The following is a 288,358-nucleotide window of genomic DNA, read 5'->3' on the forward strand; positions in this document are numbered from 1 at the left end:
TGGTATTAGTACGTGTTTCTAATAAAGTGGCCACAAAGTGGAAGCACAAGGTAGTAGTATGTGTTTCTAATAAAGTGGCCAGAGAGTGGAAGTACAAGGTCGTAAGTTGGTGTTTTTAATAAAGTGGCAGTGAGTGGAAGCACAAGGTAGTAAGTAGGTGTTTCTAATAAATTGGCCAATGAGTGGAAGCACAAGGTATTAGTAGGTGTTTCTAATAAAGTGGCCACAAAGTGGAAGCACAAGATAGTAGTATGTGTTTTTTAATAAAGTGGCCAGTGGGTGGAAGTACATGTTAGTAGTAGGTGTTTCTAAAAAAATGTCCAGAGAGTGGAAGCACAAAGTAGTAAGTAGGTGTATGTATTAAAGTGTCCAGTGAGCCCCCTGCTGGCCAAAAGGTTAGCAAAAAAACTAGAATAAAATGAAATGCATTATTGCTTTTTTGTTTGACACCAAAGAGACACCGTACATACAAGTTATCCTAGGCGAGGTAGACTAGGGTAGCTTCGGTACAACCATGAAACGGTCTTATCCCAGCGGTGCCCAGAAAAAAAAGAAAAGCAGCAGCAGCAAGCGCCGGGGAACGAGCCGATCTCCGGGGCTGCTTGCCCGGCTTCAGCGCTGTGGAATGAGCCGATCTCAGTAAAAAAAAATAATTATGGTTATGAAAATGGTTATTTGCCTAGTGTTCTTTTGTGTCATAGTTTCATTATTGACCCAATCAAGTTGGATAATCTACAGGTGATACATTTAGAATCATAAAACTTATTTTGCTTTAATTTAATCTCCTTCTGCTATTACCAAACACAATTCTGGCTATGTTCACATAAACATAATACCATCTCTTGCAGTGTTACAAAAAGCAAATCAATAATTTTGAGTATATGTTTGTATAAATGCTCTCAACTTACCCCCAAATTTGACATATTACAGTAACTGCTCAGTTAAATGAATGGGGTAAACATGCAGTAAAGAACATTGGTATTTAAATTGTGTGAAACTGACACCAAAAAATCCTTAATTTCTGTTATTTACTTACTTAGAAGTATTTTGTTTCTCAGTAGCATAGTCGCTGTGAAGTGTGGATAATAGTTTTGCGATATATATTGATTATCACCGAATGGCAGTTTTGAGATATCACTGTTATCATTCATTTACCACATCTAAAATGTGCTGAAAAAAATTGAAAATGGGCCTTGAAAGTGCTTCAAAAAAGCTTGAATTTTACAAGGTGTATGAACCCTGAATATTGCATTTTGCTATACAAAAGAATCCATTTGATCAGGGCCCCTGATGAAAGTTCAGAAGGGTAGGAGTTGTTTAGGTGAGTTCAGAAAGCTCCGGGCTTTGGGACCAGGGGGAGGTCTCCTCCAACAGGTAGTCGGCTCTGAGCGCACACTCACTCTCAGTCAGTCAGTGAGTGAGTGAGTGGGTGGGTGGGTGAGGAGCGCCGTGCCCCCCGAGCCTCAGCGAGGTGTCCGCGGGAATGAGCCATGGACTCGGGCATCAGCTCAGCTCCTCTCGCGCCGTCTCCAGCCTGACTGTCCGCTCGCGCTCCAGCATGTCCGGCCCGGATGCTTCTTCCTCCTCCTCAGGCAGAAACCTCGCGCTCTTACTGGGAATAACGTGTCTGACCATCTTCACCAAGACTTCAGCTTCAGAGTTCTCAGGTTAGGAAACGTGTTCGCCCCCTCCACTCTCTCTCTTACAGACCCTAACCTCTCTCTCTCTCTCCGTCAGTGTGTTCCTTCTGTGTTCAAATAACGTTACATAGTAAACAACAAACTGTACTCAACTACTAAACAAAGCTCCATATAATCATTTAAATATACAAATAACACAGATTTTCCTCAATTAAATACATAAACTGTGTTCTATCAGTGTTCAAATATATAAAAAACAAACTGTACTCAATTACATTAAATAAAGTTCCATATCCTTGTTTAAATGGACAAATAAAACAAACTGTCTTCAATTAAATACTTAACTTGTATTCTATCAGTATTTAAATACATATAAAACAGACTTCAATTAAATACATAAATAGTGTGTTCTGTCTGTATTTGAATACATAAAATGTAGACTGTCCTCAATTAAATTACTAATCAATGCTCCATATCCTCATTTAAATACATAATCAAAGCTGTATTTTGTCATTTGAATAAATAAAAAAGAAATGTATCCTCATTTAAAAGCATAAATACAACGTTCTTAAAACTTTATATATTATTTCATATATTATACAACCCTCATTGAATACCAAAGCAAGTTATTGTCAGGTAAGATTCAAAAATAGTACAGTACAGCGGATACAGTCTGTATTTAAGTACATATGCGATTAAGTACAAATGAAGTGTTCTACACTTAAACAGTATTTTCTGTCATCACATAAATGGAGAACTAAAGTTTTCTGTGACATACATCTTATTTTATTACATTAATACTGTACTGATTTAATTATGTAAACAAAGTTGACTGTCCCACATAAATACATATGAAACGTCACTGTACTTTCCTTGCACATAACACATAAAGTGATCTGTCTCCATTTAATAGATAAACAGATAAATCAGACTTAAATAGTTCCACCAAAGTGTTCTATTTGCATTTAAACATAGAAATATTTTAATAAATATCAAATCATTTTAAATGCCCATTTAAATAAAAAAGTGTTCTATTAGTTCTATTCATTCCAATTTATGTTCAGTGTAAGATATAAGGATATTTCTTCATTTAAATATGTAAATGTGTTCAGTCCTTTTTAAATATATAAATCAAACATATATAAAACAAATAGGTAATTACATAAACAGTCCATTCTATTCTAATTTAAAAGTAAAAAGAGCATTCTAGATGGTAGAATACTTGCATTTAAATACATAAACAAGGTGTTCTGATTTCATCGACACAGAGCAGGAAAGAACAATATTGGGAGCTTTTTAACCTCGCGTGGCTGCGCCGCTCAGCGGGGAGTCTGTCTGCCAGGCCTGCAGGATCTGGGGCAGAAACAGAAGGAGACATTTTCAGCTCCTGATGATGAGGATGGTGATGAAGCACTTGATAGCTGTGCTCTGCAGTGATAGATGTGCATGTGTTTAAGCACTCATGAGAAGCAGTTGAGATAGAGACTGTGTTTGTTCAGACAGGCTGGTCGGCTCTAGAATGTTCTGCTACATTCACACTGCTCCTGAAACTGGCATGATGGGTTTAACCATACTGTGAAAATTGCTTATGATGTTTAATCATGTTAATTTGTTATGATTCTAATAATTCCTTATATACAGCTCTGGAATATAATCAAAAGGAAGATGGATGATTACAAGCCATCAAACCAAGCTGAACTGCTTGAATTTTTGCACCAGGAGTGGCATAAAGTTATCCAAAAGCAGTGTGCAAGACTGGTGGAGGAGAACATGCCAAGATGCATGAAAACTCTGATTAAAAACCAGGGTTATAACACCAAATATTGATTTCTGAACTTTTAAAACTTTATGAATATAAACTTGTTGTCTTTGCATTATTTTTTGGTATTTAAGCCATTTCTCATTTTCTGCAAATAAATGCTCTAAATGACAATATTTTTAACGTGGAATTTCGGAGAAATGTTCTGTCATTTATGGAATAAAACAACAATGTTTATATATACCTATCAGAGAAACTGATTTAGAAACTGTAGTGGTCTCTTCATTTTTCCAGAGCTGATGTACATTGTGAATTGAACATTAGGAAAATAGGCTTTAGTTCTGTGGTTGTGATTGATTGCGGATGTTACAGAGGAACATGTCTGTTTGGAACGTGTGCTTGTTTGTGTTGCAGGTTTATTCTTATTATTTTATCCTGAGTTTAGTGTGCTTTGAACCCTGCAGTTAACTGATCTGTTTTTGGTCATATTAATATTAAAAGCTTTATTGCACACATATTAGTCTTTGCTCAGATGCCGTCTTTCTGTCTTGGCAGGTCACATTCATTTGAGTCTGAATAAAGTGACCCATATCTGTCATTCATGTAAACCTGTTTCCTAAATGGACCACGTCCTCATCATCATTAGCTGCTGCTAGTACACTAATGACACTAGATAATGACCACAGTGTGCAGTGCAGTACTGAGCACCTTATCTAATACCTCACTGCCTTGTTTGCGGCCTTTTTTTTGCGGCAGTATTTTACCTCATGACCTCATTAATAATAATAATTTATATTTTATTTTTTATTAATATTCATTCAAATTTTACATAAAATAGTTTTTAATTATATTTCCTCATGGCCCCAAATTGCTGTTGTTAGTCTCAATACATTATTTTTTGGTATTTGAAGAGACCACATAGGTTAAACATTGTGCCAGTGTAACCCTGTAGTGTGGCTGTGTTTTGAACCTAAGAAAATGTTGTGTAAATTGAGTGATTAGTGAAGATTACGCTTTCTATCCTCACTGAGCCTGGAGTTAATTGCCTCAACGCTCTAAACCCCAGCTCTGCAACCATATAAGCAGTAACAAACAGCAACTGGACTTCAAGCCAGTTATCCTCCGTCAGACTCCACTGAGCTGCGTTCAGCATTTCACTGATCCCACAAAGTTATTTATATGTTTTTATTGTAATATGCATTTCCCTTTCTGTTTTATATACAAGTAATTACATAGTACATTTTGTTTTTTGCTTTATCCCTATGCATAATATCTCAATTTATAATACAACTATATCCCTATTTGCACTGTATTAGGACTGTATCCCTATTTACACTGTTATATCATTTTATCACTAATAATACCTTTATATAATTGTATCTCTAATAATACTGTTCTAAAACTTTATGCCCATTCACACTGTTATAAAACGTTATCCAAATTCAAACGGTTCTATAACTTTATCCCAGTTCACACTGTTTTAGAACTTTAACCCTTATTCACACTGTTCTAAAACTTTATCCCCATTCACACTGTTCTAAAAGTTTAACCCTTATTTACACTGTTCTAAATCTTTATCCCCATTTACTCTGTTCTAGAACTTTAACCACATTCACACTGCTTTATAGCTTTATCCCCATTCACACTGTTCTAGAACTTTTTGTCTATTCACACGGTTCGAAAAATGCATCTTAATTCACACTGTTCTAGAACATTGTTCCTATTCATACTGTTTCCCATACTTTCTCTCTATTTACACTGTTCTAAAACTTCATCCCTTATTCACATTGTTTGCCTGAGTGACATCGTGTGGTCACATAAATTTGTGAAATTAGTGTTTTAGTTTAAAAAATAGGGGGTTAGAAAATCCCAAAAGAAAAATGTGAAAATGAGAAAATTTGAAAAAATGTGATAGAAGGTTAATGTAGAATCACAGCATGCTCTCAGTCAGCATTGGCAGAGACAACTGAAACCTCTGAAGAGTTAAAGAAGTGTTGTGAAAGTGCTCTCAGGTCAGTTAGAGGGGCGTAATGTAGAGCACTGCTGGACAGTTGGACCTCAGCCTGAGGCACTGTAGACCTACAGCATTTCCCTAGAGAACAGAGAATGTCCAGTTGATTGGCAGGTGCTTGGCCAGGGTGACAGAAGTTGCCGACGGAGATGAAACATCTGTTGCTGAGAGACCAACCTGAACCTTAGCCCAGAGGGTCTTAGACAGACTCGCTAACAGCATCCTTTGTGTGGAATAGAAAGTGTGTGTGTGTGTGTCTCTGTTTGTGTCTGTAAAGGCCTCAGCTTTTAATCCCAGTTAACTAGTGGTTAATTTTAATGAGTGTGTGTGTGTGTGTGTGTGTGTGTGTGGGTGGGTGGACAGTATTAAGACAGACCCACCAGGGTGCCACAGTGAAAGCTGAGGTTTCCTTTAGCTGTACAATGGTATCTGTGAGGGTGAAAAGGTCAACTGAGGTCAAACCATTTCAAACCATTTTTAAGCATCCTGCCCCCGCAAACAACTACACAGTGACCCCCCCCCCTCTTTCTCTATTACTGTGGCCTGCCCCCTCTCTCTCTCTCTTTCTCATTCTGTTTCTCTTTATCTCTCTCTTGCTGCCTCCTTCTCATTCTTTGTCTTTCTGTTTTTTTCTGTCTTCTCTTTTTTACCCTATCCATGTCTTTGTTCCTTTTTAAATTTCCCATTCTTTCTTTTTTTCCTTGTGAACTATATTTTGTTTTCATCCACAACAGTTACATGAAGAAACTTTAGATGGCGTAGGCTTCTGTGATTAGGAGTGGCATTGAATCAAGCAGAATGGAAATATTAAACAGAATGAAGAGATCTTTATAGCCATGTACAGTAAAATAACAAGACATATACTGTCTACCGATAATCAATATATCTTTATACAAGGTAGTCACTTGTGTGGAAGATTGAGTACTATAGGAAGTATATGTTCTGGTTTTTCTGCCCTTTCTTGGGCTCCCTATCTCCTTATAAGAGTGTTTTTTCCCGGCAGTGTCCCAATCCAATGTTTATTTATTTTTTTTTTCCTTTCTTCTTGGGTTTACCTGCTTTACCTGCAATTGGGTTCAACATCCCTCTGGGCTGGGGAGCTACTAGTCTGTAGCACTTCATCCCATTACACTTAATTTTTTTTTTTGTGTCCCGCCACCTAATGGCTTAAAAATTTCTGGCCCGCGGCCAAACGTAACCCCTGGATTAAGGCAATATAAGGCAGTACAGGGAGAAGAGAACGGGAAGTATAAGGAAATGTTGGTGTAAATACTAACATATATTCAGTAGTCATGCAATAAAGATAAAACTGTGCAGTGTGCAGTGATCCATCCTAATCTAAAAATCTTTTTGTAACGTTTATTTATTTATTTATTTATTATCTATTTATTTTACATTTTCCGTTCTGGTGCACAAATTTGCAAAACCTTGATGGATAGAAAACCAGCTTCTGTTTCTCTTAGTTTTCTGTCTTGTTTAGTCTCTTTCTCCCTCTCACCCCTGGCATGTCTTTGTTTTTCTTTCTATAAAAGTTATTAGGCTTTGTGTTTTTCTTCATTGTAGTAAAAGTAGAGGAGCGCTGTGGTTGATTGTGTGAGCAGCTGTGCTGCTGGACTGAGTTGAGAACACTGTTCTGATTAGGAGTAATTCAGGTTTTCACTTCAGCCCTCACTACACTGTACTTTATAACGCTCCTGTAATCACATGTGAGACATCAGACTGTCTGATAACAGCCCTCTCTCTCCCCCTCTCTCTCTCTCCCTCTTTCTCTTTATATTTCTCTCTCTCTTTCTTTCTGTCTCCCTCTTTCTCTCTCTCTCTCTCTCTCTCTCTCTCTGTCTCTCTCTCTCTCTTTCTCTCTGTCTTTCAAAAATGAAAGCTCCCCTTTCCCATCTTTACATCTTTACAGAGAACAGAACTGAGGCAGAAATTGCTTTGTGGACTCAGAGATCTTTGTGGCTTTAGAAGTCCTGGGAGTCAGGGGTCATTTCTTAAGAACAGGACAAGGAAGGAAGAGCTGGTGTGTGTGTGTGTGTGTAAGAGAGACAGGGTTAGAGTTCCGGAGGTGGAACCTGATACCCATGCCTTCTGTCTGTTTGAAAGACCCCCTTCCAACCGTCCTCCTTGTGATGTGCACCCCCATCCACGCACACACACACACACACACACACACACACACAGTTCTTTTAAGCATTCTTTTAGGGGTGGGAATCGTTTACTATCTCACGATTCGATTCGATTCCGATTTTGGGGGCCACGATTCGATTCAAAATCGATTTTTGATTCAAAACGATTTGAATTATAAAAATTTCTGCTTCTGGCTTATGAATCTTATTGAAAAAAACCCTCCATAATATACACTGGTCCTGGAGCAAGTAATGTGTTACAAAAACAATAAAATGTGCAGGAATGTGGGTCCTCAGTGACAGAGAAATCACTGGGATATCACAATGACGTTAATGAACAATAAATAAATAACACTGCTTTATTACCAAGCTACTAGCGGTGGTGTGTAGGTGACGCTGCTGGGCTGATGTGATGATAGCAGTGAAGCGCTAAAGTTCAGGAGCAGCTGCTGATTAACTAGTTAACTTTAAGGTCGTTGTATTTCTTCAGAAAGGGGGCAGGAGGTGGAGAAATTAATTCATATTGTCCATTCCTTAATTCCTCTGTGATGAGGAGCTGAAATTAGCTCTGATTAGCTTATTGTTATTTTTCCGTTCCGCCTTAAATGCTGCAGCCCGCTGCCACCTGTAGCGTTATTTAAGGTGGAACTGGAAAGTTAGCTAGTTAGCTAGCTAACAGTTACTGAAACTAACTACTAGCGATCTTTTTTATGCTTGTTATGAAGCATTCTGCCATAAAACATTGAAACTACACGTTAATCTAAGGTAATATAGTGCTTATTCTGCCATCTTACCGGTGATTCTCAAACACCTACGCTCTGTGTGTGTCTGGAAGATCTCCGTTTGAAGGGACAAGCCCTATCCCCAGGGTTGCCAGGTCCAACAAAAATACCCAGCCCAAAATCAGTCTAAAACCCGCCCCTCAGAATCGATTTTGGGACATTTTAAATCGATTCTGAATCGTAGTAAATGAGAATCAAGATTCTTATGTGAATCGATTTTTTGGCACACCTCTACATTCTTTTACACATACTTTTCAAGTTGTCTTTTTTACTTATTGATGATAACACCCAAGCAGTTGGTATTGTTTATGAAAAACACTATTGTATGTATGAAATAACAGTTAAGAAATGTAAAAAAAAAACATCATAAAATGTGTATTAAAACATTAATAATAGATAATGAATAGGGGTCGCCACGTCTTTAATAGAAATATAGTTTTTTTATGAATAGCCAAAGTGATTTTAAATGTGTCTTCGAAATGTAATATGTAATGCTGATAATGATAATGGGATAATGGGACTTCTTGGGGTCCTCTGCATGCATAATGGTGAATAATAAATTTTATTTTTCATGTATTTAAAAATACATCTGCTTAAAACTTTGATAAAACAGTGTTTGACGTATCAGGCAGTAAATTTCTAACACGTTTCTAACACATTTCAAAACCGCATAACTTTCTATGAGTGTGTTTCGCACCAACCTTCCTCAGAATTAAGCTGTTTACGTCTTTAACTGAATAAAATACGAACACTAAAGTAAGAAAAAAACAAGAAGAAGATTTTAACTTCTTCAAATTTAAACAATGCAGGACCCCACAACTCTTGGTTTACGTTCACGCACATACACACACTTTAAGGTGGCAGGTGAGATCTGTCTGAGCAGATCCTCTTGGCTTGTTGTTTTGTCTGCTGAGGTGTGTGTGTGTCTGGGTGCTCAAACACCTTTACCTAACCGCACACATAAATACACACACACACACGCACACAGACTGTGTCGTGTCCTCGTAATGTTTAGGCTCGTATAGTAGTAATCTCAAACTTCACTATAGTTTGCCTTGTCTTAGAAGCTCACACACACACACATACACACACACACAGCTTTACAGACCAGCAATTTAACATTATATCACATTTTCTAATAAACACGCTCAAAAAGTACCAATCACAAGATTCATTATAAAACGTATGTAATAATTCTAAACCCTGTTTATTCTACAATTATTACTGTATTTCCTGTACTACTCAAATTTAAATACAAAATTACGTAATTAATTACATATGCATTCTGACAGAAGCTTCAAATCTTCAGTTCTAAGCATTGATAAAACATTATTAAACTGTATTGGGAGTTTTTTTTGTTTCCACAGTACAAGACACACAAAAGCACACTAGAGGCATAGCTGCTAAAGGTATTTGGGGTCCTGGAGAAATAAAAACCCTAGATATCTGTCTGTCCGATTATGAAATAAAAGCTCCCCATATAACAGGTAAAATATAAATGTATATCACATTCCAAAAGAAATAGGACAGCCGTAAGTAAATTCACCATGAATTGCTACCTCGGAGGATAGAGAGGGAACTCCAACATAAGTTTTGAGATGTTTTCTCGTAAAGTTGAACACTAGCCAGCACACTCAGGGCAAGGCAATGTAAATTATTAAAGTTCGAGTGAAGACTGATAGTGGGAGATGGACTCCACAAGGCCATGTGTCCTGTGGTATCTGGCCACAAGATATTACAGCAAATACTGTAACTTATTGCCTTTTTTTACTTTAACTGAATTGACTGTTAATTTTTTGCTTATCAGGTATAATCAATGTTCACTTCACCTGTCAATGGTTTGAATGTGGTTTTGACTGACTGGGATGTAAGACATGGTAGTGGCCCTCTTATATTTCAGTATGAAAATGTTAATGCATTGTAACAAGCTCAGATTTAACAGCTTTCGTGCCGTTTTCTCATCTGTCATCAGCTTGCAGACATTTATTGGAATTTTTAATGTAGAGCTATTAATAGATTGACATTTTGATGTACCTACTGTGGTTCTTAATCAAGTTTTATTGGGGTTTCATAATTTTATGTTGGTTTGTTCTCACTTGTTAAGAAGCACCAAGAAACATTCTGTCTGTGGCTGAGGCAAGCCAGGGTGAGTCTACAGTGTTGGAAAACAGACACACACACACACACACACACACACATACACACACACACAGCTCCTTGGCAAACAGTGTGTGAAGACAGAGGAATGGGTCGCTCTCAGGGAAATGTGAAGCGTCAGTACCGGTCAGCAGAGGCGGCTGAGAGACTGATGACGTGTGTATGTGTATGAGAGTAAGTGTGAGAAAGTGAGTGAGCAAGAGAGAGAGAGAGAGAGAGAGAGAGAGAGATATATACACATATTTAACCACTTAATTTCCTTAAACTAAGGGCCTGTGTAAAATAATTAAAATAAAAATGCATTGACTGAGGATTGAGCAAAGGATGATGAAAAAACAAGAAATAGATGAGTGTGGGTCAGTATGGCTGTGAATTAGAGTTTAGGACCTTGTGCCCAGTTTGGAGGATGTTGGGTCAATGAAAGTCTGGGCTCTGGGCGTGGACAAAAATGAATGGGAGTGAATGGGAGGAACGTGGATTGAAAAAACTATGATGCAGTTTGGGGGCTGTTGGACATAAAAACGAGTCAAAAACAACTGGTCTGTCGGGACATGTACATTTGCACCCAAAGATTCTTACTAAAAAGATAAAAACATAACAAATAAAAAAGAATTTTCAGGAAGTTTATTTGAAGCTGAATGCAACCCAAATCACACAGTCAGGCCGAGCAATCTGGAGTTGTGTTTATCTCAAACACTGCAGGAAAAATACGAAGAAAATTGAAAGAGAAGAATATATATCGGATAGCAAAGTTGCACAATGCTCAAGCGTAAGCATAAAACTAAAGCATTACATATGTTGGAGCAAACTTTTTACACAGAGTCCCTAAAGAGCACACAGTGTTAATGAGTGTGTGCTCAGTGTGTCTGGTTTGGTGTGTTGGCTGTGTGCAGTAATTGTAGATCTCCACCAGGTTTGAGAAGACTGCTGTATAAACACAGTGGGAGATCTTTTAGTTTCTGTTCCACACAGATAAATGCCTTCTAGATAAGATGTACCTGGTGTGTGTGTGTGTGTGTGTGTGTGTGTGTGTGTAAAAACATCCCCAAATTCCTAAGTGACAGTCCACATTTACAGCTTAAATGAAGGAGCCTCTCGTTCCCTTTCTTCTTCGTCTCTTTCTCTGTTTTTATCCTGCACCTTCTCTCTCTCTCTCTCTCTCTCTCTCTCTCTCTCTCTCTCTCTCTTGTTTCTCTCTCACCTTCTCCTTGTTTATCTCTTGCTGTATCTCTTACCCTCACTTACTTTTTCACTCTTTCTCTGTCTTTTACACTCTCGCTCTCTGTCTATATCTCATAGACTGTCTCTTTCTCAGTTTTTATACTGCATTTTCTCTCTCTCACTCCCTCTCTCTGTCTTTATCTTTCTTTCTCACTCTTTGTCTGTCTCTCTGTCTCTATCTGTCTAATGCTTTCTCTCTATCTCTCAGCATTTTCCTCAATATGGCTGGCTTTCATTTAGGTAGAATGAAATAATGAAATAGTAAGATTAAAGACAAACAAAAAATAGAAAAACAACACAGAAAAAAAAGGAAAAACTAAAAAAAGAATGAAAGATAGAAAAGAATAGAATAAGAGAAAGGAAAGAAGATGGAATGAGTAGGAAGAAATAGAAAAAGACAGAGTGGAAAGAAGGAGAAAATGAGCGATAGAGAGAGAGAGAGAGAGAGAGAGAGAGAGAAACAGTCAGACAACAAGGAGTTATTGTTCTCCACTGGTTCTGCAGTTCTTCTTGATAAAAACGACTTACAGCAGCAGACAGACTCTATAAACACACACACACGCACACGCACACACACACACACACTAAATGCCATGCTGAATGATGGATACTCAGTTCCACATAAGTATAGAAGTGTATCACCTCTTCTCTGCTCCCTCAGAGTTCCCTCACTTTACCCTGTGGTCAGAGTGATAGACTGATTCATGTAGAATTTGCTGAAGGAAAGAGCTGTTTTGTGAGGAGCTTTTTGATTGATCTGTTCACAGATCTGAATAGAGTCCAGGTAGAGGAACAGCTTGAGTGTGAACAGGGTTGGTGGAGGCTAGGGAGGTCGGGGGGCTAAGCGGCTGAGGGGGGCTGTTCTCACTGTTTACTTTGCGGCTTTGCTAAACAGCTTCTCTAATGGTCTTCTGGTGGAATCTGGAGGAGTGTCTGAACACTGTCAGAATTCACAGGGGATGCTATTATGGGTTTACAAGTGGGTACACACACACACACACACACACACCAGGGTATCTACAGGTCCTTAAACTGTCCTACATTTGTTTATCTTAGCTTAGTTTAAAATGTCTAAAATCCATCTCCAATTCTTGTTTTTATTTTCATGCATTGCATTTCAAACTTTACAAAATTGAATCTCATGGTATATTACTCATTAAGCAGACGGTATTTTGCGAAACCAATGGCCAGTGATGTGCCAGTTCACAGCTTTTCTGAACTAGTTCAAGTTCAGTTCATACATGCTCAAAGTGAACAGTTCACGTTCAAAGTTCACAATTTTAATTCTGAACTAGTTCAAAGTTCAGTTCATTTTACTTTTTTCGTGAGATATTCAAATAAATACTTTTTTTCACACTACAAGCTAGAAATCACTATACGTTCTTTGAAACTGCTCATTGTAGACATTTGCTCATGACACTGCAATTGTGGGTTTCTTACCAGGTGATGAAAATGTTCATAAGGAGAACTGATGTCTGTCTCCGTGCCATCACTTCCACTAGCCATTTTTTTTAATTGCAGCGCTTTCTCTCACTCCCGTCATTAGTCTCTCTCTCTCTCTCTATCTCTCTCTGTACTTCTCTGTATCTCTCTCTCTCTCGCCCTCGAGCTCCACGCTCTCGTCGTCGGTCTTTATTAAAGAATGTGTTGCGTTCAGTTCAACGTTCACGAAAAAATGAGCGTGTTCTTTTGAACTCGTTCACACACAACACTGCCAATGGCATTATGTATACGTCTTAAGAGGGCTTCTATTTTCAGGTATGTTAATGTACCATTACTTGCTTTTAGCTAGCATAAATGGTACTTTAGGCACATGGAAACTGGAGGCATGGCACCCCAGTTTTGCACTGGACCCTATTTAAACAGTACAAACAGTTCCTTTTTTGTGTGTGAAAACTGTTCATTTATGTTTGTTTGAAAGGTTGGTTTGTCAGAAAAATACAGTAAGTTTTACAGTAAGTCTGTAAACTTATTATTGGAGATTATTGGTGATGCTAAAATATTAAAAATGCAGAACGTCTTAAATGCAGTGCCCCTATACCTGCACAGACCCTCACACACTCACACACACACATAGCGTTTGACTGTAATCAGACACAGTTTGTGGTTTTGGTCGGTATAGTAATAGCTGTTTTGTGGGCTGCAGTGACAGTAAAGTGTAAAGGCTTGCTCTCTCTCTTTTTCTCTCACTTACTTTTGCTCTCTCTCTCTAAAGCCTAAAGCTGTCAGCTTTCATAAGTTGTTAATGTGACATTAATTTACTGTGTGTGTGTGTGTGTGTGGACACAGAATCAGATTTGTTTTTATATTGATTAGTGCTGCAGAGTATATTGTTTTAGTATCATGACTGTAATGGAAGCATGTGCAGTAATCACATCGCAGGCCATGTGTCTTATGTGAAACTATGAAAATCTAATTGAGTTTTAAAAATGCCATGATACTACATTTTCTGCTGCTTATATTTATATTGCTTTTTTATAATTAAAACTATTTGTTTTCATGCACTGTGCTCATTTACCATGACATACCTACCATGACATACCTACCTAACTCCAAACTTTGATTCACAGAGTACTACCAAACTACCAAGACTGTGCAAATCTGTCATCAAAGCTAAATGTGGATACTTAAAAGAATCTAAAGTATAAAACACATTCTGATTTGTGATTTTTTTTAACAGTTTTTATTTGTTTGTATGCGAAAAAGTATTTCCAAACTTGTGACAGTTTATAGTATATACAGCTAATTTCCTTGATTTTTTATTATAAACACAATCTCTCTCTCTCTCTATTTCTCTCTCTCTCTCTCTTTCACTCTCTCACACATACACGCACACACACAGTTTGAGAAAACAGATATTGGATGTCTCTTCTTTCTCTCACTCTTTTTTCCTGTAACACCTGCCCTCTGAGGTCAAGGGTCAATCAGCTCCTAATGCATGGCTTAATGTGTGTGTGTGGGAGGGGGTGTGTGGAGGAGTGTGTGGGGGAATGCTTTTTGAGTAAATGAGAGCAGTTCTAACCCAATGGATTAGCATATCATTTCTTTTTAAAGAACCGACACATACATATTATATAAAAAAGGTCTTCGCACAAGAGCAAATATATACAGTATATCATATATATCAGGTTATTTTGCCTCTTGATTCAAATCCCTTAATTCTAAATATATCAAATTTAACCATGCTGAACCCATGTGATCCGATTTGTGTTGGCATAAATAATAGAGTCACAGTAACACAGTCACTAAACCTATTTAATTAAGATGTGCTGCTGATTAATACTGAAGTAAAATCGCTTTATTTTTTTAGTAACAGTATATGTAATTAGAAATAACACCGCAGTATTATTCGATTGCATTCGCTGACAAAAAGATGAATGCTGAACGATCACAACCTCACCTCATTCCCAACTCTCCCAGCTCTTACCAAAAGTACTGGTTGAAGCATCATTATTCCAGAGAACACAGTTCCACTGCTCCACTTCTCAATACTCAATACTTAATTCACACCCCTCTAGGGGTGAAACGATTACTCGAGTAATTTGAGTTACTCGATTTAAAAAAATTATCGGTTAATTTTCTGTGCCTCGAATAATCGTTTATTTAATTAAAAACTCAGCACGCGGTAATTCGCGCTTTTAATGTGATGTTTAGATGTTTAGTGTTACGTCACCCGCGCACAGGAAGAAGGAGGAAGCGACGACATTAATGAGATTAACATTAATGTACCTTAATAACATAACGACAATTCTGGACTTAATGCAGGCTTTATGTAGGTGAACACAGCGCTGAGGAGTTTATAAAGAAATGTCAAAAAACATGTCACCGGCTTGGTGAGACGAACTGGCAACATCTCTGCTGTTCAGAAGCTAAGATTCACAACATAATGCAAATGTTTATGCCTTTTTTTATTGATTAATTCCCTATAGTTTTGATATTTACAAGAACTCCTTGTTGAAAATAATTTAAATTAATTTATTAAAGTACTAATTATTAAATTATTATTATTATTCTTTTAGTTATTTCTATTTGTGTTTGCAGTTTGGAAATGTATGTTTTTGTGAATTAAAAAATGTAACTTATCTAAAAAAGGAAATCATTTGGTCATTCATTATTAAGTAAAATGTCTTATTTTCTCTTGTGTATTTTTAATTACTCTTTAAGCAAACAAATATGTTTTATCCGATTACTTGATTAATCGAATAGATTATTTTTTAGCCCTACACCCCTCTAACCTATACCTGTCATATTTGGGTAATAATGCTTTTCTACATTGACTAGTGCATATGTGTGCATTTGCATATTTGTGTCAGCCATGGGTCCAACCTAATGTAGCTGAAAGCATTCACCAGAAGAGCTTTTACACACCTCCAAAACTTAGGCTATGTTCACATTACCAGGCTGAAGTGACTCAAATAGGATTTTTTGCTCAGTGTAACTCAGATAATTTTTAAGGCTGTGTGAACGTGCCAAATCAGATTTTTTCAAATCAGATTTGAGTCACTTCCATATGTGGTCTAAAATCGGACACATGTCCGATCCATGGGCATGCAACATGAATGTAAACGGTCAAATCGGAGTTCATGTGCCTTTTTACTTTTACGCATGTGCCTAGTGCTTCTCTCCATCTGTCCCTCCAGCTCATCTCAAAGGTACTGGATGGAGCTCCATCACTCCAGAGAACAGAACTGTGTTTAGCCATGTGTTTAGACAGTTTGAATAGCAGCTGATCTATGATGTGATATTATTATTTTGATAACAGAAAGTTGCACATGCTTGCAGTTTCTGTTTACCTTTGTGGAGGTGAGCTCAGCTACGCTTTAGCTCTCACGGTGTGTGTATGGGTTGCTGGGTGGTGACGGCAGCTGAACTCATTAAACAGGAGACCAAACAAAAACAACCCACTGCAGTAACTAACAGACGCCCGCCTCAGCACCACACACACACACACACACACACACACACACACACACAAACACACACTCACACACACACATTGTATTTGGTGGTGGCACAAAGAGTTCATCAGTTAGACTTAGAGTTAAATACTTTAGGAGCCAAATTCATGTGAATAAGCCCCTTCAGCTGATAGTGTGTGCGCATACAAGGCACTACCCAGACTACACACACACACACACTCTTTTTTTTTTATAAAGTTGGTTTCTTTATTAGTGTGAGAATAAATACCCCAATCAATCCTGTTTGACTTCAGGCCACATCCTGTGGTCTGGTATTGAATAAATCATACACACATATGGCAGGACTTTGATGGACTGCTATATAAAGTGAGCAGGCTGTCTCATTTATTGCATTTATTTCAGGCTCTTGTTTGGCTTTGGATTTCTCTTAAAGTTATAAATGGGGCTATTTTCTCTAATGCCTGTGTATATATATATGTGTGTGTGCCATGCCAGGGTGTGGGCCCATTTCTATGTGGGGGTTTAGAACCTTAGTTTGTGAGTCCGTGGTAATGAGTGTGTGTGTATTTATGTGTGTGTGTGTGTGTGTGTGTTCCCTCACCAGACTATAAGCCCTACTCTCTAATTACAGTAATTCAGCCAATCTGTGGGCAGTGAAAGTGCAGCTTGGAGTTGATGTGCTGAACGTTTACGAGGCGAGTCGATCAGCCCTGCAAACGAAAATCATGTTTAACTCTGTCTTACCAAACTGTCACTCAGGTCCTAACAGAAGGTACAGTTAAGTGTAAGGTTAAAAGAGAAAAGAAACAAAAGTAAAAACAGGTAAATCAGACTCGTATGGAGACTGATATATATATATATATATGTATATATATATATATATACATATATATATATATATACATATATATATATATGTGTGTGTTTTTAAGTTAACTTAACTTTTAATTCAGTTAACAGTTAGTTGAACTCATATTTTTAGTTCTGCAGTTCAGTACAAAATTTCGACAATACACAATTTAGTAAATATGCTAAAGCATATTTAAATAATTTAAATAATGTTAAAAGCAGACAGTTAGACAGTTGCACCACTCACAAGCTCTTAAACCATGTATATTTATTTCAGTGTCGAAGGAAGTACAGAAAGATACATTTATGTTTCACAGTGGTCTAACTACTGCTCATTAATAGTTACAAAATCATTAGTTCACATCATTAGCTCCAGACCATTAGCAGATCATAATGCAAAAGTGCAAGATGTAACCAACAGATGAGCATAAACAGTAAACAATTTGATGGAAAGGCACACAGAATAAAGTTTTGAGTTAGAAGAACATTTGATTAAAATAATCTTAGATAACTCAAAGACATTCTTTAATCAATTACTTTATTATCTTAGGTTGCCTGGTTTTACTTTTTTATATTTTTATATATTATAACAATGCAAAGATTTCACCATATCTACTGTGAAAAATCAAACTCTGTGCATCAAACTCAAAACATATACAAAGCAGAAACCAATCACCTTCATAATTTATTTGTGAATATGGACTTTAACTTTTATATTTTAAAGTCTGTTTTAGCTACCATTAACTGTCTGTTATATTATACTGTATCTTACAGAGGATCACAAAAATATTTTGATTCCCCCCCCTAAAAAGAGTTCTATAGAAAAAGCAATGGATTTTTGTAGAACTAAAATAACTCAGACTCAAACAGATACAATTTTAACTTCAAGCATTTACATTTGGCCGAAAAAATTAATCTCTGTTTAGTTAAAGTGAAATCTTATTTCTGATCTGATGCAAATTCAGTGCTCAGCAATTACTACTGGTGTTTTGGTTGTGGTGAATGGGATTTTGGTTGTCGAGTGTGTTTTGGAGGGAATGGATGTGTTCACACATTATAGAGACTTTTAAATTTGACTTGTTCAGTCATTCCTGAATAATAATTCAGACTCATAAGTCATAAGTCTGAAACACGCGAGTACTCTGACAATTGCACATAAAAGATAAGCGCTCCTTCTCTGTCTGCATTCCAGCAGTGTGTGTGTGTGAGTGTGTGTGTGTGTTTCTGCTTATGGCACTGTGGACCTGTGAGGAATTTACTCCTGAGTCCTCTCTACCAATCACAGCCCAGCATCATTTAAACACAGGGAAACCCCAGTTCAGGGTAATTCCCCCCTCAGCACTGCACAAACACACACACACACTGCACACACAGGAACAAACACACACTCTCTCTCTCTCTTACTGTAGATTAAGAGATTAAGGTTTTCACACCTGTAGTTTAATTCTCTGGTTTGTTAACTTGCAGCGTTTTTCACCTTGGTTTAGTTCGATTTCACACAAGGAAAACCACAAGTGCAACAAAAAGTGTCACCTCAAATCAGCTGTCTGGGGCGGAGCAAGAAAGTAAATACAGGAAGAAGGTGTTACTGTGCAATATAGCATGAAGCAGCATCAGATATGGAAGTTATTAATTGCTATAGTAATTAACTGGGTGTTATAGCAGCCTAAACTATACCTGAACAGCCATTTAGCTTAAACATGAGGAGTATATTTAGCTCAGATTGAGGTTGGATCATATTTTCACCACAGACTAACTACTCCATAGTTAGTTTGGAACTGGACGAAGACCACCTCCTCTCATAAGTCTCGATTCATTTGTTTTGGTCTGTACCAGTGTGCGATTAATGTTTTCATTTTACCAGACTATATAGTGCTGGTATGAAAACACCTTGAGGTGCACACAACGTTTAAACTTTACAAGCTACTAGTATTTAATTTCATATGTAACAGTACAGCTTTTTGAATTGGATTGAGTTGGATTGCATTGTATTTGTTGTGTCAAGGTTTGCATGTTCCTTTGTGGCTAAAATATTAGCTAGTGACTGGAATGTTAGCTTGCGGCTAACATATTACCTTGTGGGTAGCATGTTACCGTGTGGCTAAAGAGTTAGCTTGCAACAGAAATTTTAGTTTGTGGTAAGAGTGTTAACTTGTGGTTAGTGTGTTGTCTTAAGGCTAACATACTTTAGCTTGTGATTAGTGTGTTGTCTTGTGGCTAGAACATTAGCTTGAGGCAGATGTTAGCTCGAGGCCCGTGTGTTAGCTTTAGCAAATTCAAAAGGAGAGCATCTTTACGCACTCACTGGGGGTTCTGTATTCTGTATTTTCTATGTTTAATGTTTTGCCTGATTCTTTGTCCTGTGATGATGTTTCTGTAAAGCTGCTTTGTGCCAACACCAGTTGTAAAAAGCGCTATACAAATACATTTGATTTTGATTCGATACTTTGTACTCAAATCATCTGACCTGAGGAAATTCACAAAGCAGGACATACTGTCAGGGCCAGACAGGAATGAGACTGGTGCAGATACAATAAAATAACTTTTATTAAAGTTATAGAGTAGACAGGGGTAGTCAACAGAAACAGGGTCAGTACCAAAAATGCACAGTGTAGAGAAACCATACCATAACCGGAGGACAGTCCAGAGTTCATACACGGGTAGGCAGTATCACAGGGTAGGCAAAAATCCAGAGTACAATAAACAGTCCAGGTCATACACGGTAATCCAACACAAGGGAGCAGGCAAAAATCAAAGTCGGTAGAAAACAAAAACAGGATCATACACGGAAAATAGCAAGGGCAAGAGAAACGCTTTGTATTGTAGGATTACCAAACAGATACTCGGCGAGGTGTGAGTGTGAGCATGGTCCTTAAATACACTGAGTAATCAGTACTCGGGACTTCCTGGTGGCGTCATGTGACGTGTCATGTGATCGGGAGTGTGTGTTGTGTCATGGAGTGGTGCGTTCTGGGTATTGTAGTTGTTACTGTGAGAATCGCAGATAGAGCTGGATGTGGGAGACACAGACGTGCTTTCAGCACCAGACATGACAGTACCCTCCCCCTGAGGGCCCGGAGCGGAGGCAGAACGGGGCCGACCCCGGCGACGACCACCCGGCGGACAGGGAGTACCGGCGGGAGGTGCAGGTGTCGGAGCGGAGGTGCCAGACAGACGGGGCTCACCAGAGCGAGAAACCCGACGAGTTGGAGCAGAGGAGGTCGGAGGACGCTTGGGACGTCCACGGGGCCTAGGAGCAGGCTTACCAGGAAAACGAGCATGAAACTCCACGAGCAAGGCAGGGTCCAGCACGTCTTTGGCAGCCACCCAACAACGCTCCTCCGGACCATACCCCTCCCAATCGATAAGGTATTGGAGCACACCCCCACGTCTGCGTGAATCCAGCACCTCCCGGACAGCATACGTGGACGACCCCTCCCCCTCCACAGCCGCGGGTGGAACATCAGCCGGTGCAGCGTCAGCGAGCGGACCCGGGACCATAGGCTTGAGGAGAGATACATGAAAAGAATTATTAATACGATACTGAGGGGGTAACTCCACCTTGTAAGTAACTTCATTAATACGTGACAAAATCTTAAGAGGACCAATAAACTTAGGCAGGAGTTTTCTACAACTACCCTCAAACCTAAAGTCCCGGGTAGAAAGCCACACCCGATCTCCTGGTTGGTAGTCTGGGCTGTCACCACGGTGCTTGTCAGCACGCTCCTTGTACACACGCAGTACCTCAGAGACTTTACGATGCGGGTCTTCCCACACCTGCTCACTGCGCTTCATCCATTCATCCACAGCCGGCACATCAGTGGACACCGCTGTCCAGGGAGCTAGAGGAGGCTGAAAACCCAGAACACACTGAAAGGGGGTGAGGCCAGAGGTAGTATTAACTAGGGAGTTTTGTGCAATTTCAGCCCAAACGAGGTATTGTGACCAATCGGTGGGATGTTTGAAGCAGTATGTGCGGAGGAATTTCCCGAGTTCCTGATTAACCCTCTCACATTGACCATTACATGTAGGGTGGAAACCAGAAGTGAGACTGACATGTACACCGAGATGTTCAAAAAATGCCTTCCACACACGAGAGGTAAATTGAGGACCACGGTCAGACAAAATATCTTCGGGGATACCAAAGTGTCTAAATACATGCATATAAATAGCTTGAGCAGTTTGGAAGGCAGTAGGCAGAGCTGGGAATGGAATAAATTTAACCCCTCTAGAGAAACGATCAACAACAGTGAGAACTGTAGTATAACCCTCAGATACAGGCAGATCAGTGACAAAATCAACAGCAATATGCGACCAAGGTCTCTCAGGTACAGGGAGAGGTAGTAGCTTACCGGCTGGAAGGGTTTTAGGTGTTTTACATTGCGCACAAACAGAGCAGGAGGTAACGAATGAGTGAACATCAGCACGCATAGAATTCCACCAGTAACGGGCAGAGAGTAATTGTAACGTGCGTGTGACACCAGGATGACCAGAGGTTAAAGCGGAATGAGCCCAGGTGATGAGCCTGTCTCGAAACTGGACGGGTACGAACGTTTTACCCTGAGGACAGTCCTCAGAATCGGGCTGATTAGCGTTACTTTGGCGAATCTGATCGTCTAACTCCCATTGAATGGCTGCGATCTGAACAGAGGGAGGAAGAATGCGTTCAGCCTCCTGGGGCTGGGATGCGCTGTCCACAGTGCTGTAAACCCTGGACAGCGCATCAGCTTTAGTGTTACGGTTTCCCGGACGGAACGAGATCGAGAAGTTAAATCGAGAGAAGAAAAGAGACCAACGTGCTTGTCTCGGATTAAGTCGTTTAGCCGTGCGGAGGTATTCCAAATTCTTGTGATCAGTATACACAGTAAACGGATGAACGGACCCCTCCAGCCAGTGACGCCATTCTTCTAGAGCTAATTTCACAGCAAGAAGTTCCCTATCCCCTATCCCATAGTTACGCTCCGCAGGGGAAAGCTTGCGTGAGAAGAAGGCTACAGGAAACAATTTGGGTGGCGACCCACTACGCTGAGAGAGAACCGCGCCAACACCCGATTCGGAAGCGTCCACTTCCACTACGAAGGGCAACTCGGGATTAGGGTGCCTAAGTACAGGGGCTGAAATGAACGCAGCTTTCAGCTCACAGAAAGCGCGATCCGCTTCGGTTGACCACTTCAGGATTTTAGCAGCCCCTTTAGTGAGGGCAGTAAGGGGCGCAGCAATGGAGCTAAAGTTACGGATGAACCGCCTATAAAAATTAGCGAAGCCAAGGAATCGCTGGAGTTCTTTAATGGTCTGGGGCACAGGCCAATTAGTAACGGCAGTAACTTTCTCATCGTCCATCAGGACACCGGAGGAACTGATAACATAGCCGAGAAATGTGACCCTTTGCGTGTGGAACTCACATTTCTCGGCTTTGGCAAACAGGCTATGTTCTCTCAGGCGTTGGAGAACTTGGCGGACATGCTGTATGTGTGTGGGGAGATCTGGGGAATAGATAAGGATGTCGTCTATAAAAAGGACAACAGAGTGATTAATTAGGTCACGAAATATGTCGTTCATAAAGGACTGGAATATGGCTGGGGCGTTAGCAAGACCGTAACTCATGACCAGGTATTCATAGTGGCCGTTGGTGGTGGAAAACGCTGTTTTCCATTCGTCACCCTCCCTGATGCGAATGAGGTTATAAGCACTACGGAGATCGAGTTTGGTGAAGTACACGGCATTACGTAACTGTTCTAATGCTGCTGGGATTAACGGGAGCGGGTAAGCGAACTTTTTGGTAATGTCGTTTAAGCCTCTGTAATCTATGCAGGGTCTCAAACCCCCATCCTTCTTCTTCACGAAGAAGAAACCGGAACCAACAGGGGATTTGGATGGGCGGATGAAACCTTGCGCCAGAGCTTCACTAACATACTCTTCCATAGCCTTCTCCTCATCACGAGACAATGGGTACACACGAGCTTTGGGCAGTACAGAACCCTCTATTAAATCAATAGAGCAATCATAGGGGCGATGCGGAGGTAACTCGGTAGCTTTAGATTTACTAAACACATCAGAAAAATCATAGTACTCGGAGGGAATAGCAGGGGTATCTACAGAATTAGGGCTTTCAACAGAGGTAGATTGCAAAGAGAGTGAATTTAAAGATAAACAGTTCTCACGACAGAAAGGAGACCAGGCAGTGATGTCTCCCAGGCTCCATGAAATGACGGGGTCGTGTGTCTTTAGCCATGGCGCTCCCAAAACCAGTGGATGTTCCGTGCGTGGGAGCACATAGAGAGAGAGCTGTTCCACATGTAGAAAGCTGGCCTGAAGGGTGAGAGGAAGAGTCTGCTGGGTCACAGGTTTGGAGCGTACAGTCTTTCCATCAATGGCATGGATGGGGATAGGCCTAGGGAGATCCTTCGTGGGTATGGCGTACTCCTCCACCAGATCCAGGCTGATAAAGTTCCCCTCCGACCCAGAATCTACAAGCGCTGAGACACAAAACACATCCGTTGGAGTGGTGATAATAACAGGCAACACGAAACATTTTTCTTTAAGTTCAGAAACAGGGGTACATACCACGTTAGCGCGTGGAGTACTCTCCACGCGCTGTCCCAGAGCAGACGCTTGAGCAGAATTGGGCCGGAGTTCACAGTTAGCCCTTAGATGATCTGGACCACCACAATAGAGGCACAGGTGAAGGCGTATGCGACGCTGCCTCTCAGCGACGGATAGTCTGGATCGTGTGATGTCCATGGGCTCAGGGCTGGGTGCAGGCACAGATTCTGGAACTGGATTCCCGGACTGGAGTTGTGCAGGGCGAACCACAGGAGTGTGGCTAACAGCTTTGGGCTTACGGGAAAGGAGCTGATCCAGACGGATAGACAGAGCGATCAGCTGATCCAGGGTGAGTGAGTCGTCTTTGCATGCTAGTTCTCTTTGAATCTCGGAGTTAAGTCCGTGTCGAAACATGGAGATGAGAGCAGGGTCGTTCCAACCGCTGCTAGCAGCTAACGTACGGAACTCCAGAGCAAAGGCTGCCACAGATAGTTTACCTTGCTTCAAGGAAATCAGAAGCTCTCCATTAGATTGCCCATAGCGTGTATGATCAAAAACACTGCGAAAAATAGACAAAAAAGTGTCGTAGCTGGATTCAGAAATGCTTTCCCAAATAGCTGTAGCCCAGTCCAAAGCCTTGCCAGACAACCGAGAAATTATAAACCCGATTTTAGCTTTATCAGAAGCAGGAGGTGAGTTGCTAAAAAACACGGAGCACTGGAGCAGAAATCCATTACACTTCTCAGTGTTACCGTCATAGACCTCTGGTTTACACACAGCGAAAAAGGGAGTAGTGGGTTTGTTAGGACTGGCTACAGGACTAACCACTGGGCTAGGGTTCTGGGTGGACAAACCCCGGAGGTGACTCATAATATCGGCTAGCTGCTGCTGTTGGTTAACCTGGTGGCGTGCTAGCTCATCAACAGCTTGGGTCACACCAGCGAGCGTTTGCTGGTGCTGACCTAGAAGCCGACCCTGGTTAGCCAAACCAGACTTAATAGACTCAGTATCCGCAGTCTCTGTCATTACGGCCGAGTATCTTGTCAGGGCCAGACAGGAATGAGACTGGTGCAGATACAATAAAATAACTTTTATTAAAGTTATAGAGTAGACAGGGGTAGTCAACAGAAACAGGGTCAGTACCAAAAATGCACAGTGTAGAGAAACCATACCATAACCGGAGGACAGTCCAGAGTTCATACACGGGTAGGCAGTATCACAGGGTAGGCAAAAATCCAGAGTACAATAAACAGTCCAGGTCATACACGGTAATCCAACACAAGGGAGCAGGCAAAAATCAAAGTCGGTAGAAAACAAAAACAGGATCATACACGGAAAATAGCAAGGGCAAGAGAAACGCTTTGTATTGTAGGATTACCAAACAGATACTCGGCGAGGTGTGAGTGTGAGCATGGTCCTTAAATACACTGAGTAATCAGTACTCGGGACTTCCTGGTGGCGTCATGTGACGTGTCATGTGATCGGGAGTGTGTGTTGTGTCATGGAGTGGTGCGTTCTGGGTATTGTAGTTGTTACTGTGAGAATCGCAGATAGAGCTGGATGTGGGAGACACAGACGTGCTTTCAGCACCAGACATGACACATACAGCTCTGGAAAAATTAAAAGACCACTTCAGTTTCTAAATCATTTTCTCTGATTTTGCTATTTATAGGTAAATGTTTGAGTAAAATGAACATTGTTGTTTTATTCTATAAACTATGGATAACATTTCTACCAAATTCCAAATAACAAATATTGTCATTTAGAGCATTTATTTGCAGAAAATTAGAAATGGCTGAAATAACAAAATAAGATGCAGAGCTTTCAGACTCTCAAATAATGCAAAAAAAAACTAGTTCATATTCATAAAGTTTTAAGAATTCAGAAATCAATATTTGGTGGAATAACCCTGGTTTTAATCACAGTTTTCATGCATCTTGCATGTTCTCCTCCACCAGTCTTACACATTGCTTTTGGATAGCTTTATGCCACTTCTGGTGCAAAAATTCAAGCAGTTCAGCTTGGTTTGACGGATGGTTGTGACCATCCCTCTTTCTCTTGATTATATTCCGGAGGTTTTCAATTGGGTAACATCAAAGAAATATATCATTTTAAGTGGTCTCGTATTTTTTTCCAGAGCTGTATATTTGCTGGGACATGTAGCCAGATAATGTATACATGCATGTTTATATATCATATGATCCCGAATCCTGTATGGATTTTTATGTATTTGTGAAGCCCTGAATTCTGAGTTGTGTATGTATGTGAGAATGCATGTGGGCGTGAAGAGGTCCTCCACATTCCATCCTATTAACCTGATATCACATGACATGTCATCTGATCATAACACAGGGGGCCCAGTGCAATATTGTTCCTCTCAGGCTTTCCCGTATTCTCCTCCTAAATGTTTAGGACCATTCAGGATGCTACATGCTACAGGTGTCATACAACTGTATACGTAGCCGAGAGAGTAAAAGTCCCCCAACATGTCTTTTTTTGCTTTATTATATGTTTATCTGGTGAAGCACTGCAATTACACAGCTAATTTAGCTAAGAAGTTGAATAAACATTAAGGTTATGTACTTTTTTGTCCACTTTTATAGGTATTGGTTGTGAAAAATGTTATGTTGTGCGGCAGGTGCCATTTGTCATGCATTTGAATGACCTAATTCTCCTCTAGAACAACTTTACTACTGATTAAATGTCCTAAATGTGTGGGATTATATTAGTTAAACATATTCTGGAATGGTTATAATGGCTCTCTGAAGGAGAAGTGGAGAGCATGCTAACTAGAGAGTTTGTCACAGCTGATACATGTGTTCTTTATATCATTGCCAATGAAGACACTCCTCTTCTAAACTAAATAGTGCATAAAAAAATAATTAATTAATTAATTTAACCTAATCATGCTAAACCCTCTAAAACCCACCCCCACAACCTTCTTTTCCAGGACTAATCTAGCATTAATATCACTCCAGAAAAATTCAAAGTTTGGCAGCTCTGCATAACAGAGTGTCTTAGGTTATGTTCAGACTGCCAGCCCAGATCCAATTTTCGGCAAATCTGAATAAAATATACAGTTTAAGGTTTGATAGTCTGAACAGCCAGAAACCATATAAGATCAGATTTTTGCTAATGGGATCCAAAACGCATTTGGAGGCGGGTTGAAATGTGAGTAAATTAGGGCTGCAGGATATTGGAAAAAGATTACATTGCAAATGTTCTTTTTTCAGCTATATATATCGCGATATTAAACAATGCAGGGCCCATGACGTCACCAGTCCCACCCCCATCTGCGCGCTGTCTCACCTTTGGACCGATCAAGAGCTGAGCCAACTGTGCTGGACTGAGGTGCACAGCACGTGTCCAACCACAAGGATGGAGGCCATAAATAGAGTTTAAAATAGAATTATATCAGTCTCATTAAATCCAGATTGATGGATGGGGTACAAAAAAAAGTTTACTGTTGTAGATCTTCTTACCACAGCAGCCAGATATTTGTGAAGTCCGTATATAAATCCAATCTCATCAATTAATAATTACAAATAATGGCGTGGACAGTCTTAGTCAAGATCTTATCAGCCTGATCAAAGCAATATAGCGTCAGAAACCACATTAGCAAGTCTCATAGTTTGTGTTCAGACTCCAAAATTTTTTTGTTTCTCAAATCAGATCTGCACAGATCTCAAGAGTATCTGCACCATATATTTTATTTTTCAAGTAATTCAGATTTGTCTGGCATGGGCTGCTGATGTAACAACACAGGTTTTAGTAACTAACATTTAGAGCATTCAGATTAAGAAACTGTACAATCTGTACATCTGTACAAATCTACAAAACCACATCTAAACATGGCTTTGGTTTTCATATGGCTTCTGGCTGTCCAGAGTCAATCAAAAATTATATGGATACAATCTAGAGAACAAAATCTAATTTTGGACATTACTAATTTGGATTACTGAACACCTCACACAGTTTAAAGTGAGTGTGGGATGACAGTTACTGTAATACTCTCAGGACTTCTAATCTAAATTAGCCTCCTGTATGAGGGAGATACACTTTTAGAATCTACATATGTCTTGGCTGATCACTGACTTTATTGTATTGACTACATTGGGATAGTGACTGTGTGTGTTCCATTATTTGAAAAAAGAGCTGAATAAATTTAGCTTCTTTTCGCGTTGGCTTTGAGGGGTTAAATATATCTGGAGTTTGTGCCAGCCGCGCTGCCATGCCGATTCTGTCTGTGTGTGGTCTTAATGGGCAGATTGCCAAGTTTGTTCACATACACACACAGACACAGACACACAAACTGGTGTGGAATGTTGTGGTGAATGCCAGTGAGTTTGCCCTGGTAATGGGTAACCAAGGGGGTACACAGACACACACACACTCACACACACACACATACACATTCCTTGTGCTGGTTTATCATTCCCTCTTATCTTTCCACTAAATTAGCGTAATAAAGAGGGATATTAAACACTGTCTGAAGATTAGCCTGAGCTGATTTTGATGTTTCGGCTGGTTTACAGCTGCCATAAACAAAATAGTTTGATAGATATCTCTGCCGGGGGGCTTTAGACGCTGGATGTTTATTAATGGTGGCCTCTTTTTGAATGACTTATTTACTGGAAACCAGTTCATTCTTTTGAGTACTGTCAAGACAGTTTACATTTTTTTTATCAAAATACACTGGTGTGCCAAAATCATGGGATAGCACTATGTAAATTGATCATCTCAGTTATCTCAGTTTACGACTAGGGAGCGACCTATTGACACCTGTTGTTATCATATGAGGTGTTGTATTGTGAGTGAGGTTGAACAATCTCCAGCATACATTTTTGGAGTTCTGATGGTGATCTGATGGTGGGTGCCAGATAGATTGGACATTTCTGTCCTGAAGTTGTGCAGGAACTTAATATATTTCAATCTACAGCAGGGGTGTCCAAACTACGGACCGCTGGCCATTTGCGGCCCGTTTCCTTTTTGGAGCAGCCCGCGAGGTATTTTCGAATTAGAATGAAAGTTGGCCAGCTGTTAAGCAGGTTTTTATAATGTGAGATTCAAAGTTGAGAGGGTGCGCATTTCTGGTGCAGAAAAACGGGGCAAAAGAGTCTAAAAGCGGAGAGGGTGCGCATTTCTGGCGCAGAAAAACGGGGCAAAAGAGTCTAAAAGCAGAGAGGATGCGCATTTCTAGTGCAGTAAACGGGGAAAAAGAGTCTAAAAGCAGAGAGGGTGTGCATTTCTAGCGCAGAAAAAAGGGGCAAAAGAGTGTAAAAGCAGAGAGAGTGCGCATTTCTAGCGCAGAAAAAAGGGGCAAAAGAGTCTAAAAGCAGAGAGGATGCGCATTTCTAGTGCAGTAAACGGGGAAAAAGAGTCTAAAAGCAGAGAGGGTGTGCATTTCTAGCGCAGAAAAACGAAGCAAAAGAGTCTAAAAGCAGAGAGAGTGCGCATTTCTAGCACAGAAAAACGAAGCCAAAGAGTCTAAAAGCAGAGAGAGTGCGCATTTCTAGCACAGAAAAACGAGGCAAAAGAGTCTAAAAGCGGAGAGAGTGCGCATTTCTAGCGCAGAAAAACGGGGCAAAAGAGTCTAAAAGCAGAGAGAGTGCGCATTTCTAGCACAGAAAAACGAGGCAAAAGAGTGTAAAAGCGGAGAGAGTGTGCATTTCTAGCGCAGAAAAACGGGCCAAAGAGTCTAAAAGTTGCCGTAATTAAGGAGTTTAATATTAAGAGACATCATGAAATTAAAAATCAATTTGAAAAAACACACAACACTGTCAAAGATAAAGATAGTAAGTCAAGTAAAATGGTGTGTAAATGACATTTTTAAACTTGCCACATTTGGTATGTCTGAATTGCACCTCAGTAAAAAAGCTGCCCATGTTTAAACAACTTTAGTAGGAATGGACAGCGTAAAACTGCTACATGCTGGGTAGGCAGATATATGTATATATACAGCTCTGGAAAAAGTAAGAGACCACCTAATTATGATGTTTTACTTGATTTTACCAAATTGAAAACGTCTAGAATATATATTTAAGAGGAAGATGGATGATCACATTCCATCAAACCAAGCTGAACTGCTTGAATTTTGCACCAGGAGTGAAATAAAGTTATCCAAAAGCAGTGTGTAAGACTGGTGGAGGAGAATATGCCAAGATGCATGGAAACTGTGATTAAAAACCAGGGTTATTCCACCAACCATTGATTTCTGGACTCTTAAAACTTAATGAATAAGAATGTGTTTTCTTTGCATTATTTGAGGTCTGAAAGCTCTACATATTATTTGTTATTTCAGCCATTTCTCATTTTCTGCAAATAAATGCTCTAAATAACAATATATTTTATTTGGAATTTGGGAGAAATGTTGTCTGTAGTTTATAGAACAAAACAACAATGTTAATTTTACTCAAAAATATATACCTATAAATAGCAAAATTAGAGAAACTGATTCAGAAACTGAATTGGTCTCTTAATGTTTATTTTTTTGTGGATACTTATGCATGCCAAGCAATGTAACTATTGTGCATGTGCACATTGTGAGGATGACACTAATAGACTGTATGGACTGGAGAGTGAATGATGTGTGTTGAAAGTTTAATTGTGTTTGCATTTTTACATACAATGTTTTGTACAATATATTTCTTTAATTTAAGGCAAGAAACAAGGACAAACAATAAGGTGTTCATGATATTGACCCTTTAAAACTGACCCTTTACTTACAAAGCCAACTCCACCTTATCAGCTGTTACTGACTCAAGGGTCTGTTAACAGTTCCTGATGGATGTCCTCATTCTCTGTCTTACAGGCTGATAAGCTCGTCTGAAATGTTACACTTCCGTTCTCTGAGCCTTGTTCTTCTCTCTGAGTGTCAGCATGTGTTTAACTCTGCTCTTTATGATGAGAAGCTGAGGGTCTCTGTTGTTTACTCTGTTTCCATTAGGCTCACTGAGGAGCAAGCAAGGTCTTCTAGAGAGCGTGTGTGTGTGTGTGCGCTCACATGTGGGCTTGCAGGAGTAGGTTTACTGCATTTTAAAGGAACTATTTGGTGAAAAATCAAATGACTGATCACAGACCCCAGATACCATCCATCAGCTAACACTTGTTTGGAATCTGACATCTTCTTCTTCAGTTTAAAGAGATGGTGCTATGAAAATGTTACTATAATTTATTAGTTAAACCTGTATCAGACTAACTTTTGTCAAGAGTGTCTTTAATTTGTGATAAAGAGGTAATTAATTTATATATACACCTTAACTTACCTTAACTACAAATTACTCCTGTGATTTAAGTATTTAGTATATAGTAATAAAAAAAATCTCTTAGATTATGAAAGAAAAAGAATTGTTATTAGGTGCAACCCTAATTTAAAACCATCTTCATGGTTCTGGGAACACAATTATTTATTTATTTTGTATTTAAAACAAAATAAAAGCAGTTCAATTGTTGTTATGGTTCATTATACTGTAGCATCGCTGGCTTCAGTGAAATGCACCTTTTTATAGGTGCACTTGTAGTGCAGTATTATACCACAGGGATACTAAAAAAAAGGAAAAATCTGAAGAATTCTTTAGATTACTAAGATTTCGCTCTCTTTCTCTCTCCCTCTCTCACTCCCTCTCTTCTCTCTCTCTCTCTCTCTCTCTGTTCTCTCTCTCTCTCTCTCTCTCTCTCTCTCTCTCCCTCTCTGCCCCTCTTACTGAAACACTTAAGCCATGCTCTCAGTAATCCTAAGGAAAAAGGAGAAGAGGAAGAAAGCGAGGGATGGGCCGTGGCGGAGCATGAAAAGAAAACATGACGGCTTTCTTTTCCTTTAGACAGGCAGCTGAGAGGTTCTGTTAGTTTCTCTCGGAGCTGATTGATAGCATCTTTCTTTTCTTTTTCTTTCATCATGGTTGGTCTCTCTCGTGCTCTCTTTTTTTCTCTCTCTCTCTGTCTCTCTTTCTCTCACTTTCTGTTTGGACTTGTCCACATGCCCAATCAAAGGAGTAGAATGGGAATCGTCTTGACATAACTCTCTCTGTCTGTCTCTGCACACACACACACACACACACTTATCCATTGTACACTTAACTGCGTCTGCACGTGTGTGTGTGTGTGTGTGTGTGTGTGTGTGTGTGTGTGAGGTAAATGAGCTTTTAAATGAGAGACGTGGCAAATGCCAATCTGTGTGTTTGTAGGCCACACACACATGACCACATGGCAAGCCATGACCTGCTCTCTGCACTCTGACTGTATGTCTGTTTGTGTGTATAGTCAGGGTGTGTGTGTGACTGTGTGTGTGTGTGTGTGTGTGTGTGTGTGTGTGGGTGCGTACTGGTGAATGCAAGAAGTTATTAATAAATAAAGTTATAAATAGTTATAAATAGTTTTCAGGATGAACACACCCCGCATGTGGCCTTCACAGTTTCCTGTGGATTTTGCCGTGACCACACCACAATGCTGCACATACACACACATACACACATAAACACACACTAACACACACACACACCAAAACACTACAAAACTCAGCAACAAACACAGTCTGGTGTATAAAGCACTGAGAATACATATTCAGAATATTTAAAGTGACAAATTTAATTCGTGTAGTGTCCTTAGTTAGGTGCTAGGAGCTCAGAGAACATACATACCAAAGTATATTTAGTTATCAGGCATTAACACTAATTGGTTAAAGCTGTATTTAAATTATAGCTGTATGATTAATCAGTAATAAGAATTAGTCATTTCTATCATTATCACAATAGGAGTATTCATAGTAAACACAGGAAAAAAGATAAAAGAATGACTTGAATAATACTAAACTGAAGCTGCATTACCCACATGCAGCAACAGAGGGAGCACCTCACACTGCAAAGTGTGATCACATGACACAGCGAGACTGGAGGTAGAGCGAGGTAAAGCAAGGTAGCTTCAATAAGGGTAAAGTTTTATTTAAACCAATTTTACCATAATATCAGCATATTCAACAGCATTATCACACATGAGAGTTTTATTCATACTGTAGACTTATATTTTAAATGAGTGATTTGCTAAATATTCCTCATACATGTTCCAACATTTTCTTAAAACATCAAACATTTGCTATTTTTTTTACCCTACCTGTTATAACTGTGTTTTTTTGTGTATAATTAAAATATTTTAATTATTGAAAAGGCACTATGTTCTGAAACTACAGTGTTCCTCGATTCGTCACATTTGTTCACAGGTCTTTTTAAAAAATATTTATTATTTAAAATGTTATTTACTTTGAAATATTCATAACTGAATCAATTAGTGGTTAAAATCAACGTTTGTCAGAAAAATCAAATGTTAAGGTTCTTTAATAGACATATTTGCAACTTGTAAAAAGTGTTTTTTGGTGAAGAATCAGTATCAAATTAGTTGACTGTGTGATAGAATTTGAGGTTTTCTGTTGGATTAAATAATTTCATAAAGAATCATAATCAAATTGAACTGAATTTTAATTACATGTGTAATAACATATTTCATTAAAAGTTATTTGAGTTGTTTCTTAAAGAACTGGAATTTATTTAAATTTAATCATGATGAAACTTCTCTTCCATAAATAATTGTGTGCTAAATATTGTGTAATTTCACAATGCAGATTGGGAAGGTGTTGCGATTCCCATAATAATTTGGACAAGAATCAGAATCAAATGAAATTTAATTATGATAAACTTAGTTCATCTGTCAATGGTGGAGCTTTAGATTTCCTGGTGCTCTGAATATTCTAAATGAACTGTGATGAGGTCAGAGGTTTACTCTTCTGCTGCTGCTCTTTTACAGGTTATCTATCACGTGTGTTGAGGAATTACACGGAAGAAGCGTGTGACGGAGACCTACTGACTGTACGGTGCCCACCCAGGACCACCATCACTGTCCAAACAGCTTTCTACGGCAGAAGAAACTCCGCCCACTCGCTGCAGTGCCCACCTACTTACGGTATCAGTGGGCCACGGCCACTGAGTGATGACACTTCCTGTCATGTGTCAACAGCACTGCAGGTAAAAGAAACACACAAACACATGTGTACACACACACACACTGCATACTTATACACAGACAGATAGACAGTTAGAAACTCTGCAACGTTCTTGAATATATTCACATAGACTAACAGACAAACATTAATAACTACAAAACATACACAATTTCACATATAGATGTGTGTATGTGTGTGTCCCTGATATAAAGCCTGATAATTACGCGGTAGTGGTTTTCATTAATATGTATATATGTGTGTGTGTGTGTGTGTGTGTGTGTGTGTATAACCTTTCACTTTGGTATCCATCTAACCACTCACCCTTCTGTATGCTGCACAGTTCAATGCAGCATCTGGAGTCTGTGCCACATGTACTGAATGGCTGTAGTTCTCCTAAAGGCTTGTATGTTGCCTGACATGACAGACTTGTGGACCTGATAGTTGCTCAGCTTCCACATTTAAGAAATGAACTGGTTTTTAAACATTCCAAAGTTCAATCTGAGTGGTTCGATGTACCATTTGAAGTTTTTTCAGGAATTGCTAACATACCAGATATTGTCTGTGTGTCCCAGAGTCAAAGGACGGCTGTGCTGTATGAAATATCATGTGCATTTGATCTGTATTTGGAAGAGTCATATATTTCAAAAATGACGAAGTACCAACCTCTGGTTAGTGCTATTGAAAATTTAGGATTTAAATGCCAACTGATAGTCCTGGTGTTTGGAAGTCTCGGTCACGTGCATAGATTGGCAGTGCGTGGTCTTGGTCGCAGGGGATTAAGTAGAGTAAAAGCTAAACATCTAGTAAAGTTCTGCTCTATTTCAGCGATCACTGGGAGTATGCATATTTGGAAAAGGCGCTGTTTTCTTTATCCATAAGTAGAAAATACATGAAATGTTGTAATACCTTGTATGAACTGTATGTGACATGTTTGGACAATTTTTCTGAAATATTTTGTTTCCTTATTGTTTATTATATTGTATATGGAAACAAAATAAAGTATTAAGTGTGTGTTAATGCATTGTTGGCTGATTGCCAGGGATTCAGTTTCAGTAGTGGCGCGTGACGTGGCAGCGTCTTGTTTGAACATTGCTGTCTCTGACTAGAGACTAGATGTGATTAATGATTGTACACGTGCTGTATACGCCCCATCCCCCCCCCCACACACACACACACATGCACTCACACACACACTTACACACAGAGATACACACAGAGACACACAGATACACCGGTGCATATACACACACACTAATATTCAGACACATATGATAGATGAGCATCCACATCCTAACCACACCTTTAGACTTTTTTCTCTGTATAACACACACAGGGGCCTTTGGGCATTAGAAGAATTGTGTGTGTGTGTGTGTGTGTGTGTGTGTGTGTGTGTGTGTGTGTGTGTGTGTGTGTGTGTGTGTGTGTGTGAGAGTGTGTGCTTGTGTGTGGGTGGGTGGGTGTGTGTTGGCGTGTGTGTGGTGAAATGAACCCTCTGGAATGTGCTCACCTGGATCAAAACCAGCCCACAGTGCAACCAGAGAACTAATACACACACACACAAACACACACACCCACACACCACACAATCAGACGTGTTGTGCTATGAGATCATACATGTGTAATATGCTTCTAATAATAATATTAATAATAATAATACTACCTACATCAGTGAACCAGAACATTAAGACCATTTACAAAATGTTGTGAGGTGGAGACTTTACATGTAAGCAGCACCAATTTACCCAACCTTTCAGATGATGGAAAATAAAATAGAACTCAGTACAACAAATCCATGTTCTTCTGTCCACAGATGTACATCTCTTTTTAAAACTTTCTTGTAGTCATGGTGCATCTGTGATTTTGATAAATCCAGTAGTTGCTGGTTTGAGGTCTGTCCCTCTAAAGCTCCTGTGGGTAAGTACTCAAAACTACTGCTCAGGAGCCCCCACAAGCCTTGCCATTTCAGTGACATTTTAAATAAGTCCTTGTGAGACTGGCCTAGTCCATCACCGCCTCCTCTTCTCCCACTTCCAGCAAACTGACTATGAACAGGGATTGTTTAATTACTGTCTAAATCTAGATCCCAGATATTTTTATTTTTTTCATAACAGCAACTTTAAAGGAGAGAGATGAAACCTTCTTATCTTTCAAAAGAAGTAAATGTAAAATGAGTTTATTTCAGGTGATTTTTGAGAATTTGTGTTAGTCCATTCATCAAGAATTTTTTAAAACGTTTTTTTAAGGAAAGTTTGTGTTCAAAATATGAAGTAAACTAAAAATCGCCAAATTTTTTTGGACAGTTTCAATATGCACTGTGTTTTAACATACCATTATTCCATTTGCATGGTCATAATGTTTTGACACATAGGTTTGTATATGCATTCTCTATGTATTGTAAGCGTCTGTGTATTCTCTCTCTCTCTCTCTCTCTCTCTCTCTCCATGTAGAAGATGTCAGATGAGTGTCAAGACAGGAGGAGCTGTGAGCTGTTGGTTAACAGTCGCTTGTTTGGGACCGATCCATGTCCATCCATCAGCAAATCCCTCACATTACAGTACAAATGCAGACCTAGTGAGTGTCTCTCGATCTCCCACACACACACACACACACACACAATTACACATTTCCATTTCTCACTCTTTTAATGTGTATTTTTATTGTCCTGTAAGAGCCTGTATGTGAGCCACACTTCAGGTGACATAGTTTTATAGTAAATGCACGGTGGATATGGAACAATTCTAAAGTAGATACTGAATATTTTATAGTACAGTATAAGGGTGTGCCATATCTTATGATCATATCTTATAATATCGGCAACGTATATGAATATCGTAATCAATATTATGCCATATCAACCACCCCTAATTATCACATAAGGGTACTACTTTTTTGCTGTTTTTAGCAAAAGAAAAAATTCACACTGTTCTCATTTCCCATTATATATCTACTAGAGACAGATTATATCTGTCCAGTATCATTAATTTTACTTTAATCCTGGATATATGGAGATATTTGGAGTGCATTATTAGTATCATGATGTTCTGGATCATTGGCTTCTGTTATAAATCAGTAAAAAATCTTGTATTTTTTAATATCTGAGTTAGGGGTATGCAATATCATATTGTATGCAATAATAAAATGAAATTGTATTTTGTTGCAGTAGTGTATTCTTGAAAAAAAAAAAAATATATATATATATATATATATATATATATATATATATATATTTAAAATTCAGTGTTTTGTTATATCACCAAGAGTATGTATCGCGAAAATACCATGAAATATCGCAATATTATTTTAGGGCCATATCGCCCACTTCTGGTACAGTATCCAACCAAAGTAAGTACACTTTTCATGGGACAACAGTAAAGAAATGAAAGTAGTTAATGTACAACTTGTTCGCAGTATAGATTTGCTCTCCTCTAAAAGTATCCTAACATACAGCCATTACTGTCTGAATAGCTGGCAACACAGATGATTACCTAGCGTTGCCTTGACCCTGTTGGGCATGGAATTCAGCAGAGCTGCACAGGTTGATACTGGAATTCAGGAAGCACTTGTGCACCCCCAGACCATGATGCTGCCACCACCATGCTTGACTGTAAGCAAGGGACTGTTGTCTTAGTAGTCCTCACCTGGGCACCACAGCACACACAACATGGACATCTGGGCAAAAAATGTTGTCTTGTCAAAACACAGGACACTGTTCGCTGAATAATTAATTGGATAGCTCAGTAAAAATTTAACACTTCTATGTTGATACTGAATCACTGCAGCATACCCTTCTGTCTCCTCCTGTAGATGAGTATAAGAGTAAGGTGGTGTGTGAAGAGGAGCGTCTGAGGCTGAGCTGTAAGACCGGGATGCAGATTGCTGTGTATTCAGCCATGTTTGGACGCACACAGCAAGGAACACTGGAATGTCCTCCACATCACCGGAGGGCGCCGTCTGTGGGTAAGCTCACTGGAAAAAAATACAGTTTCTTCAACTTTTTAAAAGGACTTTGAGAATAATTGATAATGAACAGTAAACTGCAGCACATTAGGGGCTTGGTCAGCATAGTTTTACTCTCCTCCCTCCCCTCTGTGAATACATTTTCTCTATCTCTATCTCTTTTTACACATATCTTTATTTGGGAATCAAATATATATCACGATATTAAACAATGCAGGGCCCATGACTTCACCAGCTCCGCCCCCGCCAACACGCTGTCTCACATTCAGACTGATCAAGAGCTAAGTCAGCTCAGAGGAAAACAGCAAAACAACAGTAATCTGCCCTTTTAATCAGACATTTTAATGGATTTTGAAAAGGTAAATAGGAACATTTTTCTGTCATTAAAAGCCTGAATTCAGCTGTAATTGGAAATATCTGCTCAAAACTGTGCTGAACTGAGGTGCACAGCTTTCAACACATACGTTTACAAGCACATGCCCAACCATGTGGATGGAGACTATGCAGTTACCTCGTGTTTACTCCTGCCACCCCTCATGTGTTTCTCATGCAGGCAGCAGCAGCCTGTCACTCAAACAGACACAGAGACAGCGCTGTGTATCTACTTATTGTGTCAAGAATCAAACCATTGCAACATGACGTGTTTGATTTAATTGCCTTAAATGACATTGCATGTCCTCCAATGTGACTACTGCAAAAAAACACACTCCTTATGGACCAGCAGTCAGGTGTTACATTAAAATTTTTATTTAAGACATTACTGTTAATGATACAATGGTGACTACTTATTAGGGCCATTATTTATTAGGTACCACATACAGAACTACTTTTTAACTACTTTTTTAGGTTTAAAGAGACTTAAAACTAAACCTAATAGTCCTATTATTATTAATGTATTATTATTAATAATGTTATTAATGATGTGACGCATACACATCCTTCTTCCTAAATCACCCTCAGATGCAGTTTTCACCCCTACCTGACCTGCAACAGGAGATGAGATCAGATGGCATGAAAACACACCTCCGCATGTCAAACAGAGCTGAACTCTTTGTACACACACACACACACACACACACACGCATACACACACATACACACACATACACAAGCACACTCACATCCTGGGGCTTCTGTGGAATTTCTAATCTTTTAGACACTACTTTTCCACTGAAGACACACACACACACACACACACACATATCCTACCCACTCATATCAGTCCTAAAGGAAAAAGGTGTGTGTATTTCATACCGTACACTGTTTTGGATACTCATACACAAGCGTGCACAATCACACACTCTAGAAAGATGTGTGTCTGTGTGAAGTTATGAGTCATGATGAAAGAATGTTACTGTTAGATAATTATGCACGTATTAGGTTTTGTGTATATGTGTACGTATGGGACATTATCATTATTGTTGTTACAGATAAACACAAGCACACACACACACACATATACATCCTCAGAAGGTATAAAAACAAGAAAGAGAGAGAGAGAGAGAGACCTAGACAGAAAGAGGAACCTTGGGCCTCCTGCTTGACTAATCACTGTGGTGACCGCACTCAAAGGACAGGTTAATGGGGTCTGTGTCTGTCTCTCTCCGCACTTCCTTCCCCGGGGGAAGAATTACAGCGTGACACTGGCAGGTTAAACCCCCTCGGGGGATCCGGAGACTGGGTGGCTGTTCCTCTGGTCTGGGGAAGCATTTAGACAGCCCCCCTCTGTTTCGCATCTTCCATCAATCTTCTAACCACAACCATACAGATCACGTTCAAACGCACCGACCATGTGAGGGCCTCAATGTATCTGTGCACAGCTGAGATGCTCGTCTTGTAGCTGTGTATTATTATTATTATTGTTATTATGTGCATGACTACAGCTGATATATTATGCATTTGATTGAACAATTAGAAATTATTATACTTTAATTTATACATAGAATAAATTATTGTTGTCTGGGACTGTTTGACTGTTGAGTGTCTTGATTTACCGATGGATGGACATGGATCTGTCCCGAAAAATAACCAAACAAGTGATCTGGATTAGTTTAACATTTATCAGTTGAATTTTTATGCCCGTTTGAGCCTAAATTTTGTAAATAGAAAAGTGGGTGTTGAACTTTATTATTTAATAGTTTTTAATAGTTTTTTATTTGATATATTAAAGAAGAATTTGGGTTTTCAATTTTTTCCAATTTTCTTATTTTCTGCTTCTGACGAGTAAATATACATAAAAAAAGAATTTTGTTCAGTTTTCTGATTTTACAATTGTTGCATTTTGTAATAAAAATCTGATGGTATAATCCAACCTAATTGGATGATGAAAAGAAATTAAAAAAAAGAAAAATAGAAAAAAGTATGAAATCATTTTCTTCCTGATGGTGCCAAATGGACAAAAAAATAATGAAGTTTTACGCCCATTTTTATCTAGCCTCAAACGGTCAGAAAACTGAACTGATAAGCGTTACACTGACTGATCTATTTCTGTAATGCTGAAAATGTTGTTTTTTCCTATCTTCATGAAAAATAAACCTTGTATATCTAAAATGTCCCATTTTTCCTTATATCCCAATCATCCCTAAGTAATTTTTTTTTTATAATTTATACTTTTATATATCTATAGATGTTTTTTTAATGATTGACACCGATGTGACACTGTCCATTTTTTTGGCTCCACTGATCATATAGAACATTTATATTTCTACAACTGTTTCTCTCATATTAACATCCTCCTTTTACTTTCTTCTTCTATAGTCAGCTTGTATGCTTGTTATGAAGAATTTGACCATAAAACATTGAAACTACACTTAAAAATATGGTAATATTGTCACTTTTAGCAAGGAAAATTCTTACATTTGTGGGTTTCTTAACAGTAATTCTTGACTTACCAGTGATTTGACTGACTTTCTTTACCATTCTGTTCACTAGAGGGCAGTGTAGGGCTACTGAGTTACACAAGCTTTCAGTTTTGCTCTCTTCACCTGTCAGCTTGTCAGTGATGTAACGACTGTGGTTCAGCGTGTGAACTCTTCGCCTGTGAGAGTGATAATAAGCCAGGGCTTTGTCTTTTTTCCGTTTCAACTCTTTTCCACAGAAACCCATACATGCTTCTAACAGGAGCAGAACTGTTGTGTCTGCCTCTGTAGGAAGTGTGTTAATGACAGATATTTCACCTTTTACTGTCTGCACGCTTTACATGAAGTGAATGGCTGAGAAAGAAAACAAAATAAATAAAAATAAAAACCTAGAATTGCAGGTTTGGAGGTCAGAGGCCGTGTCCGTGTCTTATTCAGAGAGTATGTGAACATGTTACGCGTCTGGAAACGGCATGTTTGCGTGTGTATGAGTGTTAATGGCCCATCAGTCTTTTTGACAGGCGTGTGCGGTTCTGCTTCCTGTGTAAGATCAAATGTCTCTGAAACAAAACACTTGTCTGTTGAAGGATGTCTGAACGTGCATAAAGGACACACACAGTATCTAAATTAGGGCATTATGCTTAAAAAAATACATAGGAGTCTTGGTGGCCTCCCCACAATTCTCCTTTATGGTCACCCATTTTGTAAGAAAGTCCTGTAGTCCTGTCACTATTATCATTTTTGTTTGAATAATATAATGTCCCAGAAATAATTGGGGTTATATATTTTACATAATACCACAATAATACAGTTACACGTCACAATTCTGTGCCCTCCCTGCATTTCCAACAATCCACTAAACACTAAACCTTCTTTCATGTGTTCTTTAGCCAATCAGAGACAGGTTCCACGTTCCCTGTCACCTGGTCTCCACTTTCCTACACCTGTTAGATATTAGCCTCCTCCTGTGTTTAAATAACAGTCGGTTTGTGCTCTAACTTTGCAAAGTATTGCCAACCCACCATAGTAGCATATTGAGTGTTTGCTGTTTGTTTTGCTTGCCTGTGTATGATCTCTGCTTGTTTCTGGTTTTCTCTTTTTGATTTTGCCTGTTTTGGATTTGATACCTAGGTTGTATTTTACAGTGCCGTGAAAGTAAAAGTATTTGCCCCGTTTCAGATTTTTTTTTTTTGCTTTTATATTTATATTTGCCTTTTTTTTAGATTATCAAGCAAAATTAGAAACAAACAAAGCTAACCTGAGTAAACACAAAATGTTGTTTTTAAATGTTATTTTTATGGGGAAAAAATAACTCGGCCCTATGCAAAAAAGTAATTGGTAAATTATTTGTGAAACTATTCTTTGGACTCAAAAGTGTCAAAAGTGGAATTTTTTGAAAGGTTTGTGTCCTGTTATGGCTGGTGTAAAAATAACACTTTATTTCAGAAAAAGAACATCATTCTATATGTCAAACATGGTGGTGGTAGTGTGATGGTTTAAGCCTGCTTTGCCTGTTTAGTACCTGGACAACTTGCTGTAATAGATGGAATCAGGAATTCTGCTCTCTACCAGAAAATCCTGAAGGAGAATATCAGGCCATGTGTTCGTGACCTCAAGCTCAGGCGTAATTGGGTTCTGCAGCAGGACAGTGATCCAAAACACACAAAAAAGTTCACCTTTGAATGACTGAATAAAAATAAATAAATAAATAAATAAAGGTTTTGGAGAGGCCTAGTCAAAGTCTGATTAAGATAATGTGGATGATCTTAAACAGGCTGTTCATGCTCAAAAATCCTCCAATGCGGCTGAATTGAAATAATTTTTGCAAACAGTTCTTCAAAATTTCTTTAGAAAGATGTGAAAGACTCTTTGCCAGTTATTACCAACACTTGATTGCAGTTGTTGATTGATTGCAAATTATTAGGTTTGGGGGCAAATACTTTTTCACATAGGGCCAGGTTAGTTTGAAAAGATTTTTTGCTTAGTAAATGAAATGATCGTTTAAAAACTGCCTTTTATATTTATTCAGGTTACCTTTGTCCTATATTAAAATGTGTTTGTTTATCGGAAAAATGAAAGTATGATGATTTAAAAAAAAGCAAATACAAAAGAAAACTGTAGGTGCAAATACTTTTTCACTTTGTCACTTTTAAAATAAATATACCTATATATATATATAGACACACACTAAATTGTTTTTTTTTTCCCTTTCTTTCTTTATATAGACTGCCAGTCGGAGGTGGCTCTGCAGGTGATGACGTCACGTTGCCAGGGGAGACGGACGTGTGTGATCCGAGCCTCTGTTCTGGAGTTTGGAGACCCCTGTTACTCCGGCACCAGAAAATACCTTAGTGTTATATATACCTGCGGTGAGCTGAGCTCTACCTCTCTCTCTCTCTGTTTCTCACTGTCTTTCTTCCTCACACACATACAACTTTTTGTTTCTATGCCTTTAAAGTTGATGTTAAATGCACTCTTTTCTGGCTGTGCTTTTTCAACTCTGGTCTGAAACACCCCTTATAACTTCAGTATTAGTGGTCTAGACTGAACAGCTGTCGGGCTGAACAGGCCTCAAACAGACTTTTTGTATGGATATGTTCTATTGTATATGATAGAGGGCTGTGTTGCTTGGTTTGCCATTGATTAATGAGCCCTATGCCTCAGTTGTGGGATATGATTAGAGTGTATTAAGTGAGTTCAGGATGTTTTAAGCTACTTTATGCTGAATATATATCAGCATTCCATCACTCTTTCAGATATAAGCTGGTGAAAAGGTTTAGCTGTTGTCAACACTCAACTGTCAAAAGGAACGTATGTTATAGACGTATACAGTGTGTAAGGAAATGATTCAGACCTCTTTAAAAAAGAGGAAATGCAAATTTATTAAAAAAGAAAAAACGAAATATCACGTGGTCATAAGTATTCAGACCCTTTGCTGTGACACTCATTTAACTCACATGCTGTATATTTCTTCTGATCCTCTTTGAGATGCTTCTTCTCTTTCATTGGAGTCCAGCTGTGTTTAATTAAACTGATTGGACTTGATTAGAAAAGATACATACCTGTCTATATAAGACAACACAGCTCACAGTTTAGTCAGAGCAAATGAGAATCATGATGTCGAAGGAAGGAACTCCAGAGATGCAGTAGGGAGGTGGGAGAAAGTTTCACAAAGTCAACTATCACTGCAGCCTTCCACCAGTCGGGGCTTTATGGCTGAGTGGCCCGACAAAAGCCTCTCCTAAGTACAAGACATATGAAAGCACACTTAAATTTTTGTCTCATCAGAGTAGAGAATCTTATTTCTCATCGTCTGAGAGTCCTTTATCTTTTTGCCGTTAATTCTAAGCAGCATGTGTGGAGAAAACCAGGCACTGCTCATCACCACCCATGGTGGTGGCAGCATGAACCCAATTGAGCATCACTAAAGAGACCTGAAAAAGGCTTTCCTCCAACATTTACCATCCAACCTGACGGCACTGGAGAGGATCTTCAAGGAAGAATGGCAGAGGATTCCCAAAATCATCCAGGTGTAAAAAAAATTGTTGCATCATTCCCATGAAGACTAATGGCTGCAGTAACTCAAAATGATGCTTCTACTCAAATACTGAGTAAAGTGTCTGAATACTTATGACCATGTGATATTTCAGTTTTTCGTTTAAAAAAAAAATTCAACAAATTCGACATCCATTTTTCTACAAGACAAAATAGGAAATATTTGCTATTTTTTTTTTAGCAAATGGCTGCAATAAAACAAAGAGTGAAAAATGTAAAGGGGTCTGAATACTTTCCATACACACTGTATTTGTTATGGTGGTTTGTGCTGTAACTGTATTAGTGTGTCTCTTTAAGGTTTAGATATTAGTCAGTATAAAATATAAAGGACCACAGCTGACCACTAGATGGCACAAGCCACTAATTACCAGAATGTAGAAAGTCTTGATTCCCTGATAGACACCTGTTCATCCAGTGTCTTCTGAGGGATTCCCCTTTGCTGAAGTAACTGTATCTATTCTTCTAGGAAGACTATTGCTTTGAGGAGAAATTGTGTGCATTCAGTCTAAAAAGAGCATTAGTCAAGTCTCATAATTAAGTTTCTTGGTGTCTAAAGATCCAAAAGGCTATTAAATTGAAGCACCATCATTCCAGAGAACACAGTTCCACTGCTCAACGGCCCAATACTAGGAGTTCTACTCGCACAGCAATAGACACGGTGATCTTAAGGCATTGACCATAGGAGATGTTGAACAACCATTGTTTCAAGATTGACTGTAACCTCTAAACTAGATGTCAAAAACTGATAAGCAGTGAAGGATGAGTAAAGCTGGCTTCATAGACTGATCTCAGAGCTTTGCCCTTTCTCCTGATTTGGGATTTGGACAAGTGGAGCAGGTCCTGCGACTGTGTGAAAGGGCACAGTGCGTGTCTGTGTGTGTGCGCGTGCTAGATAATAGACAATGCTACATTGAGTCGGCCTGTGGAGCTGGTTTTCTTGGCGATTCTTGACAAGAACCATGCATATGTTTGTGTGTGGGCCATATACTGCCATTTTACCTACTTATTTGTGTACTGGCTTTTAATAATCTTTTTTTTTTCATATTGGAAGTACAATTTACCAGTTTTAAAGCATAGTGTGATAGGTCAGTTTGTTCTGCATAACTATTTTGCAAACCTTGACATTCACCCAGGGACCACACACTTCCATCTTCAAAGTCTAATTCCAACGTTTTTTCCTGTGCTAACATTGCCACGTTTTTACTTTCCTCCAGAAGTCAGTTTTTAAAAATGTATTCTACTATATGCTAAGATATTGTATTGTAATCTGTGTTACATTGAATATCTAAATTGGGGCATTATGTATAAAAAATACATAGGAGTCTTGATGACCTCCCTCACTATTCTCCTTCATGGTCTCCCACTTTGTAAGAAAGGCCTGTAGTCCTGTCACAATTATCTTTTTTGTTCAGATAAAAATTAAATATATTGTCCCAGAAATAATTAGGGTAAACATATATAATATAATACCATAAGGATGCACACAATTACACAGTCGCAAGTCTGTGCCCTCCATCCATCACCACTGTCCTATCGCACTACATTTCCCATAGTCCACTTTTCACTGAAGCTTTTTTCGTGTATTCATGTATTTCATGTATTTTCCTGTATTTCATGTGTTCCGAGTCCTCCACTTGCCTACACCTGTTAGTCATTGGCCTCCTGTGATTAAATATCTGTCGGTTTGTGCTCTTAATTTGCAAAGTGTTGCCAACACACCAATGATATGATGAAACAACCCATTCTCCATCTTATTTTTCTCCTACTAACTGTGTCTAATTAGTTAGTTCAGTTAGTTCTCCTTGTGCAAACATTGGCACATTTTGATCATCTGCATTACATGGAGTAGCTGAGTTGTAGTCGAGCTGTCAGGCAACTAGCAAGTTAATCATACTATCATTATTGATCATGCAGTGTTGTGCTGTTAATATAGCTAATCAATTATAAAAATAAAAAGAAACAGTATTCTCAGAAAAAAGATCTCTCATGATCAAATTAATCCGTGTGCCTTTGACAGTAATGTCATGGCTTCCAAATGCTTTTTATAGCAGCTAGGTTTTACTGGGAATGTTGGGCTTTATTTTTGATTAACTACAGAAATATTTAATAGTTAAAAAACAACTGTGTGTGTGTGTGTGTGTGTGTGTGTGTGTGTGATGCTGTTTCCCATAAGCCCTGTTTAATTTTTAAGAGAAACTCCCCAGTTCATCCTCCCATTTCCATCTAAATGAGGATAAACATTAAACATGCTGAATGGGCACAATGAGTGTGTATATACTGTATATTAGCGCTGTCCAATGAAAAACACTTATCTCAATGTAAAAAGAGTTTATTTCAGATCATTTTGAAGAGATTCTATTGGTCCGTTCAGCAAGGTATTTTGTCACAGTGTGAGGGAAAGTTTGCCTGTTCAAATTATGTAGTAAACTAAAAATCTACAAAAGTGGAGATAAGTGTTTTTCATAGGACAGTGTCAATATGTGTGTGTGGGGGGGGAAAGTGACTTTATCGTGAATTTTGTTAATTAACTTGATAGTAACATCTTACTGTTTAGTATAATTTGCTTAGTTTCATTCTTCTACTGTTTCCTAAAGAGTGTGTGTGTGCGCACCAAAGTGTGTGTGTGTGTGTGTGTGTGTGTGTGTCTGATCCAGGGTGAAGCCATCCAGCTACTTTTTTTTCTGACAGCGTTCCATTGGCTTCCCGCACTAACTCACAGTTACAGATACATTTCACTCACTTCCTGCTTGGATGTCTTTTATTATTATAGTGATAAAGAACACACACACTCACACACGCTCACACACACCCACAGTCCAGACAGCAGAATCAGAGAGTGATTTATCTGTCTATAAAAATAGCCAGATGGAGATTCTGGGCTTTAAAGAGCCGCTTTTGTTTATAATAGTAACATTCTTATCACACACACACGGAAAGAAAAAGAGAAGCATGTTTCTGCACTGTGTACTGAGGTTCTATTCGTCTTCAGATGTTGTTAAAGCGATAGTTCAGTCAAAATCACAATTACACAGCCCTCCATTACCCATTACGCTCCACATGTAGTTAGACAGGCAAGAACAGAATGCTTTTTTGTACTTTGACCTTTTTAGTGCTATATACTAAAACCATATGTTAAAACATTATATATTATAATCCCAATCAATCACTGTTTTTCCACCAGTCTAAAGAGTCATTTGAGCAAAGAATCATTTGAAGCACCTAAATCTTTTAAGTGTTTGATTGAATTCAGTGACAAGAGCATTAGATAGGTAATTAGAGAGGTAGGATAATCAGCATCCTGCTCTAGAAATCTCTAGAAAGCATTGACTGCTGAGGATGCTGAAGAAAAATGCATGTTTATAAACTGCGTTAGAATGAAAGGAGTTTTATCTGTAAAACCCTTCCCAGCGACACACAGGTTGCAAGCAGCTGGGCTTCAGTCTGCGCTGCTACGGATTGGCCGAAGGGTCAATCATGTTAACTCTGACAGCACTAATTCATTTGATTTGCCTTGGGGGGGTTTAAACACAGTGTGCTGAGTTTCAGACACTGCAGTGGATTTCATTAGGGCTAAAGCAGGACTCTCACCTTACACTATACTACGTTTGTGTGTGTGTGTGTGTGTGTGTGTGTCTGAGGGAGAGAGAGAGAGACAAAGAGACTCTGTGTCTGTGTGCATGTGTGTGTGCGTGCGTGTGTGTGTGTGTATGTGTGAGAGTGCACATTTTTGCTCAAGCTTTGGTGCACACTTAGGTGCACACTTTCATGCACCTGTATATATGTGTGTGTGTGTGTGTGTAAGTGTGTGTGTGGTGGGGGGTGGGGGTCATGCTTCAGATCCGTTGAATGTGTTGGTTTCCAAGGTGATGAGATTTTGCTCAGCCCTGACCAAGACTTTCAGTGAAACTCTCTTATCTTACTTACTTCCTTCCTCACAACTACCAACCGGTTTCCTCTGTGTGTGTGTGTGTGTGTGTGTGTGTGTGATACCAGAAAAGATAGAGTATGAGAGAGGTATATAAAAAGAGAGCAAAAGAGAGGGGATAGTGAAAAAAGTAAAGTAAATGAAAGATTCTTAGTAAAAAAAAAGAGTGAGAGAGAAAGACAAAAAGCAAAGTTGGGTAGGAGAGAGAGATAGATAGAGAAATATAAAGAGAGAGGGAGCAATTTAGCAAAAGAGAGACAGGGAGATTGAAGGAGAGACAAAAAATAGACAGGAAAATAATTGCCTTAAAAACACAGATACTATGCCTTCCAAGTGGCATCGCCAGATCTATTCCCTGGTTGAAAATGTGTGAGATGCTGTTGGACGTGCTGTTAACATCCACCCCTATCACACAATCTGCAGGAACTCTGTCAAGATTCAAGATGCATAGGATGGATTATCACAGGACACTATCAGAAACTCATAGATTACATAGATCAATAAATATGGCACATATCAGTCTAACTTTTTTTTTTTATCATTTATTGTCCCTGGTAACCTTCCTCGCAAACACATACACACACACACACACACATATATATATATATATATATATATATATATATATATATATATATATATATATATGACAAAAAGCAAAGATGAGTAGGAGAGTGAGACAGATGGAGAAATATATATATATATATATATATATATATATATAGAGAGAGAGAGAGAGAGAGAGAGAGATTAGTTTAAATTAATGCTGGCAAGTGATTTAAAAACTAATCAAATTAATTACAATTCTAATTCATCACATTTTGCTTAAAAAGTTTTTTTATTATTAAAAAAGTGTTTTAGCTGAGTAGCAAATAAATTACTGGCATAGACTTAAAATCTCCCTGTAATGAACATCAGTCAGTAACAGATGCTGTAAATACTGTATATCTTACAACTACCTTTATACACCTAAAACAGTTGAAAAATGACCCTTTTTATTTAATTTAGACTATTTTTTATACACACACACACTCACATACATACACGCGTGTTTTTCAACCAATATACTCTTCCACATTTTGGCATGACCAAAATATGAATGAATGAAATATAAAAGAATACAATGGCAATGTCTCTATTTAAGCAAATTTAAAACACAGGATAAAAGGTAAAAGGTGAAGAAATCACATTAATGAAAAAAACAAAACGAGAGAGAGAGAGAGAGAGATGTATGAGTGTATGTGAATGTGAAATGCAGTACATGGCTGTTTTATTGCTATAAGCCTCAGGGTTCAGTTGTTTGTTTGATTGTTTTAAACATTGTTCATATCGATCATGATCTCAGCTGAGTACACTCTTCTAAAAATGTCACTGATGACTTTGCTCACAGCAGTGATTCCCTCGTCACTCATCTTCTTAATGATGTTATTAATGTTGACACTTCAGTGATGTCTTCATCATGAAGTGTTTCGCCTGTAGAGAGATCAGTTTCTTATTTATTTTTTTGTCCTGGTGAGAGTGAGGGCTTAATTAAGCAGTAATTCTTTTGTCTATGCTTACTTAGGGTAGGTGGAGGCCCACCAGCAGAATAGGGCCACGGACCCCTAAATGAGTGGAAATTGACTAATTGCGTGGTTGAAGATAATGGGGCCTATGGGTAAACATAGCCACGCTCCAGCCTTCTATCCATATGCATTCATGGATTTTTTTGTAGGGGCCAAAGCAAAGAGGGTCCTAAATAGTACTGAAAATAATGTGTTATTTTTTGTTAATTTTGTTAAATGGTTCTATAAAGAGTTTTATAAGTAACAGTGAGTTTCATTATCACTGGTTTACTTTTACACACAAGAACTACATTCAAACCGTGGATTGACTGTGCTGTTCCATACCTCACTTTTCTGCGTGTAAGATCACAAGAGTTTTAATCATTTGCTGCTTTTTATTCATTTGTTTTAAAAAATAAACACTCGAGCGGTGAGGAGCAGTGCTTTTGGGGTGCATGGCATTTCACTATGTTAGGAGTTCCAACAAACCAACATACATTCTTTTTTTCATATAAAATATTATTTAAATTTTTTCTCATTTTCTCTTTTTTCTGAACTGGAGATCTCCTGATCATAGTGCTAGCGCTTAGCCCGACTGGACCACTCAAAGCCCCGTCAACAGACATTCTTGTATACGTTTTTATTGCTTGCAGGCCAGCATTACATTAACCTTATCCGGTGCTGTGATAGTGTGGTCTTATTAGGAATGTACTGATAGAAAGAAAAGGGAGGTACCCGATAAGCTACTCTAAGTTAAATAACAAATTGAACCCATGAACGATCAAATGACCCCACACGCAGCACTTGGAGCAGATAGCTTACACACCTGTAGCATACCCCACCAGAGTATGGTATTGTATGGCTTTGTATGACTCCAGCTTTTGCTTTCTTTAGCTCTTTTTCTGAACTTTTGGTTTCTACCAAGATTCGTTCCATTCTTAATAGCGTGGTTCTGACTGAAAAGAGGGAGCTGAACTGCTGCTTCTTATTTTCCTGTTCATTATGGTGCATATTTGTGCATGTAAAAGGGAACAATTGAAGAAAAATGAAGCATGGAAGAAAGTAGCGGATATTGTTGGTGTCTCCAGCATTGTAACCAGCCGTGTTGATAGTGATGCATGTTGAATGGCGTTGACATTAAGATGGGATTGACTATTATTGATCCATTTCATCTGAATAACAGTTAAAGACCAGATATGTGTGTGTGTGTTTGTTTTATCCCTGTGTGTGTGTGTGTGTGTCTGTGTCTGTGTGATTCAACTGCACAGTGCATACATAGAGTTTTCGTCTTTCTGTTTGGACTGAAATCCAAACCCCACAGCAAAACTACCACAAAAAAAGAGAGGGAAACTGGAGTCATGTGACCAACTGACCAAACATACTACCTCACCCAGAGAGTGAAGAGGAAAAGAGAAACACGGAGGGGGAGAGAGCACCAGAGAGAGGGAGAAAAAGAGAGAGGGAGAGAGAGAGAAAAAAAAGAGGGAAAGAGAGAGGGGGTTAGTAGCTGCATGCCATTGTCCTTAAAAGGCAGCAGATTTGATTGGGAGTGGGAGTCTCATACACATACACACACGTGGTGCTGGCAGTGGGTGACGTGTGTGTGGAGCTCTAAATGTTTGGGTTTTGCAGCAGAAACTGTTATTATTCCATTGTAATCCCTCAATATAGCACACACACACACACACTATACTATATTGTTGTATGTACATAAAATCATAGATAAACACACATCTTCATTGTTGTATGTGGGAGGTATATTTGTGCATGTCTGTTACCCAGTAGTTAGCATGTTTAGGTTTTTGCAAAATAAACTATTGTTCCATAATTACCCCCAACCACACACACTCAATTGTGCGCACACACACACACACACACACAAAGTTAGCTCAAAACATATAGGATCTGTGTGAATTTTGGGGGGGTGTGTCCCGAAATCCAACCTTCCATCAGCCCAGTCGTGTGTCAGCCAATAGGAGTCCTGCCAAGGCCGAACGATGGGCCAGTAGGAGTCCAGCCTGTTCCGGGTCTGGCAGTAAGCGAGCCAATAGGAAGCCAGTCTGCTCTGGACCTGGCAGGGATGGCCGTAGCGATGGACGGGGTTTGGCTGGGGTTGTCATAGCGATGTGCTGAGGCTGGGTGATTTGGAGTTTTTGCTTATTCAGCGTTTACCCACTTTCCGCTAAACTCTCTTTGTCTGTCTCTCACTTTCTCTCTCTCTCTCCTTTTTTGTTGCACTCTTTTTCTTTCTGTTTTACTCTTCGATTCAGATTCATTTTAGGTTTGTTTGTGTGATTGTAATGTGAAAAAAATATTAAATGAGATTGATATAAGTACTTATTATGTAATGAACAGTTTTTACACAAGTATGGTGAGGTAAGAGTCATGGTAATTCTGGGTTGTGGTGAGGTAGGGGAAATTAAGGTTGGGGTGTGGTGAGGTAGGGTTCAGTAATGTTGGGGAGGAGGTGAGTTAGGGGTCTGTAATGTTGGGATTAGATGGGGTCAGTAATTTTAGGGTTAGGAGGGGTATGTAATGTCGATGTGAGGTTGGGCTGAGTAGAGTAGCCACATTTAGCTTTTGAGCCACATTGAACTCAATCTTGGTGTTTTCTCAGTGGCTTCACCAGATAGAATCACCTGGAATAGTTTGCTTGGCATCTTGAAGGAGTTCCTGGTGAACAATAGTTGGCTGCTTTTGTTTAGATAATTCAAGTGTTTTTATTTTATTTCATTTATTTATTTATTTAACAGGGGCAATACACATTAATCAAATCACCATAATTATTTTAAAATGTAAGTGTGCCAGATTTTTCATCTGTTGTCCCTGGGCAGGTTGATGTTCTAAAGGAGACCCTCATAAACAACACAGTAGAAGTAATTAATAAAAAAAACATACAGCATAAAACAGAGTCAGTCATTCTGTTGACAACTATGTGTGTGCAATAACCAGGCTTTCAAACTTCTGCAGAACAAACTAACAGCTGTTAACCCTTCTACTTCAGATGGGAGAGAATTGCAGCCATGTGAAGCATGGGAGGAAAAAAGATTCTGGTCAAAAACAGTTTTTCTTAGTGAAACAGTACAGTCAGACTTTACACACATATTCTTCCAGCACTGGCGGCGCTCAATTATTTAAGATTTAGGTTAGCATGGTTAGCTAAAGTGATCTAAAGCAGGGCTAAATAGAAACACATGAGCACTTATCTATATTATATATATATATACATATATATACAATATAGAATATAGAAAATATATTGGTACCACTTTAAATTTGGTTCACATCAGGCCACTATTGCCCTTCCTATTTATGTGCTGCTTATTATACTGCTATAACTGCAATAATAAAGATATATAATTTGATTAATAAACATTAATAAACTCATTTGTAAACTATTTATAAACCCTGTATGAAGGAGCCTTATTTTGAAGTTATATTTTGAAAATATATTCAATTAAAAAAAAAATGTGTCCATACTTTTAACTGATACTTCTTTTGGATACTTCCCTTTTGCACAGCCTAATAGGCTGCATCACGCTATCAAATAATTTATGCCAGATTAATCAGGGAATATTGTATTTTTTTTCATGTATTTTTTTTGACCATCTGTCTCTGTCTGTCTCAAAAACAATATACAAACAAATAGAACAACAAACAGAAATCCACAAACAAGAGAAGCAAATTAGCAATTAAAAGCCTTTAATGATGGTAGTAATGAATGCCTTCCAATTTGTATAACCTAGTATTTCTCTCTCTCTCTCTCTCTCTCTCTCTCTCGCTCTCTCTCTCTCTCTCTCTCTCTCTCTCTCTGGGTCAGGCAGAAACATGCCTTTAGCGTTTTATATTTCCATTTGCATGCACTAGGTTGAATTTTAATGAGTTTCCAGAATGGTCTTGCGTGTCCCCTCCGGCTCCTTGTAGTCTCTCCCCCACATGTTCACACACACATACATATACACACAGACACACACATACATATACACATACATGTGTATATAGACATACATTCACTGGTATGGTGAGTTGGTAATGGTCCTGCTCCAGAAACGACCACATGGTTTGAGATAACTGAATTTTTTGCAGGAGTAATCCCAGTTCTAGAGCTGCATCTGCACTTTATTAGCAGCTACATCACTAGTCCACTGGTTTATAAGAAAAGCGAGACTTAGACCTTAAAAACTGTGACCTGATGCTGATTCAAGTCTCTGAAACTCACAACCTCAAAAACTCACTGTCTCTACCTCTCTACACCATGATTGTATCTCTCATCTCTCTCTCTCTCTCTGGTCAGCTATCAGGTATCTTCTGCCATCCTCATGTTGATCATGTCAGCGGAGGTCAGAGGTCACGTATGTGGATGCTATGGGAACCATAGAGGGGCCTCCCAGTGTGACACACTGATGAGCTCAGTGAAAAGCCCCTCTCTTTCTCTCTCTCTCTCTCTCTCTCTCTCTCTCTCTCTCTCACACACACACACATACACACACACACACATATACACACACAGAGACTGACTCACATGCAGAATTGGTGCTCTGAAAGCTGCGGTGCAGAAACAGTGTGTGTTGGGTGTGTTGGTGTGAGCTGGGTTGTGTTCTGGTGTGTGTGTTTTATTATGTTTCTTGTTTTGAGTTTAGAAATGTTTAGTCATATTTAGATTAATTAACAAGCTAGAGAAAATAAAAGAGAAAGAGAGAAAGACAAACTGAAAGAGAGAGAATCTATATAATAGAGACTAAGTGAGAACAGACAGAACATAACTGAGGAAAATCAAGATAAAAAGTGAAAAAGAGTAAATGCAATGGGGAGACATGGGGACAAAGAAGACAAAAAGTTATTGATAGAAGAAAAGAAGAAGAGACATGCAGAAAGAGAGAGAAAGAAAGAGAAAAGAACCATGAAATATGAGAGAAAAAGAGAGTAAAGGAGAAAATGAAAAAAGGGGAAAAGGAGAGATGAGAAGAAAGTGAGAGGAAAAAGAGAGGAAGAGAGTACATAAATAAAGAAAGAAAAAGAATATAAAGAAGAGTATACATGCAGAGAGGTGAAATAGAATGAGAGTTTAAATAAGCAGTAAAGAGAAAATGTTGCTAAAGAGTCTAAATGAAGAAAGAGTAAATGAGAAGAAGCAAAGTAGACTTAAAAAAGTAAAGAACGAACGAAAAGATGAGAAAGCATAAGACAGAAAAGAGAAACATGGAGGGAGAAAAGAGAGAAAGAAGGAAAAAGGATCAAAGAAAATAAAAGTGGAAGAATGTGAAGAAAAGAGAAAAGGCAATGAGAGGTAACGTAAAGAGTAATGATAGATAAAGCTAGAATATCAGCTCAATACATTTTTTTGTATGTATTTCTATTTTTTCTCTATTTTACTATGACACATACACACTTTAACCCCACACCCCCCCTGCTCTGTCATCCCTGCCCCTCCCACTCCCTCCCGTGCTCTCTGCTTTGCTCTGGTTGGCTGCACTGAGTGTGTGTGTGTGCGCTCACTCTGTGCCGAAGCGGCCAGTCCTGCTTGCGCTCTCGTTGCCTTCAGAGCGCCGAAAAAAGTCGAGCTGACGGAAGGAGAGCGAAGAGGGGAAAAAAAGAGAAGAGGAGAGAACAGAGGAAGCAGAGAGAAGGGGGAGGATTTGGAACAGAGGAGAAGTGATTTAGGAGAGGAAGAAAGAGAGGACAGACGGCTTGTTCGGGAAGGAGAAGAAAAAAAAAGGAGTGTGGAGGAGTTTACCTTCTTAAAGGGGCATCATCCCTTGCTTCTCTTCTCTGTCTTCGCTTCATCTGAAACCGTACAGGACTAGGAGGGAGTGTGTGTGTGTATGTGTGTGTGCGCGTGTGTGTAGACACACACGCATACACACACTCAGGTAGACTGTGGGCTGTAAGGAATGGAAGAATGGAGATGAAAGTGGAGAATAAGGAGAGAAACGGAGAGAACGAGGGAGCGAGATGAGGAAAGAGTGAGATGATTCAACATGTGTGTGTAAGTGCTGCTTCAGCTTGACTTTTCTGTGTATTCTTGTATTTGTGCGTGTGTGTGTGTGTGTGTGAGAGACTAGTTTTTTTAAATCACATAGTAACACACGCACACACACACATGCACACTTTATAGAGACAAAACTTGGGACATATACACATTACACCTATTAGAGTTTTTATCCCACCATAAATCAATGACCATTAGTTTGGAGTCGGTCCCTCTTTTTAGTTCCACATTAAAAACTTCCACTCTAATATGAAAGCTTTCTACAGGATGTTGGCGTATATCTGTGGGAATTTTTTTCCTATTCATCCAGAGGAGCGTTTTGAGGTCAGACACCGATGGTGGGCGAGAGCGCCTGGCTCACAGTCTCTCTTCTAATTTATCTCAAAGGTTTGGATGGGTTTGAGGTCAGTGCTCTGTGAGGGCTAGTCAAAGCACCCAGCCATGGCTTTATGGACTGTGTGCACTGAAGCACAGTCATGCTGGAACAGACAATTTGTACCACAAATTTAGAAGTTCTCAATTGACCAAATTGTCTTAATGTTTGGTACAATAAATCATTAAGATTAAGATTTCTCCTCACTGGAACTTAGGGGCTTAAGTGATCTTCAAAAATACAACCTAAACATTATCCCTCCTCCACCAAACTACAGCTGACACAGTGCGTCAGACAGGAAAAGTTCTTCTGGATTTTACCAAACACAGACTCGTTCATCAGACTGCACGAGTTTACGCTATTTTATATCATCGCTGTCCAATGAAAAACACTTATCTCCAAAACAGCAACTTTACAGGAGAGAGAAAAAACCTTGTAAGGTTTCAATGGAAGTCAATGTAAAAAGAGTTTATTTCAGGTCATTTTGAAGAGTTTATATTGGTCTGTTCATCAAGAAATGTTGGCACAGTGTAAGGGACAGTTTGTCTGTTCAAATTATGTAGTAAACTAAAAATTGACAAAAATGAAGATAAGTGTTTTTCATAGGAAAGCGACGATATGATGTTTGGCATTTTGCTTAGTGATGTAAGGCTTGCATGTAGCTGCTTAACCATGGAATCCTATGACATTAAACTACTGGTTTACTGGTTTAGCAAAACTCTTAACAACTCAGTGTAATCGTACGTGATTTTCCACTAAGGCTACATTCACATTACCAGGCTGAAGTGACTCAAATCTGATTTTTTGCTCAATGTAGCTCAGATCTGATTTTTCATGTCTGTGTGAACCTGTCACTTTCATATGTGTTTCTAAATCTGATACATATCCGATCCATAGACATGCGACATAAATGTAAACGGTCAAATCAGAATTCATGTGTCTTTTTGCATTAACGCATGAACTACTTGCTTCTCTCTCGTACCCACACATCTCTGGGTGCAGCTGTGCAGCTTTAGCTGCAAAAACAGCAAAAGCAAACCGCCTGGTCTTTTTTCTCCTCCTTGACCTGAACATGAACCAGCTGTTTACTGTTTCTCCACTCCAGCAAAAGATGCTCCACATATGATCTGCTAACTCATCCATTTCCCTTTATAAATCTACGAGTCGTCTCTCTAATATGACGTTTTTTTGTTGTTGGTGAAGAAGGCAACGTTTATACAGGTATCAATGTGCGCATGTGAGGCACAGATTCGTTCACATTACACACAGATACAGATCACTTACATTTTTGAATGTGAACTGTCCAGATTGCCAAATCTGATCTGATTTGTGCAATGTGGCTTGTAATGTGAACATATTCTAAGTGGCTGAGTTGCTTTGTTTCCTAATATCACTCACAGCTGATGGTCTAGGAAAAAGGAAATTAACCACCTTGGAATGATGGCAGACTATTACAGAACCATAATGGAATTCACTGAGCCCCTTAGAGCCACCCATTTTTTTATGTTTGCAAAAGCTGATTGCTTTTACTTACTTACATTGCTTGAATTAATGTGCAATTGTATCTGAATGTGCTTGGGCTTTTTTGGTGGTAAAGACTTAAAATATTAGTCATCAAACAACTTGATGACTCCATATAACTGGGTGGTGTGTGTGTGTGTGTGTGTGTGTGTGTCTGTTTGTGTGTGTCTGAGCATCTGGTTCTGTCCTTATAACTTTAAGTTTCTTTATGGGACTTGAAATGACTCAGTGAAGACAGTTAGGGAGGAGTAAGAGAGAGAGAGAGATGGAAGGATAGAGATTGAGAGAGAGAGAGAGAGATTACCTGATACATCATTGTCTAGTAATCATTATCATACACACCCACACACATTGATTCACTGTGACTCAGTGCTGTGTGTGTGTGTGTGTGTGTTATGAGTCTGGTAAATACGTATGTGTGACATCTTTCAGTCTCATGATCCTGAGTTGACACCAGAGGGATGCAGCAGCAGATAGCGGCTAGCGGTTAGCGCTGCATTCACCACAACAGTCTCCTTGTTCATCGGCTCCCATTGTGTGTGGAGTGAAGGTGAAGGTTACTGTGTGTGTGTGTGTGTGTTTTAACAGTAATGTTGAGGTAATATAAGGAGATTTAACTATTACATGAACAGACAGTTTTCTAAAATACAATCTTATGAATCTTGTCTAGTACCCTAGGATTCTTTAGTACTTTCCTATACCATATTTGTGTTTGATCAACTGATAATGAACAGAACAATAGAAATATTTAAGATCAATTAACACATATTAGATCAAAAGGGAAATCGAACTTAACACAATATGATACAATTAAAAAAAAATTATTTACTTACAATAATAATACTTAAAATTATAAATATTTTTTATTTACTTACAGAGTTTGAATGTAGTAGAGTTTAATTGATAAAAAACTGAAATAACAGGCATAAACAGTTGTCCCTCTTGTGCCACCAAAACAGCTTTTACCTGTTGAGGCATGAAGTTTACAAGACCTCTGAAGTTGTCCTGTGGTGTCTGGCACCAAGATATTAAAGCAAACCATGTACGTTTTGATATAGAGCCTCCATGGATCACTGTAATGAGCTTTGGGCACCTTTTCAAGCTGCCACTGGGTCGGTATCACTTTTGAGGGTATATACTGACTGCACTGCTCTGACCCAGTCGTCCAGCCATCAGACTTTAGCTCTTGTTGCATTTTATTGGCCCAAATGGTAAAAAAGTCTGCACCGTAGCATTTCATACGGGTCTGGATTAGGGGTGGGCAATATTATATTGTATACAATATATCGTGACACAGAAATATCATGATATTAAAAATCCATATCGTGATAATAGGGCTGTTCTGTCTTAAAAGTAGTCTATAATTTACTGGGAAGCTTTAAGTGAATGTGTTGTTTAATTGTTTTAGTTTGCAGTTTATATGCATGCACTAAATATTCTGCAATATTTTGCTGCATTATATTTTTTATGCTATATTATTCATTTTGCCACATTATAATTAGGCTGTTATACTCTTTTTTTTTTTACTTTTTTTTTATTGTCTTTTAACAAATAAACAAAAAAACAACAGAGAAGGCAGATCAGGCATTTGACAAGGGTCTTCAAAGGGACATTTAAATGCTATACATATGCTTATATTAAGTAGACAAAGAAATAAAGGCAAATCATGTGAAGACACAAAACAAAAGGAGGTCTAAAATGTGAATTTCAATTTATGAATCAATGAAGTAAATCAGCTCAGAGCCAGGTAGGATTTCCAGTTTCTCCAGTATGTTTTAAATCTTTTAGCCGATTGTCTTAATGAAAAGGTCATTTTCTCCATGACATAAATCTCCTGAACAATTTCAGGCTGTTATACTCTTATACTATATTCCTGAAATTAACAAATTATTTCTGTTTTCCTATATCGCCAAGTGTATCTTTATCGCAAAAATACCCTGAAATATCGTGATATTATTTTAGAGCTATATCGCCCACCCCTAGTCTGGATCCATTAGACTGGTTATGGTTACTTTCCTATATGCTCTGCTGTTGAAATTTAGGAATTTAGGAAAAAATCTATCTGGATACAATCTAGACAAGTCAAATATCAGATTTAGTCTATCAGTCTGAACTTAACCAATGTGTCCTGTGCCAAACCGTGTCAGTGTGGGAAAAGTCACCAAGACAGATACTCTCCATACTCTATGATCGTTCAGCCTTGCAGTGGGAAAGAGGTCAAGACGTCTCGGATTTGCACTTTTGCCTGCTTCAACATCTGACTGTTCACTTGCTACTAATATGTAGAATTCACCGTTATGAAAGAAACCATTGTAACCAGATAAGCAATGTTTTTCACTTCACCTTTCAGAGGTTTTAAAGTTATGGCTAATTGGTGAACTGTCATAAATCATTAGGGCTGTTGTGAAGGACAATAAGCCCCAGAGGGTTCCCCACTGATCCTCTTTCTTTTTTTATTCATTCTCTTTCTCTGATTCTCTCTCTCTCACACACACATTGCATGTGTTTTCAGCTCTCAGTGTGCAGACAGATGTGTCTGGAGCAGATGTATTTAGGAAAGTGTGTTGGAGGCCTCCAACCTGAGTGGGGGAGGGTCCACGCTGTTCCCCCCAGCAGGGTGAGCCCTGTCTGGGCTTGGCTGAGCAGGTCTGCTGCCTCTGAGGCCCAGCCTGTATGAAGCTCTAGAGAAGGAGAGAAGTGTGTCTGTCTGTGTGTAGCTGCTGTTGCTAGAGAGAACAAGCTTTACAGAACCTGATAACATATCAAATTATGCTTTGTTTCTACCTGTGTGGAGCTATGGTTAACGATTTGTAGCTGTTGAGCTACAACAGCACTGTCCAGAACAGTTGTGTTGAATTTAATGTTTGGACACCCTATCACCAGTTGCTAAAAAAAGTCTGAATTTGTAGGCGGAGCCTAAATAAGTGCATTGTGATCGTAGATATGTGGTGTGAAAGATACGACACTTTGATACAATGTAAAGTAGTCAGTGTACAGCTTGTATAATAGTATAAATTTACAGTCCCCTCAAAATAACTCAACACACACCCAATTTAGACATTTTCCTTCGTTGTGTTATGTGACTCTTTAGTGTTAAAAGGTCTCAGGTGTAACTGGGGAGCAGGGCTGTTAAATTTGTTGTTTTAGGAACAGTTCTCTCATACTAGCCACTGGATATTGAGCATGGCACTTCATGGCAAAGACCTCTCTGAGGATGTAAGAAACAAAATTGTTGCTCTCCACAAAGATGGCCTAGGCTATTAGACAAAATGCTAAAACCCTAAAACTGACATACAGCATGATTCCCAAGGTCATACAGCAGTTTTCCAGGACAGGTTGCACTCAGAACAGACCTCCCCATGTTCAGTGTAATATCTAGAGGTTTCCGTTTAAAAATAGATGCATAAGTGCTGCCGGAATTGCTGCAGAGCTTGAAGAAGTGGAAGGTCAGCCAGCAGTGTTCAGACCATATGCATAAAATATTTACAAAAATTTGAGGGGTGTACTCACTTTTGTGCAAAAATATAATGTACATGAATGTCTCATCAGTCAGCTGTTTAGACGAATGTACAAACAAACATACCAATAGATGGATAGATAGGAAAAAAAGAAATGCTATGGACAGACAGACATTAACAGGAAGAATAGATAGACAGGTAGATAGCTATACAGACAGACAGATACCAATATCTGGCCAGAAATATAGACTGGCAAGATAGGCAGACAGTGCTTTATACAGGTAGTCAGAGAGACAGATATATAGACAGAAAGACGATCTTATAGACAGAAAGCAGACAAAAATCTTTCTGTAAAATATTTCTTACGTTGTGAATTTAATATTGAGGTGTTAAACAATAGTTGCTGCTTTTCCTTCACACTGTGAAGCTCTAGCTCATCCCAAATCACCTCAAATCATCATCTCCATTGGGTTTAGATCAGGGGATTGTGAAGGACAAACACTTTTTGTTTACTACGTAATTCCATATGTGTCCCTTAATTGTTTTCATGTTTTTAGTATTAATTAAGAATGTAGAAAAGAAATTAAGTAAAGAAATAAAGGGAAACATTGAATAAGAAGGTGTGTCCTAATTTTTGACTGTTACTTTATAGAGAGTCAGAGAGGCAGATATACAGACAACTTGACAGACAGACAAGAAAATTGTCTAGCAAACATGTAGACAGACAAGGCAGACACTGACAGACAGATAGGAAAAATAATAAAAGATATTTCTTGGTGATAAATTTGACAGAGCTGTAAAAGTCACAGAATTTACACAATGACAAAAAATGTGCACAAAGAGCTAATAATGTTTTTACAAGTGTGTTTCTGTGTCATTAAATATTCCCATATGACAAAAAAGAGTTTTTATTGTTTGTGCTTTAGCTGTGTTTATAGATATAGATATTTTTTTTACAGTTTACAGATTATAGATATGATGAGTGTTACGCTTTTATAGTGTGTGATGTTTTTTGGGTGGTTTTCTGAGATTTTTCATGAGCATCAGTGTCGGAGAGGAAGGAAGGGTTTAACTCAGGGAGGAAAAGAGAGGGTGAGAGAGAGAGAGAGAGAGAGAGAGAGAGAGTAAAGGAAAAAGGGTAAAGGAACACACCTGCAGGCTACACAGCTTCATAATGTCAAACTAAAACCAACACAGGAATTCCTACAGCAGACAAGCGCTAACGCTAAAGCTAAGGTTCTTACCATGACCGCCTGCAGGTTGTGTTTGAGTGCGGGGTTGGGGGAGGTCTTTTAGTCACAGGCTGTGTATGGTTCATTTGTAATGGGCCATAGAGACCCACTTGCGCGCGCACACACACACACACACACACACACACGGACATTTGTATGTTCCTAGGATATTAATGGCCTTTGCCAGGGCCTAGGGTAGTGGTAGTGTTGTGATAATAAGTGAGTGTTTATGTGTGTGTGTGCACGGGCGTGTGGGTAATGTTTGTATATCTGAGACGTCTGAGGTTGTAATTAAGTTGTGATTGTGCTTTTATGTGAAACTGTTCATGTCATAATGAAATTTCAGATTCAGATTGCGCTGCAGAGTGTAAAATCAAGTTTTAATTCAACAATAAAGGGAATAAAGAGTAAAATAACATTGCTGTTCCCTTAAATGAGCTGCTGGTGGTCAGTATTCTCTGCTGAGACACATAAAAGCATCGCACTGTTAAGATATGAACATGCCAAAGTCAGAGCGCAGCTGGCTCTTAAAGGGAATGGCAAGTGACTGATTAATTAAGAGAATTAGTCCATCATGCCTTTTGCGTGTTTTGAGCTGTGCAAGGCGTTTTTTTTTACCACAGACACACCAGCACTCCCTAAATCAAGCTGTGAGATACGCAAATGACCGGTGTGCTATAGATCGCTAAAATAGGGCCCAAAATGTCACAGGTAATGTTCATAGAACATTCAGTCTGTTTTGTGGTTTTAAGAATGGTTTTATTTTAACATTCTCATTAGAGGTGTGCCAAAAAATCGATTCACATAAGAATCTTGATTCTCATTTACTACGATTCAGAATCGATTTAAAATGTCCCAAAATCGATTCTGAGGGGCGGGTTTTAGACTGATTTTGGGCTGGGTATTTTTGTTGGACCTGGCAACCCTGGGGATAGGGCTTGTCCCTTCAAACGGAGATCTTCCAGACACACACAGAGCGTAGGTGTTTGAGAATCACCGGTAAGATGGCAGAACAAGCACTATATTACCTTAGATTAACGTGTAGTTTCAATGTTTTATGGCAGAATGCTTCATAACAAGCATAAAAAAGATCGCTAGTAGTTAGTTTCAGTAACTGTTAGCTAGCTAACTTTCCAGTTCCACCTTAAATAACGCTACAGGTGGCAGCGGGCTGCAGCATTTAAGGCGGAACGGAAAAATAACAATAAGCTAATCAGAGCTAATTTCAGCTCCTCATCACAGAGGAATTAAGGAATGGACAATATGAATTAATTTCTCCACCTCCTGCCCCCTTTCTGAAGAAATACAACGACCTTAAATTAACTAGTTAATCAGCAGCTGCTCCTGAACTTTAGCGCTTCACTGCTATCATCACATCAGCCCAGCAGCGTCACCTACACACCACCGCTAGTAGCCTGGTAATAAAGCAGTGTTATTTATTATTTATTTATTGTTCATTAACGTCATTTTGATATCCCAGTGATTTCTCTGTCACTGAGGACCCACATTCCTGCACATTTTATTGTTTTTGTAACACATTACCTGCTCCAGGACCAGTGTATATTATGGAGGGTTTTTTTTCAATAAGATTCATAAGCCAGAAGCAGAAATTTTTATAATTCAAATCGTTTTGAATCAAAAATCGATTTTGAATCGAATCGTGGCCCCCAAAATCGGAATCGAATCGAATCGTGAGATAGTAAACGATTCCCACCCCTAATTCTCATAATGTTGCAGCCCTCACTTCTGTCAGTTTTTTAATTTTAAGTTTTACAATTGTTTCTTGTCTAGCAGAGAATGAGATGTGTTTATTTATTTTTTCTTTCTTTATGTTTGAATTTAAAATGCCACTTTGGATTATCAAGTAAAATGTCCTTAAATATGCTTGAAATGAAATACATAATGTCAATATGAGAAATGCATGCTGTTTGGGTAATATTTGGGAGAGTTTTGAGATGTGTGCAGCTGTGTGCAGTGCTGTTGGTGAGTGCTGCACTGGCAGAAGGGGCTGTTGGTTTGAACCATATGGGTTTTTTTATTGGCTCGACTCTCCTGTTAAAACTAATTTGTCAGGAGAGAAAGACGTGTTGCTGTGGGCAGTTCAGAGCATGACACATGCGCGCACACACACACACACACACACACACACACACACACACAAACACATTTTTTTTAATGCCATGAATCAATATCACACTCATATAAACTGAAATGCACTCACACATGAAGCATATATATATATATATATATATATATATATATATATATATATATATATATATATATATATATATATATATATTGTAGGGCAATTACACACAAACACACATGCTGTTAGTTCTATTATTAAGAAAATTAAACCACAGAGAGTGGTCTCACATGCAGACACACACATATACACGCACTTTAAGAAAAAAGAAATGGAAAGAGAAATGCAGTCAAAATGGACAAAATAGTTGCAAGGCAAAAACGAGAGAGAGGCAGGGAGATAAGAAAGAGAGATGGGTAAGAGAAAGGAATAGATAGATAGAGAGAATAAGAGAGGGAGAGAGAGCTGGGGGAGGGAAGCGGGTTATTTAGGGTTTACTGTGGACATGTGTTTTGAGTTTTGGCGCTTCACTAGTTGAGCGTTTTCTCACTGTTTTTTCTCAGTTGCAGAAATTAGCAGTCGCCTCCTGATGACACGTGTTTGTGTGTGTGTGTGTGTGTGTGTGTGTCTGCGTGTTTATAGCTTCCATTTAGTTCCCAATAAGGCGTTTAATTGCCTCTGAGGTTTTGGTGCTGTCTTTATTCCCAAACGAGGGAGAGAATAATTCAGTCTGAATACACACTCAGGGCTCCAGCATGTCATGGGGTGTCTGAGGCTGGAGAGACTTATAAGGGATGGAAAATGAAAATGACTAAATAGGCTGTAATCTGAAAAGTGCAAAAGTAAACAGTTAATGAAATAAAGTCTATTAGTGGATCCATGGAGCTTATTTTTGGTATCGTTCTTGATTCTGCCTAAAAGAGATTGGTATTGAGCTCATTAGTTGGTTGCATGTTTTTAGCCATTTTGCACTGGAGCACAGTGAAAAAATCAAACTATCACCTGAGAAACACTGGGTCTGGCATGCCAGAAGTCCTGGGAGATCAGTATGTAAATTGATCATAAAGTGTTATCTTAGTGGACATCTTGTGAATGCCCTCACCTGTATAGGTTTTGAGGTGTTGTCTTGTGAGTGAGGTTGAACATTGGCCAGCGTGCTCATGGCAAGGTTTGAGTTTGAGCAAGATCTGATTCATTCTATTTGCAAGTTGTTCAGGCGTTAAACATTCCTTAATCCACAGTGTCACGAGTGTACCAGAAACACACCATAGAAGGCATTACCACACACAGTGGGCAGCGCAGTGGGTGGTGCTGATCATGACCGGCAGCATCAAACAGACAAGAAACTCTGTCTGAAATCACATCCACATTTAATGCAGGAGACTCCATATGAAACTAGTTTCTTTTTTTCCCATTTTCTCCCCAATTTACATGGGCAATTTCCCAACCCACTCATTAGGACTCCCCCTGTCACTAGTGATGCCCCAACACATCAAGACTAGCACATGCTTCCTCCGGTACATGTGAAACCAGCCACCGCTTCTTTTCGAGCTGCCAAGTAGCCAGCGAGCTTGGAGGAAAGCACAGCGACTTGGTTCCGATAAATCAGCTCACAGACATCCCATGCTGATCAACATCACCATTTAGGTATGTGGGGAGAGAGCGCCATCTACCCACCCGGAGGGAGAGGGGCCAATTTTGCTCCCTCTGAGTGCCGGCAGCTTGATGGCAAAGCTGCATGAGCTGGGGTTCAAACCTGCGACCTCCTGCTCAGAGTGGCAGATGAAACTAGTTTCTGTTCCATGACTCTATCACTAATTTTCCTCAAGTTGGAACAAGATTACAGTCCTGTTCACTCTTATAAATAGTTTATGAAAACATACATGCCAAATAAAATGCCTGTCACAATAATTACATTATTGACTTATGTTACAATGAATAGACATTATCTTAATAACAGTTGATAATTTTGATATCATTTATTGTGTTTATTGTATATTCGTTCACATAAATAACAATGGATAGTACTTTAGCCAGTCATGCTATGAGCATTGATTCAATAACTATAACTCCACGCACACAGTGTGGACTGCAAAATTATATATTTCCCAAACTATGATTAATTACAAATTAGCTGTCTTTAAGGGCATAAGTGCCCTTTAAATGGTTTTAAAAATGACGATAATATTGTTTATGGCACACATTTTTTGAATATTGTCCTAAAAATGTGTTATTGTGACAGGCTTAGGCCTACTACACAGTGTATTTGCTTAGGTTTTTAGCATGAAAGGGTTAAAGGTTTAGTTTATAAGTTAAGTATAGTACTACTAACATTACAGAAAGTTTGTTTTGCCAGCAAATTTGGGGACGTAGCATTCATACAAATAACCTAACCAAATCTTTAGCTATCTAGCTAATATAGCTACAGATTACTAAACTCCTAAACTCCTGCAGAGAAGCATTCCACCGCAAACGGGTGATTTCCTGATGAGCCCGGGCCAGTCCGGGTCAGACCGCTCACTAGCGGGTTATTCCAGTCGGAGAGGAGGGAACACTGAGGCCGGCGGTTTCCAAAAAAACCTCCCAGACCACCTCTGGTTTGGTTTGTCACACGTCATCATTTAGCATGGTGAAATAGCCCTTTCTTTTAAATGTCATCAGGACTGTATTTAGCAAGCTTACACACGTGTACACACACACACACACACACACACACACACACATACACACACCGTGCAGCTGCTCTTTTTAAAATAACCAAAGCAATGTCCGGGTTCAGTTTGTTTTATTTAAAGTTTTCAGAGACCTCAAACTGATTTGCTGCCAGATCCCACGAACAGATGAGAATAATGAGGGAGGCTCTCTCTCTCTCCCTCTCTCTCTCTCTCTCTCTCTCTCCTTCTTTGGTATATTCCCAGTCATCATTCCATTCCTATTACTGAGTAAAGCTGAGTGCTGCTGATTGTGAGATAAATCATAGATTTATGAGGACTTTACGTTCATAACTGACATACTGAAGCGTCTCCTGATCCTTTCTCCTCTCTGTACAATAATAATTAAACAGTTCAGTCAGATGTTGGCAGGAGCATGTGAATGTACCTTTTAAGGCTTTAGTTTTCTGGAAGTGGTGTCCGAACTCGTGGCCGTGGGCGGCCTACCTACAGATTTTAACTTGCCTGCTGCTTGTCTGGTTTTGTTTTTAAAAACCTTCCTCCATTTTTACGAAATACCTCTTTTCTTCATCCATAAAGAGACAAAACACTTGCATGACCATTCCAGTCTTGTGTGCAATTATACCGTATAAAGAGCGACATCAACTCACAACAAAAAGCAACAAAAAATGTTTTTATTCCAAATCCAATGTATTCATTATAGAGCAGAATTTACATTTGTACATATGAAAAATATAATATCTACTGTAGTCTGATTGTAGATATTGTTTTATGTCTATGTAGTTAATTATATAGCTTGCTGCCTACACTTAAGTTGTGCAATCTCAATAGCTATAGCAAGACAAAACATTATGTTTTTGTGCTTTATGAAGCTAAATGATACAAACTATTCCCAAGGGTTTTTTTATTTTATTTTATCATTGATATAAAATATGTTGTGGAAAATATATTTGGTTAACAGTAGTGTAGTGTCTTCCTATTTAAACAGATAGGAGGCTGACCTTGTATGTGCGAATATCACTGCCTGGTGGCACTGCAAATATATCCTCCCTATATTTTTATAAAATGTGTCCATCCATCCACACAGCTTATATGAACCCACAATAGTACCTCAAAAAGAGAGACATCAACACAGTACAAAACCCCACAATGGATTCCAAATCTAAACCGCCAAGTGAACAGATTTGCTATAGCAACATTGCAGGACTTACAATGTCTGATTATATTGAATATAGCATGCAACAACTTTTACAAAGCTTAGACAAACAGAAAATTCCTGTATTTTTATTATTGCATTATTAATTAAAGAAAAAAAAATGTATTGCTGTGTTATCCTAATAAGGTCTTTAATTGACACAGGCCCTAACGAAAGAAGAAGAAGAGTGAAGGGAGTAAAACATTAATAGAGTTTGGGATGGCAGTGGAACAGAAACAGCGGGGTGCTATACTGGTTTTACAGCAGCAACTTTTTTTTTCAGAACAAATTCTGTTATTCCAGTACTCTTTGCACCACTGTGAACTGACTAATTCTGAGTATTCAGTCTGTGTTTTGTAGTTTATAGCTGTTCTGCACAGAAACTAGGTTTGATTAACTGTAGGCTCTAAGCACAATACCCAGCATGCTCTTGGGCTGGAGGGGATGCTGGGGATCAGGCAGGAATTTTGGGAATCCCTGGAGTGCATTCCTGCAGAATTCCTGAAGTAATGGAAGTGTGTGTGCTTGTAGAGCAGAGAGAGAGAAGAGTACAAAACTGACTTTGGATCAGTGTGGCTCAGTTTTAAGTGTACACTGTGCTCAAATAAATCAGAGTTCCATCACTGACTGCGGATCAGTATAAAAAAGGCATTCGTGTGTATGTTTCTCTCATTAACTGAAAGCGGTTTATTCCCAGTGCTCATACAAAAAACTCATATGGTGTAAAAAGTGCAGCTGCACAGTTTGCCTGCAGGCCTCAAGCTGCCAGAACTAGCTGCTAGCTGAGCAGCATCATGGGAAATGTAGTTTTACAGCAGTATGAGGCTGCCACAGTAGACTTGTTAATATGATTACTTAAATTTCTAATTCCATTAAAATCCACTTTTTCTTGTTCTTTGTGAAATACAAGAGGTCTCTTTAAGTTGTATATGCATGATGCATATGAAACTGTTCTTCAGCCTTCCTTGTCTGCAGTAGCTAATAAAAGAACATCCTCAGAAATACGAGTCGATCAGAGAGATGTTAGGGTGTCTACGTCAACCAATTAGTTCATGTCCTCGCTCACCTCAGTTCAGGACCGCCCACAGACATCAATAACATTTGTTGGCCACGGGGCCGCTCGAGTCTGACGTTAAGTGAAGTTTAAGGGTTAACTTTAACTAGCACTCAGTGCTTTATCTTTATAACTAAGGCTGTATCTCTGAAAATATTTTGTCCTTTGAGTTTTAGAGCTGTAAATTTGACTGTGGTTGCATTCATTCATACTAGAGACCACAACTAGACATTTAAAAATAAATGTAAAAAATATGGAAAGAGACCTTTAAACTGTTTGACACTCTGTTATCTAATAACATAAGTCAGCTATGAGCAAGAGTTGCAATTAAGCCACTTTGTCCATACATGTACAATAGTAGATTTAACAGCAAGGGTCCAATAGGATGAGGTTGAGAAATGGGTTTAAATTGTTAAATGGTCCCCCATGATTATGAATCCATGCCAAATGTCATAGCAGAGGTACAAGTGTTGTGTCCCATGCCATGTTCCATGGAACGCTGCACTGACCTGTTAAATATGTTTGTTCGCACGCACTATCATTACCTCTCACTGCACTGTCCACTGTAAGTGGTAATGCCTTCTGTGATGTATAACTGGTACACATGTTACACCGTTGATCAAGGAATGCTGAATACCCCTACAGCCCACTATCAGGCCCTTTACTCAAACTCTGATAATGCCATTAAAATGCTGGGTTTATATAATCGACAATGTTGATTATAAAAAAATATTATAAAAAATGTCCAAATTTCAGTGTCAACTAATCGTACATTTGTAACAGCACTGCACTACACCAAGGTGCCAAAACATAACAGGTTTTCATATCTCTCGCTTGCTCACGCTCCTTTGTGCTCTCTATCTCTCTCCAGCTCCTTCGCGTCTCTCTCTCTCTCTCTCTTTTACTCGCTCTGTCCCTGCTCACTCTGTAGCCTGAGATATTATAATACAGTAAACCTAAACCACACTACTCTATTATTACTGTCCCCTCTTAATAATACTGAATTTTTAAGTGATTGACAATAAATATAATTATTATTATTAAATATTAAATATAATTTAATTTTGCCAATGTAATGCTGATATTTCTTAAAAATAACTCTTAAAAACTGAAATGCATTAAGCAATGCGCTTAGGAAAAATATTTGTAGTTTAAGCCGTTAAATGAACGCTCCAAAAGTATGGTAGCCTCTCATGGTGACAGTATGAGAATGCGATTACTTATGTTGGCTGTTAAATAGTATGTTTTTTCAGAATAACTATCGCTTTTTTGTATTTATTGGTTAGAACTTAGAAAAAGGTACCAGAAAAAGTATCGTTTTGGGTATTGGTATCGAATAATTGAGAAATTAATGATCAGATTATTGCAGCTTTACTTACAAGATACTACCATGCAATTTATACAGGTGTGGGTGTTCCTAAGCCGTCCCCTGAGGTTATACTTCAAGATCAGTTTACATACTCTGGTCCTATTTCTTTTTTAAAATGTGTTTTTAGTTAAATAACCTTTAAAGGGAAGGTCTTTGACAATAAAAGTGCTAGAGTTCATCATTATGTTAAATGAAACCTGTCAGTATTGTCCTACTTAGCATAAAGTAGGCATAAAAGGTGTTTTTCCTGTAGTTTGTTTCCCTAGAAAATGGCAGGTGCAAAGCAGTCCAATTTGGGATGAACTGTCCCGGATTTGCTGGTTGTATAAATTTATTAATGAAATAATTCCTATCAGCTGTGCTGTAGAACCATCACAATATAAAAAACAATGTACATAGATAGATAGGCAGACAGGCAGGGAGACTTATTTAAAATTTAATTGAATGCACCCAGTAGCTTAGAAGAAAAAATCACATAAATACAGTAATACAAACACACAGGAAGAATATATATATATATATATATATATATATATATATATATATATATATATATATATATATATATATATATATATATATATATAGCTATACAAAGGGTATAACATTTGGTGTAAGGATCTATTAAATGCCCCTTGTGCTTCTAGCACTAATAACAGTACAGTGTGTGTTGTGGTGCAGTTAGTCAGTAAATAAACAGTAAATATTATACAGAATGTTTTAGTGGTTCTTTAGTAAAACAGTTCTTACTGTGCAGGAAAGGCCTCTTGTTGATGGTTCTCCAAAAAAACCTTTAGAATATTGTTCCATATAGCACTCTTTTTTCTGTACCATATAAGAACCCATTTTTGTTTAGAGCTCAGACCTTTGTTGTGTAACGGTCATGCATTTAGATGGACTGCCGCAGGAGTGGGATATGAAAAGAAAAAAACAACAACAACAAAGGACGCAAACAAACACACACACACACACTAACACACACGCATATGCAAGGCATTCCACATTGCGGGTAATGGCAACCTCAGGCCTAAAGGCAAAGTGCTATTCTAGTGCAATTTTTTTTTTAAATTACTTTAGTATTAGTCGCTAACTCTGCTCATTCATTGTTTCTACTAGATTTTGATGCATTGCTGAAAGGAACAAATATCATTCAGCAACAGGAGCATTGTTAGTGAGGTCAGAATGTTTGATAATCACCATCCCACCTCATTCCTAACTCCCCAACTCATCGCAAAAGTACTGGATGGAGCACCCACAGACTGGCATTACAGATGGTGCCGGTAATTTAATGTATTTCTGCTCCATAAAGTTCTATTTATTGGCAGTACTTCTTTACAGGGAATAGACAAGCTGTGCGTGTGCATTTGCTTATTTATGCCAGCAATGGGTGCAGTGTATGTTAGCTGAATGAATCCAGAAGGGATGTCCAAAAACATTTGGACAAAATAGGGCCCTATTGCTACCCTACACCCTTACACTCCTTGTGCCCGTGCCAATAAAAATAGAGTCGAAGTTTAGGAATATATCTACGCCGATGGGTGTGGTGGTCTGGAAGAGAGATGTGTTCAGGTCAATTTCTGGAGTGTTTCTATTTTGCTGGCAGAAAACAGGTGCGCCACCGACTAATTAAACCCTGACAACAGTTAATAGTCACCCGTCCATACCTATCTTAACAACATAGGTGCGAGGTGCGCTAGGCACGCATACACCCTCGCAAGTCCAGCTTTACAGAAACAATAAACAGAATAAAAAAAAATAACATTGCTGTTCCCGAAAATGACCTGCTGGCGCACATTCACAGCATGAATGCACAGGTCAATTTCCTTTGCTGAGATGCACAAAACCCTGCACTGTTAAGATATGAATGGTCCAAAGTGAAACGCTCATTGGTTTGTTTCACTTTACGCCCAAAAACACTCCCATGATTGATTAGGAGAATTAGTTTGTCCATTTTGCCCATTTTGAGCTGCGCAAAGAATATTTTTTGCGCCCTCACAAAGCTATAAACACACTGACATGCCCTAAATCAAACTGAGCAATGCGCTATTGACGTTTCTCCTATAGATCGCTAAAATTGGGCCCATCTCTCTCTCTCTCTCTCTCTCTCTCTCTAGTCCTCTGTGTCCCTATGTGACTCTCTCTCTCTCTGTGCATCATGGAGACAGCAGTGCCCTGGAGTAATAGAAGAGAAAAGCAAAATGCAAGACATAAGAAAGAAAGAAGAAGGAGATATTGGAAGTGTTAGAGAGAAAAAGCAATAAAGAGAAAGAAAGAAGAAGGAGATATTGGAAGTGTTAGAGAGAAAAAGCAATAAAGAGAAAGAAAGAAGAAGGAGATATTGGAAGTGTTAGAGAGAAAAAGCAATAAAGAGAAAGAAAGAAGGCAAGTGAGTATAAGTGAAAGAATGAGTAATGAAAGAGAGGGCAGGAAAAGAGATTAAAAGAGAATCAAACAGGGGGCAACAGACAGTGAGAGATAGAAAAAGAAAAGAAATAAAAGATAATGGAGAGAGACAGGAAGTGAAAAACAAGGGAAAGAGAGAGAGAACAAAAAGGTAAAAAATAGAGAGTGAGGGGTGTTTCTATTTAAAGCTCTGTGTCTAATATTAGCTGTGTTTAATGATGGCAGCTGTGTGCGCTCTCGTACGAGACGTGTGTGGATCATCTGTTAAACACACACACACACACACACACACACACACACACACACACACGTGCCAAATCAGTAACACCTGTTGCTTACTGTAACTCTGCAGTGAAGCTGTGGTTAAGTATACAGAACACATTGTTTACATTATGGTTGTGATTAGTAATCTTTATGCAAAAAAAAAATCAGCACAGCCCCTACATATTTAAACATATTGAAGTTTGATTCTTATTTGAACATTTTTGGGATTATATAACTAAACACATGAAACTTAAGAACTGACGAAACGTAATTTAAAACAGAATGAAAAATGGTATTTTACATATAAAATATATTTAATAGAACTGTGTTTTTTTCTTGAGGATAAAGTGAAGACACCCTCCAGACATTTATTTCTAAGCCTAAATGTGAAATCAGGATAAGGTACAGCACCGCAGCTTTAGAAGAGTCTGTTTTATTTAACCCTCAGACATTCAGACCCCAAAGCAATCTGAGGCCTTCAGGAAGAAGGTTGTAGATCTTTCGTTTCATTGTCAAGTGGACAACTTTTAAAACAACAGGGACAGATTAGGCCATCCCGGCAAATTTAGCCGCTAAAGCAGCATAATTGGAGCTCAGCATGCTTGGAGGAGAACTGCTAATGCTAATTTTGTCACGTTAGCTAACACACATCCATGATAGCTAGCATGTGTTGAGTAACTGATGCAGAAGGACGAAATATCTAAATATATGTCTCCAAAATGACACTGAAAGTACCTGCCAAAAGGACTCCAAAGGAGGACAACTGAAGAATTGGCAGCAATAAATATGATACAGGAAATTTACAACTTTATAATTTATAGGCGCATTATGGTAGAATTGGTCATTTTTGCTCTTGGTGTCCCCCTTCATTCAGGAGGTGGAATTACCATAAATACTACAGGAAATAAAACAAATTATCAGGTTAGTATCAAGTTATGCAGCATTACGCAATCACCAGTTACATAGTGCAGATTTGCATAGTGCATAGTTTGGAGTTGCAACAATAGGGACACTATTCTCACTATCACAGTTAGTTTGACATTAAGGCTGCAACGTTTAGTCGATATAATCGAAATTTCATTGTCGACTAATTGTTAATTTGTAAAAGTACTGCATTACACAAAGTGCAGGGGACAGAAGCGCAATGGTAGATGGGTAAATGGCTCACTCACACAGTTTAAATTCAGTTTAAACTCAGTGTGTTTGTTTTCAAAAGTGCCCAGACACAACAGATTACATATTTACTTCAGTACTAAAATTTTGTACTTCCCACGTGTAACAAAATCTAGACATTTAAATGCATTTTAAATCTCATGTTCAGCTGTTTCTAGCATTTTTAGAGATGGAGGACATGGCAGAAATAATTGTTGACTTATCAACTAAGCAAAAAAATAATCATCAGATTAGTCGACTACCAAAATAATCATTAGTTGCAGCCCTATTTGACATTAAAGCTGATACTTTCAGGTTGAAAACCTACATCATGTTCTTCAGAGGTTTGGTGGAGTCCATGATTCAACGACTAAGACCTGTTTTAATGGCATGAGGGGGACCTTTTTAATAATAGACATATGTTTTTAAATATTATGGCTGACTACTGTATTATGGCAGCATTTCCCAGTTCTCCCGTATTAAATTATACATAGTTAAATGTGTTTTTTTTTTTTGTGAGCATTTTTTCTGTTCAGCCCATCCTCCTGTCATCCTGTCAGTTCCTAAATATGCTGGTGGTTAACCTGATGCATTAGGTCTTCATTTCTAACAGTAAAGTCCCAAACAGTAGGGAATTATTTTAATTCCCTAAAACCTTTAAAGATCCTGAGAGCTCACAGTACTGAGATTACATAAGTCAACTACATTTTGTGTAAAGGGAAATTGTGGTTATTACTTGATGCTTGTTGCCAGAATGTTCACTTTAAACATTACAGAAAAATCAGACACTGTGTGTGTGTGTGTGTGTGTGTGTGTGAGAGAGAGAGAGAAAGGGAGCTGGCATAAAGAGAGAGCCCTGCTCGCTCAGCCGTGATTTCACCGAGCTGACAGGCTCTCGAATTCACTCAAAGTTTGCATGAGAGGGCAAGAGTGAATGCATGTACGTGTGCGTGAGTGAGTGTGTGTGAGAATGTGTGTGAGTTCTTTTCTATGTCTCTATGCGTCGGTGTCTGTATTCATCATGTCTGTATTGGCTGACATGCTGTTAAATGGCTACTCCAACTGAACGTACCCTCTGACGTCTGTTAGTTTTTTTAGCACACTCACAATAATAGCTTATTTATGAAGCGCATAAGAATAGTAATTAAACATCAGAAATGCAGAAATCGAATGAAATATGCATGCAAATACAGAAGCAAACATTTCAGGGCACTCATATGATTATATTTGAAATAAGGATGTTTTGAAGCAAGGCTTATTTCATCTCTTCATCATCAAAACAGTGGCTTGGTGGTTAGTACTTTAGTACATTAGTCTTGGAAGTCTTGGGTTCAAGTCCCTCTCTGGGTGAAGTCACATTCTCCTTGTGTCCACAGGGTTCCAAAACAGCTTGAAATGATTGGAACATTCTTTCGAAAGGCTTTTTAAATGTTTGTTAAGCTTTTTAGTTATTTGCCATAAAAGACATATGCATCTGTTGTCATATGTCTTTGGCGAATTGCTATTTCAGGGGTGCAGCTAACTCTCCTTAGCTGAGTAAACTGACCTGCTGTTTCACACTCGTTCATTTTGTCTACTGATGTAAATAAAGGTTTGCATACCTGGCAACAGGCAAGCGCTATGGGTTTGTGCACTACTGTGTGTCATTTTGTGCATAACAATCAGGGGTGTATGTACGTTGAGGAGTTGCTTGTAACAATTCACTGCCAAGATAGCAATAAACATCTGCCTGTTGATGTCCATCTTGGTTGATTTCAGTCAGTGGCACAACTGTGTTTTTCGTTGCCAAGATAGCAATACACCAGAAATGTACCTAAACACACTTCATTTCAGGACAACCTCGCCCATCAGCGTATATATATATATATATATTTACAAGCACCTTTGCTGTTTAAACGATGGACGTGAAACCAAATATGAAAATATTTGTGAAAATAATCTGTAGGCCGGGGTGTAAAATAGGACCCAGTATGAAACACTGGCCTCTAAAAACAGGAAAACACTGGTAACTTTAAAGGATTCTCTAGCCAGCTTAGAAAAAGCTGATGCCAGAGGTGCTGTGGTGAATTCAGCAGACGAGGAATGTTTCTCAGACTTGTCACAGTGCAGTCACTGCATCCATTACAGGCCACTCATTTCCTCATTAGATTGGATCAGCCTGGATTAGATTAGCGTAGATTAGATTGTGTTGGAGGTCCATAACAAAGCGACAGCTGTGATCTGCTCCACTGTCAACAGAGAGCATGTGCCATGTTTATATGCTGTATATGTATCTGTACATACAAATTATACCATATACAGTATGTAAATGTGTTAAGAGATAAAAGGTTTTGTTACAACACTGAAAATATTCTATCCTCCTGTGGCTTTTTAAAGGCTGTGTGTGTGTTTGTGAATGCATACCAGTGAGCCTTTATTTATCGTAAAGGCCTTTTTGAGAGAGCAGCTGTTGGGTCTATAGTGTGTGTGTGTGTGTGTGTGTTTTCCATGCAGAATGTTCTACTGTTGTGAATGCAGTTCACTCCAAGCAGCTGAGGTCTATAGAAAGCAGCAGTTCTTTTGAGTTCACTCAGTGCCTGCGGAAATCTGCAGATTGTCTGGGCTGTTTTTAGAGTAACTGGCCACTTTATTAGAAACAACTACCTTGTGCTTCCATTCACTGGCCACTTTACCAGAAACACCTACTGTATTTTACGGACTAAAAGGCGCACCGTATTATATTTAACATCTATTTTCTGGTCTATTTTAGTAAGTAAATAAAACTATAATTGCCACGGCTGCCACAAGGAAGGACGCGGAGCGCATTTATTTAAAACAGAAAACAAACAACAGTAAACCATAAACAAGAACACTGGTACAAACAGGAACGTAAACACAACCTGAGCAGACGTAAACACGCACAAAGACCGACAAACTAACACTGAAGACACAGGAGCTTAAATACACACACAAGGCGGGAAAGGAAACAGGTAACACATGGGGACTGGTAATGAGGGGGCGGAGCTCAGGTGAAAACAGTTGCGTCAGAGACATGGGAGGAACACACAGGGCCATGTGGAGAAATGACAGGCACAGAGGAGAAAAAAGTAAACGAACACAGAGAAATGCGAGCACAGAAGATTTCTCTTGTGAAAACTGTTTATTTGGGTGATTAAAGCGTTTTTGTTTAACAGTAAGCTTAGATTTGCAAAATTTTCAACAGCGCATTTAGCAGCAGCACGGTTAGCAGCAGCACGGTTAGCAGCAGCACAGTTAGCAGCAGCACAGTTAGCAGCTGTGCAGTTAGTTGCGGTTAGCAGCACTTAGCGCTAGTAAATGCCACCCGAAAGCACTACACTGAGGAACCCTGAGTTCGTCCTATCAAGCCTGTTTTTACACAGTAAACATACAAGCTACAGTGCAATATACTTACCTCTGAAACTCAGAGGAGTGGCTTTGCTGCAACCTGACTTGTACAATTCATACACACAGACACACACACAAAATCATGTTAAAACACAGTGTCCACACTTTTGTACAGCAGTTTTAATTGAAGGGAAAAAAATACACACAGACACACACACACACACACACTCACATATGCAGTGTTTAATTTGCTCTTGTGTCTGGAGGATAAGACCAACAAAAGCCAGAAAGCCAGAAGAGTTGACCCCCTGACCCCCATTAGTAATGACTGGACAGTTTACAGCTGTTTATTAACATTTCCTCTGGCTTCTGGTCCTCTTTCTCACTGTCTGTCTCTCTTTTTCTCTTTCTATCTCTCTGTCTGTCTCTCTCTCTCTTTGTGATTTCTTCTGAAAGGAAGGGCAGTAATACGGAGCCTCATTGTGGGTGGGCCATAATAAAAATGGGTGTTCTTGGTCGCAGTCATAGCACCACCACTTGATGGAATGATGGAATCCCAGTTGATAGCTTCATGAGAATAGTCCAGTGTGCAGCAACTGTAACTATGTAAAGGGCACCTGTACTATATAAGGGTCCTTTGCTTTCACACCGACCATGTTTGGTTTGGACCATTGGACTTTTTAGTTTGATTCAAACCAAAATCGCAGATGTAAAAGGTGCTGTGAACCACGGCCTGGACTAAAGGACTACAATGTGGCCTGAACAAAAGACACATTCTCTGTTTGCGGCCAGAAAACATATTTTGGGAAGGCTCAGACTTTTTGACCAATGACAGAAAGTTGAGAGAGGTTCTTGTCACTCATTAAACAATAGAAAAAAGAAAAGAACTGGTGTTATGCCCAAGTATGTCTCCCTTTCACACTGGTGACTCTTGTATCTACTGTATCTGTAAATTTACCCTTATTTATAAAGAGAAATAGAAGACAAATGAGTCTGATTCTGGCAGGGAGACAGAATTGGGCACTACACCTAGAAAAGCTATATAACAAATTGAAAACATGCTGCTGTCCAAGGCAAGCCTTTCTAAAAACCAATTGGTGCCAAGATTTTAGAGATGCAGCAGGATGGGGCAAGGTTGTCTACATAGTGTACATGTAAAGCAAGAAAGCTGCATCCATTGTTGGTACAGTTCTTAAAATGGACACACTGCTTGTATTATGATCTCTATTATCTCTTTAGAAAAGCAGTGACCAAGAATGGGACACTCTATTCTCTAGTTAGAACTAATCAGCCAACATCAGTACCTCACCTCACTGGTGTTCTCTTGGGGCCGAAAGCAACAATCCTCTTTACATAAATTTTCCAACATCTCAAGTAACACCTGCAGCAAAGGAAGGCAAATCCTTTTAGACCATATTTTGGCCATATAGTGTCTCAAACAGGGGTTTTGGATTAAATGGCCTTGGAGTGTTGATCTATGGTAAGGTAAGGTAAAAGGTGCTGTGTGTGTGAGAGAGAGAGAGAAAGAGAGAAAATCATTTCAGTGTAGTATTCAAATGCTGTCTTTGAAGTACCATATTCAAACTCTAACTGGGCAATGATTGGAGCCAGATGCATTCACTCAAACATTTAACACACACACACACGCACACACACACACACTCTCTCCCTCTCCCTCTGCTCTCTGTAGTTATAATTATGTGTGTATTTTGGGCGGTGCTTTTTGCCAGGACTCCTGCTGTCCCAGAATTCTATGCTTCAGTGATTTTAGTGTGTGTGTGGTTGGTGCACAGATCTACGCAGAACAGAGCCAGAGTCAATACTCTCTCTCTCTCTCACACACACACACACACACACATACACACACACAGGCTCAGATGTGGAGTGTTTCCTGGGGAGTAGCTCTTGGATCATTTTAGTGCTGAAGAACAGAAACATGTTTCTATTTCTCTCTCTCTCATCATCTTATTCTTCTTTACTCTCTCTTTCCCTCTCTTTTTTTCTCCCCATCTTGTCTGGCTCTCTCCCTCTTTTTCGTTCTCTCCCTCTGTCTCTCTGTAAACTTGTACATCAATGTATGCAGTTACACATATATGTAAATGTGCGCACACATGCATGCAGACACACACACACAACACAGAAAACATATGTGCACATGTGTTTTCAATTAGCCTCAATCAGAGTCCTATAATCTCAAGCTGAGCTTCAGGACCCATGATTAGAGTCATACGCACACACACACACAGACACACACACACTTAAAGTAGTGATTAGTGTGTCAGTCTGATGGAAGTTGACAGGTGGTGTACCAGCAATCATTCCATTCACTCTAGTTTTTTTCTAGCTTTTTCGGTCTTTGACATCCCCTTCCTTTCACCTTCTGCAACAGGAAGTGTGTGCATGTGTGTGTGTGTGTGTGTGTGTGTGCACATATTCAGCACCTATGCAACATCAGATTTTTAACCCTTTTTTCGTTTTTTGAAAAGTAAGAGTGTGTGTTTATTAGAAATGTGTGTGTGTATCTGTCTGACTGAATGACTGAATGTCATTGCTGATTGCTGCAGTATCTCTGCCAGTTCTTTTCTAGCTACGCTCTTTAAAATCAACAAAAGGACTGACTGAGTGTGTGTGTGTGTGTGTGCTTGGCAGACAGACTTGTGGTCAGTTTTGTGACCACATCACAGCCATTCCAAAATTTAAACCCTGTGCATTGTGGGCGAGTGTCTGGAACGCTGACTCACGGGAAGTGTGGGGAAATGATGGATAGAAGATTTTTGGGAACTGATCTGTGTTATTTGGAAACTCTGCATGATCTAAGACTGAATCATTATCTCTCTCTCTCTCCCTCTATAGTGCCAAAGAAGCTTTTGCAGGAGTCCGATCAGAGAGTTCCGTTTGCCCCACCCCCCTCGCAACCTCATGACCCCAATGTGGTGGGAGACAGCGCACCACCTGACGGGAACCCATCCCTGACCTCTGACTCTGCAGCAGGTAACAACCTCAACTTTGACCGTTGACCCCCTTTTATCAGTGCTGGGGCCCTAAATTTAGCCCCCTGTTCACACTCTAAGCTCAGACACAAAGACACGACTCTGTGCCAACAACAACCTGTTCATTACTCATTTCTCCACTGGTTATTAACACTGAGTTCTCCCATAAAGACTTTTCATTTGTCAATCCAGGGACTTACCCTAACTGAACCCAGCTCTCCCACTGAGTTTTTACGGTTTTATGTTCTTGTACAGAACTTAATATTATTTTTCTTTAAATGTTTCATTAAATGTATTCTGATGTTTATCTAAGTCACAACAATAGACAAACACAGTCTGCTTAAACTAATACCACACAAAAAAATATATATGTTTGCATGGTTTTATTGAACACAACATGTTAACATTCACAGTGCAGGGTGGAAAAAGTATGAGAACCTTTGGATTTAATAACCGGTTGACCCTTCTTTGGCTCTTTACAAAACTGTTTCAGTTCAGCTATAATATTCTTGGGATGTCTGATGCGAATCGCTCTCTTAAGGTCATGCCACAGCATCTCAATTGGGTTGAGGTCAGAACTCTACAGAAGGTGTATTTTCTTCTGTTGAAGCCATTCGGTTGTTGATATACTTCTATGTGTTGGGTCGTTGTCCTGTTGCATCATTTATTCTCTGTTGAGCTTCAGTTGGCGGGCAGATGGTCTTAAGTTTTCCTGCAAAATGTCTTGGTAAACTTGAGAATTCATTTTTTTCCGTTGATGACGGCAATCCGTCCAGGCCCTGAGGCAGCAAAGCAGCCGCAAACCATGATGCCCCCTCCCCCGCAGGTTTTGATGATGTGTGCTGTGCCTTTTTTCTTTACACATAGCGTTGTGTGTTCCTTCCAAACAACTCAGTACTAATGTGGAACATCCAGGTGCTCTTTTGAAAACTTCAAACGTGCAGCAATGTTTTTTTTTTTGGACAGCAGTGGCTTCCTCCATGGTGTCCTAGCATGAACTCCATTCTTGTTTAATGTTTTCCTTATTGTAGATTTGTCAACAATAATGTTAGCATGTGCCAGAGATTTCTGTAAGTCTCTAGGATTCTTCCTCACCTCATTGATCATTCTGCGCTGTGCTCTTGCAGTCATCTTTACAGGACGACCTTGCCTAGGCAGAGTGGCAACAGTGCTGAACTTTCTCCATTTGTAGACCGTCTGTCTTACCGTGGACACATGAACATCAAGACTTTTAGAGATACTTTTGTGACCCTTTCCAGCTTAATGCAAGTCAACATTTCTTGAACCTAGGTCTTTTGTGCGAGGCATGATAAACCTCAAGCAATGCTCTAAAGAACAGAAAACTCAAAACTGGTGTGTGTGTGTGTTTTTTATAGGGCAGGGCAGCTTTAATCAACACATCCAATCTAATCACATCCTGGCCTCAATTAGATCTTAGAAAAAATCATTAGCTTAGGGGTTCACATACTTTTTCCAACCTGACTGTAAATATTTCCATAAAACCATGCAAACATATTTTTTTGTGTGGCATTAGTTTAGGCAGACTGTGTTTGTCTATTGTAATTGAACACATTTAATGACCGATTTATGCAGAAATCCAAGTAATCCCAAAGGGTTCACAAAGGGTTCACAAAGGGTTCACATGTGTCAGTACATTTAGTTAAGGGACAAATTGTTTCTTATTTTAAGGTACTGTACTTGCTGGATCATGCTGTACTTGCTGGATGGTACATTAGTATGGTTTGGATCTTGGTAAACCAAAAATGTACCTGTACAGTACATTGTTTTCTGACTGTGTACTGATGTTGGAAGATTAGTTTTGAAAAGTAGTGAATGGGACATAGTAGAAAACCAGTTAGCATGAAGTAAAGGCTTCTTGACAAAGGTACTGGGTAGATCTCTGTCATTCTATAGCATACAGTTTCACAGCTCAGTGCTGGGGACATTGCACATGGCGACCTTAGGTCATGTGCTTCCTATTCTACTGGCAATGCTTTTCTATCAGGCACTATCAGATTGTGCTCCAGTGAGTTGAAGGAAAACAGCAGCTCTGCCAGCATCTCAGTAATAGCCAAGCAGTGGCTTTGACCTCAGGCCTGTTTGCTTTTCGTTTCCACATGCATGATTGATTTAGGCACATGTACATATACACACAAACATGCACACAAACACACACACACACACACAATGATGCATACACACCCATATAAGCTCCACGTAGAACTGCAAATTTAAGAAACGGGTTTATAACTGGTTTATATGACCTATAAGTTGAGCACTATCGGCAAAATGAGATATGACACACAGAAAACACACACATGCACAAACGGAAGGCTTGATTTTTCTGTTACACACTGTAATAGAAGCAGCCTTACTGTTCTATTCATAAACAAACAAAGCCCAAACCACACAACAACACCCATTACATGTTTTAAACATGTATACTTTAAACATAGGCATAAGGCATAGGCATACTTTTCCCGTCGTTACGATAGCAAAGACACCCATGACCCACCCTAAAAGATGGATCACCTATAGATCACTAAAATCGGGCCCTATAGTATGTTTAATATTTATAGATACCCCTTCTTATCAAATATTTTAAGCTGCCTCATCTAGTGCTCACTAAAGCACTAGGTGAGCACTAGAATGCAATAACTGTATTTACAACGTAAGACCGTACTTTTAATTTCAGTAATTCAGTACTACATTTTACAATAAACTACTAGCAGTACTTAAACACACTACAAAACATGCTGAATACCTTAGTACTTCTACTAGTGCATCTAAGTAAAATTGAATATCATTGTAAAGTTACTTTATTTCATTAATTCAGTTGAAAATGCAAAACTCTATATTATATAGATGTATTAAACACAGTGATCTATTTTAAGTGTTTAATAAAATCAATGTTGGACAAAGGGAATAGGACCTATGGAAAGCAGTTAGCAGTGTAGGCTCCTTGACATTTTGCAATACTATGTATAAGTGATTACATAATTACACAATGATGATATTTATTCCATTTATTATTAGATTTATATTTTCCATTGCAACGACTTAAAATTGGTACCAAAAGGTGGTTGTGTGGGCCTTGCACAACCACATTTAGTACTGGTCCAGTAAAATTAAGTTTTGTATTGTCCTTTAATTAGTTTACAGAAACACAATGGAAGAAAAGTATGTGCTTCTGGAGCAATGGTGTACCTTAGAACAAGGTTTTAAATATAGTAAAAATGTATTAATTTAATACTTTTTACAAAAAGCACTAAACAGTGGTAGAACAGTGTTAATGTGTGAATAATGTGAGAAGGGTGTTGAGTTCAGTGGCATGGGGGAAGAAGCTGTTACAGAGTCTGGCAGTGATAGCCTGGGTGTTTGGGTACCTTCTGCCAGACAACATAACTGAAAAGAAGCTGGTAGCTTTGCAGATACAGGATGTTCTGTAATTAATTGTCCATGATAAAGAGAAAAGAGACCCCAGGGATTTCAGCTGTCCTTTCTGTCTGATGATAGGTTCTGTGGTCAGTGTTCTCTTTTTAACCAAGTGGGAGCTAGGGGCGTTAAAATTCAGGTGAAAGTGCTTGATCCCTTCTGTAACAATACAGAATACAGGTTATCCTCAAGAAGTGAAGATTTGAGGAGGCTTAAGGTGTAAAAATCTCAGTATGTGATGTTAAAAGTCTCGGTATAAGAAAAGTTTATTATGGTGAAAAAAGAGTCTAATGATGTAAAAACTTTCAAGATTTGTAAATTCTCAATATGTTGTGAAGATGTGAAAAGTCTTTAGATGTGAAAAGTTGTATAGATATAAAAAGCTCTAGGATGTGAAAAGCCTCAGAATGGTGCAATGCCAGGCTCAGCTAATTGAGATGTTATAACTATAAGGCACACTCTCTGTTTACTCTTAATCATCTAATGGGCTGTTTGCTTGGTCTACACACACGCACTAACACACCCACACACTCACATAGTTAGATGCCCCCTGATACGTGGCCTGTCAGCATGAAATGAAACCCAAAGAGAGTTTTGCAAATGAAAGACTCGCCAACAAACAAACAACAAACAAACCGTCAGGAGGAGACTGTCTGAACTCCTTATTACGCAACAGCAGTATTCAGATTAAATCAGAATTTGCGTGTGTTTGTGTGCGTTTACAGGGAAGTCAAAGAGAGGGAAGTCGGGTCCTTATTTGGAGGAAAAGATTCCTTCTGAAAACGGACTAAGAGAAACTGAAAGAGATAGAGAAGAGGAAAATCAAGAGCAAGAGACATCGTCACCTAGTGACCAGGATCCTACTGTTATCACTGTTGCCACGACGTCCAGCACAGAGATGTCTCTGATCAGCAACGCTCTCGCAGCTTACACCTACATTACAGGTAAGAGTCACACATTACCATACTCTGACTACACGAACATGTCAATGTATTAACAGTGGATGTATTACTTTCAATAAATTTGTAGCATTATTCAGTATATGGAGCTGTGTCCAGCCTTCAAAATCAACTTTCAATTAAAACAGCAGTGGCTACATGTTTCACTTCACAACTATACATGTCATATTTATCATATACAGCTCTGGACAAAAAAATAAGAGACCAATTTAAAATAATGAGTTTCTTTGATTTTACCAAAATGAAAACCTCTGGAATATAATCAAGAGGAAGATGGATGATCGCAAGCCATCAAACTAGGCTGAACTGCTTGACTTTTTGCACCAGGAGTGGCATAAAGCTATCCAAAAGCAGTGTGTAAGACTGGTGGAGGAGAACATGCCAAGATGCATGAAAACTGTACCTAAAAACCCTGGGTTATTTCACCAAATATGGATTTCTGAACTTGTTTTCTTCGCATTATTTGAGGTCTGAAAGCTCTGTATCTTTTTTGTTATTTTAGCCATTTCTCATTTTCTGCAAACAAATGCTCTAAATGACACTATTTTTATTTTGAATTTGGGAGGAATGTTGTCCGTAATTTATAGAATAAAACCACAATGTTCATTTTACTCAAACAAATACCTATAAATAGCAAAATCCGAGAAACTGATTCAGAAACTGAAGTGGTCTCTTCATTTTTTAGCTGTATATGAGCTGTATATGCTGTTAGTGGTCAGCTATTTCACGACTGACGCCTCACACTCTCCTCCAGACAGTTTGTGGGTTCTTGTTACAGTGGAGCTTCACTTTGATGCTGCTTTTTTTTATTTATGCTGCTGATTGATTTATCCAGGCGAGCGTTGTCTAGAGTAGTCTGCTGAATGTGTTGAAGGTATTGCTATAGTAGAGTTTTTGTGGAAAACTGCTATGGATGGGCTTAATGTGATTAATGAATTGACCAAGCTAATCCTGTGTTTATTTTGTGCGTGTCCACAGAGCACCCAGAGCGCTGTGCTCTGTATTTCATGTGCGGTGTGTGTGCGGGCCTGTTCCTCACACTCTTCGCTCTGGTGGTGCACATTTCCTGTCGGACGGACTGCAGGCGGAATCGGACAGTCAGCAAGAAGCGTCCGCGGCCGGTCGAGTCGGACAGCGGCAGCAGCGGCTCGGACTCAGACTGGGACTCAGGCTCAGACCTGTCGGCGCGACGACACAGGCGCTTTGAGCGCACGCTTAACACCAACGTTTTCACCTCCGCCGAGGAGCTGGAGAGAGCACAACGGCTGGAGGAAAGAGAGAGAATCATCCGCGAGATCTGGATGAATGGACAGCCGGACATACCGGGCACACGAAGCCTCAACCGATACTATTAACGGACGTATCTCAGTGGCATGGAAATACACACAGTAGGGCTGCAGCTATTAGTCAATTATGCTAAAATAAGACAAACACAACAAGATGTGCGGGGAGTGATAGGGAAAATTCTATAAAATGTTCTATAGTGGCCATATGATACATTCATTCATTCTGACAGACTGTAGTACACTACAGGAAGTGTAGGGGTGATATAGCTTCTCTAATTTTACTTTAAAAAGCTCCATTAAGTTGTATAAAAATCATAAATATGATCCACAAGCTCATTCTGATCGATTTAAATACACCATTGGAAGCGTTAAGTGCTATGGTTTCTCTAATGCCATTTTAAACTGCTCTATAATGCTTTTTAATTCAGACTGCAAACCACTATCACACCACTGTAGTGGCCTCTGTAGTGTGGTTTGCTCTATAATGTTTATATATGATCCACACAGTCATTCTGACTTTTGAAATGCAATGCAGATTATATTAAATTATATATTATATATAAATGCAGGGGGCAGGTTGACTACTGCTATGCCATTTTAAAAGCACTCTATAACAATCTATGACATTCATATGGTCCATGCAGTCATTCTGAAACATTTCTGGATATCTATAATCTTTATATGGTGCATTCTAACAGAATGCAGTACACTACTGGGGCAATATGGCTTCTGTTGTTTCACCGTTAAAATAATGATTTGCAACTTGCACAGACTAGGAAGAAAACAAAGAAAACATACAGGTTTGATTAGTCTTTAAAGCAAATAGATTAATAAATGATATTCAAAACAACTACTGGTTGCAGCCCTAACATATACTCCTCCACTGCCCAGGCTGTGATTTATTTTGCTTCTGGTTGGCCATAGCTGGGGGTTGTAGTTTTTCGAAAGGACTTGCAGAAAACTACAACACAGACTGTATTGGCCTATTTCAGCTGGACTCTGGGCTGTGTGTGTGTGTGTGTGTGTCAATGATTGGCACCTCCAGGCCTTTGCGGTGAGAATAAGCTCCTCAGCCTGGTAAGCGTGACATTTCAACCCCAGTGTGGTCCAACACCATGTAAATACGACCACCAACAACTCTTTTCCTGAACTTATAGGATGCTTAGGCTCCTGGGAGTTGCAGTCCATATTTTGGGGGTGCTAATTGTCCCAGCTGTAGGATGATTTTTTTTTTGGCAGCATATAGGAGTTTGAGGCAGCTCTGAAAGATGGAATAAGCTCTAAACACTTCCAGCACTCTTGATTGATCCTTTCCTTCTGCCTGTCAGGATGGGTATCAGGACAAGATCAAGGAAACTGACCAGGTCTGAAGACTGCTCATAAATACGACCTTTGGCTCGCGTGATGTATTTGAACTTTACCTGAGAAAAAAAAGAGGAAAAATAGATGAACAAAAAATGCTTGGAATTCATCTCAGCCCTTATAAAATATATTTTGAATATTTAATAGTTTTTTCCTATTGTTTTTGTTTTCCTGAATGGTTATTATGAAATATTTTTATACTGTGGCAGCATTCATGTGATAGCTCAGGGATGTAATCCAAGTGTTTCTGTGTAAAATGATACTATTTTTTATTTTTAAAACAAAAAAAATACAGGATGTACTTTGCTGAAAAAGTGTCCGCAGGAAATATCCGGAAGTGTAAACCTCAAAGAGGTTGAAGCCTTTAGTGTTTTTACATGTTAAACAGGCTTTTATTATGCAGAGAAGTTGAGTGCCTTATTTAGAACATGGGACATTAAACACCATACAACTGCTGCTGTTGAATTAACTCTTAGTTCATTTAGTTTTAGTAAGTTAATTCATCATTGGTGGTTTTATTGTTTATGAAACCAATATAAATGCAATCATGTCAATCAGTGATTTATTTATTGATTGATTAGGCTATGCTGATGCAATCCTTTTTTTTTTAATTTGTTACAGTCCCCTCCAGTCCGTTTTAAAGATGTTTAAAAATTTCTGCATAAATAAATGGCGAAGAAATAAACATAGACGTTTAGAGTGATTTGGTGTGAAACACTTGATTCTAGAGAAACTTACAGGGTCAGAAATTATCACACTGACTATGAGTGCAACACGATGCACTGACATGCATCAGAGAGTTTGTGTAGCTATTAAAATGTCTGCATTTGTGTTGGAGTCATTTGGACCCTGGATTTTCATCACCACCTGTGTAAAGTAGCCCAATTTCACACCAACTTCTCAATGCCTTTGTTTATGGTGATAAAATGATGCTGAAATTTTGAAACAACTGTGCAAGGTGTTATGGCCATGTAGTACAGTGCAGGGTATACTTCAATGTGTCTGACAAGTGTATATGTATATATTCATTCCAAATGATATATTGCTGATATATTACTGATTTATTCAAAGAGGAATGTATAGCTCTGGAACAAAATAAGAGATATCATAAAATTATGGGTTTCTTTGATTTTACCAAATTGAAAACATCTGGAATATAATCAAGGGGAAAATGGATTATCACAAGCCATCAAACCAAGCTGAACTGCTTGAAGTTATGCACCAGGAATGCCATAAAGTTTTCCAGCAACAAGAAATAAATACAAAGAGTAAAGTATTGGTTTTACACAATGGTCTCACTTGTTTCCCTGTGTTTAAAACACAGATTTTTCCTTGCCTTGTCCGACTTTGCTGTAATATTTTCTGTTTCAACCCGAGTGCTGGACACGTTTTTCATAGAATTATAGTGTTCAGGATATCTTAGGATGGTGAATTTAAATTCAAGGACCACACAAACTGTGTTTTTGTACTCTACCTGCTCTGCTTCCCTGCATTAACCCAGCTTTACCCTAATCCCTGTGCTTGGAATAAACTTCAGACTGAACTCTACAGGACTGTGTTGATGCTGTTGTGCTTATTATTTGGTGTGGAGCGACATCTGCCGGTCACATGTATACTGCACATTATTACACACACAAACCCAACACGGTAACCTGCATTCCTGCACACGAGCGCACAGTTCAACTAAGCTTTGTTATATGTGTGTAAAAAAGCTGTGTTACAGATTTAACTGTGTTTTACTACAGAGTAAATGTTTGAGGGACTAAATAATAAATAAAAATATAATACTGTGCACATGCTCAGTGGGACCCACGGTTGCCACGGGATACCAGAGCTAATAAACAAACGTCCTGTATCAGACCGCAGGTCCGCTGTGGTCCCAGAGGAGGCGAGTTCACACAGCGATTTAATCCACACTTTAATCCAGTTTACATCCTTAGAAAAGAGGCGGTTAACTTGTAAATTTGTGAAGAAGAAGTCCCATAAAATGTCTGTCAGCACCACACACGGTCTTCCTTTCCTGCCTGGGAACAGCTTTCGAGACACAACGGTGAGAGACCTGTTTTAAATAACGTTAACTAATAAATATGTCTACTAGCCCTGGGAAATATTGTGGGCTGTTATTGTTTCATATCATATTTTAAATGTGTTTAAATCTTAGATATATCTAAATACCACTTCTGAATATTGATACCAAGTATAGTGAGCAGCTCATTCGTGTTTTTTTTTCTTACTGTAGGAACATGACTATAATATTGTAAGGCTAGAGTCCGGATGTGACAGAAACCCCAAGAGTTTTATAACCTGTATTTTAACATTTTGTTCAAGAAATAAGAGCGTAAAACCATTAGCTAGTTGATTAAAGCATTTGAATGGTTAACGTTAAATGGTTGGAACAATCGATAAGAAAGTCGAAGGAGATTGGCTTTAATTTAATAATATTTCTTTGTGTGAAAATATAGAATAGAGTAAAATATAGAAAATGAATAAATATAGAAATATTTAGTTTCTTCTGTCACAGTGTCCTAGGAATTCAGTAATTCATTTGCAGTATTTGAGTGGCATGTTTAAGATTTCACCTGTAAATTCCTTCTGACCCTCTTGTATAAATCTCTTAAAAATAAAAATCGTATAATATCTACACGAAATAGAAACCCTCATTTTGGCTGCACATAAAAAATACTCCCAAACACACACAGCATATAAGAAAAAATATATATATAAAAAAAATTTTATTTTTACAAAGTCAGTTCAGAACTTCTTTCCTACATAAACTTTAATGACACTGTTTATGTAGTGTTTGAGCATGGAATTGAATCTACCTTCAATCTTACAGATGAGTGACAGGACAAGGGCACTTCAGGGGCCAATCAGTTTTGTAACCTACACTACGCTGGTCAAGGGCTGGTTATTCAGCTTGCTTACCAGGATAGAGTTTTTTTTTTCTGGACAAAAAATACTTTTTGTCCAGAAAAAAAAAAATAAATGGAAAAACGGTAAATACAAATATTGTTATAATTTTAATAAATCTATTTGTTGTGCTAAATTAATTAATATACATTTGGTCTAAATCAAATTGTACAGAAACATGTCTGTAATTTCATTAATTTAATTTTATATAGCGACAATCACATTTTGATAGAATAAATCATTATATCAATAAATATTACCATATTGCCCACAATTTTTAATTGTAGCAGATGTGATTGTTTGCATTCTATCTTCAATTCTCACTCTGGCCCATTCCTCAGAAATCAGCCTTCCACAGACCACAAACTCTGTCCTATAAGAACGGCTACGCGCTGCCTCTTAGGCCCACAGCGGGAATAGGCCAGGATCCCCTGCTCTCAGAGAACATCCTTCAAAACGAGATGAAGCAGCTGTCCAGTCAGATCCCCACCCTCACCTACGGCACCCCCACTCGCAGCCCCCCGCGGGACTTTATACCAGCTTTTGTGGCTTATGACAAGAAGGTAAGGAGATGGGATAAGGCTCTTTAGCTTTGTGGTTCTTAAAATTAGAAGTTAAAAAAGTTACTTTAAATTGTATCCATAATTTGGTTAAAAAGTGAAAAAAGCGTATATATTTTAAGCTAATTTCGGTCAGTCCAGGCTGACCCAAAACCAGACATCCATGGTCATCACATATCAGTCAGTGCTCACTGGAAACATGCTATGTTTTAAATACATTATTCAAACTATATCTCCTACTCATTCCAGTGTTGAACCTTCAACATGTAGACGATGGGAAACAATCTACAATCTGATAGGTCAATCTGGCTAATTTGCACAATATTGGTTCAAAAGGAGAGGGAGTATAATGAGCAGTGTTTGTTATAACAATAATATAGTATTACTATAGGTATATGTCTCTTGTGACAATTATGGAATAGTATGACATGCTGTTTTTAATGTAAACTACTGTATCGCTGGAAATCTGTTACTCTGTTACTCAGAGTCTTTTTTATGATATATTAAATATTGCTCAAGTGCAAAACCTACTGGAAGTTGTGTGTTTTTAAAACTATTTGAACTATTTTTTAAACCAGATGGACCATAACTTTGAATTGTATGTTCTCTACCACTAGGTGCTGCGTTTTTATGGTTATTACAAGGAAGAAGTGCTACATTCTCCAAACGAGCATTTCTATGTGCAGCCTGTAGTGATCTACTACTACCTGGAGGATGACAGCATTTGTGTGATGAAGCCAAAGTTGAAAAACACAAATGAAAAGGAAATCAAACAGATCAAACGTCACCGACTGCCCAAAAACCAGCCCGGGGAGCACTACCACTGGAAGGACTTCAACCTTGCTATGGACATGATTGTGTATAACACTGTGTACAGAATCACAAACTGTGACCCCTTCACCCAGGTACACACTTATGCATACTTGTTTTTACTATAAGTAAATTATCATTGTTAGTTTTGCTACCATGTAAAACTACCATGGCCATAACTATACTAACCCTAAACCTAAAACTTCTTTCTTGCCATGACCTTAACTATCCATTATTCTTAACCCTATAGCCACAGTAAACAACATAAACCTTAAAAATATTAATTCCAAACCTCACGCCAAGTATTAACTCTAAACTATAATCATACTCACCCTAACCATAACCAAATGAACTCTAAACCTAAACAAAAACTCCAAAAATAACCATAATATTTAAAATCCAAAACCTAACCTAACCCTAAAAACATTTTTACTAATGGGAAGCCTAACCCTAAACTTAACCCTAACCAAACTAATCCTAAATCAAACCCTGACCATAAAAATAAAAATAGTGACCCTAATCCTAACCCACATTTTAGCACTGAGATTTTTTTGCTGTGGTAATGTGATTGTTTAAGCCATCTGATTATTTATGAATGTAAAATAACCATATAATCTAAAATCCTAAACATAGTAATCCAAAAACTAACCAAACACTTACAAACACCTTAAAAACAATCTTACTAATAGGAAGCCTAATCATAAACTTAACCCTAAGCAAACTAATCCTAAATCAAACTCCGACCATAAACAATCCTTACCCACATTTAGCACTGGGATTTTTTTGCTGTGGTAATGTGATCCTCCAAGCCATCTGATTACTTATGTGTATATCTGTATATCTGTGTGTATGTGTTTGTAGGAGTTCATGGAGAGTCAGGGGATAGTTCTAAACGACCCTGAGCAGATCCCTGGTGACCCACACTCAAGCCGACAGATTCAACCCCAGCTCCCTGACATTTCTTCAACAAACTATGACAGATTCAAACAGTTTCTAACCATGGATCGCAAGGTAACCCACACACATTATATTTGAGAGATACACACACTACTGTTAATCACTAAAACTTATAAAGAGAATAGAAATATGTTAAAACTCTTGCTGGTCTCCCTTTTATAACAATAACTGGGAACAGCAATCAGTTTTCAGTAATGTAAAATCAATTAAAAGTGTCCTGGTCGTGGAAACGACTTTTTTTAAGTAGTAGCAGGTTGAAAAATAAGAAATATGCACCATATGTGTGAATTTGTGCTTGTGTGCGTAGGTGCTGCGGTTCTTCGCTGTTTGGGATGACTCTGACTCTCTGTATGGAGAGAAGCTTGAAGTGATAGTGCACTATTACCTGGTTGACGATTCAGTGGAGATTCGCATAGTTCAGGAGTCCAACAGTGGCAGAGACACAGTTCCTGTGCTTCTGCACAGACAGAAAATACCTAAAGACATTAAAGAAGTCTGCCGTAAGTCATATGAACACCCAGATAAAGACTTTCTCACCCTAAATGTAAAGAATTTCATGTTCTCAATTTCATTTATATTCTAAATTGTTACTTTGGAGAGACCTAAGGTTAGCGTAGAGCTAGCTAACATTAACAGCAAGCTAGCTAATGTTACTGTGGAGAGAACTAAGATTAGCGTAGAGCAAGCAAACATTAACAGCAAGCTAGCTAATGTTACTGTGGAGAGAACTAAGGTTAGTGTAGAGCTAGCTAACATCGACGGCAAGCTAGCTAACGTTAACAGGGAGAGAACTAAGGTTAGCGGAGTTAACATTAGCAGCGAGCTAGCTAACATACTAATGTTAGCGGCGAGTTAGCTACGTTACCGGGGAGAAAACTAGGGTTAGCAGAGAGCTAGCTAACATTAGCGGCGAGCAAGCTAACATGCGAACATGTTCTTAATCACAATGGAACAAAATTGTAAAAGAAAATGTATAACAAATGGGAAATTTTAAGTTTTAATTTTCAATACAATCAATTATTTAAGTTATTTTTTACTTTATTTATAATACTTTCTAAGTTATGTCTAAATGTTGGGCCTTAAATTATATTTATTGAGGTCTTTAAAAGGTCTTAAAAGCATTAAATTTGACTTAAAATGCAGCAAGAACCCTGAAAAGCAGTTGAACTGTTCATTGGTTTTATTTAGGGAGTGAAACATTATATACACTATGAAGAAATATCTAAATTACAGGCTAGAAAAAGTAAGTGAACCCCTGTGTTGATTTCGTTTAAAGCTAATTATCAAAGGAGTTTCATTTAAGGAAATGAGATTGGGAAAATAGGCTTTACTGGTGCTTTACTTGCTTAATAAAGGAAGCCTTTGCTTGTGAGTCAACTATTAGAAAAACACTGAATAAGAAAGAAGGTTCTATGGACAGAACTTTAAATTCCATGTTTAAGGAAAATAATAGACCATTTATAATTTCTGCCACAGGGTCCAGTTAGTCCAATCCAGTCAACTTTTTAACAGAGACAGTATCTAAGAAAACTTTTTTCATTCTCATTTTTACTAACATTTTCTTTTTATTAGAGCCATTCCCCAGCTGTGTTCTGGAAGTGTCTCCACAAGATGTTCAGGAGTTTTATTCTCCAAAGAACTTTCGAGTAGGTGAGGAGCTGAGGCTCATGGGTAAGCGATTCCTTCTGTACGACTGTGATGAGTTCACTCGGAAATACTACGAGCAGCATCACCCTGACATCCCTCTAAAGCCCCTCCCTGTGCAACAGAAAACCCAGGAAGACTGCAAGAAGGTGAATAACATTTCTGCCATCTGTCTGCTTTTCTATCTATCTATTCACAATCATTTAGCTTGAAACAGGGGGATTTACTGGGCATGTATTAATAGTGCAAAAATAATTCCACAATAAAAACAATTCATGTACTGATTTTAAAGTGATTATAAAGTATTACAGCTGTGTAACCGTGTGAAAAAAAAACAAATACATGAGATTTTGGAGGACAAGAGACAGTGGAGCGGAATTTATACACAGTTTAGATATTTTGGTGAAAAAATTAATGATCATGACTGATCTCTAATGCAATCATTTATCTGAAATTTGCATGTTGCTAAGAAAAACTTAGACCTGTCTCAATTCCTTAAATACATGCTCAAAAACGTGAGACTTTTCTGGGCACTGTGTGCTAGTTTCAAGGTGGAATAGTATTAGAAAGTAGGACTTTATGCAGATCATACTGTAGTTCCATGACATTTGTATGTTTTAAATTGTATGTGCAGCATTTTGATGCATTTGATGCAAGTAAATTAAGATTTTGTTTGCAGTGTTTGTTTGTAGCATTAATCTAACATTAATTAAACATGTCTTGGCTGCTGGACTGCATTTGAGGTCAATGTTTAGTCTTGTTCATCTGATTTTTCACAAAACTATACTTTTGAACTATACATTTATTTGCCCTTCTCTTGCATAAACACAGGTGATTCCACCATACAATGGTTTTGGCTCTCTTGAGGACTCACTGCAGAACTGCCTTTCTCTAATTCCCAAACCGCCCAAGAAAGACCTTTTAAAACTTCTCGAGAATGACCATAAAGTCCTGCGTTACGCTGCCAAACTGGTGAGAACATACATTTGTAGTAAATCAGAATACAAATATGTACAGTACTTTTTTCAGTAGTTCAATAGACTCTTTTAAATGCACCTGTTGTAAAAAGAAAGTGAGACCATTCTACACCGCCTACTTGCTTAAATATTCGTTTAGTTGATGAACATTGCTATTCCGATTTAAAGTCTTTATTATATAAGGCTTAATGTTTTACTGTTGGAGGCATTAAATTATTATTTTTTTATATATTTATTAATATATTATTATTATTATGTTTTAATTATACTAAGTAATTAAAACAGGCATTATACACATTGAATTAAACCACAATAGGCCACAGATAAAATGGCAACTGATTAATATAATAATAAAAACTGCTCAGTTGTAAAGACTTACTGTGTGTGTGCAGGACTCACAGAATCCTAATGACGAAGGCCGTCACTTCATCCTTTCCTATTACCTGTCCAACGACATGATCAGCATCTTTGAAAGATCTCGGCGCAACTTCGGCATCCTTGGAGGCAAGTTCCTGGAGAAGACACGCATTCCTAAACCATCAAGTACAGTGGAAAACCCGGAGTACTACGGCCCGGCCGACTTCGCCATCGGAGCCACAGTGGAGGGTGAGGAAAACAAGAACTTTTCTCTGATAATGGGGCCAGGTCTAGTTCTGCTCCTTGAAGGCAGGAATCAGGCACATTTGCATACTGCGATCCCATAACTTTTACCCATTACCTGTTAGGGAACTGTATCAGGTGTGCAGGGAAATAACCGAAACTTCACATTACAAGACCCTCCAGACCTGGACCCTCTAATCAGTATCATTACATGACCTGTGTCTTTAATGCTGATTACTTATTGTATTTCTTGTCTGCCTCTGTTTTACTCTCTTGTTTCCTGTGCTCTCATGTTAGTGTTCAGGCACCGGTTTGTGTTGACGGATGCCGATCAGTATGTGCTCACCTATCTGGAGTCGATGGCAGAGCAGGAACAAATCCCAGAGAAGACACTGTCCTCACTGAGACAGGCTCTAGGCCAAAGCAAAGCACTGGACCCAAACCACACCTCCCTAAATCTACCTGACCCAGCTGCAGGTAAAATGGCATTCTCACCTTTATCTTTATCTTGAAAAATTTCTGTATCTATTATTCATACTTTTAAGAACTCTGAACGACTCCATGCTTCGTTAGAAAAAGAGATTTTGACAAGTTAAACAGGGAACTTTTACTTAGCACCACATTGGGACTTTAAGCAGGGCTCCAGGCCACTAAAGGACCCCATAATTAACAATGCAGCATCTTCTGTGTATACGCAGAATATTTAACTATATGCAAATTGTAAGTAAATTAGGAGTAAAATGGACTTTCTAAAGAACTTTAATAAACACCAGATTTAGTAGAGGAATGAGTGAGTGATTTATAACAGTGGTTTGCAAATGTGGAGCTTTTCTTTTTACAAATGTTCCTTCATAATTACCATACAATACAAAGAAGCTCTGGGGCTGAGAAATCACTGCAAAAAGTCTCTACATCTCCACCAACAAGCCAAAACAACTATTCTGATGCAGAAATTGACATTATGATTTTATCCTATTATTTAATGATCTATACATTTGCCACTTGCTGTAGAGGAACTTGCTATAGTGAGACATTAGAGAGACCATGTCTAGCTGGATGTTTATACAGCTCTGGAAAAAATAATTAAACAACTACAAAATGATAAGTTTCTTTGATTTTACCAAATTGAAAACCTCTGGAATATAATCTAGAGGACGCCACAAGCCACCAAAACAACCTGAACTTATCCAAAAGCAGTTTGTAAGACTGGTGGAGGAGAAAATGCCAAACTGCATAAAAACTGTAATTATAAAACAGGGTTATTCCACCAAATATTGACTTCTGAACTTTTAAAACTTTATGAATATATACTTGTTTTCTCAGCATTATTTGAGGTCTAAAAGTTCTGCCTGTTTTTGTTATTTCAGCCATTTTTCTGCAAATAAATGCCCTAAATTACTATTTTTATTTGGAAGAAATGTTGTCCTTAGTTTATATAATACAACAACAATGTTCATTTTACTCAAACACAAACCTATAAATAACAAAATCTGAAAAACTGATTCAGAAACTGAAGTGGTCTCTTTTTTCCAGAGCTGTATATATCAACTAAATAGTTAGTCCTGTTTTATGAATGATTTAAAATTAAATTAAATCTGCTCACATTACATGAATGGAGCCTGTTGTTTTCCTCTTTTATAGGACCAGCAGGTTGTATGTTCATCAGGGCTCCCAGATGTTCAGAAACGGTTCTGCTTATGATATTTTTTATCACAAATTCCTTTGTGAACCACTAACAGCCTCAGTGCAGCAGTGCTGAGCAATAAAGCCACATCTGAGTGAAAAATCGAATTTAGCCAATTTCTCTCCTTTCCCCTTGAACGAATATGATTTGCCAAAACAAACAGTGTTTAGAGTTGGGCTCTGGAGCTAGGAGACTAATGTAGGTAACATGTAACAGAAGCTTATACTCATATACTAGTAGTAATTATAGTGCTTATTAAATTACATCATTACACACCTCTAAAGAGTAACCTCTAATAAAGTTACTTATGTGGTTTTTGACACAGTGAACTAGTATAAGTATAAGCAAAAAAAAAGTTTTTTTATTCAAAATTGTTCTGTTCATTCTCTATATTTTGCTAACTTTGCTTTTTTTTTCTTTAAAGATGAAGGACGTCCACCATCTTCCTGAACTTCCAGAATCATCCTGTATCAGAAATGCTCATTTCCTGTTTCTTACAGATAAAGTTGTAGCCCTTTCTTTTCTCTGTTCTGCTTTTCTCTGTTATCTCCTTAGTTTATCACAGTGACATTTAAGGAAATATCTGTGTACTTTTTTACTTCTTTCTGGCATTTGGCTGCGCTCTTTTCAACAGCATCATTTTCCTTCTTGATCACCAATATATACCCTACAGTATACCCAAAATTCCCTATATTGCGGTATTGAGGCTGATCATAAATGCATTGGGTGTAGAAATAAAACAAATAATTAACATTGTTGGCATGCAGAGCTGTTCTCTCAAACACCAAAAAAAATATTCACTCCATTTGTCAAAAAAGGATCAATATTTATAAAGCATTGTCACGTACATTCACATAATCTGCAAACATGTAAAGCGCTGTAATAGAAAATCCATTAACCGTTATACATTACAGAATCTGTGCAACCAGACATTACAGCTCTGCCAATGTGTGTTCATGCAGGCATGAGTGTGTGTGTGTGTGTGTCTGTTGTGTTCATCAACGGCCTCAATCAAATGCAGAACATAAAGCCCTAAAACAGTAAACTCTATACAGTTCATAACCACTACAACAAAACATACTTGCTCTATTAAACACTTACATACAAAATATCATAGTGCCGGCAGGGGTAAACAAACATCGAGGTTTGTGGTTCTATATCTGATTGCGTTTTTAAGAAACTGGCCCTTTAACGGGGTTGTAAACTCTTGCCTTACGGTCTGCCTTTACCTTCACAACAGGATAATCAAGAGCGAATCCAAACTAGAGCAAACTATTAATAATCAAGACAAGGGTTTTAATAAAAGCACTGGGATTCTAAAATCATAACATATACCCTAGTGAGTTCTGAGCACATTAACCATTGACATCTGACCAGTCCAACAGTTTGACGCTGAAACTACTGAAAAAATACAATTTTATACATTTTAGAACATCAGGATTGAGTTGTAACGTGTTCCGTATATGTGATAATTGTACAGTACTGTGCAAAATATTAAGCCAAATAGACAATCACTTGTAAAGCTATTAATCTGAGATTACTTTCCCAGAAGCACTTTGTTGTTAAGGGCAAGATTTACAGCTCCCATCTGACAGCTAGTTTATCACATCCAGTCTTTTATTAAAGTAAATGAGATAAGCTGCTGGAGGAATAGAAAACATTCATATTATGTCTGGAGAAATCCAGAACCCAGCCTGTGCTTTTCCAACATAACTAACAGATCAATGCCTTTACTGACCAAAAACTGAGTTTTTTTTTTTTTTTTAGTTCTTTTTCCACCATTATTGTTTATTTGTTTAGTCATATGCATCTGAAAAATGCATGTTAGAGTCAAATATTTTTTAAGCACTTTTGTATCTGACCAAGACATCTGCACAGTACTGCACTTGCAGCAATGCGAAGGGGCTTGGCTGATTTTGAGACTAATGACTATGAATATTAGCTTTAAAAAAAGGGGGTCTCTAGTTTCTTGTTTCCCTTGCTGATAGCAGTAATAGTATAGTTTATCAATCTAGTCTTAGATTATCCACCAAATGATATATATAGGTCTGCCTCTAGTGGAAATCAGCAAATCGTGTCTCACACCTGCTCGCTCTATAACTGCGACCTTCAAATCCTGTTGCAAAAAAAGTTACAGACAAAGGCAGAGAACATGGCTGGGACAAACCCAGGATATGCAGCTTTTGAGAATCGGCCCTTTGTTTTTATAGCAATAGTTTGGCACAAATTTAACATTTACACAGTTTTCTCTCCATTACCCTGGATGTAGTCAGTGAGCCAAGGTATGAATTTTGCTTCTGTAGTTATTTAAGCTACAACCTAACCAGTAATCTAATCAGTAAAGAAAACTTAGAGCCCATTAACAAGCATCACTCTTTAGATTAGAAGAAGGCTGGTTTGAATCTCAGGCAAAGCTGTTTGCCATCAGCAGCCGGATTCCGAGAGAGCACAATTTAATTGGTCATGCTTTCTCTGGGTGAGTAGATGGCGCCCTCTTTCTACATCACACTTAGGGTGATGTCGGTCAGCACAGACGTCTGTTAGCTGATGTATCGGAGCTGAGACGCTGCGCTTTTCTCCGAGCTACTTGGTAATGCTGCATTGGCAGCTGGAAAAAAGGTGAATTAGAACTCACAGATGGCTTTTTTGCTTCCCATGATTTAAAAAAAAAATATATAATAAAAAAGGTTAGCAACCGCTTTTGTATATACTGACACCCACAAATATGTCCACAAAAAACTACAGATCTTGTTCACGCTGCTTAAATCCTTACTAACTTGATCAAAAGGTTTCTGACACTGTAGAACACATTGCTTGTTCATGATCACTGACTAAAGCAGAACTAGAAAACTAGAATCTTGTCCGAATGGGTTAAAAGGAAAACTGTTTAAATGTAATTTTTTGATCCCACTATTGCTGAAGTATTCACACACTGGGCTGACCTATACGCTGGGGGTCCTTCCTAGGCCACTTAAGCGCCTTTTAGCACCTCCCCAGAACAGGCCAGTGATACAGTACTGATTGAGAAAACATATTGAAGGCAATCATGGCTTGATGGGTGGAGGGAATGAAAAAGAAATGAAAAAAAAAAAAAAAAGAATGCAATGATGATTTAAAAAAAACAAAACAACACAAAATACTGATAATGATGTTGAAATGAATGATAAGAAAAGATCATGGTCTTTTAAGGGTGCTGATATAAATATGATGGTCCTGTACAGAATGTCAAACCACCCTCAGTCTCTGAAGATCGGAGAAAAGGAAGCAGCGTCCTGTTCCTGTTCTTGTCCCTTGTGCCGAAGTCAGCCTGAAGAAGGGGGCGGGGTTAAGGAGATTTAAGCTTCTTCAGTCTGGGTGACGTTCCATTCTCCGCCTTCAGCACGCCGTTCTCATGGTGACCAACTGCAAAACAGATACCACATGATATAAACATCACTATCCACTTTAGTAAGTTTCATCAAGGCATCCCCACTGTTAGGCAATACATAAGTACAAGTAAATAAGTAAGTAACATATACATGCCTATTAATCATGTAGCTGATTAGCTCCACCCACTTATGTTAATTAAAAATTAATTATATATATATAAATATATATAAAATATACATATATCACATATACAGCTCTGGAAAAATTAAGAGACCACGTTAGTTTCTGAATCATTGTTGTTTTATTCTATAAACTATCAACAACATTTCTCCCAAATTCCAAATAAAAATATTGTCATTTAGAGCATTTATTTGCAGAAAATGAGAAATGATTGATAGAAGAAAATAATGCAAAGAAAACAAGTTCATATTCATAAAGTTTTAGGAGTTCTGAACTCAATAGACATGAATGTCATATGCATACCTCAATAGTAATAAGAAAAAAATACCATATGCATGTGGGCCAAAGAAGGACAAAATCAAGGGTTCAAAAAAAGTTTTCAGTCTCTACTGTCTAGGAAGTTCTAGACAGCTGTTCTAGAAGGCTTTTTACTATATTTGGAAGCAATGCTGTGAGGATTTGATTGCATTTAATGACTACTGTTTTCTAACTATTGCTATTTAAGAAGCAGAAATGTTGAACACATACATAAATACACTGATCTCTCGAAATCTAGACTTCACAAGTGCTCCTCACAGCAATGTTTCAAAATCTACACAATCTACACAAAGTCTACACTGGACAGTAGAGACAGTTACTCCAACAAAAGCAATTTAAACTCTTTTTAATATCCTTGATTTTAGAAGAAATAATAAATGAGCAGGTGTCCCAATACTTTTGTTCATGTAGTAAATGTCTATATATTGTTAGTTATTAAACTTTGTTTAATTACTTGATGTTAATAAACACCCACTAACACTCATGCAAAGCTCATTTTAGAAATGAGACACACTCTTTAGAATAGTCCACACCGTTCCCCTGTAACTAAAGAGACGTATGACGTAAATTTTGACCTATAATTCAGAATTCCTCCCCAGGTCAGGTTTCTCCCCATAAACACACACAATTGAAGGATGTTCTCTAAAATGCTATTAAGTAACATCTGTGTCAAATTTCAGTGGTGAAAGTGTGAGTGTTATGCAACCTCAGTTTCTTTCAGTTCTGGTCACAGTGAGGTTTACACTACAGATCAAATGTTTCTGATATTAATGGATTGTTTTACATACACATACACATATATATTACTGCACAGAATGCACAGGATGCTGTAAGAATCGAGTTAAGCACCCTTGAAGTTGAAGAACATTGATAAACATTCAGTGCCCATAAAAAGTATTTAACGCTTTAATTTCTTTTGTTAAATGAGTTATGGTTAAAATGGCTTTTTTTTTATCAAGAAGTAATGTCAGTTAAATAAAAAAATATATAAAAGTATAATCAGTGATTGGCCTAATTCAACAGAAATCCAGTCAATAGTTGCGTGTATTCTAACAGATGATGTGTTTAAGTGACTGTAGTATAAAGACAGATGTCTGGAATGTTCCAGTCAGCAAATAGATACAACAAAAAAAAAGTCATATAAATATGATTAGAACAGGCGGCCCTCACAAACTGAGTGACCTTACAATAAGAAGGCTGTGAGGAAAGACACCAGGACACCAGTGTTGTCCATGTTAGCAAGTACAGTTGCATGCTGTTGTGGAAAATGTGGTAGATTTGGCAGAATGTTGGTATTTTGGTAACTGTAGTCTCCTTCTCTGTTTATCTGCAGTATTAAAAAAGGTCCAACACACACTGTTATCTTATTTTTGTTTTAAATAACACTTTTTGAATTGCAGTGATGCTCTTTGTTCTTAATATAATAAAATAAATAAGTAAACACACTTAAGGTTTTGTTTTGATCATCATGCTCAAGTTATAAACGTTATTAATTATTCACTTATTTGTCACATTATTCACATGACACAAACTTATATGAGGCATTTTGAATATATTAGAACCTTAATATAACATTCATCAGAACTAGAATCCTGAGATTTTTTTTTAATTTGCCATTTAAAGTCAAACTTAACATTAACATTAAATATGAATACCTTCAAATATTCAGCTTTGTAAAAAAAAAAAAAAAAAAAAAATATATATATATATATATATATATATATATATTTATATATATAAACCCTTAAGGCAGAGAAGTGTCTTCTATTCTGTATGAAACCGTTCAAAGAGTCCGCTCCCTCACCCTGAGCCACGTAAAGATACAGTGGTAGAGTGGGAGGAAGAATTGGGAGTTTCAGGAAAGGCTGGCAGTGAGCTGTGAAGTGGGTACTACATTCTAATCCATAATACCCATCTATTTAAGACTGTTCCAGAAGACATAGCAGCAACTTCAAAACAATCAGAAGCTAGATGATTCTTCCTAGGTGTATGAGGGCAGAGTCTTTAAAAATAAAAATACTGGGTCAAAGAGGTCATGCCACATCCTAAAGTTATATAAATGCTGCCAATCATTCATCAAGCAGTTTGAGACTCCATATATTCAGCATTCACCTATTTTTAATTATTATCTATATTGTATATCTCTCTCTTTTTAATATATGCTTGTGTGTTAATATTGAATAACCAATAAAAATACTTTAATAATAATAACAACAATAAACACGTTAAAAGAAAATCTGAAATGTACTGCTTAACATCCCCATGAAAGAACATATAAAACAACCAAAAATGCACAGAACTATGTGGGCAGTGACTTGACATTTACTGTCAAGTTCTTTCATTTTTCTTGACTCATCTATCACTTTTAACAGCTTTTTTGCTTAATTATTGGAAATCTTAACAGCGTTAAAATCATACATTTTTATATATAAATATAAATAGTCCAATAATAATTGGTCATGGCAGTCCATGTACAGTTTGTTTTCAAAGCTGTATGCAAGGGAAAGATCATGTCCTGCAAATTTATGGTGGACCTACTGTATGGAACTAGTAACAATTCATGTTGCATGTTGTCTTGCCATGAGCATGCTGCCCATTGTTAAATCCCACCTACAACAGGTGTGCGTCCCAAGCCATGCTCAATTTATCCCAGGATTTGCACGTCAGTGTATTTATGTTTCTAGTTAAGTGTGTGTGTGTGTGTGTATACCTGAGTCTCTCTTCGGTGCACGTGGAGTTTGTTGCTTGGCAGCGGCTCTTTTCCGGGCTTGTTCCAGCCTGTACTCCCGCGTGCGTCTCAGCTGGAAACGGAAAAACTTCCACAGCAGCCAAGACTGGGTTGAGCACACTAGAAGCAAAACCAGCAGTCTGCAAACACACATACATACATACATACATACATACATACACACACACACACACACAATCACAGAAATACACATTAATTACTCATACTTTACTGGACAGATTATAAGAAATATCAGAATTATCAATGAAAAGTGAGCACCACTGAGCCAATATTATCTGGATGGCTATTCTCAGCATCTCGTACCAATGAGTCGCTGGTATGAATGTATCAGACACAGTGGTGCTGATGTTTCTGGAGTTTCTACACACCTTCTAGCCCTCACACTGCTGGTGTTCTTTTAGACACTAACGTAGTGTGTGTGTGTGGGGGGGTGATAACTGTGCAGCAACAGATGGCCTGCATTTAACAAGCCTATACTTAGCTGAACAGGGTGTGTATAAAAGTTTATGTTTAACGTGATGGAGAGTGTGCTGAAGCTAAGTGTGTGTCCAACCTGATAGAAAGTGTGTTGAAGTTGCCCATCTCCCAGTCAAGCATCTGGTTTTCTGACCGCGCCAAACCAAAGCCCACAGCCAAGAACATCACTGTTAGTATCACCATACGGGTCAGGACAAATCCTACTGACCACATATCAAACCTGTATGAACAACAATTAACATATATGAATGCACATACACAGTTCTGGAAAAAAAGGAAAGCACTTAAGAAATTATGAGTTATTTTGATTTTGCCAAAATGAAAACCTCTGAAATAAAAAAGAGGAAGATGGATGATCACAAGCCATCAAACCAAGCTGAACTGCTTGAATTTTTGCACCAGGAGTGACATAAAGTTATCCAAAAGCAGTGTGTAAGACTGGTGGAGGAGAACATGCCAAGATGCATGAAAATTGTGATTAAAAACCAGGGTTATTCCACCAAATATCTTAAAACTTTAGGAATATGAACTTGTTTTCTTTGCATTATTTGAGGTCTGAAAGCTCTGCATCTTTTTTGTTATTTCAGGCATTTCTCATTTCTGCAAATAAATGCTCTAAATGACAACATTTTTATTGAAATTTTAGAGAAATGTTGTTTGTAGTTTATAGAATAAAACAACAATGTTCATTTTACTGAACTAATTCAGAAACTGAAGTGCTCTCTTAATTTGTTCCAGGGCTATATAAGTATACATTGATTAAAACATACTTAATGTATGTATTGAATAATATTATACAAAGTTTCTGACCTTGTCCTTGCAATTATTGGCTATTTAATAAGAAACACTTGCCCTGTATATGTGAACTTTCTTGCAAATATTGCCAGTACTAAGTATTGAGGCACTGAATGTTGTATATTCAGTATCAGATACAATATAAAATTGTAAAGTGTTTGAAAGTATTATAATATATAAGTTTTAAATATTACTGCCCACTCCTGCTTTTACATTTATGTATATAGTCTGCAACCCTGCCTAATACACTCATACAACAGCACCACATACAAGCACACACAAGGAAGGAATGTCCCTGATTCAATCATGTAATCAGAAATCGGGTTCGATTGCATCATTTTAAAAGGACTGGAATCGGGTGGAAAAGATTCAGATCACTGATGTGTCATTTTCTATAAGTGGGTGAACCTTTCAGAGTGAGTGGCAGCGAGTTGAACCATGAGCTGGTGGCTGGTAGGCTAAGAAAGATTAGGAATTGGAGGCAAAAAAATGGGATTGTTTCATTGCTTACACAAATACACATGAACATCTTAGCACTGTGCATTTGCAAGCTGGCTACAGTCAGTATGTGTAAAGCTGCAGAATGCACATATGAGTAGAATTTCTGATAAAATAGCCACTAGGTGTAGCTCACCCTTTCCCCACAAACCCTATGCCTTTCTGTGTGTCTCACATTTTATGATGTGTCTCATCAATGAAGTAGAAGAGTCTGGAGAGATGGAAACCCATCTCAGACAGATACTGGAGGAACAGCAGCACCAACCCCACACGGGTGAAACTGCAATAATAAAAGACAAAAAAAAAAAAAAAAAAAAAAAAGACAAGCACACTAAATTAGAAGAGCTTTACATCCCAACCTGGATATTGTATAAAAAAATATTTAAAAAAATGTAAAACAATTTATTTTTTTACAAACAGATAGAAACATAGAGATGAAAAGAAAGGGAGAGAGATTGAGAGATAGTGACAGAGTCATAGATTTACAAAATTGCAGACAGGGAAAGAAGGAAAAAGAGAGACAACATGTATTGGAATAGTTTTGATCTACTGTATATTATTCTAAGATAGAAAGCCAGACAGAAAGAAGAACAGAGGCAAATAGACAGACAAAGTGAGACACAAATACAGATATCAATTTTACACTCAACTGTATCTGTTCTCTTCTCTTAAAAAAGATAAAGATAAACAGAGAGAGATAAAGAGATAGACTGACAAATTGAGACAGATAGACGTATCTACAGCTACGTTTCCTAATGTTTTTTTTTCTATTTGTCCTAATGTCTGTCCTGAGGACAACATGCAGTGTTTTGCAGTGTTTAAAAAAATCTCCTCATGTGTATGTTAAAAGTATGAAACACAAAACACATGCAGAAACGCTGTGTCCCTGTGTAATCAAAAGCAAGCTAACTAACAGCTATGTTTTACTTTACTTCTCAAATCTGTAGACTCACTTTAACAGGTACGCTGCCAGGATATGAGACAGGTACAAACCAATATACTGCAGCTGACGAGGAATCTCCTCCTGTAACACACACAGGCATACACACAGATTTATATGTATATATATATATAAGCTTTTGTTGTGACTGACACTCTTTTGTCCTCATCCCTCAATCATTCTCACCTTGCGCACTTTCTGGAAGTAGAGCTCAGGCAGGGCATGAAACCAGTAGGCCAGCTGAGTGAGATAGAAAAACTTCACCTGAAACCTGCAAAAAAAAAAACAAAAAAAAAAACACCAACAGTAAGAGAGAGAGAGATGGATTTAGACGCCATGGCTTTATAATGGCTGCTAATACAGTCTTAAGGCTTTTTGTTTTAGTCCTTGTTAGAGGTACACTGTTAAACTTTCTTGCACATATTACATAAAGTTAATGGCAAAAAAGGCAATAAAACATAAAAAAATATGGCAACTCAGTGAGGAGAGAGATTACAGCATATTATATAAATGAACAGTAAAATACTTGCTGCAGAAACACAGCAAAATGACTGCATTCAGTTCTCAGCCACACTTTGCAGTAAAGAAACAAAGCAGTAAATTCCTGAGAAACATCTTAAATATAACCATTCACTTTTTCTAACACTGTTATTTATATATATACACAAGTGGCTTCCCAAGATGTACTTCGTGAAACATTGTTAAACTGTTATTTAATGTATGTATTTATTAATAAAAAAAGAATACAGGAACTTGTTACATTTTCTAATACTGAGCTACTACTTAATCATTTTGCTAGCTATAATAGCATCACAGTTAACTGTTCAATATCCAAAATTTAATTTAGACCCTGTTTTACCTGCATATTGTTACTGTCACACAAAAATCTCCATTATTGCTGTTTTTGATATAATGTGAAACTGATTTATTTTTTTTACTGTGTTAAGAATTTTCATGAAGTATATACCAATATCTTGAGATCCACTGAAAGCTGAAGATACAAGGTTTTGGAGATACAAGGATTTGTGTGGTAGCGGCAATATGCGATAATATTAAATGTTATAAAGGTCTGAATATTGTGTAGTGTTCAGTGTGTTTACCTCAGGTGTGAATGAGGATAGTTCTCCCATAGGCTGCTGGGATGCAAAAGGTAGCCTTCCTGAACAAAAAAAGGAATTAAATATGTAAGTAATAAATTATAAGAAAGAAGATAGAGTGTATATTTTTACTTGTGCAAGTGTATGGGTATGTGTGTGTCTTACAGTGGCGAGGATGTACAAGCTCCAAAAGCTGGAGACCAGGTAGAACACACACAGCTGGCCAGACTCATTAAACTTTGTATTTTTACTCTTGGACAGATGAAGACGTCTGTTTACTTTCTGTAGGGCAGAAAAATAATCACAGAACAAATAATTCAACAAGGTATACAGTATTAAATTCTGTGATGATTTCTGGTGATGAAACTGTAGACAAAGCAGGCACTCCTCACTGAAGACATGCCTAAATAAATTATTTTAATAAAGCATTATTGTGACACGTTTCTATATTTTTTATAAAAATTATGTGGGCAACGTGGATTTTTTTTGTCTGGTTTGGTGTATTGTATTAAAATATAGTGATTCACATCCCTTTTCACTTCAATAGTGTTTTAATTAATAGTTTTGGACTTACAAACTTGGGATTAAACTGTAATTTGTATTTGTTTTAGTTGTTTAAATTATATACACCTATTGTGATTTTAAAAAAAAGTTCTACCTACACTGTTCAATTTAACTAAGTACAAAGAATCCTATTGTTTCACATACAGAGCACCAGCAGTGGCCTAATTCATGTTGTAACATAGTTACATGATTTTTAATACATTAATTTAAATATCCAAGATGATTTCTGCTCTGTCTGTAGAATGGCCCCTTTAATATTGTGATACTATCTTTACGCTATCAACCATTCATACATTACAACTCACAAGCAGTAAAAACTATATGAAACCAGCTTCTTGTAGTAGGCTCTGGCAGCATCACAAAGCAATTTGACAATATAATACAGTAGTTGCTGTGGAATTATTTCCAGCCCTAAAATCTCATTTTAAGACCTGACATCAATAAATAAGGGAACTCCTGGTCATGAGAACACTAATATAATGCATAACACTCACATCTAGTATGTACTCTTGAACTACTGCATGGAGGATGATAGTAATGAAGAGATAAAACAAGACAGTGGCACAGTCTTTCCACCCATAATGATACAGAGACACTTCTCCATCTGAAGGGAAAAAAAACACAACACAGAGCTCATACAACACTTTTTCATACACCAACTGGCCACATAGGATGAATTTGTAGTTCTATAATTACAGACATTAATCCTTCTGTTTCTCAGCATATATTACTCTCCTCCTTTATTGAAGGACAGGGTGTGTTCTTTAATTATCAATTATCAAGACCCCATAGGACCATCACAGAGCAGGAATTATCTGAGTGGTCATTATTAGCCCTGTTTAACTACTGACGAGGTGATGAAGGCGTGTTTTGGAGCAGACACAGTGGTGCTGCTGGAGTTCTTAATCAACACAGTGTCAGTTTTGGACTGCTCTATGGTGGCCCTGTGGGATTCTGATCACTGAAGAACAGAGAGAAAGAAGGATAATCAAGTTTGCAGAGAAACAAAAGGACAACAGTCTGTAATTATAGAACTACAAAAAGTTCCTATATGATAAGCCAAGCTGACAAGAAAAATGCAGAAACAAGAAAGCACTTCCAGTTGTAACAAAAAGAATGTGTGCGTGTGGTGGTGGAGGGGTCGCTGGTGTTATACCTGGGGTCAGGGTGCTAATGTTGTACTGCGGCTGAATGAAGAGAATAGCTGTTTTTGCCGTGGCCTGCAGTAACAAACACAGCAAACAAGTTGCATATTGACCAATTACATGCTATATATTTTTTATATAAACACAGCACAATATGAATACAGAATTATACATACTACATTGTTTATTATATATCATTCATAAAAAAAGTGTTTGGCAGGGTAAAGATTATTCTTGAAGGGTCATTATTAACATACATACAAACTAGGTGTCTATTGTCTCGTTCCACTTTAGGCAATGGTACATTTAAATTAATTTAATTATTGTTTAGCTTGCTGTCCATCCTAAAACTAATGAGAGAAACAGAGATAACATAGACCTCTGAGAAGGTTTTGTTTTTCTAGTAGTAACAGTCCTTCCTTTAGGGTCACCTTTAAATTGCAATAGTGAACCAGCAAATATGTATAGAATCAGTGCACACATTGATAAACATAACAGGGAAAAAAATCCCATAAGCACGGCTGGGTGATATTGCAAACAAATAAAAAATCTTGATATTCTTATCTCAATATATATGAGCCATTTTCTATTACGATTTAGATTTTTTGTTTAAACAAACAGCACTATTTAATGGTGTCTTGATGTGATGTCTAGTATGAATGAATGCCATGTGATCTGCTTTTTGTGAAAAAAGGTGCTCCAGTGATCCTGTATAACGATGCTTTAGTCCCGTGGAGGAGGGGTGGAGAGAAATGATAGAATTTCAGCTCTACTTCATGAATATTGATACATGCAAACATATCGCTTCTGATTGGCTAACAGCATTGGGACACCAGGAGGCAGTGAGATAAACAACCGTAAAAAACTATTAAAATAGACATTTTTACACTAATAACAGTCTTTGCAATGCAATATGTTACTTTGCAACATGTGTAATGCAGTTCAGCCACTGACCTAAACTTAGAGTCTCTGTAAATGCAAAATCCACCGGAGATCCTATGTAAACCTATATTTAATCACAGAGCTGGGTAGTTTGTTGGCTGAGCCGCAGCAGAGCTGCCCAGGCAGTTGGAACAAAACCCCGAGTGGATTTAAAAATGTACCTAGTGTAAACAGAACTGTTCTAAACGTACACACCTACCTATCTCAACTGTAAGTCGCTGGTGGTGTTCCATAGATAATTTTTTTTTACCATTTGTTTCTTAGATCTGTGTTACTGAAAAAAGCATGTAACAAGATCCTATCATGGCCAGCCCAATCTTCAAACCTGAACCCCATTCAAAACCTTTGTAATGTAATAAGGAGGAAGCTAGATGGTCACAAGCCATCAATCAAAGCTGAACTGCTTGAATATTTTTGCCAGGAGTGGAATAAGGTCACCCAAAAGCAGTGTGAAAAACTTGTGGAGAGCATGCCAAGATGCAAAAAAGCTGTGATTAAAAATCAATGTAATTCCACCAAATATTGGTTTCTGAACTCTTAAAATATTAGCATTCTTTTGTTTCTTAATTAATATTAACTTGCCTTCTTTGCATTATTTGAAGTTTGAAAGCCTTTTTTTCCCATCTGTTTTGTCCATTCATTTTGCTCTGCTCAGGGACTGAGAGACGTGGCAAATAGACATCTGCAGCCCACTGGATGAAGAGGAGGAGGGGGGCTGTCTGAGCAATATTAGCGATAAAGGTCTGGAGTCTTTTCTTCCTCACCTAAAATATCTTACCTGTAAAGCTCATAAAATACCCCAAAACTGGGTACTGTAACAGTGCTATCAGCAAAGCCTATTAATCAGCGTTAGTTAACCTTTGTAATACAGACAATAACTAACGTTACTTTATAAGGTTTTTAAATCACTCAAACAGCCCAAAATTAATAAAGTTACTTCACTCTAAATCTAAGCTAGATATTATCTACAGACAAAGTGACAAAACACTCAAGCTATTGTTTTTCTACCTAAGCCAACCTAGCCTAACTTTTTAGTTCAGCTTCACTGTTAAAATGCGCTGTAAAAGAAAATATTCAAATTGAATAATGTGTTTAAACAGGCTATTTTCAGTTTTCCTCGGCCATAGCTGCCAAGAAAAAGTATATATCTACATATTTGCAACAGAAGAGAAGTTGTAGTTGGCTTAGCCAAATAGTTCCGTTCCACCTTAAATGCTGCAGCAGTTACAGCGGAGGAATCAGGCGCCAGAGTGCAGCTGCTGCAGCATTTAAGGTGGAACGGAAGAATTCGAGCAGAAAGTGTTCTCGCACAGCTGAGCGAAGTGAAGGGAAAAAACGGAGTCAGCGTCCCACATACCTCAAACATCAGCCCAATTAAGATGAAGATGACCAGACTGAAGACGATGTCTGCATGGTTCTGAATGAGAAACTCTTGGCTGAAAAACGGGTAGCTTTTATTCCTCCTCCGAAAAGCCATTTCACAAGTTCTGGATTTTTCTTGACTTTTCTCCCCTCCTCCGCCCTTCTCCAAAACTTTACTGTCTACTAGGAACTTTCTCACCGCTCTGCGCATGCGCGCCTCTTAAAGCGAGCGCTGAGGACATTCCTGATTTGAAGGCGACGTAAGCGGAAGTGGACAGTCTGGACTGGTGCTGGCCTCCCTCCCTCACTCTCCATTCAAAAGACACAGTGTCCATCAGAACTGCACTAATATACACGTATTACACCCACAATACAGCAGTTATTCATCACACATAGTAAACTAAGGAAATTAGTTGTTTTATTTGTATACAGTGTTGGCTACCCTGAAATATTTTCAAAAAATTAAGCTTTTCTCCGTGAAATGTATTGCAATTACTAATGTTTTGTTTTACACATGTTTAATTCCTTTGTGTGTATTGTAACAACAAACAACTAAGAGATAAATGTGCTAGACCAAATAACTGGTAGTCTCAACTTAAAGGTCTCCTTCCGCTAAAATCCACGTTTTCTTGTTCTTTGTGAAATACTATAGGTCTCTCTGAGTTGTATATGCATGCTGCTCATGAAGCTGTTCTTCAGCCTCTCTTGTCTGCAGTGGCTAGTAAAAGAAAATGTTCAGTTCATGGCCTTGCCCACCTTGGCTCAGGACTGCCCACAGACAGAGCTAAAGCCGGGCTGCAGTAGCGTCAACACTATCTCACCAGCTTAAGAGCTTACAGCTCTGTTTACACCAGCTAGTTAGCATTAGCTATCTTGTGTGCATAACTGTAGATTTAAATCAGATCCCCCGTTGATTCTTGGGTTTTACCAAGACCTTAAATGTCCACTAGGGAAGCACGATTTGACAAGATAGCACAACTCGACAGAACACCGGTCAAAGCAGGCACCTGGGGCTTTGGCGAGGTTAAACTGCCCAAGCACCAAATCACCAAGTCTAAGGTAAGAGTTTAGTACCGTAAGTTTGTCTGAAAGAAACCTTATCAATGCCGCGGGGAGAGCAGTGGCGCTTCCGCTCAACCTCCACTTTCACCGCAGCATTGATAACATTTCTCGACCACAGGGGGAGAGTTAAGGGAAGTTTAAGGGTTAATTTTTCCTAGCACTCAGTGCTATATCTTTATAACTAAGGCTGTATCTCTAAAACATTTTTTACTTTGAGTTTTGGAGCTGTAAAACTGACTGTGGGAGAAGGCAGGTAGACATTCTCTGCTGCATTGCTGTTAGCCAATCAGAGGCGATATGTGTGCATGTATGAATATTCAAGAGCAAGAGCCAAATCCTGTCTTTCTTCAGAGACCAGTAATTCAGTAAAATATAGCAGGTCTATAGAAACACCATAACAGCTCACATGGCATTCATTCATACTAAAAAACACAACTAGATATTTTAAAATGAATGAAAAAACAAGCTCTGCCGACAAGAGTATAAAGTGCTTTATCTTAGCATGTTTCCTTAATATCTGATACATCCAGACCATGTTGAGTAACTACAGAAAATATAATCCTTAATGGCATTTTAATATTTGGTTGCACACCAGAATAACTGAAATCAATCCCTTTCTAAAACCATTAACAAGCGTCTTATACCTCTCAGCTGGAAATTTGGACCACTCTTCTTTTGCAGTCTGCTCCAGGTCTCTCATATATGAAGGATGCCTTATTCCAACAGCAATTGTAAGCTCTCTCTAGAGGTGTTCATTTAAATGATGATAGTGAACAAGATTTAGTCCTCAACAAGCTAAATGATATCTGAGACCTAATCTGAGTAACTAAATTCTGAGAGCCAAATATGGGGAGCATGTGATTTTTTGCCATTTCACATAACATTTTTTACAAATAAAAAAATACACAAATAATACCACTTAAAAAGTTGAAGTGAAATGAATCAAACATATCATTTGGAGACCAGGTCATCTTTTGCTTACTTCTCTATTCAGAGCAACAGAAATTGTGATCAGGAGTATGCACTGTTTTGCATGCCACTGTGTGCCCTGTAATCCTGTACTGAAGTTTTTATTAAAAATGGATAAAACAATAATAATGCATTCAAAGTAGTAATACCAAACAGAAAAAGCAACACATTTAGGTTTGGACACTCTAATTTAATGCTTGAAACGGATTCATGAAGCTCCTACAGTAACCAGTAAATGGATGTTTAACATAGAAATACTACCTAACCTCCATTATTAGCTTGTATTTCTTAAACTACTGTTATTATAAAACTGCATGCAAATAATTAGTGATGATGAAATATTATGCATATGTTCATCAAACCTTTTTTGTCTTTTCCAAAATCCCTGATCAGAGGGACAGAAAAAAACAGCAACAGTAGCTGGTCAAAAGTCACGCCAGTTTCCACATATTTACACACGTGATATGGGGCACAGCTGTACATTCCTGCATTGTATAGTCCTTGAGTTCTTTTAAAAATCATATAAAGCAGAAAATGCTGTATAAAGAATACGCTGTATATTATTATCTTATTACTTCATGTTTTGCCAAACATATAGAAACTGTACAGCTCTGTACAACAGTAAAGGACAGAATATAAACACAGGTAACAATGGTGTTTGCAGAAAAATGATTAGGTTTATAAATCATAGAAAAAATGTGTAAAACAATGGACTGTAAATCTACTGTCATATACCTCTGTCTTTAGGTATCAGTAACAGGGCAGCCAATCAGATTTACCTGAATTACTGCATGCTTTTAGTAGTCCAATCAATATTTCCCTGACTTATAACATGCCTTACTGTACATGTTCCAATCAGAGATTTTTAACTGATTTACCTATGCTCCGCCCACAAACGTGCTCTTTCATAGTCACTGCTGCTAGGTTGGACAAGCTTTACAGAGTGGTGTTATTAACCCCATTGAAATTTACAAAGACACTGTAATAATATTAGTTTAAATGCTACATAGTAGTAGGCTAATGTTAGCTTTATCCCACAACAACAATGTGACCTTTCAATATGCAAAACTCACACTCAAAATAAATATCTCTGGAGAAGAATAACCCACATTCAATGCAGGCATAATGAAGACTAATTATACTAAAAAGAGTGTTTAAATAAAAGAAAATAAAAATTATACCACAGTTCAGTTCCAACCCTGCAATGTGATTGGCTGAGGTGTTCTATTAGTGCTGGTAATGCACTGTAACCAAAGCTCTCCATGTACAGTATTACTCCACCACATACAGGTAACCTAGCAACGATGCAGCGCTTACAAACCAAACAGCGCAGTTACAAACAGAGCAGCAATGGAACTATTTTAACTTACAGAGTTTTTATAACCAAACAGATCGTATTTCTCATCCTCTTTAACTCAAAATCAATAAACAGAGATAATGAAACTTCGTATAATCACAATAATACACTAACATTTTAGCACTCCCGTCTTGTGTATTATTGCTTAAGCTTGTCCAACTTAACAACCGTTGCTATGAAATAAAAGCCACAATTAAAGCTTGTGTTTTGAAGTCCAATCAGTATCTGTAACAAATGTGTGCTCTCATTGGTCAAAATGTATTAAGGCGTTTACTACTCAGGCCCCTTACTCAGGCTCCATTTCAGCTGAGAAAACCAAGACCATATAAGAGAAGTATTGCAGGGTTAAACAAAGACAATGCTTCTCAATGGCCTTGTCCATTTTTTTTTTATAACTTTTACACTTTTTCTTTCTAAAATTTACTGGCAAAATGATCCTAACCTGAGAAAAGTCCACTGCTTGTTGTCCACGGCAGCCCAATGAACTACTAACAGCTGTACAAATACACATTTACAGCAAGCGATTATAGCCCTGTATTACTGTTCATTTGCACGTATGAATTATAGAGCATATACAGTCAAATAAACCTGCACACAAGCATGAAATACACTACTGGTCAAAAGTTATAAGACACTGACTTTAATGGTATTGGGCCACACTGGTTACTGAATAAGTAATTACAAAATAATTACTGAATAATTCATAATAGCTTCTGAAAGATTTACAGAAGATACTGAATTTATAGTAGCCTCTGAATAATTTATAACTTAATGGTAATTTCATAAATTTTATAATGTAGTTTAATAATTTATAGTAATTACTGAAATATTTACAGTTTAAAAGTTCAGAAAAAAATGTTACTTAAACTAGAGCAGCAACTTATTTAGTGAATAATGTATATTATATAAAGAATAATGTATAGTACCTTTGAACAATTTATTGTAGATACTACACAATTTATAGTACTTACTACATAATTTTTAGTGCACATAATAATTTATAGTAGACACTGAATAGTTACATATAGAAATGTGCCTATAATCCCTTAATATATATTATTTTATATGCATTTTACAAATGTGAGTATATAAGTGTTTTTTTTTTAAAGGTTGTTCCCTTGAGAAATTTGTTAATTAAATACTTTGTGTTTGAAACTTTAATTACAGAAACACCAAATTACAGAACCTTAGTTTTAAATAAGCACAATTTTTTGCTGTATTTAGATATATTTACTGGCAGCCAAATCCCACCAATTTTATCAAAGTTTTAGCTAGCCATTTTTTGTGGGGCTGTGGCAACACTAAGGATTAAATCAATGCGTATATGGTTACACCACCTGGGAACCTAAGGTACTAAAACTTTTGAACAGTAGTGTAGGAAAACAAATAAAGAAAAAAGAAAAAAAAACATACACAACTTCACATCAAGGCTTGGTTATGAATCTGGAAAAACACAGAATCCAAACCTATATTACAATGTTAAATTCAGAATAGAAAACGAGATGTAATGCTATTCAGATGCTCAGAATCAGATTAGCGTTTTCTTTCAGGTGATAATTTGTGATGGAGATTTTTTCAGTTCAGAACAGGACAGTCTGTTTATTGTGTTCTGTTCAGACTGCTTCTTATTTTTACGAGGCTGTCTCCAGAGAAGGCTCGCTGCTCTCGGATTGCTTTGACAGGTATGGCTCAGTCGCCGCTACAGGGCTGCTATTTAGAGATTTAGAGACACTTTTTGAAATACAGGATAAAAACAGCATCAGAGAAGAGACTGAATCAAAAATAGCTTCCTACTTGGCATAGTTACAACAGATGATGTGTTATAGCTTGAGCAAAGCTATAGCAGTCATTGGAAAAAAGTCATCTGCATGTTTAAGGTGCTGCACATGCAATTTCAAAGGCGTGGGATACTTTAACTATTATGCCCAATCAGGCACACTGCTGCTTGTCTGTTGTTCCAGCAGAGCAGTTCTGTAAGTAGTAGCTGCATGCTGTAGGTTGTAGCTCAGCACTGATTGTGTCAAACAGGCAGCAATTTCAGATTCAGTCAGACAGAAGTGAGAAACGGCCTGCGGCTTGTGCTTTTCAACCCCACCTGCAGCATGTCGATTTTTTTTACAGACACAGAGATGTACAGCACACAAACATCTATTTTCAGTTTTCACAGCCATAGAACAATGTAATATTAATAGTGTTATAAATATTATGTCACAATTAAACATTTGCACACGTTTGACCTGCTTAGTTCGTGTTTAAAGCAATAATTCAGCAAAACGTCTGAATTTATAAGTCTTAACACCCTCAACCCACCCCACCGTTCTACCTTAAATGTAGTCAATCAGTCAAGTCATGTTTGGTTTTAGAAGTTTTGCTTCTTCTTTAGTTTTGAACTAAAGCTACTATGGCTAATTAGCATGCTGCTAACTACATGCCAAAACCATCACAGTTTTTTAGGTAGAAATAGTAACACTGTATAACACACTGCTGTTGAAAAAGCATGAAAACTATGGTTTAGAGAAAATGTATACAAATTTTCACCAGTTTCCACAGATGTAGCCAATCAGCATTGATATACTGGGCATCCAGATTTAGCTTCTTTAGTTAACACTCTGATGCTGTGAGGCTAGCGTCACCATAAATCTATGTCCACAGGCTTTCTTCAGGTCTTCATTAAGGTGGCGCACACTAGTGGATGTGTTTTTATAGAACAGTTCCAGCAAAAGTACTGAGGCTCATGTGAGACCCGAAGCTGATACATAAAATAAGATTTTAAAATTAAATTCAGAAGAAAGGAACATTTCTGTTAAAAGTGTTCAATCAACTTTTTTAGCTGTAGTTTTGTAATTGCTTGTAAATTTTTGAAAAGTTAGAAGAAAACACATTAAGGCTATTTTATTATATAATGGTAAAAAAAGAAAAGGGTTAAAGCATAACTGTCACGAAACACCTTTCTAATGATTGCTAATAGTGACCCCTTGTGTTTTGCTAAACATGTCTGCTGTACTAGAGTGAGTGAGTTAAATGCCAGGCCAGAGATTAGAATGTGGGCGTGTTCCACAAACTGGAAACAGAAGTTTAAACAACTTTGCGACTGTGACGCTTGAACGTGCAGCCCTTTGTCCGCTTGCATCACAGGTTCGCGGTTATTTGCGGTGGAAAAGCACAGAACCGGGAACTTGGCGCCAGCAGCGGCACAACGGCAGTGGAACAGCACCCATCTTAAAGCCTAGCGATCTATAAGTAAGCCGCCGACTAGCCAACGCAGCTTGATTTAGGGTGTGTCAGTGCGTCTTTGAAATCGTAATGTGAAAAGTACACCCTGAGTGTCTCAAAACTCAAAAAGGCAAAAGGCGTGTACTAATTTTTTGTTAATTAATCATGGGCGTGTTTTGGACGTAATGTGAAATAAACCAATTAACGTGTCGCTTGCCATTCCCCGATTGCCAGGAGGCAGGTGAGCTCTGACTTTGGCGGATTGGTATTTTAAAGACGCAGCACTTCTGCGCTTCTCAGCAGGGGAACCTGACCTGCTTGTTAACGCTGTGAATGTGTGTAAGTTAATTTAAATGAATAGCAATGTTATTTTTTTTATCTTGTATTCTGTTTATTGTTGATGTAAAGGTTGTGTTTGCGAATGGCTGTTTGTCCATGTGTGTGTGTAGCAAGCGGAAGTGCATGTGTGTTAAGTGTGTGCGGCACACCTGCGTTGCCAAGATGCAATGAACGTCTGACAGGTGACTTAAGATGATTTCAGTCAGTGGATCACCAGTGTTTTTCATTGCCAAGATAGCAGTACGCCAGAATGTACCTGAACACATCTCACTTCCAGACCACCAGGCCCATCACCGTAGACATATTTATAAGTACCATTGCTATTTAAATAGAGTGTAAGATAGCAATGAGCATCACAACGTGCCTTACCCAGGGTTTAAGATAGGGCCCTAAAACTTGTTTATACTTTAGTCAATCTTTAGAGATAACAGTGTGTCATACAGTGTCACAATCATATAAACCACATTAGAGGTCTATTTTATTAATTGTATACAAAATTCAGACCATAAGGGTTGATAGACAGCATTGCATTGTGGGCATGAAGGGTGGCCAATCTATCCCTTAAAAAAACTGTCCCTTTTCCTTAGAAGCCTGAGTCATCCTCAAGGCCTCGTCGGGACAGCACCAACTGTCTGCGGGGGCCGCTCAGGTGAGGGGCGGAGCCTTCCAGAGGCCCCGGGGCATCTAGCCCGGGAGCAGAAGTGTAGCGAGGACCGCCACGGCCCAGAATTCCTAGCATGAGGTCACGGTCGCTGGATGCAGGGCTCGGCTCCCCTAGAGCCTCCACGCCGGCTCCGGAGCCGAAGCTGAAGCACGGGTCACGGTCCAAGCGCGAGTTGCTGGCGCTGCTGGGGGACTGGGGGTCTGCGCTGAAATAAAGTGTGGAGCTGGACTCGGTGGGGCAGTAATTCGGCTCTGGACTGTCCCCGAACACTGACTTCCCCTCAGGAGAACTGCGCTTACACTCCGACTCCGGAGACTCCAGAGGACTCTCCATCTCCAGACTGTCACCTTACAGACAGAGAGATCAGACATGTCAATATTTAAAAAGCTCATCTTGCATATTTAAAAAGCATATTTTGGCGATATGACAAAACACTAAATAAAAAATTTTTTTCAAGAATACACTACTGCAACAAAATAAAAATTATGGCACACCCCCTAACTAAGATCCAAAGAAATCCAAGAATTTTATCAGATTAAAAACAGCAAAAAGTAGTAGATACTTAGGGGTGGGTGAAATGGCACGATATTTCAGGTTATAATATTGTTCAAAAATGTTGCAGATATTATTGCGTATAATACGATATGGCACACCCCTAATTTATAATAATAATTATATATATATATATTCTAGGTTGGAAGCACTCTATCTGGTGCCAAACATGGTAAGGGACTGTGTGTAAACAAATGGCCCTGTTAAAAAACATAAAACACTCACAAGGATGCTGGTGTTGTGAAGTGAAGTACGTTAACCAGGTCTAATGGTTTAATTTGTTTCATCTTTAGGTGTTAGCATCATTTAATGAAGACAAGAGGGAGGGCTATGTGTAATTCATCTTCATTAGCTTAGCTGTTCAGTGAGACAGCAATTTCTTTAGCCTTAGTAGCATTTCAGATACTGCTGAATTATTCATATTACAAACCTAAGCGGTGACATAGAAACTAAAGGGTAACAAATATCTGCAAATTACACCCCGTGTCACTGTGGAACCATACTGTACCATACCATATGTGCACACTCCTAACACATATAATATTGCACGTTAAAATGTTGTTAAATGCAACACTTTTTAAGCTGCTGTTATGTGAGAAATGCATGACTAAAATTAAACTACTGGTATATATGTTAGAAATTGTATTGACTAATATGGTTTTAGGTTTTAGTTAAACTAGACTATAACTAACAATAATTCAATGTCATAAATGTGACACATATACAATTTAGTCATTAATAAAATGAATACATATTAAAAGTGTCATGTTCTGAATATTTACACTTCTAAAGTTTACATACTGTTTTCTCCATCCTGCTCCTCTTCATCCTCTCTCGCCTCGCTCACGCTCTCAAACTCCTCCTTGCAGTCTGACAGAGGGGCCAGCGTATCGTCTTTGCTGTCTGAGCGTGAAACGCACCCAGTCTCTCCTCCGTCCGTGCTCTCTCCTTTCTGCCGTTCCTCCTCCTCCGCTAGAATCCCCCCAACTCCCCCCGCACCATACGCCCGGTTTATTTTGGCCGGGTCGCCGGTCTTCAGCGCTAGCCGGATGAGCAGCCAGTGATGGTGCCGGCACTCCCCGTCCGCCTTCACCCCACAGCTGCCTGCGTGCTCCAGCAGAGAGCTGGGGATGCCGGAGAGAGAGAAGGAGGGATGAGAGGAGGAGAGGGGCAGAGGGAGCGAGGGGGGGGCCAGGCTTTTGTCACCCAGAGAGAAGGAGGACTCGCCCTGGTCCAGACACGCACTGCCCATGTGGGCTCCATGATGCAGACCCTGAGAGATTTCAGTGGACTTTGGGTGCAGGAAACGGTAATACAGCACTAATGACGTCAGGCCTGAGTGAGAGAGTGAGAGAGAGAGAGAGAGAGAGAGAGAGAGTGAGAGAGAGAGAGAGATACATGTATAACACAGCTATTAAAAAATTAAAAATAAATAAAAAAATTAAAAGAGATCACTTCAGTTTCTGATGTTGCTATTTTAACCTTTAATAATTTATTAGTTAATACAATATGTATATATCTGAGAAAAATGAACATTGTTGTTTTATTCTATTAACTACAAACAACATTTCTCCCAAATTCCAAATAAAAATATTGTCATTTAGAGCATTTTTTTGCAGAAAATAAGAAATGGCTGAAATAACAAAAAAGAGGCAGAGCTTTCAGACCTCAAATAATGCAAAGAAAACAAATTCATATTCAGAAAGTTTTAAGAGTTCAGAAATCATTATTTGGTGGAATAATCCTGGTTTTTAATCACAGTTTTCATGCATCTTGGCATGTTCTCCTCCACCAGTCTTACACACTGCTTTTGGATAACTTTATGCCACTCCTGGTGCAAAAATTCAAGCGGTTCAGAATATTGATGGTTTGATGGCTTGTGATCATCCATCTTTCTCTTGATTATATTCCAGAGGTTTTCAATTAGGTAAAATAAAATAAATCAGCATTTTTAAGTGGTCTCTTATTTTTTCCAGAGCTGTAGATGTATATAGTTTGCAAAAGTATCTGGACAATCAGTTCTAACTAGTGAATTTTGATAACTTTTTGATAAATAATTTTTGAGATGGCGATATGACAAACTAAAAAAAGTAATATATTTAAAAAATATTGATTATATTATTTATAATAATTATTATTTTTTGATGTAAATAAAAATAATGTTTTTTTTATGAATAATGTAACAAAAATTAAGGACTGCACACTGCAAACATTAACAAAAACACACAAAGAGATCAAAAACAAATATAAATAAAATACACTGCTTTTAAGATCCCTAAAGTCACAATATGTAAACTTTTATCATTCCAAAAATTAATGAACGTTACTATAAAATGTATGATACAACATGACACACAGAAGTCAAGAACAAATACAACACCCCTCTTGCACGGCTTAATTAAATCACTGACCAACAAAACAGAATCCAATAAAACAAATCACACAAACACACACTTACCCAGCAGAAAGCTACATAGAACAGCAGTGGGGACAGTAAGGCTATCCCAGGATGCCTCACTCAAGATGTCGGAGGCGGCCAGTACGAGAGTTGTGTTCTCCAACAGCATGACCTACAAGAGAAGAAAGAGGTTTACTCACAAAGGCTAAATTTACTGCACCAGGCAGCAACTACGATAATAACCTACTTACAGTAGCTAATATTTCACACTGTACACAAAAACGTGGAAATATATTATACAATTCAAAGTTCAAATTGAAACTATATTTTATTTATTTTTTAGCCATTTAGGGATCAGATAGACCTAATTATTTAAAAAACTAAATTTCATGGTTCTACAGTAAGTAAGTAAACTAGTTTCAAACATAAAATTTGATGAGAATTTTTAACTTTACCATGTTTCTGACTGGCTGTAGAAACTTTTGAATGGAATTGTTTTCCTAATGAACTGAGTGTAATGTTGTTATACACTAGATGGTACAGGCAGTGTGTCCATATGAGGCCAAAAGGTCAACGTTTTAAATAGTATCATGGTGCAGAGAAGCATAAATGTAACATCCCCATATGAGGACGCAGGGTCTTAAGAGGTTAAATGAAAAGAATATGTACATGTACAACACATAATAAACAACAGAGGCCCTTAATCGGAGCCCTGCGGTACCCCAGTTCTAACAGCAAGTTACTCATACAAAAATATATATTAATCAAAAAGTACTGACACCTGCTGACCTTTAACCTGTAAGCAATTTCTAACATAACAGTGCTAGCCACTAGGAACAATGGAACATTATAAATCTTTAAATGACACACCACATGATTTTCAAATATCAATGTAATTCATCAAGTATGAATTAAGTCATTAAGTGCTTTAGTGATGACTGTTATATTACAATTTTGTTTTATGAAAGTCTTAGCAAATGGTCAGAAAATGAACAATAAAGTAATAAATCATTTTAAAACTACTTTTGTTGATAAATAAACAGATAATATAAACCTTTTGGCAGTACCGATATTTTGAAATGAGGCAATAAATGTCTAATTTAACCACAATGGCAGAACTGGAACAGTTTTCTAGAAGTTGGCTAAGGTACATATTTATGTTTGTAGAAATAATTTTAGATTCTTCAGAGAGGCATCTTTCCTTTGTGCAGCTTTACACACTCTTGGCATTCTCTCAAACTGTTTCATAGGCAGTCTCCAGGGATGCTGAAGCATTTATGAACATACTGAGACTCACATCGGCTGAGAAAGCATTTTGAAGAAGAAAAAAAAGAGTATATTTCATAGTAAATTTAAACACGTGTACCAACATCACTTTATAGTTTATACTTGAATTAGACAAAACATTTCAAGCATTGAGGCACAAATAGATAAACAGCATGTATAAGGTTAGGAAATCTATGCAGATGGCTTGTGTTGTACTGTTACTAACACCACCAGTGTTAATAGAGGACAGATACATTTACATTTTCTATACCGGAGCTTCTGAGAAACTAGCTTTAGAAACCAAGCGCTCAGTTTCAGGATCAGTTTCACAAAGGAATTATGGTGCTATGATCAGGTACCCTTTAAGTGGGAGTATATATTTTTTCTGGTATAAATGAAACTGTGGTGGTGTTTTTTTTTACTTTTCTCTTTGTATCTTTATACTTTATTCAGATTAGATTTATGCATTTAAAAATGAGCATTTCTGCTTATATGCCAGTTTACACTTAAATTAAATAAAAAATTCTTTGCTTGGTTCTGTAATAAATGTCATAAAATAATCACTTCTGGTTCCATAAAAAAAAAAAATGCTTATAATAGGCCTTCACGTTAATTACACTCACACATCTCTTTTACAAACAAGGTTCTTACAAAAGTGGTACCTCTATGGCTTCACAGCTGAATGCCAAAGAACAGTGTACAAAAAAAACTGCAAAATAGGGACAAAGCACCACATTGCACAATTATGTTGCTACAGATGGGAAATATGATCCATCAAGTCATCCTTTAAAAAACACATTGGCAAACACTGCAGTATTGTGTTTTAACATTTATTGAATGCCTTAATTATTCATTACTGTGTGACACAGTGTTTCCGTGCTAGCAGATAAACTGTACAGTATTTTGTAAGAGTATATACTGTATATTTACAAGCAATTTAGTTTGAAACCCTTCCTTGTTGCTCCATCTTAGTGGTGTACAGTTCGAGACTGTAGTTAATCTGTTTGTGTTAGCCATCATATTGCCCTTTACTGGTGATCAGCTTTAGAGAAGGGAGATGCTCTTGTTTTTTTTTTTGTTTACATTCATGTTATCATGTAATCTAATTTGTAATGAAACAATCATTCTATCAAGACGTTTTTTACAGTGCATTATTTTTACACTATAAGGCACAACATATTATAAAACGCACAACAAACGCTCAACAAACATCTATTTTCTGGTCTATTTCATACATAAGGCGCACTGGATTATAAGGCATATTTTAAGAAACACTATAAGGAACTTCTAATTCAGCAGGTCTCGCCGCTGGGTGGTGGTGTGGGTAGTGAACTAAGTTAAGTAAAGCTAAGCTAAGTAATTTTCTTTTAAAGTCAAACGAACAATGGATGCTAATCTACACAGATTTCTCTCATGAAAGCTGTTTATTTGGGAGAGTAAAACACTTTTATTTATTTACAGTTAGCTTAGATTTACAAATTTCTCCAGCACTAAGGCTGAAGCATTAGCATTAGTGGCTAACTACTGGCGCTACACTGAGGAACCCTGAGTGTTCTGGTAAGCCTGGGCGATATTAGCTTGCAATTCATCCCACATATCTTACTTTAACACGGTAAACGTAAAGGCTACAGTCCAATATACTCACCTCTGAATGGAGTAAGAGCTAGCGCTGTGGTTAGCGGGTAATGCTAATGTTGCTCCAGCAGTGCTAGCACTAAACTGAAACTACTGTATAATGCTGTACATCAGTGGAGTGGCTTTATTGCTCCTTGCAGCCTGACTGATAAAATTCATGTATAAAGCGCAGCGGATTAAAAGGCGCAGTGAAAATTAAAGGATTATAAGTGTGCCTTTTAGGTGCTAAAAAAATACAATATATACCAATTTTTTTCAGAAGAATGAATTTAGCTACTTTAAGTTATGGCTACTGCTGTCACTGATGTGCAAATTAACACACAGCTTATGTGGTACCTGTAGAGAAGTACTGCTAATAGAATAGAACTATTAAACCTATTGGTACTGTGCCTAATACCAAAGACTGGAGGGGTACCCTTGACTTCAGAAGAAACAATGAATGACCAGCTTAACTTTTGTTCATATACAGTTTTTTAAAACCTCCATAATGATTTTAGATTTTTAAAATAATCTGATTCTTAAAACTAAAGATATTAAAGTAAATAAAATATTCAATAATTCAATAATTTGAACGGAACAATAAGCTGAATCACTAGTAAGTGTTGTAGGTGTTACCGTATAAAAGCCAGCCATGCGGAAACGGGAGGGGCCATCCTTCACATTCAGAAACAGAAAGATGTGCACGCCCCCCAGCACGAGGTTAAATACACGCCAGGACCACCGGCCCACACAGATGTCCGTCTGCTGGGAGACCATCCAGAATGCAGCAATCAGCCAATGGGAACCTACCACCAGAAAAAAACAATATTTAAGTATTTCTTAACATGTGAATATTGGTGGAAGATCGTGGTTAATTTTGTTTTGTTTATACCCTGTCCACTAGATTGCAGTGCTCGCCTAAGATTAATTCAGTTTCTAATGATATAATAAGAATTTTTTTTTTACTCAGACTGCATATGTACATGATTGAATGTGTTTGACACATTTTACTTATGTTGTATGTGTTTAATAAAATTCTATATACTGTATATTGTCTTTAAATTTACTTCACATTACAATATCGGTACTTATTTTTTCATTAACTTCTTAAATGTACTTTTTAACATTTAGATATTTACACTCTTTTTATGCTACACAGGTAGATGAATGTATTGTTAGTCTTACTCAAGGGCTTCTACTGGAGTAGTGTGTTGAGCTCAACATAATTTAAACCCCAGTCTACCACTGGGAAGGAAGTGTTATCTATCAATTTTGCTATACCACCCGCTACATAATAGATTATTATGAATGTGCTCAAATGTGGGACTGCACGCCGTTTCCCTCACCCATGACGCCGATCACCCAGCAGCCGAAGGAGCGCGTGAAGAGCGCCAGGCTGGCGAAGCGAGCAGCCAACATTCCTGCCCTCCACAGCAGCTGGCACAGCAGGGCAGCGGGTGGCATCAGCAGGTGTCCCGGTCGAGTGAGGCAGCATGATCGACTGTACAACACCAAGGCCCAGGACAAAGCCAGCAAACACACACCACTGCACAGAGCAACTGTACGGCATGAAAACACACAGAACATGTTCAAATTTAAAGTGTAATCCTTGAATATACACTGCTCAAAAAAATAAAGGGAACACTCAAATAACACATCCTAGATCTGAATGAATGAAATATTCTCATTGAATACTTTGTTCTGTACAAAGTTGAATGTGCTGACAACAAAATCACACAAAAATCATCAATGGAAATCAAATTTATTAACCAATGGAGGCCTGGATTTGGAGCCACACACAAAATTAAAGTGAAAAAACACACTACAGGCTGATCCAACTTTAATGTAATGTCCTTAAAACAAGTCAAAATGAGGCTCAGTATTGTGTGTGGCCTACACGTGCCTGTATGACCTCCGTACAACGCCTGGGCATGCTCCTGATGAGGTGGCGGATGGTCTCCTGAGGGATCTCCTCCCAGACCTGGACTAAAGCATCCGCCAACTCCTGGACAGTCTGTGGTGCAACGTGACGTTGGTGGATGGAGCGAGACATGATGTCCCAGATGTGCTCAATCGGATTCAGGTCTGGGGAACGGGCGGGCCAGTCCATAGCTTCAATGCCTTCATCTTGCAGGAACTGCTGACACACTCCAGCCACATGAGGTCTAGCATTGTCCTGCATTAGGAGGAACCCAGGGCCAACCGCACCAGCATTTGGTCTCACAAGGGGTCTGAGGATCTCATCTCGGTACCTAATGGCAGTCAGGCTACCTCTGGTGAGCACATGGAGGGCTGTGCGGCCCTCCAAAGAAATGCCACCCCACACCATTACTGACCCACTGCCCAACCGGTCATGCTGAAGGATGTTGCAGGCAGCAGACCGCTCTCCACGGCGTCTCCAGACTCTGTCACGTCTGTCATGTGCTCAGTGTGAACCTGCTTTCATCTGTGAAGAGCACAAGGCGCCAGTGGCGAATTTGCCAATCCTGGTGTTCTCTGGCAAATGCCAAGCGTCCTGCACGGTGTTGGGCTGTGAGCACAACCCCCATCTGTGGACATCGGGCCCTCATACAATCCTCATGGAGTCGGTTTCTAACCGTTTGTGCAGACACATGCACATTTGTGGCCTGCTGGAGGTCATTTTGCAGGGCTCTGGCAGTGCTCCTCCTGTTCCTTCTTGCACAAAGGCGGAGGTAGCGGTCCTGCTGCTCGGTTGTTGCCCTCCTACGGCCTCCTCCACGTCTCCTGGTGTACTGGCCTGTCTCCTGGTAGCGCCTCCAGCCTCTAGACACTACGCTGACAGACACAGCAAACCTTCTTGCCACAGCTCGCATTGATGTGCCATCCTGGATGAGCTGCACTACCTGAGCCACTTGTGTGGGTTGTAGAGTCCGTCTCATGCTACCACGAGTGTGAAAGAACCACCAACATTCAAAACTGACCAAAACATCAGCCAGACAGCATAGGTTCTGAGACGTGGTCTGTGGTCCCCACCTGCAGAACCACTCCTTTATTGAGTGTGTCTTGCTAATTGCCAATAATTTCCACCTGTTGTCTATTCCATTTGCACAACAGCAGTTGAAATTGATTGTCAATCAGTGTTGCTTCCTAAGTGGACAGTTTAATTTCACAGAAGTTTGATTTACTTGGAGTTATATTGTGTTATTTGAGTGTTCCCTTTATTTTTTTGAGCAGTGTATAATGCTATTCATGCATTAATGCTTCTTTCCAAAAAAAATAAAAAAATAAATGAAGACAAATCTTTCCACAATAATGACTCTATTTTACAACTCAACACAGGTGTGTCCCAATTCAAGGGCTGCCCCCTTTGTAGGCTGCATTTGCACCTCAAGAGAAAAACCAAAGGACAGCAGACCTTTTTTACACCTGTAGTTCATTTCCATGCTCTGGATCAGTTGATGAGTTTGTTTACTTGGAGGGTTTTCTCCCTCTGTTTGGTTTAGTTCCACACAGGCATAAATCTAAACACACCAAAATCATGTGAGCACATTATCTCCTCTGATTGGTCAGAGCTGTCTGGCGCGGGAGCAAGAAACTAAATATAACGAGAAGATTCTGTGTTCCAGCGCATATCTGTGCACTTTGATACTTGCAGTGCAGTGCGGATGTAGACGTAGTAAACAGAATCGCACAGCTGCAAGCAGTGAACGCAGCACAGACCACATGTGCATGGAACAGAGACCGCTCCAGTGTTCGTTTGAGACTGGACCGAGACCACCTCCTCTAGCTGATCTTGGTCTGGTTATCTTGATCCGCAGCCAAGTGTGATTACGTTTTAACACCTGCTCAATTGAACAGCACTAAAGTTACAAACGAACGTTTTAACTGCTGGCGTGAAAACGCCCTTAAGCTATGTGGTCAGGAAGCTATATTTTTTGTAAAGGATTGCTTGGTGTTTGACATATTAGGTGATCCCTGTGAGCGTGTCAAGAGGTTGCTAGGGTATGTTTCTGTGACACAAGTATAGTCACATTTGTGTTAATAATTTCAATAAAAAGTTTAATTTATTTATTTCATCCACCATGTAACTCTTTTTTATGTACTATAATTTTAACATTTTTTAAGGCAAGTACACCTGCTATTCCCTGGTCCTGCCAGTAGATGGCAGTGGAGCGCTGGTTATACTGTAACTAGCTGTGACTGGCTGTAGTAGCTTTGAATTCCCCTCTCAGACCAGAGAGGCACTATTCATGATTTCTGTTCTTAAACCGTTTTTTTATAGGTGAGTTTTGTGCTAAAAATTCACTTAAAACTAGTTAATAAATCATACTAGTCCATGTTTATACAACTAGGTTGGGCTGTAAATCAAATAAATGCTTATTATTTGGTAGAAATGAAGACGTGTGGATGAGGGTAAAATGGCAGATTCATTGGGGGATACAAATGTGTTTTTTTCAGAAAATGGCTGTTCTAAGAGGGTATACTAAGGCTGTGACCGAAATGGCTCCCTACTCCCTCATTAGTATTGCGCTATGTAGGGAGATACTAATAAGTTCACTAATTAGTGGTAAAACTGGAGTGAATTCGGACACTAACTCATCATTATCATGCGCCAGCACCGGTCGCATAAGCACACACCGGTGAGGGGGGTTGAGCCGTGTTTAAAACTCCATAAACACACTGAACTGAGCTCTGAATTAAAGATAGTGAAGCTCTGAGCTGATCATGAAGTTATTTATCTGCTTGTTATATTCACGCTGTTTAAAAGATGATCCTCACATTACTGAACTACATGAAGAAAACCTTAAAAATAGCAGCGTACACCGGCTCGCATTGTTGCCAGATTGGGTGGTATCATGCCAAATGTCGAGTTGTATCTGAAATTGTCTGGAGGAAACGCTGTGATTTGACAGGTGAACAAAACTACCAAATGTAAAGAGTTTGGAATTTTAACTCGTCGGTGTTATAGTTAGATATCTTACCCTGCAGAGACAGAGCTTTTAGTCCTGATGATGGAAATTTGAAGCTGTGTTTATGTTCGTTATTATATGTGAGTAAGTTATTTCTTTCTTTCATTGCTTGCAAGGTTGTTTTTATGTACTGTTTTTACATTTTTGTTTCGTGTGTCCAATGATACAAGGCACAAAACACATCACACAAATACGCAGATAAACTCATTTAAATATCATTCTTTGTAATCAGTGATATTTAAGATATTTATGATATTTTAGTTAAGCTCATGTTGGAATAAACCCTGTAATATTGTTAGTATGACGAATATCAGCTGTTTGGGTGGCTTTCTCAGTAAATTTGTGGATCTGAAACATGTTTTACCCTGTGAATTGGTTTTATCTGAATCCCACTGTAACAATCTGGCAACCCTGGTGGCTCGCCGTCCGCTCCGTTTCTTCGGCTGTCTGTTGCTTAGTAGAGAGACCCGCAATGCATTTTGGGACACATTCAGCTCGCTTAGTAAGCAGCGAAGTCTACTATAAATCATGATGCATTATGGGAGTTTTTAGTGCCCTCAAAATCACGTTCGAATCCCCCCTTAAGATTCGGACACTCAAAGAAAAATGGCTGACATACTCAATAGTGCCCTAACTAGTAAATAGGGAGCCATTTCGGTCACAGCCTAACAGTCCTAGCAGTTAGCACCTTTAGCATTTGTTTTGTTTGTCTCCCTGTTCAGTTCAATGTAAATGAGTTTCCAAGCAAACGTCCTCTGAATTTTGGTCTTTGGTAAACAATGTGTAATGACTGTACAGTTCATATATAAGTTAGAGTGTGTTACAATATATGTATATATTGGTTAAATTACTACTGCTATAGTTATACATTTATAGTACTGTGTCAGGCTGAAGATAGGATACAAGTGTCAGATATAAAAAGAAAGCTAAATATTTTTCAGTATCTTTTTATAAATATTTGTGGGCTGGGTGCACCTACATTTATAAGTTTTCTTTATGTTAAAAAAAAGTTTAAAAAAAAAACACCGACCATGAAAGCAAGTTATTTCTGTCTAATGCTTTTAAATCGGCATACGGGTCTCAAGCCTGGAACCTGTAACAGTTCTACAACTTTGGTTTTCTAAGATGGTTTTGATAGGTGGTTGTAATAAAATCTGTAAGGATTTGTTGCACCATATCAAGCCTGAATCCTAAAATCAAGCTGAACAGTCTTAATACTGACTGTGTCCTATTCACGTGACTCATTGGTTCTAATTTAATGACTTTTCTATACGCAGCCAAGAAATGCCACCTTCCAAGGCAGCAAAGAAAATTAAACTTATGGATCCTTCCCCAGCCAACATTTCCTGAAATTCACTGTGTGCTGGTGAGGATGTAAGCATGGGGACTTCAGCTGAGAAGCAAATGGCAGTCTACCTTTTTGTGGTCTACGCAACCTTCAAAGTCTATGCCTATGCTGACAGAATTGGGACACAGCTACAGTGTGATGATTTTATCATGTTCAGACCCAAATCAGAAAACATTGGAATAGTAATAAAATGCAATTAACAATAAAAAACATACACAGAGTTTTTTTTCACTTTTGCTTTGACTTTTATTTGATTGTATGCAGTATGTTCCCAAGATATTCCATGTTTTGTCTGCTCTACATAATTAAAATTTTAAGATAGAGCCATTCCTAAATTCCCACTTAAGAATATTCCCATTCTTTTTCTTAAAAAGATTTTTAGGCACCATGTGATGAAGTGTTTCAGGTGTTTCATTCTTTCTGTAAAAATGTCTCAAGGTGTGCAACAGTACAGGGTTATTACCATTTTTTCCATTTAAAATGCTCTACACATTCTCTACTGCTCTTTGTTCCTCAAAGACTATGCCTTTAAGGAATACGGCTTTTGAACAAATCCTAATTAAAACTAAGGATGTCGATCACATCATTTTCAAAGGATCGGAATAGGGTGGAAAAGATCCGCATCACTGATGCATAAAGAATTTAACGTTACCTCCACAAATTTACTATAGACTCTGCTACACATATACTAGCATTTATTTCATCCATTAAAGCTCTTAGTGAAACTCAGTATCTCATTACATTAAAATAGTCTAATTTAAAAAGCATCAAATCTACCCTGAGATATTATAATACAGTACAAAGTCTAGTCTAAATCTACTTTGCCACTAAATAATAAAAAATGTTCTTAGGTAAAAAAAAAAAAGTATTTGTGTGTATAGCTATTAAGTACTTGTTTCTTTTGTGATGATTTTTTTTTTTAAATAATAATTAAAATTTTATTTAAAAAAAACTTAAGGGACAACTTGGATTTGTTTTTTCTTTTTTTTTTTACTGCATTGCAAGTATCAGCTTGGGACCCAGTATCGGCAGATACTCAAAATCAAATCACTGAAACTGGGGCGCAAACAAATATGATTAAGACATTGCTATTTAATACCCTATATTTGAAACCACATTATTTTATTACAATATATTGCCCTATCCAGACGGGATTAGTTTCTCAGGGGGACTTCTGTGAAAAATATTTAACACCTGTACTCAGTGATAAAAATGTTGCATCTGGACTGCGACTGGAAAATAATGTTTAAGGCTTTTTAACATAGACTGTATATAAGTATGGACAGCATGACAGGGGTTGAAAAGTGAAGACACTACGTCACTGTGGCTCAGTCACGGAGCTCACAGTCAGATCTTTCTGACATTTGGATTTTACTGTTAAAATGACATTTTTTCAGTAAATGGCTTGTTCAGCAGTTAACTGTTGTGACAGAACCTCAGGGAAACATTCTCTGGTGTTTTTTGCGGTAAGTGGATAATTTCCCTCCATCAATTCATAAGTATTCATACTTTGTTCTTCTCCCTAATTTTAGTATCTAGGTTAGATTTTTAACCTAGCATTAGGTACTTAACGCTAGCTAACTAGTTAACTAGGTAAGCCAACTCTGGTTAGCTAAGTTAAGTAACTTTTTGGTGAAAATGCCGGTTTTGGTGAACGGGAGGTCCGCTGGCGCTGCACAATTTATATACAGTCTATGCTTTTTAAGTTTAATTTTTTAGGCTTTATGTGGCATCGTGTTCAGTAGCTCCTCCATTTCCACTTGCTGTTGTGTTTCCGTGGATCTCCGTGGAAACGCGTGCCCAAAGTGTAATTATGGTGCGTGGCAGTGAACAAATAGCTCTTTTTTTAAACACGAGGTGACGAAACTCAGAGATGTGCGTCCGGATGGGACCACGGAGTTCAGCTAAAAAAATAATTCAGTCTGTCTGAGGTTGTCTGAGAAAAACACATACAAGGTTGTTCTGGACAGGAATAAAATCACTGAGGACCCCCCATAAAAGAGAAAATTACCCCAGGACCCCTTGAGAAACTAAACCTTTCTGAATAGGGCTTTAGTTACTTTTTATCTCATTAATAGCCCTAAATTGCTGACCAGACAAAAACTTGAAACATCTTGTGTTCATACTGTATGCAGTCAAATAAAATTCAAAGCAAATAATACTGCTATTCTATAAATCGCTTTTACTTTACTTGTTAGCAACATCAGTGAAAGTCATAGTCGTAGAGACAGACCTGGAAAGGTAAGGCTGAGCTCAGTTGATGTGAGGATGTAGGTTTGGGTGAAGGCCTGAGGAAGAGTGAGGAGAAAGACCTCCAGCAGACGGAGAGCTGACATGTCCGCCTGCTGCATCACCAGCTGAGCATGAGACTGCGCTGAACCCTGTGCACGCCATACACACACACTGCAGTCCCACAACCTGCAAACAAACACACACACACTCAGCACTTACATAAACATGCTCTACACAGGCAATGTGTATAAAAGTTTCACACTAGATGTTGGAACTTGCTGTGAGGAATTGATTGCATTTAGAGCCTAACAAGAGCATCAATGAGTTGTTCTTGGATGTACTGGAAAAGTTCCATCATTCCAGAGAACACAGTTCCACTGCTCCACACCCCAGTTAAGAACAATATACACTCATCCACATCCATGCAAACACACACCTTTTGAAGATGCCCAGGTGGAGTGTGTGTATGGTGATCATGTGACATGTCTGCTGTTCTCCATCTGCCCTGTACCACAGGAAGCTCAGCACCTGCACCAACGACCCCGGCAACAAAAGGGCAAAGGTCAGCCCCGCCCATAACACCTGCTCCTGCCACAGGTAGAACCCAATGCAGTAGAGCACTAGAAAAAAAGAGCGAGAAATCAGTTATTCATCATTATTTTATTCTGAATGCAGTTTAACAGGTGATGTTAAAACTGACTGCTATTAAATGGCTCATACACGCTGCAGTGTAAATTACACACTGATCATATTATATTACTAAATACCCTTCTAGTTTTTATATCTTGACATATTAGTATTACATATTATACAGATCGTATTTTTCGCACTATAAGGAGCACTTAAAATCCTTTATAATCCAGTGTGTTTTATGTATGCATTTTACCAGTCAGGTTGTAAGGAGCAGTAAAGCCAGTCTGCTGAAGTGCAGCATTATACAGCAGTTCAAGTTTAGTTCTCCAGATGTGCCAGCATTAACTGCTAACCGTGCTAAGCGCTAGCTCTTTAGTCCTCCAGAGGTGAGTATTATCAGACTGTAGCCTGCTGCTAACTCCAGCTAGCACTGCTGGAACTGAATTAGCATTAGCCATTAACCGTGCTAAGCGCTAGCTCTTTGGCTGTTCAGAGGTAAGTATTATTGGCCTCCAGCTAGGACTGCTGAAGCAGCATTACCCACTAGTGGTTAGCCGTGATGCTAATGCCCAGGTTTAGTGGAAATCTGTATTCTAAGCTTACTGTAAATAACGGAAGCACTTTATTCATACAAATAAACAGCGAGAGCAGCTAATATTAGCATTACCCGCTAACCGTGCTAAGCGCTAGCTCTTTGGTGATACCTGCTAAATTTGATGGAAATATGGCAACACCCCTGTTCCTACTACTAGTTACTAGAGTACTGGTGCGCCTTGTGTAAAAATAGACCAGAAGATAGACGTTTATTGACAGTGCCCCTTATAGTGCAAAAAATATGGTACTATTTAGTAAGCTCGGCTCTCTTTACTAAGGGAGTTGAGGAGTTTTATTACAAGCAAACCTTCTCTGATCATGGTTACATTTCTCAATATCTTGGTATGGGAACCTATCAGTCAAGTAAAGGAACAAGCTGACCCAGGTGGTTAACCAAGCCAGTAAGATCATCAGAGGCAAACAGTTGTCATTACAGAATCTATACGGCCAATCCATAACAAAAAAGGCTATTTAGATCTATAATGACCGTCCTCATGCCCTTTATTCATTAATTCAGTTGCTGCTATCAGATAGGAAACTCAAGGTTCCACTTACTGAGAAGAATGAATACAAAAAGTAATTTGTTCTTTCTGCTGTGAATATTCTAAATATGGACGTAATACACAATTCTCCTACATGGTCTTTGTGCATTTTCTATCTTTTGTGATTATTTATTTATTTGTCTGTAGGTATTTATATAATTTAATGTTTTTGTCTGCCAGACTGCCAAAGACAATTTTACATTTAAACTTTAAACATGTATTATTAAGCACTATTATTTTGCGGCAGACCTCGTACTTGTCTGACAAATCCCACTTTATAAAGAACTGCTACAGAGTGTGAAGCGTCAGCATCATCCACTAGCAGCTGCAGTAAGCAAACACGGTTTTACGCAGCAGTAAACCGCACACAGTTCATTCACTCTCTTAACGGCTATACCCATCAATTGTACTGTACTGTGCTGACTCTAGGCCAAAGCCTCTCTCTCTCACACACAGCCAACCATGCACTCACGCATATGCACACCAAATACACTTGCAGTCAAGCATCCACACACACACACACACCTGCTCACATAGCATCAACCTGACACCTCTAGGCTCAATGACACCTGATCTGGGCCCAATGACTACTGTAGGACTGATCTACCTGCACAGGTGAGCAGGTTATCTCTCCAGCTTGTGTGCAACTGATCGACTGTGTCAACACACGCATTTTAATTCCCTTTACCAACATTTTTAACCCTTTAAGATAACAATCTTAATAAACAAAACACAATAAACCCTCTGACTAAGAATAACTAACTGTTCATAGTGGTGATAGAAAAAAGACTTGTGAAGGTAAAAGCTTCTTAACTCTCAGTGGAATTCAGTGTAAATCAATTTAATTTCCTGCCATTTAAGATTTTTTTTCATTTATCTGTTCTTCATGAAATCATGGCATAAAAAACAACTGCCAGATACAATTATATGTAAAATACAGGCTTTTCTGCATGACACCAACTCTATGCATCCCTTGATGCCACTGTTCTTTAGTATTGTTTCTCCTCTACTCTATTCCTGCTCTAAAATGTCTAATTAGCTCAGGGAATAAGCTATGAGTTATTTTTCATGTTCTAAAAAAAAGGAACTAGCTGATTCATCTAACTGAACTGGTAAGACACATCATTATCTGCCAGTGCATAATGTTTACAATTCTTACAAAATTGTGTATTATTCAGCATTAGAGATATAAACAGTTGTGGTGATAGAAACAAGGGTTTGCCATGACTACAAAACAAATAAAGCCATTTTTGCTATCCAATTTACTATAGGTGCCTTTTGGGGTTTATAAAGAATATTGATACATGGTTATTGGTTAATATAATAAATATACTATATGTTATATATTATATTATTGTTGCAATGATATTAATACATTTTATTGAAATAAATGTAGGACCAGGTCCTAACTGTTTGTACAAAATATTGAGAGTCACAGCAATATTTAAACAATTTCCAAAGTAACCCATAAAGTAATCCAGTAAAACAATAGACAGTTTAAAGGCACTTATTCTATACCTGCTTATGTGAATACCTTAGTAATAGTTCATTTATACACATATTCTCTATCCATAGAGCATGAGAGCTGGAAATCTACCACCCTGGAGATTTCAGATTTAACACAGATATAGATATTCAATGTCTCTGAAGACCTAATTACCTGGATCAGGTGACAGAGATTAAAGAAGGAGGTGAACTCTGCAGGGTGGTAGACCTTCAGGGCCAGGGCTGATCTCTCAATATATCTCTTAACATTTTACTACCCATGCTGCCTTTCAATACTTGCTCTACTTGAAAATCAAAGGTGCATCGGTTGGTGACTTCCAAGGAAAACAAACAGAAATAGGCCTACCCTCAGTAAATTCAGTGTGAATTCAACACAGACATGACGGCTAAATACGCTGCCCTGCTAACAAATTCAGCTGGTCATCTAGAGCAGGGGTGTCAAACTCATTTTGGCCGAGGGCCACATTGGCATATTGGCTGTCCTCCGAGGGCCAGATGTAACTTATAAATGTAATAAAATGTAACCAAATGTAATATATGTAAATGAATGTAATTACTCCTTAATGTTAAATAACTCTCAATATATTATTTATTCAATCAAATATTACAGTTGCATGGAAAAAATGTTTGCTTGTTGCTCTATTAACATAAATCCTTTTAATTTGTCATGTCATGAAATCCAAAAACTCCATCAATCAAGAACCAAACTATTCAAGTGAATAGAAATGACATCAAGTTATATTAACTTTGAAATTATTAACTGAAATAAGGCTTAATAAATATAAAATCAAAAATTGTGAGCTGTTAAGAACATAGCATTTCCTCAGATTTAGCAGTTCCTCATCCAACCACTAGTGGGAGCTGCAGCAGCAGCACCACAAGTCCGCAGTCTTTACTGAGTCAGAGCTACAGCCCAGCCACGGGCTACAGGGCTCAGCTCAGCCAGTCTGGAGCGTTTTTACAATTTTTAAGTTCTTCTGTGTATGAAATAAAGATTTTTGTAACCGAATAATACAGCTCTCTACAGTTCATCTTTCAGCCCAATCAGCTAACAGCAGCCGTTTAGAGCATGAGTCACTGCTGGGATTACATTATAAACGTACTCCTCGTACTTTGCTGCGGTGAAACTGCGACTAGCGCTGTCACAGTGATGTTTATTAACGTCATTAAAACAGATTTTGTCAGCTATTGTCTTATAAATGTTTACACAGAACTTATATCTCTCCTAAAAAGCGTTTATTTTGGTCAGTAACACTCTTCGTAACACAAAAGGCATACCGGTCTTTCGCCTTGAAGCACAGCCGTCCGTCTGCATCAACTTCTCTTTTTCTGGACATTATGGGATAAACATTTATATGTCTCAATTCCACCCGCGAAGTTACACCTTCCCTCCGGCAGGGTTTCCACATCAATGACTACACTGCCGTGTAGTGGCAGTAAGCCGTAACTTTGCGGGTAATACAATCGACAAGCATTGTGGGAAATGTATTTTTTGGTCAAAGAACGCTTCTGACTTATTTATTATAGACACTAAGATCTTACAAGCTCTCGCGGGCCACATAAAAAGACGTGGCGGGCCACATTTGGCCCGCGGGCCTTGTGTTTGACACATGTGATCTAGAGGAAACATACCCTATGCTGGTGAAGAGCTAGTTAATGAGCTAGCCAACCAGCATAGGGTGTTTTTTATTTTTCTGGTTGACCAGCTGGTCTTGAGCTGGATTGATTAACAGGGTGTTCAGACCCACAGTTATAGTTTTTTTTTTATTATAAGTTTGTGTATTTTGAATAAACGGTGCTCCTTGTAAGAAATTTCTAATAAAATTATTAAAACTGTAGTTATTTGATAAAAAACTAGGATTGTTTATACTGTTAAACTTGTACACCCTCATTGATCTAATAAAATAGCAAGCACACAGCATCTCGATAGGTCCTCAGTTCTTGTGTTCTTGTGAGTTCCTTCTTGCAAGGTGCAGTAAACTGACAACAATGTTCTTCCCAAAAGCACAAGTCAATTATTTGTGCCCTGGTTATTGAGAAACACCCCAGCTGGCACACAACTGACTTTCAACGTTGAAATGTGGTTGAAATATGATTGAAGTAATGTCCGGTGACGTTTCAACGTTGAAACAACATTTAATATTAAGTGGTTTTACATTTCATCAGCATACAATTTCAAAAAACGGTTTGACGGAGTTATAAAAAAGGTGTTTTTACTTCCATTTGCAGCAACTGGTTTTTAATTTGGCACCAATACTTCACCATGCCTGCGGGTATGTTCCTGTTCTGTTTGTTTAACTGTTTTAGTGTTTTTGAGATCAGATGTTTAATCAGATTGGTAGTGGTAGGTAACATTCTTTATACTCAGCTTTACTACAGTGACGTAAGTTTATATGTAACACTCTGTTAACTATAGGCTTATCTAGTTTTAGTGAGCTATGGTTTATTAATTGTTGAACGTACAACGTTAAAACAATGTTATATAAACGTCGATTCACTTTTCAAAATCAAAACCAAATCCAACATTGATTCAATGCCAGCTGGGACCCCAGGTTTGAGCTCCCTACCATAGAGGAAGCACTCCTACAATCTCCACACCTTCCCTAGTTATACTTAAACACACTAGACCACTGAACTGAGGGTTAATGCTCCTACTGCGACAGACTCTTCTTAACTCATCACTCCATCATCACTGAGACACACACACACACACACACACACACCTATAGCTACACCTATTGTCCTCCCAGCACAAACACCACCTCAGGACCCCCACACCCACACCCCCTGCCCACAGCTACAGCACGCGCTGTGAAGGTGATGCCACTGCAACATCTCTATCTGCATGTCACCCTTCAATTACACGCGCATCACTGAACCCCACGGCCTTTCATAACCCCCTGTATCTCCACCCTCCACGCGCTGCGCTGCTCCTCTCTCTCTCTCTCTCTCTCTCTCTATCTCTGTTTGTTGTATCAACACCGTGTGTCCGCGCGGAGCTGCGTGATGGTGCAGGTGCGCCTCGCGCGTGTACGTCTCCAGACACTCACGTGCCGCTCGCTCGCCCACGATCACGAGCGCCGAGGCGCCGAACAGCAGCAGCTGCCAGCAGGCGCTCCAGCGGCTCGACATGGCGGGTCACCGGCGCGCGGAGGCGCGAGGGCCGCGGAGTCCACCTGCCGCCGCGCTCCGGCCGTCCTCCTCCATCGCGAGCGCGCGCCGTCTCTCCTCCTCCTCCCGCTGCTGCGCGAGCGCCACAACACCTGACGTCATGACACCGGGAATTAAAGAGACCGTGGTCGTGGAAGAGAAGCGGCGGGAAGAAGCTACAGAGCTCCGAGCCGCGAGGGGGCGCAGGATCAACCACCGCTGCTGCTGATTTTTCTGTTTACTGTGATTATTAATCATTTATTATATTTTTATTCAACATAAATTTGAGACGTGTAAATAAATACATCGTTTTGAAGTTTTCAGACAATTTCAGAGTACTCAGGCAATAGCAGCAACCAAGCAGTAATCCTATAAACACGACTCGGACAAAAAAAAAAAAAGATCACATGCTCTAATATATGGTTTATTTATATATTGAATTTATTTACAGCATTCGTATCGTTTTCACAAGATTCTGCAATGTCACAACATTTATTTCTGTCCTAGTTGTCCTATGTTTTTTTCCCCAAGATCTTGTATTATTTATGGGACATTTGGACCACTGTACAAAGTCTTCTCCAGCACATCACGAAGATCCTCAAGCTAATTCCCTTGAAAAATGAAGATACTTTTGTCGATTAACCTCACTGATAAGTGGTTTTCTTAAAGAATAACTCAGATGTAAAACTGACTTTTGGGTGTAGAAAAAACATGTTAAAGAGTACTAACCTTTGTTGAATAGCCCACTTCTGTTCTCCTGCAGCTTTCCGAGTTCCAGTAATATTTTTACAGTTTTTCCAAACATGCTTTAGAATGGATGATATGGGGCATATTTTGACCCTGCAGATAAATCACTTTTTTACACCATTATCCAGGCTCAAGATAGCTCCACACCTCACTGGTAGAATCTGGAGAGCTCTGATATTTAAAACAAGGCATTACATTTTAAAAGTGCACATGAGGCTTATTAAAACCACTGTTTACATCCCATAGCACAGCCTGATTTTTCCTTCTTTTTTCCCCAATTTTGCACAGCCAATTACCCAACCCACTCCCCTATCACTAGTAATGCCCCAACACACCAGGAGGGTGAAGACTATCACATGCTTCCTCCGATACATGTGAAGCCAGACACCTATTCTTTTCGAGCTGCTGCTGATGCAGCATTTCTGAGTAGCAAGGCCAGTTTTGCTCCCTCTGAGCACCGGCGGCTTAATTGCAAAGCTGCATGAGCGGGGAGTTCAAACCTGCGACCTCCAGCTCATAGTGGCAGCGCTTTAGACCAATGAACCACTATTAAACATTTTTCTGAGTTATAGTGTTATAGAGTTATAGCATTTGATTTTACCAAACATTTAAATGCATTAAATTAAACCATCATCAGGAAACACCAGGGAATGAGTGTTTTGATTGTCTGCCATGCATTTACAATCAAACATCAGTTGAAAACAATTCTTAGAAATTCTGTATGTTAGAAAGGTGAAGGTAAAACAGTAAATGCAAAATAGGTTATTTTTAACATAGGCAGTAGGTAGAATTAAACATTCAACTTTGTATTTTAAAAAGAAATAGAGATACTTCAGATTTCATCAATATGGATACTTTAATGGTTTATTAATGCAAAAAGATACATAAAATAAAACAGATTTGCCTACAAAGTGTCAGAAAACATGCTGCTGGGTATGTAGATCACAGATAGATGATGATGATGATGATGATGATGATGATGATGATGATGATGATAATGATGACGGTTTGATGATCAGGTTTTCATGACATGAACTTCTTTTTGCAGTGGCAACCACATTAAAGATAGTCTCCTATCTGTTTAGCAGAAGAACTAAGGTGCATTCGCTAAAATGAAGTAAGAAAAAGCCAAAAAAGGACTTCAGGCGAGGGGGGAAGGGGTGTTTGTGTAAATTCAGGTAGATATCCTTGGTGAAGTTGATGGGAAACAGGTATGGCGCCTCAAGTGAGCCTTCAGATTACTTGTGCTGCTGAAACGCCGAGTGCACACCTAAGAGAGAGAGAGAGAGAGAAAGAGAGAAAGACAGAGAGAAAGAGAGCAAAAGTGAGAGAGAAAGAAATAGAGGTTAGATTAACACTATATAAAACACAGGAGAGTACAATGCAATAATCAGTTGAATGAGAAAAACAGATTTAACTGTTGTTAATTATACTGGAAGCACAGAAGGAATTTAGTCTCTGCTCTCAAACATTGAAGCACTGGTGCAGTAGAATTGTGTTCTCTGGAGTAAAGTAATCAAAACCTTTCACAGGAAGTATTTCTAGAAGTTTAGATTTCACACTCTAGTGTATTTCTGAAAGGTGGCAGAAACTGCAGTAAATAAAACAAACTCCCTATTATTAACTCTTGATTTCAAAAGGCTTCTGCAGGCCTTCTTCTTACATGAAGTTTGTTTTTTGGGATTTTAAATCAACCATATGTAGCAATTTTATCTCAAATGGCAGCTTCGGAATCACTGTGAGATTTCACTGACTGTAATAGTGCGTGCCTATTATTTCCACTCCAGGCTTAGCCCATCGCTAACTGCACTATGTAATTCTTGTGAAACGAACAAAACATTTTTGTATGTTTCCTCCTCCTCTAATGAACATAATGTAGCATGCACATTTGGTCAGGTAAGATATTTTAAACTACAACCTCTACTAAGTTCACTTTAAGCCATTCCATTAAGTGACTGTGAGCTTCTGCTGCGTTAAAACTGCTGTAAAAAAAAAAGTGGCCAAAACTGAAACAAAACCACTCATGGGCTCACTGGACACTCGTGTGGTTTCTCTCCTGTGTGCACCAGCTTGTGCTTCTGTAGGTGAGCCAGCTGAGTGAAGTCTTTCTTGCAGGTCACACAACTGTATGGCCTTTCTCCACTGTGCACCCTCAGGTGGACCTGATGTGCAAAGAATTGGAAAGAGAGAGAGAGAGAGAGAGAGAGAGAAGGTATAGTGACTTGGACACGTACAGTCACACTTTAAAAAATGTGGTTTTGAAGAAAATAGTGACAGTGTCACCAAAAAATGTCAGCCCGGTCTCAAGGTTAAGGGATCTTTTGCTTTTAAAGAACAGTTTAAAACCTTTTAACCCAAAACTGTTTAGCAAATATAAATCCCAAATAAAAAAAATATTCTTACATCCATCTTTTTTATTATTGAAGATGGCATTTCGTTTCTAAAACCCCAAATCCGAAAAAATTGGGATGTATGTAGAAAATCCAAAAAGAAAAACTGTGTTTAAAATTTCACATCATATATATCATAAATACATGATATTATAGTGAGCTCACTCACTAACCTTCAAGTTGGACAGCTGGCTGAAGTTCTTCCCGCAGATGTTACAGTCGTATTGGAGCTTTCCGTTCTGCTTCTGTAACGGGTATGGCCGTTTCCTGAACCCTGTGTCCTCACATCCCCTATCACTTCTCAGATCTGAGGCCTCCCTGGCCTGCGAACCTCTGGGAACTTTGGATTCAGATTTGAGTTGGTCAGGGATGAGGGATGTTTCTGTAGGAATATGACCAGGACTGGATGGAGGAGAGTGACTGCTTAAATTAGAAGTGACTTTTTGGACTTCTACAGAACTAGTAAATCTAGTTGCTTTAATCTTATTGGTTACAATTACGCAGGTGCGAGGAAGCACCCTGAAAGTTTGAGAGGAAAGCATGGGGTGAGAAATGAGTGAAGCATGCCCACAAATAGGTTGTTGTATGTTAGTAGCATAGTAAGGCCATAAGTGTCCACCAATGCGAGGTGCTGTTTTAAAGAATGATGACAGGGCTAGGCCACTTGTAGTGGGCAGTGGGTCAGTGGTCTGTATTTCTCTGTATATACTGTGGTGTGTGAGGTAGTTCTCTCGCAAACAAAGGGTTGATTGACAGCTGGCAGGATAGCAGTCCTTCTCCAGTATCTCTGACACTGTGTAACCTTTCTTCTTCTTCATCATCATTGAACTTAGCAAGGATGAACACAGTCAAAGTATCTGACCTGCAATGAGAAACAATCCAAAATATTACTGAGGATTTTCTAGAAACAGCCAGAAAATACAGGATAATTGTTTTATTTTTTTAGTTACATAATATTTAAATGAAGATGTGTTGTAGGGCCTATTAGACACTTTCTGTTCCTTTTAAATTGCTGTTTTACCATTAATCCTGCTTTTTTATTGAAAGTGCATAAAACACTCACTGCTGACTTGCAGTATTGATGCTGCTTATGCTGCAGTTACCACAACACACCACTCAGCGTTTTTATATTACCACAATAATTTAAATCCAGAATTAAACAGAAATTCTTAAAGTAACATAAGGTAGCATGAATTTTACACAAAGAAGTCAATCATGTAAATCGTACAAATAGACTAAAAGGTGCCAAAAATGTCTTTAACTTGACATTTTCATCCCAGAATCAAGTCACAACCCAAGACCTGGCCCAGACTTATATATTTCTCTGTTCCACATACACCTTAAAACTAAATCTGGGTATCAGCTAAATTTGTCAACAGCTACTGGAACTGTTGACACAAAATACAAAAAGTGCGCCAAATTTTCTTATGGTCGTTTACATATAAACCATATGTGTTCCAGAGTTTAATGGCATAACAAGCCTTAAATCTAGCTGTTATTAGCTGGGAAAGATTTGGCCCACTGCATTTTTTCTGTTGCCATATCTGACCTATAAGTGCCTTAACTGGGTCGTGTGGCCCAGAATTATCTGGTATGTGGGACACAGCTGAAAAAAATATATGTCAGTGACTATATGAAACAAAGCCACAGAGTCTGAGTTAATTGATGTCTGTGGACACTCCTCTTTCAGCTCCTTTAGCATTCAGAATCCTTTCAGCTTCTTTATGCTGCAGCCATTGTTGACACAGATGTGCAAATGCACATTCGAGTTTCCTGTAGTGCAGTACTAACAATAGAATAGGACCTTCTGTCACCATGCACGAATGGCAGACATGGGCTAGAGAGGTATAGAGAACCCAGAGCAGAGGAGCTGAGTACTTTTGGGATAAATTAGGAAGTTGAAGTTGAGGTGTGTGTGGGGGCTCATCTGTCAACCTGACCTCTGTAACGCTTTAGTTGCTGAATGCAATCAAATAATTCTCATTCAAATAACAGTATTTCTTAAAGTACTCAAGACATAGTGTGTGACTAATATAGGGGTAAAGCAGCCTTTTAGTAACTATAGAGAGGTAATTCTGGTGGTATAGCTGAAGGGTGGTGGGTGGTGCGGAATTAGAGACTGCGGTGCAGTGAAATTCTCAGTTTGACATTTCTTCTTAACACCACAAAGAGACAAAGAGTGAAACAACACAAACACAGTTTGCAATATAGAGCAATAACCTGCATTATAAGCAGAGCCGGCTCTAGGGGGGGACTGAGGGGGTTATTGCCCCCCTAAATTTTGTCTTTGCCCCACCCCCAAGCACAGTGCAAGCAAAGGCTATTTTTTAATCTCTGAAGCTTTCACAAAAAGACATTCTGCTGTGCATTATTAAGATATTTTCTTGCTTATTTGTGATTGGTTCTTTGAGTTGTGTAAAACCATCAGACTGCTTCAAGTTGTTTAGTACAGCCGTACAAGTTCTGTCAATGTGAACATTTTTCAATTACCCAACCAACTCACTAGGACTCCCCCTATCACTAGTGATGCCCCAACACACCAGGAGGGTGAAGACTAACACATGCTTCCTCCGATACATGTGAAGTCAGCCACCGCCCTAAGAGGAAAGCGCAGCGACTCGGTTTTGATACATCAGCTCACAGACGCCTTGTGCTGATCAACTGGAGCCCACACAGTGCCCTGTGAGCGTGAACATTTGTTGCTTAAAGTTACTTTCTTGTAATATTTTTGTTGCTTAACCTATTTTGGCACTTAGTGGTTACGTACAGAAAAATGTCCTTATTTTATGGATTTCAGTTATTTTACCTGTTTCTTCTTGACAGAATTAATAGTATATTGGTCTTTTAAAAGATGTATTTTAAAATATATAAATTCCCTAATCATATTAGTATTCTCACTTGTTTCTATTTCCACTTTTATATATTTTTATCTTAACTTGTGTCTAAGTAATTTTGTCTTGTCAGCTTTGATTTAAAGTTGTATTAAAGCTTTTCAGTAAACAGATTCGTCAAATCAACATGCCGACCCCCTTCTGTTTTACTGCCACAAATAAGTGTAGAACCTGGGCTGATTATATTAGTGAATATTAAATAAAGTAAGTATCTATTTCGTTCACTGTAGCGAAACACAATTCATCATTACACAGACAACAATACATAATGTGTTCAGTGTTCTGGGGAAATGAAAGTGGGTGATGCCAAGGAATAGAGAGCATACAAGCCATATAGTGTGTGTGTGTGTGTGTGTGTGTGTGTGTGTGTGTGTGTGTGTGTGTGTGTGTGTGTGAAAGCATACAGATGTATACTGTGGTTTATGTGCTGACTCATTATTCAGGCTAGCGGGTAAACGGCTCTGAAATCATAATGTCACTCTTTCTTTCTCTCTCTGTATCTCTCTCTATTTCTCTCTCTCTCTCTCTCTCTCTTTCACACTTATACTCTGTCACTGTCTCTCTCTCTCTCTCTGTTTTTTATGCTACCATTTAACAAAAAACAGGGAACAAGAACATATGTACATTAAGTCTCCAAATTTGCCACTGAAATTAGTGTAACTGCTGTGAAACGACATTTGTTGGTGTGCTCTGTGCTCTGCCCTGTGTGTGTGTGTGTGTGTGTGTGTCAGCCACTTCCTTGCTGTGTCAGTAAATGCAGTAAATGTGTGTACTCTTACTGGCACAGAGGAGTGATGTGTCATAGAAACCGAGCGCACAGTTGCGATCTGTCTCATATTCATCATCTGAGATCAAACTCAAATGCATGAACCTCTTATAATGTTTGGTGTTTCTGCATAAATATGACCTAAAACATCAGATTTTTTTTTTCTTTGTTGAGTAAAATAATTCAATATGGCATATTTGTGAGTGGCATGTTTTCTACGGTGGCCGAGAAAGCCCAGCGCAGTGCAAATTGAAAAGCGCTGCAAAAGCACAAAACACATCCATCAAAATTACAACACAGGCGCAGCAAATAGAAAAACGCACCGTAGTTTTCAGAATGAGGGTGTAACACTCCTCTTATGCTGCAATTAAACAATTCTGATTTTATCAGAATTTTAGCCCATACCTCCATACCGAACAGTTCCAACTCTGTGATTTTGGTGGGTTTCCTCACATTAATTTCTTGCTTCAGGCCACAACATTTTCTGCCACAACATTTTCATTGGTTTAATATCAAGACTTTGACTTTCCAAATATTCACTTTATTCTATGTTATGCTTAGGGTCATTGTCTTGCTGTGTGACCCACCTTCAGTTCATGGACAGATGTCCTCACATTTTCCTTTAGAATTCTCTGATATAATTCAGAATTCATTGTCCTATAAATAAAGACAAGCTACCCTGGCCCAGATGCAGCAAAACAGACCCAAACCCTAATACAACCACCACCATGTTTCACAGATGGTACACAAGAAATTTACCAGTGTTAAATCAACACTGTTAGTGTTAAATCAACACTTATTAGTGTTAAACTTTACACTCTCAGTGTTAATTTAACACTAACAGTGTTGATTTAACACTGCCAAATTTCCTGTGTATAAGGTTATTATGCTGGAATGCCATGTTTTCCTTTCTCCAAACATAATGCTTTTTATTTAAACCAAAAAGTTCTGTTTTGGTCTTATCTGTTAACAAAACATTCTAAAAATAGCTTTGTGGCTTGTCCATGTCATCTTTAGCAAACTGCAGACAAGCAGCAATGTTCTTGTTGCAGCAAAGGGGGATCACACCGGATACTGAAAGCACAGGTTCACACACTTTTGTCAATCACAAATATCTAATTGTGGATTATTTTCCTCAATAACTAAATTACCAAGTATATTTTTTTTTTAATCAAATTTGTTTACGTGAGTTCTCTTGATTTACTTTTAGGACTTGTGTTAAAACCTGATGATGTTTTAGGTCTAATATATGCAGAAATATAGAAAATTCTAAACAGTTCACAAACTTGCAAGCACCGTTGCACATGTTGCTTTGACCAAGCCACTTTAACTATTTATTTATTTATCTATTTATTTATTAAATGAATATGCATTATAGCAACCACTTACAGTGACTTGCAAAAGTATTCATACCCCTTTGAACTTTTCCACATTTTGTCGCCTTACAACCACAAACTTAAATGTATATTATTGTCTATAAGTGATAGACAAACATAGACAAACACAAGTGTGAAGTGGAACGACAATTTCAACAATTTTATTAAATAAAAATCTGACAAACAAACTGTGACATGCAAACGTATTCAGCCCATCTATATCAATACTTAGTAGAGCCACTATTCACTGCAATTACAACTGTAGGTGCTTTGGGGTTTGTCTCTACCATCTAGAGACTGAGATTTTCGCCCCATTCTTTTATATAAAACAGCTCTAGCTCAGTCCGATTAGATGGAAAGCATCTGTGAACAGCAGTTTGTATGTCTTGCCACAGAAGCTCAATGCAATTTAAGACTGGGCCATTCTAACACATGAATATTCTTTGATCTAATATTCTTTGATTCCACTGTAGCTCTGGCTGTATGTTTTGGGTCATCGTTTTGTTGGAAGGTGAATCTCCTTCCCAGTCTCAAGTCTTTTGTTGCCTTCATGTATTTTAGCTCCATTCATCTTCCCATTAACTCTGACCAGCTTCTCCACTGTACTGTACACTTTATCTCTAACCTCTATGGTGAGTTTCTTGGTCTTTATGATGCTGTTTGTTTACTGGTGTTCTCTAACAAACCACTGAGGCCTTTACAGAACAGCTGTATTCATACTGAGATTAAATTACACAAAGCTTGACTATTCAATTATTTAATGACTTCTGAAAGCAGTTGATTGTACTGGATTTTATTTAGGGGCTTTAAAGTAAAGATTGTTATTATTTTTATTTTTTTTCCCACTTCACACTTATGCAATACTTTGTGTTTGTCTATCACTTAAAATCTCCATAAAATACAATTTGTGGTTGTAGGGTCACAAAATGTGGAAGGTTCAAGGGGTATGAATACTTTTGCAAGCCACTGTATGTTAGACATTCAAAAACTTTTTAAAATGTTTTAAAAATAAAACGAGTGAGAAAGCGAGAGAGAGACTCTGAGTCACAGGTGTGGGAATGTTCATATAGCGTCCTACCTGGAGTCAAAGTGAAACTCCATGACACAGCACAGGCACACACATACACACCCACCCACCAGAGAGGATGTCAGGATGTGAGTGAAACTGGTGGAAGATGTATGAGTGAGAGTGGAACTCACATACTCATATATCACACCTTTCTGTGGTAATTCTGATAGAACTGATTCTAATACTCGCATAACTCACATAAGCGTAATACACACGCAGTAATTACACACACGGTACAGTACACACATTATATACACAAACTACACAGATATAGACATTACATACACACAGATATAAGTTACACATTCACATAGAATACACATTTACTCCGATCCATGCACTGAAGTACTGACTGTGCTTGATTGGTAATGTGTTTACATTTAAATCTACTCTAACTATAGAATCGAATTGGATACAAAAAGAGGTAGAACACTTATTAGTGCCTGTGTTTAAAGGTTCTGGATTGTGTGTGTGTGTGTGTGTGTGTGTGTGTGTTTCTTACTTTCTGAGTGTTGATGTTGCAGTGTCAGTGAATGAAGTGTATCCAGTTATAATGTAATGTTTTATTGCACCTACTAAATAATATGATATATAATCATGCTTGCAGTAGGTAAATAAAAGAATAAATTAATGCATTAATAAATGAATAATGTATTTTAGACTCACCTTGTCCTGGACAAATGTACACTCTCCTTCTTTTCTCTCTTCTTTTATATCTGAATCCTTCTTTCTTCTTCAACCTGTGTCTGTGTGTGTGTGTGCGTGCGTGTGTGTGTGTATATAAGTTATGTGTAGAAGTTTGTCTCTCGCAGGTATTAATACAAGCCCCTTAATCTCCTTTTTACTCCACCTCCTATCTACCCACCCCTTCCTCCCTCCACCACACACCCCTTTCTCTCTTTTATAGACACTTTCTTTTAATTGATGTGTGTGTGTGTGTGTGTGTGTGTGTGTATACAGTACAGTAGCACAGTCAAAATGTTGAGACATTTATATTTTTCTTCTATTATTTTTAAAATAAAAATATAAAGTGACACAAAACTTTAACCATATTGTTTCAATTTGCACTAGAATTTAAATTACCATCAAAATTGTTTTTTAGTAATAAAAGCATATTTATTATAATTAGCACTCACCGAAACCTATGGAATGTACCCAATTGTAATGAACATGAACAAAACATAACATACAAGTATAGTTTTAAAACAACTTAATACAAAAAACATTTTTTTATATAAAAAAAAATGTAACAATGAATTGAATTACAATTAAAAATGTTAAGTTAAAAAAAATGTTACATTAAAATGTTAAATTAAAATATGTTAAAAACAAACATCAGAAACCAAAATCAGAACCATAATTATAATCAAAATCCCTAAAATAAGTAGCAAAATAATAACCATAATCCTCATTCGGATTTGAAACCGATTATGAAGCAGAATTGTAAATATCAAAACCAGAATCAAAAATTAAATTAACATTAAAAAAAAACATCAAATTCAGATTCTCAGTTAGATTTATATCTAGAATTTGAATAACTATCAAAATAAGAGCCTGAATCACAATTAAATTCTGAATCACAATTAGAATTACAATCAAAACTATAATTCTAACCAGAATCTTAATCAAATTTAGAATCAAAAAGGTCAGTTATTCAAATTATAAAAATTATAAAAGTGAGAATCAGAATTAGAATTAATGTTATACGGAGAACAAGAATAAGATTTAGAACCAAAATTTTAATTAAAGTATCAAAATATAACTGCAGTCAGAATATAAAATATAAATAAATAATCAATTCTGGCAAGTTAATAATTAATATAATAAATACACATAAGGTAATAAAACTAAAAATAATAAATTGTTATTGGTTATAAATTATGCACAACATATGAAAATATTTAGGAGATAATTGTGACTGATGCTAAAATGGATTTGAATGCAGAGAAAAACAAATGATGAGAACATCACTTATTTTTCTTTTTTTCTTTCTCTCTTTCTTTCTCTCTTTCACACACACTGTTACTACCGCTGCTGCTTCCTGTGACCTTTTCCCAAAAGCACGGCCCGTGCGAACGAGCGCAGACTCAGACTCTACTGTGTAAAGGTGTCTCCAAATCTTTCTGAATGACTGTGTGAGCTGCTGTGCTGAACCTAACCTTAACCACACACACACACACACACACACACACACACACACACACACACACACACTCACACACACACACACACACACACACACACTAACCCTACACAAACCTCAGCAACCAGAACATCAGCTTTAGCTTCTGTTACATTTAATAATAAAGCTGCGCTTAAAGCATTTTATTTACTTGTTAATAACCGTCCAAAATATCTGCATCAACTGAATATGAGTATTTCCCCTTTAACAGCTGTACTTGCGCACCAAGGTCATTTCCCTCTGCCAGCAAAACAGTGATAGACTGATGAAAACTTCCTTCCTCCAATCACAAAACTCTCATCACAAGTGATCACTGGGGACAAGTGTAAAGCTGTGACTATTCAAACTAGACCTTTAATTCATTCTGTAAACATAAAAAAAAATTATAAATGATGAGAAGAAAACTTAATCTATGAGAAAAAATACATATATGCTAATTCTGCTAGCAACTCTATTAGATTTGGGGTGCATGTATTTTAGTAGCAAGCTAATTAAGGGGCATATGCATATTTTTTGGACAGTTCTAGACTAAAGATGCTTATGTGTCTCTTTTTATGTATTAGGTGTGATTTGAATTGACTTAGTAAGGAGTGCTAGAACAGAGCTGCTTCCATTTTTACCACTAAAAATCTACAAACACTACTGCTTACACTCACAGCCAGAGAAATATCTAGAACCTCTAGTAGGTAAGAGTGATGGAATATTCTCAAGAAACTATATCTACCGAAAAAAAGCATAACTGATTTCCTGATGCCTTCAAAATATGTTATATATAACAATAATAACATTGGCCCTCACCCAAAATGCAACAACATTCCTTACCATCCAATAATTCCAATGTTTATATTTTACAGTGGGTATTTTTAAGCTAAAAAAGGTAATGCCTCTATGCACTAAAATTATGCTGAATGAAACAAAGCCACAAACTAAACTTTTATAGAACACTATTACAGACCAGCTACTCAAACTGTACTGTACTGCAACCAAAGACACTTAACTAACCCCATTCAAGAAGCTTGCACATTTGCTTTGGGGTATTTTGGTAAAGCTAGTCTTCTTACCTCACACATGTAACAAAATTTGTAACTTGACTCCTTAATGACCCCGTAATTCAGAGAATTAGGACTCTATTAGGCTGTTTTTGACGGGGTGAAAAGGAAACTTTTTGTTTCTTCCAAAATCAAGGATATTAAATAAGTATTTGGTAACACTTCATAATACTGTTCCATAGTTAATAGGTAACTAAGCAGGAACTAATTAATAGTGTTGCATTAACACCTAAATATTTTCTATTAACTACCAGGGAGTACTGAATAATTACTCAGTAGATAGTACTGAACTAATATTTATAGTAGTTCACTAATAACTCCACAATAATTACTGAGACTTACATATCTCACAGAGAACTACTTACTAATTATGTCTCCTTTATGATAACTATTTATTAATTACTGCTCAAATCAACATTAATTACTGAAAACCCTTACATCCCACCTGGGGAACTATAGATCTAAATCAGTCTACACAAACAATTATTCTATCAGTGGTGATATTAAAGGCATATTTGAGTGACACCATTTGTAGTAGTAGTAACCTTAATTATCATCATTATCTTCCAAATATTAGCAACATATAGTAAAATACTACAGTGTGTCGTAATCTGCTTAAACCCCATTTTTGAAAGAAAAAAAAAACTTTATAACATAATATTATTACATAGTAGACATTATTTATGTTCTCCAGAAGACTCTAGACTGACTGTACTCAATTTTGTTTTAATGGTCACTGCTTTAATTTTCAGCACCAACCTTATAAACGTTCATCTTTAGCCTTGCAGTCTCACAGACTTCTAGTGCGCATTATTATGGTAATTACGGTAATTCCACAGGGCCGGACCGCTAGCCTCTATCAGTGTGTTTATCTGCTGCTGCAGGTTATTCTATCAGTGGTGATATTAAAGTCAGTGACACCACTTATCATATATTAACCTTACTTACCTTAGTATGCTCAATATCTTCCAAATGTTAGACACACTGAAATGTGCAGTAGTCTGCTTAACCCCCATTTTTTGTAATGTTCTGTCAGTGTGTTACAGGTGTTTATTCTAAACCTTCTTCTTCAGTCCTCCTGGAGATGTGCTCAGTAGAAGTGATGGCTCACATACAGCTTTACTCTAGGCTGTGTCCTACATCCTTATTCTGGGGGAAATCATGTTTAAATGAATAAATATTTGTGTTAGATAACGAACTAGGCATCCCTGTGTTCTTCATAGATAATTAATAAGGGGTCCCTGTCTTCTTTTTTCATTACATTACATTACATTACATTTGGCAGACGCTTTTGTCCAAAGCGACTTACAATAGTCAAGTTTTTTCGGGAGTTAACAGCAGCACATGGTAACCCATTACTAATGACTGAGGACTTACTGTGTTCTTCTTTAGGAGTTACTGCAGATCATGTCACAGTATTATAAAGTGAGAAACATGTTAACTAAATACTAATTACTGAGGAGTTACTGCAAATCATACCACAGTATTATAAAGTGAGAAACATGTTAACTAATTACTAATGACTGAGGAGTTACTGTGTTCTTCTTTAGGAGTTACTGCAGATCATATCACAGTATTATAAAGTGAGAAACATGTTAACTAATTACTAATTACTGAGGAGTTACTGTGTTCTTCTTTAGGAGTTACTGCAAATCATACCATAGTATTATAAAGGGAAATATACATTAATAATAATAATAATAATAATAATAATAATAACACACATTTAACCTAGTTAACTAACACACACATTTAAACTAGCTAACACAATTAACCTAGCTAACACACACACATTTCCCCTAGCTAACTTAGCTTGCTAACTAACACACATTTAACCTAGCTAACTAACACACACGCATTTAACTTGCTAACACACATATAACCTAGCTAACTAACCCACACATAAAAGTTAACTAGCAAACGAACACACATAACCTAGCTAACTAACACACATTTAAACTAGCTAACTAACACACATAACCTAGTTAACTTAGCCAGTTAACTAACACACACATAACCTAGCTAACTTAGCTGGCTAACGCTAACTACACACACAACTTAGCTAACTTAGCTAGCTAACACACATCCTAAAGCTGGTTAACAACCCACAAAGAGTCCTCCTCTGATCCGTGGGTAAAATAAGCTGGAAAAGATCTCAATATCTTGATTACTAGTTTATTTTCAATCAAATACAGAAATATGAAAGCAGCAGAGTTTCTCTTAATCCTCCTCCGGCAGCAGCAGCAGCGCACAGCAGAGAATTTACACGAAGGACCTGGAGAGCTGCGTCCGCTGTGAAATTACCGTAATTGCCCTAATAATGCGCAGAAAATAAATCTGTGAGACTGCAAAGGCTGAAGATGCACTTTTATAAGGCTGATACCTAGTATTAAAGCAATGATTGTTACATTATTACAGTCTTACAGTCATTCTTAGAGTCTTAGATGCCTTCTGGAGAACTTTCATCAATGTCTTCTATGCAATAATATTACGTTATAATGTTGTTTTTTTCTTCCAAAAATTGATGGTTAAGCAGAGTAATACACAAAGTAGTATTTTACTATATGTTGCTAATATTTGGAAGGAACTGAGGATAATAAGGTAATTAAGGTTACCACTACTACAAATGGTGTCACTTGCTTAATTCAAATATGCCTTCAATTAATATGCATTTAACTCAAATATTCCTGATTTAGATCTATAGTTCCCCAGGTGGGATGTAAGGGTTTTCAGTAATTAATGTTGATTTGAGCAGTAATTAATAAATAGTTATTATAAAGGAGACATAATTAGTAAGTAGTTCTCTGGGAGATATGTAAGTCTCAGTAATTATTGTGGAGTTATTAGTGAACTACTATAATCATTAGTTCAGTACTATCTACTGAGTAATTATTCAGTACTCCCTGGTAGTTAATAGAAAATATTTAGGTGTTAATGCAGCACTATTAATTAGTTACTGCTTAGTTCCTGCTTAGTTACCTATTAACTATGGAACAGTATTATAAAGTGTTACTGTATTTATTTTGATTTTGCTTAATTAAGTTTAGAGAAGGTTTGCTACTAGATTTTGGAGTATGAGAAGATGATAGCCATATGAACAGTGTAAGTATGCAGGTATATAATAATTTAACAGTGCAAATTTTCCAATATGTAAACAGTGGACAATAAATACAATAAAAATAAATAAATATATAGTAGTGCAGAATGGGGTAAAATATTAGGGCATCTAGGGAACCACCCCAGCTCATCCACAGCTCCTCAACTCATGGCAAAAGTAAGCTGAAGCTCCATCATTCCAGAGAACACAGTTCCACCACTCCATAGCTCAATACTAGGGGTCTCTCAAGCCCCTGTCTGACGCTAGGCATGGTGCCAATATTTTATTGTATACTGTCACCATAGAGTTCTATTCTGGTGGAATATTTTTCTTAGGTTTGGCTGTAACTTAAAGTAGCTGAAAGCATTAATTAGAAATGAGTGTCTTATTTGGACATTTGGATTTGGTGTAGCAACTGTATATGCATTCATATACACAAACCGTGTGCATCATATTTTGACACACATACACGCTATCCTGTGGTTTATGTCAAACTAGTCTCCACAAAAGGAGAACTGCGCTGTACTGCAAAATACAATATCAACAGTATTTAAATACCAACAGTAGCTGCAAAACAGTCGGATGAAAAACAGCTCGCTGCCAATACTCATTTCTGCTCTTTTGACTCACACTTACCCTGAAATCTCTGAAATATGACCTTTTGTTTCCACTCTCCACCACTGTCATCTTAGGCCTCTTCAATTTTAACATGTCATGTTCGCTTACAGACAGTTTCAGTCCTTTTCTGACTTTCTGTCTCAGTTGCCATTGCTCAAAACCACACTAGGCCGGGAACCAGCATCACAGATTACTTCAGCTGTGTCTCGCTTTTCTCTCGTGCTCTCTCTCACTGTGCTTGTCTTTTCTAAATAATAACTGTAACTTCTAGGTTTTATATTTATTTGATGCCAAAGCTGCATTTTAGGGGTGTAACAGGATCTATAATAATTGTTAAGCACTGATCTGAAAGTGGAGGTTCAGCTTTGCTGACACATCAGAACAGTTTAATCTAGAATACACCTCCACATTCCATGCTTGTGAGGTAGAGAGCATGAAGGAGACGAGGAGAGCGGACGCACTTGCGAGTATGATTTATTTACAAAAAATAAACAGAAAAACAAAACAAAAAAACTATATGAAGACACTGAAAACAAAGGAACCTTGTAATCTGACCAACGTAAACATGAAAAACCACGGACAAGGAACATTGAAACAAGGAGAACTATTTATACACACAGACAAGGACAGGAAACTGGAAACACCTGGGACCGGATAACAAGGGGCGGAGCTACAAATGAACAGGTAAGCCCACAGAAGGCAGGGTCAGTGGATACACACAGGGCAGACTAGAGAGAAATAAAACCAGACGAGGACGTGACAGTGCTTCTTAAAGTACTTAAACAAATACATTTACAAAGTAATACAGATGCAAAAGACCTTGCTTTATTACTTGTATATTTAAACATGGAATGAAAGTGATAGAAATGTTAAACATTATCTTAACTGTGCATCAAAAAAAAAATCTACTCACCCTTCTCATGTATTCAGAGTGCAGAATTTCATTGATTAGTAGAGACTGAGACACTATAAAATATATTTGCATTTAGAGCACTATACTGCAGGTTGATTATATTCCACATGGTAGTGTTGTGTAGGATTGTGTAGCTTAGCTCAGAAAGCTGAACTATATCTCTAAACCTCTATCCATAAACTGCAAAGTGGTAGACTAGCAAATTTGACATTTGTTGTCCTCTTTTGTCTTTGAGCAAATGTTTTAAAAACTCTGTGTTCCTACTCTGCCTGTTTCCAGCATGGTCCATATTTTTAACTGAATGAAGTACTGAATGTTTCATTCTAAGACAATTATGCAATGAAAAACTATTTTTTAATATACGTAGGTGTAGCTTTATACTTCTCTGGAAAAAAATAAGAGAGCACTTCAGTTTCTGAATTAGTTTCTCTGATTTTGCTATTTATAGGTATATGTTTGAGTAAAATTAAAACATTGTTGTTTTATTCTATAAACTACAGACAACATTTATCCCAAATTCCAAATAAAAAAAATAATTTAGAGCATTTATTTGCAGAAAATGACTAAAATAACAAAACAATTCAGAACTTTCAGACCTCAAATACTACAAAGAAAACAAGTTCATATTCATAAAGTTTAAGGAGTTCAGAAATTAATATTTGGTGGAATAACCCTGTTTTTTATAACAGTTTTCATGCATCTTGGCTTGTTTTCCTCCACCAGTATTACACACTGCTTTTGGATAATTTTATGCCACTCCTGGTGCAAAAAGTCAGGCAGTTCAGCTTGGTTTGATGGATGGTTGTGATCATCCATCTTCCTCTTGATTATATTCTGGAAGTTTTTAATTTGGTAAAATCAAAGAAAATATCATCATGAAGTGTTCTCTTATTTTTTTCCAGAGCTGTACATTGGGCACCTGTAGAACTGGAATAATACTGTGTTTTCCTCCTCCAGCTAGTGGACAGCTCCTCCCTGTGGCAACTAGTGAATGTCCTGGTTAAATAGTCGTGACTACAACTTAATTATTTTACCCACGCATTAGGATCTCAATCCCACACCTTAAAAAGTCGTGGCTAAGAATTAGGATTCTAAATCCAACGTCTTAAAAAGTTGTGGCTATTCATTAGGATTTTATTCCCATGCCTTAATAAGTTGTGGCAAAGCATTATTTTTGTTTTATTTGATGTCACCGTAGGGGCTCCATATATTAAGGCATGGAAACAAGATAATTAAGATATTAAGGTGTGGGAGTGAGATAATAAAGATGTGGGGGGGGGGGGGGGGTCACTTTTTAGGACTCTGGAACAAGATAATTAGGTTGTGTATCATCCCATTCCCACTCCATAATTATCTAATTCCCACACGTTCAAAAGTCATTGCCACTCCTTAGTTATCTCATTCCCATGCTTTAAAAAAGTCATGGCCATGTATTGTTTTTTTTTGTTACATGTTACTTAAAAAGGGCTCCATACAATTATATTTTTTTCTTAAAAAAAAAACAAAACTAATTACTCACTCAGTCCACACAAACACTGTAACTAGTTATTAATACGGTTTCTACTTTAATAACAGTCTTTTATAAGCATGCTTTGTAATAGTGTTTAACCATAGTACTAGATATTTAAAGCCATTTAGCTAAATAATTAATAAATCTGAATTCCTCTAAACTCATAAACTCAGTCACAGATGAAAATGCTAAGTTTATTTGTTTATACCAAATTAAAAATATATAATATATAAAATATAATTAAGAGGAAGATGGATGACCACAAGCCATCAAACCAAGCTGAACTGCTTGAATTTTTGCACCAGGAGTGACATAAAGTAAAGTTATCCAAAGCAGTGTGTAAGACTGGTGGAGGAGAACATGCCAAGAAGCATGAAAACTGTGATTAAAAACCAGGGTTATTCCACCAAATATAAATTTCTGAACTCTTAAAACTTTATAAATATGAACTTGTTTTCTTTGCGTCTTTTTTGTTATTTCAGCCATTTCTCATGTTCTGCAAATAAATGCTCTAAATGACAATATTTTTATTAGTAATTTGGGAGAAATGTTGTCTGTAGTTTATAGAATAAAACAGAAATGTTCATTTTACTCAAACATATACCTATAAATAGTAAAATCAGAGAAACTGATTCAGAAACTGAAGTGGTCTCTTGATTTTACAGAGCTGTAATGTTAGTTGATGGTGAGCTGGTCTGTGGTGAGTTTAGTCAGTAGGTGGCACCAGTAGATCTCCCTCTGTCTCACAGCGTCTTTCTTCAGCTGCCGGTTGGGGAAGCTCTCTGTGTTTTAGTGTAATAGTAGCTGTGATTCAGCGGGTCTGAGCTCTGAAAGCGGACAGTTCTTCAGCAGAATGCCTTTCCAGTACCCGAGCGCGTTCAGAGATGAAGCGGTGGTGAGTGTCCGAGTCTGACTGTCCCCGGGGCTCGGCTCCACACACTGGTTAAACACTGTTTAACACCAGGCGCTGAGAATGAATGGCCGGGTGTAGCCTAGCCTGGTAACGGGGCGGACAGACGGAGGCTAATGCTAACGCTAATGCTAACGGGTAGCGTTTATTTGTTTTGATGGAGCTCCGGCCGGCGGATGCTAACATGATTAGCTAACTAACTCACTCCCATAGAGAATGAACAGAGCGAGGCTAGCGTTAGCATTAGCTCCGGTTTAAAGAGAATGGGTGGATGCTAACGTTAGCTGACCAAACCTAGCTTTGTGTCATAGCTAGCTGCTACTGCTACTATTATCTTTTTTAAGCTAAGCTACCAGTTTTTCAACATTTCTCCCTTACATATTGTCATTATATCATGTAACGTTATATGTTTAATGAGTTTTAATTAGCACTACAAAATAATCACCCAATTGATTTAACCAAGCTAGAAAAACCTTAACGACTAGTCAGCTCTGAAAACCACTAGTTAAAAAACAATCACAAAACATTAATAAGAGTTTACAGTAAAATAGGTTTTGCTATAATTACCTTCTACAATTTAATGTTCAGTTATAAATAAAAGTAGAAAATAAGTAACATAACCCCTAACTAGGTTAATTCATTAACTAGTTTATTGTTATATATGGTCACGTTAGTAGGCCTGTCCCAATTATTACATTACGGACTTATCATGCAATAAATGGACATGACCTCAGTAATATTCGATAATTTTGATTTTGTCAACTAGGGGTGGGCGATATGGACCTAAAATAGTATTGTGATATTTCATGTTATGTTTACAATAACGATACTCTAGATATGACAAAACATAAAAAAAAAAAAACATTTAAGTATGCACTGCTGCTACAAAGTAAAAATGAAATTTTATTATAACATGCAATATAATATAGCACACCCCTAACTGAGATATTAAAAAATACAAGAATTTTACCAGATTTGTAACAGAAGTCAATGATCCAGAATGTCATGATACTAATAATGCACTCCAAATATCTCCTTATGTCCAGGTTTAAAGTAAAATAAATGATACTGGACAGATATAATCTGTCTATAGTAGATAAATAATGGGAAATGAGATCAGTGTTTTTTTTTTTTGTTGATAAAAATAGCAAGTGGTACCCTGATGTGATAATTAGAGGTGAGTGATATGACGCGATATCTCAGGGTATTATTATGTCATTCACAATATTGAAAAAATGTTGGCGATAATATTGTGTATAATGCAATATGGTACACCCCTATAAATTGTCTATTGTGTTTGTTCATATGTTTTTTCACATACGTAACAGTGAACCATATTTTAGCCAGTCAACCAAAGACCAATGCTTCAATAGCTGTTTGACTCCATACACAGTGTGGACTGCAGTAGATTAATTTTTCAAACTGTGATTAATAAAAAAAAATGTTTTTTTTGCTTTTTGCTATTTCATTATGTCAGTGGCATTTAATGATCTTAAAATGACCATTTTTTTATCACTATACCTTCTGGACTGATAAATCGTCCACAAAATATTTTATTAAGATGATTGCTATATAACAGAACTCTACATACAGAACTTCCAGAGAAATGTGTGTGTAGTTTATAACTATAATGCATGGTACATTTCTGCAGGTCCTGTGGGGAAATAGGTAGATTTTAATGTGCTTGACAAACTGTGTGTGTTACCAGGTGGACGACTACCATGGACAGAAGGTTCCTGATCCCTACAGCTGGCTGGAGGATCCTGACAGTGAGAAAACTCAGGTAAAGTCCATTTGAGCTGAGCAGCACAGCAAGCATAGTGAGAAATGCTTTGCTAAATAAAAACAACAACAACATAAGTAAATAATTAAAGCAAATAAACTTTATTTCATTGTTGGATGCTGATGACAACCAAGACTTGCCATGATTACAATACAAATGTCCTTTCTAATAGTGGCAACTCTCTCCACCATGAAGGATTTTTAAAAATGCATATATTTTGGTAAGACAGTCTTAGGCAATAAAGATTTGGTGTAATGATGGTCTATAAAGGAGCGTTTGAGAGTGCATTGACATTGTTATTAAGTGTTCAGTTAGTAAACTGAACAAATTGTATAATTCCCCTTTATTTATTTTTTTCCACTTTGATGTTTATGTTGTATCTGATAATTTGACATTCCCTTCCTTTGTCTCTTGCTCTCTCTTTCTTGGTTTCTCTCAGGCTTTTGTAAATGCTCAGAATCAGCTGACGTTGCCGTTCCTCGAGGAGTGTCCAGTCAGAGAGGTTTTTAAAGAGCGCATGACTGAACTCTACGACTACCCCAAATACAGCTGCCCCTTTAAGCGTGGGAATAGGTAATGTATTGGAAAGATCATTAAAATAATCATAATGTTTGGGTGTGACGGTCAGTGTTTGTTGCATTTCCATTGCAGTAAATTTTAAATGCAAGAGACTTAAGCCCTCCCTCTGAGTAGTGCAGCCATCTAAGTGTTGGCTCAGTCAGGGGATCAATTGCCAATTTCTGTGCATTGGGTAATTTTTTTTAGACGTTATCTTGTAATTTTAAGACTAGTTTATGCCACTGATAAAACAAAAATATCTTTCTTCACCTGCCGCACTATAAACAAACTTGCTAGGAATGGATGCAATATACAATTTCAAGGTCTTCAAAAAGTATTTAGGTCTTGTCCATTTATTGTATTATAAGTCTATAAAGTAGTTATACTGACAGGCCTATACAGTACAATACAAAAATATAGCAGTACACACACACACAGGTAGTATTGATTATTAACAGTGAGTTTCATTAAATATGGTACAAAAGGTTCCTAGAGCAGTTATTAGGTCTTTATTACTGATACCATTTTATCTTTTCATACAAAGTTTGAACAAAAATGGGTCTGGGCCATTGAAGAAAACTTCTCACTGTTTTCTTTTCTTTTGTCTTTCTGTGTTAGATATTTTCACTTCTATAATACTGGCTTGCAGAACCAAAGTGTTCTGTATGTTCAGGAAAACCTGGAGGCAGAACCGAGTGTGTTTTTAGACCCAAACACGTTCTCGGATGACGGAACAGTAGCTTTGCGAGGTAACTCACTTTGCTTTTGTGTGACTGGATTAATTGACTCTGTCAAGCTGAAGTGGTGTCTGGTTGCAAAAATGAAACTGAAGTGCTGTGAACTAGTAAGAACTGTAACATGTGCTGCCATCTCTATATCTTTCTACCTCCCTCTCTCTTCTCAGGTTATGCATTCTCAGAGGATGGAGAGTACCTGGCATACGGTACCAGTGCGAGCGGTTCTGACTGGGTAGAGATTCACTTCCTGCGAGTGGATGGAGCCATGCTTCTGGAGGACCGTCTGGAGAGAGTGAAGTTCAGCTGCATGTCCTGGACCCATGATGGAAAAGGATTATTCTACAATTCCTACCCTGACCAGGAGGGCAAGAGTGATGGTGACTGACATGGTTATATATGCAGAAATATACTTACTATTGGATAGTAGTACTGGGGTCTGAGTGCTTGTCCGACTGTTCTGTCTCAATGTGAATCACTATAGTAATATAATAGTTCCTTATGGAATTGAGTGTTTATTAAAATGTCAGTGTTTTCATATTTGCCTTAACAAATAAATAATAATTATTATAATAATCATCATTAAACAAATTATGTGACATCATTTAGTACATTCATTTCATTTGGTCAGTGCTCACACAGTATTTGCATTTAGACAGAAATTGACTCAGATGTCTGCTGTAGCTGAGATGTCAGCAATAACAATAAGTTATTAATGAATTAATAAATCAATTAAAATGCAGGTACATGTAGAATTGTCTGCCATTATCTGATGGTGGTGTGTTTCAGATAACATACTCCACCCATACTAATCAAATATGATTTCTTTCCTCTGCTCTTGCTTTCTCTCAGGCACGGAAACATCCACTAATCTGAATCAGAAGCTGTATTACCATGTGCTGGGAACTCCTCAGTCTCAGGATGTGCTGTGTGCAGAGTTCCCTGAACAGCCAAAGTGGATGAGTGGAGCTGAGGTAATACACCCACACCTTCATAAATACCACAATGTCCATGATTCTCACATTAATTGTACTTAGACCCTGGGGGATACATACATACAGCTCTGGAGAAAAATTTGACCACTCAAAAATGATGCGTTTCTTTGATTTTACCAAATAAAAAAAACTCTGGAATATAATTAAGAGGAAGACGCGTGATCACAAACCAAGCTGAACTGCTTGAATGTTTGCACTAGGAAGACTGGTGAAAAAGGACATGCCAAAATGCATGAAAACTGTAAATAAAAACCAGGGTTATTACACCAAATATTTATTTCTGAACTTTTAAAACTTTATGAATAGTGGCGCCGAGTGGTCCAGCGGTCTAAAGCGCTGCCACTATGAGCCGGGGGTCGCAGGTTCGAACCGCTCACGCAGCTTTGCCATCAAGCTGCCGGCGCTCAGAGGGAGCACAATTGGCCCTGCTCCCTCGGGGGGTAGATGGCGCTCTCTCCCCACATCACTCCTAGGGTGATGTCCACAGCACAGGGCGTCTGTGAGCTGATGTACCGGAGCCGGAGCAGTACTGCATAAGAAGCAGCTTGAAAAGAACCGGTGGCTGACTTCACATGTATTGCAGAAAGCATGTGCTAGTCTTCACCCTCCTGGTGTGTTGGGGCAATACTAGTGATAGGGGGAGTCCTAATGAGTGGGTTGGGTAATTGGCTGTGTAAATTGGGGAGAAAATGGGAAAAATTAGAAATAAATTTATAAAAAAAAAATATATGTGTATATATATATATATATATATATATATATATATATATATATATATATATGAATATGAGCTTGTTTTCTTAGCTTTATTTATGGTCTGAAAGCTTCCAGCCATTTCTAATTTTCTACAAGTAAATGCTCTAAATGACAATATTTTTATTTGGAATTTGAGAAAAATATTGTCTGTAGTTTATAGAATAAAACAACAATATTTATTTTACTCAACATATACCTATAAATAGCAAAATCAGAGAAACTGATTCTCTTAATTTTTTTCCTGAGCTGTATATACTATGTTGACAAAAGTATTTGTTCACCTGCCTTGACTTCTTGTACCAGTGGCATTGCATCATGGTACCTTGCTGGAAATAACTGAGCTCCTGAGAGTGACCCATTCCTTCACTAATGTGTGTAGAAGCAATCTGCATGACTAGGTGTTTAGTTTTATACACCTGTGACAATAGAAGTGATTGGAACCTGAATTCAGTGATATGCATGGGTAAACATATAGTTTTAGGAATATAGTGTATGTACATGATACACCACAATACGGCGTGTAATGTTTTGTATGTCTGTGTGTTTGAAGGTTTCTGATGATGGTCGTTACGTGTTGTTGTCCATCAGAGAAGGGTGTGACCCAGTAAACAGGCTGTGGTACTGCGATCTCAACACGCTCCCTAATGGCATTACAGGTGTTTATCAGTTCAATTTGAAAAAGTTATTACCTTTTATTATACCTTATATTATACAGATTTTAAAGATCCTATTTTATTTGTATTTTTTTAAATTAGACATTCCTTATGTTTCCAAATATAACACAAAGTAACAGAAACAGCCTGATTCGTGTCTTATAGAAGAAAGAAGGTTAAAAAATGATAATGTAAAAGATTTTTTTCTTCTGTGTGTTTAACCACTATTCAACCATAATTCAAACTCAGGTTAAACATATAACCCAATAAACATTTAAAATATCGACCTTTTCAAGATTAAATATTGCTCTACGTTTAGGTATCAGCCCGATAATTTTTAAAGAAATCATAAAATGTAAGAACAGCAGCTACCAGCTATACATTGGCAAAATGTGGAGAAACTACATAAATGAAGACGTTTTTGTGTGTGACAGAACAAACCACTGCAGCAGCTGTACTGTCTAACTGTTAACTGTGTGTGCTTATTGATGTTTTTCATTTCATTTGCCTTTTTTAAGTAATTATATGAAATTAATTTTAAATTAGCATGTAATAGCTCTCAGGATGCCACTATCTTTTAGAGAAATCTTACTGTAGTTTCCCAGTTTGGTCCAGCTGTGTGACTTTTTTCTCTCTGTGATGACAGGCTTGTTACCCTGGGTGAAGCTGATTGATAACTTTGATGCTGAATATGAGTATGTAACAAACGAGAACACCGTGTTCACGTTCAAAACCAACCTGGATGCACCACGTTACCGACTTATAAATGTGGATTTCGCCAACCCGGAACAGAGCCAGTGGAAGGAACTCATCCCTCAACACGATAAAGATGTTATTGGTAAGAATTTACCAGCATATCAATGATTGGGTAGATGTTTAGTTATAAGTAAATAAATAATAATAAATAATAGCATAAAACACTGATTTACAAACAGCTCTGTGTTTGTTAGACTTGTTAGATTGGTGGGAAAAGCATCACAGGTGCCTCCTCAGCTTTTTGAGAGGAAGCAAGAAGTGTGTAAAGCTGCATTAATTTTAATGTTCACTGTTTCTCAAAATTTCTGCCAGCAATTTTCTGCCTGATATTACACGCCTAAATCTTAAGAACTTTTATTCAGGCATTACATAAAAAGGGCTTATGTTTAAAAAAAAAAAAAGAACTTACTGAAAATTTGAATTATAATTGTAATAGAAATTATTAAAAAATGGTGCTTACCTAAACTAATCCTAAACCCAAACATGCTTATTTTTTTCCTTCTCACTGATCTGAAATTATTAAATGGAGTAGAGCAGGGGTGGCCAACCTTTCAAACACATAGAGCCAGAAAAAAAAAAATATTACTACCAGTAGCCATAAGTAATGAATTTACACAAATATGTGCTTACAAATATCAGTACTGCAGAAAACAAGAGATTGCAATGACATTTTACTTTTCAGCTCAAGAAAAAATACAAATCCTCCCACTCTGGTAAGAAGGTTTTGAGTTCATCTTCATATTTACACTTTGCCGAATTTACAATTTTCAAAAATGCGTTGTGATGTTGGGACGTACTCCTTGCTGGGGGAGGGGCGGTGTATAACTTTACCGTGGCAGCACACTTTGGCTTTGTCCGGCCACAAGTCAAATTTCTATAAATATATATTTTTTAATTATGAATGTAAGAGCTGCCTGTGGCTCGTGAGCCGTGGGTTGGCCACCACTGGAGTAGAGAGTGGACAGGCAGCTTCTTCAGCTGTCCTGTAAGAGTCTCCAAAGCCCTCAGAGTTTTCAGAACATTAAAGGGTTTTGTATCACCTACATTGGGTGCCTGCTTAGGGACCAATGCCTGTTAGGGGGTTAAAGCTGAACTTCAGTCACATCTAGATTGAGTAATTTCAGATCCACTGAGGGGGTGTACAGAGACTGTAGCTGATGGTAATCAAATAACAGTTGACATAGCACCAGTAATATATAACACACTAGCCACAGATATGTGATGAAATAAATGTAATTTCAAGGTAATTACACATAATTTTCCCTCCTTTTTCAGTTTTTGCTACCTGCTCTTTCTCCACCAACCTGTTCGTGTGTTATCTTCATGATGTGAAGAATGTGCTGAAGATGTATCAGCTGGCATCAGGAGAGGAGCTGAAGACTTTTCCTTTAGAAGTGGGCTCCATCGTGGGCTTTACCGGCCGCAAGAAGGACTCTGAGATTTTCTACTATTTTACCTCTTTCCTCTCACCAGGTGAGCACACACTTGAAGTAGTGAGCTTAGACAAATTATTTTATTACCTTGACACAAATATTTAGATTACCTGTAGAGATGGGGTAGTGTAATTTTACTACAGGACATGAGATAAATATATGGCCAATTTGCAGAGGGGAAGAAAGCTCAGTACAAATGATTGAGATGGGTGTGGCTACTTTATTTATGCACTGCTCCACCTCCAAATATAACTCAGATATCATATAGTAAAAATGAAAATAAAGAAGCTGCAAATTAGCAGCTTCATGTTTATAACACATATTTAGACTGTAATCACTACCCCATGACTTCATCATTTATAATCTGCAATAAATTATTCAGTAACCAGAATCACCCGGGGGATTATTCATAATCATATTAAGTCATTATCCAGTTTCCACTATTAATTGTTCATTATTCACAGTGGGTTGTTTAGTATCCACTTGAATTAGTTTAGTGACTACTGTGAATTATAACACATGTCTTCATGGTTTGTAGGGTTTGCATGTCATTTCTGAATGTCCTTCTGATGTTTACTGTTCTCCACAGCCGTCATCTATCATTGTGACCTGACCAAAGCTCCTCTACAGCCACACGTCTTCAGAGAGGTCACAGTTAAGGGCTTCAACCCTGCAGAGTACCAAACCACACAGGTACGCCCCAACCACACTGTACATGGAGCACCAGTTTACTAAGTACTCTAAGTACTGCGTTGAATCTGCATTCTATGGCCACTTTATTAGAAACAGAAACTATATAGGTGCACAGTGTTGGTGCTGGGCAAAAAAAAAAAAAAAAAAACTTTCACAAAAAATCTGATTTTTGTGTGTAATAGATTTCTCCCTTCTACTAAAAATCAAACTATTGATGACATAGAAATGATTCAAAACAAGGTTTACCTGTTAAAAAAATAAATAATATATATATTTTTAAAAATGTACACACATTAGTGTATTACTTTGTGGTCAGAAACCTAAACTAACCCTTTTTCCCCCCTATGTGTCTAATAATCATCTTAATGTTTTTCTTTATTCTAGTCTCTACAAACTAGCTATGGATATTTTTTTGAAGTAATTACTGAAGTACTTTTTGTAAGTCACTCTGAATAAGGGCTCTGCTAAATACCCTAGGTGTAAATGTAACTTCCTGATTTAGGTCATCAGCTCATTAGTAAGACCCACAATAATCTACTATGCAACCCAGAATGTAACCAGATTCCTGATGTGTAGGTCAATTATGTTAAGCACAGGATACAAACTGGCATGCAACTAGGGTTGTCACGATACCAAAATTTTGACTTCGATACCGATACCAACTGTAGTATCACGATTCTCGATACCAAAACGATACTTGGAAGAAAAAAAAAACAATAAAAATATCTGAACATAAAATGTTTATTTTTGATTGGACTGTATTGAACACTGAACAATCGGTGCAAACGTTTTTATTCTAAAATGAAACATTTGAACAAAAAACAAGTTTCGTTATTATAACCTTAACTATAACATAATTATCTAAACACTTCCTAAAAACTAAAACCTCTTCTTTTCTGAAACTACACTGTGGGAAGTTTCTTTGCCTGTTTAAGGTTCTTAGCCAGGAAAACAAGTGTGTCCACATGGTCTTCTGTCAACCTTGTTCTCCTTGGACTGCAGATTAACCACACGTGCGTTATCACATGCAGCCTCGAAAATTACGCTTTTAATAAGGAGATAAAGTGGATATTATTTTTTTTTCTGCCTCAGTTTATTTCATGCGCTGTTTGTATATAATTGGGGATTGCAGGAGACTGGATTGATGGATTCTCTTAAGTCTGGTTTTGAAGGTAAGAGCGTGGGGGAGCCGCTGGTGGGGGTTGAGGGGGTGGAGGGAGTGACCTGAGGTAACCCTGCAGCGAAAAACAAGCAGCTTTTAACTCTGAACACGCGCTGTGACGCGCTCTTTCAGCTCTAATTCAGGAACCGTACATCCTACAGTAAAACGGAGCGAATCCGGAGAGACAGACGGTTCGAATGGTGTATAACATGTCCGCATTCGATCAAATATGGACGTACGAGAAACGGAAATATGAAAATTATGATTTCATATTTTCAGAAGCAAGGCATATTTCGCCCTAAATGTTTATTTTCTGAAAGGAGATCCAGCTAAATAGGCTAGATAACTGAAAAGCCGAGATTCTAAGCTTTAAAATGGCATATTGGGTGTCTATATTGAACCTATAACTATTCATAAACACAGCCAGATATTTAATATTATAAATTTCTGGCCCGCCGGCGGGCCAGGGCTAGTAAATCTTAGTAAAGCTACAGACAGAGTGTATCTTGACTAACTCCACTAACCTGTCGACTTCTCAGCTCTTTGTAGAGATCAGGGTGCTTGTCTGCTAAATGCGTAGCCAGGTTGCTGGTGTTCCCTCCTCTGCACTGGATAGACTTATAACACCGTTTATAAACTGGGTTTGTGGTGTTGGTCGGATTCCCTTCTTCATCAGCGATGTAAGCAAAATTTGCCCACACTTCACTCCTCGCGCCCGTTTTGTCCACAAGTCGCGGACGAGAGACATCTGTTATTTTAGACGTCGCCATTCTACACTGCTCTGCTGGCTTGCGCGTGCGTGTGTCGCTCAAGCGAGTCAAATGAATCGATTCACACGTGAATCGATTCATTTGTTCAGAACACTAAGTTTATCTGAATCCTGCCACACCGACTGCTGCGGTGTGAATCAGTTTTCTTATGAACTGAATCAAATCGCGCCTACTAATTTGACTCATTTGAAGCTAGTGACTGGGCTATATAGTATCGAAAGCATCGAACGCTAAAGAACCGAATCGTTTGTGATGACGTAGTATCGAAAAAGAATCGAACCTTCGGTACACCGTGCAACTCTACATGCAACACAAGCTTTATCTGTATTGTTTGTGTTTTGTTGCTCAGGTGTTTTACCCCAGTAAAGATGGAACTCAGATCCCCATGTTTATTGTGCACAAGAAAGACATTCAGTTGGATGGCTCCCACCCCGCCTTCCTCTATGGCTACGGAGGATTCAACATCTCTATAACTCCAAGCTACAGGTAACTAAACACACACTCAGAATTCTGAAATATACATTATTTATCGGTATCTTTATTAAAACTACCTTCTTGTAAAGGAGATTATCAAAGAGGTGGGCGGTAAGTATACAGTGGACTGTGAAAACAGAACAAATTATTTTTTATTCTGTGTTTTATGTGTAATTTAGGTCTACTGGTATTTAGAGACTGTATGTGTGTGTTTTTTAATGCAGCGTTTCCAGGCTCATCTTTGTACGTCATCTGGGTGGAGTTCTAGCCGTGGCCAACATCCGTGGAGGAGGAGAGTATGGAGAAACATGGCACAAAGGTAACACACTGTATTTGCAATAGGAATGTGCCGTATCGTAGTGTACGCAAAATCGCCAACATTGTAAAATATGGGCCGTCAGGGTACAATTATTATTATTTATTTTTTTTAGCAAAACGAAAATACACACTCATCTCATTTCCCATTAAAAATCTGCTAGAGACAATATCATTTATTTTGCTTCCTGGATATATGGAGTGCATTATTCGTATGTATTTTATTTTTTATTATTATTATGACATTTTGGATTGACTTATATTACAATCTGGTGAAAATCTCAATTAGGGCTATGACACATCATACAGCTCTGGAAAAAATAATTAAACCACTAAAAAATTATGAGTTTCTTTGATTTTACCAAATTAAAAACCTCTGGAATATAATCAAGAGGAAGATGGATGCTCTCAAGCCATAAAACCAAACCAAACTGAACTGCTTGAATTTTTGCACCAGGAGTGGCATAAAGTTATTCAAAAGCAGTGTGTAAGACTGGTGGAGGCGAACATGCCAAGATGCATGAAAACCAGGGTTATTCCACCAAATATTGATTTCTGAACTCTTAAAACTTGATTTATAAAAACTTGTTTTCTTTGCATTATTTGAGTTCTGAAATCTCATTTTCTGCAAATAAATGTTCTAAATGACAATATATTTTAGAATTTGGAAGAAATGTTGTCTGTAGTTTATAGAAAAAAACTATAATGTTCATTTTACCCAAACGACCCTAAACATATACCTATAAATAGCAAAAATCAGAAACTTGTCTGATTCAGGAACTGAAGTGATTTCTTAATTTTTCCCAGAGCTGTATAGAATGCAATCATATAAGTTTAACATTAATTTTGTTGCAGTAGTGTGGTCTTGAAATTACTTTGTCATATCCCCAAGAATATTGTTATAGCAAAAATACCCTGAAATATTATGATATTATTTTAGAGCTGTATTGCCCACCCCTACTTTACAGAAAATATTTTATTTACATGTTCAGACACTGATCTATTTCTACTGGCTTTGTTTTAAATATTTTTCTTTTATCTATATGTTGCTCCATTTTCTTTCTCTCTCTGTATGTTTAGCTGGTATGTTGGGGAACAAGCAAAATTGCTTCACAGATTTCCAGTGTGCAGCGGAGTATCTGATAAAGGAGGGCTACACCTCATCAAAGAAACTCACCATCAATGGCGGCTCCAATGGAGGCCTACTCGTGGGTACGACACGCATGCAAACGCATATTTTTTATGCTACATTGGAAAATGTGGAAGTATATATTACCTATGTGTTATGCAAACATTATTGCACCCTTGGTGTTCTATGTATCACATCTATGTATTTGCAGGAAAACCCAATGCACAGTTACTCTACATTTTATAACATTAAAATTTGTAAATTATAGTTAATTTAAAATTAGGTTACTTTACTTTTAGAAACTTCGGTTTCTGTCTATTCAGATAGACCATGGTAGATTTGGAAGTGTGCAAGTGAAAAAGGACGTCTCTTGGAACTTAAAAAAAATGGTCAGTCGTTATTACAAGAAGCAGTATTGGGATACATGACCTGTTTTTTTATAGGGCAGGGCAGCACATCCAATCTCATCACATTGATTGGACTCCAGGTTGACTGACTCCTGGACTGTGACTGTTAATATGTTGTGTTTATGCAAACACATAATTATATATAATAATATAATTTTTGTGTGATATTAGTTTAGGCAGACTGTGTTTGTCTATTTTTCTAAATTAGATAAAGATTAGAACACATTTAATGACCAATTTATGCAGAAATCCAAGTAATCCCAAATAGGTTCACATACCTTTTTCTTGTAAATATATATATATATATATTTGAAAATACCACCTTCTACACTTCTCCTGTTAAGGATATGGTTGTCCAATGTGTAGTACTAAGAGCAGAGCAGATGAGATTAAATTACTGGCTCTCATGTTATAGTTGAGTTCTGACACCTTCTTAGTTGCTTCTGTTTGTGATGTTTGTAAATATGATTTTCCACAGATAGCGATGTTGTGGTCCTCCTGCTTTGATTTATTTATATTCTAAATTCATCAAATGGTCTTTCCCACTTTGGGGAGAGACATCAAAGTCTGTAGCTTCATTATGTAGTTAAAGCTATTAAGTGCAGTGATGTAAGCCAGTTACCCTTTGGTCAATGCTGTAATTCTTACAGGTGTGTTTTGGATCTTTTTATCCTGAGCGTTTTAACTAGTGGTTTGGTATTTGCATGCAGGATTCCCTTTTTTCCTCCACTTTTGCAATATTGTTTACTGGCAGCAACACAACCCTTAAAGCATGAAAAATCCACACCCTTTCATGACATGCAGTTACTGAAATGCTTATAGGTCTTCATCATACATTGAGTTTTGTGTTGAGGTTTCAGTTAAGGGTTCTTATTATGACTCTTGCATGCAGTGCTGCACAGTGGAAAGGCGCATCACCCTCTTGAGTCAGCTATTTCTTGCAGCAGGTTCTTGGCAGTCATATCGTTTTTTTTTTTTTACATAACCAGTATAAAGGCTGTCTGTGCTGTAGAATTGTGGTAGGGGTTGTGCAGTATCAACATTGCCTTCACCCTGGCATACAAATCATCACTTGCTTGAGTTTATTTTCCTCCTGCATATTCTTATCGACATATATATGCATAGTAGTGTATGCACTAAAATAAACCATATCTCTCTCCCTCTCCTCTTTGTTCTCTCTTACTGTTTTACTCATATAGGAGCGTGTGTGAATCAGAGACCTGATCTGTTCGGCTGTGCTGTAGCTCAGGTCGGAGTGATGGACATGCTCAAGTTCCATAAGTTCACCATCGGCCACGCCTGGACCACCGACTTTGGCTGTTCAGAGATTAAGGAACAGTATGATTGGCTGATCAAGTAAGTCAACATATGTACTCGTACATCATCACCATGATTAAGAAACAGTGAGTGTGCACAAAGTAGTTTCAATTTTTTTTTACTTATGTATCACCCACTGAAAAAAGGGAATACAAGTTTCATGAAACGGGTCCAAAACCCTTCCACGTGAATAAATCATTTTACACTGAAGTTCTCACGCAGCTTTCTGAGATCCAGTATTTTTTGCTTTTTAAGCTTTTTTTGCTTTTTAAATGGAGGTTAGTACACTTTATCATGATTACTACACCAGAAGTAAATTTTACACTGAAGTTCTCTTTTAATAATATTAGTTGAGGCAGTTAGTTTGTTTTAGTTTACGCTGCAATATAATGTTTTTTTGTTCAGCTGACAATCACAATTAGGAAAACAATTCAAGTTTACTTTTTTACAGTTTTTCTTCGGAAATAATAATTTCAATCGAAACCTTTCTGAAAGACTTTGTACATCTTGATTTAATTATGCAGAAAATAAAAAATAAACAAGTTTCCCTTTGGGTACACACTGTGGAAAAAGTAATGGAACACTCATTTATTGTTTCTTTGGAAATTAAAATCTCTCCATTGTTTGAAAAGATTTGATTGCTTTTAGCATGAATGTGGTCAGGAATGTGGATGAACTCACATCTTTTCTCCAACTCCCCACCTCAACTCAAAAGTATTGCATGGAGCAGCACCAACCCAGAGAACACAGTTATCTCTAGACCACATCTGGCATTAGGTTCATATTTATCTGTTTCAGAGAGTCCTATTCTATTGGCAGTACTTCTCTTACAGGGACTAGAGAAGCAGTGGGTTAGCAGTAGGTGCACCTTATTGTAGCTGAATATATAAATGAGAAGGGTTGTGCACATTTAATTGTATACATGGTTGATGTTATTTGCTTTGATCTGATCGTGCTGATTTCTCTCCGTCTCTCAGGTACTCTCCTCTTCATAACATCCGCGTCCCGGAGGGCGAGGGTGTTCAGTACCCGGCTGTGTTGTTGTTGACAGGTGACCACGATGACCGCGTAGTTCCTCTGCACTCACTGAAGTACATCGCCACCCTGCAGAATTTGATTGGTTGCTGGTCCGGCCAGTCAAACCCTCTGTTCATTTATGTGGACACAAAGTCGGGGCATGGGGCTGGGAAGCCCACCACTAAGGTCATCCAGGAGGTGGCCGACACGTACGCCTTTATTGCCCGCTGCCTGGATCTCAGCTGGATGGATTAACACACACACACAGCCTTTCACTACAGCTTCTCCTCTTTTCCTCGTCAGCATTTGTCTTTCAATTCCTTTTTTTCCTCCTTGTCCCTTATACCATCCCCCCCTCCCTTTCATCCTTAACGTTGCTCTTATCCTCTCCTCAGGTGTCAGCTAGATTATTTTGGTGTGTCTCCCTCAACAGCTGACCCTGTTAATGGTTAGCCCATTTTGATTCGCTCACATTTCAAACCTGTCCATGTTAGCTGGACAGTTACAGCGATAACGGCCCCGGGACACTTTGCACAGACACGTTTGATTATTTATTGCAATTACTTTAATTAATATGACTTAGGTTCTTTAATCTTCAATTACAGGTTAGCATCACTGAATGACGTGTTATCTTTGTGTGTGTGTGTGTGTGTGTGTGTGTGTGTGAGAGCGTGAGAGCATGAGAGACTGTCTGTGTAGATGTACATTGTGGAGCCGGAGCTGGGAGTGTATTAAGCAGTCATATCTTTAAGGACTGAAACTTGTTTCTACCTCCAGAATTATGCAGATTGTTTTTACTCTTAAAAAGGGGAAAACACTTACACAACACAAAATAAACCGATCTAATAAAACTGCTGTGTTTGTGAGTAGATTTTGCTTCTCAGCTTTTTATAGTTAGCTTTTTAAATAATGAAATGCATTGGTTGGAACAATTGGACAGTGCTGTACAGAAGTTATTTTACGACTAAGTTGAAGTATATTTTCCACCATTTAAAAAAAACAGTCCACGAACCATTTAAACATTTGTCATGGTCAACTTAGGACCACTGCCTTTACTATGGTACCCTCTAAAGACTAATGACGGTTGTGTGATACTTCTTTTAAATAGTGTATCTTCTAGTGGTTCTGCACGGTCATACAAATCTAACTTACTAAAGTTTAAAAAGACTATTTTTATTAAGTTGATTGAGCAAAAATCCTTAACAGAAATCTGAATAACTGATGGGAACTGGACCCTAGTGTGAGGTCCAAAGAGGTGTCAAAATAAGTGAAGATCATCATCAGACTGAAATGTTTTTAGAAGCTTTAGCTAAATTAGTAATTAATGGCTAAATCAGATATATTGTCTTAAAACATAGGCTCAGCAACATCCCTGTTTACACTTGTACAAGTGTAAACAGACCTAAACAGATGCAAATCCAAGCACTCAATTCAGAGTCATGTTTCTGAATGGTCTCTTTTCAGAGTCGTGGTTCAGTTCATCTGCAGCGTGAAAGCACTTCTCTAAATGCTTCAGACTTTTGAACCCATTAAATGAAGTTGAGGTGGGCAGTCTTTACCCATTAAACAACAGAAGAAGGAAAAAAAAGGATTTTGTGCTGAGTTTTCATGCAGCAGCACAACAGATTTTGCTTGTGATTCCAGTGTCTACGTATTTATGAACAGAAATTAAAAGCATCAGAGGGTTACTGCTGCATGACGCACTTTCTATTTGATGAAAGACAGATTGTTGTAGTGAGGCCAAATTAAGCACAACACGTTGGTTTGGACTTTCAAATGTGAAAAAGCCCTAAAGTGTGGGTGACGACGAGTGTAACATTTTATTTATTCAATTGTCTGACGATTTAAGGCTATATTTAAAAATAGATAAATAATGAAAATTGAGGGTTAAAGCCTATTTATTATTTAATTCATACCATTTGGTGTAGTATAGAAGAAATTGGTTTTCATGCATTTTTCCAATTTTCTATTTTTTTTTTATCTGTGCACCTCACAATTAGAATTTCAGGAAAAATAAAAATAAATTAACCTTCTCTCCATTTTCTGATTTCTCCATCTTGTCATAAGTTGCCTGATACCATCAGATTTTTGTTACAAGATGCAAAAATTGAAAAATCTAGCAAAAGGCAAAAATGAAAAACTAAAGATTGAAATAAACCAGAACAATTTATTCTTCACCATAGCAAATGGGAAAAAAAACAACTTTTTTTAACCCAATTTTCTATGTTCAAATTTAGCCTGAAACAGGTGACAAATATTTATTGGTTGATTTATAAATAATTTTACATAGAAAAGCCTAATTAGACTTTGCTAATGAAAAATCTAAATGAAATCTGAATTTGAATGACGAATTAAACCAAGATTTACCTGTTCCAGGATGTTGGGAGATTAAAACATGAAGAAGATAAGGATGGGTCATAATCAAAAGCACAGTATCATCTGTCAAACATGGTGGAGGCAGTGTAATGGCATTGGCATGTATGGCTGAGTTACTGGTGGTTATTAGTGATTAGTGACTGATCACAGAAGTAGAAAATAAATGTAATGTTCTTAAATTTTTGACTCAATGAACTGATCATGCTTTTCATTTACTGAAAAAGTGAAAACAAGGCCTGGTAAAGAATCTCAGTAAAGAACACTTGGTGTAGGCACTTGGTGATGTTCATGGGTTCCAGATTTCAGGCTGTCATTCATTTACAAATTATTTCTCTCCTAGAGCTTGTGAAAATAGAGCAACTACATAATAATTATTACGAATTCAAAATTATCCTTTTTTGAAATAAAACACAGTTTACACATAAACCACACCTCGATTGCCTTAGTTAAAATCCACATGTCGAAGAACAAAGGCAAAATTTCAAAAAGAATTCTGAACACTATTTAACGTGTTATCACTGTTATTTTAGTTATATATATTGTATAGGATGAATGGGCCATTCACCTGAATAGGTGCCATTTGCTTGTTGTAACTCTTCCAAATTAAACTTTTTTTTCAACTCTGAATCTAATAACACATATTTAACTATTCAAAATATGTACTGGTCAAACTTAGGCAGCTTTACCTCATTCTTCACAAGGTTTCTAACCCAAAGATGGTTACAAAACTCATGTGAGATTTAAAAAGCATGTTTAAAAGAAAGTCCACTAATTCCTTTACTTTTCTCTCAAGAAAGTGTTTAATTTAAAGAACTGGTTGACTGCATGTTTGAATAATTATTATATATAATTATATATTATATATGTTTTGAGTAAAAGAAATGAGTTTTCAGCATAGAATATAAAATATGAAAAACAGCTAAATGGCAGCTGTGCTAATACCATGAGGACACTGAGCACATTCTAGTGATTTTTCCAAACTTTATATTTAAAAAATAAACAAATAAGAGCTAAGAATTAGGTAATATAGGTAACAGGAAAGAGTGTTGAGATTGACCTCCTCAGTCAGAGTTACAATAAGATCAAATATACAAAAAAACTAATGAAGGAACTTAATTTTGGTCTTTCCACGATCTTCAGAAAAACCAACTGATGTCACTTCCTGTTGTAGATGTTTCAGATAGGGTAATGTGCTACCATAACAGGACTGAGTGAAACACAGGAACACAAATAAAATTTGTATTTTCACTTAAATATTATAGATTTATTATGAAAGATTTTTTAAAGCATAGTTGGGATTAAGAGTCACACAACAATGTAAAAAAACACATACATTTCTAAGTTCTAAGGATTTTTTTATTAATGTTTTTAATTACATATCTTAGTTTTACAATAATGTCAATGTAAAAGACACTGCTTAGTAATAACATGTATTTGAAAGTTATTTTGTGTGCACATTTATAGATGTAATTTCATAGCGACAGAAATGAGACACATTCGGTGAAATGGCCCATTTAATCCTCACTGAAAAGCTTTTGATCTGTAAAAAATGTTAGAAAAAAACATTGATAAAATATATTTTACATTACAGTAACGTTACATTTAAAATTCAGTAAATATGAAGTACGTACACTGCAGCGAAGGAACTAGTCTTTTTTATCTCTGGCCACACGGTGGCGGTATAAACACTGATTTAATCTGCAGTATAGAGAGGTTTAATAAATTCCAATTAAAGCTTCGATTCATAAACACTGTTTCTTTTAATGAACAACTTTATTTTCTGATAAACATGAACAAAATCTCTGAAAAAACACATTATACTTTGCTAATAAAAAAAATTAATCAAATCTGAAATAAGTCTATTTGGACATATTAAGATCAAGATTAACATGTTCTAGGATGTTGGTAGCATACCTGTCAAGTCTCCCGTTTTGGCCGGGAAACTACCGTATTTTACTCCTCTTTCCCGCCGTCCTCCCGTATTAGTATTTTCCCGTATTAGTATTTTTACTGAACCTTCGTTGGGCTGGTGGGACGGCTTTAAGCGTACAGAGGAAAATATCCCTTATTTTTAAATCTAAAACTTGACAGGTAGAGTTAAAAAGTTAAGAACGTTAAATAATATAAATGCGTGTAAAAATACTGAGAGAGCTGGGGGAAATAATAAGACTCTGTGTTTAAAGCCATTTGTTTTAGTTCAGTTGTTGTTCATATATAAATCTGTGTACTCAGGTGTTTAAAACATGCTAAACTCTGTTTATATAAAAAAAAAATAATCAAAGATTCGCCACGAGGCGGCGTAGAATAGCAGCGCGTTTGGACCCAAGACTGTGAATTTAAAGATTAGATTAAAAAATAGTATTAATTTGTTTAAGATTATTATTATTATTATTATTATTATTATTATTAGTAGTAGTAGTAGTAGTAGTATTATTATTATTATTATTGTTGTCTTTGTTGCGGTTTATAGAGTAAGTTAACAGCTTTAATGCCCTTATTGTATTACCATTATAGACAACTGAATTACAGAGTATTTGAGTAAATATAATTTATACAGTATACAACTACTGCATTTGAAAATGAATTTAAAAAAGGAAAGTTTTATATATATATATATATAGTTCAGGAAAAAATATATAAAACATATTATTTTTTAAAAATAAATACCTGTATGAATGTTTGCAAAAATCGTTTTCTTAATATGCTGCAATTATTCTAAGATATTATTCGATAAATTTTAAAATACAAGTTAATTGCATTTAAAAATATGGGTATGTAATACATGCCCATACATGTATTAGTAAGAAAATTAAAGTAAGGTAAAACTGCAGCCCTTCTACAACCGCGTGTTTTAATCCTCATTGTAATCAGTCGCTTCCGCACTGTGTAATGTCTCAGTCCGGCCGCTAGAGGTCGCCGCTCCGCTCCTGCAGCGCCTCCAGCGCCGCTCAGCTCTGTAACTTCATCATCAGACTGACAGAGAGACACGGCGCGCGGGGGAAACACAGCTCTATAGTTACTAAACTACCGATTCCAGGAACATTAGAATAGATCAGACCCAAACTCATTGATTTCAGCAGCAGATCAGCTGTCGGGCGGGTTTTATGGTGTAAACGGAGCTCACAAAATGGCTGCCAAATGGGCCCCGGAGTTCCTCTCTGATCAGTCACTGAGCTCATGGCTGACCAAACCCTCTCCTCTCATGAGTCTCTTCAGTCTGATCTATCACCCACTCTACTGCTGAGGGTCTGTGTACAGGAGCTGGAGATACACATTAAAACCTGATATAACAGACATTTAATAAAACATGCTGTTCTACAGCTCTGCAAAAATAATAATAAGAGACCACTTAATGATTGTTTTCCTTGATTTTACCAAACTGAAAACCTCTGAATTCTAATCAAGAGGAAGATGGATGATCACAAGCCATCAAACCAAGCTGAAATTGTGCACCAGGAGTGGCATAAAGTTATCCAAAAGCAGTGTGTAAGACTGGTGGAGAAGGACATGCCAAGACGCATAAAAACTTTTATTAAAAACCAGGTTTATTTCACCAAATATTGATTTCTGAACTCTTAAAACTGTATGAATATGAATATGAATTTGTTTTCTTTGCATTATTTAAGGTCTGTAAGCTCTGCATCTTTTTTGTTATTTTAGCCATTTCTCATTTTCTGCAAATAAATGCTCTAAATTATTATTATTATTATTTGGAATTTGGGAGAAATGTTGTTCGTAGTTCATAGAACAAAACAACAATGTTCATTTTACTCAAACATTTACCTATAAATAGCAAAATCAGAGAAACTGATTCAGAAACTAAAATTGTCTTTTCATTTTTGTCCAGAGTTGTATACTACACTTATCGTTCACATATCTCTTTATAAATAAAATAAAATATAAATAAAACTACAGCAAATACTGGTATGACTTGTAACCAGCAACAAACAGACTTATCATCGCTGTGCCACAAAAATCTTGTACCCACATTTTTTTTTTGCCAATTTTGACATTTTTAAAATATATTTAATATATTTTTGATAAATAGACCAATAAAACTGCTCAATGTTTAATAAAATATTTTACACTGACTAACAGTTAAAATTAAGAAGGTATTTATTGTCTCCTGTAAAGTTGGCTTTTGGGAGACATGAGCCTTCTGCCTGACAGAGACAATATTTTGAGTTTTGAATCCTGGTATGCTGGTCAAACAGCACCAGGCCAGCGTAAACCAGCTTAGACCAGTTTGGAATGTATGCTAGTCTAAACTTTTTTTCAGATGGGCGGCTAAACTAGACAGGATGGATTATCAAAGGCTGCTCATTCATTTGACCTCTCTCCTCCATTTAGGTTGGGTTTGTGTAGAAAAGAGCCTTGCAAGCTGATCTAAACAGTCACCTTTCCTTGCACTGGCCAAGGTTAAATAAACAGCAAAAATATTAAAATAATTTTGTCTCATTAACTGGTGTATATGTGCAGATTCTGCAAAAGTCTTAAGCATCTGAGAAAATGATGAGTACAGGCTTTCATTTGGAAAGTGTGCATCCAGTTGTTCCCAAAGAACCATCAGAAACAAGCAAAAAACAAACATATCTATATAGAGAATGAAGTTACCAGCAAAATCATCAATCAAATCTGCATTCTTCAAACTGTGATGGTCTAAACACCATACTAACCTTTTAACAACAGCACATTTTGATCACTTGCTTTTTTGTGTTCATTCTAATTGTATAATTTTATAGGCAGTTTTAAAATGTATTTACATGTTTTTAGCCTAGCAATAGACAATGTTTAAATTAAGAAATAGTAAACACAGGCTCTGTAGCTAAACAAACAAATCACTGTAAAATATTTGGGTTCTGCGACTTTCTTTTTTTTATTAATATGTTTATTTTATTAATCAATCAAGGGATGTTACATTCATCTATTGTTACTTGATACAATAACTGTTTAACAAGGTTAATTAGAATAAAGTAAAAAAGAAATGAAAAATAACAACCACCCACAAAGGTCAGGCAAGAATACAATGATAAATACATTCATAAATAAGTGATAGTTACCAAATGTAAATTTATTATATAATAAACAAAAGCTGTGTATACATACAAAAAAGGGAAATACAGCACTAATTTGGACAAGCACATCAAGGTCATTAATTGCTTCGTACATCAATTCCCATCTAGTAATAGTTGGAGATTAAGTTGGAAGACATCACGAAAGAGACAGATTTTCCTTAAACTTCTTTGAATATCTTAGGCTTTTTTCTTAAATTAAAGAGAATCTTTTCAGATGGAACATAAGAAAATAATTTTTTTAATAGAATTTTATTCACATTAAGGAAGTAGGAGGCTCACTGCATTTCCATTTCTAAACAGTACAATTGTTTGCAGCAGCTAAACCTAATGTTCAGTTTCCCCATCTGTTGAGAGTAAGGAGTCATCGTCTAGCAGGGTCAGCTGGGGGCTCAATCTCAATATCAGGTTCTGGAACTTTCTTTACACTGAATTGCTGAATATGTAATGACACCCTAGATCCCAGTTAGAAGCTTGTCCTTTAGCTAAGTGTATTTTTAATCATAAGTAATTGAGCTTATAGCTTATTAGCTATGGCTTAGGTGGGTTAACCAAGTTATTTATGTACTGAATGGTGGTTGTTCTCCATTCCTTCAACCATCAATTCGATTCACTTACCTAACTCTTTTTATTTTAAACAATAGACATTTTCACACAACAGGTGTGCAGAAACCTGGGTCCAGATCTGCTAATGAGAAAGAGCCTTGAAACAGCTGCCAAAGGGAAAAGGCAGAAAGGAGAAATCAAAGAAAGCAGTCTTTGCTTGCTTTGTGCGTGGGCACATTTCTATTAAAGGAGACAGAGCACAAACAACCCACACACCTCAACAAGGCTTACCCAGAGATATTCTACCTGCACATCTAGCTCTCCTGTGCAACATTTAAGCTGCTCCGCTCACACTCTCCTCTTCTATTTCACTGCTGCTATTAAATATTAATGGTTGGAAAATTCCTTGAATCCATTCTGATAAAAAAAAAACTAAAGGTTGCCTCTGACCCAGCTCCTTTAAAAGCCTTTGAGAAAACCTGAAAATGCCTTTATTTCCGTAGGTTGTATATTACATTAATATGAACTTAAACTGAGCTCTCTTTATTGATGTTTAACTCAGGGAATCTCCAGGTTTATTATTTTTTCACTATGAAGGATACATGGCTGTCCACTCTCCTCCAGGTGAGTCTGACATTAAAATTAAAACCAAGATATTCATGATCAAGCTGTGACAGTTCAGGCACAAGAGCCAAAGCTTGATTATTAAATCCTAATCCTATGCCTGCTCTTTGGATTTGTTCATTTAAAATTAATCTAATAGATAGAGAGAAAGCTTTTATCTAAACACATTCTGATTCTGTGCTCCTCTCAGTCCACACTAGTGGCAATCATCAGGGTCTAACACCATCCAAACCTTATGCTTGCATTAGATTTTTTTCTGAATCCTAAACTAGAGGGTGAGTTAAAAGTCAAAAGAGACCCTCTTGTTAAATCTTTTTTTTTTTTTTAATAAATGGGTGTATTGAGACTTCTGACTCATAAGTATATATTCACAGATTCATAGTGTAAAGTATGAGTCTGTAATTATTTAAACATTTAAACTGCATTATTTGTACTGCTATTAGTAGTAGACGTAGTTGAAAATAAATAACTAAATATGTGTGAGATTCAGATTTTTCAATTTAATGTAAAATTTGCATGCATTTGGATTTTCCCCTGCATTTTCCACAGGTAAATGAAGCCTGTCTCTCTTTTTTAGGCTTTTTAACTTTGACTAAGAGTTTAGGGATTTAACAGGTAAAGATGAACATTCAAGGCTCTTATCATTGACATACAGTGATAACAATACATTATGTGGAGTTTTTATCCAGACTAAAGACTATAGTTGTTCAAGAGATAATTTATTATGTTTGTTTGAACTTTGCTATTTGTGAACTTTATTATGGGCAGCTGAATACTGCATCCTGTCATATAATTTATTGGATTCATTTACAAACATATTGTTGCTACAAGGTACAATTGAACTGGTCATATGTTTCCTTTAGAAGTTTAGACATATGTTTGGTAATAATATGCTGCTTTGTGTAGGATCGAGTGTAGGATACAGATTTGCAACCAGATTCAAATCCAATTGGGCTTAAATTTAGTCAAAATCAAAATCAATGTGGCTTGAGTTGAGTTCAAACACAAAGTTTTGGATCAGGTCAGGCTTGGATAAAGAGTTTGCTGGCTGACATATCAAAACTTGATCTAAGCAACAGGAGTTCTTTAAGGTTTCTTTGACCGATATAATCACTTACTATGACAGAAAATTATCACATAGGCAAGAAAACAACCATTCAGGTACTGAAATGCTTTAGTTGTCATAAGTCTAAAAAGACCCCCTGAACAAGCCTGGTTGAATTTTGTAGTAAGTGTAAGGAAATTATATAATACACTGTAAACAATTTTGGAGTGAAGCCATAGAAGAACCACTGTTGATTCCCTAAAGACCATTTTAGGTAATTGGTCTTTAAAGAACTATGCTGGAAATGGAATAAGGAAAGGATCAATGATTAAAGTAAAAACCTCTACTTAATGTAAACCTTCTAGTTTTACCCCATAGAACCTTCCATCAAGCCAATACACATTTAGGAACCTTTATTGAGTGTGAGGCTGTAGGTAAATTCCCTCATATCTCATATTTCTCCCTTGTTGTTAGGTAGACTTTCCAACAGCCTAGAGATCCTTACTCAGTCTGCCTCACAGAGAACAGCACAGGCAATGTCCGTGTAGAGCTGATGGTCAGAGATATGGCGGCGGGCCACTGGTGGTTTTTTAACACTTGCTTCCGCCTTGCGTTACTTATTTATGCGTGACGTCACACCACAACATAAAATGAAAAACAACTTTCTTTGTTTAGGTTCTTTTTGTTTTAAATTTTTCAAAAAAATGTTTGTTTAAAAGTCGAAATAAAACAAAAATAGAAGCAACGTTTTTCAGACAATGGTTAAAATGTTTATTTCAAAAAATGGTTAAAGCTAAGTTAAAACTGAGGTTTTTTTGGATATTTTGTAATTTCAATTACGTGTTGTTTTTTTGCATTTTTTAATTTAGGCTACTCAAATTAAATATTATTTATTTATCGGATGCACTGAAATGTTCTACTTTTCTTATGTTACATAAAAAGCACATACTTGTTCAAATGCAAGAAGGCAGAAGCCTTCCAGAGTTAACTGGATTTATTTTAATTTAATTTAAAGCATCACTATCTGAAGTGCATTAAAACACCTTCCTTTTGTAGGCAATGAATTGTTTAAAGCAAGTTAATGGTTTCTACACAAAACGAAAATAGTTAAAGACGTCACTTAAGCATGAATTTGAGCAAATAAAATGTCTTATCTGTTTCATGAAACATGTCTAGTTTCAAAAGGTTTTTAAGAGTGACAAAATAGATTTTCATTAAAAAATAATCTTTATGGCTACAATGATCAGCATAATTTAAATAATACGAGTAGGAAGATAAAAACACATCACTGAAGCATCCATTTAAGCACATAAAATGTTTGTTTAAATCTGTTTCAAAAAGCAAGTCCAGTTTTAAAAAGTTATAGAGAGTATCAAATTATATCTTCATAAAAATCATTTTTATGGCTACACTGATCAGCATCACTTAAATAATACGAGTAGGTAGATTAAAATTAACTATTTTTTTCGTTTATCTGAGCTCATACAGATCGAATTTTGTGTAGAAAGCATTGATGATTTTGTTTCGGATTTTTTTCTGCTTTGTCTTTTACTGTTAATTACAACTTGAAGAACTGGGGTGTTGATCAAAGTTTACCAAAAATTACACTGTAACAGAGAAACTCATAAAAATATCTCATAAAAAATCAGAAACGCGGAAAACTTTGACCCGCAACGAACATGCAATGTTTATAAATCAAAAACGCGTTTTCAGAACAGCTGTTTTTTGCTGGCGGGAAATATGAGACGGTTAATTACTTTGTAACCCATGCGTGGAGAAAGTCCAACGAACTTACCTACATTTAGACGAAAAGATGAGAAAGATGAAGCGAACGAACCTACTGAACCCGACAGAGAGCAAAGCAGGGCAACACTGGGTTCCCTCAGGTCGCGAGGGCGAGGCTGCTCTGGGGGTGGGGTGAGGAGTCTGTGAGGCAGGATGGGGCTCACGAGCACAAAATATTCAATCTGTTGGATAGGTTGGACAGCATGTCAAACAGTCATGTGCATTTGACCAAGAACATTTCCAAATAAATATTGACTAAGGTCCAATTTAAGATCAGAAATGTCAGTTAACAGTTCACAGAGGAGCTGGATTCAGGTGAAGTTTTCCTAATATGGCATTTAGACTATGGAATGATCTATTCTTCCAGAAAACAGTTTATATATCTAGAAAGCAAACCATGTTTCCTTAACGTGTTCAATAATATACCCAAAGATTGATGGATCAAGCGAATGTAGAAGAAAAAAGCAAGACCTTTGCTTATGTGTTAATAATTACATCATAATGTTTTTTTTTTTCAAATCACTCATAATATTCTAGAATCACTTTTAAAGCTTTAGCCCATTTTTAGGATGTCTAGAATTTGAGAAGAGATTTTGTTCCAGGAACTGCAAGCACTGTAAAACCACTTTTAAAACCTGAGTGTCTCTTTGAAAACTCCACAACATCTTCAAGAATCCTGCTAAAACGTTTAACATTTTAGGATTACTTTAAAACATGGAGCCAGAACCTTTTTACACGACTAAGTCAATAAAAAAGTAAATACATCTAAGGTGCTAAAAAGCAACATTACTGAACCATTTTTGGATAACTAAAGAACCATGTTTATAAAAAGGCTGTGTAAAGTGCCTTTACCTAATGAAAAGGTTATTTACCAGTTAAAATGTTTTAATATTTACACATCTCATACAAAATAATTTTGCAGACAACCAAAAGTGAATCTTTTATGCACAAAGAATCCCCTGCTATCTTTATTTTGAAACGTGTAAACCATTTAAATGACTGTAGATCCACATTAGGAATATTTCAGGAATTCTTGATCCACTTTAAGAGATCATATTTATGTTTTAAGAGTTCTACATAAAAATATGAACTCATACAACTTTAAGAATTGCATTGCCATTGTATAACATTTACAAAAGCATTAAATATTATTACTTTTTTACTCTAGAGTTCTTTAAGCATTTGGGGAACTTTAGAAGTGCACTCTACAAAACATATCTTAGAGCTCGACCTCCCAAATTCTCAGATTTTAGTGTAAAAACATTTTGGTCTCGGAGTTAAAATTTCTTTTTGCAGTCGGTCTTTTGTGCCTTCTGATTTTGTGACGTAACACTTAAGCTTTTCAGTGACCTCCCAAGATGGCATTTTTCAGATGCCTCTGTTAACATTCAGATGATCAGCGTGCGCTCCTCATTCTCCTCATCTACATCCCGACTTCTGCAGTCGGATTTTAAATGTTATTAGTGTCAGTCGTCGGAATTGCTAATAATTAATATTATTTTATTATTTTTTTAAAAGCATTGTATTGCTCTTTAGGACCTACCGGGTGTTTCCTGCGGGGGTGGGGGATTGTGAAGGAGGAGGGGAGAGAGATAGCAATAGAAACAGAGAGAGAGGAGGGGGAGGGAGAGGAACAGAAGACAGAAGTCTGGTGTTGCTGAAATTGTTGAAAGGAATGGCAAAAATCCGATATTTGCATATTTTGTCTGTAATGTTTAATGAACTAACCTTGTTTATTTACTTCTTTAGGCTGGACATAATTATTTTGTCAAAGACTTGCACATAAAAACTGGTAATATTGCAATTAAAAGTTTTTAATATAGTGTATTAAAAAAGTTAAAAAATCTTTAGCGTGCATAGCAAACCGAGAATCGTATATTTTCACACAATTTTCTAAATGAATTAGGCTTCTCTATGTGTTTATAAAGTTTATAGATGTTTCTGCTTTCTCTAATTTGTTGTAGACTACTCTAAACGTTTCTACACTTCTTTTAATCTTTCTGCTTCTCTAAATAGTCTTATCTAAATGTTTCTACACGTTCCCCCCACATTTCTGGTACTTTTTAACTTTTTTACTTCTCTAGATCTTCCTACTTCACCAAGAATTCTCGAAATGTTTTAGGTTTCTATGTTTCCACACTTCTTTAGAACGTCAAAGCTTTCCTTACATTTCTGTTTTTACACTTTCAGTGTATACTTTAAATATATCTACACATAGATTTTCATTTTTATTGAAGGGGGTTTTAAACATTTATACACTTTTATAAATCTTTCTACTTTCCCTTAATTTTCTGTAAACGTTTTAAACTTATCTAAAAATTTCTACACTTTTATAAATCTTTATAGCTTTTCTAAATGTTTTTATGGTTCTTTAAATGTCTCTAAACCTTTACTGGCAATCCTACTTTACCCAACTATTTTTCTCTATTTTCTTTAAGGATTCTCTGAATGTATCTGTTTATGTTTTATACTGATGTAAATATTCCTCATTTTTTCCTACTTTTTAATACAATTCTCTAAACCTTTTAATAAATTACTTAATTTGAGAAAGAAATCGCATGTGTCTGTTTTTGCACAAAAAAAAACAAACTCTTTTAAACGTTTCAGGCATCTTTATGTTTTCACACTTCTAGAAATATTTCTATTTTCGACTATTTCCCTAAATTGTTTGAGCTTATGTACTGGGTGTGTCTACACTTAGAGAAGTAGAGGTTAATTTAATTCAGAGAATTGCAGGAAAAATGTGATTTAATGAAGTGTAAGGAAATATAAAGTATTGTTGCGACATTTCTCTTCATATGCACATACTCTTTATATGTCTCTAAATGTTTTCTGCATTTTTCTTAATGTTTTTTTTCTGTAAACACTTGTAAATGATTCCTTAAAGCATCTATAAAGTTTCAAGTGCTTTTTGGATAGTCCTTATTTGTCTATATGTTCCAATTTCTCAAATAATGTTTTACATTTATTTACATCTCTGGATGTTGCCACATTTCTCTACATTTCTTTAAGTTTCTTAGAAAAATTGTTACAGTTTTAGATGTTCCTATATATCTGCATTAATTTTGTTATATATGTCATGTATCTATCATCCTTAAATGAGGTTTACAGGTCTCTACATTTTATATATTCGTACATTTGCTCTATTTCTTTACTACTATAATTTGTCCTGTATTCTCTGCAGTTTTTAAACAGTTCTAATGTTCCTATATTTCCCTAGACTTTTCTGAATAGTTTATACACTTTATATCATCATATAATTCTTCTCCTACAGTTATCCAAAGCAAAATGTTCCTCCATTTCTGTAGATGTTTCATATCTAAATGTCTGTATTCCTCTCTCTGTGAGAGAAGTTGTGGCTACAAAGTTGGTTAGAGTGTGTTTGGTTCTCAGTGTTGTTTTGCTGGAGTTTTCCTTCTTGTTGGTTTGGGGTTGAGAGGCTGTGTGTGTGTGTCTGTATTTAACATGCAGTCTGACCTTACTGTGGGATCAAACGGGGACATGCAGGCTGGGGGAGGTGTGTGTAAGTGTGTGTGGAATGGGGCTGAAAAACAAGTCCCCCTCCCCTTGTGCAGGAAATGAGGAATTCAATAACATCGGACACTGGAGGGATCGGTAGAGGTGCACCAGCAGAACTGAGAAACGGGTTAGAAGACTAAACAGCACCTTAACTTCTGAGGATAAGGAGCAGTTGGGGTAAAGTTCCCATGAGAGAGAACCAAATTTCCCTCCTTGACGTTGCATTTTGGAGGATATTATCAGGAGTTAGTTACATACTTCTATCAGCAAAAAATGTGATTTAAAATGCAGTTCTTCTTTTAAACTCTCCATATAATGAAAAACATTTGTGATGAAAAACTGTGATAAGCAGAGGTATTACAGATTTCTTTAATTGCTTGTTTCCTATGATTCATACTGTGAATCACCTTGGTCTGACTCTCTTTTTACTCACTGTCTCTGTTCAGGTCAATTTTCACAAAGTAAAAGCACACATTTATGAATAAACTGTTTTAACCTAAGAATAAGGAGTCTGGCAACATTTTTGACTGTTAACTAACTAATATTTCATGTAACTTTTATAAATAATTTATCCTAAATTGTTAATTGTTAATTTACTCAATAAATTTACATTTCAGGCACTTTTTAGCTTTAAAATAAAAATGTTTGCAGACTCTTGTTTTATTTAGGAACTCATGATTCATAAAATAAATTGCTTTGGTCAGATAGAGATTATTGAAAATGAATGATGTTCTTAAATATGAACTGACAACATTTACAAGATGTCTAATTTTAGTTCTTGTGTGCTTCAACACTGTCTCTTAAAAGACAAATAGTTCTATATACAAATTAAGCAAACAAGAGTTTTTGAGATGTGTGTGAACATGACAACTTAAAAACATGACGCTTATTTAAAATTGCTTAAAAGTTGTATTTATCTGAAGTAAACACTTTGAATTAGTGTCAGTGTTTATGAATTCAGTTAAACAAATACAAAAAAAACAGTTTAATGATTTGTTTTTGCTTCCAGCATTTTTTAGGTGTCAGTTGTTTTTTAACAGTGAAATGAAAATGTTCAATCCAGTGGATAGAATAATGGTTCACCACATTTTTCACACATGAAGTTATAGAAACAAAAATGCTTATATATTGAGACATTGGTGTTCTGTTCCCCACCCAAAAGTCTTAAAAAGTCAAAGCTTGTTTGTTGTACAGTACTGCACAAGGACTGTGATGGAATGGGGCTGAATTTATTTTTTTTAATAGAGAAACGTTCATGCCAAAATGATAATTTAAAAATAATTCCTTTTCCCACCACAGTTTTACAGCTGTAACCTCACTGCAGCATTTACTAACATTAATTATACTCAATACAAGTTTATACACACCTAATGCTTTATGACTTCTTCATGCAACTTGAATTTTACCACATTATCCAATGTTTTTAAGAGTACCTCTGATGGGGATTTTTGTCATTCAAAACTTTGTCATTGCAAACTCTTTTTAGTTTGATGATCAGTTTATTATTTCTTTAGTCATTTAAGTTAATGTGGTAGTGAAATGATAGAATGTTGTGATTTTTATGGGTTAAGAAATTAAAAAAAACTATAAAAACAGAATATAAAAGTGACAAATAAAACCCAAAAAGTCCATAAAACCCCAAATCACTCCTCTCTTAGAAAACAAACAAAAAGACAAAAAAAGCCTTAAAAAGCAAAACAAAAATCTAATTCCTTTAAAGAAAAGAGAAAAAGAATCAATAATCTGGGTCGTCCTCCTTCAAAAACCAAACAAAACAAACAACATAAATATTCTCTTTTTTGCCTTTCTCATGTTTGCATTGTTTTCCTCTTGATTTAAACACTTCTCCTGTCTAACCCTCTGCCTCCTTCAAAATAAACAAATATATAAAATAATACAAAAAACAAATAAAATATATATTTACCGCTACTCCTTATCAATAAAGCAAAATTAAATACAGTTGTGTTTAAATCAATAACACACAAGTGTTCCTCTCCTCTGCGCTGTTTAAATAAAGATTTAAAAAAGAAAAAAAAGAAGAAAGCCCTCTTACATGAAGCAACTTTCTGAGAAGGAAAGTCTTTTTGGGGGGTATTTTTTCAGCAGGTCCACCTGACGGTCCGGCTCGGTTCTGAATCTCGCGCGCACTCGAGCAGAGTGAGAGAGAGAATGAGCGCGAGGTAGTGAGAGAGAGAGAGAGAGAGAGAGAGAGAGAGAGAGAGAGAGAGAGAGAGAGAGAGAGAGAGAGGCACGTAATTGACACGGTCACGTGTGCAAGCGCGGCAGTGCGCGAGCGAACGAGTAGAGAGAGAGAGAGAGAGAGAGAGAGAAAGAGAGGGAAGGAGGTGGTAAGAGAGAAAGAGAGAGAGAGTGTGTGTGTGTGTGTGAGAGAGAGAGAGAGAGAGAGAGAGAGAGAGAGAGATGAGAAAATGTGGCGCGCGGGCCAGCACGCTGTACCATGCGAGCTAAACTCGCCGGACCCGGGGATGTGGGCTCAAGCTCGACGGTGACGCGCATCAGCCCAGTGCACGCGGAGGGAAACGATTTTCCAGGAACTTTGGAGCGGAGGGTCCGCGGGGAAACATGGCCGAAGGTTACCCTGCTTTTCTTCTTTTCGTTCTCTGTGTTTTTTTGCTTCTCGTTTGTTTTTCTTTCTGTATCGCTGTCGTTCCGCTCGGGCTTCCAGACCCGCTCGTGTGTGTATATATAGATACATATATTTGTGAAGGATGAGGTTTGAGATGGTGGTGGTGGTGGGAGGGTAAAGGGTATGTAGGTGTGTGAGTGTGTAGGGGGCGGCGGGGGGCATGAACAGAAGCAGGAGCAGCGGCGGCAGCAGCTTTTCGCTATTGTTGCACGCGCGTAGAGTGTGTGTTTGCACCGCCCCTGCTGCTTCACGTTTCTCATGTCCAGAGATGGGAAGCCCACTGATGAACCCGCGGTTCTGGTTCTGCTCCGAAGCTCGGGGTTGGTAGCTGGTGGTGTGGCGGTGATGATTTGGGGGTGGGGGGTGTTCTTTGCTCTAATAACGTCCAAACGTGCACGCACCTGCCCCCCTGAGTTCTGCACACCCCCTCTCCACCCTCCACCGTCGGTGGCGGGTGAATGACGGTAGATGCACCGCGAGAAGAAAGAGAGAAAGAAAAAGAGAGCGAGCGCGAGGCAGAGGGGCCAAAGCGAGAGAGGAGAGTTGGCGGATTGTATAAGAACGAAATTGAGCAATCGCAGTACCAACAGCAGGAGCAAGCACTAGGGGCCGTGTGAGGTTTTTGAAAGTGTGCTTCACTCCTGAACGACCCCTTTAGCTCCAAACCAACCCCCGACCAACACAGGCACCAACACTACTACCACCACCAGTAACTACTACTACTAGTACTACTAGTACCAACATCAACCCAATTCAAATAAGCATTAATTAAGAAGGGACCGCGCGCTCATGCATGGGAAAAAAGTGTCCAATCAAAGTGCTTGCAATCAAACAATGTTACATTGTGTTCATGTGACATGTTGTTCGCGTGCAGTTAGATAGTAAGCTAAGTGATAAATGATAGTCATGCATGCTCTTGTAGGATGGCTTAGAAAATAACAAAAACAATAAAAATGACAATCATATTTCACTTTATTATATTTTCATAAGCTGAGTCTGTGTAAAGTTCTAAACCATGGGTGCAAAAATGCACAAAAAACAGCGAGTGTTGATCCTGTTAATTCATGTTTAGCTTGACTCTCTGCTTCTATCTCCCCACGCAGGAGGGCCAGGCAAAGGTGGCGGCGGAAAGCCCACCAAGACCTCCGGGCAAGAGGAGCGGACCCAGTCGGGCTCGGGCTACTGCAAGTGGTTCAACGTTCGCATGGGCTTTGGATTTATCTCGATGACCCACAGCGAGGGAAACCCGGTGGAGCCTCCACTGGACGTGTTCGTTCACCAAGTAAGTTGAAGGCTAAAATATTAGCTATCTTTGCTGCTGCTGCTGATTATTATTATTTCGTGGACGGTGGACTTGTGAGGACTTCACTGGCAGCTGCTACAAAAGATACTACTACTACTGCTGTAAAAGAGCTGCTGCATGTTTGCCACAGTGTTTCAGTAGTGGTCTACTGTGTCCCCTCTGTCACTTTAAGAGCGGGTTTTCGCCAAAGAGGCTTCACAAGTTGGATGTGTTCATGTTTTCAGGTCGCACGTTCAAACCAAACCGCGTCGCTCACTTGGTGAACTCTTTATAAGACGCTCATTTAATTATATAATAGTCTTCTCCTCGACTTGGCTGTTGTGGGTTTCATTCAGGAACATGCTGCTGCTCTTCTTAAAGCAACACGACACAGTTCAGTTGTGGACCGACTCCTCATTCTCCAGTGTTCTCTGAGCTCTCTGAGGAACATCCACACAGACCTGCTGCTGGAGGTTATGAAATGTCGTATTTGCCCTCTCATAGCTGTCTCCCGCGGTCTGTGGTGTTTTTGGGGGCTTCTAGCTCGGCTATGTGTGGTGTTCATTCAGCAGAACACCCTCCTTCTCCTCCATCATGTGTTCACGTGTTTACATGGTAGCTTTGATGAGGAGGCTGTTGTGTTTGGGATTAGGTCTAGGTGGCCACTGCTTAGCGCCTGTTTTAACTGGATTTTAGGCTCAAGGTCCTCGCAAACAGCACGTTCGCCTCCATTATTATACTCCATTAGACAATGTTTCTCTCGTGTTTCGAAGAGAAAAGAGATGAGCAGGCCTGAACGTTGCTGTGATGTTCTGTGGTTGTTCCAGCACGTTTTTCTTCCTCCACTCCTTCAAACATTTCTCTGTTGCTTTGGGTCTTTTTTAGCAGTAGGTCGGGTCGTTTTTGGGTCAGTTGTTCAGGTCAGTGTTTTTCTGCTGGGCTGCTGGAGCTCCTCAAATCTGGTTCACCATGCTCTCTGGCTTACTCTGGTTGTTGATGCGTTACTTGGTTTTAACGTATGTTAGGCTGTTCGGTGCCTCACGGAACCACATCCGCAGAGCTGCTCTCAAAAACGGCTCAGAAACGGTTCAAAATTGTACACACTCCTCTGACACACAAACTGTGTGACCAAAACCACACAATATGACAGGCTTTCTGCTTGAGGAAAACACGTAACTTCACAGAATTCCAGGGCCTTATGTTAGCTATATGCTAGTCTGTGTCCTGAAGGCTAGGTTTGTTTCTTACATAATGTATTGTGGCCATAGGGGTGGGCGATATGGCCCTATTTGGCCAATATTGCCGATAACAGTACTCGATATAAGATATGACAAAAGACTGATTTAAAAAAATATATATATATGTATATGTATATATATATATATATATCAAGAATGCACTACTGCAACAAAATGAAATTGAATTCTATTATTGCATGCAATATAATATAGCACACCCCTAACTGGGATATTAAAAATACTAATTATATCAAATTTGTAACAGAAGTCAATGAACCAGGATGTCATGATACTACTGTAATAATGCACTCCATATATCCAGGACTGAGGTAAAATAAATGAAGCAGGACAGATCTGTCTCTAGTAGATATATAAAGGCAAACGAGAACGGTGTGAATTTTTCTTTTGCTAAAAACAGTAAAAAGCAGTACCCTAATGTGATAATTAGGGGTGGGTATATCATCTTATCTTATCTTGTGATAATCATCTTATCTGATCAATTTTAAATTTTATTTCTTGCTTAATAGTTTAACAATTGTTTACAATAGTTCAGCATTGTCTTTATCACTAAGTGTAGCAAAAATAGGTTGAAACCTCTTCAGCTTGTTTCCAAATCTACCAAGAAATACACTAACAGCTTGAATAAAACATATCATGTTGTATTTAAATCTGATAGAGTGCTTTTATTGAATGCTCCTGAAAGAAAACATTAGTGTTTTTTGAAGAAATGGCTTACCAAGTGCAAGTTAAATACAAGAAAAAAAAATCTAGTGTAGTGTATTTAAAAGAATTAGCCTTGGGGAAGGTGACTCTCCTAAGGAGTGCCATTATTTTCAGTGCAAGTGAGATATGTGGTTTTTAATGCTATTTAGATAAAAAAATATTTTCAGAAAATGAGATTTTAACTATGTAAAAAAGGAATGTCTGATGTCCAAGTCCTGCAAACCATGTTTGTTTATTCAAAATATTAATAACATCTACGCCACTTCTAGAAAATGTTCCGGTTATTAAAACTGTTGACTGTACTGATTTAAAGGTTTAAATGATTGCCCACAGCTTCCCAAGCACCCAAAACGCTTGGTATGGCTTAGGATTTAAAAATAATCAATAATATGAGTAACCAGCATGTGCTTTTTAATGTTAATAGGCCACAGTATGTTTTCTACAAATTTATTAATTGGTAATTTGTAAATCATCCTATTATTGACTCAGAAACAGCTTTTCAAAGCCCTATATCCCCCTTCATTATGCAGAGAGAGAGAAAGAGGGTTTAGAGGCCTACCCTACGGAGCCACCATGTCTGTAGTCCTGAGAAAACCAAGTGCATTATTGGAAATGAAGTCCCCCCTACAGATGTCAGGCAGTGCTAGAAGCTAAGTGGTGTCTCACAAATGAAAATATTGTTTCTGTGTGTTTGAGCGCAGATCTAAGCTTTATGCCTCATAACTATTCTCTTATGTAATGTAATACAGGGAAAAATGTTTTAAAGACCATGACTAAAATAAAAATATTATCCATTACAGCATTCAGTACATATACTAAACAGTTGCATTGATTTTAAGTGTTTGAGTCAGACTGAGTTCTAAAAATAAACACAATGTCATTATTGTTCGAGTAAATTGCTTTTTGAGCTGCATAAGCTTCTGTAAAATTGAGATTTGGGCTGTTTTCTGCATTGGATTGAATGCAGTTTACTGTGTTAGATTTTTTTATTCTAAACAGATTATAAAACAATCAATTTACTTTCAGCATAGCACTGTTATTTATTTGCATTTATCAAACAGGATTTTAAAACCTTTTTCATTTGTTTTAAAATATTTCTCAGTATTTATGCAGAAGTATGCATTTAATCATATAAGTAAAATATCAGTGTAATTATTATTAGTATCTCAGGTATAAATAAAATGTGAATATTAGAAAAATGTTAATCTAAATTGATACTAATCTAACTGTTTCGGCTCCCTTTGATCTGTTCACATGATATTACAATTATATTAACAAATGTGTATGACAACACATAAATTTCAATATTCTGTGTTGAATTGTTGAAAATCCATTGGTCTTAATTTACACTAAAACAGGAAATTAGTTGTAAATTAATGTAAATTCAGTCTGCATAGTTGTTAAATAATTGTAATACTTATTTAAAATATGTTTAGGTAAAGTTATTAGAAAATCATAAAAAGTTCATAGGTATATTGTGAAATATTGTAACATTATAATTAAAGCTATTAGTTACTTTTGTAATTTATACAATTTGCGTATTTATACCTATATAATAATTTATGATCTTATATTTCAACTTAAACTATTGAAACTTTTAATTATTTAAACCATTATTTTGTTAGGTAAACACATTTGTATTGAATATTAATTTAATTTAAAATAAATAGTGTTTGATTATTCATTTCAGTAGTGCTTCTTCTGTATTTTTTCACAGCTTATCCCTGATTTTAGCTTGAGTTTGCTAATTATTTTGTAATTAATTTCTAACATCGTACAAGAATGTATTTATTTAGAATAGAGTGATTTAGCTACAATTACTATTAATGTAAAAACCTAAAAACTAAGACTTAACTTTAATACCTAATTTTACACACAGCAGTTATATATGTAAAGTAGGTTTCACTATTTAGTATTAATTATTCATTTTACCTTGTGATAAAGTGTGCACAATATTCAGTGCAGAATATCATTACAAAGCTGTAGATTTAAACCTTTTTAATTTCATTCTGCTTGAAAAAATTAAACTGCTTTTATACGGAATATGCCTAGATTTATGAAAAGTAACATTTTGATTATTTGAGAATAAATTTCAGCAGCTTTTCATGTAAATTACTTTGATAATAATAATAATATTATTGTTATTAATATTATTACTATTACTATTACTATTATTATTTTTTTATTACTATTATTATTACAGCTCTTTCCAAATACTGTTTATCCACACTGCAAGGATATTTTACAGTTAGCTGGTTTTCATTTATAAAATATTGTTTGATGTGTTTCAACTTAAATTTCAGCGTTGTTTGTGGCTTTTGGAAGCTTTGAAAAGTGATTTTGATTGTTAGTTAGGAGCTATATTGCTATATAAAAGATGTATAAATTATACAGATTATTTTCATTTTTTTTCCTTTTCTTTCTTACTATTTTAAACATAGGCATTTAAACATTATTTGTATTTTCTTCCTTTCTCTTTGCCTGAGCCTTCAGTCCTCAGGTGATGTAGATGCAGAGTGTTAGAGAGGATGTGAGTGCAGCTGTGAGACACTAACTCTATTTGTAGCTGCATTTTGGGGGGTGTGGGGGTTGTGTTGTTACTGATGCTGCTGCTACTCGGCATATGTGTGTGTGTGTAAGAGAGAGAGAGAAAGAGAGAGAGAGAGCGTGTAACAGTAGCTCTTTTATACAGAGATTGCTGTTATAGTATTTCTGCTGTGTGTGTGTGTGCTGTTAAGCCTTTGTACAGTGGTTGTTAGAGAGATACGCAAGCGTGTGTGGCAGATTAAATGTACAGTGTGTGTGGCTGGAGCTGATATTGTGGAGGAAGAGCAAGATAAGCAGAAATGAAGGGAAAAAGGGCAGAGGAGCGTTTAATTCAGAGCACACACACACACACACGCACATGCACACACACATATATATTTTACAGTCACATGCAAAAGGTTGGTCACTCCTGATTATTGAGATGTTATTATCACTATAATTCTCTACAGAAACACACTGCAGCACATTTTATACATAATTACAATGTATGTTCTTCCCCCAATATTTTATTCAATAAATAAATAAATAATATATTTATTATATTTATTTAATATTATTTAATTTCAGTTATCTTTTTTAAGAGAGGTAAAACTGTACAAATGCACTTAACCAAACAGTTTGAGTGAGGAAACATGATTAAATCATAAAATCAATAATTTTTCCAAATTGAAAGTAGTATGTAAACATTTCTCCATGTTTCAAAACGTACCGTTCATTCAACACAGTCCATCTTTTAAAATGAATCTTTAAGCTTTTGAGTTTGTGATAACACATTTTCCTATTCAGCCTGTAGCAGTATAGCCCCACCCATTCTCGGAGTGTGTCACTGTTTCAGAATGAGGCACAATATAGGGTAGCCAATCAGAATCAGAGATAAATTGACATTGAATGATAACCAGCCATCCTCTCCCCCAACTCCTCTACTGAAGTGAGACTGGCTTTATACCACTCTAACACACGCATAGCATTAGCCATGGTGCCAATCAGGGGTTGAATGGCTACTAATTTTTAGTATTCAAATAGTTGTTCAAAAACACAATTAACTGTTTCACTTGCTGTAACTCTCATAACAAATGCTTAGCAGATTTTTATAGCAAAGAGAAACTTGTGAGATTGCTTTTTAAGCTGTTTTTATTAGTGCTGTTTAATGCTGACTGACAACAGCAACAAATGCATCAAACCTTATTTTTAGCCAATCTTATTTTAGCTAATCTCAGCTAAATACAGGCACAAAATTAAACTTCCACATGCAGTTTGAAATAGGAAAATAAATATATTTACAAAATAGTAATGCACAGGACCTTGCTTTACACCTTATCTCTTGCATTGGATTTTTAAACATGGAATAAAAGTGATAGGAGTAATATAATCTATTAAATTATATTCCTTGTGCAGTCAACAACTAAATAAATCATTTTCAAAAAACAGAGAGGTGATAATCGATTAGTCTGTGCAACCTCTTGCTAGTACACGTTTTTATCTCCAGAGAGCCCTATTCTAATTTACTTGAAAAAAGTGAACCTCTGTTATTTTTACCGTCACCCGATTCAGGGCTAGCATGTTCATGCAGGTGTTTGGTCTCTGTGGATGAGAATATTTTCTTTATTGTTATACACACATATGCTCAGTCTAAATAAAAAATAAAAAGAATGATTTAAATCTTTATAGAATCAGTACCTGGTCATACTTACTTGAACATTGGTTAAAATGTGTATGCTGTCTCTTCTAACTGCTACTTGCTACTCGATTGCAGTTATGACCAGCCATTGAAAGTGTGAGTTTAAAAGTGACTAATCATATCATTTTGTCATGACACTTAAATGTGTAAAAAAAGGAGCACACTTCTAAGTCTTGAAAGTAGGAATACACTCCACAAAAGAATTAGAGAGAAAGACAGACAGAAAAAAAAGAAATCTAGAGGAAAGAAAAATAGAAAGAAGGAGAAATAGTAAAAGAAGATGTAAAAAGAAAAAGAGAAGAATGAAACAGAGAAAGATGAATACAGCTAGAAAATGAAGTAGAAAAGGGGATAGAAAGAAAGAGAGTCAGTAAAAAAGAAATAACGAAACAGATAACGAGGAAGACAGCAAAACAATGACATAGAAAGGTGGATAGAAAGAAAGAGACCCAGTAAAATTGAAAGAAAGTAACCGAAAGAGGAAGTGAGGTAAGACAATGAAGTAGAAAGACAGTTAGTGAAAAAGGGAATTGGTGAGGAAGTGAAAATTTAAATATAATAAACAGTAAAGTGACAGAAAGAATAAAAGAGATGGTGAAGGATGAAAAAGATAAATATAGAGCAAGAAAGGGATGAATGAAGAGAGATGGAGATGGAGGGATGGAGTTGTTATAGATCTTTTCTCACAGAGAGCTTCCTTATTGATCACTTCCTGTGCATGTGTGTGTGTGTGTGCTGCATCAACAGTATCCTGTGGTGATAGTCTTCCCCTTCATATCATAATACGGACACACACACAGACATGCACAACATTTCCTCATCTTCTCATGTGTCCTCCTGTTTCACAGTTATGTCCACTTGTGGTTATGGTGTGTGTGTGTGTGTTTGCTCCATTTTGGCAGTATTTTGGTTTGCAAAAACCCAAAAGCATCGTTGGATATTAAAAAGTGTTAATGATGTCTGTGCAGAGTGTAGTTATCATTAAACCCCTATAGGTGTCCTTTGGAATCCAAGATGTTCTGGCAGATCCCTGTATGTCGTGTACATATGCTGTGAGGTGGCTTTTCAACGGATTACATTAGTAAGCCCTGAACTCCCATGCCTCTGTCACCACTGCACTGTTTTTCCTTGTTTTTAAGGCATTTTTGCTCAGCACTTCTGATTCATTCATCTTGTCATCACAATTTGGCTCTTGTCAAAATCTCTTTTTCTGCTTCCAATGCACATGCATTACTGATGCAGACAGCTGGCTTATTAGGAAATGTCTTTCATCTCAAAGAAGCAGAGAGTGATGTGAAAAACTGAAAAACAGTGTTTTTTATATTTTCTTGAAATACTTTTGATTAGAAATGCATCAATCTGGGTATTTTGGCCTGATAGAAATATCCCATATTCTAAATGTATATATTTAATGATGCTGATATACACATTTATAACTACACACCCTGGTTTAACTTTAGAAACAAATGTAACATTTATTTGCATTACATTTTAGCTTTTAACCAACTGTATTCAGGCAATAAAATTAATGTTTTTTTTTTCACATTTTTTGTTTTCCCATTTATTGGTTTCACATTTATTTATACAATTGGTCCCTACATAGACTGCTTACAGCTTTAAACCAACTTAAAAAAAAAAAACAGGTGAAATAAAACAAAAGATCTATTGAAATGAATAAAAAAGTGGATTTTAAGTTAGCACTGTCTGCCAGTTATAGTAGTGAGGCCAGTGTAGCTTCGTCCTTTTACAGGATATCACGGAGAGCAAGTATTGGTTTGTAATATCAACCAAATCTAGGCATCAGCTTGTTGCAGATGATTTTAAAAAAAGCAATTATATTATTGCACATCCCTACTCTTAATATACATTCTAATAGCAATCATAAAATCTAGTTTTGACTGCATACCTGTTAAAAAACAAACAGCGTGTTTATTATTTAAAAAAAACCTGATGTCTGAAGAAAGAAAGAAAGTAAGAAAGCGAGTGAAAGAAAGGCAGAAGCAGGACAGGCTTTGACACAAAAAAGGTCAGATTTATATTTTCCTGAATTATTTAACCAACATGTCGGCATTGTTAAGCTTTTTTTCTGGTATAAATGGGGTTCTAAATCTGTGTATGATAATGGCCGTCATTTTAGGAGAGGGGTCTAGCTGCATCTGGAAGCTACTGCTATCTTTTTGCACTGTTTTAAGCTTGATATAAACTTTGAAGCGTTAGAATTCCCTGCTACGCTAGTGTTTTAGAGTAATATTAACTTAGAAACCCTGCTGTAGAAAAATCATTGAATACCTATTATATTTAAAAATACTGTGATTTATGAGGTAAGCTGTGGTCGCAAACTAGCTAGCTGTTTTTGACTTGCATGTAGCCTGAGCGTGTGTTTGTGTGTGTGTCTATGTGTTAAAAGTGTCTATACTCTAGTTTTTAGCAAGTAGCTTTTAGTCCATATTGCATTGAATGGGAGTTTTTGCAGTGGATTTTTGTAGATACTTCATAAGTTTAAAAGCTGAATTTAGGAGACCTTGCTGTGCACTCTGCTTCTGCACATCTCTCTTTCGTTCTCTCTGTGGCTAACCATGTGCGTTTTTGTGTTTTGGGGAGTGGCTTTGAAGAAAAGGGTGTAATGCTTACACTACGGGTTTCTACAAAATCACATACTATGACTGGAGGACTTTTATGTTGGCAGCTTTAATTTACACTGCCCTCTAATGGATTATAAATAATGGCTGCATTCAAAAGCCTTGGCTGCAGCCGAGTTGAACGGCATTTCTGCTCTAATTCTCGGCTGCTACATCATTCAAGGCTGTTTCTAAGTGAAGGACTCTGTTTGGAGCGATTTGAAGGATGCAACTGATATATCCTTTGTTGCCCTTGGTTACCCCCAATTCTCTGTGCTCATACACCATGAAGGGAAAAAGAAAAACACCATGTATGCACTTGCCAGTATGTACTAAATTTGAAAATTGATCCAAAAAGCCAAAGAATTAATCTTCCATTTGTTTTCTGTTGTTTTAAATTTTTTACTAAAATTGGAAATTGAACACATGAGTTTCCTGCTTCAATGTGAATCAGTGCCTGGTGCCATCACAAAGCCTCATTGGGCTGTTTTGTGTGTGAACAACAAGCTACTAAAAAGGACGCTTATTAGGAGCCATCCTACCTCAACTGCAGCCTAGGCTTTGCAACACAGCTAGTATTTTTACTGTTATTCAGTATATGAATATGTTTTAAGGTAAAAATAATGACAAATTTACTTAATTAACCTTCAATTTTGCACCTATGTCATCTAGTCTCCCTCTCCACCTATGCGCACACTAAAGGTGGCAGTATTGGATATCGCGGTGGTAAGGTCTCCAAATCAGTCTGCTCTAGTGTGTTGTGGGGGGGGTTAAACTTAAAGGAAAAGCAGAAAGTAACTCAGTGTGTGTGAGAGTTTGTGTGATGGGGGTTGGGGGTTCTCACTCTCCTCAGGCATTCTTTAAAAGAGGAATTTCTTTAAAGACAAAAAGGGGAGGGGGGTTTCTCCTCCCCCCGCAGCAACCGGGTCAACACCGCAACATGCATGTGTATGTGTGTGTGTATGCCTGTGTGTGTGTGCCAAAGTTGCCCTGTATGAACAAAATACTTTTAATGCATTGCTATTGCCACAAGCAAATATGTGATTATGGCACAGATTCTAAACTTTTCCACAAAAAGTCCGCAAAATCTATTTGTCTATAAGCAAAAGATTTGTTTTATTATGGTCTGATTTAGTTCAATGTTATGGTCGTTTTAAGAGTGTTGACTTTGGCATAAAAAGAAATTGAAAAAAAAAAAACAGTTAGCTTGACAAAGAATTAAACAAAACAACAAATATTTTTCTATTGAGTCCTAAAATGTTTTGCATTAGTCAAATTCTCTTTTTTTTATTATAATAATAACAATTATAAACTAACTGGACCAAAAATTGCTCCCATTATGTTCATGCAAAATAGTGTGACAATATTGATGATACAGTCATGTGAATACTTTGTTCTCTCTGACTGAAATAATTAAACACACTGATTCAGCCTTTTTGCAGCATTTGCTTAATTAACACCATGTAATTTTGTTGCAGGTTACAGCGGGTATTAGGAGGATTGTGTTACTGTGTCATTAAATGTTTTACTGATATTGCCTTAAAGTATGTAAAGTACTTTAAAAATCACAACCAACTGGCTATTTAGCACAATTAGTCTTGTTTCACTGAATGTACTGTACTAGATTTACAGATGAAAACCGCATGTAGATGTTTTTGTAGGTGAGTTTAAACATGTCTCCGCTATTGTTATGAAGTAGTAAAAACCCTTTAAGTACAACATAGAACCATTGTATTGTTTTTGAAGGTGAGGAATATTTGGGTTGATTTCTCAGACAGGTATTAAGCCTAGTACTGGATTATTTTTTTCAATGGAGAGATCTCCATTTAGAATTCTGTATAGTCAAGGACTATGCTTAAGCCCTGTCTGTGAAACTAGAAATTACATACAGTTTGGCCTGTCACAATAACAATTTTGTGCATGACATAAACAATATTATTGCCATTTTAAGAGAATTTATGCCACTGATATAATGATTATATGACTCTAATTACAACCTTTTTAACACGCAGTGAACATTTGATAATTAAGAAATAATAATTGAAGATTAAGGAATCCCATTGGAACTGGAATATAAAAATCTAAAATATCTAAATGAGTAAAAATCACAATCAACTCAAAGGCAAAAATTGTTGAGTTTGTGTCCATGTATTGTATGATACTTTTTTGTAATGTAATTATTGTGGCAGGCCTAAATGAAACGTATGTATTGGATCCCTCGTATGGTGTGTGTGTAGAGGAGTAAACAATAAAGCGCCCAGAAACGTGCTGTAATTTAAATGAAGAATTTCTCATTTGAAGGTCTCATTCCTCCGTCTGTACTGGGTCAGTAAAGCTGGTGAGAGGTTGATCTGAAAGGCTGCAGTTTGTCTCTGTGTGAACTGTAGGGATTAGGTTAGTTGAATGTGGGCGTGGGCTTCCTCTGGTTGATGTTGATTGGTGCAGGTTCTCTACAGCGTCTTTATGAATGGCTTTGTCTGGTTTGTCTGATTTATAGTAAAGAAATGGTTAATAGTTTATGGTTTGTCTGTGTGTGAGAGAGAATGAGCTAGTATAATTGTTATCCTTACCTCTATTTCTCTAGCGTTTGTATTCTGGATTTTTTCGCAGGTTAAAAGTCTGTGTTTGTGTGTCTGTTTTTGTGTGTGTGTGTGTACGTGCTTGTGTGTGTGTAAGGGTTAAATTGGGCCCCTAGTGAGATTAACCTCTTGTCCATTTCACCGTTTGGCATGCAGGCCCCACCCCTCAGTACTGCAGATAGCACTAATATCTCTCTCTCTCTCTCTCTCTCTCTCTTGCTGTCTCTCTCTATTATTTGTCTTTGTCTCTTTCCCCTTCTCTCTGTATCAGATTGTAAAAAATTGTAATAGCAAAACAAAAAATATGTGACAATATATTATATATTATATATGATATAATAAAAATATTAATTACCACACAATAATTTTAAAGAACAATAGATACATATAGTCATTTTAGAAATGTGACGAATGTGAATATATTTACAGTAATTTTGTGTAGTGTGGGACTATTTTCTTTCACAGTGCATCTCTCTCCCTACACCCTTGTCTCTTTCTCTCTTTCTGTATCTCTCTCTCTTCTTTTGTTTATATATCTATATTCCTTCTCTGCCTCATGTCTGTCTGCCTGTCTGTCTGTCTGTCTATTTCTCCCATCATGTATATCTCTCTCTTCCGAGATTCTGATTCAGGGAAGATTTATGGGTTATTGCTTTCTTATCTTTATATTGTCTACCTGCTCTCTCTCTATCTCTCTCTATAGTATGTTTCATCACTCTATTATTCTATTCTATGTTATGTTTTTTACTAGACTGTTTTTCACATCTTCCCTCTAATTTATCTTTATCTTTTTATGTTTACTTTCCTTTTTATCCCTGTCTGTTGTCTAATCCTCTTTTTTCTTTTTTTTTCTCATTTTCCCTCTTTCTGTTCACTCTTCATCTCCCTCTCTAGTCCATCTCTCTGTCTTTTTCTCTGTTTTTTGCTTCTCTCTATTCTCTCTTCATTTGTCTAGTTGTTGAATCATCACAATGTATTTGTTCTATATTCTCTTTTCTGTGTTTTTGGTTTGTATTATGTGCACATCTTTTTCTGGATCCTTTTTTTGCTCCCTCGCTTTTTATGTACAAGTATTTTTTGTTCTTGTATTTAAAACTTTTTATTTTTTATTCATACCTGTAATAAAAAAAATACTTTAATCATTTAGCATCAGTTTAGTTTTCTGATTTTTCTCTTCTTTATTGTGCTCCCCTTCCTTTTAATCACTGTCACTATCCCCACTTCACTCAAACTTCAATTCCCCCTCTCTCTCTTTCTGTCTCTCTGAGAAAAATTATCACACAGATTCAAGCTTGCTGCCTATATTAGGAGTTAATCATAAATGATTGGGTATATATTGATGATGATTCACCATACTCTTAATATAAAAGAGAATAACTTCTCTACAATATAGAAACTCAGATATGGCATTTGAGCATGCCAAACTAAATAGGGTGCCATTTATCTCATTTTTAAATTGAATTACAAACATTTCTGAAAAAAGCATATTTGATTATAAAATATATTTAATGTTTTGTGGCTTTTGTTTTACCCTGTTAAATATTCCATTTAGGACATGAATAGTAATTCTGTATAACACTGTGCTCAATTATTACATCACTTGTATGTGATAAGATTACAATTACAGCTTCAACAATACATGCACATATATTGGGGTGCCAAAAATATGTATTATTTCTCTAAACAACTGTAGATAAAATTATTCTGTTCATTTACCCTTGCCATGTTTTTTTTTGAGTCATCACATTTATTTATTTTATGTTATAAATATTTGCTAAAAAGAACAGTTGGAAATGTTATTGTCTGTTTAGAAAACAAAGCCTTAATTAATTATTTGTTGAAAGTTTAACTTCATTTAAAGGGTAGATGAATAAAATTAGTGTTTTTGTTTAGATTTATTTTAGTTCTAGTTTATATTGAATGTCTAATTACTCTGTGGTTACGTAGTTAAAGTCAGTAAAAACAAGTGAGAGATCACTTTTGCAACTGGTTACAGTAACAAAGTAAATATAAGTAAACTTTTATCGACTTTATAATTGAGTTAAGTAATTATTCATGTATTTCTAATGTAATAGTTGTTCTTATGAAATGCAATTTCTAATTACATTAATCTGTTTATATTAAAAGTATTTGGAGGAACTTGTGTAATTGAAAGAGTTAAAACTATTGTTCATACATGTGTTTACATGTATTTTGTATTACATGTATTTTTACAATACAGATTCTGTATAACTACACCAGTACATGACCAGTAGTTACAATGATATTACACTGATTACACTAATGTGTAACATGCTTATAGAGACAGTAGTCTGGAGTGGGTGTAATGTAGAGACTGATTGAAATGCTGATCCTATCTTAGGTTGGATTAATTGCAAGTACATTTGATGTCTGAAGTTTGATTTCTGGTTTCTGTTTCATTGTTAACATTAATTGTAATAAGCGTGTCTTTGTTCTGTGTTCTCCACGTTTCTGTTATTAGCTTTATTTATTTATTTGCGAGAATGCAGTGCATTATCTTTTTTGCAATTATTCTGTTTCTTTTTTCTCTTCTTTATTTTTTCTCCCCTGTTTCTCTGTTTTAATTTATTTCATGTTTGAATCTCATGTTTTGTTCACATACTCTTTACTCACAGTTTAAATGCCTGTTTTATTCTGCTGTCTCCTACAAAAAAACAGGCAAAGCTTTAGTTCATTCTCTTTCCTTATCTATAATGTTTTATTACTGATATTCATAATCACGTTTCATGTACGTTTGTAATGTATAGTTTTTCTTCCTATAAAACAAGACTGTGCACTCTATATTAACTTCTGATTAGACTCAGTTCGTCTTCCACTCACACACTGATGTGGGCTGGATTGGAAGTGTAGGATCTGCTCAGATTCTCCTCTCCTTTCAGTCGAGATATAACTGATATGAAAAGACTGGGTGCTGTTGTTGTTGCCGGTGGCGACGGCTGTGTTCAGCTCCATTTAGAGTGAAGTCAGAGATCACAAACAGCTCTGAGGAAACAACAACTGCTTCTTTAATGGTTGTGACAGAGAGTCCGCCCCCCTCAGACACTCACCCTGACCTCAGACCTCGGTCCAGAGTTCACATCCGCCTCACACTGACCGCGCGAGTGCGGAGTGATGAAGAGCGTGCCGGCAGATCAAACAGCGAGTGCATGTGTAATAATCAAGCAGGAGAGAGCTGTTAATTCGGAACCGGTGAAACGGGCTGTTTGTGGGTGTGTTTGAGAGAGAGGAAGAGGGAGAAAGAGAGGAAGAGAGAGGGAGAGAGGATTGGGGGTGGGGCTGAGGTCAGAGGTCAGAGACAAAGATTCAATCTTATGAAGGAAGGTCAGAGCAAATCTCTCCCTCTCACCCTCTTTCTCTCTTTTGCTCTCTTTCTCTCCCACTCTCATGCTCTGCTCCTTCGCCCTCTATCACTCAATCGCTCTTTCAATCTCTCTCTTTAGTTGTGTGCTCTTTCTCTCTCTCCCTCTCTTGCCATGTCTCTAATGTTCTGCTCTCTCTAATACTTTGCTCTCTCTTTCTCTCACCCCTCATCTCTGTAATGCTTTGCTATCTCTCGCAACTCTCTGTCTTCTCTCACTCGCTTTCCATCACTCATTTCCTTTTCTCTCTTTTTCTTTTGCCCTGTCTCTCTCTTCTTCTCTTCTTTCTTTGGTTTGCTCTTTCTTTTGCCCGTAACTCTCCCTAGCTCTCTTTCTTTTTTCCCCTTTTTATCACTATGTACTTTGCTTTTTCCTTCCACTGCTTTCTTTCTTTCTTTCTTTCTTTCTTTCTTTCTTTCTTTCTTTCTTTCTTTCTGTGCTTAAAGTGTTTTAATGGAGCAACACATGCATACCCTCTGCACACTGTGCTGACCTCCACCTTGGATAGATAGAGATTTTAGGTCTAAAATCTGATTAAGAAATTTGATAAATAGGGTTGGACCAGATCATCTTAATTGGAGTATTCTCAGATTTCTTTGTCTGCACATGCATTAAAACAGACCATGGTAGTAGAAATAATAATGTTATTAGGTACAGTTTTCTGTTCAGTGTAAACATGTATTGTTTTGTCCTGAGCTCTTATCAGAATGATTAAAATGTAAAGCTGTATAATGGGGATATGGTTTATCATTATTATAAGCAGTGGTTGTTGACAGACAGGCATTAAATAGCCAGTGATGTTGGTGATCGTGTAGAGATTGCTGGAGGTTTGAAGGAGGGATGTGATTTCAGAATGAAACCTGTTGCTGTTACCATAGTAACGTCACCCAGCGTATCTCTGTAGCTGCTTCTTTCAGCATCTCAGATCTATAATGACCTCAATATAGTTTTTATTTTTACTGTAATAGTCAAACACATTTACACACATTATACATATAGATTTAGTTTGTTTCAGTGTTCATGACATGCACCCATGGACCTGTAATTACTACAGGTCAGTTCTATAGATAGAAAAGACATATCTGTGTAGATGAAGGTGGATGGGTATGAATAGGTATATATGGGTATATATATATATGGACAGATACAGATATAGCTTTATATGAATAGGTACACATAGGTCGGGGTATATAAATATATGAGTGAGTTTAGATTAGGTTTATTTTTTATTCTTACCTAACAACTAATGTTTTTTTTTAATTTGCAGCTGTACCAATATAGCAACAAACAGCACTATTTAGAGCTATTAAGTATGGAAACTAATGTTAATTTTACATTTATAAAAAAATAATCACAATAAATCTATAAGAAAACCAATATAAAAACAAATACACAAGCTTATCTACTGAATTTCTCTCTAGCAGGTTCTATGTGTAAAGAGATTCAGTCTAGATTTATTATTCCATTTTGAAAATCGCAATAAATTAGTAATAAACCACCAATATTGTACAAAAAATTTATACTCTTGAGATACATGAATGATTCCCGATTACAATTATGATTTTAGTTTTTACATAAGTTTTTTACTTGTAAACAGATATCACAATTTAAATTGATATGCAAGCAATTGTTTCCTTTCCTTCTCCTTTAATTTTTTTAACCCCCTTACATGTAGCTTTTATATTAAACATGGTATAAACATAACATCCTTGTATGTCAGTTAAGTAAAAGTGTAAAATATGTAAATCACTTTCACATAAGAGTTCTTTACAGGTTTCTGACAGAAGCAAATCTACTGAGATTCTCTCTGGCAGCTTTTATATGTAAAGATGTACAATCTTGATTATCACATTTAGAAAATTGCATTTAAACAGTAATTCAATTAATCACATTAATTTGATTAACCTCTCAGCCCTAAGCACTAGTAAAAACATGGTTGAGTATAGATACAACTGGATGTGATTAGATATGGTTTGATATGGATATGTATGGGTTTAGTCATGCTGAATATAAAATATAATGGATACAAAAGAGTGTTGACATGACCAAATATGGATGAGTGAGGATATGGCTGGGGGTAGAGAGCAGTGAATGGTTTTGTATTTGTATGAGTGGCTATGAGTAAGGATATGGGTGGGTATTGGGCCATTAGCAGCAGAAAATCCTGGAGGGAAAAAAATATACTAAATTGTTTTAATTATGTAACATCACATTTTGTACGCTATGGCATATGTTGCTAGCTGTGTGTTTCCTGTTAGCATGATAATGATGTATAAATGTATAAATACATTTCTTATTTAAAGGCAATTCTCTAATATATGCAGTATGTTGATATATAAATATGTTTATGAATATACTTCTTAATTAATACATTCCTATTAAAACCTTGCTATTTAAATATGTTTACAAATAAATACATATCTTAATATTTTCCTGTTCATAAACATTACTGTATAAACAAATAAACGTATTAATCAATATGTTCCTGTTTAAAACAGTATTATATTATTACATGCTAAAATATATTCCTATGTGAAATATATTCCCATAAAAATAATAATATTTCTAAAACAAACAAAAAAATTAATGTCTAAATAAATACATATCTATATAAACATACAAATGCATTTATTAAAAAAAATTAGGTTAGTGTGTTACACTGCTGTCTTTAGTATTTAGAGCTGTTACTCATTTTTGGAATGTCCCTCCCCTTTGTTTCTTTTTTACTGCAATGATTGAATCTTTTATTCACATTTTACAGACTGTGGACAGACTATTTTATTGAACTGAATGCTTTGCTCTGAGTGTGTTTGTGTGTGTGTGCAGGTAGCTGCTGTCAAAGAAGGTTATGTAATGTATTATAAAGCCACTCAGATGCTTCAGCTCCACCTCTGCCACTCACACAGACATTTAGTGTCTCGATAAAGAGCTCAGCTATGCTGCAGCAAGCCTTCCACAAGTCGTGTGTGTGTGTGAGAGAGAGAGAGAGAAAACGAGAACGAGAGAAAGACTGAGAGAGACTGAGAAAGAAAGAGTGAGAGAGGGAAGTGACATGCTTTGTATTTGATAAACAGGAAGTGACTTCACACAGAGGTTCTGACAGAGGACCAGAAGTGGGGCTTAACACACTATAAACATTTTATCAAAATGCAAATAAAAATATTCCTGTTCAAGTTTTTTATAGAGAGAGAAAAAGAAGGATGAAGAGAAAAAGGGAAAGAAAGAGTGTATGTGTGCGACTTATCAAAGAATCCTTATATGTTTTTAAAAACTATTGATTCTCAAAAACAGTGTAATTAAATAATTAAATTAAATAACAATTTACATTCAAAGATTGACAAAACACGACAACCATATGCACCATACTTGTGCTGGGCGCCGTTGGAATTTGCCTCCGCCTTTAACCAATCCCTGCAGTGAACACACACATACACAATAGTGAGTACACTCAGAAGACAGTGAAAACACGTGCCCAAAGCGGTGGGCAGCCATTGCTGTGGACCCTGGAAAGAACTGAAGGTTAAAGGCCTTGTTTAGGGGCCCAACAGTGGCGGTCCGCCAAACCTGAACCCCACTAAACCCCAACCCCTGCATTACAGTGTTTTATAATGCAGTGTCATAGTATATTACAGTATATTGCAATACATAGAATTATGACATTGGAATAAATGTGCAGCAAGTAATCTAAGCAAACAGCTAATTTTGTTTTCATAAATCACAAAACAAACCAATCACTGTACTGTTAATTATATATTCAGCTGTAAGCTTTGAGGCAAATGCAAAACCTGAACACAGTAACTGGACAAATTGACACAACAACAACATCTTAAAACAAGGCTAAAGAAATAAAAAAGAATGGTAAACGTCATAAGCTAAAGCTCTCAGGGATATTTGCTAGCAGTTCCTGTGAACTGCTATGGATAATAACAAAGAGAGAGGACATGGCAGGAATTATACTAAGCCACGACTAACCTAGGGCTAACTGGTGGGCAAAGAGGAAATGGAAAGTAAATAGCATTTAATAATAGTACACCACCCTAAGTAGCAAATTAATTATAGTGTATTTAGTATGATAGATTTTGGGTTATTCTGGACTCTTCGTGTACATGTTTGTGTAAATAATCAGGGGATTAGACAATGTTTAAACCATAGATTGTATAGGTTCCACATACGAAAAAAGCCTTAGCTTGACGCTCTTCCGCACTCCCCTTGGTTTAAGTGCACCAAAAAAAGAAACCACAATGAAACATCCACAGAACCATTGGGTAAAACAGTTTTATTCTCAAAAAATAGGTTGATACAGAATTGCTTTTATGCAGAGTTTGTCCAAAGCTTCCAAAAGTTAACCAAAAAACCTGTTTGGCATAACAGCTCCATCTTTTCCATCTCCAGTACACACTCTAAAACTCACCCCTCCCTAACCTTACATGAACTGAAATATTAATATTGAATAACTGAACTATTACATTATTTACAATAATCCAACAATGAGATAAACATATCTACAAACTAAACCTAGGCTCCTACAGACTGGTTTAATGTACAGTTGCATGATCACGATTTCCTGGAAGGACTGATTTGTACTGACGAGCAAGCTTTAACTGATTTTTTTTTTTCTGTTTAACCTGCTGCACTTTTCTTGGATTGAGCTAGCTAAAATTAATAGAAGATAAGAAGTCCTTTATACTCGTTTTAAAATCAGGCAGTTTAACGACGCTCTTTTTTATATTCAATTCAATTTTATAGAAAGAGAAATCTATCATTTCTAACCTTGTGTGAGCAAGTCTTCTCTGACCTGGTGATGCTCCTAAAGCAATAAGAGAATAATTGATGGACATGAAATTGATTTTTGCTCTTATATCATGGTGGTGAATGCATTATGTCACTAATGACTTACCTTGATGCCTTGATGCTCCTTTTCTGAAGATATCATATGGCTGCACTTTATAGAGGAAGGTCTTGTTGCTTCTTTGTACTAAATCTACACTTTCAGGTGTTCTTTAATAAAGATGTGGGTGTAAATGTCTTTAGCTACAACTCTGAACCTTTTCTCAAGCCTTTAAAGATAGTAAAGTGTATTTCCAGTCGAAAATAAAGATGACTGTTCTCCTAAATTAAGTGTAATATTGCCGTTTACACTAATGCCATTTTTGAACTTTGCATGTTTAAAAAAAAGCTCCTTTTCTTTACCAATACCACTATTGAAATTAGATATTAAAATGTACAATTTCTATTGTGCAAAGATTTGCATGTATTGTGTATTCATATTTTAAAGTATTAATAACACATGTGACTTTAATAGGGGGGACAAATGCATAGAATCAGTGCGACAAGCCTGTTATTTTGCCTAAGAATTAGTGCAATATAAGTAAACAATATACCTTAAAAAGAGATACGTCTACAACTTTAACACAACTTTCTTTACAAAACATTAAACAATATTTTAATAGTTCTAAAAACACTATAAATTGACATAAATTACTCAATGTTTAAGTATTCAAACAGATATTTCTCAAAAGCTCTATTGCATGAGTAAGACACAAGTTTGATATAAATTTACAGTGTGTTATTCCTGAAGCTATTCCTGAGGCATTACAGTATTAAAAGCTACAATTCCCTTCTTTCTCCAGTTAACAAATACATTCAGATCATCCTTCAAGCTACAGTATTAATATATTGAAAAGGGCTGTAGTTACTGCTCTTTTTTTACTGGGATAAAAACACTTATACAGTAGAATCAGCCGCAGGAGCTGTTATTTCTCTCCAGGCTAGACCAGCGTTTGACTCTACAGGACTGCGTGTGCTTCTTTGACGGTGCAGATCCACACGGCGCTCCGCAGCGCCTATCGTGGTTTGGCGGTATGAAAGAAACACATAACGGTTTTAGTGCCCCTAATGAACCGGCATACCACCCAGCATTACTAAAAATTAAACATGCCATTTTTCCTTTTGCAGAGGGCTTGTGGAAAAAAAAATGCTAAGCTCTGATTTTATCGGCTGGTTTACAAAACTGGGATTTATTTTAGTAATCGCTTGTTATATAACAGTTTTTAAGACTATAGCAAAAAAAGCTCTCCTTGTGTTTTTTAAACTATCAAGCCTTAATAGGTAGTGTCTTATAGTGTTTGTTTTTGCCCTCCTGGCACCATGTGTAGTTAACCTGCTTGAAGAGACTGTACCTGGGTTAGTGGTTAGCACCCATTTACTTTCCCAGGTTTAGTTTTCTTTACTCTTACATGGGAAATAATAAGCTGGCTCTTTCCCTACTCTGTGTTTAGCTGTTAACAGCTGTTTTTTAATTGAAGCACTCAGAGGTGATAACTAAAGTATAAGCAGACTTTTGATATTTTATACTTCAGTATTTTTGCCACCTGTCATGATGCTGTTAATGAATCAGAATCTGATCGTGCTTTTGTTTGTGTGTCTAACGGAAATGCAAATTGTCACCAGTCTAATTTTTGTAAAACTACTGAACTCTTTAATATGATGAAATGCAATTATAGATAATCTCTCCCTCCCATAATTGCTGCTTAAATAGAGTATTTCTTTTGGTGTACAAAGGTTTATACCCTCCAAATATGTTAATCTATAACTTCCAATATATTTTATTAAAAGACAAAGAAAGAATTACAATTAGAAATATAAAATAAAAATATTATTTTAATTTGTGTGTGAGAGAGAGGTGATACTGAGAATTCAGTTTCACATAAATCAGTTTTCATAAATTTGAATTTGGTAAAACCATGATGTTTAATTTACAGAGTCTGAGGACAGTGTATTTTGCCATTTATTTTTACATCATTTACAATTAATGAATTGGATATGATTTTACATTAAATTAAAAACTGAAGCTCTTTTAAAGAAATATATTACCATTTTTAGTAGATTGAGGAGTGTCTACTTTTCTGCTTTTACGATAAATATGTTAACCATATTTAACAAAGGGTTTTTTAAACTTAAGCATGAGACTTGTGTACCTACCTCTGTCACCTCTGGAAGAACTTCACTTAAAAAAACAAACAAAAAAAAAACAAAAAAAAAACAACAGACAAATGAGTTAAGCATGCAGTTGATCATCACCAAAGTTGGGTCACACCAAATTGGTGATGTTATAAGACACAATTTGTTTCTATTAATCATATTTTTTTATCATTTCGATGCCCTATACGTTTTTAGAGTGATATTTATTTTAAAAGCTTGCATTATGAAAAAAAGTATTTTTTTGTTTCAGATATTTAAAATTGTTGAACTTGCTAAATGTACTGTTCTCTATCGAGTTCTTATAGCCCATGTGTGTAAACCTAGGTATAAAAACAGCCTGCCCTGAACCACTGTTCCTCTGATGTCACAAGAACTATGTCATTTACATAACTTTCATATTCAGCCTACCATCGTTTATCACCACCCATTCATAATGTGCTTTTCAGGGGTATTTCAGTTCTGTAGACTCTGAATACCCAAAACCAGTAACAACATAGCTTATTTATATTTTATGAGTTAAATGTTAAATTCTAAGACATATAGTGCTGTGTAAAATGCCTCATGACCATTATAGTAAATTAAAGCTGCACAAACGCCATAAGTGGACAAGAAAAAGTGAGGTATATAATGGGATATAGGCCGTCTAAGGTTGAGTACTCCCTCACTGAGAGTGAGGTGATGAGTCAAGCAAAGATAATTATCTGCAGTGCTGCTTTCTAATACTTCCTGTGTTCATCTCTTCTCTCCCTCTCATATTTAGTAGTCTGCTGTCTCAGTGTTGTTTTTCAGTTATTTTGATGATTAAAGGGGTGAAATATGTATATATAGTGTTTAGTGCATTGATAATATCCAATTTTCATTTGCTTGTCATTTAATTCAGTTGATGTGTATATAGGCCTGCCACAGTAGTACACAAATATATTTTTGCACTATACATTATATTAGAAATAATTACAATAAACAGTATTATTGTGGTTTAAAAACTTTTTATGCCACTGATATACAAAATATATAATAGCACAATAATGCAATTACATCCTTTAAAAAAATGTTTTGTAGAAGCTGTGCTGTATGGCCCAGGCAAGCTGATTTTTTATTTTCTCATCTTAGCAACGACTTTATTACTGCACTTCTTTACCTCTCAGACCTCCTATTCTTCACTTCACTACTAAAATTGAGACTTGGTCCAGTTGTCACCAATTTCCAAGAATTACTGTAGGAAACAGTACTCACCACTTAATGTTTAAACATTTTTTACAATATTCTTTTGTAGAAGTTTGTAATTAATTTGTTTACCTTAAACACCTGGCAGTTTAATGCAGAATTTTCTGGTTCCTGGCTGGACCTGAAGAGTTGAAATAAAAAAATAAAAAATAAAGGGAAAAAATAGGGGTTTTCCAAAAATGTTTGACCGTAGTGTATATATTCAAAATAAATACTATAAAATTTCATAAACAGTTCACATGCCAGCAAATACACACTCATAAGCAATATCTCGATCTGCAAAAATTAGTGTAATCATGTCTGTATATTGTACCCATATGGAATATTAATATGCTTATAAATCACATATAATGTCTCATGTGTAAATTGTATGCTTTAATGAGTGATGTGTAGTTTGTTATAACATTTTACCAACAGTAAAATGATGGTAATAATGATGTTGTGTTTCTGTCCTGTGTGTGTGTGTTTAGAGTAAGTTGGTGATGGAGGGGTTCCGGAGTCTTCGTGAAGGAGAGCAGGTGGAGTTTACCTTTAAGAGGTCCAGTAAAGGGCTGGAGTCGCTCAGGGTAACCGGGCCTGGCGGGGGGCCCTGCTCCGGCAGCGACCGACGCCCCAAAGGGAAGGCCCCGCCCCTCAAACGCAAACCAAAGGGAGACCGGTGAGTGTGCTGAGCACCTTGGGATATGTAGTTCTATAGGAAACATATATTGTGCTGTGCTGCATTTCTGTCTGAGGCTGTGCTTAAAGTGCTGCTGTGTGTTGAGTAGTGCGTTTAATCTGAGGGCTTCTGTGGATCTCTCTGGGGACTGAGAGCTGAAAAGGATTTATTTTAAAGGGGAAATGCAGGCCAGTAACAGATAATTTTCCCTGTCTTTGACACCTACAGAACTAGTAATAACCCCACCTTACCTTGTTTTTAATATCCTTTATAAACTATTCTATTATTATAAACTTTTTAAAAAGCTATGAAGCATGTGGGGATAATGAAACTTCTGTGGTGTAATTCTGCCTCATATTAAAAAAAAAGTAATTAATCCTGCATATCATTTCTGCTTCTATATAGAATTGTAAAAAAAAACAACAACATTAAAAACACATCATTACCTGTAAAGGCACGGTAAAGCAACTGCTACAACATTTGTGCCATTTTTGACAAATAACCAAATATCAGCCATTTATTCCTTTTTGGGAGAAATCAATTATTCTTTCTTTTCTAAGTGAAATGTTATTTAGACTTTTATTTCTTCATTCATTAAGTCATAGAAATAATAACTAAACAATAATCACTTACAACAGTAAATAAATTAACTGATCTCTGTTATTATTACCTTAATTATTATATTATTACATTAGCTATTTTTATAGTTTGCATGTTATCTTTTAAAATGTTTTAATCAAAATAATGTTTTATTATCAAGTAATTTTAGTTGTATATAAATGATTACCATTTATGTACTAAATAGTTAAATATGTGTTATATGTTACATTGATACTGCTTTGCGACTCAACATATAATCTAATATTTAAGCTTCATCACTTAAATTGGAAGATAGAAATTGAAAATAATTTATAAGCAATTTTATATTTTATTAATTGTTTAAGACAAAATAGTCCCTAAGAGAACAGCTTCTCCCACACCTTTGTTTACTAGGATATATATAATCTATATTTTAATGTTAGTGAAACTGAATCCGTTAAAGCTTTTGTTTGTGTAACTAATGGAAATGCACATTTTCTCCAGTCTAATCTTTGTGAAACTACTGAACTTTTTAATACTATATATAATCTGTATTTGAATAGTACGTATATAGATTATAGTGTATACAGTAGGGATGTTTTGAGTTTAGACTGATGTTTTATAATGTGGTTTGTCAGCGAACTTTGTATCAGATTTGATGAAATTTCTTCTGGTTTTGACTGATGATCCCGGTCTTAACGGCTCGTTAGCGGGATGTTTTTGCATGTTGCTAGTTGGAGCACCTGCCTGGACGTTCTGCTCAGAATAGCTCATTGATTTAGTCGATCGTCTGGTGTCAGTTGCCATGGAGATATTGCAGAATGATTATCAATTGAACAAGGCATCTAGGCTGTTGCATTAAAGCTATTTTTGTACTTGGGTGTGTGTTGGACGGCGAATGTGTGGGTAGATTTAAAAAGGTTCAATAGGGTTGTGCCGTGAAGGAGGACTGACCTTTAACTTAATCATTTACTGTGGCAAAAAACAAACATAACTTATGAAAAAATTACGCATGACATTTTCACGAATTATTCAGAAAATATTTGTAATATAAAGTTGGATTATCTTCTGTTTGAGTAATTCAGAAATACACTGAGGGATTGATCTGATATTTGAGAGTGATGAGAGTTCCGTTGTTTCAATGTAATGATCTCTTTTTAAGCTTGTGCCAGTGTATAAACTAAAGAAAACTTTAGTTATAACAACATATTACATTGTACAAGCACAGATGACCTAAAACATGTTACTAGAGATGGGCAATATGGCGATATTAAGTGCTAAAAGAACACTAACTGCACACTACAGTACAAAAACTATTATAGGTCCAGCCATTCGAGGAAGTGCAGCATATCTAAAAAAATTATAACTGGTCAGTATTTGGATATTAGTTTTTGTAAAGTAGTATAAAATATTCTGCTGTTACCAATGAATTGTGTATGAATAATGTATGATAAATATATTGTGTTGTAAAAATTTATTAAAATCAGCCCTTCTTACTAATTAGCATGTATCAATCATTTATCTCTATTGAATATTTTTTTCTTTCTTTTTTTTTACACTAAAAAACTAATTAAACAAATTATTTACATTTCTTCATCTACAAAGACACTTAATATAAGCAATAGTAAATTAGTAAAGAAAATAACAGGGATAAATTATCTATATTTGGTTATTTATTTAAAAACAAAACACATTTTTTATGGTTGTTTGAGCAACAAAGCTTATCTGTTTCATTTGTTGTGGATTGTAGTGTAGAAATTCTTTTCATATATAATCCCATTAAATTATGAAAATAAGATTCTTGTTAATGCACTAGTTGCATGCATGGAGCTCACCTATTTAAAGGTAAAATTATTCAAATGTGAAATAATATTATTTGAATGTTAACATAAGAAATTGAAAGCTGAGTAATCTTTGTATTGTATTAATATTTCCCCATGAATGGCGTAACAGAAACACTCCATCCTTGCTGTTTTTTTTCTACTTTCTTTAGAAATCTAGGCTAAACTTTTTGCAGTACGACATTTTATTCCTTATATTTTTAGTTTAACTTTATTTTGTCTTATTTATTTTGTCTTATCATTCAGGGAATCAGATAAAAGAAAAGTTGGGAAATTCCATAGTTGGGGTCTCTGAGACTCCAGAGAAAAGTTAGAGAGTAAGTTAGAATCAAGTATCTCAGGAAAAGTTTATGGTTGTTCCCATTACATGATGTGGAGGTTATTTAAAAGATTAAAATATTTGTAAATTTCATGAATCACAATCTATTTAAAAATGTTCCTCAATATCTATTTTAAATGTTATTCCCTCTCACATATCTTATTAAAATGTTCCTTACTCTCACAGTTTCATTTATAAAGAGTCCTTAATTTCTTATACCTGTTTTAAAAGTTTTTCTCTCACGGTTCTTTAAAAGGTTCCTCAACATATTACTCTAAATAAGTTCACTACTATCACACATCACTTTAAAAAGCTTCTCCACTCACACACATCAGTTAAGAAAGGTTCTTCACTCTCGCACGTCACTTTAAAAAGGTTCCTCTATCTCACTTTAAACAGGGTTTTTACTATCACACTTCACTTTAAAAAATGATCAACCTGCACACATCAGTTTAGAAAGGTTCTTCATTCTGACTTATCTTATTAAAATGTTCTTTTCTCACATATTAGTTTAAGTTTTTTCAATCTTATCTCATTATAAAGTTCTTTTTTCACACATTAGTTTATGTTTCTAATTAAAAAGTTCCTTTCTTTCTTTTAAGTTTCTTATTTTGGATCTGAATAAAAAGCTTCTTTTCTCACACATTAGTTTATTTCTTCATTCTTACTTATCTCATTTATTTTTTATTTTTATTTTTTAGTTCTTTTGTCACACACCAGTTTAGAAAGATTCTACATTTGTACTTATTGAAAGGTTCTTCTCTCACACACCAGTTTAGAAATGTTTTTCATTCTTACTTACCTCATTAAAAGGTTCTTCTCTCGTGCATTAGTTAAGAAACGTTCTTCATTCACATTTATCTCATTAAAAGGTTTTTCTCTCACGGTTCCTCAATCTTGCATATCCATTCAAAAAGTTAATCTCTTTCATCACTTTAAAAGGGTTCCCAGCTCTCACATTGTATTAAAAAGGTTCTCCACTCCACTACTTTCCTCTTACATATTAGTTTTAAAAGTTTCTACGTTCACACCTCACTCTAAAAAGGTTCTCCACTCTTATATATCTCATAAAAAATTTGAAATTAGGTCAATTTAGAACAGAATGACATTCTCAATTTCACTCTACTGTTGGCTGATTCTGTTTTCTCAGTAATTCTCTCAGTAATAAGTATAGAATTCATAAATGTTACATGTTACATACTGCTCTGGTCTTAAATCGTAGAATGTTCTTCTTATCTCTTTAAGACGGCGTTCTCCTGACCCCCCACCACTTTTCCTTTTGCCTAGTGTTTGTCTGTTTATGTGCGGTTCTGTGTTGCTTGTGTAAAAGCTGCTGTGAGAGTGAGCGTGTTTCGAGGTGGAAGTGCATGAGAAGCGTGATGGTGAAGCGTGATGATTAGCTGGGTTTGGCTGAAGCTCAGCTGTAACTTGGCTGCAGTGAACGCCATCTTTATAACTGAGCTCATGAAGTTCCGAGAGCTGCTGGAGAACTCCCAAAGACACCCCAGAAATAAACACACCGTGGGTGTTGAAGCTTCCTTTTTCACTTTCTCTCTTTATTAGTCATACCACGGTGCGCACACACACAAACACACACACACTCTTACACACACACAGACACATATTCCCTCTTTACCAGAGGGAATTGGCCTTGTATGTGAAATTGCAGCATCTATTCCAGGTGATAACACAACCATAGAAAACAGTATAAATAAGAGATACTAAAAAATACAAATAAAGTCTTATTTGATAATCTGATTGATACTCATAGTGTAAAAATAATGTATTGCTAATTTTTTGATAATAATGAAAAACTCTCTCTCTATATATATATATATATATATATATATATATATATATATATATATATATTATTAAAAACTATTAACTTATGCTATAGAAGCAAAACAGTATTTACTAAATTGTTAAAATCCTATTATTAGTGGTATTAGAAATATCTACAGCTTTTTTTTTTACATTCTTATTACACTTATTACCTGAAAGCTATTGATAAACATGAACAAGAACAACTAAGAACATTTGAAAACTGTGCTACATTTAATTTTTCTATTTGAAATACCTTAAAGAATACCTTATGTACCTTTTTGTCTTTTCAGCCTGTTTTTATTCTTTTAAAATAAATTGATACCTGCTTGACCAATACAACAATTTAAAATAACTTGTTTTTGAATGTTTAACTCTGTCTTCTAATAAATGTTGTAACATTACTATAGTGCAGCAAAACTAGATCTTATGTAGTTACGCAGCTAAAATATTTAACTTTTTACTCCACTAAATTGTGTGAAATCTAAAAGTAGTTTCGTAAAACTCGTTACTTAAGATTATCAAATGTAAAGAAGCCAAAGCAACCACACCTTTAAGAGTACAATGTACACATTTTTGGAACTTTTGTTAACCAGTTATTATACATAGCTATTATTTGCAAGCACAGTAGACAACCGTGTAACTGACGTCTATTAACTTGATTATAAATCAGTTAAACGTAAGATATTTGACTTGTATAACTACATAAAGTTTAGTTTTACACCACAATAGTAATGGGACAACATTTAATAGAAGACAGTTTTAAACATTCAAAAACAAGTAATTTTAAACTGTTTTATTGGTCAAGCAGCTATCAGTTTATTTGAAACATATTTAAATAAGCTGAAAGGACCAAAAGGAAATTATGTAATATGGAATATATGGACTCGATATGGTAGGGGAAAAATAATTTGTAAACCTATGTTTTTGTTAAAATTAATCTTGTAACTAGGTTACAAAAAGACTTGCCACATGATTCTACCTAATGGAAACAGTTCTCATGCTGTGTTTCATATTTATAATCAATTTAATAGACATCAGTACAAGACTTATTAATGACATTCTATTACAATATTGGTGAAACACTGAATTATTTTTTAACCAAAATGAGCTGACTGAGCAAGAGTCCTGTAACAAAAATGATGATACAATATTAGACCTTTATTAAATTATGGAACAATTATTTTAGTTTAGAAAGCAAATACCTTTTTACTATTACTATTTTACCCTGGGTATGTCTTTGTGTATTTCATCAACCACTGGTTACCATATTGTAGATACAAGATTTTGTTCCGACAGAGATCCTAAGTGTTTTCTTCATTCTGAGTGATGAACAGTCAGTGCAGCACATTTTCAGTGTAATCAAAAGGCTCCTGCAGTGGCATCCTGAACAGCACAGATAAACATCTACATTTAGATGCAGATCTAGCAGAGAAAGAGAGAGAGCAATCTTGCGAATTGTCCTCCTGTAATGCAGTGTGTAAAATTAAATATTTATATTTTTCCACTGCTTTCTGATGTGGGCTTTGATGGATTTTTTTTCTAGTAAAATTCATAATTCCCTTTTCTGTTTAAGTTAAGTTTAAGTTTAAGTTATTATTATTTTTTTTCAATTGATTAAACCTCTTATGATATTAAGTGTTTTATTTCTTTCCTTATAGCAAAAAAATTGATATGAACTATTCTTCCCTTTGGGAGAAATCAGTTTTTTTTTCCTTACCTGAAACTTCTTACATTAAATAGAGTACATATAATAAGAGAGAAATTGTTGACGTTTAAAGGGCTAATCTAGCAACAAGAGAATCCTAAAAGAAAAAAGAGAAACTAACACAGATCAGCTCTTGTGCTGAGAAATGCTGCATAGACTAAAATGCTCCACTGCCTCTCTAGAAGTTACTTAGCATTTATTTAGAAGTTACTTATCTTCCAACGATTAACCATGTATCAAACTAATCAATTACTGTTTGTTTCTTTTATTATTTTTTTTATTTTGGACATTATTTTACATTAAAAAGAATTGGGTCCTTTGACTAGACCTATATTCCTTCATTCATAAAATGTAACTAAATAAACTAATTTAACTAATTAAATAAAGTCACACTAGTTTGGGGCAGCACCATTACAATTTTTCATGTCATTTTATATATATTTTGCTATGATTATTCTATGATTTTTTAGGTGTAATTCAATATCATAATATCAGATTATCGGCTGCACTGAACAGTTAAGATGTGAATAAAGTCCTTTACAGTCGACTGTTTTGAAATACTATCCTAGAGTATTGTTTACAGTCTTTTTAATAATCTAAAAAATGTATTGTGCTTAATTTGCTTTTTTCATTTGTGCTGCTTATGAAGGGTAAAAATATCTTACAAACCTAAAATATCTCATTTCAGTTTAGAGTTTTTCTCTAAAAACAGATAAGAAGTAAAGTTTCTGGACGAAGAAATGTACTCGTTACATTTATTTATGCTTTTTGAACCCAGTATGACGCACCCAGCATGTTAGAAAACAAAAATATATTGTTATGTTAATATTCTGACATTCTGCTGCAGCCGTCTTGTATCATTCCTTATAAGAGTTCATGACTGAAACTCTGACCATCAGCCTCACAGGTTTTATCCTACACTGCCACCTACAGGGTTTAAACCCACACTACACACTCTATATGTTGCTGATAGCGCAGACACTCTTTAATGCTTCATGTAACACATTATCAATTACTCATGAGTAATCTGAATTACTCATGTTGTACAGATCAAATCTAAATATACAGATTGCAAATACATGTTTTAACACTTTTTACTTTTTGTGTTATGATTTTTTTTTACGGAAGTAGTATCATAAAAAACACAAATCTAACAAGCAGGTAAAAAATAAATACAGACTTTCAGATTGTCATATTATATATAGCTATCATCAGACTAGCTGACCAAGATGGATTCATGACATGTTATGCTATTATGTTTTTTTTTCCCAGGTGAGAAAATGTGAATTTCACAAATTGCCAATGTTAATGTATACATCTGACTTAATGCGTTGCTGAAATAATAGATAAAATTTAAATTGGTTAAAGCTAAATTACTCCTGTTAGATTTTTATTTGTTACTATTTGTTATTAGATATGAGATTTGGGAGAGTGCCTAAAAATGTATTTACTATTCCCTAGTCTCATTCCACAAAAATAATAGAGGAAGCAGTTAATGGAATTTGAATTTTTTTTTTTATTCATTTTTTTATTTGTTAATTGATAAGTCCTGCTTTTTAATTTGAGTGAGGTTTTTACACCCATACTAAATTAATGCTTCATTCTTTTTTAATAATATTTCAAATATTTATACCAAATTTTACTAAATGTTCTACATTTTTTATAAACCTGTTGTTTCCTCTAATTTGCTAATCTAGACTTTTTATTGTGAATTTACTATCAATTAAAATTTGTAAACGTACAAAACAAATATGTTGCAAAGAATATATAGTATAGGCAGAATATTTGAAAGAAAAAAAATACTGGTAGACTGATGAATGTTTTCTTTACAAATATTTGTGGAATTTTTGACGGGCTCTAAGAACCTTTTGTAAAAATGAAGGAAAATTACCGAACCTGTTGTAATAAAATATATTATTTTTAACTGATGGTTGAAGTTTAAAAAAAGCAAGTGATTAAAAAAAACAATTTCCTGTTGCTTTGATTTAAGTGCATTGTTTAAGTCATATGAAACTTGCTTATATTATATTTTAAATAATATGTCTTAATTAATAACTCAGAAATAATTTCAGTTTTTTTTTTTTTTTTTTTACAAATTTGCATAAAAAAATAAAGAAAACCCAAAATGTATTTGTTTTGTACTGGAGCGTTTCCCACCAGCTCTGTGATGTGTACACTGTGAGAGTGTGTTTCTATACAGCCCTGTACGTATGCAGTGTTCCCATGAGATGTTTTGGACACACACACAGCCTGGGCAGTATGGAGAAATCTGATTGTCTATATTTAGAACTGGCTAATGTGGTCTCCAGCCCACTCGTTACTGTGCACCGTGGCAACCACAGACTCCCTAGTAACGCTCAGGATGGACTTCACACCGCTCTGATCTGAAGCTCAGAATAAAAGAAATTATAGAGCCGCTGCTTCACCACTCACACATAACCCTTATAACAGGAGCCATGTCCTACAGCTCTCCTATATATTACATTATATTTCTTCTGCACTTAATCTTGCAATGTTTGTGTGTGAGTTTTTTCCATATAAAATAGTGATAGTTAATTTAAACCATTTTCCACAAATGATTACTCTGTATTGTGTCTTTTTTAAAAAGTAGTCCAGGGTAGAAAAAAAACACCCAATAAAAATGTGTTGTAAAAAATGACTGTTTCTGTGCTATTACAAAACCATTGCATTCAAAACAGTTTATTGATCCTTTTAGAGCTTGGAGATATTGCAAAAAAAAAAATCTTAATCCTCAATATTCTTCCAATATATGAGCAATTCCCCATTATGATTTTTCACCTATTATGATTTTTCCCCATTAGGATTTTCAGTTTTTTCTTATATAACAACTGAAAAAAATATATATTTTTATTTTACTTATTTTATTGAAGATACAAAAACAAAATAGTAACAAAACAGCATGGTTTATAGCTAACAAAAATTAAAACGTGTATAAAATCAAAATAAAAACAAAAGTATTGGTGTAAAGTATGAAAATTAATGCCACATTAAATAGTTCTTTACAGGTTTTTGATAGAAGCACAAGCTACTATTTGAGGCTTTAGAATTCCATCTGTCAGTCTATATGTAAAGATGTTCAATCTCAATTGTGAAAATCACTGTTAAACAGTTATTCAGATTAGCCAAATTAATCTAAGTATAGTTTAATTCTTGCATTAGTTAATAGATATTGACTGTGGATATACTCATATATATATATATATATATATATATATATATATATATATATATATATATATATATATATATATATAATTTTATGTATATATTTTATTAAAAAAGAAAAACAATGGGATAATGCAGTTGGGAATGTGCAGGATTTGGGATCCACTGTGTGATACTGCCCCCTGTTGGATGAACAGCATATGTACAGTTCTGCAGAAACTGTGAATGTAATGGCAAATCAGCGGTTGTGACCTGTGATAAAAGTGTTGACTGCTTAGACGTTGCTATGTGGATGCTAAGGTGTTGCTAGGTAGAGGCTAAGGTGTTGCTAAATATTTGAGTATGCAAACATTTGGCTAAATGTTTTAATGCAGATGTTTGACTGATAGAGGTGTGTACAGAAACTTTGGACTATATGATGGAGTCTAAATGGTGAATGCAAATGCATTTAGCTAAAAGAGCTTTGTCTAGAAAGTAGGATGCCAAAATATACTGGAGTCACTATAATAATAATAATAATAATAATAATAATAATAATAATAATAATTAAGCAATAATTCCAGCTTCAGTCATATTAATTACTGTTCGTGGATAATTCTCTGCGAGTATCTATTTTCTCATTTAATTACATAGATTTGTAAACACATTTCACTTGTAAACACATTCAACCTGATAACTGAACATGAAACATTTTGATGTTGCACATGGATAATCTACAGCTCTGGAAAAAATATTAAGAGACCACTTATGTTTTTTAATTAGTTTATCTGGTTTAGCTATTTATAATTATACATTTGAGTAAAATGAACAATGTTGTTTTATTCTACAGACAAAATATTTCCCAAATTCCAAATAAATAAAAATGGCTGAAATATCAAAAAAATATGCAGAGCTTTCAGACCTCAAATAATGCAGTTTTAAGACTTCAGAAATCAATATTTGGTGGAATACATCATGCATCTTGGCATGTTCTTCTCCACCAGTCTTACACACTGCTTTTGTGTAACTTAATGCCAATTCAGGTGCAAAAATTCAAGCAGTTCAGCTTGGTTTGATGGCTTGTGATTATCCGTCTTCCTCTCGATTATATTCCAGATGTTTTCAATTTGGTAAAATCAAAGAAACTCATAATTTTTAATTGGTCTCTTGTTTTTTTCCAGAGCTGTATATTGTGAAGCCATTTTAAATATAATTTTTTTTTGCATTTTGTATAATGTTTGTCTATTACTATTTACCGTTGTCAACTTAACAGCACAGAACAAAATTAATCTAAAGTGACTGAAATGGGGTTTGCTGCTTTTAGGAGGAGGACGCTTGACAGTGTTTTGTAAAAAATAAAGACAGTAAACGTTTTAATATATCCTTCACACTTATTCAGGAACTTAAATTAAATTATTGAGAAGAAATATCATTATTGTTGGCTTGTATGTGAACTATCGTACTCAGTGTGTCTAAAACAGTTTAGTTGGGAGCATGAAATAACTGAATTTCTCTCTCTCTCTCTTTCTTCAGGTGTTATAACTGTGGAGGCCTGGACCACCATGCTAAAGAGTGTGGCCTGCCACCTCAGCCAAAGAAATGCCACTACTGTCAGAGTGTAATGCACATGGTGGCCCAGTGTCCCCACAAGGGGGCGCTGTCACCCTCCACTTCTCAGGACCCCCACTTCTCCTCCACTGCCTCCACACAGTCGCAGGAGGAGGGCAGCCGCTCGGGCTCGTCCCCCCGGGAAGGCCCCTCGTCCTCGCCGGAGGAAGTTCATCAGCGCGGAGCTCATGGGCAGCGCTTGAGGAAAACTCGAGACTGACTGCAAGCTCGCCTCCCAACTTCTCCCAACCTTTCACCTCAGTCTGAGAGAGCCTGGATCCAGCATCTTCTACCTCATGCGTTCGAGTAACGGGGGGTGCTCTCCTACACCGCAGCTATGGCAACGGTCGGCGCATCAGTGCGTGTGTGTGTGTGTGAGTGTGTGTGTGAAAGCCTGATACCTTGACTTGCCCTCTATGCAACTATGGCACAAGTTATTGGGGGGTAGCTGAGGTAGGGGCGCATGTGTGTCTACTTGTGTTTGTGTGTCTCAAATGGTCAAGACTGACGTCAGAGGGACAAAATGAATGTCAACCCTTGTGATTAGTCGTATTTTCACGCGGATAGTGACAAAACGCTCTGCCTGTCTCTGACTGTTTGCCAGATGAAGGGTCAGAACTCCACTGGGCGCCACGTGTTTTCAGAAGGCAGGTGCAAAATCATGGGTGGTAACCACAATAACTCCAACACAAGCCAAAAATCAGCAATCATGGTGAATAGAGTGATTACTCTAACATAGCTTTTCACACAGCAGGCAATGTTTGTACAGCAGGTGGAAAATCAGGGGTCACTGCGGTTGTAGCCTAAAGGTGTTAATCACAGTGACCATGAATATATTTTTGTAATCTGTATAAAACATTGAAATCAGACCACTGTAACCACTATAACAGGGACAAATAATAATAAGCAAGATATTTCTTGTTTGATCAGTGGTTTGGCTAATGCTAGCTAGCTAGCTAACTAATGAACTTACTAAAAAATGAGGTAAAATGAGGTGAAAATTAGGTGGTTTTTATTGTACCAGTCACCTCACACACAGTTTTTCAGTCAAAGTCTGTATAGTAGAATAAATCACACCGTGCAGTGCAGGAAACTGTGCAGGTGGAAAACCTGCTATTTTAACTTTTAGCTACCAGCACAATCCTCACGTTGTGACTACAAAAGTTTTCAAAGTGGAATCTGTGGCTCCACCCACATTGCATCACCTGGCACAATGTTGTACAGTGTGTCTTGCTGACTTGCTAGCTAGCATTACTAGCCACAAGTTTTATTATAACAGTAAGACAAAACAAGACAAAAAAGTTGTTGGCTATTAAAAAGCCCTTTACACCTCATGTGCAACTTTAAGCAGCTTAATAATGAACACGTCACTATTGCTTAGCTTTACAAAGGTACAAATCACAACATACTGTTCTTTTCTCTTCTTACCTGCTAACATTCCTTCACCTTCTGAAACATTCTGTTTTGTTCCGTTTTGATAAGATCAGGAAGCCAGTAAAGCAGCCAGACACTCATGAGATTGATCAACATTAGCCTAATGCTAACTAATGCTAGCATGAATCATACAATCATACTACAAATCCACTATACCATTTAAATGCCCCAAACTGAGACATAATGGGCATGTATGTGTGTAAGTGTGTGTAAGTGTGTGTGTGTGTGTAGCTGGAGGCACATGAGCACATACATGGATGCTAATCTTGTGTGCAGAAGGTCAGTGAGGCGTTTGCTAACTCAAGCCTTGATAAGACTGTTGGCTACCTGAACTTCTTTGGCGCTTGATACTAGCCTTATGTTCAGGAGTAGACTAACACATTACTTTTACAAATCTCAAGACTAAAACATTTACGTATATTTAAAGGCGTTATATCTATAGTATAGATTTTCAGTTGTTTCTTGCTTAGTAACAGACAGTTCCACGGTAATAAATGATAATATAAGGTATTAATATATGTGTTTCCTAAGAGTTTATGAAAGAGTATGAGGTTTTAAGTATGTAAAAACTGAATATGTAGGTAGATAAAGTTCTTTCCTTTTCTTGGTGTGTAAAAGTCCAGAGTTACATCATACCTCTTCTTAGAGCTCCATCACTCCGTCACTGTTCTCATAGAGGATTAGGCAACCAGAATTAAAACACTGAAACATTGTGTAGTGACATTCAGAGGAAAAAGAACATTCTCAAAGTCACATGTTACCATGAGACACAATCAAACGATCAGCAATTTACCAAACTTTGTTCATTTATATTTACAGAAAAAAACTAACAAAACTACAGATTTTTACATATCAAATGTATTATAGGGTAGATTCAAAGCAGTAACCTTCTCAAATTTGACCTGAAAAGACACATTGTGGATTTCAATGTAAAAAATATATATATTAGCATGCAGCCTTACAAAATCAAAAAACTTAATTAAAGATTAAATTAGATTACACAAGCTAGAATTTAATCCAAAGCATGACATTAACATGAACAACAATACCCTGATGAGCCAAATATTCAGAAACTTAAATTGCTATGATGGTTCCCCATGGTATTTGACATGGGCATCAGCTCATCAAACTCAGTTTCAAGGTAAATATGCTTCAGAAATGTTATGAATTCTCATGCAGCCATTCAGAAATTCGAAAACTTTTTTTTCACTCAATTAAACAGTTAAAACCAGTAGATTCACTTTTGAACCTGTTGGTTTCATTCAGATGAGATGTTTTGCCATAATTATAAATATATAGGCCATTTTCTGAGCAAAGAACAGCGTGACTGATGTTAGCTAATGTGCTAGCCATAGGTATATGTTTTTATTAATGTTGTTTAGTTATTTGAGTGCTTAGTTATGAGGTAAAGTGTTGAATATGTGTTCTCTGTAACGCCACTTTAATAATACAGTTGTTAAGCAAAACTGACTGGAAAGATGAAAAAGACTTTAAGGTATAGTTCAACTAGTTTTCAGAACTAAACAGCATTATAATTTAACAGTTAATTAAATATAAGAAAAGTATATGTATTCAAATAGGACAGGAAATCAACACAAAATATGTGTTTAGTGTAACACCTTCTGGTCCCATCATTGACATTTATATGTGGGGCCCCCATGGAACAAAAAATTAACTATACTAACTATACAGAGCCCACATGGACCGTTTGACTTATTTGAATACAAAATCACTGTTTAAGTATTTGTTGCATTTCACTGTTGCATGTTATCCTTTAACAGGACTGTAAAATCTGACAGTTCAGCTGACATTTGCGGTTAAGTATGTGTATTACACCGTGTTACAAAACATGAGTGCCTAAAAGTATACCTAAACCTGTAGCAAAGGAAAGGTACATTCCAAAAAAGTGAAAATAAATTTATTAGAAAGACTATCATCTTAGCACATTAGGAATAGAACATCAATATCTAGCATATTCACCGTTTTTATTACGTTTACCACCAAAATTTGTGTTTATTGGCTGCCTAGATAACATGTTTAGGGTCACTCTCACAAAAGCATCTCAGTGGTAAAATCATTTTAATCAGTATAAATTATTTTAAGCTAAGGTGTTTGTAAAGAGCCAAACCTGAATAACTGTCAACTTATTAAATTTCAGTCAGAAATACTGGGCCAGTTTAAATTTGTTTGTTTGGAATACAAGCATATCAAGTTATATATTCATGCTTTTTGCTTCACATCCATGGTGAGATAAAAAAAATAAAAATAAAAAAAAAGCACTGCGGATTGTACCTTTATACACTGCAGGAATGATTTCCTCAGTGAGTCTTTGTCCTTGAAATCTCACTAACAATACAGAAAACTAACATTGTCTACATTGTTGCTTCCTCTGTCTTTACGTATAACAGACTGAGATGGCAGCCAGATTCTTGAGCTTTTTGAAAGAAAGAAAGAAAGAAAGGCATTGGCTTTTCTGTGGGCGTGTGGATGTGTGTGTGTGTGTGTGTGTGTGTGTGGATGTATGTGTGTGAGTGTATGTGTGTGCATGTGCATATTTTTTCACACATACTTTTATGAAGAGAGAGAGAGAAAGACAGGGTGAGCGAGCTGCTTTTCAAAAGTGACTTAAACTGGCACATAGCTTCCGCTATACCGTCTAGAAACGTGGCGACTCTTCTCTGACCATATTGAATGTGAAAAAGTAAAACAAGAACTTGTTGAACTCAAAGCAACTGCACATGACTGTTCCTGACTGGTTGCTTGGTGAATTTTGTTCTTTTTTAAATCGTGTGTTGACAAATCAAACAGCCGTGTATATACATATACACATATATTGTTTCTGCCACACAAAACTGTTACACCCCCATTTTTGCCTTTTTACCTGTTATGACCATGTAAATCTGGTAGTTGCTCTTTGTACTGTGTTAAAAGTTATGATAAATAGACCAATAGAAATGCTCCAAAATGATATGGAATGAACTTGTTTCAGTTACATAATTTAAAAACACCAGCTCCTCTTGTTTTTCTAAAACTGCAACTTTATATAAGGAGGAAATTACCTTCTTTACTTTATAATGAAAGACAATGGAAAAAAAAAACTTTATTCTAATAGAGCAGTTCTATTGGTCTATTCACAGTGTAAATAACACACGTCAGTTATTGCAATTATGTAAAAAAGTGGAAAGTGTCAAAAGTGGAGATATAGTTTTTTGTGTGACAGTGAAAACACAGTGTGTGTGTATATATATATATATATATATATATATGAAGGCTTTTACAACAGAAAACCAACTATATTTTGGTATAGATGTATATACCAAAGACAGATAGTGGCTGTACTGAAGGCATTAGAGGTGTGGAACTTTACTCTGTGTTAATCTGCCCCGCTGATATGAAAGGTGGGATTTGTCTTAAAAGTTTAACACTGACGTGGAATGCAGCTTTTTTTTTTATTGCACGCACAAGTGCATGTGTGTGCGTTGTACTTAATCGATCAAACGCACAAAAAATCACTAAAGGACACAATCTGAGAGTAAGAAAACTGACAGACAAACTGGCACAGCACAGACCAATACTTGGCATACCAATTTGTACAGCGTATTTTTTTACATTTCTACCCGCAGATCCACTCAGGATGAACTTCTCTCAGGGAACGAAGCAAATAAACGAATCAATGTTATTCTTTTGGGAAGAATTCATCATTTCCTCAGCAGACCTACTCTTGACTGTTGATTTTACACACATACTCATGTACTGATATATTTAGGAACTACCTCTTTGAGTTATACATAGTTATTCATATTTTCTTGTTTGTTTTTTACATTTTGATGTATTTTGTTTTCTGAAAGGAATTGTAGAGGATCTTTGTTTTTCTGTGTTTATTTTAACAGTAATAATTTTTACTTTTTTTGTTTACAGCAAAAGCCTACCTCATTTTCTCTGTTCATCTCTGGCTCAGACTTGCTTGGCTGATGTGAGATCAGTGTGAAATAATATATAGGGCGAGGGTGGGGCAGAGGAAAAACTGACCAGGGACCTGTCTTTAAGGGTGGGGGAAAAGGGGGTTTGGATGAACAGCCAGAGCTAGGGCTGCACAGTGTTAACACAGAGGCATCATGTGATAAAGGGAGACTGATGGAATTTTACCATTACTAAATTTGGAAGATGTAAAAGTCTGTACCAGATTAATGATGCGTTTTTACCATCTAATGATGAATCCAACTGAAATCTTTTGTTAAGAATGGTTGGTCCAGTGATTCTATATAGAACTGTGACAACTTTAAAGAACAAATTGAATGGCTTGGTTTTTCTTTGGTTAAATGGTGCACCAAGAAAAAAAACTCTTATAGATGGTTCTTAACTTTGTTTATTGTTGTTAATTGTAGTAGTAAAGAGCATTTTTTCACCATTTTCAAAAGAATTCGCCACAAGTAATTTTTTTATTAATAAACATCCTTATGGTTTTTTGAGTTGCCAATTTTGTAGAACCTGTCTTTACGCATTTTGCTCACTGGGTTCCTGGTGGTTAATACACCCTGAACCAGGCTGACCAGTCCCATTCTAAATGGACTGCCTGAACAGATCAAAACGAAAGCTAGCGAGCACAGACGATTGACACTTACAATACTGTTGTTGCCTAGCAACAAGGAGACACACAGCCCCAAGTGCAGTTGGCCTTCCAGGAAATAAAACGCCAACGTGACCTCCCCCTTCCAATATAGGAACTGCCAAAAGTCCGGCTGACTCAAGAACAGGGTTGTTTTTATTGTAGTTGGTAGAGCGCCCGTGTTTCATTGGTTGTTGTTCTCTTGGTCATGGTTACAAAACATTGTCATCTGCTAAGGTGGCCTTTAAAAGAACGAAAAAAAGCTCAGAGATCCCTGCGAAATGGCCTCTAATTGTTGTTTGTCTTTTGTTGTAAACTACAGATTCTTTTTTTGTGACATTAATACTAAACAATAAGATAAGAGTAGTTTTATACTAATAGCCAATTCACATGTGTAATATTAATTTCAAATGTTTTTGTTTGTTTGCTTTTTTTTTTTTTGTCTGATATTCTGGGAGGAATGAAAAATATTCAGGCAGCGAGGTTATATTCTGACATACTGACATACTCATTTCTGCTATTTTCTAACTACTGATGTTTTTTGTTCTGCCCTGCTGGAACAAGAGATTTTGACTTTGTTAGAAATGCTAAGAGTCTGAAGCTGGATGGTCGTAACATACTTCCAGGTTTAAAATGCTTAATTTTTTCCTCCAGTGTGATATGTTAAAGAAATGTAAAACAGTAGTATTTTTGGCAACACTTAACTGAAGTGCAGTGTTTATAATTCTACACAGAGACCTGCTAATGTCTGGTACATAAGTTAGTATGTAGCCCAAGAAATGTGTTGTTAAAAAGATGCTGAAAAAATGTTTGTTGAGCTGTTTGTTGAAAGTTGGTTTTCGTTTTTGGTCAAAAGGTGAAAGTACGTTTCTTTGAAGTGGTTGAAAAAATGTTAAGGATGTATTTTCTGTGTATAGATTTGGTTGAAAGTTAAAGGTGAAAAGAAAGATTTTCAACCACTTTAAAAATCTCTTTCAACGAAATCTATACAAAGAAAATATATCCTTACATACACATCTTTTCAACCACCTCAATAGAAAGTCTTTTTACCTTTCAATCAAAACGGAACATGGTTTAAATTAACAGTTGCAACGATTTTTCAACATCTTTTTAAGGACATAGTGCTTTCTCTTATAAAGCATGAGGCAGAATGTGCCTTCTTGTTGTCAAAGTTCCAGCCTTTGTACTCCCCAGATAAATAAAGTCCAGATTGACTAGTGACTTTTACAGCTATTGAAATTATGTTTTCAGTTGTCAACAAAGGCTTGTCATACAGTTTTATGGACGCTGCCATTAAATGTTGCCTAGTTTTTCCAGCAAAATGTAAAGGACATTAAAAAACATGTTAAAAAGCCTTTGTTCAACATTGATCTTGACTTTCTTAGTGATGATTTAATATAATTTTATTGTTAGTATTATCTTTACATATTTGTCCACATTACAACACAGGAAGTATGAAATTGGACAAAATAAAACACAAAGTTATATCTAAAAAAAAATCTGCTATTAGCTATTGTAGTGTTTTTAATAACGTTTAGTATTATCTTTCTTGTTCTCTCCTGATTGGGATACAGAAAATGACAACAATCATTTTAGTGTTAAGCTTTTTCATTTTTTTTCTTTCCCCATACATACCTCAATAACTGTCAGCTGCTGTTATACTTTGTCTCTGAGCTAATTATTTTTATTTTTTTTTGGTTGTAAAAGTTGAGTATTGTATGCCTTATGTATTACAGATATGATATGGATAAAGTCAGTGAGATGACGTGACGTGACAGACTAACTGGGGAGCATTTTAATGTTAACTGGACTGAATATACCGATACTGAAATGATTGTTATAAGAAAACCTGTGAATGATGAATGATACTAGATGGGTCATGCACATGTTTTTGAACAGGGGAGAATGTATTTTAGTAGTGCATCACGTTAACCCTCATTAACCCAGTCCTAGCTGAAGAATATGCCTTCTCTCAGTGCTTATATTGGAATGGAATGTGTTTGCAGTAGGCTTTACTGTTTGCCTTTACCTTCGGTTAGGTTCAATTAAAGCACTGATTGCCTCTTTTTGATATTACTTTAAGTGCATATCACTCTTTGTAACCTCATATCCGTTCTGCCCTTTTTGGTCTGTGAATCTTGCATTTTTGAGTATGTTTAATTGTTTTATTGATTGAAATAAACATGTTATATCAAATATCTCATCTGTGTAGTGTGTTGAATATGATATTATGTGGGTGATTAAGTAAATGAGCCTTTCCAAAAAGTAACCCTATATTGACAGTATCATTTATTCTTGTTATTGTTTAAGATTGGTTATTTTAAATATATTTATGAATAAAGAAATGTATGTGTAAATGAAGCACACTGTGAAGCACACAACTTTTACTGTAAAAAAGAGAAAGAAAAAAAGTTTTTTCAAGCTTGAGAAATTATTAATGTTTTTTTTTATTGTTGGGAGGGCAATGAAATCATGAGTATTAAGAGACAGTATATTAAAAAAAGACTGTACTCTAGGATGGCTTTAGACAGGATGTTGGAGCATAGCTGTGTGGAGAACTGGGTTGCATTCAGCCATATAAGCGCATGAGTGACATCAGATTATTAGGTTAGATAATTTGATCAGTAACTCTTAAACTGTGGTACATGTACCACCAGTTGCATCCCAAGGTGGTTCAGCAGATGATTTTGGAACATCTTCTTCATGCACTAAAATGATAAAGTTTGAACTTAATCTATTAAGTTTTATACATTTTCATATCATTACATTTGATTGTGTTTAGTGCTGAAGCTTTTTGACCCGGTATGTAAACCCACACTTCAGTTCTTCACATCAGTTTCAAAGGCCCTATGGTAGAACCCTGTCAAACTACACAACACATGCTAAACCAACCTGCTACCAAATAAGTCACATTCAGTACTTTCAGCATTAGGATTAATAGCTAAATAAGTGGAGTATATAACTTAGTTTTGGGAGATTGATCCACGCCCTTACTCCTCCCACTCTTCTCCCTATATACACCTTCACTCCTCACTATGTCTCTACCTGCGTGTTGAACAACATAGAACGACTGGTGTCCTGGCGTCCTCGTCTACCCAGGCTGCTCCATGCTACTGCTCCCGGCTACCTTCCTTGATTACGGTGTGTTTTGCCGCGGCTGGCGTCTCCTCTCCTGGCTCCTCGGCCCGGTCTGGCCGCTTCCGCGGGGTCTCCTTCGGACTTCAGCGACGTCTTTCTCTCTCACACCGCTGCCGGCGCCCACGCCACTGCCTCTCTCGGTTTACAGTCGGGCCAACTCCCGCGGCGCGTTTTTCCCTATTTCCCTTTCCAACCGGCGTTCTTTCCGCCCGGCCCGCTGTGGCTCCGCCTCCCTGCAGCCTCACTGGGGGGTACTCTAGTGTGTCCACTCCTCCTCTCTCTTTCTCCGGGGCAATCCTTCTGGTTCTTTCTCCCTTCACTCCTCCGTCTTTCCGCGCTATCCCTCGTCTTCCCACACCATCGCCCCACGTCTTCCAACGTCATCGCCATGGTCTTTTTACGCCGTCGCCCTCGTCTTCCCACCACAGTCGTCGACCTACTTCGCTTCACTTCCACGGGTTAAGTTGGACCATCCTAGGCACCCTCACTCGGTCACTACTGCTTCGCGACGTGGAGCAGCGGCTTCTCTTTTGGGGCTTTTAAACTACATGTACACCATGTGCTTCATTCCACTAAGTCGTTCGACACCATCTTCGCACGATTTCTGTTCTTACTCGGTCTTCCTTCTCTAGTTGGCTCTGTGCACAAGATGGCGCTACCTAACTTCCGGGTAGTGAGTGGTAGGTATACTAGTTTCCGGTTGGAGTTGTTGTGGGGAGAACTGCCGGCAGGAGTACAGAGTGAAAGCGACCATGAGTGTTTTTAAAGTTAAGGAGAAACGAAAAACACAAAACAAAAAAAACTGACTGTGTTATTTTTATAATTAAAGGATCCTCTATAAAAAATTGGAGACACTGGGAAACATACCAAACTGTTATATTTTAATAATAAAATCAAAAAATTTTAATTCAACAACAATACTATTTCATGCCTTTATTTCCAATAACGAAGGCAATGGGCCAGTTTTTCTTTTATAAAATTCATTACTGTTGGTCACATGAAAAGTTTAAGGCATATTTACAAGCTTATTCAATAAAAATAAATAAATTGACCCATAAGAATCCAGAGCCAGTTTTGAATACAAAAAAAAAAATACAAAATTGATTCAGGTAAAACAAACGTTGTTTACATATTATTGGGATAATGAGGGAACACAAATATTTTACGGTTTGAATACTAATGTAATATAAATGCATATTAAACATTAACAAACAATTTTAGAGAACTTCTGGGTTAATCACACACTGAACTGTTTGAAACTAAGGATATACAATAGTAAACAACTATATATCTCCCGATGCCAGTATAACTTACAGAGGGTCTAGACACAGGGTAGAACTTATCTATCTCTCTCTCTCTATCTATATCTATATATACATAATTATTTATAAATAATATATATATATATATATATATATATATATATATATATATATATATATATATATATATATATATATATATACATATATAATATAAATATAAAATATATATATATACAAAATATAAATATAAAATATATATATATAATATATTATAAATAATGGGTTCTGGGTTAATCACACACTGAACTGTTTGAAACTTAGGATATACAATAGTAAACAACTATATATATATCCCGATGCCAGTACACATTATACATATTTATAACTTACAGAGGGTCTAGACACAGGGAATAACTTAAAAATAGATCAAAAATAATATTTATATATATATATTCTCTCTTACTCCTGGGCGCTGTACATAATTTATAGTTATTTTTGGTAAGTCCTGGAGAGATCGCGTGTAGAAAGCCATACTGTCTGCTGACCGGCGCTGAAAAGCGGAAATGACTCCGCCTACCAGTCGTAGACCGGAAACAGGCAGCTTCGTCTCATGCAACTAGCGAGTTTACAGCTCTGCTTTAATTCTCAACTGCTACTCGGATCTCCTCACCCTTTCCAACCACCGCATATTCTCTGATCATTAGAGACGTCTAACGAGAGCCTCAAGTTTGCTTATTCCAAAAATTAAACGCTAATGAAAACTGAAAGCTACAAAGCCTCTGAAGGCGTCACATCGATGTCTGATGAATTAATTTCATTATGGGTATATGTTGCAACAATGTATAGTTTAGGCAGCAGACTGATACAACTATGCCCATCCTTTATTAAAATCATTTAATGGGCTATAACCATGTATCGCCTATGGTATGAGTGACTCCTACATCTACAAATACGCGTTTTTGATAGTAAACTCCATGTTTTCTGACAGAGGAGGGTCTAATGAGTTAATTTCACCTTGGGTTTATGTTGACACAATGCATATGTGGAGTGTCCAAATAAGTGAGCAGTGTTTTTAATAATAAACCATATTTTATATGCGTTTATAAAAACTGAAGTAAATAAGTGCTTATGTGCAGCGGTCAGGACGGGTTAAAAAAAATAATTAATTTAGTTGCCAATCAGAAGCTAGAGCTTTAGTTGGAGTAGCCAATCAGAAGCTAGAGTTTAGCTTGTTAAGGCGGAGCTAAAATATAGCTTGAGAAGAGCGCGAGAGGGACAGAGACGGCAGCTTGTGGAGTTGTGGCGCCAGCGTTAGACAACTAAATTCTCTATAAAATAGCTCAGTTCTAAAGTTTATAGTTAGTTTTTGTCAAGCAACAGTCTAAGGAGAGTTGAGGAGGCCTGGTGACTCTTTAAATCAGCTCCAACGGGAGGATTTAAGTCAGGAACCAACTCGAGAGAGCTCAACTATAAACAGAGTGCGTGAAATGGCGGACGGCTGTACTTCATGGACTGAGAAAGTTCGAGGCTGCAGCAGTATCGTGAGTGAAGCTGTGTATCGCTGTGAAGGGAAAAGTGAATTTGGCTCGTGCTAGCTCGGCTCTTCAGTACATTTGTGTTTTGTGTGTGTGCGCGTTTAAACTACAGCACACTGAAGATAAGTTAAAAGTTGAACTTTTGGTTTTGCGCTGAAATAAGACTGAGTAAACGATCGGAGCTGGTGATGTTTTTAAAGAGAAACGCTGCGTTGGTCGCATGCTCAGCTAACACGCAGAGAGGAACCTGTTCAGAGATCAGATATCTGTCCGGAGATCAGAGATCGCGCCTATCTGGACCGCGAGAGCATTGGATTTGCTGGCTAACCCTATTCGGATGTAATTAAGCGGATCTGTTTCGTTTCTAACACTGAAAGCTCCTCGCTGTTTCATCGAACGTGCCCCTGCCATTCAGACGACATCCTCCAAGCTTCACATCTCATTCGTTAAAGGGAGGTAAACTTTTCTGTATTGCTCTGGTTTATGCTAAGATATTTGAAGAGTTAAAATAATGCAGAGACTGTTCTTTATTGCTTAATAACAACGTAATTCAGAGACTGTTCTTCAGAGACTGAGTTAACTGTGTGCCACAGAAAGTTCCAAGCACTTGAGTTAAAACCTTGGACTGTTCAGAGACTGAAAAAAGGGGTAAACTGTGAAAGACCTTTTTTTTGTGTGTGTGTTTTTTTGTTGAGATTGTGAAACCAAATCGGTGAAACTAAGGTTTGCTTTGTGACTGGTCCATATTGTCATTATTGTTTCATTCAATTTGCTCTAAGAATATTTAATTTACTTGATTCAGTAAAAGGGGCAAATTTAAATAATTGTGATAAAATAAATAAGAAAATTTGAATCTTCATTTAATCTTCTAGTCAGTCACTTACCCTGTTTATTTTACAATTTATTCTCTATTGTTTTGCACGTTATTTTATATATATATATATATATATATATATATATACTTTTTTATTTATATTGCTTACCTTGGAGTGGGGGCGTCTCACCTGTCCTGTTCTGGTCTGGGAGGGGAAAAGGTTACAAAGCTAGTGAGCTGACACTATAGGTAACGTTAGTTCTTCGGGTTGCCACCGTGATAAACCGTTCCGAAGCCACCTCATCAAACCAGTTATTAACTTATCTGTGCATTTATTTAGTCCTACGAGTGTTTTCCAAGTCATCGTTAGATAACAGGATAGATAACCACATATCTATATTCATAGGTACAGAGGCTATTCGTGCTGGGGGTGGGGACTTAGATCCTTTCGCTTTCCAGTCGTCCAAGGTCAAGCTACAGCTTACTACCCCCACTAGGTGGGGCAAGATCTCCCCGCTATAAAAGTGGCGTCACGAACAGGATAGAAACTAGGGAGTTTTGGCTAAATATAGCTGTGGTCACAGGTTATTTGCCCGCCCAAAAATGTCAGAGCTAGACGAGTTAAGAAGAGAGTTTGCAGAAATGCAGCAGAAGCTAATGGAACAGTCTGGAGCCTTACAGCAAGCTAGAACAGAACAAAGGGAGGCCCTTTCTCTAGCAAAGGCTGTCATTGAGCAACAAGTGGCTGCTCAGAAATCTCCACCTGCCATGTACATCCCTCGTGATCGTAAGCTCCCAGAGTTTAGTGGGTGCGCAACAAAGTCAGGTGATTTAACCATTGAAGAGTGGATTGCAGCAATGAAGTCCGCTTTTAAAGTCATGAAAGTGCCGAATGAAGATCGTATTGAACTGGTTAAGCAGCAGCTAAAGGATGAAGCAAGAATGACTGTGAAGTTTATGCTGAAGGAAGAGGAGAAAGATGTAGAGGAAATATTCACTACTCTTCAGGAAACATATGGAGATAAGGTGCCAATTGGGACGAGACTGAAGGAATTCTATGAACGAAGACAGATGTCTGGTGAAACCATATGTGTGTATGCATATGACCTACAAGAGAAACTGAATCGTGTCCTGAGTAGAGACTCTGATCGTGTTCCAGATGCTAATACAGTGCTGAAAGAACAGCTAGTTTTGGGTTTAAAGGATGACTTTCTAAGGCGTGAGATGAAAAGAAAAGTGAAAGAAGAAGACAAGCTGAGTTTTACTCAGCTAATGCAGGCTGCAATTACCTGGTCTGAGGAAGAGGAGGTGCAGGCATCATGCAGCATGAGAAGCAGCTCTCGCTCAAGGGGCACTGTAAATGCTGCTGCTGCCACAGAAGATTCTTCACCAGCATTAACTCTGGAAAAGCTCCACGAGGCGATACAAAAGATAGCAGCCCGCCAAGAAGAGTTGTATCAAGTAGTTCATGGCCAAGAAAACACAAAACTACATCAAAGGAGACCTAGAAAAGCACCCCTGAAAGACAGTGAAGGGAGATACGTCTGCTACACTTGCAGGGAGCCTGGTCACACAAGTCGATACTGCCCACATGAAGAAGAACAGAGTGGACCTGTCCCATCCAAACATGTGACAGAAGCAAGTGCAGCCACGTCAAGAACCTCCTCAAACATGCAGAATGGTAAAGACACATCAGTTGTTTGGAGTAGGGCGGCAGAGACACTTACACAAGGAGTTTCTAACACCCTTGGAAAAAATGCCTTCGGAGACTGCTTGACCATTGAGATCAAGATAGCTGGTGTAAAGACAAGTTGTCTTTTAGACACAGGCTCAGAGGTTACCACCATCACAGAGTCCTTTTTCAATGAGCATTTTGGGGAACAAGAACTAACACTATCGTCTGCTCACTGGGTAAAGCTCACAGCTGCGAACGGATTGGACATACCTGTTCTGGGGTGTCTAGAAGCAGACATTGAGTGCATGGGGCGAATGCTTCAAAAGAGGTGTGTGTTTGTGCTAACTGACACTAACCCAGGTGTAAAAGACATGAAGGGACTTCCTGGAATCTTGGGAATGAATGTAATCAGTGAACTCCAGGATGTCTTCATGACCGGAGGGGAAGTGAAGCAGATGAACAGGTACAGTCAGCACTCAGAAGAAGCCTGCGTCAGACGTGTGCTAGCTCGAGTGGAAAAAGAGTCACAGTATCTTGGTCCTGGCGGAAAGATTGGCTTCGTCAGGATGGCAGGGAGAGAAGCAGTCACAATTCCCCCATTTAGTGAAAGGGTGCTGGAAGGCCGCTGTAGGGTGCCACCCAAAGTAACGTGCCAGGTGTTGGTAGAGCCTGCACCTAAGGTGAATATGCCCAAGGGGCTAATGGTTGCAAACGTGTTGGCTAAGGCAGCAGATGGCAAGGTGCCAGTAAGAGTGCTAAATGTGAGTGGGTGTCCCATAAGATTGATGCCAAGGTCAAAGCTTGCTTCGGTGCATAAGCCCCAGGAAGTGCTGTCAAGACAGACTGTGGTGTTGGAGGAGGGAGATGGAGTTCTCCATGTGAGAGCTATCCACCGTGATGATTTAGTTCCAGAATGCAATGAAGGTCAACTGCCTGTCCCTGTCCAAGTGAATGCTGATGGCCTTACTTCGTCACAGTACCAAGAGCTTATGGATCTGCTGGCGAAGCACAAAGATATTTTTTCAAAAAGTGACAGTGATTTTGGCTACACCACTGCAGTGACACACAGTATCCCCACTGGTGATGCACCACCAGTAAAACAAAGGCACAGGAGGGTCCCACCGCAGGTGTTCCAAGAATTTAAAAAGCATGTGCAGAGCCTTGTTGACCGAGGAATCCTCGAAGAAAGCTGCAGTCCGTGGGCGTCACCTGCAGTGATAGTCATCAAGAAAGATGGGACTGTACGGTTCTGTTGTGACTATAGAAGACTTAACCAAGTCACATGCAAAGATGCATATCCCCTTCCACGAGTGGAAGAGTCACTTGATGCTTTAGGAAATGCTCAATGGTTTTCAACACTTGACCTGACAGCAGGTTATTTCCAAGTGGCTGTAAAGGACTCCGATAGGGAAAAGACTGCTGTGACCACTCCGTTTGGACTCTTCCAGTGGTCCAGAATGCCTTTTGGGCTATGCAACGCCCCAGCCACTTTCCAGCGCCTTATGGGGGTGGTGCTGGGTGACCTTGCGTTTGACATCTTACTAGTCTATCTTGATGACATTATAATTTTTTCCAGAGACTTTAAAAGCCACTGTGAAAGGCTAGAGCTCGTGTTTAATCGACTGAGGCATCATGGGCTGAAGTTAAAACCAAGCAAATGTTTTTTACTAAAGCCGGAAGTGAAATTCCTTGGGCACATAATTTCAGCCAAGGGTGTACAGGTCGATGCAGAGAAGGTCAGAGTCCTTGAAACGTGGCCAATACCTAAAACTGTAAAAGACATAAGACAGGTGCTAGGGTTTATGAGCTATTACAGGCGCTTCGTGCCTAAATTTGCTCAGTTAGCGAAGCCACTGCATGCGCTGGTAGGAGGGAAAATGAACAGAGGGAGAGCTATTGGCCCAACCACCTGGAGTGGTGAGTGTCAATCCGCCTTTGACAAACTGAAAGGGTGCTTAATGTCTCCACCTGTGCTTGCCTATCCGGACTTCACCCAACCCTTCATACTCACCACTGATGGGAGCCTCCATGGTCTGGGAGCTGTGCTCAGCCAAAAACAGGGGGGCACAGAACGTGTCATTGCCTACGCGAGTCGTGGTCTGCGAGGATCAGAGAAAAATGACAAGAACTATAGTGCCTTTAAGCTAGAATTGCTAGCGCTCAAATGGGCTGTAACAGAAAAATTTGGAGACTACCTGATGTTTGCCAAGTTCTCTGTTGTCACAGACCACAATCCGCTGCGCTATCTTGATTCCGCGAACCTGGGAGTGGTAGAGCAAAGGTGGGTGGCACAAATGGCTGAGTACAATTTCGACATTTCCTACAAACCTGGAAGACAAAACGCTAATGCGGACGTGCTGTCAAGACTCCCTTCCCATGAAGAGCCTGAAGCGAAAGACACAGGCAAAGATTTCATTCTGATAAATACCGAAGAAGTGCGTGCATGCTTGTGGCCAGCTGCAGAGAGGAGCGAAGTTGAACCTGCTGTTCACGTCGCGGTACAGGCTTCTATTAGAAAGGGAGTAAGCGGGTATAGTTGGGGTGAGATTGAGGAACAGCAAAAGTGTGACCCTGATATTCGGCCTGTATACAGTGCTGTGCTAAGGGGGAAGAATCTGAGTCCTGCTGAACAACGTGCTATGACCCCAAAGCTAAGAAAGCTTTCCAAACAATTTGATCGCTTAAAACTGCGACATGGGGCCCTGTTCCGCTGTATATGTCATCCTAGGGATGGAGAGGGTGTTTGGCAGCTTATTGTGCCTGAGAGTTTGCAGCGCAAGGTATACGAAAGTCAGCATGAACATGGAGGGCACTTTGGGGAGAGGAGCACTTTAGAGATGATGAGACAAAGCTACTATTGGCCATCCATGAGCAGAGATGTTCAGGACTGGATCAAGCAGTGCAAACGATGTGCTCTCGCAAAAGATGTGCTCCCACGCAATCGAGCTCCCATGACTTGTAGTAGTGTTAGTGCCCCACTGGAAGTCCTAGCCATGGATTATACCCTGTTGGAAAGATCTTCTGGAGGATATGAAAATGTACTGGTACTTACAGACATGTTCACCAGATTCACTGTTGCTGTTCCTACTAAAAATCAAACAGCTCACACTACTGCAAAAGCACTTCTCAAGCACTGGTTTGTTCATTATGGGTGCCCAGCACGACTGCATTCGGACCAGGGCCGGAACTTTGAGTCCCATGTAATTAAGGAACTGTGCAAGCTGTACGGAATTGCAAAAAGTCGCACCAGCCCATACCACCCACAGGGAAATGCAAATTGCGAGAGATTTAACAGGACGTTGCATGACATGTTACGAACTCTGCCCCCAGAGAAGAAAAGAAATTGGAAGGAATACTTACCAGAACTAGTAATGGTGTACAACAGCCATGTTCACTCCTCCACTGGCTACTCTCCATTCTACCTCCTTTTTGGAAGAGATGCAAGGCTTCCTCTAGATGTGCTTGGAGGTAAAGATCTTGAGGATAGTGATTTTGACAATTTGGATGACTGGGTGAAAAGCCACCATGAGAAACTGAAAACCTCTGCAGAAATCGCTAAAGCAGCATCACAAGAAGCCTCCAGGAGACGTAAGAGAGTCTATGATCGTAAATCCTATGGGGCACTCCTTAGACCTGGTGACCGCGTGCTTTTGCGCAATCATAAACCTAGAGGAAGAAACAAAATACAAGACAAGTGGGAGTCACATCCATACATTGTGCTAAAGCAGAATCACACAGACATACCAGTGTATACCATACAACCTGAACGGGGTGGGCAGACAAAGGTAGTCCACAGGGATCAGCTTAAACACTGTACTTTCCAGACACTAAGCAAAGGACAAACACATAGTCATAGACGTGACGGACATGAGTTTTCCGATCCAGATGATGCAGACCTTGTCTACATCCCAGTTAGACAGACACCTTATGCAGACATGAGGGAGGATCAAGTTGTAGTAAATGAAGAGCATGTTGAACCTGAGGCTCCAGAGTTAAATGTAGAACCAGGGCCAGAAAGAGAATCTGATTATGCTGATGAGTCAGATAATGCAAGTGGTCATGGGTTAAGACGCTCAAAGAGACAGTGTAGGGTAGGGCTGGGGCGACGCGTCGACATAATCGACGGCATCGATTACGAAAATACATCGATTTGCATAACGTGCGTCGGCGCGTCGTAAATATGATCAGAACTATGTTAATTAACACGGTAACATAGAAGCATAGAACTATTATTTAATTAAAATGATTTTTAAGAACAGCTAAACACAGTTCTGCAAGTCAAACGCGGAGGAGTTCACGTGCGAGAGAGAGAGAGACACACACACACACACACAGAGAGAGAGAGAGAGAGAGAGAGAGAGAGACACAGAGAGAGAGAGAGAGAGACACACACAGAGAGAGAGAGAGAGAGAGAGAGAGAGAGAGAGAGATTCGCTTGTTCTGGTGAGAGCTCATATTCTAGTCCCATACATAATTCTACAGCTCCCTCAGTGTTTTCTGCCGTATTTTGCGGCTAGCGCGAGCGCTTACAACTGACACCGCGGACCGCGAGGTGCCGCCGCGTTTGTGCCGAATCCGACTCTCTGCTGAATCTGACTCCCGCTTCGCGGACAGAATCGGCACAACACCCCCGCTGTAGAACTGCGGTAGTGAAAACAGCGCTTATAAATAAATTAGTTTAGTTTCACTTTCAGTTTTCGTTATTTTCGTAATTTTTTGTAAATAAAAATATAATTAAAAAACAGACGCGTACATCTCGGACTATTTTCTGGAGCCCGGGTCGGATTTCGGGTCGGACCTCGGGTCATGTCGGGTTCGGGCAGAGAATCTAAGCTCTAGAGAGCATGGACTCCGTAGAGCAATCTCCAGCTACAAAAAAACGCCAGCGGGCATCTAAAGTTTGGGAGCATTTCACGCAAAAGGGCAACAATGTGGTCCTCTGCCATATGTGCAAAATGAGCACTTGAAGCGCAAACATCCAGGAGCACTATGTCAACAGGGTCACACAGTAAGTTACCGTTTACATCAGGGTCTCCGCGGGTGTCCTTAAAAAGACTTAAGGCTGTCTACCAAAGGTTTTAAACCTGCCACAGGCAGAAATTATACAGTTTTGGTTTATATTTGTGCATGGCATTTCGCAGTTTCCAGAAACAGTAGCATTATTCATAAGTTCAGGTGTTTAGCTAAGCTAGCTGCCTTAAGTTATTTTAGCTAGCGCCGTCGGCGCTGCGGTGTTACACCGTTTTCTGTCACCGTCGGAATTTTGTGACCAGTGCTCACGGTTATGAGCGTTCATTGGCAAAACGGAAGCTTTCTATACCTACACCTTACCCTCAGCCCTAAACTGAACCGTTTTGGCCAGTCGGGGTAAACATTAGAAACGAACACGTTTCGAATCGGCCAGTCCACCGGTCTGCTGAGAACTACTTGCCCGTGGTCACAAAATCTAGCGGTCACAGAAAACAGTGCAACACACGGTTGTGGTGTATGGGAGCTTATTCATTTTTAGCGTTATAGATCTAAACGTGTTGTACATGTAAGTGATTATAAGTGTGGGGTTTGGTTTAGTAGGCTTGTGTTGTTGTTGTTGTTGTTATTATATATAAATATAGTAATTTATCGTTTGCTTTAAAACGTAAAATAACAATTATTTAAATATGTTTCTCAATAAATAGATTAGTCGACTAATCGAAAAAAATAATCGTTAGAATAATCGTTTAAAAAATAATCGTTAGGGACAGCCCTAGTGTAGGGGTACACTTCCTTGGAGACTCAGACATGATTATGTTTTGGAGTAAGTGAAAAATGAATACTTAAAGTCTACTTATGTAAGAGAAACATGTATTAACTGTATGTTTAACCTTGTTCTGTATTCTGTTGTTCTGTGTTTCAGAGATGGAGTTAGCTGGAGGATGATCGCTGATATGGCAGGGTTTAGCAGGGGGGAATGTGGAGTGTCCAAATAAGTGAGCAGTGTTTTTAATAATAAACCATATTTTATATGCGTTTATAAAAACTGAAGTAAATAAGTGCTTATGTGCAGCGGTCAGGACGGGTTAATAAAAATAATTAATTTAGTTGCCAATCAGAAGCTAGAGCTTTAGTTGGAGTAGCCAATCAGAAGCTAGAGTTTAGCTTGTTAAGGCGGAGCTAAAATATAGCTTGAGAAGAGCGCGAGAGGGACAGAGACGGCAGCTTGTGGAGTTGTGGCGCCAGCGTTAGACAACTAAATTCTCTATAAAATAGCTCAGTTCTAAAGTTTATAGTTAGTTTTTGTCAAGCAACAGTCTAAGGAGAGTTGAGGAGGCCTGGTGACTCTTTAAATCAGCTCCAACGGGAGGATTTAAGTCAGGAACCAACTCGAGAGAGCTCAACTATAAACAGAGTGCGTGAAATGGCGGACGGCTGTACTTCATGGACTGAGAAAGTTCGAGGCTGCAGCAGTATCGTGAGTGAAGCTGTGTATCGCTGTGAAGGGAAAAGTGAATTTGGCTCGTGCTAGCTCGGCTCTTCAGTACATTTGTGTTTTGTGTGTGTGCGCGTTTAAACTACAGCACACTGAAGATAAGTTAAAAGTTGAACTTTTGGTTTTGCGCTGAAATAAGACTGAGTAAACGATCGGAGCTGGTGATGTTTTTAAAGAGAAACGCTGCGTTGGTCGCATGCTCAGCTAACACGCAGAGAGGAACCTGTTCAGAGATCAGATATCTGTCCGGAGATCAGAGATCGCGCCTATCTGGACCGCGAGAGCATTGGATTTGCTGGCTAACCCTATTCGGATGTAATTAAGCGGATCTGTTTCGTTTCTAACACTGAAAGCTCCTCGCTGTTTCATCGAACGTGCCCCTGCCATTCAGACGACATCCTCCAAGCTTCACATCTCATTCGTTAAAGGGAGGTAAACTTTTCTGTATTGCTCTGGTTTATGCTAAGATATTTGAAGAGTTAAAATAATGCAGAGACTGTTCTTTATTGCTTAATAACAACGTAATTCAGAGACTGTTCTTCAGAGACTGAGTTAACTGTGTGCCACAGAAAGTTCCAAGCACTTGAGTTAAAACCTTGGACTGTTCAGAGACTGAAAAAAGGGGTAAACTGTGAAAGACCTTTTTTATGTGTGTGTGTTTTTTTGTTGAGATTGTGAAACCAAATCTGTGAAACTAAGGTTTGCATTGTGACTGGTCCATATTGTCATTATTGTTTCATTCAATTTGCTCTAAGAATATTTAATTTACTTGATTCAGTAAAAGGGGCAAATTTAAATAATTGTGATAAAATAAATAAGAAAATTTGAATCTTCATTTAATCTTCTAGTCAGTCACTTACCCTGTTTATTTTACAATTTATTCTCTATTGTTTTGCACGTTATTTTATATATATATATATATATATATATATATATATATATATATATATATATATATATATATATATATATATATATATACTTTTTTATTTATATTGCTTACCTTGGAGTGGGGGCGTCTCACCTGTCCTGTTCTGGTCTGGGAGGGGAAAAGGTTACAAAGCTAGTGAGCTGACACTATAGGTAACGTTAGTTCTTCGGGTTGCCACCGTGATAAACCGTTCCGAAGCCACCTCATCAAACCAGTTATTAACTTATCTGTGCATTTATTTAGTCCTACGAGTGTTTTCCAAGTCATCGTTAGATAACAGGATAGATAACCACATATCTATATTCATAGGTACAGAGGCTATTCGTGCTGGGGGTGGGGACTTAGATCCTTTCGCTTTCCAGTCGTCCAAGGTCAAGCTACAGCTTACTACCTAGTGCTGGGCGATATAACGATATCGATTTGTTTCGCGATAATTTTTCCCTCGATGACGATGATAAGCCTGTGCAATAGAATTCGATAAACATTCATTTCCATTTCCGTCTAAGTGGCGCGGCAAACAACGAAAACACAACGTGTAATCAATCCAGAAGACGCTGGAGCAAATTAATAAATAGTTAAGAAAATTGTAATAGTTATTCTCATGCATGCAACAAAAAACCCTAAAGAATAGTGGAGTATGGCCCGACACACGCAAACAACCATAGTGTTTGGACTTTGGGAATAAACGGCCGCACTGTTCAGCACGTTTTAAATAAATTTTAAGTAAATTTTAAGCACTAAATGTAATTAATTCAATTTATATTAGGACCTCGGGGCAGGTGCTGCAAAAATGTGTATGTGGGGCGCGGATTAAAGGAAGAGGTTTTTTTGCGGAGCGGTAACAGGACAAAAACACCTTAAGAATGATGTCTAAATGACTTTCCTCTAATCTAATATAATTTAACATGGTTTAAGGATATAAAATAATTTCTAAACAAACGAACTTTTTAATATTGAGCTTATGGCCCAAGTGCAAAAACACAAAATCATTTATCATTTAGATTATCTGCCTGAACGCGAGCCCGAACCCGAGCTTGAACGCCAGCCTGACTCAGGCGCTGCATGAACTCGGGCCGGTCGAGAACACCGCTTTCCTCTCAGATTAGGCGGAAGAAAATGGTCTTTTTTTTAATGTAACAAATCACACTGTGATTTTTGTGATATTTCCCCAATTACAGCTCAGCTGCGCGTTTAAAGCTCAACGCATGAATTAATCGGTGCGCTGTGCGCCGCGCGTGCTCGCGGGGGATTTGACGCGTCTGTCAAGCAAGTTAATGGACCGTTTTGGGGGCAGAGATTAAGAAGTACAGCAGGTACATCTCAGATTTGTAGTTTAATGCTCTACTAAATTACTGGCTTTAAAACTGGCTCATGATATGGTCGGTTCTGGCTGGATTTTTTCCTGCCTACAGGCTGCATTTGACGGAAAGCAGCTCCTCAGTCAGACAACAGTGTCAGCATACAAATCGTGTGCGTTTCCTACAGGACAAACCATTTAAAAGTGCAGATAAACTCATTAAAAAATCACACAGTGTCTGTCTGGCTTAAAATACTTTTAATAAGGTACAGCTTTTAAATTAATAAATCAACATTCATTAAAAATCCGTGAGAAGTTCTGTATGCTAAATGACAAGCTAAGCTAATAAGCTAATAACATTTAATAATAACAGAAAAATAGATATGAATTTGGAAAATAACCAACTAAAGTGAGCTCAAAATACAATAATAAATATAATCTAACGAATTTCAAAATATAAATTAGAAATATTGAACTTCAATATTAAATTCAACTTCAATTACAAAAAACGCAAGGACCGATAGAACATAACGAACAGAAAAAAATAAATTTGAAATTGGAAAAAAAGTTCAAAATGCTAAAAGAAATAAAACCTAACGAATTTCAGAATATAAAATCTAAATATTGCACTGCAGCAGTACAAAAGCCTAAGTGCTTAAACAAACAAACCAAAAAACAGCCTATCACAAATCATTTTTTGAGCCCGACCCAGCTGAGGAAAAGGTGGGAAATCTTTTTTTTTCCGGCTGGGTCTTGGAAAACTTTGTGGTGAATTAAAGGGGCCGAGTTGCAATTTTTGTTTTACTTTAATCAGTTTTTAATCCGTCTTTTTAAAAACAAATATTCCAATATTGGCTGCCAATCAGTGCCCAATATTCTGAGCTCAAAAAACGCTATTCGGGCCAGCCCTACTAATCTAATATAATTTAACATGGTTTAAGAATATAAAATAATTTCTAAACAAACGAAATATTTAATATTGAGCTTATAGCCCAAGTTTTTTTTTCAGTCATGGAAAATTGGAAAAAATTGGAAAAAAGCCCGAGTTCATGCAGCGCCTGAGTCAGGCTGACGTTCAAGCTCGGGTTCTGGCTCGCGTTCATGATTAATTTGTTTTTTTTAAAAACTAATATTGGAATATTCGCTACCAATTACTGCCAAATATCCGGAGCTCAAAAAATGCTATTCGGGCCAGCCCTAATAATTATGGAGATACAGAAAAAAATATTGTGATAAAACTTCCATCACTCCCTTATTCTCTCACTAATAAAAACAAACCTTTAAGTGTGACACAAAGTGATTTGATTTATATCGTGATACATATCGATATCGACTGATATGGAAAACTATATCGTGATAAGATTTTTTCCCATATCGCCCAGCTCTATTACTACCCCCACTAGGTGGGGCAAGATCTCCCCGCTATACATAGTTTAGGCAGCAGACTGATAAAACTATGTCCATCCTGTATTTATATAATTTAATGGGATATAACCATGTATATGGCATGAGTGACTAACATACGTACAATAACGCTTTATTACAATTAATAAATAAAAATAACATATAAATATGTGTTTATATTGATCATTATGTTTAAAATATGAATATTACAATAATAATAAATATAACAATACTACCACTTCTACTAATCATAATAATAATAATAATATTATTATTATTATTATTATTATTATTATTATTATTATTAATAGATCGGTTTGTAAAAACCATGTCAGTGCTTTCATAGTTGTAAAAAAGATAATCATACCTTTTACTCCCATCTACTGGCAAATATCTCTTTTGAACCAGCATGTGTAAATATGGAATATACGGAATATACAGTTTTATACTGTTTTGCCAAATTAAAAAAATTATAATAGTGACGTTAAACCTGGCAAATTCTTCTTAATCTTCTGCCTGAAATAACGGATAACCCTCCAGATCGGTAAAACTATATTTAATTGTGTTTAATATATTCGAATAGCTTATTGCTGTTTTTTTGTTAATCGAAACTCGGGAGAAGCATTAAAAACGAGACACTTCCGTAATAATTCGTTGCTTATTGTTGCTCACTAAACGCAGCTGCGGAGAAAAAGGACAGTAGGAGAGTTAGCTAGCTGGCTATGCTAACATCCAAACAACCAGCTCTCCGGGGCTGTTAGCCCGGGTTTAGTGACTGGATCTCTCATTCAGCGCCGTTCGTTCCTGCTGTACTTTTTTTCTCCGCCCTCCTCCGGCTCGTGGAGGTAGGCGGTCCGTCACGAACCCTGGAGATATCAGCCAATAGCGTTCGCTGAGGGAAGCGATCCTGACCCTGCCCCAAACTGTCAAAACCACCCCTTTCAAAACTCCAGCGCAAAAGCCTGGCTCCAGCAAAAACAAATGCTGCAGGTAATTTGTATGGCGCTCGAGGAGAACTGTAAATTCAAGAGGAAAATAAACACCCAGAGAGGAGAAAAATGAAGCTCAAGAGAATTATTTTGTTCAGTGCGCACACAATTCTCCTTTTTTGCTCGCAGGTTCACATTTGTGCTCGTGAGAAGTTAATTGACACACTAAAAATGTTAAAACACGCTGGTTAGTTTTTTACCCCTTGTATTTTTGCGCCCCCGACTTTTGACATAGATATGACACCATATGAAGGTGCTTTTTTTAATTACGTAAACAAAGTGGTGAGCAAATATCAAGTAACTTTAAAATACATTTTATTAATCATAGTCTATTGTATATTCACCTAATTGCAAAAGTAAGATATGTAATTAAAAACATTAAATAAACTGATTATAACACTGAAAAAATAGCATTTGTTACCTGTCCCCACGATCTAACTATACATTTTACCATAAATATAAAATTATTAAAATGCTTCCGAGATGTATTTTTTGCATTGATGCGTGAATCCAAATCCTTACTTTAAATGCCTTAAAATATATATATATTTTTTTCATTAAGAAAAAACATAACATTTAAGGTAAAATATACATTATATACATACATTTGTGTTTCTGGGGTAGTGATATCAGGAAGTGATATCAGTGGGTTCTTCTGAAGACCATGGGAAGACCAAAATCAAGTTCCCACTTTTTTGTGTATATTTGATCTTACTGTAACTATGACTGAGGAGGTCAATCTCAACACTCAATCCTGTTACCTAAATAATTCTTAGATCTTATTATTTTTTTTTTTTTAAATACAGTGTCCTCATGGTATTAGCATAGCCACCATTTAGCTATTTTTCATATTTTTGCTAATTAAATGCTAAAAATGCATTCCTTTTACTTTCATCCCTGTTAAGAAAACATAAAAGTAACAGGAATGAGTTCCAGTAACAGGAATGAGTGTTTTTGTCATAAATATCAATTATTTGAAAATGCAGTCAACCATTTCTTTAAAATAAAAATAAAAAAATCAAAGAAATAAAAGGAATTAACGGACTTGCTTTTTAACATGCTTTTTAATTGTCACATGAGTTTTGTAACCATCTTTAGCTTAGAAACCTTGTAAAGAATTAAGTAAATCTGTCCGAGTTTGACCAGTACATTATTTGAATAGTCAAATACATGTGTTATTAAATTCAGAGTTCAGAATTTTTTTTTTTTAAATAAGTCATTTAAATGAGTTAAAACAAGCAAATGGCACTCATTCGGTGGACTGGTCCAGGTACTAAGTGGGGAGAACCAAATACTAAATGGTGAGCACCAGATACTAAGTCATGAGCACTACATATTAAGTGGTAAGCACCAAAAAGTATATTCACTGGTCTGTACATGACTTCACAGAGTGGTATGTGCACTTCTAATAACAGTTAGCTAGCTAACTAGCTAGGGTCCTAGAACCGCAGTCCTTAAACTGCGGGGTCCTGAAACTCCGGGGCTGCAGCTATACCCTTCTCCAAAAATGAGCAAAGAAGCATGTCTATGGGGCAGTTTCCCCAGACAGAGATTGTGCCTAGTCTGGTACTAAACTGCATTTTGAATAGGCATAGTTAGTATCTGGTTCTTACCACTTAGTATGTGGTGCTAAACATCTTTTTACGTAAAAAAAAATACAGAATTTCCCTTCAGGGGCTCTGTAGAAAGCGGAGAGCTAGTGTTCAAATTATGATTCATTTTTTTAACTTAGCCCCTCTTTTTTTTTTACAGATAATCTACACTCTTCTTCAATTCAGTCTTCTACAGATTTTATATAATGTTGAAGCATTGAAAATTGTTTTAATCAGAACTTACTGCATGTTTCCTTAATGTATTTCTGCTACATTTGTTAACCCCAATTTTGTATTTTTTATTTTTTACAAACAATGTCTTAAAAAGCTGTCAGTTCATTCATAACAATTTGTGTAGTAACCTGACATTTTTTTAGAGACATTAAAATTAGAGGTCTGGTTTTACTCATTACCGCTGTAAAGCCTTTCACGCATCTGACATGGAAAGTTTCTCTAGACTACTCTAAACTGTTCTGAATTACTGTGTTTAATGTTTACACATTAACCATTTAATTGTGCAGTAATTAAACATTGAAATGTCTCCTTTTTCTTTGCCTTATATGTTTAACTGTAATTTCATAGATTTCCACCAGGGGTCAGTGTCTGTTTTCTAAATCCTCCATGTGAAAAATAACTTGATACTCATTGTTAAGGTTTTCTTTGCAGCCTTCAGACACTGTAAGAAAAGGCTGCATCTGATTTGTACAGTTATTAATCACTGCAGACTCAGAATAGTTCAGCTAATCAGTGACAGTGATCATTTTAAGAATTCTACAGTTTAGGTTTATACTCAGTGAAATGGAAACTGCTGTATTTGATTTTATATGATGTAATGGCAGCTGGAAATTATAGAACCCCAATTCCAAAAATGTTGGCATGACTCATTATTTATTCACAGTGCTAAAGGTGAGACACTCTACAATTTCATTTAAAAGATTAACTCGAACATAGAACTTTAGATAAATTTTTTTGCAGATTGGTGAACCCTCTAAGAGACTCAGCCTCTCAAAAATGCAGTTTTATATCGAGTTTGCTAATATCAATTTTAAAATCACTTACTTTTCCAGACTTTTGTTGCTCTGTCCCAACATTTTTGATCGCAATTGGTGCCATTGAGTTCTAAACTAATTAAATCGTAAAATGTCTCACTTTCAGCGTTATATGTGTTCTGTTTTATTGTGAATAAAGTATGAGATTTGCAAATCATTGCATTGTGTTTTTATTCACATTATTTACGTTACACAACGTCCCAACATTTTTGGAATTGGGGTTGTATTCAATGAATAGACAATTAAACAAGCTAAAGCCAACCTTGGAAATTCCATTGCTTTCATAAACTTTTAAGTTGTTTAGAGACTTATCAACATTGATTGATAAGCTGAATACAAAACACCATACTGTATACATATATATATATATATATATATATATATATATATATATATATATATATATATATATATATATATATATATATATATATATATATATATAATCCTGAAACAACACAGATATATTGTTTTATTATATTGTAACTTATCCTATTATTATTATTATTATTATTATTATTATTATTATTAGTAGTAGTAGTAGTAGTAGTAGTAGTAGTAGTAGTAGTAGTATAAACTGTAGTATACAATTTGTCCAAAAGTTCTTGGATACCTCTGGTAATGGTACTGCATCTAACATCCTGAATGCAATCAAATCCTCATAGCATTACTCTAAAATCTAGTAGAAAGCATTTTATGAATGGTTACACCAACAGAAGCAGGCCTCCTCTTTTAAAAGAAACACTAATTGATAAGATATGCTAATAGATTTAGTAAATATAGTGAATATTATATGCAGTCATGCACCCCTCATGAAAACCTTAGAACAATATTTTATCATATGGACATTCGAGCTTAATTTGAACATTATTGTTAGATGGAGCTTATATAACTAAACAAATAAAACTAAAGAAAATGTATTTTAAATGTAAGTTGTTAAATGTAGTATAATGTAATTTCTTATCAGGAAAAAGTTCTGACATCCCATATTTATTACTATTTAAAGGAGAACTCTGATGTGTAATGGACTTGAGGTGTAGTGTAACATAATAACGAGTACAAACTTTTGTCAAATAGCCCACATCCATTTATCCCCAGCATTCTGAAATACAGAGCTTTTAATCAATGCTTTTAAACAAAATTACAATCAAAAATGTACACCATTCACAAGCTCAAAGTAGCTCCACACTTTGTGTGGATAGTTTATGAAAAACTAAAATTACATAAATATATAAGGATGAAAGCCATGGTGTCAAACAAAGCTAAAATCATCAGGGCAGGACTTCTGGAACATTGTGCTTTGGACAGGTGAGTCCAAATTTTAATTATTTGGTCACAGTAACACAAGACATGTTTGGCGCTAACTAAACACAGCATTTGAGCAGAAGAAAGTAAAACATGGAGGTGAAAATGTCATGGTTGTGGGCTGCTTGGATGCAGCAGGGCCTGACAAGCTCTATGTCCTATGAATTCATTACTGTATCAGAGACTAAGGCGACACATAGCTGATAGAAATTCATTTTACTTTATTAAAACTACTCTGCACATGCTCATTTAGACCATTTAGACTCTTGAACAGGGTCTACTGAACAATTATGCTGGGGTTTTCACCTGATGCTGGTGACACTGTTGGGCTTGCAGATTCCAGCTGGTCGTATTTGCGTTACTGCAAGCTTATATGACTGACAATCAGACAGATATTTAATAGTGATAAATACCCAGTTGCTAACTTAAATGAACAGAAATATAGGGTTGTACCCACTACATGAATTTGATTAATGTAAAATGTGTCATTTACACAATTTATTTTTTATTGATCCAAAAGGATAGTCGGCAGAACTTACAATACACATTTAATAGGACTTAAATTAGGCCAACTGATAACATGAAGTGAACTTAAGATTTCTTGTTGGCACAACTGATGTTTTTTTTTTTTTTTTCAAAATTAAAAAATCTAGTGTAATAAGTTGCCTTTAAATTTTGAGTTTTCTCAACATTTTCATTTTTACAGAAGGCATAACTGACTCTGTGAAAAAGACGGATGAGTCTCCCTGTCTCTTCAGTACTGTCCATGAACATGGTATATACAGCAATTTGAACAAATGTAGTGGTTGGCCTCATGTGACTGGGACTTTTTCAGTGCTGATAGTATCATGTGATGAGTAGAAACTGGTTTTAGCTGAAAACTGAGAAAAAAGAATGAAAGCTCTATCCTCTCCCTATCAGTCAAAAACCTGCTAAAGCAAAATGTAGCACTTCATATACTGAGCATCATATGTTGAGTGAATGAAGTGCAGCTGTGGGGGATTCAACACTGAACAAAGTACTGCTTTCAATAGACTGAAACAAGTGCATTATTCCATCAGTGCAGGCCTGGCTTACAGTTACTTTCAGCAATAATGAATAATAGTAATACATTTTATTCATGTGAAAATGACGCAGACATCAGGAGGAAGTTAATCAATCGTTTTTTTTTCTGTGCAGGCCAAAAAAAGGAAACAAGAAAGAAAAAGAAACACAAAGAAAAGACTTGGTATTGGTTTATTGATTGGCTATTATGATGGACACCGAACCGAACCATCACAACATCTATCAATCAGCATCCCAATCTCAATTTCACTAAACACATCACGGCTGCTGCACACACACACACACACACACACACACAGATGCCAAGTAGAAGAGTAGGGGCTGATGGGACGGCAGAAAAACGACCCTGGGTAAAACAAACAACTGCAGCAGAAGAAACTGAAACAGAGAGAGAGAAAGAGAGTAAAGGGGAGAGAGAGAGAGAGTGACGGATGGGTAGCTGCACTGGCCGGCAGCAAACGCACAGAGATGATTAATACGGCCAGAAATAATTGCATTTCATTAAGATTGATGAGACACCATTTAACCTCATCTCTTTCTTTCTCTCTCTCTCTCTCTCTCTCTCTCTCTCTCTTCTCTTCCTCTCTTCTTTCTCTCTCTCTCTCTCAGTGTCTGTCTCTCTTTTTCCCTACAGCATTCATCCTTCGCCACTCTGAGAGCATCTCTATAGCAACGTCAGGACATGATGGAGGGTCTGTTATCTCAGCAGCCAATCAAAATCAGCACTACAGATGGACACAGACAATCAGGCTTCAGAGCTCATGTCTCCCAACCAATCAAGCATCAGAACACGGTAATGAAAGATGCTCATAATTCTCAGTGCACTCTGTTATAATACATTTTTATTACTATTAAAGGTGTGCCATTAAAGTTAATGGGGTGTTGTTTCTGTTATTACCGGGTTATTACACAGTTGTTATCAGCAGTTTGACTCTCTCTCTATATATATAATGCATGTAAGGTATTGACAAGATGTTTTTCATCTACTGTATACACCAATAACAAAATATTTTGTGTTATATTTTTATAGTATTATTATAATTTAATAGTTACTATTTAATAATTATTTTGTAATATTACACACAAACACTGATTCTGAAATAAACATTACATAAATATCCATATGCATGGCTAATATTTGCTTAGGAATCAATTCATGGCAGAACCACTTGCTCATACTAAAGATAAAGGATTTGCCAGAGCTCATTCTTTACTATGCCATATTAGACCTGTCAGTCACATGGCCAAAGCCCCACCTACTTTCCTGCTTTACTCCAGACACACAGATAAGATAAAGTGGTCTGACCTGATTCAGATATGTATGTTTGTTTCCTTCATGAATAAACTATGCTACATTAAAAAAGGTTGACTTACAGTGACTTACTGAATTTTAAAAAATGACTATTTCTGAACACAATATGAGAACAATTATTTGTGAACAATTATTATTAGGCCTACATGTAATGATGCACCCCATTCAACATTAGATTTTTTCGATTACAATGGCGTCTTAATACAATGCACTTTGTTAAAGAGCTGAAGGATGCCTAAATGTGTTTTTTCTCAAACCCTGAAGTCAAGATTTAGTTCAAATGTGAATATTGTTTATGATACAAATGTTCTAAGGTGCTCTAGTTATGTTCGCCATGAATAAATTGGCTAAGATAATTGGCTAAGTTGTTCTGTATTAATCATGGCGTCCGCCGACACATTTTCGAGTCTCATCTCACGAGATAAATGCCCTAACTTTGATGTATTTTTTTTTCAGCAACATCAAACCAAATAAAAACATTTTTTTTGTATAGGACATGTACAGGACAAAACTGTGTTTTTTTACATGTTTCTACAAAGAAACTAAAACATGTAAACATAAAACATTGGCAGTGGCAGTGAAAAAATCTCTTGAATTTAAAGGAAGAGTTTTTAAGAAGGCCCAGGACTCTGGTTAAAACCATTTATACAAAATGGATTGTTAGACTCCATGTTAACTTTAATGTAATCAGTAATTAGGGATGACAACTGGTTTAAGACAGGAAGCAGAAAACCCCAATTGTCTGTTTTCTGTTGGTGTGAGGTTGGACATGTGGGTTGTCGTTAACATAAAGGATAAAGAGATGGATCTAGACTTGTTTGTGTTTCTGGAATAAAGAGAATGTGATCAGAATATCAGAGAGTGGGTTATGAGTCTGACAGATCTGACTATAACAGCCTACCTACATATGTACACAAACACAGACTTTTTCAGGACATGGAATGAAGTATGTGTGTATTTAAAGTAGTTGTACTGGATGTTACTGTACCTTATAATGCCACCCCTCTGATACAATGTGCAGGTAAAATCAGAATGAGCTCATGTGTAAAAACAGCAAATAATTTTCTGGAGAATTCACAGTGAGTTATGCCTTGCCTTTTTGAAGTGTTACACAGGCATCACCTCTTCTCCAATCCACTCTTAACAAATTTCCTGTGATGAGAATGCTTCTGCCACAGGCAACTCTGGATAAAAGCTATACCTTCTCCCAGAATCCATAGTTAATATCTAAAAATGGTTTAAATGGAGAGAGCCAGAAGGTAACACAGACATTAGTGCACCTGATTGTGATTGTGTTCAAGTGTTTAAGATCACAGGACCATGATCTCATTTTACAATAATACCCTCTGTTCATAAAACCATGGATCTACAACCTTAATCTAAAGGGAAACATTAATTAGCAAATGCTAAACTAAGTAAATGAAGCTGCACAGCTTCTGGAGTTCAAAAAACTGGAGTTAAACATAAATGTGTGAAAGTGTTAAATTGTGTGAGTTTATTCTCCAACTTAAACTACAAGTTGAGTTGAGGGGAACTCTTTGGTGGTGTAATATTTCAGAGTTTATTTCAAGGTGTTGAGGAGCGTGACTGAACTCTCTAATAGGCGTGTCCCCAAATCCTAGCTTTCCATTAGTGTGAAGTCTTGCCCACCAGGGCTCCTTCCATTGGGTGGTGCATGATATTTTATATAATGGTTGTTTGCCTAGCTGATGTGTTGTTGGCTATAAGAGCAAGTTACCATATTCTGCACTGTAAAGTGTGTCAAAGTGCGGGCAATGCAATGAGAACTGCAGGATTAGAGTTGCCATGCAATTATAAAATACACTGGCATATGCTTGTTAAGTATGAAATTGTTATTGTAATCAGTAATTATGCTTTTTGTTGCTATTTTTACTCCTAAATGAATAATATTAGTTAATTGGTGCCGAGTGGTCCAGCGGTCTAAAGTGCTGCCACTCTAAGCGGGAGGTTGCAGGTTCGAACCCCTGCTCATGCAGCTTTGCCATCAAGCTGCCGGTGCTCAGAGGGAGCACAATTGGTCTCGATCCCTCCGGGTGGGTAGATGGCGCTCTCTCCCCACATCACTCCTACAGTGATGTCTGCAGCACAGGGCGTCTGTGAGCTAATGTACAGCTGCGCTTTCCTCCGAGCGCGCTGGCTGCTCGGTAATGCTGCATCAGCAGCAGCTCGAAAAGAAGCGGTGACTGACTTCACATGTATCGGAGGAAGCATGTGTTAGTCTTCACCCTCCTGGTGTGTTGGGGCATTACTAGTGATAGGGGGAGTCCTAATGAGTGGGTTGGGTAATTAGCCATGTGAATTGGGCAAAAAATGGGAAAATTTGGAGTTTATGGTAAAATGAACTTCAGCTGAGAGCTGTATTTTACTCTAGCTGGAATAAATATTTTACTCCCACAACAGTTCAGATTTAACTCCTGAGTTAAAAGGCCAACTCCCACAAAAGAGTTACTTTAAATCTATGATAGAGTTTATTCGATGTTCACGCATATACACTTAAAATTAGTTAATATTAACTCACAGGGAGTTTATTCCAAAAAACAGAATTTGCTGTATACTTTCTATCCACTCTCTCAAACCGGTTAGCTGTATACAGAGCTCAATCAAGATGAGATGGATGTGATACGGTGCAGCTTCACTTTAGTCTCAGCCACTGAACTCTGCAGCTCCTTCAGAGTGATTGTAGACTACTTCTCAGTAGCTTCACTTTTTTCATTTTGATGCTGAGCTTTGAGGTAAGGTCTTGTTTTCGCAGGGAAGCAGATTAAGAAAATGTGGATGATAACTTTAATCTGTGGGAACTTGACGATTCTAAACACAGGGGATGAATGTAGCATTTTTTATTCTGTAACTTTTAAAACACTCTTGTAATAATTTCTAACATTACAGATGTTTATTGAAAACATGTTTAATCAATTAATTTTTATCTAATAAATGATGACTTGTCGTGCAAAATCAGTTTAATTTGTAATCCAGATGCACAGGACACATTTTAAGTCGTGTGTTTGTGTGTTTACACAGAACCAGAGATGTGCAGGCCATTTACTGATCTCAGTAAATCTGTTCACCTTCGTTACTTGGGTTCAGATCAGACACACACACACACACACACACATACACACGCACTCTCTCATAGCTTTATAGCAGATTAGAGAGGAAAGTGCAGTGAAGAAAAAGTAACATGGCCAAGGTTATTAAAAAAAGGATGTAGCGAAGCGGCATGGCGTGTGCATGGCCCCGGGGCGCTGTGGGAGATAAATGGTTGACCCAGGCTGTGTCAGGCCGGGATTGATGCTACTATCAGCACAGCGCTCAACCCAATGATTTCCCTCTCACTGATAAAGTGTGTTATCTAGTTACTGGCGTGAGGGCCCGGGGCCCCTGCGGGCGAAAGCAAGGTCAATCTCCGAGGACAATCTTTGTTGGGCTAAATGAGGAGCGCAGGAGCCAGGAGAAGGCGAGCCAGAATCAAAAGGCAGCTGGGAGGTCGAAGGGATAAGATAAGCTAAATTACTTCTCTTTAGCAGGATGGGCCTGAGGGTCCGAAGAGCTGAGAACGGCAATGCGCAGAAAGAGCTGTACGTGTGTGTATATATATGTGTGTGTGTGTGTGTATTGTGTAGAGTGTGTGGAGTGTGTGCTAAGCAAGAGAGGATACACCTGAGAATCACACACTGTCAGTCGTTCTATTTCTCTGTAACACACACACACACACACACACACAAACAAACACCTGAGAAATACACTGTTCTTTACACTTACAAATCAGAAACTCTGGGATGCTCCTTTAGCTGCTCTCTCTCTCTCTCTCTCTCTCTCTCTCTCTCTCGCTCTATCAAATTAAGATTCAGTGTAGCTTAATTGAGCTGAATGTGATTCCAGTATAGTATACTACAGTGTACTATTATCATCTAAGTATAGTATTGTACAATATTTCCAAAATATTATAATAGTATCTCTAATTACATTTGTATTGTAAAATAGCCTAATAATTAATGTTTTGGGGTGTGGTAAAGTTTTGTTGGAGTGTGGAAAGGGAGGGGTCAGTAATGTTGGAGTGTGGTGAGGTAGGGGTCAGTAATGTTGGAGTGTGGTGATGTAGGGGTCAGTAATGTTGGAGTGTGGTCAGATAGGGGTCAGTAATGTTGGAGTGTGGTGAGGTAGGGGTCAGTAATGTTGGGGTGTGGTGAGGTAGGGGTCAGTAATGTTGGAGTGTGATGAGGTAGGGGTCAGTAATGTTGGAGTGTGGTGAGGTAGGGGTCAGTAATTTTGGAGTGTGATGAGGTAGGGGTCAGTAATGTTGGAGTGTGGTGAGGTAGGGTCAGTAATGTTGGAGTGTGGTGAGGTAGGGGTCAGTAATGTTTGGGTGTGATGAGGTAGGGGTCAGTAATGATGGAGTGTGGTGAGGTAGAGGTCAGTAATGTTGGAGTGTGGTGAGGTTAGGGGTCAGTAATGTTGGAGTGTGGTGAGGTAGGGGTCAGTAACGATGGAGTGTGGTGAGGTAGGGGTCAGTAATGTTGGAGTGTGGTGAGGTTAGGGGTCAGTAATGTTGGAGTGTGGTGAGGTAGGGGTCAGTAATGTTGGAGTGTGGTGAGGTTAGGGGTCAGTAATGTTGGAGTGTGGTGAGGTAGGGGTCAGTAATGTTGGTGTGTGATGAGGTAGGGGTCAGTAACGATGGAGTGTGGTGATGTAGGGGTCAGTAATGTTGGAGTGTGGTGAGGTAGGGGTCAGTAATGTTGGAGTGTGGTGAGGTTAGGGGTCAGTAATGTTGGAGTGTGGTGAGGTAGGGGTCAGTAATGTTGGAGTGTGGTGATGTAGGGGTCAGTAATGTTGGTGTGTGATGAGGTAGGGGTCAGTAACGATGGAGTGTGGTGAGGTAGGGTCAGTAATGTTGGAGTGTGGTGAGGTAGGGGTCAGTAATGTTGGGGTGTGATGAGGTAGGGGTCAGTAATGATGGAGTGTGGTGAGGTAGGGGTCAGTAATGCTGGAGTGTGGTGAGGTAGAGGTCAGTAATGTTGGAGTGTGGTGAGGTTAGGGGTCAGTAATGTTGGAGTGTGGTGAGGTAGGGGTCAGTAATGTTGGAGTGTGGTGAGGTAGGGGTCAGTAATGTTGGGGTGTGATGAGGTAGGGGTCAGTAATGTTGGAGTGTGGTGATGTAGGGGTCAGTAATGTTGGAGTGTGGTGATGTAGGGGTCAGTAATGTTGGAGTGTGGTGAGATAGGGGTCAGTAATGTTGGAGTGTGGTGATGTAGGGGTCAGTAATGTTGGAGTGTGGTGAGATGGGGTCAGTAATGTTGGAGTGTGGTGAGGTAGGGGTCAGTAATGTTGGAGTGTGGTGAGATAGGGGTCAGTAATGTTGGAGTGTGGTGATGTAGGGGTCAGTAATGTTGGAGTGTGATGATGTAGGGGTCAGTAATGTTGGAGTGTGGTGAGATGGGGTCAGTAATGTTGGAGTGTGGTGAGGTAGGGGTCAGTAATGTTGGAGTGTGGTGAGATAGGGGTCAGTAATGTTGGAGTGTGGTGATGTAGGGGTCAGTAATGTTGGAGTGTGGTGAGATAGGGGTCAGTAATGTTGGAGTGTGGTGAGGTAGGGGTCAGTAATGTTGGAGTGTGATGAGGTAGGGGTCAGTAATGTTGGAGTGTGGTGATGTAGGGGTCAGTAATGTTGGAGTGTGGTGAGATAGGGGTCAATAATGTTGGAGTGTGGTGAGATAGGGGTCAGTAATGTTGGAGTGTGGTGATGTAGGGGTCAGTAATGTTGGAGTGTGATGATGTAGGGGTCAGTAATGTTGGAGTGTGGTGAGATGGGGTCAGTAATGTTGGAGTGTGGTGAGGTAGGGGTCAGTAATGTTGGAGTGTGGTGAGATAGGGGTCAGTAATGTTGGAGTGTGGTGATGTAGGGGTCAGTAATGTTGGAGTGTGGTGAGATAGGGGTCAGTAATGTTGGAGTGTGGTGAGGTAGGGGTCAGTAATGTTGGAGTGTGATGAGGTAGGGGTCAGTAATGTTGGAGTGTGGTGATGTAGGGGTCAGTAATGTTGGAGTGTGGTGAGATAGGGGTCAGTAATGTTGGAGTGTGGTGAGATGGGGTCAGTAATGTTGGAGTGTGGTGAGGTAGGGGTCAGTAATGTTGGAGTGTGGTGAGATAGGGGTCAGTAATGTTGGAGTGTGGTGATGTAGGGGTCAGTAATGTTGGAGTGTGATGATGTAGGGGTCAGTAATGTTGGAGTGTGGTGAGATGGGGTCAGTAATGTTGGAGTGTGGTGAGGTAGGGGTCAGTAATGTTGGAGTGTGGTGAGATAGGGGTCAGTAATGTTGGAGTGTGGTGATGTAGGGGTCAGTAATGTTGGAGTGTGGTGAGATAGGGGTCAGTAATGTTGGAGTGTGGTGAGGTAGGGGTCAGTAATGTTGGAGTGTGATGAGGTAGGGGTCAGTAATGTTGGAGTGTGGTGATGTAGGGGTCAGTAATGTTGGAGTGTGGTGAGATAGGGTTCAATAATGTTGGAGTGTGGTGAGATAGGGGTCAGTAATGTTGGAGTGTGGTGATGTAGGGGTCAGTAATGTTGGAGTGTGATGATGTAGGGGTCAGTAATGTTGGAGTGTGGTGAGATGGGGTCAGTAATGTTGGAGTGTGGTGAGGTAGGGGTCAGTAATGTTGGAGTGTGGTGAGATAGGGGTCAGTAATGTTGGAGTGTGGTGATGTAGGGGTCAGTAATGTTGGAGTGTGGTGAGATAGGGGTCAGTAATGTTGGAGTGTGGTGAGGTAGGGGTCAGTAATGTTGGAGTGTGATGAGGTAGGGGTCAGTAATGTTGGAGTGTGGTGATGTAGGGGTCAGTAATGTTGGAGTGTGGTGAGATAGGGGTCAATAATGTTGGAGTGTGGTGAGGTACCACCATGGATACCTTAGCAACGCCTAAGCAACCACCTAGGAACATCTTAGCAAACACCTAGCAACTGCTTCGCAACAACATATCAACCACCATGGATACTATAGCAATGCCTTACCAACCACCTCGAAACACATTAACAACCACCTAGCAACTGCTTAGCAACACGTTAGCAACCACCACAGACACCATAGCAAGTGCCTGGTATCCACTTAGCAACACCATAGCAACCACCTTTTATAGTGGATTCCTGCTGTTGGCCGCTGTCACTGTTGGGTAAATGCAGATATGCAGTGATTAGACGCTCAATAAATAATGTAAGAAGTGAAGTGAGTGCAACTCGATGAAGACATGAACTCTTCCTCTGTAACAGAGAAAAGAAAAAAGAAGAAGCTGGAAGAAGAGAAAAAAAACAGCAATATAAGATAAGCCTGCATGCCCAATATTACATTAACCAAGTCTTCAAGTCTGTTTATATTCTTTATAGATTAGCAGGCTAGCTAAGCTACAGCAGGAGCTAGAGTAACATATAAATACAGATTTAGGGACATTAAATATATCAGGACTGCTCAGTATTTATTTACTTAACTCCTCTAACATCTAAACTAAGATTGCATTTTATTCCACACAAGCTGTAGCCTAGAAAGTATAATGTAGCATGATGCAAGTTAGCAATTTTTTTTTCCCACCTTGGAATGGTGTGTTTGGTATAACATACTTAAAATATGCCTTGGTTTACTAGCTAATTACAGGACAAGAGTTCAGCTTTTGTGTTTAGATTTTTTTCACTATATATTGCCAAAGATAAACATTTCTTGCAGTCAGGTTTACAGAAAAAGAAAAAAAAACCATACACACAATAATCAGAAGAAATAAAAAGAACTGTGTATGACAGTGTATGGATTATAAATATATAAAGCCAGCACACCAATCTAGGCTTCTGACAGAACATTTTTAATTGTGAGAATTGTTCACTGTAATCAGTATCAGTATTGTGCCAAATGGGCAGGCATATTCCCATAGTCCCATTAAGCTAATAAGCCTGATGTTTGGTCACCAGAAAGGTGTGCAGCTCCCTGCATGCCTGTTTTATTTTGTAGTGGAAGATTGCACATTTTCTCACCTTTGCACAGCAGACCTTTTTTTTTACTTGTTAAATTGTTTACTGTAAATGCAGTCAGTTGTCTGCTGATGTTATTTTATATAGTTATTAATAATGAATATGCCACACTTAAATACAATGGTCTGTATTTAAAAATGAAACTGAATTAGAACATTAGAACATAGATGAGTTTGATACCCATGTAAGGATTAAAAAACAATAGCTGGAATGACACCAGTATGATGTAAGCTAATTGTGGATTGAGGATATTTCTCTCTCTCTCTCTCTCTCTCTCTCTCTCTCTCTCTCTCTCTCTATCTCTCTCTCTCTCTCTCTCTCTCTCTCTCTCTCTCTCTCTCTCTCTCTCTCTCTCTCTCACACACACACACACACACTCTCTCTCTCTCTCTTTTCCCCTAAAGAGAAATGGTACCCAGTCATAGGTTGTCGGGTGTATTTTGCAATTTCTCACCACTAGATGTCAGTGTTGACTAGTCTACTTAGTCTAGTCTATAAACATGCAGTCACTCAAACACAACTCTAATACAATCCTCTCTCCCTCTTCCCCCCTCTCTCTTTCTCTCCTTTTCCCTCTCTCTCTCTCTCTCTCTCTCTCTCGCTCTCTCTCCCTCTCTAAGCTTAACAAAGCTGGCAACATTAAGTAAGATAAAAGTCTTGTTAAACTGGTGTTCAAAATATGTAGATGACCTACAGATTTAAAGTTATATATACTCTAACTCACCTGATTGGCCTCTCCTGTTCCTTTTAGAATAGTAAAATATATATGAGTGTGTTTGAGTGTTTACGACACAGAAAAATGAGACTCTATGAGGTTTCCGAAAAAGAATCTATGTGCTTTAGAAACACATAGGATAAAGCAGTGGTTCTCAAACCGTGGTACAGGTACCACTGGTGGTACTTTACCCATCTGGTGGTGGTACACTCGATGACCTCAAGAGAAAAAAATCAGCATTTTTTCTAACATTACATATGTTTTTTCCTCTGTCTAAATCCTTCTAAAATGTCTCAGTAGGAATGCTGTATTAACCAGAACAAATAATCAATCAACCAACCAACTTATCAAATTGACTTACAGATTGCAAGCTCCACACAACAGGTAAAGAACATTTTAGCAAAACATATGAAATGTTTATTTTTGACTTACACATATAGCTTGGCGTGTATAAGAATGTGTGTAGGTGGTACATGGAATTTTTAGTTTGGTCATTGGTGGTACAAGGAGGCTAAAGTATAGAGCTAAGATAATGTAGAGTGAGTGTCTATCCATCATATTTAAATTATACTGTATTACTGTACTTATTCTAATAAATCAACAAAAATTGTATCCAACTTGAACAGACATATGTATAAAGTCTTATAATAACAAACATGTAAGTACTTTTTTATTTGTATGAACTTTAGTTTTTACACCATAATACACAGTCACTTTCTTGAGTCAAATCTCCCTTAAACATACTTTGTGTACATCTGTGAAATTTTCTGAAGTAACCAGAATAAATGTTGCAATACTTCTGAGGGAACATATCCTATTTAATTAGCGGCAAAGCTGCATATGTCATATATAGGCCAATATAAATGAAACTGAATAAACCTATTTAGTTGTATTTTCTATTCAGTTCTCTTCCAGATCCAGCAGGGGTGCTAGTAAAGTAAGGAGTTGAGTATTAACCACCTTCTGAGGATTAATCCCCACAATACAAGCCAGCATGTCAGGGTCAGATAACTGACCGGGCTCATGCCGAGTGGCCCAGACCACCAGGGGGCAACAACAAGCAACTGATTTCCACTAGCCAATGTGTACTGATCGCCACTGTGCTGGCTAGATACATTTTAGTTAGCTAACACACATCACCTATCAATACAACTATTAACTTAAGAGACATGTACTGTCACAGAATTTTAAACGAATGCCAAAATGTCAGGAAATGTTAGGAGTATGAATTTGTAACCAGGGAGTATTCAATTAGTATTTTGAATAATATTTAATCTAGATTAAATTTAGACTGTGGGTAATAGTGATGTTATGATAAAAGATCAATACTCTCCTATCTGCCTACCTTAGCAGATGAGCTGATTCATTTCAGAATATTTTTGACAAAGGAACAGGACACATCAGAGTGAGGGACAGGTTGTCTGTGTTAATTTGTGTTTAATAGGAGAGGGGCCCTGCATTGGTTCATGCTCAGTGGCCCATGATTAATCATCTTTTTTCTCATTTACTTATGGTATCACCAAAAATGTTTCAGATTTTTTGATCTTGTGTAAATTCCTCCTGAATAACCAGGTGTCACACAGGCCAGACACAATACAAACACAAAAAGTTACAAATTACAGTATTTGTTAAAGGGATTTAGTAAACAGGGGTTGCGAGGGACGGACAAAGGAGTGGTCAGGCAGTCCAGGGTCATACATGATTTATCCAATATCAGAAAATAGGCTAAAGCAAGGTGAATAAACAAAAGAGGGTCAGTAACAAGGCAATTGATAGAACAGGCAAGGCAAAACAGAAAGTCAAAAACAAAACGGATCGGCAACAAAAGACAAAACAAGAAAATGCGTTGAATGACAGATAAAACTTTAGGTGCAATACTAGGCATGGACAGGAAGGAAGTGAGGGGTATTTATACACAGGAAAACAGGTGTGGGCAATCAGTAGCAGGGGGAGTGGGAACGCCGTAGCATCACATGATGAGTGGAGTGTGGGAGTTCTGGTGAGGGTTCATGCTGGGAACTGGAGTTCAGAGTGCGGAACAGGAAGTCTGACAGCATCAGGACTGACACTAGGTGAATTTTAACCCCAACCTATAAATGCAGCTTTGTCAGCATGATCTACCCAGAAAATAATTAAGGAGGATACAGTTAACTACAATCTTGCCTATAGCCATCTACAGTATCTGTTGCAATGTGTGAAAGCAGTGTGATGAAATCGTGTAAGACTATATAGGTGCTTGTTATACTAATAAACATTTCTAGACTAGAAATTTGGGTCTAGAATTTGGCCTTGTTTTATGTTTGACTGCCATGAATATGAATACAGCACAATGTTTCTGAAGTGCAGCATGCTTGGTGGTCTACAATAAACCCCTATTAGTTACATCAGCTAACAGACACCTGTGCTGGGGAGAGGGAGGACCATCCAACCCATTCAGAGAAGTGATGCCAGATTGATGGGGATAAAACTGCCTTAATTGCTGCACCACTTGATAACCAGTTGGTCCCCCTGATCCTTAAAGTGGCAGTCCGAATTATTTAGTTTCTAAACTGAAAGCAGAAGCATTTCTGAGTGGAGAAGGTATAAAATATTGTGTTTAATGGTACCAGTGTGCTGAAACAACCATCCCTGCTAGGAATAATATATTCATTCTAAAAACTGGGGTGTTGGGGTCACTTTTAGCGGGAGTTCTTCAGGCCATGTCACACGTCTTTATGTACTTATGTCACACGTACAGCCTCTAAAAGAGGATCCAGCTCAGTTTTACTGAATGTGAGTGGCTGGTGGAGCAATGGAGACTCCAGAAGGAGAAACTCAGAGCTTAGTAGCTCCTTCACTCATAGTAAAAGCAAAGTGTGTAGTTGAAGTGAAGTTTCTGACTGTGCCTGCACTCTCTCTCTCTCTGACTGAACATAACCTGGAATCGGATTATCTGATCTGACAGGAGACCGCATCACACCCGCCCAGTTTATAATGATTCTTCCACATGCTCTGTGCAATTACCCATTCTCCAAACTTACAGACATCAGCTTTAACAGTGCTGGAAATAAGAAATCAAGCAAACAAACAAACAATTACAACAGCAACTAAGGATGTTTCAGTCTTAGCAGTTGTAATTATTATAAATAACACAAAATTATAGTTTTCATTGCAAAATTAAACGATTTTTATGTTAAAGTAATAATTATTTCATACTACACAGCAAACTTGCCTAATGCCTAACACTAATGTATGGTATAAACTGCCACTTTTAAAACAATGCGCAGTCGGAACAAGCCTGCTTTGTTTAATATATAATATATTGAGCACAACATGTAACCTTAATGAGCAAATATTTCAAATACTGTCTTTGTGTATCTATGCAGATATTGCAAAAGTTAGTTCCACACAATTAAAATAAGATTATGTACACACGCTCACACACAAATATTCACTGTATCAAGAGGTAATCAAATTAAGGCTCGATTAAAACTTGCTCTAATTACAGCTGGCCTCATTAAGGGAGCTGAGGATGAGCCCAAAGTCATTTAGGCAACGGAGCGAATCTTTGTTCTGTTCAGAAAGGAGTTATTTAAAGATTCAGCTGAACCAAACTGACATACATTATTTAATTACAAAATGAATCATTGATGAGTTTATGGGCCTGACAACTAACACAGTGCAGTCTGTCCAAGTGTTATATGAGGTACACACACACAAACACACACACACACACACACAAACCATCTCTAAAAAACTTCTATACGTAAATATAATAAGGATAAGGTGGAGTGTGATTTTAGATGTTTGGTCAGTGGGTGGTCTGTGCTTTCACAGGCAGGACAGAGTTTGATTGAGGTCGAATGATTTTCCAATTCACACTGTTCATTTTTCCGTCTTGGTCTGATGACATCACATGGTAACAATAGGTCAGACGTTCATGCTCAGGCACAGACTTTCCTCGAAGAACACTAGTTTGATCTTTGTTCAGAAGTTGTATAGTACTGTATAGTTTAGTTCTGTAAAACTGTTAAGTTCGGTACATCACATGTGCATCATATAAACTGGATTATTTCAATAAATGAGCTATTTATCAAATCATGTTAATGCTCCTTTCTTGACATTTAACGATGCATTTAAAGTATTTAAAGTAACGTTTGGCAGAAAGAACAAGCATTTTCCCCTGTCTCTTATCTATAACCCTATAAATACCATCTAACTACCTTGAGTACCCTATGTCAAGTCTCCCATTTGCCCCTTTTAACTCTTATCCTTCCTTCCTGACTCATTCATAAGAGAGAGGATATCAGCTTCCTACTACAAGCAAAAGCTGCCTAAACTCCAGCCCAACAGTTATCTTACCTCTCTTCATGTTATGGCATGTTCTGAACTTGAAAACAACCCCGAATCAAAAAGAGGTAGGACTGTGCGGAAAGTGCAAATAAAACAATGCAGTGTTTCTTCCTTTTCCTTTAACGTTGATATGATTGCAGACAGTATGAACCCAAGATATTTTATGATTTGTCTACTCAACTTCATTTCATTTATTAATGTACAGGTGCATTTGAAAAAAAAAATAGAATATCATAAAAAGTGACTTTATTTCAGTAATTCAGTTCAAAATGTGAAACTCATATATAGATGTTTTATACAGAGAGTGATCTATTTTATTGTTGATGATTATGGCTTACAGCCAAAGAAAACCCAAAAATCTGTGTCTCAGAAAGATAAGACCAATTGGTACTTTTGGGAGTGTGGGCAGTGTACCTGGAGTCCTGCTGGAGAATGAAATCCGCAGCTCCATAAAAGTTGTCAGCAGAGGGAAGCATGAAGTTCTGTAAGATTTTCAGGGAAAACACTGCACTGACTTTGGACTTGATATAACACAGTGGATCAACACCAGCAGATGACATGTCTCTCCAATCCATCACTGATCATCAGTACATTTTATATTTCATTTGTAAATCAAGGGAGCAGAGTCTGGAGGAGGAGTGGAGAGGCACACAGTCCAAAACTGCTTGAGGGGTAGTGTGAAGTTTCTACAATCAGTGATGGTTTGGAGAGCCAAGTGTTTTTTGGTGTGTGTGGGTAATGTGTTTGAATAGAATGTGCATGTGTATGTTAGAATATTCAGTTAAAATGTTATTTTAAAGATTATTTAGTGTGTTTGGTCAGTATATTTTTGAAACAAACACATCCACGTCTCACTACGTGCACACACACACACACACACACACACACACACACACACACACACACACAATCATTTCTGTCAGAACTTGTGAAAAGTCCTGCTTTCTAATAAAGTCTCGTTCCAGCACCCATCCATCTCCTGTTAGAAGGGTCAGACAATGTTAACTCTGTGTGCTTGCGTGTGTGTGTGTGTGTGTGTGTGTGTGTGTGTGTGTGTGATGGAGTCTGGACATTGATAAATTCCCTCCGCCAAACGATCAATAAATGTCCGTTATGGGCCGGCGATTGCCTGCAGCTAGCATCATAATTATACTGTCACACTGTGCTGCCACACACATACACACAATCACACACACATGCAGGCACGCACACACACACACACACACACACACACACACACACAGACAAACACACATACACACACACAGGTCCACACATTCACTCACTCACTTAAGCGCTGACATGTGATTGGCAGGTGGACAGTTGTAACCGAGGGCAACAAGCATAGACCCGCCCCCTTCAGCCACCCACACACGGCCTTATGGGATATGCTGTCACATGACAATCGGAATATGAGACAGGAAAACAAACACACACACACACACACACACACTTTGAGACGAAACTTGACAGTCACTGCAATTAGGGACGTTTTGGTCATTTTATAAAGACGAGAGAAAAAATAGCTTATCTTACAAACATCAAATAGATTGTCACTTTCATGCAAAAACATTGTCTCTAAATTGTCAACTTTAATGGGGAAGTAGTATTCAGCACATACATCCCGCACACTTTCAGTCATTGATAGGCCTGGTGATGCGGCTGAGCATAGCATAGTATTTGTGTCTTCAAGGCAAGCTCTTGAGGTGGCCGCAGTATGAGGAGCATTGTCCTGTTAGAAGTCAGAAACCACTGGACCTTACAGGATCTTATTAAGGCAACATTGGCCAATCAAAATGATCTAGCATTGCACCCCACACACAGACACATCGGTCATCTTCACTAAGACAAAAGAAGGACTCTTCACTGAAGATGACCTGCTGCCATTCTGAGGTACACCATGACAGTCTGGGGCAACTAACCACCAAGTTTCATTCCTGTTGGTTGAGGATGAGTGTATATAAATCACATAGAACATATTATAACTAACTCATACATTGTACAGTATGTATCACCCAGTGTCCCCACAATGTATAGATAGATAGATGATAGATCTTACACTGAGCAGTGCAGTAGATGTTGCTAATGTTCATTAAATAATTAACAGAGCAAAGGGCAATGTGCAATGACATTGATTATGAAAGTGGCTGATGTGACATAGAAATATAATATAAATATGCATCTGTAACAAATATAGTTCTAAAAAGAGATTGTGAATATGTGAATACCCAATCATGAGTAAAGTGTACTTGAATGTAAGTGAGGTTGAGGAAGTGTTAGTGTAAATAATTAAGTGGTTGAGTAATAATGTCCATGTGGTGTGACTGGGTTAAACTCAGTCAGTAGCAGCATCCCGTATACAAACCTGTGTGTGATTACACAGTAATAACAGTGGTCAAAGCAGCAGAGCATGAGCTGACTAATAAATATGAATTGTAGGAATACTCTGTGTGTGATCTTTGCTGATTGAAAGGTTTCTTATCTATAATCACCACACATATACACACATGTGCAGACAGATATGATTATTTAAATGACAACGTGAATCATTTTCATTTGCTCATACTAGATAGACTTCCTCTTACATAAAATGTGATGTGTGTTATGGTAGTTTGTACAAAACAGATTTATCATGAAAAGTTAAAAAAGTAATTTGATTAAAGTGGTCTGATTAAGGCAGAATTTACACAATTATACATATTGAGACACCAAACAAAAAATTCTGGGATTATACAGTGGGTCCATCCTATTTCCTTTCCCTATACCCTAGTCTCCCACTAACTCACATTTACTTATACAGAAGTGCAAGATCCTTTTCTATACAATTGGATTGCTGTTACTGTTTAAAATCCAATCAGCAACATTCAGCACAAACATAAAACCCTAAAACTTTCCTTCATCTATACACTAGTCATCCACTACATTGCAAACTCTTCACAGAGGCAGGTACCTCCCTTCATCGGTGTGTCACTGAATTAGGACCTCAACACCTTCAGAATGCTCGTAAGTGAAGTCACCCCAGACTTGTAAGTAAGTAATATGAAATAGAACTGCTTCTCCACTGTACTTAAATACTAAAATGCTGTATCTGTATCTACTGGAGTATTATTTTTTCTCCTACTTCCACTTTTACTTCACTACATATTTACAGTGAGCTTAATACATGTAATGCATTGTTACTTGTTAGAAATATAAAAATGTTAAGATCATTCCAAACCCACATTATCAGTAAGTCAAAGCAGTAGATGCTCTGCAGTGTCACCTGGTTTGATGAAGCTCCTCACCATTAAATGAATCAAGAGATCAAGCTGAAGAAGACCACTTTCTGTAATAAATACACAAAACTACTGTATTTTTACATTCAGTACATTCAGTACTACATTTAACATTAAACTACTTGTAATCCTTAAGTACAATTTTTGAAAAAAATATTTCTACTCACGTTTAGAGCTTAATAAAACTCTTCACCTTCGACTCAAGTCACTTTTTTATAGAGCACTTGTACTTTAACTCAAGTCTAGATCTCTAGTACTTTTTACATGTCTAAATGTTTTTAAAAAGAAATTTCTTCTTTAAACTCACTTTTCCCCCACTGGTTTTATACAAGGATTCTGATATTCCCTAATCCTTTCTTTTTTGGGATTAACTCAATTTATAAAGACATTAAATCCATCATCATAAGAGCAGAGTTACAAAAAAAAAATCAGTGGCTTAAAAAGTAGATTTTTATTAGGACTTTTATCAAGGACAAATTTAAGAAATATTGAAAAAAGTGTTTTATAGAATATAAACCTTTTTTCAGACTGGAAAGAGTTTTAAATTAGGGAAAATCTGAATTTTCAACAAGATATTACAATTTTTTGTTGAACTAGACACGTATATGAATTACAGCTCAGCATCACATCATTACATATTTTAATGTTTGACATTATGATACAGATATCTGAAACTGCATTGCATCATTATATTGACAGCTTAAGCTCCATTACATAAATAAAAATAAATCTTATACTTGATTATATCAATAAATACAACTTTTTAATTATCACAAAATGACTAAAACTTCATGCTATCATTACATATACTGTACCTATGTAGCTGCATTACATTATTATGTGTCATTATATAGATGACTAAAGTTAGATTACATCATCACAGACATCTGAAACTGCATTACATCATAACATAGATGGTTTACATAAATATGTAAAAGTGCACAATGAACGCACAATACTCTTTGATATAAGTGCAAAGGTGAAAGGTCAAAGCACCCCGTCACCTCCTCATCTCCTGCAGCTAATCCACTGAAGCATGCCCCCCCCCACACACACACACACACACAAACAGAGAATCCGCGTCTGAGAATATAAAGTTACACTGCCTGTCAAAATGTTACTAAAACATATTATATATGGAAACAGTTTTTCAAAAGTTAAATTGAAATGATTTTGTCAGTCTGCATCAAGTCATTTAATTAGAGAAAACTTTATTTAGAGGTAGTATGATGCAAGAGATGTTTTTAATTTTTGTGCTAGATGGAAGATTCTACTGCACTGAAGTTTGTGTTAGAGTTTGGATGAAGGGGATTGGTGTGGTCCTGCTCTTGTAATAATTTGTCTCATGAGTTTTTGTAGACGTCTGAGTACTTGGCAGTTGAGGCACGGACCATGAACATAGTTCGCTATGCTTCTGGATTCTTGTCGAGCCAGTATCAGATGGTAGTGGTTGCTGTGTTCTGCTCACGCAACTTATAATGTGATTTATTGTGTGTGATTGTGCTTAGGTAAGTGTGTTGTTGCCATAGTTAAAGGAAGTGAGCTTAGATTAAGGAGGGATTCTGTGTGTTCATAGGTTATTTTTTGGTAGGTCTGTTACTTGGCAGTTGAGGCAATGGACCATGAACATAGTGTTAGGCTGTGCTTCTGGATTCTTGTCGAGCCAGTATCAGATTGTGGTGGTTTTGCTATTATTGTTAGTTGAGTGAGTAGTAGATCCTGGCTGAGCCCTATGCATAACCCCAGCTGTTAGGTGCAGGATTTGTCAATTTCCTGTATTATATTACTGTCCAATTGTTAATTTAAAGTTTCAAGCATATCCTGTTTAAGTGCTATTTTGTTACATGCAAAAGGTTCATTTAAGGTTCACTGGGCATAACATTCAGATAAAAATGATTGTCTGTCTGTTGACGTCTGCCTAGGTTAATTTCGGTCAGTGCTACACCTGTGTTTTTTGTTGCCAAGATAACAATACACCAGGAATGTACCTGAGCACACCACCTCACTTCCAGATATATTCACAAGCTCTGTTGCTATTTAAACGATGGAGGCACAAGGTGTGAAAATAGACTGTTGGCTGGGAGTAAGATAGCGATGAGCTTCACAACACGTCTTGCTAGGGCCCTTTAACTTATGATTCTGATCAGATAACTCAAAATAACTCAAAATAAGGACACTAGTACAGCTACCTGTTCCACTAAGGGAGCTACAGCTTTGTGATGATGCACAGAAATACTAAACAGTCATTGTAAGCAGTCATTACAGCCCTTGAGACATCCAATCACTGACCACACACACACACACACACACACACACACACATTACCTTGGTAAATCTGGGTATCAAATCCTCACCCTTGTCATAAATGATCCAGTGCTCTAACCAATGAGCCACCACTGCCCCACTTTACAGCTTGAAGGGTAATATGAAAGTGAAAAACAAGTGTGTGTAGATGTACAAACACACACACACACACACCTACACACACCTGCCAAAGGACAAAACTAATGTGTGGGGATAATTGCTGATTATTGATTATTGATTAGGTTTCTCTTTATTTCAGTTTAGGGCCCTCTGGCACAGCATGCAAAAACACACACGGAGACGCATACACACACACACACACACACACACACACACACACACACTCACTTTTGAAGCAGCTGCTTAGACACCCCATGGTGTCTCAGTGTCTGTATCTGTATATGTGTGTGTGTGTGTGTGTGTGTGTGGGTTGAAGAGCCAGGCATTAGCGTGTGCAGCTGCTGCCACTCAGGGCCTATTGTCATGGAGACCACCGCCCAGCATGCACCACACAACTGCCCCATTGTATTCTGGGAGTAAAAGATTTCACGCTCAGGCCAGTTATAGTCCAGCTGCCTCAAAGCAGACACGTGTGTGTGAGTGTGTATGTGTGTGTATATATAAATGTGTGTGTGTGAGTGTTTTGTCTCTGTCTGCGTCTCCATATGTCTGTGTGTTCTGGTGTATGCAAATCTCTAACCCAGTCTGGTCAGACCTGTGAACATGCATTATTTTGTCGTTGTCCAATGAAAACGTAGTAAAAGAAGTATCTCCATTTATTTAGATTTTTAGTTTACTACATAATTGGAACACACAAACTGTCTCTTACACTGTGCCAAAACCTCCTGATGAATGGACACAAGAAAATGATCCATACTGATCTGAAATAAACTCTTTTTTCTTGACTTCCATTAAGAGTTAAGAAAGTTGTATCTCTCTCCTGTAAAGGTCCAGTTCTGGAAATACAGGTTTTTAATTAGACAGCAATCATTTGCTAATGTTAGGAAATAAAGGGATAAAAATGCTGAATGGGTTGTAGTTTAACACTGTAAACAAAGAACATTGTTATTGGTTCATTTATCGTGGACACAATATAACTACTTGGACACAGTGTTTAGAACAACAGTCTGTTCAGAATATGTTGTTCAAATTAGATATTAGATTATAGATATCATATATAAGTTATTAATAAGTTATTAAGTTATTATATATATAATATATATATTAATAACTTATATATGATATACGTTTATGAAATGTTATTGTGCATTGTAAACTATAATATATAGTATTATATATTATATATATATATATATATATATATATATATATATATATATATATATATAAAACTATATATACTTTTTTGTATAAAAAGTAGCAGCTACATGTATGTAGCTTATAAGCTTATAGTTTAAACTGCAATCTGACAATAAAATGTCAAATTTACATCGTATATAAGTTAATAATATATATGTATAAATTATTGAGGTCTAAAAAATTCGACCACTTAAAAATGTCAAAGTCAAAGTCAAGTCAAAGTGATAAGTTTCTTTGATTTTACCAAATTGTAAATCTCTGGAATATAATCAATTGGAAAATGGATTGAACTGCTTAATTTTTTTGCAACAAGAGTGGCATAAAGTTATCTAAAAGCAGTGTGTAAGACTAGTGCAGGAGAATATACCAAGATGCATGAAAACTGTGTTTAAAAAACAGGGTTATTCCACAAAATTTTAATAATAATATGAACTTGTTTTCTTTGCATTATTTGAGGTCGGAAAGCTCTGCATCTATTTTGGTATTTCAGCTATTTATTTATTTTCTTATTATATATATATATATATATATATATATATATATATATATATATATATATATATATATATATATATGTTTCTCACCTTGTGTTTATAGTGTGTGCATATAAAATAATTCACAATTAATTTCAACATAGTTTGGTTATTACTACCAATAAATGAATTTTTATAGCTTGAAAAAAGAGTGTTGTAAAGTTAGATTTTTGCGCTGTTGTGTCGGTTGCCTGGCGTGCTGTGCACATGTGTGTTTGTGCATGTGTGTGTGTTTTTGTGCACATATGTGTGTGTGTTTACTGTGTTTTATTGTCAGTAAGTTGCCGGTGCTGTGGCTGGTGTTGAATTAGAAGCGAAGGCCTGAAGGCATATATTCATGCATGGACAAACATTAGTGCACTGTCTCATCACAATATCATACACTCATAATAATTCCACTTATTCATAATTGAATCATCTCTTTAAGCTCCAACCCTGCTGTGATTTGGTGCTTAACCAAATGATCTGCGTCATCTGTCATTGACTGCCAAAAAGACCCCATCCCCTCTCCTGCTGAGTGAGTGAGTTGTGTGTGTGTGTGTGTTTGTGTGTGTGTGTGTGACAGTGAGTTATTCTAGAGAGATACAAACATATTGATAAATAGAAGGAATTCATTACCTGTTTTCCAGCAGAAGTATTAGTAATGTACAGTATTTCTGTCTTTACGAATATGAAATACATTCATATAAATTAAAACTCCTTAGATTTCTTTACTGTGGTGGTGATAAAAAACATGGATTGACATGACTGCAACACATACATAGCCAATTTATTTATTATCCAAACCCACCAGTGAATCTTTACTTCTTTCTGAGGTTTATATGAAAAGCATATGATGGCAAAATAGTGGTTAACATAAAGAAAAATAGAATTTAATCTTTGGGGACTTTTGTAAAACAGTATAGAAGTACCAGGTAATGTATGCATGAACCATCCAATGTAAAATGTTCAGTACAATTTTTTTTTTAGGCACTAAACTAACTACCACAATGTGTTCCTCCGGAACATTGCATTTCACACCAACTATGACTGACTTTTTTCTTAGTCTTTCCTTAAAAAAACAGAAAATTCAGAATTCAGTGACATTTTTAAAGGATAATTTTATAAAGGAGGCAAGGAGACATGATTGGTATAAATTAGACAAGATCTATATTCATATGCCAACTGTTTTACCTGTGGAGGTAGAGTAATATACTTTTACTACAGGGTATTTTTAAAATTGATCACTGATTTGCACTTTTAGTATGAAAAGTAGCAGCTACGTGGACAGGGGTTGGACAATGAAACTGAAACACCTGTCATTTCAGTGAGGGAGGTTTCATGGCTAAATTGGAGCAGCCTGGTGGCCAATCTTCATTAATTGCACATTGCACCAGTAAGAGCAGAGTGTGAAGGTTCAATTAGCAGGGTAAGAGCACAGTTTTGCTCAAATTATTGCAGTGCACACAATTATGGGCGACATACCAGAGTTCAAAAGAGGACAAATTGTTGGTGTACGTCTTGCTGGAGCATCTGTAACCAAGACAGCAAGTATTTGTGATGTATCAAGAGCCACAGTATCGAGAGTAATGTCAGCATACCACCAAGAAGGACCAACCACATCCAACAGGATTAACTGTGGATGCAAGAAGAAGCTGTCTGAAAGGTATGTTCGGGTGCTAACCCGGATTGTATCCAAAAAACATAAAACCACGGCTGCTCAAATCACGGCAGAATGTGCAATGTGTTCAATGTGCTTCTCAACTCTCCTGTTTCCACCAGAACTGTCCGTCGTAAAACCAGGTGTTTCAGTTTCATTGTCCAACCCCTGTATATCTCGAGATTGAAGGTTTTACAAATCCTGAGAAAATGCCATTATTCATATAGAAGTTTTACCTAGGGAGGTGGGGTTATGCATTATTCAGTGCAGTGCTAGCCAGGTGTCTGTTAGCTGACAGTCAGCTAGTAGGTGGAAATTTGTGAATTGGGTAGGCTTCCCCCCAACCTCTCCCCCCCAACACACACACACACACACACCACACACTCTGTGAGTTGTGTATGGTCATTAGCTCATTAGTGCTGGAGAATAAAAGAAGAGAAAACTTCACAGCCGTTAAACAATGAATTATTCACACACACACACACACACACACAGTGTTCAGTGTTCTTTTTTGGTGTTGCTGTTTGTTACTACTACACACATAAACAAGTGTGTGTGTGTGTGTGTGTGTGTGTGTGTGTGTGTAAATGAGAGAGAAAGTTGTGAATTATTCAATAAAAGAAGAAAAGCAACCAAAATTACTACAGGAACCAAAACAAAAAGCCTTTATAACTTAACTGCTCTCTCAGCATTCACACTTGTGTGTGTGTGCGCGCGCATGTGTGTGTGTGTGTGTGTATGTGTAAATGTGCAAGTGTCAGCTGTATAAGAGAATACAAAATGAGAGAACAAATGGATGAGTAGTTGCTCTTGTGTGTATATGTGTGTGTGTGTGTGTGTATGTGTGTGTGTGTGTGTGTGTGTGTCTTGCCCCCTCTTAAACACACACACACACACACTTGCTGTCTACAACAGATTTTAGAATGGGGCCTGATAGGACTGGTGTGTTTAAAACGATGACACTGAGAATAACTTTAACCTCTCTTGGCTACACACACACACACACATACACACACACACACACACAGGCGGCCCTGAGCGATCGCCTGGAGGCAGTGTGTGTGTGTGTGTTGGCTAGCCAGGGGCGATGACTGTGATACTCTAACTGCACACTGTCAGAGAACATTACAGCACAAAACCAGCAATAAGGGTCCGATTACACTGACACGCAACCACACACACACACCAACACACACACACAGATTGAGCAAGGCGCTCTGGGAAACAGAGAGAGATGTAAAGAGGTCCTGCTTGGGTGTGTGTATGTGTCCACTTTCTCATTAATGATTAAATGAGCTGTAAAATGCCTTTTTGCCTTACGTTTAACTCTCTGCTCAGCGTGAGCATTAAAGGAAGCCTATTACTACACTTAGGCTCCACTTTACTCCTACTTATGCGCTCTCTGCAGCTTCTGGTGCTTCCAATCAGGTACTGTAGTCATGAATCTATAAAGTTTTCACCTGCAATTTTCATATTAAATGTGTTGAGAGCTTAATCTGTATGTATTTTTGCATTTAGGCCTACACAATAATCAATACCATTAGTTTAATATGCCCTACAGTAGAGCTCTGTGGAACTCCACAAGATTTGGATGCACCATTCCATTTCCCATTTTCCAGCTGTACAGACATTTATTATTCCTTGATCCACAGTATCATTTGTGCACCAGAAATACAGCATACATCATAGAAGTCAAGTCAAGTCAAGTAGTTTTGATTGTCAATACCGCATATGTACAGTTGACATTACGTTACTCTACTTTCCAAAAATTACAGCAAGTACAGAAAATAAGATTATAAGTATAAAAGAATGGGAGACACTATATATACAATACAACAAGCACACAAATAGACATACGTAAGACAGAAGACAATAGTGCAATAGTGATGGGGGGGGGGGGGTGATTAAGATGGAATGACAGGACAAGTATAAACACAACCCACGTAAACGTTAGTGCAAATATGGTATAATAGCTTAAGGCATTACCACCCACAGTGGACAGGACAGTGGATATTAATTAGTGCAAAATTCTGAATGTTACAATTTCATTTAATACAGTGAAGGAAACTGAATTTGAACTGAATCCACTCTACAGGATGTTGAATTGAATTTGAATTGAAATGACAGGATGTGGAATTAAATTAACTGCAATTTAGAGAAATTCGTTCTTATTTCCTATCAGTGAGAGAGTGATACTTTTAACATACATTTTTCTTCCAAATAGAAGCACAGACACTGTAAACATTAACCATACATTCCCTTAATGTTTAATAATAATAATAATAGTAAGCAATATTTAAATTTCAGAGTAATCAAATGAAACATTGTTTTGGTAAATGCAATTATTTATTATAATTTATTTGCATAAGTATTTGACAGGGTAACATTGCTGTCTACATCTAATGGTCAACAGTTCCTTAAATTGCCTTAAGACAATGGATAAAGCAAGGCATTCTGGGAAAAGCTTGGGAAAAGCTGGGAAGTGCTGTCCTACCATTTTCTACAATTTGAAGTTATTACAATCTTAATAATCTGTTTTTTGTTGCATGTTTTAATGTTAATTTGAAGTCAATACAATAATATCTGTGTAATCAAATTTAATATATTGTGGTGTGGAAGAGGAAGGAAGACCTGTGGGACTCATGCTGAATGCTCAACAGCTTCTTTATTGAACAGGCTTGCCACTCACTTACAGCCTTTAACAAGACTAGGAGAGCTAAAACCATTCACCCAAATAGGCTACCAACAGAACCAAGTGACTAAACTCACCACTCACTTACTTTATGGTGAGTGCCCTAAACAGCACCCATCTGCATGGCCCCTCCCCATACCCTAGGTTACGGGGGAGGTACCAACTACGTAGGCTAGAGCAACAAAGCACACATAGCACAACAGAACACATAAGGCCACACACACAGAAGAACAGAAACATGCCTACAGGCAGCCACACACACAACCCAGAGCCGCCACAATATACTGCAAAGCTTTTTTGGTAAATACAGATTATCACGTTTTATGAATTTATTTGAATTTTATGTCAATTATAATTTGAATTATAATTTGAATTGCAATTCTGCTTTCGGTTTGCAGTCTCATTTCAATTTCATTCTCAACTCTCAACCCGGGTATTAATGATCATGATCAGCAGCTTCTGGCTAGAACTGTCCGTGTGAACAGACAAGTGACTCCAAACACACTTATCCCACAGATCAGTGCAGTGTCCTTTAGCTTCAATAGGACAGGGCAAAAGTCACGGGACAGTAATTACTAATATGTGGTATGTCAGAGTATGTGACTCTTTATAGTCGTATATACTGTAGCTGTTTAGATCCTCCTGGTGTAATAAAATAAATGAGAAAATCCTCTACAGAGATCCCTTTAAACTAATGATGGGGCATTGCTGTGAGAATCTGATTGCATTCAGCCAACTCAAAAGCACTGGATGCAGCTCCATCATATCATTCCAGAAAGCACAGATCCACTGCTCCACAGCTCCACATGCTGGGGGGCTTTATATAACCCTCTCTTTTTCTCTCACTGACTCTCCCCTACACACACACACACACACACACACATCTGTGGCTCATTTTTTTTTGTATGGAGTCAGAGAGGCTGACTGTTTCAGAAGAAGATCATAGAGGCTTGAGAGGCTTCTGCCACAATATTTGCTGCATCAAGGCAATAAAGCCAGCCTTTAACTGGCAACAGAACTGACACACACACACACACACACACACACACACATGCACGCCTGTTGTGATATTTGGCTTTAATCAAAGGCCCATTCTGGGAATGTACTCTGAACATTCTCAGCCCCATTTAGATTCACTCTTTATTAGGAAGTTTGCTTTTCATCTGTTTTATTTTCTCTTCTGTCTCTCTACTAAACCTCTCCACTCAGATCTTCTGTCCAGCAGTCCTCCAACTGTGTGGATGCCTGTGCGTTGTGTTAGCATCATACATTTCACCATTAAACACTGTTTTAACTTCTGTGAAGTTCTTTTTTTTATCATTTTATTTCTAATTTTTCCCTTTTTCTCCCCAATTTACACGGCCAATTACCCAACCCACCCTTTAGGACTCCCCCTATCACTAGTAATGCCCCAAAACACGAGGAGGGTGAAGACTAACACATGCTTCCTCTGATACATGTGAAGCCAGCCACCGCTTCTTTTCAAGCTGCTGCTGATGCAGCATTGCCGAGCAGCCCGCGCATTCGGAAAAAAGCACAGCGACTCGGTTACAGGTAACAGTTATTTAATTAGATAAGACAAGATAAGACAAGATAACATTAGATAAGATAATCCTTTATTAATCCCACAATAGGGAAATTTGAAATGTTACAGCAGTGCAGAGGAAAGGACAGAGAAACAGGTCAGGAAAATAAATAAATATATAAACAAATATTAATAAAAAAAAAATATTACAATGTTGCGCAGTTTAGAAAGTACTTAAAATTCAATAAAAAGAGAGAAAAACAAGAGGAAAAGCTCACAAAGAGCAGGAGCTGCTGTTACTGGCTGCCACTCGAGCGGCGCTGGAAGTATAGTATCATTTATTTTATATTTTTATGATTCACATAGAAACACTAGCGGCTGTTTTACCAAGTGCACTTTAAATACTGCCATATTTTTATACATATTTAGCAGTTTATAAGTGGAAAATGTGAATGAGAGAATAAAGCCAAGAGTGCCAAAAGTTGGCATCAAATCAAAAGGTTCTTTTTTAACCCTTTCAGACCCTGCATACATTACAATAGACATCATGTATTTTCATCATGCTTTGTTGCCCATAACACTGTTAAAAAGCTGTTCTCCATCAGAACAGACCATGAACCAGCCAATGAACAAGTTTATAAACCAATAAAACAGTATCTTGGCCTCCAGCTGTCCAATGCACTGGACAAATAGTAGTACTAGAGCCACTGAGGCACAGTAACAGCTACTTTTTAATAATTGAATGTGATTTAGAACACTTTTAATCACATTTTTTACTGTTTAGGGATGGTTTATAAAATAAAAAGGTCAATTTAAAATATAACTAATATTACCCACAGGCTTTCAATGCAAATGAAATAAAAAATAATATTTTAGTCGATTGGATTTATTTGCTATATAGATTTTATAATAGAATATAATAATATCTTTTTTCTGTACGTTACAGACAGAAAACAGCATTCTTACATTTTTTCATCGCTGGAGATAAATCAGGTCTGAAAAGGTTTAAAGGATTTAAAGTATAAAACATATTTTGTCTTGTTTAAAACTTTAAAACTGCATATGAGTTCCTTCATAATTTTGATCTATATTAATGTACAGGAGTTGGACAGTGAAACTGAAACACCTGGTTTTAGACCACAATAATTTATTGTCT

At 37.3% G+C, this 288,358-nt stretch overlaps 7 protein-coding genes across 7 annotated transcripts; 4 read left to right on the forward strand and 3 right to left on the reverse strand.

The window, feature by feature from the left end:
* Positions 1-1,051: 1,051 nt before the first annotated feature.
* On the forward strand, positions 1,052-89,530 carry LOC103022215 (protein eva-1 homolog C). Its single transcript, XM_022683249.2, has 8 exons — positions 1,052-1,667; positions 33,800-34,017; positions 36,443-36,566; positions 37,800-37,952; positions 43,036-43,179; positions 80,804-80,941; positions 85,101-85,319; positions 86,313-89,530. The coding sequence occupies exons 1-8, from the start codon at positions 1,484-1,486 to the stop codon at positions 86,687-86,689; spliced, it is 1,557 nt and encodes a 518-aa protein (XP_022538970.1). The 5' UTR covers positions 1,052-1,483; the 3' UTR covers positions 86,690-89,530.
* A 95-nt stretch (positions 89,531-89,625) lies between these two features.
* On the forward strand, positions 89,626-98,877 carry efhc1 (EF-hand domain (C-terminal) containing 1). The gene is made up of 10 exons (XM_007260467.4): positions 89,626-90,032; positions 91,234-91,455; positions 92,070-92,357; positions 93,124-93,273; positions 93,527-93,719; positions 94,792-95,012; positions 95,695-95,835; positions 96,233-96,446; positions 96,738-96,917; positions 98,549-98,877. The coding sequence occupies exons 1-10, from the start codon at positions 89,778-89,780 to the stop codon at positions 98,572-98,574; spliced, it is 1,890 nt and encodes a 629-aa protein (XP_007260529.3). The 5' UTR covers positions 89,626-89,777; the 3' UTR covers positions 98,575-98,877.
* A 52-nt stretch (positions 98,878-98,929) lies between these two features.
* tram2 (translocation associated membrane protein 2) lies at positions 98,930-112,771 on the reverse strand. The gene is made up of 11 exons (XM_022683261.2): positions 112,556-112,771; positions 110,268-110,331; positions 109,606-109,715; positions 108,713-108,829; positions 108,551-108,609; positions 107,637-107,721; positions 107,464-107,534; positions 106,686-106,790; positions 105,294-105,437; positions 104,702-104,859; positions 98,930-101,526 (listed from the first exon to the last, which is right to left on the reverse strand). Exons 1-11 carry the CDS (start codon positions 112,769-112,771, stop codon positions 101,450-101,452), a joined length of 1,206 nt encoding a protein of 401 aa, XP_022538982.1. The 3' UTR covers positions 98,930-101,449.
* Positions 112,772-114,760: 1,989 nt separating this feature from the next.
* xkr5a (XK related 5a) lies at positions 114,761-141,027 on the reverse strand. Its single transcript, XM_007260485.4, has 8 exons — positions 140,831-141,027; positions 134,942-135,125; positions 134,507-134,691; positions 127,341-127,553; positions 126,631-126,800; positions 123,175-123,286; positions 121,518-122,051; positions 114,761-120,511 (listed from the first exon to the last, which is right to left on the reverse strand). The coding sequence occupies exons 1-8, from the start codon at positions 140,910-140,912 to the stop codon at positions 120,084-120,086; spliced, it is 1,908 nt and encodes a 635-aa protein (XP_007260547.2). The 5' UTR covers positions 140,913-141,027; the 3' UTR covers positions 114,761-120,083.
* A 1,510-nt stretch (positions 141,028-142,537) lies between these two features.
* prdm1c (PR domain containing 1c, with ZNF domain) lies at positions 142,538-148,201 on the reverse strand. Its single transcript, XM_022667695.2, has 4 exons — positions 148,130-148,201; positions 144,241-144,929; positions 143,711-143,839; positions 142,538-142,947 (listed from the first exon to the last, which is right to left on the reverse strand). The coding sequence occupies exons 2-4, from the start codon at positions 144,889-144,891 to the stop codon at positions 142,852-142,854; spliced, it is 876 nt and encodes a 291-aa protein (XP_022523416.2). The 5' UTR covers positions 144,892-144,929; positions 148,130-148,201; the 3' UTR covers positions 142,538-142,851.
* A 12,073-nt stretch (positions 148,202-160,274) lies between these two features.
* Positions 160,275-176,251, forward strand: LOC103047657 (prolyl endopeptidase). The gene is made up of 15 exons (XM_007260465.4): positions 160,275-160,433; positions 162,157-162,231; positions 162,671-162,804; positions 163,408-163,538; positions 163,694-163,903; positions 164,376-164,497; positions 165,825-165,930; positions 166,574-166,765; positions 167,959-168,156; positions 168,706-168,809; positions 171,091-171,227; positions 171,440-171,534; positions 172,611-172,742; positions 174,266-174,422; positions 175,361-176,251. The coding sequence occupies exons 1-15, from the start codon at positions 160,392-160,394 to the stop codon at positions 175,653-175,655; spliced, it is 2,130 nt and encodes a 709-aa protein (XP_007260527.2). The 5' UTR covers positions 160,275-160,391; the 3' UTR covers positions 175,656-176,251.
* A 16,425-nt stretch (positions 176,252-192,676) lies between these two features.
* On the forward strand, positions 192,677-237,204 carry lin28b (lin-28 homolog B (C. elegans)). The gene is made up of 4 exons (XM_007260464.4): positions 192,677-192,960; positions 194,118-194,296; positions 217,735-217,922; positions 228,892-237,204. The coding sequence occupies exons 1-4, from the start codon at positions 192,951-192,953 to the stop codon at positions 229,184-229,186; spliced, it is 672 nt and encodes a 223-aa protein (XP_007260526.1). The 5' UTR covers positions 192,677-192,950; the 3' UTR covers positions 229,187-237,204.
* Positions 237,205-288,358: the final 51,154 nt, after the last annotated feature.

Source organism: Astyanax mexicanus, chromosome 1 (genome assembly GCF_023375975.1).
Source record: "Astyanax mexicanus isolate ESR-SI-001 chromosome 1, AstMex3_surface, whole genome shotgun sequence".
Taxonomy (NCBI): domain Eukaryota; kingdom Metazoa; phylum Chordata; class Actinopteri; order Characiformes; family Acestrorhamphidae; genus Astyanax; species Astyanax mexicanus.

What these genes read in the sequence shown, in the direction of transcription:
- efhc1 (XM_007260467.4), top strand. Translation starts at nt 89,778, where the DNA reads ATGCTCAGTGGGACCCACGGTTGCCACGGGATACCAGAGCTAATAAAC. An exon ending in ACAGCTTTCGAGACACAACG is followed by an intron (nt 90,033 to 91,233) that starts GTGAGAGACCTG and finishes CCCATTCCTCAG; the next exon opens with AAATCAGCCTTCCACAGACC. An exon ending in ACTGTGACCCCTTCACCCAG is followed by an intron (nt 92,358 to 93,123) that starts GTACACACTTAT and finishes ATGTGTTTGTAG; the next exon opens with GAGTTCATGGAGAGTCAGGG.
- lin28b (XM_007260464.4), top strand. An exon ending in TGGACGTGTTCGTTCACCAA is followed by an intron (nt 194,297 to 217,734) that starts GTAAGTTGAAGG and finishes GTGTGTGTTTAG; the next exon opens with AGTAAGTTGGTGATGGAGGG. An exon ending in CGCAAACCAAAGGGAGACCG is followed by an intron (nt 217,923 to 228,891) that starts GTGAGTGTGCTG and finishes CTCTTTCTTCAG; the next exon opens with GTGTTATAACTGTGGAGGCC.
- LOC103047657 (XM_007260465.4), top strand. Translation starts at nt 160,392, where the DNA reads ATGCCTTTCCAGTACCCGAGCGCGTTCAGAGATGAAGCGGTG. An exon ending in CGTTCAGAGATGAAGCGGTG is followed by an intron (nt 160,434 to 162,156) that starts GTGAGTGTCCGA and finishes GTGTGTTACCAG; the next exon opens with GTGGACGACTACCATGGACA. An exon ending in CCAGGAGGGCAAGAGTGATG is followed by an intron (nt 163,904 to 164,375) that starts GTGACTGACATG and finishes GCTTTCTCTCAG; the next exon opens with GCACGGAAACATCCACTAAT.
- tram2 (XM_022683261.2), bottom strand. Translation starts at nt 112,771, where the DNA reads ATGCGCAGAGCGGTGAGAAAGTTCCTAGTAGACAGTAAAGTTTTGGAG. An exon ending in CATTAGCACCCTGACCCCAG is followed by an intron (nt 109,716 to 110,267) that starts GTATAACACCAG and finishes TTTTCCCTTCAG; the next exon opens with ATGGAGAAGTGTCTCTGTAT. An exon ending in TTCAACACACTTTCTATCAG is followed by an intron (nt 104,860 to 105,293) that starts GTTGGACACACA and finishes GTGTGTTTGCAG; the next exon opens with ACTGCTGGTTTTGCTTCTAG.
- prdm1c (XM_022667695.2), bottom strand. Translation starts at nt 144,891, where the DNA reads ATGATGATGAAGAAGAAGAAAGGTTACACAGTGTCAGAGATACTGGAG. An exon ending in GCCAGCTGTCCAACTTGAAG is followed by an intron (nt 143,840 to 144,240) that starts GTTAGTGAGTGA and finishes TTTGCACATCAG; the next exon opens with GTCCACCTGAGGGTGCACAG. An exon ending in AGAAACCACACGAGTGTCCA is followed by an intron (nt 142,948 to 143,710) that starts GTGAGCCCATGA and finishes TCTCTCTCTTAG; the next exon opens with GTGTGCACTCGGCGTTTCAG.
- LOC103022215 (XM_022683249.2), top strand. Translation starts at nt 1,484, where the DNA reads ATGAGCCATGGACTCGGGCATCAGCTCAGCTCCTCTCGCGCCGTCTCC. An exon ending in CCGGAGGGCGCCGTCTGTGG is followed by an intron (nt 37,953 to 43,035) that starts GTAAGCTCACTG and finishes TTCTTTATATAG; the next exon opens with ACTGCCAGTCGGAGGTGGCT. An exon ending in GACCTCTGACTCTGCAGCAG is followed by an intron (nt 80,942 to 85,100) that starts GTAACAACCTCA and finishes GTGCGTTTACAG; the next exon opens with GGAAGTCAAAGAGAGGGAAG.
- xkr5a (XM_007260485.4), bottom strand. Translation starts at nt 140,912, where the DNA reads ATGTCGAGCCGCTGGAGCGCCTGCTGGCAGCTGCTGCTGTTCGGCGCC. An exon ending in CGTGGGCGAGCGAGCGGCAC is followed by an intron (nt 135,126 to 140,830) that starts GTGAGTGTCTGG and finishes CTTTTTTTCTAG; the next exon opens with TGCTCTACTGCATTGGGTTC. An exon ending in TCTATGTAGCTTTCTGCTGG is followed by an intron (nt 122,052 to 123,174) that starts GTAAGTGTGTGT and finishes TCTCTCACTCAG; the next exon opens with GCCTGACGTCATTAGTGCTG.